The sequence below is a fragment of the Amblyomma mixtum genome, chromosome 1, assembly GCF_055824585.1.
Source record: "Amblyomma mixtum isolate Tamu chromosome 1, ASM5582458v1, whole genome shotgun sequence".
Classification (NCBI taxonomy): Eukaryota; Metazoa; Arthropoda; class Arachnida; order Ixodida; family Ixodidae; genus Amblyomma; species Amblyomma mixtum.
This window is the reverse complement of record NC_143012.1, coordinates 21,573,022-21,861,379: the sequence shown is the minus strand read 5'-3', so window position 1 is coordinate 21,861,379 and position 288,358 is coordinate 21,573,022. Positions and strand designations below refer to the sequence as shown.

Sequence of the window (288,358 nt, the reverse complement as noted above, 5' to 3'; positions counted from 1 at the left end):
ACCGTCATCTTGGAAGAGCGCTCAGAGCACCCTTTTATCAGGGAAGTTCCTGAAAGGGTAACTAGATGGAGGCACAGTAACTACCCTGCGTAATCAAACCGCATTTTTAATCCTGAGGGGGCGCGCATATCTTTTACACACTTTCCGCAAACCAACACATGAGCTTACAGTGCAAACGCGAAGTCTTTCTGTGGTATTAACGACAATTTATTAGCATTGCGCTAAGTTTGTATGAGAGCCCGTTTTGTCCTGAAGCTATCAAGGAGGACATTTGCGACAGTATAGTTGAGGGCGAGTGACGGGACTGATTCGCAAACTGTGCACATTCTAGACCGAGAACGATTAATACAGAGATACCTACCACAGTTATTCCCAGCAACGAAAGCTTTGTCCTCAGAGGGGCTAAGGGATAACGCCGTAGTTAGTATACGTCCGCGGCGGCCGAATTTCGACGGAGGCGAAATTCTAGAGGCCCGTGTACTGTGCGATGTGAGTGCACGTTAAATAACCCCAAGTGGTCGAAATTTCAGGAGCCCTTCACTACGGCGTCCCTCATAGCCTGAGTTGCTTTGGGACGTTAAACCCTCCCCCCCCCCCCCCCCCAAACCAAACCAAACCGAAGTTAGTATAGTTGATTTTCAGGGATTAACGGTTGTGGCAATGCAGTCTGTCACTACAGGATATCATCTGTACCCATTTTTGTTCTTTCAGGCTTAGAATGCGAATAACATCTCTTGAGAGGTGCCATGCAATCCGCCACCTCATTAATGATTGCGCGCGACAGATTGCAACCATACCCGTACAAAACAATGGCCTTCAGTTTTAATTGCGGCCTCTGATGTGTGCCCCTCCACGTTCCATTATCGCTGCCAAGAGCAGCAAAATAACGTTATGAAAATCGGGACATGCGATCGATACCGGAAGACATGTTTTGCATAGGTAAGCAAACAAGCTCCCCTCCACCCCCCCCCCCCCACCCCACCCTCTCCCTTTATCGCATGCATGGTTCAGAGTACTCCCCACCAGTCACCGATAAAAGCAATCTTTCTCTACCCTCTTGTCTCTTTGGGGAAAAAAGAAGGCAAAAATGATGCCTTTTTGAAGAAGGCTTCAGGGATCTTGATAGCCTTATGACGTGACCGCGAGCGTTGTAGTACATTTATCTGGCGTGGCACCCCAAACGTTTCCTGCTGACACCGTTTCTGCGGGCTAATGAGCGCGAAATTCACGTGACAGAACCGCGGCGGAAACAGCGGCAATTCCTGTCGATATACAGTACCGAAGGTTCATTCTCAATGTGCTTAAACTTGCGTATTAAGTTTTTTTTTTGTGCTGGCAGTTGCAAATTAAGGTGCAACCGTGTTCGACAGCAGATGGAGAAACACATAAGTTTGTTGCTAGTAATGTGGTAAATGGACATTTGAAACTGCTCTGAGCTCGATTCGGGAATCAGAAGGCTACAGTTTGCAGGAACCGGCTGCTCGGAGTTCGTAGAAGATTTTCTATGGCGTACGAACGGCATTGTAAACGGAGAAATCAGCGCACTTAAGGGACTTGTAAATGTTAGGAACAGCGCATGAATTCCAAATTACGAATAGCTAGTCTGCTTTTGGATGTAGCATTCATGATTCTACATCACAGCGCGAGAGAACGACAGCCAGGAAGGAGAAGACATGGCAAAGCAGTTGGCGGCTGCTTAATTTCACGTCGAGCGAAACGGAAAAAAATTGCGTGGCACTTAATTATCAGTATGAGGCACAATGCGTTGCCAAAAGGTCTTCTCCTCACTTTTAATTCCTTCTCTTATATACGGACAGGTCGCAGGTGGCTCTTCCGTGTACAAGCCCTGGCAGGTGATTCTTGCCACCTGCCAGGTGGCAAGCGGAAGCCATACATAACACTACGCTGCCGAAGGCCGGACACATTCTTCACCTTCCCGCGTCTCTTCCTCTGCCTGCAAGAAGTGGGGGGATTTCATTCTCTCCACCTAACCACCTGCCAACTACGGCAGGTGGTGGCAAGTGTACACAACGCCGCCTGTCGGCGCCGCGCGTTCTTAGTCCGCTAGGACTAAAATTCCCAATCTCACATTTCGCCGCTATTTGTTTGTCCGAAGCCTCTGACAGATGTCCCTCATGCCACGATGGATGAGTGGCAACCTGCCAGCAGGGTTTATGGATAACTATTTCAAGGTACTTTATGGCAAAACACTCCGTGACCGCGAGTGGGTTTCGAACTCACGACTGTGCGAACAAACCAGCTTCACTCGCCATTGCATTAGACCACTACGCATCGCCGCAGCTTCGCACATACTAACGCTTTAAAATTTTCTTTTTTCCCGAAAACGATTGACGAATGGAACGCCCTGCCTCTACAAGTGATATCGGCTGTTGATTTTGATAGGGCACCTTGTGAGCTATTTTAGATTGTATATGTGCTACACTACACAATTTTATTGTTCTCTGTGTTTTATGATGCAGCTGTATTGATTGATTGTATTTTTCTGCCCTCCCGGCCGGGACCCAAATGAGGGTCTGCAGTATTGCGGAAATAAATAAATAAATAAACATTACGCGTGTTTAACTGCCAGTCCCTCGCGCTGTGCTGTGGAAGTCGTCGACTTAGTCAACTTTCGACCACGCGTAGATGGATCAGAACGAACCGCTATTGAATTGCCCTCTTAAACCGAGCCTCGAACCGGAACTAAAGTTACAATCGAAGTGTGAGCACACCTGATTCGCATTCAGCCTAACCGCGCTAAATATTCCGTCATTTTTTTTCTTAACAGTGGGGCCCGCAACACTAACATATTAAAAACAATAACTACAACAGTTTTAACTTAATTAGATTATTAATTTTCAAATGACTAGTGCGTTGGGTTTATTTGGCGCCCTGCTGGAGAAACAAGTACCAGTCCTCACAAAACAACTCTTGGTACTCATAGTACTATAGTTGTCCTCTACTGTTGCGAAGTTCACAGCCCGCAGCGATGCTGCGACACGTAAGAAAGCCATTAGCCAATCAATCCCCACTCCGAAGTCCGGGAATTTCCAACGTCCTTCAACACACGCGACCCACTCCGTCGAGTGCAATAAGACTCGCACGAACACGCTTCTAATGATTGCTTTGCGGTTCGATATCTCGAGCACTGCGGCATTGAAAAAGAAATACTGCGGTTTCCTTCGCTTTTCGGCATCTCGAAACCACATATAAAGATTTTGAAGAGAGTGTGTGAGAATCAGGCGAACAATGTTTTACATCTTTCTAAGCACTTTATTATATAAAAATCGAGTATCAAACCTTTCCGATCGGATTAGAAATTAAATTTGGAATGATACGCATGCCTGTCTTTGGTTTATACCGTTAGCAATTGCTCTGGTTTAAACATAATTATTAGCCTCAGGCCATTTTACCATGCTTGCACCTATCAATCTTATCAAAGCTTCTCCAGCACTATATCTTCTTTCAACAACTGGCACCTCGAATAACGGATGCAACTAGTCGAAAGAAGGCTGGATGTCGAGCTAGATTTTTAGCGCAGACTTAAGCGTTCAGCGGCATTTAATACGACCGACGTCCTGTTCGGAGCAGGCAGGGGCTTATTATTCTTATTTCCTTTTGGTTGCCCCAACCTATTCATTGTTCGGAGCGGTAGTTCTCAAGCGCGCTACAAGTGGCCGCGAGGGTAAAAGTAACACAACTCACCTCTTCGTCTATGCGGGAATCGAACAAGATTCCATGTCCGCTCGTGAAAGATAATCCCTTTTCGAGCTGTGAAACACCACTTCCAACTCACATTCTTCCACACAAAGGGAGGTTGTCCCTGTCACAACCACGCCATTCTTCCGCACGACGGATATAAATACCCGTTTGGCCAGCACAGTGATGCAGGTCCTATGGCACCTTCGAAAAAAACGATGAAATTGCGCTGTGGGGCTTCTTTGTCGGCCTGTCCACAGATTTCAAGTCGTATTAATCGAGCTTAAGGTCAATCCAAAACCACAGACGCACGCTTCCCATCCATTAACTAGAGTTTGCTGTGGAAAACGCAATCGTCTGCAACCCAAAAGCAGACGGTAGTGCAGTCGTCTGCGACCCGCTTTGTTTCCCGTTGCACAGACAGCGACACAGCTTGGCTTGGCTTGGCTTGTCTTGGAGGGATGATAACGCACGTTCCTTGTTTTTAGTCACCGTTGAGCCGGAAAGGAAGTGTTCTTGCACACGGACGTCAGGACAGACCGACGGGAAAAGGGAGGCAGGGGAAGCTTCAAGCTTTCTTCGTCTTTTATCTCTCTATCTACTCTTTCAAGGAAGCAAGCGAGGGTAGAGCGCGCACTGCAACAACAAAGGAGGTCCTCACGAGTCGCGTTTTTCCGAGGCGAAGATAGGAGGCCCTGAGACGTCGGAGCCCGAATGCGGCTGCCGCGCTTTTGCCGCACGTGCTGGCGGCCGCTTCTCCCGGAGAAAGCGGGGAAGGGCGAGCGTGGGGATGGAGAGGGAAATAAGGAGAGACCCGCGGGAGCTTGGCGTTATGCGGGCGCACCTGCACGGAGCGAACGAGCGACGTAAAATCACATATTGCTGCTGGGACAGTTTCATTTCATTTCATTTATTTCATCCTTAAAGGCCCAAGGGCATTACATAAGGAGGGGGCTACAATTCATATAAAAGAAGCATAAAAAACACACGCACAATGAACACACACAACAAACTTCAAAAGCTAAAGATGGTTTTGGTTTGGTTTATGGGGCGTAACGTCCCAAAGCAACTGAGGCTATGAGAGACGCCGTAGTGGAGGGCTCCGGAAATTTCGACCACCTGGGGTTCTTTAACGTGCACTGACATCGCACAGTACACGGGCCTCGAATTTCTCCTCCAAAGAAATTCAACCGCCGCGGCCGGGATCGAACCCGCGTCTTTCGGGCCAGCAGCCGAGCACCATAGCCACTGAGCCACCGCGGCGGCTCAAAAGCTAAAGAGAAAAAAATAAAGAAAAAAGATAAAGGGTTTACATGTGCAGTGAAAGCATACAAAAGAAAAAAATTCGCTTGCGGCAGCGAGCACAGATGAAAGTCAGTGATCAACACGTGGTAAAAAATGACAAGGAATTCACTTATTCTGAAGATGACGGGCCAGTTCTGTACGAAAAGATTTTGAATCGTTGCATAAAACTATGTCGTTAGGTAGGGCATTCCAGAGTGTTATTGCTTGGGGAAAAATGAACTATTCATTGCTAATGTACGGGTCTTGATACCGGCTATGGGGTGGCTATGGCTGAGGCGACTTGAAGTTCTTATCGGGGATTTTAGAAGTGGGTGTCTTGAAGCTGGATGATGGAAGAAGTTAGCAGGCAAAGACGTGAAATTATGCGGCGTGATTCAAGTGATGGGAGGGAAAGAGAGCGTTTGAGTGCAGTGATACTAACTTCTTTGGAATATTCAGAGGTGATGCGGAAAGGGCGCGCTAATATTGAGGGCAAACGAGATAATTTTGCGGTGCGCTTAGTAGTGCGCAGCGATGTTATGGGTGAATACAAACTAGCTAATAAACCAGCCTAATTGATAAACTTCAGTGATGTCATGCCTTTAAGCTTAGTGCCAAATGAGAATAGACCTATTGCACCTAATGCAAACCGCAAGTCGAGCACTCCTGTAGAGCCCTTGTCAAAAAGCCTTCAAGGACGACGATTTGCTTTCGAGTCATAATTGAATCTCTTGCAGAACCTCTAAGGCTAAAAATCTCTGCAGGATTGCAACTGTCGTCATCACCTCGCCGGTACATGGTAGCATCATAGGTGTCCTAAATGCCTATAAAGCCTATAAACTTTATACGACAGCGAATTGAGACTGGAAGGCGTCTGTTACTGGTACAGTCTTTGTCAAAAGTTTAGAGTCCAGGGGGTCTGCTTCTAAGCCTTGTAATGGGACTCCTGAAGCATTCGTGGTAGCCCTACCGATTGGAGGAGGTACGACCAGAAATCATCTTACCTTCAGGAAATTTGTAGCGCTGGAGATGCATTACGAACCACACAGTGTGGCTCAGAAACAAACCCCCTGAGCTCCAAACTTTTGACAAAGGCTGTACATTGGACTATAACTGTGCGTCTCTTATGCTGGTGTCCTTACGCGCTGGTCTGATGTACAAATGAATGTCCCCGTTTTGTTGTCCCCATTTTCTGTGCAAACGGGTTGGTCGGAGGGAGCGCATCAATGCGTTATACCTGGGCCGTTTAGTCCCACAGCGATATGTCACGGGTAGGTGAACACGTACAGTCGGGGACAAAAGTCTCCGGACCACGTTTTCCTCAAACGAAGCTTATAGCTCTACTATCAGACAGCGGCTGGAGACCGCACTTGTGGAGATGAAAAAACAAAAATTTAACTTTTACCTCCACAAGTGTGGTCTCCAGCCGCCGACTAATAGCAGAGCTATCGGCTTCGTTAGAGGAACACGTGGTCCGGAGACTTTTGTCCCTGACTGTACTCCTCGTTATTTCTTAAGTAGGAACATTGATGTCACTAGTCTCTTTTGCTAGAGAACATGAAAGCGAGAAGGCGTTCAAAGCTAAGGAATTGGCCCTTTCACCCGTCTATCATTGGCTGAACTGACACTGCACTCCCGCGTTCCCTTTTCCTTATTCAGCCTGGCCCAGTGACAGCAGAGGCGAGGAATCGCAGGAAGCTTGAAGAATAATAATATAACAGTGGAGAAGATTTCAATAATATGCCAACGCTTTTCTTAGGTACTGTTCGCCGGCTTGGTTCCTGCTGAAGCGGTCTGCTTACGTACCGCAAAACAAGCGCATTTGCGTTGCCTTCCAGATATTGTGCTCAAATAACATTCATTAAAAGCGAAAAGTAACGTATGCAAAAAGAAAACTTTTATCACACATATTGCACTAAGCTGACAATTTTATCGCCGTTACTTGTGTGTTCTTCCTTTTTAAAACCCTCGGCCTGCTAGACGCGATGGGGCAGCTTACTGTGAACCCATGGTCCCGCATATACCCATCTATACGGAGCGCATCCTACCAGGGGCTGCATCTCGTAACGATTTTTTTCCTTGTTCGTTCTTTCTTCTGCTCTTCTACTGTTGCGGGTTGCGGCATGTGACGTCATGGCAGACCGCTAAACAGCCAACTCCAGTATCGAAGACGAGGCTCCTTGGACCGTATTCTGTAGAGTGAACATGTCGAAATTGGCGTCGCCTGAACTGAGCGAGTTCTACTGCTAAAAAAAAAAAAAAAAAACGGAAATCCGCGGCGGCATTACCTCGTGTTGTGTCAGTTTGTTAGAAGCTCCCACTGCTTTTACGTCAAACACATAAGCCTGTTTTGCTTCCGAACGCTTTATTATAGGTTTTGAGCGTTAGTTTTGCAACATTCACTTTTGTACTAAAAGTATTAACTCCATGGCAAGTGCAGTCCGTGCCTACATTACGTAATACGGGTCCTACACTCCAACCATCCGTCGCCAACATTCAGTAGACATGCTGCTGTGTTTATTGTTTTTTTTTTAGCTGTAACGGTGCTTTCCTGCTCCCGAGTAATAGTTGCGACATGCGACATGGCATGCCGACCCCCACAAATCTGTCAGTAAAACTTGTAAATCCCTGTTTAACAAGCTCTAGCGACGTCATAATGCCCGGAGCCGAATCGCTCCACACGATACGCTTTTGCGCCCTGATCACAGCCTGAGTCAACCGTACGGATGTTACTTTCGCGACTCGAGTGAGCTCGCGCAGAAATTTGAACTTGTCATGGATCCAGTCTGAGAAAAACAAGAATAATAGTGCCTAGAAGTGGTTTTTTTTTTTTACTTACATCCCTGTGAAGCAGTTTCGCTTTTTTGTTTGTTTGTTTGTTTGTTTGTTTTGTTTTCCTCACAACAGCAATACTTCCTCCACTAAGTATTACTGAGAGAAACGCGATACTGGGCGTCCCTGCTTGCGTTTTTGATAAAGTTCGATTTCGACTAATTTTGGAAACCACCAATACCAGTAGTTCTTCTGTAAAGCGGTAGGTTCCTAGAAGAAAATCTCCAAATACTGAAACATTTCGCTTCTTGTAAAGCAGTTTAAGATACCACAAAATAACCAAGCAAAAGCCGTCTCTTGGCAACTTAATTAGAGACGATCACTCAGTGCAAGTGTTTTATGACACAAGGACTGCCAAGCTTAACGGCAATTCGACGAAGTTCAAATTTGTCCCAGTGTCTGAAAAACGGGGCCGCTGTCGACCATGTGTCTTGCAAGTAGAATTGTTATTGGTTGGTAATCCGTGCCAAACACTCTTACAGCTCAGCTAAAATACGACTTTCCAACTTATCTCGTCAGTGTCCTGTTTTGTGCCATGCATTACGGACTATATTGCGTAACTTACAGGCTGTAGAGATTCTGTGTTATAAAGCTTTTGCCATTCTAGACATTCGTAATAACAATGCAGAATGTTTGGCGAATTGACGAGTCATCTTGAAACTTGGCGCCAGCGTAAAGAACGAACACATACGAGCCGTAACAATGCATTTACTGAGAAAGGCGATAATCACACGGGACAGATGAAGCCAGAATGTCATTTTCTTACTTTGAGCCTGCAGCGCTGAGCGTGTCATCACTCGCAAAGAATTTCTAATTGCATACAGGGAAACTAAAATGACGTCAACCTAAACAGTACACGTGATGGCGTGCACGGAAAACATAACACAAATGTGTCTTATTATATAAGTTTGCGATTAAGGGCCTAACAATCCTGCACCTACTTATTTGAAAAACTGTCTGTAGTACATTATTGAAACTCAGTTAAGCATAGAAACCTGGTTACGATCATTACTTTAAAAACGGACATGACTAAGAAGCGCACTTCGAGAGTTGGTTCATGTCGTGTACCAAAGCACTTTCCCACTTGTCTCAAATAATTAAGGGAAGCATATAAAATAATAATTTATAGGAGATATTTAGCTTTTCTGCTCCCCGATGCTATTTTCTTACGATCCATTCACATTTTATTCTCCATGTTCACCCCGTTACGTACAGGAGCTCTTGCAGGCTGATCTGTAACTAATTTCCTAAGTGGTCAAAAATATTTCTACACCCAGATCAGTTTATCAGTATTCCTACGGCTTCCAAAGCTCCTCCAGATTAAAGTCACATCGAAACGATGAACCCAATGACCGTGTTTCCGAAGAGTAAATAAACTATCTATCCAAGACTGCTTGCTCTGGCGATGGGAATGCAATGTAATGCACAGATACAGACGTGCCGATACCTGATTTAAAATTTTTGTGCCTTACAACATGACGGAACCGTAGCCTATATTCATTTCTCGTTCATCAACCACACACTACTCGTGCGGGCCTCCGCTCCGTTTGACTGAAGGCTCCTCCCGCAGCGAGAGCTTTCCGGTCTTATGCCAGTACCGCTGGCGCTGCGCTCCATCGATTTTGCTCAGGAGTTTCGTAGTTGCGTACCACACCGGTAGAGGGCTGTGGAGGCGCCGCCGTTGGATTCGCTTCTATGTGGCATCCCTCTCCATTAGGCGGTTAAGTAAGCCGCGTATAGCGACCACACTCCCGTGATAGCCACCACCTTTTCGCAGTAACCTGCGTTCCTGGAAAAGCACTCTCCGTTCCAGTGAAGGGCGCCTTCCGAGAGCTGATGGTGCGTTGACAGGAATAGAACACCCTTACCCAGCAAGGCAGGGCGTTTTAGCTTTTCGTGCGTGGAATTTCTTCTTCACTTTCATTTTTTGTTGTGTTCTTTAAACAGATTTACTGTACGTATACCAACTCGTCGATGTGGTACTAATGCGGCCCATGACGAGTCCAAAAATGGGCGATACTTTTCTGCATTAGTTTACAATATTTCACTGTCAAGAGCTTTATAAACGGTAATGTATTTTCCACGTCTTCTCTGCAACAAGCTACTGGAAAGCGTTCTTGAGGGACGCCTGACGGACTCGGCATCCGCCCACTGTCAAAGCTCACGGCTCCTCAAACATGCTTGCAGAGGTATTCAGCAGTGACAGCTTTTCCGCCCCTCGGTTTTTCGATACCGACGTGCCTTCAAAGCGAGGTTGTGAGAACGTCACCCGATTTTTCTTACGTTTTCGGGAGTATAATGTTCTTCCTATCGACCTTTCTCATGCCTCTTTTCTTCCCCACTGGATATAAATATCAGTTCTTTTGTGCTGCGAATTATACGACATACAGCAACCCAAACACTAAAAATTTAGAGGCGATCAATGAAATTCTTGCAGAGGAAATCGGAAAGCATTTTAATTCATGATCGCCAATCTATTCCAATCTGATTCTATATTCAAATCTCGATTCTATTTCGTCTAGAGTTTTATTCCGATTTTGACTGTATTCTGATTCTATTCTTACGGTATTTCAATTTTTAATTGTTTCTAATTAATTTTGCTTTGCTATTCTTAGTCGTTTTCTATTTCTTTCAGTCATCCTTGGTCCGGCATCTCTATCCTTTTCTCTTCAAGTAGAGTATAGGCGTTGAAGGGGGAGGGGGGTGGTTTGCAGGTGACACGTGGAGTTTATTGGTTTGGTTGGTTTATTGGGGTTTAACGTCCCAAAGCAACTCAGGCTGAGTGACGCCGCAGTGGAGGGCTCCGGAAATTTCGACCACCAGGGGTTCTTTAACGTGCACTGACATCGCACAGTACACGGGCCTCTGGAATTTCGCCTTCATCGAAATTCAGCCGCCGCGACTGGGGCCGAACGCGCGTCTTGCGGGTCAGCAGCCGAGCACCGTAACCACTGAGAGAAATTCTAAAAATAACCTGCCTGCTGCCATGGTTAGCAGGTGAGGCTTCACATAGAAGCCGACGGTAGAATTTCTGGTCTTCATAGCACTATTAATCATTTCGCGTTAAAAGCGACTGCATAATGTACAGTCAGGCCGGAATGAAACGCGAACACGCATATGTCATACATTCGTGCTTTGCAGCGAGATATTCCTTTACAACCTATTTTCGATTATGCATTTCAGTAGGCGCTTTACCCAGACACATGAATCAGGCTAGTTGTACACTTCAGCTAAAAGTAGGCAGGTAAAATATTTTGTTTTCTTGACATGCTCTGTTCGCGTTTCATTCCGGCCTGACTGTACGTGACATGACTTGACATAAGATACGCACGCGTATAGTTTGTACAATATGCTTCGCCTAGTGTAGGGTAGCTTACCCGCATGTCACTTGGGCCACCTCAACGCCCGCTTCTCTGACCTCTTCCCTCCTACTTTCAGCTTGCTAATGCTTCCAGTGGGCGAATATAGAGTGGTGCGACGAATTGACAGTTGTGCTACGCCTCCAGCTTCCCCAACCCACGACTGCACCTATTCCTGGATCATATGCCTTGTGGTAGCACGTAGGTTGAGGTGCCCAGCAGACATATGCAAGTTCACTTGTTTTCTGGTCCTTTTACAGGTCATGTGTCCTGATCGTGTTCCTCACAGCACATAATGACAACAGGTGGCACGCTTTTGAGAAGGCCCACATTAGCCTTAACCCCTTACGACCCAGCATACACATATGTGTAGGTGCATAAAAAACAATGTTTTGGACCCAAAGTAAGAAATATACATGTTCTGACCAAGTCTCCTCGTTTGCGAGGATTTAGGAAGTAGACCTGCCTAGGTAATTCGCGAAAAGACCCAGAAATGGACTTCTCATAGCTTCATGAAAAGGATGCATGCTTGAAGAACTCCACGCCGCAAGAAGTGCGAAATTTACTTTCAGATCGTTAGCTGCAATACTCGTATTACTGAAGGTAGCGTTAGTATGAAACACAGTCATTCAAGTGGGGCCAGTGGGTGGTAGCATTGGTACACAGATTGTACCTATTTGGTGTAGAATGTTCGGAGTGATAGCAAACGATTCAGCGCGTTACGGAGCTTATGATTACTAGTCGAATGAAAGCGTATCACAGGGATTCGCACCGGTGACCTTAGGTTCCCCAAACCATGACATCTTCAAACTTCAAACGTCCATTACAGCCAAACTAATTTACTTAGGATATTCGAAGTGGTTTCAAATGGTTTGTCTTCTTGCGCTATACGATTCCGAAAGTACTATCGGGGACAAAAGTGGTATATTCCACGCGGCGGGAGCCGGAGCAACGGAAAACTGCGTTGCGACGCCATCTACAGGCGGCATCTGGGACCCAGATAGCCAATCTGTGACCTTTATTATCAGCAAGCATGTCGCTTGACTCGTTTCAATGTTTGAAAAATGCGCTGTTTCTACGACAAGTTAGCCACGCGCGCGCGGGAATTTTATCGCATAATGACGGCGCGTGCGCCGGCTATCAAGCCATATCTCGAATACGCGTTGAAAAAAAAGAAGACACAAAATGAAAATAGGGCCACAAGACTGCTACTGCTGTGGTGCCGCTCGGAATTTTGGCGAGCAAAAGCACGAAACATTGAAACGAGTCACGCGACATGCTTCCTGATAATAAAGGTCACAGACTGGCTGTCTCGGTCCGAGATGCCGCCTGCAGATGGCGTTGAAACGCAGTTTTTTGTTGCTCCGGCCGCGTGGAGTATACCACTTTTGTACCCGATAGTCCATATCCGGATGTAACGAAAATTTTGTACCTGATTTAGCAAAGATGGCTAATGATGCAATATTCGTTCGATATCTTTAACGCTCGATACTCGTACGCTGCATGCCTCAGTGTTTTGGTCTTTTTTTTTATTCCAATTTGAGAAGCGTATACTTTTATTTTTGTATACCAAAGCATAGGCTTCTTCTAACTTCATGCTTCCTTTGTCAATTTGTTTGGGGGCCGGAAAGGGCCATGGCTCAGATTCAGTTGAGTGATAGATCCGTTCGCTAGAGTGTATGCAGTAAGCAAGCGACTACTTCATTCAGAAGATATGTTTCCTTTCTTTCAAGCATGTCCCAAGCGAATGTTCTGTGCCCGGAGAATTGTTTGCGCTACGAACGTGCGAGCAGCTAAAACCAGCTCCTCCGGGAACATTGTATTTGAACCTTAGCGCTGCTGAACCAACAACTGGAGCAACAACACGAGCAGCGAGCTGAAGTAACAACACGAAACTGGGAGGACAGAACAGTGGAGCGTGGTTCTGCAAGGGAGAGTAATTTAATTTATATACGTCGTAGGCGATCATTATTTCTTATTTCGAAACATTTGAAGAGGATAACGCTTGCTAAAAGACCACTTGCAGGATAATGCTTTCTTCGGTAGAGAGAAAGCTTGTGTCACATTTCTGTCTCACTGTCCAAGCGAAGACCTGCCTAGAAAAATACAACCGGCTCAAGACAACTGCCAAAGGCAGTTTTGTTTGCCCACTCCAATACATTCTTCTTGATTCTTTTCTGGAACATCGCCGGAGATTTTCTTCGTCTCAACGAGAACACAGCTTGAGCTAACCAGTACCGACTTCACCCTCCAGTTCCACCGACTTCTTACTTAAGATTGGCAGTTACTGGTGCAGCGAACGGGAACCATTACGGAGAATGGAGGGCCGTTCGAATCTCCCGCACCGCCGGTGCTGTAGTGGAGTGGGCTGGCCTAAATCTGATCACCTTTAGGGAACGGCAGACCGAGAGAACCTACAAAGTGAAACACAAGGCAGTTCTGAATCCGGAGGACCTCGATCGACCCGGACGACGAAGAGGATTAACAAAGGCCCAGCGAGAAAATTGGGGACGGAAAAGAATAAAACAGAGCGAACCGAACAATCGGACGAGGAGTGGTTGCTTTGGGAGAAACGCGGCAAATGGAAATAGACGTCCTTGGAGTCGTCAGAGTGCTTGTACTACGCACGCTGATGCCCTGGAGACAGTTTCGCCGTACCGCCTCTATCACGCGCGGGGTCTTCAGAAAAACGGATGGACTTTCCTATCTCTCGCCAATCTTCCTGCCCGGCACTTTCTGCCCTTTTCGGGGTCCAAGCATTTACGACACGGTCTAACTTCATTTTGAAACATTCCTACATTTCACCTTTAGTGAAACCTGTAGATGCTCTCATCAAAAAGCGTCTCTTTCTTTTGGTTAGCAAGTTGTTTATTTTAATGCATGTAAGTGTTCCTTTACGAATTGCTTCCACTCATTTGGAGCGTAAGCTTACGCTCCAAACGGTCTATAGACAAACTCTAGACTTCTTATAAACTCTACTGCCTTCCTATAGATACTTTTTTGTCCATTCATAGTCGGTAGGATGTCTATATACAAAAGTCTACTAAAAGTGTATGGCCATAGATCTATAGATTGTCTATAGACTGTGTACAGCTTTTGTGTTGTATATAGACTCTCTCTATAGATCTCTCTATAGAAAGTCTGTAGAATTTATAGGCAGAAGTCTATATGCAGTCTATAGACAGTCTAAAAAAATTTTTGGAACAGAGTGCCCCTAAAGCTGGGCTCTAACGAGGTCGTTTTTTTTTTCATCTATGCAACATCAAAATAAGCGTGAAGAACTTGCCTGAGGTATAAGCGCTTAAGGGGACACCATTTTTCAACGTGGTGTCCTTCAAACAATCTTTGTTACCGTTTGTCTACTGCTAACATAAAAGCGGGAATCAGCTGGGGCATGTTTCGTTTTTACACTTTTTGTCCATATGTTAGCGCGCCACCCACGAAGTGCAAAGCGCAACCAAGGATTTGCGCAACAAGCGCAAATCCTTGGCTCCAAGCAGTTTAGCTATACCGCTCGCCAACTTTCGCAAAAGCAACTCTGAGAGTTTCGTGCTGAATGGGAAAGTATATTTGTTTTTCCCCTTCAATGCATGTTTCGTTTGAACCTTAACAGGAAATAACTAGCCAGAACGATTACCGCAGTTATTCAACTATCACCAAAAATGCCACGGAGCCACTGATAGGAACATCATACACAATATAGTAAAGGTCACAACACAAAAACATGTTATAAAATTCTGCTAGGTTCCCAGTCACGTTGGCATTAGGGACAATGAGAGAGCCGACATGTGTGCTGCACAAACCAGAACCATGGAAATAAAACGTGAATTTGCCTCCTAGGGATTACATGAAGTTAGTACATAGCAAACTAAGAGCCAAGGGGCAAGCTTCTTGGGAAATTGAAGGAAACAACAAGCTGCACACCATAAAGCCCATTTTAAAAGAATGGAAGTCATGCCGCCATAAAGAGCGTTTTATCGAAGTAATTTTATGTCGTTTACGCATAGGTCACACACACATCACCCATAACTTCTTAACAAAAAAAGCCAAACCTGTGTGTGAAATGTGTGGTGAGGACCTCACAGTAAATCACATTTTAATTTCTTGTTCGCATCTCGAAGAACCTAGAAAAAAAATTTTTACGGTATTTTACAATGAACACATTCCATTTCATCCCGCATTGCTTTTAGGCGAGCAAACACTTGTCGAGCTTTCACTTGTTCGTAAGTTTCTAAAGAAGGCCAATGTTTTAAATATATTATAATTTAACCTCTATACACTTAACATATCATCTAACCTTGTGTTTGGCGCATGATAGCCATAGTTGCTTATGCGCCATAAAACCCCATATAACTAACTATCACCCCTTTTTCTGTTTTTCTAGAATACAAAATAATTTAATTCTGCGAGAGGTACAAGTGTTATCCGAGCCGGTGGAAGCGTCGATGGCTTGTGGCGGCCGCACAGTTATTGGGTGCTATAGCTGGCACCATCGGTCTGGGCAGAAAACTGCGACTGTCATTCAAGCATTTTCCGACAACGCAAGGGTAGTTTCGAACGAAACGTTCAAAAAGACTGCATTAAGAGCAGTAAGCCAGGAGGCATACACAATACAAAACTACAAATATAGCTAAGAGCGGTATTAACAGCGGCATAAGAAGATTGGTTCAGGGGCGTTTAATGTTTCAAAGTGACTCACACAAACGAAGGACGCTGTAGTGAAGGGGTGCGGGAATTTGCAACACCTGGGGCTCTTTAACGTGCACTGACATCGCACAGCACACGGGCTTCTAGAATTTCGCCTCCACCAAAATTTCACCGCCGCGGCCGGGATCGAACCCGCGTCTTTCGCGTCATCAGCCGAGCGCCATAACCACTGAGCCACAACAGCGGCGGCAAAAGAAGCGAATACAAGGAATGGGTGCAACCCAAGCGTAAACACATTAGAACATGGACACGAAAAGAGCGGACACAACAGCTGGGGAAAGCGTAGTAAGTACAAGGATGAAACACAAAATTCCCTACAACCAATAAATATCAGCGGAGCAGTAGCTGATGTCATTGGCAAGGGTAGAAAAAAAGGTAAGGGCATGGTGAGGGCCAAATTGGGAAGAGTAGGACACACCATAATTGGTAAACAGCGCGTGTACTTAAGGCCGTAACGAGCAGCACAGTAAAGCACGCAAAGGTCACGACAAGTATGGAAAACGTAGCAACCGAATAGTACTTTCTCCAAAATCGAAACGAATACGAGCAGTGTAGCTCTCCTACCGAATCAAATACGAATAGCTTAGCTGAAACCCGAATCGAACACGAATAGAATAGTGAGAGAGCTGAATCGAACACGAATCAAATATTTTCAAGAATATCGCTACGTTGCGAATATTCTGTGAGAAATCATAAGAAACAGCGAAGCGCTGCTTTCGCTGTATTTCCTAAAATACAGCTTCATAAAAGACGCAACACTGATCTCCATTTGGGGGGGTCGCAACACGAAGCCAGCGTATTAACTTTGCCATGTTGTGTGCATAGAAAAGTAGCTGTTCCTGTTGATAACGGAAAATAACAATGTGAAAGCAAAACTTCCACTTATTATATCGACGTCTATGGCTATTTTGACGCTTAAAGTACTTTTCGCACTTTTTTGTGTTTGATTATTAACTAATTACACCACATCAACCAAATTTTTCCCACGGCAACACTTTATCACACACTATATGTAACAATCACACTTTCACATATTTATCTTAAGAAAACGACGTAATCGTGCGGATAAAATTTGCGGACACTTTTTTGCAGACACTTTTCGATGACTCTACAGAGCCACATAATGCTATAATTCCATATTATTACATAATAATAATTCCATATGACGGCATTGACACTGCATGGGTATTTAATGAGATTATGTGAAATGATTATGAACTCCGTACGAAGGAAATATCGATTTCTATATATATTACTATATTTTATGGCCTCCATATTCCCATATTTGCATATGAGCGGCTCACATGGAACGTCTCATTAGGAGGGCCATACGATGTGATTTGCTCTCCACAGTAAAGGCAGTATATCGTCCACGTGCAGGTACACACGAGCGTTAAGGCTAAGGTTACCTGGATTATTAGCATAAATAGTAAATAATGGTGACCCGACGACTAAGCCCTGTATATTTTCCGTAGAGTAACGACTATCTGTGAATAGGATTTACCATAATGGCTACCACCACGATAAGAAAGTGAAGAAATAAATTGTCCATGAGAGTTCGGGCGCTGCTTTATGTCCAGATTCACTGCAACAACTCTGTGCTAGATAGAACTTATTGACAACCATCTGAATAAAAGAGGCGGCAACTGCCCCCTTACCTGATAAAGTAACTATTGCATTTATTATTAAAAAACACATAGACGCGAAAACCAGGCGTCGCTCAAAATATGAAGGCGTTACGATACTCGCGATTGGTCAAACGATGGGACGTCATCAAAGGCGGGAAAATACAAAATGATAATCACTAATAGCCAATAATAGTACACACAACTTAGCCAACTGCAAAGGAATAGAATATATTCGAAATAGAATTGGAATTAGAAAGGAATGCGCATAGAATTGAAGTTATTTTGCGTTACTTGCTTTTGAGTTCCATGAGTACCCCAGTAATTTCTTGAAACTTTCCAATCAATTTTATTGTTATTACAGCGATTCGGGTTCTTCACCATTCAAATCTTTTTTTTTTTGTGTTGTTCTAAGGTATCTTATGAAAGTTTTTTTAAGGTAATTATGTATCGGATGTAAAAGAGCTGCGATGGCGTAGAGGTAGAGCATCCGCCTCGCGTGTAAGAGGACCGGGGTTCGAATCCCGGTGCCACGCAATTCTCCACCGGAAAAAACAAACTCCGCGTGTCGATGGAATTGCATAACCAGGCTTGGAGTGCGGCCTGATTTCGGTGGCCAGAACCGACAGCGCACTTCCTCATCAGAACAGGATTTGACCACCCTGGTGTAGTACTTGGCCACAACCTTCTATGAACAAACCAATTAACCCTCGGCCCTCAGTCCCCAGCGGCTGCGGAGCAACTGACCAAGGTGGCAGTCAGATCTGTGACGCAGTGGAGGGTGCTAAGAATCTCTGGCTCCGGACAGGCCGCCATCGGAAACTGAACCTGGCAACGTTTAACGCAAGAACCTTATCAAGTGAGGCTAGCTTAGCAGTGCTGCTGGAGGAATTAGCCGGTATTAAATGGGATGTCATAGGGCTTAGTGAGGTTAGGAGGACAGATGAGGAGTATACAGTACTAAAGGGCGGGCATGTACTGTGCTATCGTGGATTAGCAGATAGGCGAGATCTAGGTGTGGGATTTCTCATAAATCAGGATATAGCTGGCAACATCGAGGAGCTTTACAGTATTAACGAGAGAGTGGCAGCTATCGTAATTAGGCTTAATAAGAGGTACAAGCTGAAGGTGGTGCAGGCCTACGCGCCTACATCAAGCCATGATGACCAGATAATTGAAAGCTTCTATGAGGATGTGGAATCGGCAATGACCAAAGTAAAATCACAGTACACTGTACTGATGGGCGACTTTAATGCAAAGGTAGGTAAAAAGCAGGCGGGAGGCAAGGCGGTAGGTGACTATGGCATAGGTTCTAGGAACAGTAGGGGAGAGTTATTAGTAGAGTTCGCAGATAGAAATTATTTACAGATCATGAATACCTTCTTCCGCAAATGAGTCAACAGCAAGTGGGCGTGGAAGAGCCCCATTGGTGAGACTGAAAATGAAATAGACTTCATACTGTGTGCACACCCTGGCATCGTAGAGGATGTGGATGTACTCGGTAAGGTCCGTTGCAGCGACCACAGAATTGTAAGGTCTCGTATTAGCTTAGATTTGAAGAGGGAACGGAGGAAACTGGTGAAGCGAAAGGCTATTAACGAGTTAGCATTAAGAGGGAAGGTAGAGGAATGCAGAATGTCGCTGCAAAACAGATTTTCCGCTTTAACTGAAGAAGACGACCGTAGTGTTGAAACAATGAATGATAATCTTACAGCTATCGTTACAGAGTGCGCCGCAGAAGTAGGTGGTAGGATGGTTCGACAGGATACCAACAAGCTATCTCAGGAGACTAAAGATCTGATTAAGAAACGTCAAAGCATGAGGACGTCTAACTCCAGAGACAGGATAGAACTAGCAGAGCTATCTAAGTTAATAAATAAGCGCAAGGTAGCCGACATAAGAAAGTTTAACATGGAGAAAATCGAGCATGCTCTAAGGAATGGAGGTAGCCTAAAATCAGTGAGGAGAAAACTGGGCATAGGTAAAAACCAGATGTATGCGCTAAAAGACAAACAGGGAAATGTCATCAGCAATATGGATAAGATAGTTGAATTAGCCGAAGAGTTGTACACAAATCTATACAGTAGCGAATGTAATCATCAAGTTACTGAGGGAGGCAGTCGAGCACAGCAATGGGACATCCCGCCAGTAACGAAGGAGGAAGTAAAGAAAGCCTTAGGAGCAATGCAAAGAGGGAAAGCAGCTGGTGGGGATCATGTAACAGCAGATTTGCTGAAGGACGGAGGAGAGATTGTGCTACAAAAACTAGCCACCCTGTATACGCAATGCCTTCTGACCTCGAGAGTACCAGAAGCTTGGAAGAACGCTAACATTATCTTAATTCATAAGAAAGCAGACGTCAAGGACTTGAATTACAGACCGATCAGGTTATTGTCCGTTGCCTACAAGGTATTTACTAAGGTAATCGCTAATAGAGACAGGACAACCTTGGACTTTAGTCAACCAAATGATCAGGCAGGCTTTCGTCAAGGATACTCAACAATAGACCACATTCACACTATCAATCAGGTGATAGAGAAATGCGCAGAATATAACCAACCCCTATATATAGCCTTCATTGATTACGAGAAAGCATTCGACTCAGTGGAAACCTCAGCTGTCATGCAGGCATTGCGGAATCAGGGTGTGGAAGAGTGCTATGTGAAAATATTGGAAGATATTTATAACGATTGCACAGCTACTATAGTTCTCCATAAAGTCAGCAATAAAATTCCAATACGGAAAGGTGTCAGGCAGGGAGACACGATCTCGCCAATGCTCTTCACTGCCTGCTTACAGGAGGTATTCCGGGGACTGGAATGGGAAGAGTTGGGGATAAGAGTTAATGGAGAATACCTGAGTAATTTGCGATTCGCTGATGGCATTGCCTTGCTAAGCCACTCAGGACAAAAATTGCAAAGCATGATCAATCAGCTAGGCAGGCAGAGTAGAACGGTGGGGCTAAGAATAAACATGCAGAAAGCCAAAGTAATGTTCAATAGCCTTGCAAGGGAACAGCAGTTCGCAATTGGTAGCGAGGTGCTGGAAGTAGTAAGAGAATATGTCTACTTAGGGCAGGTAGTGACCGCAGATCCGGATCATGAGAGGGAAATAACTAGAAGAATAAGAATGGGGTGGAGCGCGTATGGCAGGTTCTCTCAGGTCAAGAATGGTAGCTTACCAATATCCCTGAAGAGAAAAGTATACAACAGCTGTATCCTACCGGTACTCACCTATGGGGCAGAAACGTGGAGGCTAACAAAGAGGGTTCAGCTTAAGTTAAGAACAACGCAGCGAGCTATGGAAAGGAAAATGATAGGTGTAACGTTAAGAGATCGGAAGAGGGCGGAGTGGGTGAGGGAACAAACGCGAGTTAATGACATCCTAGTTGAAATCAAGAGGAAGAAGTGAGCTTGGGCAGGGCATGTAATGCGAAGGCAAGATAACCGCTGGTCCTTAAGGGTAACGGAGTGGATTCCAAGAGAAAGCAAACATAGCAGGGGACGGCAGAAAGTTAGGTGGGCGGATGAGATTAAGAAGTTTGCGGGGATACAGTGGCGGCAACTAGCAAAGGACAGGGTTAATTGGAGAGACATGGGAGAGGCCTTTGCCCTGCAGTGGGTGTAGTCAGGCTGATGATGATGATGATGATGTATCGGATGAGTCATCAAAGCGCCACCTAGCGTTTTCTCTGGGTGGTCGCACAAAACTCCATGGCTTGTAGGGCATGGCAGTCTAGAAGCTTTGCTTCCTTCTTATTTAACCCATCTTTTGTTCTTTTTCCGGCTGAACACATAAACGCCACATCATGACAGGCGCGATGACGGGATCACCGACAGCGGCGGACTCTTGTTAGATCACTTTTGTTTTGCGCATTGCGGAAAGACACTGGCGACCGTCTTATGACAGACTCGCGATTGTTCCGCGCGCAAGAAGATATAAAGAATAGAAACACTTATATAAATGTTTCGAAAATAGATATCAGACAATGAACGTAGAAGAAGGACACCCATAGCACAGTCAACCAGGCGTCATCGACGAAGCGTGGCGACGGGACGTCTCGGTCTTTGAGCTCCGGTGAGTCGGAACTGAAACCGTTTCTCAGCCGCCCGTATCCACAGCAGTTCGGCCTTCTCCATGTTATTCCCTGGGACGCCGCTCGAAGTTATTGGCGTCTGTGTGGCACCGTCACTTTCCGATCATTATTAATGGGTTCCCTGCCCCAGATTCGCTCCGGAATCGATTTCTACAGGCAAGCGTGCACTTATAGGCTATATCTTGTTCCTACCAAAACTTGGCTCTTGAGGCCTACATAGAGCAAGTGATTAACTTGCGTACTCGCTGGCATGTAAAAAAAAAAAACAAAGAAAAGGCTCAGCTTTTCCGCAAACGATGGTGAGGTCGTGACCGTACCCTTTGCAAGAGGCGAGTGCAAACAAAACGGTGTCTGGACCTGAACACCTCGCGCCATCTGTCGGCCGCCAATAACGTAACCCTCATAAATCAGTCGTAATACTATAAACTGAAAAAACTAACTTTGTAGAGACCTTCTGCACAGATATCCTAATAGTGACGGCGCATACATTTTACACGCTCCAAAATTTTACTTCTAGAATTATTCCTGAGCGTACACCCAACGGGTTCTGAATTGATTGTAAAACATTTCATTCGCCGGAAAGAGCTTGGTAAGAGGTCGCGTTAGGTGGTCGAGAGTACATAGACCTCGACGACTAGGATATCGAACGTGCCATACATTCGAAATTCCCGGGGTGCTTTTGCTTTTCAGCGCCATGGGGAAAAATGACTGGTGTAACGTTAGGAGACCGGAAGCGGGCAGAGTGGGTAAAGAAGAGCGCGGGGTAAGACATTCTAGTCGAAATGAAGAGAAAGAAATGGGCTTGGGTAGGGCATGTAATGCGTAGACGAGATAACCGCTGGTCCTTAAGGGTAACGGAGGGGATTCTAAGAGAAGGCAAGCACAGCAAGGGGCGGCAGAAAGCTAGGTGGGCGGATGAGATTAAGAAGTTTGCGGTGACATGGTGTGGACAGCTGGCAAAGGACAGGGTTAATTGGAGAGACATGGCAGAGGCCTTTGCCGTGCAGTGGGCTTAGTCAGTCTGATGAAGATGATGCCATTGGTAGCCGCATTCGCATTGGTAGCCATTCGTATTGGTAGCCACACAAACAAAAAGCATTTGTCCAGCTGTTGGGGCCTTGTCATTACCGGGCGCCGGAATCTATCAGACGCGACCAATCAGGCTCTCCAAACAATTTGGCAGAGTTTGAACTGAGTTTGGGTCTCCTGTTCTTTTAGAGCAATTAGCCACAATGGAGAGCAGTTATGAACATTCCACAACGCGTGAAATTTGAACGTTTAGCCGCGTATAGCACGCGGAGTGTACTCCAGAAAATGTGTTGTTTGGCAACTGAAACATGCCGGATTGTATATACGGGCCAGGGGGACCAGCGAGTGGAGAACAGCCACTGAGTTCAGTGACGTCACAAGTAACTGGGACAAGTACACCTTGACGTCACTCGATGTGGTCGGAAATACTGAGTGGCTCCTCGGGCAACAATAAAACTTATTAAATTATCTTCTACTCAAAGCCTGCGACTGAAACTTGTCATAAGGTGTCTAATTACGCCCATGAAACAATCCTATCATTTGTTTGCGTCGGAAATTTTGCACCTGTAGGTCTGAACTCCTTTAGCACTCCCAACACCGCACTTTTATCCCGTGTTTTTAGGCGCAAAAGGGTTGTAGTGTACGAAGACCAGAATATCGCGGGAAGACGGTCCAAACTGGAGACGTGAACAACTTAAATAATAATTTTGGTCATAACAAAATTATATGGTAACAATAATGAGAAGCATGAAGGAAACGAATAGTCACCGAAACCAACGAGCATAGTGGATCGTTTTTTTTTTCTTTTTAATGCTAGAGCTTGGTTGGTTGGTTTGGTTTATTAGGGTTTAACGTCCCAAAGCGACTCAGGCTATTTGGAGGCCGTAGTGAAGGGCTCCGGAAATTTCGACCACCTGGGGTTCCTTAACGTGCTCTGACATCGCACAGTACACGGGCCTCTAGAATTTCGGCTCTATCGAAATTCGGCCGCCGCGGCCGGGATCGAACTCACGTCTTTCGAGTCAGCAGCCGAGCGCCGTAACCACTGAGCCACCGTGGCGGGTCATTAATGTAAGACCATTATATGGCTATGCAGGCGTCATCAAAAAATGTCCACAAATTATGTCCGCACGTTCAAGCCGTTCTATAAAGATATATAAAAAAAGCTTGATTGCATGAGAGATAGTGGGTGAAAAAATGTCGCTAAACTTCAAATTTGGTTGATGTGGCGTAATCGGTTCATTAATTATACACCAAAAACACACTTAGACGTTGCAATAGCCGTGAACGTCGATATAGCACTTCGACGTCAGAAAAGCCATAGTATAGTGCCTCCCTAGCGTCGATATAGTAAGTGGACGTTTTGCTTTCACACTGCTCCGATGCGGGTCGCCGCAGTGATCTGAAACAAAAATTTAACAAATTAAAAAGGAAGAGAAAAAAAACGAAAAATGGAAATTCAAAAATAAAAATAAAATAAAGAAACAAGAAATTGAGGGAGAAAAATTACCGAAGACACTTTGGAACTTCTAAAGTGTGCTTGGCGAAAGCCTTGTTTGTGGTCAACACACTGCCGCTTCCCCGAACCGCTTCGCGCGTGGCGGGCTTCCCGCATGTGCAGTTTCTATTGTCTTTGTCGACTCCGGTCGCTGTTTATTGTAGCGTTTTAGAGCGCAGCTCTTCGGCGCCCGTTTCGCGGTGTCGCCGTCGCCCGTTCGGCCTTCTTTGCGTTCATTGGCGTTGGGGTTGACGTTTTACACTGCGATCATTTTAAAGAAAGATAGTGCTCAAACTGGCTCGCTGGGTCAGTGGATGCCTGAATCGCGCTGTTGTATTATTGTTGCGGCCGTATGAGGTACGAGGTATGAGGCCGTATGACGGTTGCCTAGCAACCGTAGCGGTGGACACCCGAACCGCACCGTACAGGAAGGGAGGGAGTGGGAGCGAAAGAAGAAAGAGAAAGAGGGGCAGTCTTGAAGAAAATGAAAATTGTATTTGAGGAAAGGAAATTACGCAGTAACTGTCTAGCATATCTCGGTGGACACCTGTCATCCGTTTGTAGAGGAAGGGAGGAAGTGGGAGTGAAAGAAGAAACAGAAAGAGGGGCCGTAATTAATAAAATGAATTCGAGGAAAGGAAATTACGGAGGAGGTTGCGCCGCTGCGCGGAGGAGGCCGCAGTTGGAATTATTCCAGAGCACGGGTGGACACCGCAAGCATGGGCGGACACCGCGAGCACGGACGGACACCGCAAGCATGAGCCATTAAAGGGACAGTGAAGAGAGCTCTATTAATTAAAAAAAAAATCAAAATCCGATAGTTCGGCATATCATGGCTTTGTTGCCACTTGGCCGGCAGCGAAAGATGCATTCATTTCTAAGAAATTTGGATTCGAAGTTAAAAAAGTTTTTCCCGCCGCTCTGATTCAAACTTGGGATTCTTTTATGACGACACAGGACTAAGTGACGTGACACATGACGTGCACATGACGTAACGCAGACTCCGTGATTTCTGGCGGCCAGCAGTGCGGCCTAGCAGCAGCCGAAAAGAAAGCTACCGCCGGCCGCACGTTGCAGGCATCTATCGGCTATTGCGGCCGTCGCTACCGTCGCTTCGTTTACGTTTGCACCGGCGTTTTGCCGGCGTTACGATGGATCCCGCTCTCGAACACGTCAACGAAGTTCTCGTAAATAGACACCTTTAGCATACCGTGCACCTTGTTACCGTTAGCGGAATACCGGGAGCCCGCCTACCACCGGTGAGCAGGCGCTGATTGGTCCCGATGCTGCAGGCGCGCGTAGCTGCTGGGTACGTGGCGCCACCTAGCGACGTCAAGGAGATTTGCGCATGCATTGGCTGCCCCTCAGGGATTCGTGGCTTCTCGTGTCCTAGTGTTGCTAGAACCATTGGTTCTAGCAACACTGTTTTGTCCTATGACGTCATCACGCTTGTACTTGCGAGTTTGGCCTGTGGCGGCGGTACCTACATTTTGGTTCTTGCTCTTTTCTACGTTACAAGAGCTTTGTTGTCAGTATGAGTGGCGTTTTTGTAATCAGGAGCTGGTATTCTGTCGATACAAGCCAACTTCATTTTCTCCTCAGTGTCCTTTTAACGGCTTTCGCCTTAAAGGAGGACAGGGAAACCCGACCGCGGCGGCCGCGTTTCGATGGAGGCGGAACGCAAGAGGCGCCCGTGTGCTGTGCGGTGTCAGTGCACGGTAAAGATCCCAGGTGGTCGAAACTATTCCGGAGACCTCCACTACGGCACCCCTTTCTCTCTTTCTTCTTTTACTGCCACTTTATACATGCATTCGTCATTAGCAGATTCACCTACTCTCTACCATACCTCAAACTCTTTAAGGTGGACATCGACAGATTAAACAGCTTACTCAGAAAGGCATATAAAGCTGGTCGAGGGCTTCCTAGAAACACACCCACGGACAGATTTTTATCCTTGGGTATACACAACACTGTAGAAGAACTCATCACTGCACACAAGGCGATGCACATCCAAAGACTGGCCAACACTACAGCGGGAAGGGAGATTCTAGATCGAATAGGCGTAAACGCTGAACCCATGTCTAACCGACCGGGCCCTCTACTACGAGGAGTGCGCGACAAACTACTCATCAAACCGCTCCCCAAAAATATGCTACCGGGCTTCCACGATGGCAGACGACGAGCCAGAGCGCGGGCTCTGCATAGAAAGTACCTCAATCATCCTGGAGCAGTATACACCGATGCAGCCGATTATAATTTCAGCCAAGGGGCCTTCGCTATCTGCGCATCCAAATTCATAGCAGGAAGAAGCGAGTGCATCTCTGCGGCCTCAGTCACGGTCCAGTACGCGGGTCAAGCAGAAGAAGCGGCCATAGCCTTGGCCATAGCAAATATTGACGCTGACATCATTCTCAGTGATTCCAAGACTGCCATACGCAACTTCTCGCGCGGTAGAATATCCCTAACTGCTAGAAACATACTCACAAATATTACACTGCAACGAGAAATAGAACTGGTATGGACTCCTGCCCACTCAGGCAACCCAGGGAACGAAGCAGCCCACCACATGCTCGAGGTTTTGTCGGCCGAGCGGTGGGTTCTCGTCCACGGGGATCCGAGATGGAGGCAGTGATTTCGTACCACGAAATTACCCAATTCTACAAACTCTCTAGAAGAATATATCCTCCCCCGCACAAGTCACTCTCCAAACACCAAGAGGTGGCTTGGAGAAGGCTTCAAACCCATTCTTACCCGAACCCGTACATTTACGCCCACATCTACCCCGATCTCATAGACCCCACCTGCAAACACTGCGGTAGCACTGCCACCCTCGATCATATGCTATGGGACTGCCCGGAGGATCCTCCTCCGGAAGCTCTTATAGAAGCTCCCTCGCCAGACGCCTGAGAAGAAGTGCTGCGCAGCTCGGACCCCGCCGTCCAGGCAGGAGCCATCGAGCGCGCCGAAGAGGTCGCCGCCAGCTATCAGCTAACGGCCACCTGGCCCTTCTGCTAAGCGTCCAGGAACCCTTCTTTTCCGACAATAAAGTTTTCTCTCTCTCTCTTCCTCTCTTCCCTTACGGCGCGGTTCAGGTGTCCGCCGAGACATGCGAGGTAGCTACTGCCAATTTCCTTTCCTCAAAAACCTATTTACCAATTTTCTAGGCTCACGCATCCCCGCTCTTAAGCAGACAAATGTAATGCTGCAATTTTTGCGGAGCCCTCAACTACGGCACCCGTTTCTACTTTTGTTCTCTCACTCCTTCCATAACGCTTCGCTTACGGCGCGGCTCAGGTGTCCACCGAGATGCAAGACAGTATGTATTTCGTTTCCTCAAAAACCAATGTCTCCTTTCAATTTCACCTGCTCTCTGGGGCACCTTTAATTGGGCTCTGCGTCTAGCACAAAATCTTTTAAAGCAGCCTGTAAAGATATAGCCTGTAAAGATACCCCGCCGTCCAGGCAGGAGCCATCGAGCGCGCCGAAGAGGTCGCCGCCAGCTATCAGCTAACGGCCACCTGGCCCTTCTGCTAAGCGTCCAGGAACCCTTCTTTTCCGACAATAAAGTTTTCTCTCTCTCTCTCTTCCTCTCTTCCCTTACGGCGCGGTTCAGGTGTCCGCCGAGACATGCGAGGTAGCTACTGCCAATTTCCTTTCCTCAAAAACCTATTTACCAATTTTCTAGGCTCACGCATCCCCGCTCTTAAGCAGACAAATGTAATGCTGCAATTTTTGCGGAGCCCTCAACTACGGCACCCGTTTCTACTTTTGTTCTCTCACTCCTTCCATAACGCTTCGCTTACGGCGCGGCTCAGGTGTCCACCGAGATGCAAGACAGTATGTATTTCGTTTCCTCAAAAACCAATGTCTCCTTTCAATTTCACCTGCTCTCTGGGACACCTTTAATTGGGCTCTGCGTCTAGCACAAAATCTTTTAAAGCAGCCTGTAAAGATATAGTAATTAGGATTGCCCAGAAAGTGTTCAGAGTTAAAAGAGTTATCCATGCTTTTGAGTTCTTTTCTGTGGACAGATAATTAAATTTGCCGCTGCGAATAAGCCTCGGATTGCGCGCTAGTTTCGCAATTCCTCAGGACATTTGTACGTGTGTCATAATATAAGGAGGAGATCGGGAGCACGACACCGCGGTCATCATTATTCGCAACGTTTCTGGATGTGCTTTCCCTTCAGCGACGCTAGTCGCTGTTTTTGTACTTCAATGAGCTAACTTTTAAGATGGAGGGTCATAAACTTCTGTCCCAGTTCTTGCGGAACGAGGACAGCTACGCAGCGTTTTTGCGGCTTTTGACGTACGAGGTCTGTCAGAAAAGTATCCGACCTTTGGCCGAAGAAAAAAAACAGGCATAACTGGAGCGTTAGAAACCTAATAACCTTCAGAGTAGTCCCCTTGAGGCTCCTATACATCTCCCAGCGGTGCTGCCATTGTTGGAAGTATTCCGAAAAGGCCCTTTTCGGAATGGAATTTAGCTCTCCTGTCGTTGCAGCCATAATGTCCTTTCTTTTCTGAAATCGCGCTCCTTTCAATGGCCTCTTGATTTTAGGAAACAGCCAGAAGCCGTAGGGGGATATATCAGGAGAGTAAAGAGCCTGTTGAACTACAGGAGTCTGGTTTTTCGCCAGAAAAGTCTGAATCAAATGCGAGGAATGTGCAGGAGCAATGCCGCGAGGGATGCGCCAATTTCTTGTTGACCTCAATTCCGGTCTCTTGCGCCGCACAGCACCGCGTAGGCGATGGAGGACATCCCTGTAGTACTCTTTAGTCATTCTTTGATCCTGTGGGGAGCGTACTGGTGGTGTGCCACACAGAGGGAGTAAAAAAAGCAGTCAGAAAAACTTTGACATTGCTGCGCATTTGGAGGGCCTTCCTTGGTCTTGGTGACGTGGAATGCGTCCTCTGTGACGACTGGGATTTGGTTGCCGGGTCGTACCCGTACACCCAAGACTCGTCACTAGTGATTACGGCGTCGGTGAAGTCAGGGTAACTGTTTGTGAAATCCAGCATCTCCTGTGAGACTTCAACACGAGCTGCTTTTTCTCCACCGTCAGCAGCTTCGGCACGAATTTCGCCGCAACTTTCTCCATTGCCAAATCTTCGGTGATAATGGAATGTGCAGAAAAATTGCTGATATCAACCTTTTCCGCAATTTCTCGGATAGTCACACTACAGTCCCGCATCACCACAGTGTTCACTTCGGCAATTACCTAGTAATTTAGGCATGTTGATGGCCGACCGGAGCATGGCTCTCTCTCCACAGATGTGCGGCCGTCTTTAAACCAGTTGCACCACCGCTTAATCTGTGTGCTGCTCATAGCATCATCACCGAAAGCCGTCTGAACATTTCGAATGGTTTCCACTTGGCTATCGCCAAGTTTCTGGCAAAATTTGAGGTAGTAGCGCTGCTCCTCTCGCTCCGCCATTTTCCTTGCAACAAAAAACCGACGAGAGCACTGCGCACTGCCTCACTCAAACGCTGCTTCCCAGCGACTGACGGTATCGGCAGGCGGGAAAAAAGTCGTTCATGCGCACGAGGGTTCAAGGTGGGCTGCTGCAAGCGCGCTTGTTTCGTATCCATCAGGTATTCGCAAAAAAAAATAAAGTCGGATACTTTTCTAACAGACCTCGTATTATAGCGAGTTGTCCGGCGCCCTGCTTAACAGTGGCAAGAGCAAAGCTCTGCGCTTCGGCGCTTTGGCGTCAGACCTGCTGGGCGATGCGGAGTGGATCTCTGAAGGTGTAATGCGTGGTGTTCCTTTCCTCATGGGTGGTAGCCCGCGAGTCGTGGTTTCAGATCAGGGCGACCGCAGATCAGTGGCAGCACGTTTCCGTCTTTCGCTGTCAGAGCGCGCGTTTATTAAGGCGAAAGCCTTTAATGCCTCATACTGTCGTTAGCAGACGCGTCGGCAGCCGTGTCGACAGACGCGTCGGCAGAAGTGTCGACAGACGCGTCGGCAGCCGTGTCGACAGACGCGTCGGCAGCCGTGTCGACAGACGCGTCGGCAGCCGTGTCGACAGACGCGTCGGAAGGAGTGTCGACAGACACGTCGGCAGCCGTGTCGACATACGCGTCGGCAGAAGTGTCGACAGACGCGTCGGCAGCCGTGTCGACAGACGCGTCGGCAGATTCGTCCGCCTTTCGGCGTCACTGCTTAAAAGGCTCAAGGTTTCAGCATGAATAAACGCGCATCTAGTGAATGCATGGGCTTCGTAAATCAAATAAAAGGAGTAAAGTCAAGAAAAGGAAAATAATAAATAAAAATAAGAAAATAAACAAAAGTAAGAACAAAATAAAAATAAGATGTGAAAATAAAAATAAAAACAATAACATTAAGAAAAGGAGCAAAAAATAAAAAAAAACAAAATTACAAAAATAAAAAAGTAAATAAAAACAAACAGTGGCCAGGAAACGCTTTCCCCTAGCAGCACTTTAGAGAGCCAAAGTGCCCCCTGAATTTTTGGTTTCGTTTATTTGGGTTTAACGTCCCAAAGCAACTCAAGCCGGACGCCGTAGTGAAGGGCCCCGGAAATTTCGACCACATGGGGTCCTTTAACGTGCACTGATATCGCACAGCACACGGGCCTCTAGATTTCGCCCTCATCGAAATTCGCCCGCCGCGGCCGGGATCCGACCCGGCCTCACATTCCAATTCAAAATACATAATCACCGACTCGCGAGGGGCCTGTCGGAACGTCGAACAAGGCAGCACTCCCTTCCTAGCCTATCGAATATACGAAAATTGCATACGGGATACGGACCCCGCACACCGTTACCTCATATGGGCCCCTGCTCATCAGTTGTTGGCAGGAAACGAGGCAGCAGACGCAGCCGCCCGCGCGCTCTCTCACCGGGCTGTTTTCTCCTCCCCACCTGATCAGGAACCCGATTTTAATCCGGTTTATACGTTCAAAAATATCGCAACCTACTTTCAAGATAGCCATCGCCTTCACCCTAGCCCATGTAAAGGCCTCAAGAAGGCGGATGAGCGGCTTCTTCTCCGCCTCTTCACCAATACATTGCTGTGCCCGGCAGCCCTAAAACATTTTGACCCCTCCTTTAGCGGCAACTGCCCGCACTGTAGTGCGGTGTCTTCGGACACCTATCACATGGTGTGGGCCTGCCCCTCCAACCCGGCCATTCCCCTTATCCCCAACCCAACCCGGGAGGACTGGGAGGCGACCCTGCTCGGCTGCCACGACTTACAGGCCCAACAAGCCTTAGTCGGGCGCGCCCGGGCGGCGGCTACCGCCACTGGGGTCCCAAACTAGGGACCTCCACCTAGTGTTTGTAAGGATCGGTCCCTTACGGGCCGATCTAAACACCTCCTGTCCGTTCTGAATAAATGTTTTCACCACCACCACCACCCGCGTCTTTCGGTTCAGCAGCCGAACGCCGTAAACACTGAACCACCTCGGCGGGGCGCTCGTTTATTATACGGTCATCAGTGTGCACGTCTCTCTTTTACATCGGCCGCGTTGCTCGTCCGCCGCGCATTTTCACGCGTCGCCTGGCCACGCTTTGTGCCAGTTTTTTCGGGGCAGGAAAGACGGAGACCGTGGCTCGCGCGCTCCTCCGTCTTCCCACGCCATGGGCGGGTTTAGCCTGCCCAACCTAGGCTTTAGCCCAACCTGCGCAAAATGTGCCGCGTTCTCGCTGTCCGAGGCGTCCGCGACTTGGTAAATGCCACCGACTACCCGGGGAGGTCTCCTCGCCTACCTTCTCGGAATGTCGCGGCGCCTCTTTTATTGCGTTAACGAGGTAGGTAGGTAAAAACTTTATTGATGAACCAAGTAAGGGAAGGAAGTAGGGGAGGTTTGGTAGGCTTGGTTCTTAATCCCGGTTGGCGGCCATCAGTCCATGACTTTTGGCGACCTTCTCCGCCCATTCCACCAGCCACTTCTGTGAGGCCGGCTCGGAGCTAGAGACCGCGATCTCCCAACCTTCTCGGTCTGTGAGGTTCCAGCGAGATGGTGGTTGGAGTTCTCGGGATATGAAGAGTATGTGTTCGAAGCTTGCTTCCGGAGCCCCACAAAGAGAGCATTCGGGCTTGTATTGATCCGGGTGCATTAGTGCCAGATAGGCCGGTGAATTAAACGTTCTGGACTGCAGTTGCCTCCATATAGTTTGTTGTTCCTTCGAGAGGATGTGGTGTGGTGGTGGATATGCAAGCCTTTCCTCTCTATAGCGTAGCGTGATTTCATTGTAGGTGATTAGTCTGTCCCGCGCGCAATCCCTCTCCCCTGTTCGGCTTGCTCGGTTGACGTACGCTCGAGCAATAGAGTGCGCCTCCTCGTTTCCGGGGTTACCTGCGTGGGCTGGCACCCAAACTAATTGAATTGGTCTGGGGTCGTGGTTTGATGCTACTGTATACGTTTTGCCTCGTCGCGTATCCTTTGTCGGTAGGGGCGGATGACCTTGAACAGGCGCTGCGCCGAGCAGGTGGCGCGCTCCGCTAAGCCATGGACCAGCCTGTGAATTCCTCTACCGGGAGCCAGGGGAAACCCAGCTGCGCCACCGCCGCCTCAAGCCGGTGCAGCGAAGCCCCTCCGACCTCCCCAGAACGGCGGCTCCAAGACATGGGCAAACGTTGTCAAGCAACACTCCCAGGTGAGCGGCGCGGGCAGGCCAGCTTCTCCCTTCCCTCCACCTTCCCAATCCCAACCACGGCCAATCTCTGCCGAACAAAAAGAAATATCTGCTCTCCGCGAGCAGGTTGCAAATTTTCAAAAGCGCCTCGCAATAGCGGAGGCCCGCCAAAATTCCCCCAACCACACCTCTGCCTCACCCGCAGCAGAGGCAATGGAAAGCGACGCAACCCCTTCAGGACAGGCTGCGCATGCCCTCACGGCACTCGAGGCGAGAGTGAGCGCGCTCGAAACTCAAGTTAACAAGAGAATATCCGCATTGGAAACGCAAATCAATGCCACACTTACGGCGGCACTCAACAAAATTAGCCACCTTGCGGCATCTATCCCAAACCTCATAACCGCTCAGTTAGCTCAACTCACCCGCGCTCCCAAGCGCGCTGGCCCGCTCAAAACCTTCGCAGGCCGGCAGCTCAAAGCGTCTAGGCGTCGAATCGCCGGAGAAGAAGAAGAGGTCCCCTGTGCCATCCCCAGTATAGAGAACGCTCCTCTCTTTGGAGCCACTGGCTCTCAAGCCTCCTCTCTCCAAACTCACAACTCTACCCTTGATCATGGCGGGCGCCCCTAGAAATAGGAAGCATCCGCGAAGCAATTCGATCCCTATTCAAATTCTACAGTGGAACTGTCGCGGATTCAAGGCACGCACAAAGCGAGCCGATCTACGCCTTTTCCTTACAACTTTCCCAGAATTACCTGCTGTGGTGGCCCTTCAGGAGCCAGGAAATGGCGCCACCCTTGCCAGTTACACGGTGTACCAGCAGGATGCGCAGAGCTGCCTCTGCGTACATAAAAATTACACGGCCTCCCAGGTTGAACTGGATCTTAGCGCTAATTTCTCCTATGTAATGGTGACGATCCTTCCGCTACGCAAACAGGACCGCCCATTGCACATACTCAACATTTACTGTCCCCCAAAGCTACCAAATGTTACATTCGCAGATATCTTCAGCCGGGCTTTGAAGGTCGCGAATCGGGATCCCCTCATAATTGTTGGGGACTTTAATGCTCCCAGCACCTTATGGGGGTACACACGTGAAGAGAAACGCGGACGCAAGTTGGCGGAGCTTGTTTCCACAGTGGGCCTTACTCTTCACACGGATCCCGCGCAACCCACTCGTATCTCGTATAGGTAACTCCGTTACACGCGATACGTGTCCGGACCTCACCTTTACGAAAAATATTCGCTATGCAGATTGGAGGAACACCGAGGAATCCCTCGGTAGCGACCACTGCATAATTACCACTACAATCCATACCAAGCCACTTACAAGACCACAGGCCAATGCAAAACTACCCGACTGGACCAAATTTAGGAGCAGCTACACCAATCCTCAATCGATAATGGACCAAGGATACTCAACGTGGTCTCAACACCTAGTATCCCACTTGAAATCAGTCGAGCAAAATGTTCAATTCTCAGAGGCGAGCCCGGCGGTGGATAACCACCTCCTCCACCTCTGGGAGGCACGACGCAGCCTAGTCCGCCGCTTGCGTCGTCAAAAACACAATCGGAAACTCAAAATTCGCATCGCGGATGTCACCCAACAGGCGGCACAATACGCGGCCCAACTCGCCGACTCCAATTGGGTGCACCGATGCAACACTGCAGCTCGGCAAATGTCGAGTCGGAGTACGTGGCGCCTCTTCCGCGCCCTTATTGATCCGGCAAAAAACGCGTACTGAGACACAAAAACAGCTTCAAAGGGCTATACATAACTTCACTGGAGACACGGCCAAACTGGCCGATGCGCTCCGCGACAAATATTTGAATACACACCAGGATCCCCGTGGTCAGGCGTACTCGTATGCAGGTTCCGAGAACGCGGATTTGGATCAACCGTTCCAGCTCCATGACCTAAAAGCGGCCCTGGCTAAAATGAAGCGAGGTACAGCACCAGGCCGGGACAAGGTGACGGTAAAGCTTATTGCCAACCTCCGAGATCCCGCCTACGAAACTCTCCTCGATTACTTCAACACTATCTGGATTGGAGGCACACCACTCCCCATAGATTGGAAAACGGCACTAGTAATTTTCATTCCCAAGCCAGGTAAAGCCATTAACACCGACAACCTCCGGCCCATCTCCCTCACTTCGTGTATGGGGAAGCTGATGGAGACTATGGTCCGCGACAGATTGTCGGCTTTCCTGGAACAGCAAAACATTTTCGCAGACACCATGTACGGTTTCCGCCCACACCGGTCCGCACAAGATGTCCTGTTGCAACTTCACAAGGAGATTCTCGACCCCGTCGAGCACCCCAGCAATGATAAAGTAGTCGTCGCACTTGACCTGCGGGGGGCTTTCGACAATGTGACCCACGAGATCATCCTATCCCACTTGTCGCAAACAGACTGTGGGCGCAATACTTTCAATTATATCAAACAATTCCTTACAGATCGCCAATCCTATATCCGGCTGCAAGACACAGAATATGGCCCATATCAACTTGGCACACGAGGGATCCCACAGGGAGCTGTCCTCTCGCCATTACTATTTAATCTGGTCATGATGAAGCTCCCTACCCAGCTGGCAGAGGTCGCCGGTGTGCAGCACGCTCTGTATGCGAGCGACATCACCCTCTGGGCAACACAACAATCGGTTGGAGACATCGAGACCAACCTGCAACAAGCGGCAGCTATTGTGGACGAATACGCTCGTCGCTGTGGTCTTGAATGTTCCCCGAGCAAATCGGAATTTGTGCACATACGCCCCAACTCAAAGTGCACAACTAAAATTGCCCTTTCCCTACTTAGCGGACCGATACCTGAACACGAGGAGATCCGGGTACTGGGGCTTTTTATTGATCATAGGCGCAAGATAGACACTACCCTAAACAAGCTACGTAAGGTGGGGGACCAGGTGGGTCGGATGCTCCGCCGGGTGTCCAATAAAAGGGGGGGGACTACGATGCAAAGATGCCCTGCGGCTGGCCAATGCATTCGTGACCAGCCGGATTTTATATTCGGCTCCCTACCTCCACCTACGCAAATGCGATGAGAATGCCTTAGAAGTAGTTCTCCGCAAGATTTATAAGAGAGCGCTCGACCTCCCCATAACGACGTCCAACAAGCGTCTCCTCGGTCTGGGTATGACCAACACCTTTGGGGAGTTACGAGAAGCTCATCTTAACAATCAATACTTGTGCCTAAGCAAAACACCTGCGGGGAGCCGCCTTCTGACCCGCTTACACATATCCTACGCAACACATACAGAAGAACGGGTCCGCATCCCTGAAGCCTGGCGCTTTGCACTCCAGGTGCGACCCCTTCCGAAGAACATGACTGCAGACACCCATGATGGTCGCCGTCTCGCGCGGGCGGAGGCTATTTCTCAACAATACGGCCATAAGCCAGGTGTCTTCTATGTGGATGCGGCCGGCCCACACCATGGGGGTTGGTACACGGCGGCCGTCATCCACCAAAACACTACAGTTCAGGGCCTTACTTTCCGTGTCCCAAACATTACTTTTGCGGAAGAGATCGCCATTGCACTGGCCGCCGCAGATCCATTGTCCCGAGTCATTATTACGGACTCCAGGGGCGCCTGCCGCAATATTGAGCAAGGGTATATTCCAGACCGTGCTTTCAAAATTCTCCACGCATGCGAATACACAGGGTTTCCGACCCATCGTACCATCGTGTGGGCTCCGGCTCATGCGGGTCTTGAGGGGAACGAGGCAGCCGACGCTGCCGCCCGCGCGCTTACTCACCGGGCGTCGCCTCATCCGCAGCCTGATCCGGAATTCAATTTCAATCCGGCCATCACCTTTAAAGAGATCACCTCTCTTTATCAAAATTTTCATGGTCTCTATCCCCCTCCCTGTAAAGGCCTCACCAGGGTGGAGGAGCGCTGGCTTGAGGGACTTTACGCTCCGCCAGATGGCAGCAGTTTGCTCTTTCTAGGATAGATGGCGCCACTAGGAGGTCCGCCACTTCCGGCCTTCGAAGCCGGCGTCAGCAGCATTGGCCCGCAGTGCATCGATGGCATTAGAATATCAGAACACGATTTAAGGCATTTTATGATAATTGCATGATAATTGATGACTAATTGAATAATTGTAGTTAAGCAATTAGCCTAATTTCTAGTCATACCACATAAATAAATAACACCGAGTAGGAAATTGGTCGAGTTGGGGAATCGAACCAGGGTCTCCGGAGTGCGAGACGAGCACGCTAACCACTCCGCCATGCCAGCTCGATGGTTTGGAATCAACAAAGGCGCGTCTAGTGAATACGGTGTCTTCGTTCACTCCCATCTTAATGAGTTTGGGTATCTGTGGTCGCGGGTGCAGGTTCCACGCCTATGCCTATGCGCTCTAGCATGGTTCTGCCTGCTTTGGTGCCATGTATTCCTAACACCAAGAGTCGTTCTGTCGACGTGAAACTCATTAAGAAGGGACTGAGGATCAAGCCACTAGCAAAAAATATGCACCCTTCCCACCACGAAGGAAGGCGGAAAGCTAGGGCACTCGCTCTGCACAAAAAATACGATACGGACGCAGGAGCTGTCTATGTAGACCCGGCACAATACACATCAAGCGGAGCGTTCGCACTGGCTGTGGTGGACGCGCGCGGGCGGCTGCGGGCCTCGGGGTCGGTAGTCACCAAATCTTCGGAAACAGCGGAAGAGGCGGCTGTGGCGCTAGCCATAGCTAGCACTGACGCGGAAACGATCTTCTCGGATTCCAAATTGGCCGTCCGTAGTTTTGAGGGCGGCAGAACCTCGAATGCGGCACAGCGAATACTGAAACTGTCCAGGGAACCTTACAAAGAAATTGAGGTGATATGGGTGCCGGCTCACTTGGGGAATCCGGGAAACGAGGCGGCCCACAACATGGCTCGAGGTTTCGCCAACAGAGTCGGTGGGCCGTCCGTATCCATGGATTACTCTAAGGAGGCGCTGGTATCTTTTCATGATATTACAACTTATTACAAATTGGAAAGACACAAATTTCCACCACCCGACAAAACGTTGGATAAGGCACAATAGACCACCTGGAGGAGACTCCAAACGAGGTCCTTTCTTACACCCTATCTATTATCAAAAATGTACCCAGACAACGGAAAGCGGTGAAAGCGCTCCTGACTTTCTTAAGGGACTCGGGGTTGCATTCCCGCCTATAATCTTTAAGTTTTCTGTGCGCGCCCTCTGTCTCTGTGACATAGTGGTCGCTGGACACTTAGACAACTCATTTCCTTGCCGCTCTTTTTCCTTTTTTCCCCTTTGTTCCCCTCCCCAAGTGTAGGGTAGCCAACTGGGCATCGCCTGATTAACCTCCCTGCCTTTCCGTCCTTTTCTCTCTCTCTCTCTCTCTCTACCCGGATGACTATATCCCCGAGTGCAGGTTCTGTGGCGAAACAACCACGTATGACTACATACTATGGCAATGTAAAGAAATACCGCCACCGGAGGATCTAGTACGAATTACTTCTGTTGAGCGATGGGAGGCCGGGCTGGTCAGCTCCGACCCGGGCATTCATGCTTTGGCCACCGAGTGGGACGTTCAGGTCGCCGCCAGCCATGGTTTGGTGGCCATCTAGCGCAGACCGTCTGCATCTGCATTTTTGACGGAATGTTTTCCAATCCAATCCACTCCCATCTTCCTCCCTTCGCGTTACGGCGAGGTTCAGGTGTCCACCGAGATATGCGAGACATACATTTCGTCTCCTCAAAAACAATTTAGCGACGAGCAAGGCGTACAGCCGAACGGGCGATGGGGTTCTGTGGACTGCTGGGCGGAATGGCCACACGACCAAATACGGCGGCGCCCATGCTCCCGCGCTGTAAAGCGTCTATAAATGCGCGCTTGCCTCCGAATGCTTTGCTATGCAGTCCTCTAAGGAAAAGTGGCAGCGACAGGAAGAAGCGAGAAAGCGACAACGTGCACAAGAGACTCCAGAACAGCGTGAAAACGTCTTGCAAAGCGTCGTGCTACGGATGCAGCTCGGCGACAACGTTCTACCTCGCAAAGTGGTTCCACGTCATTCGCCACCGATGAATCTCAACACCTGACTGCTCAGGAACGCCGCAATCCTACCACGCGAAGGCAACGCGCCGAATAATCGCCAGAAGAACGCGCGCACCATTGCTAACGCAATTTACCTGGTTTAACCGGAGCTAAACCACTGCCAATATTTTTTTTGGGGTCATGTAGAGCCGAGGTTCTTTCGATATGTTTGTCGGACGGCCGAGTCTCTCACCGCTACCGTGCCCGAGGTCGACGTCTCTCAGACGCAGGCCTCCCACGTTTACGAGCTCCTTGCCACCCAGGAGGCTACACCGCAACAGCTAGAGCGCCGGTGTTGTGCGCGATGTTTGTGCGCGGAATGGTAGCTATAGAGTTTATCCGCGTGCTTCCCCCGCGTTTTTTTTGGGGGGGACTCTTATGAGCTTCTGTGGGACACTTGCGTTCGTTTTTTTTTTTTTTACTTTTGGCGGGCGATAATAGTCGCAGTTCTGTAACATTTTTTTGTGTCGGGCGACAATAGTCGCGGTTCTGTGTCTTTTTGTGTCGGGCGACAATAACTCCGTTCTGTAACATTTCTGCGTGTCGGGCGACAATAGTCGCCCTACTGTATCATTGTGTATCGGGCGACGTCAGTAGCCGTGTAACTTTGTACAACCGAGGGACGGTTGTCCCTTTTCAGACAACGAACGGTCCAATAAAATTCTCTTAAAAGTAGCATTTCTGTTTGTCGGGCGACAATGGTCGCGGTTCTGTTTCTGTGTGTGTCGCGCGACGATAGTCGCCATTTTGTATCTTTGTGTCCAATAAAATTCTCTTAACAGATTAGTGCGAAAGCTCTTCTACGTTAGTTCGAATGAAAGTTTCCCGGCGTGTTGGGCCCTCGAGCGGAGTCGCCGGTGGTTAGCAGCGGCGCTTATAGCGAACGGTTCTGCATCCAGAAGCAGATGGTCGCGGCGCCGGGCTGGTAAGCAATGAAGAGGGTGGCAAACGCCGACCCTCCTTACGTGGCACGAGGCAGCCCTTAGGGGTGCTGCCTTTAAAGGGCAAAATACAGCCCTTGGATAGAAGGCTATCCCCTTCAGGGCGACGCTAATTATCCGGCGCTGGTCAGCAGCAGCGGAGCTGGCCAGGAGAGTCGCCCAGAATGACTGCGCCGTGGTTGGGGATGGAGGGCGTGGGAAGGTAGGGCATGTGAGAAGGATATGAATAAAGTCTCCCGGTTTCCCGCAGAGCTTACAGGAGGGGATGAACTGATCGGGATAGCGGGCAGGAGAATAGATAAGGGAGCAGTACCGGTCTGCAGTTGATGCCAGTGGAAGGCCTGGATTAGGGTTAGGGAGGGAGCCGGCCGTGCGTAAACGCGCCGTTTATCTCGGTAGTGGGTAAGGATATCGCTGAAGGTAAGCAGACGCTCCTGGGATGGCGGAGGTGGTCAAACTCCGCCCCAGAAAGTGAGACCTCGAGTGAGGCCGGACCTCTTCGTTACCGTGGAGGCCTGCGTGTGCGGGAGTCCAGATGAGGGTTACGAGGCGGGTGGGGTGCCAGTTGCGCAGAAGCCGAGCCGCCGTAGGGAATATCAGGCCTGAGGCGAAATGGGAGAGCTCAAATTTTGAGTTGGAGAGAATTAGGCGGCAGAGGTGGAGATGAGAGCGAGCGCAATGGCTGCTTCCTCTGCAATTTATGATGAGTGTGACGTGATGGAGCCTGATGTGAGTAATCGGACGTTATTGTTAGCGACGGCGAGGACCATACGGGAGCCTGACGAGTACGCGGCCACATCCACGTAGGCTACTTCGGAATTTTCGCCGTACAGCTTGTGCATGGCTTTGGCGCGGGCTGCCCTGCGTTCTCCGTCGTGCTCAGGGCGAATGTTCTTAGGGATGGGGAGGTTGACAAGAAGGGAGAGCAGGTCTGAAGGTAGGGAGGCCTCCTCGGTAGGATGGGTGATCGGGGCGATGCCTAGCTGACAGAGTAGAATGCGGCAGCAACTGACAGGCGAGTCAGCTGTGCTATTATAGTACCTTCTGCCAGCTCCTCAAACGTGAGGTCCGCGCTCGGCCACGGCGTAGCTTCGCTCGATCGCTAAGTGTAGTTAACCATGATGACGTCATATTATAGTAAATAGCATGATTAAGAGTAAACATAAGAATGTCGACATTTTATACATCACTGGAAAGAAGAAGTTTAAGCCTATTGAAGTAAACCTGATTAGACAGATTAATTACACTATTTATTCAGTTAATATGTATATTGCTATTGAAAAAACAAAAACTACAAGTGCTAAACACGTGAAATGACCTTCAGGACCTTGAAAAAGTATTTACCGAAATGTAAAAATACCAATGGGTGAACGTATGACGTCATATGCGGTATATGTCAGAATGGTAGCGTAAATATTTTATCCCTTAAAGGTAATTGATAAGAAACCAGAAAAAAACTAGCCACATGCCGTCGGTGTGATCCGAATCCACTACCTTCGAATTTCGCGTCCGGTGCTCAGTCAACTGATTTACGGCGACAGCTGTCGAATCCTCTGCTTTCGGGAGTATTTAGGTATAGTGTAATCGAACCTTGAGAATGTTCACCCGCGCCACCCTCGTCCATAGCGGCGAACGTGGTACGTCCTGTATTACTGCGAGTGCCTTGTGAAAAAGCTAATACAGTTCATGACGTGTTTTTCTGCAGCAGTAGGTCCCAGCGCTCCGCGCTTGTATATGCAATTTTTTTTATCGAGTCGAAGAACTGGAACAAAAAGGCCTGACAAGACCTCTGTAAAGCCACCGGAAACCTATGCCACTGTTCGCCACTTCCCAAGTCTCGCGAAACGGGAGGCATGAAGTAATCATACAAAGTAGCGAGCACACCGCTAGGCGCCAACTTCGCACGCACCTTACCAAAGGTGGTTGGAGCGCCGCCTACAGGCGGTCGCCCGCTCGCATCTTCTCACGCTTGCTTCATCGCCCTTTCTCGGGCAAAAGGTCTCCGGCAACGGCACTACGCACCGCACAATCGATCAAGCGGGGAAACAGGCGCGGTTCTTCAAGCACGCCCGCAACTTTCCAACGCGATTTATCTACGTTTGAGAGGGAAAAAAAAGGAAACAAAGAAAAAATAAACGTAGCGGGGAGAAAAGCATCGAAGAAGGGAAACAGCAAGAAGGTCGTTCCACATCCAATTCCGCAGAGACGGTCGCGATGTATAGCGCCCGAGCAAGGAGAATCAATTTAGCTATGCCTCGCTTCGCATCGCCGAACTTCATTCGGTCGGAAGGCTTCAAAGATGCGCGCTCTAGTCGGACATGATCAGCGCCTTTCATATATGTTGTTTCTTTTGGCTTGCAAAGAGTGTCAATTTCTTTTTTTTTTTAAATTGGCTGGTGTTGCCTTCTTTTTTCTTTTCAAAAAATATTCCGTTACCGTGGCCGCGCAATCCATCAATCCATTCTTTTTTTTTATTTTAGATGCCCTTAACCGCACTGGCAGCATTCTAAAGCGGCGCAGATGATATGCCTTACCAAAACACTTACGCAGAATGCATTCCCCGTTAAAGGAAATAAACGTATTAAATATAGAAGACAATTTGTAGTAAAAGCCCGTCCGTGTTCCCGATATGAGATTGCTTGCTACCTCCTTCTCACTGACGCCGCTGCCATTCCAAAAGTCGTCCTTAACGCAGTGATAGGCTCGCTTAAAGATAAGCATTTATTTCAAGTTTGCGGCTTTTATTTACGTACTGCAGTTCTGGCCTTTCAGCCATAATTAGTTTCTCAATTGGAGAGGCTTTGCAGCGGAGCTTCTACAATGCGTGTACCTGCAAAGGAACATTTGCTGTTAAATGATTGTTGTTATTAAGGTCTTTGGCTAAGAAGAGTGTCAGAAATGGTGGACACTTTTCACAGACACCGCGGATACGCTTACAAAGCACTAACAATCACTTCATTCCTGCTTTATGAATTTCATGTTTATTACGTAATAATGTAAATGCAGGGCGCAGAAAGAACATGCTCAAGAAAAGGGTGCGGACGGGAAAAGCACTGCGCTTATGCACGTAAAACCAAGCTCTCGTTCCTTTTTACATTTCAGTTAAGTATTTTGCACACTAGATTTTCAGAAGAAGCAGAAAAAGAAAGGGTCATGCTTTCTCTTATGTGTCGAACGAAGTGTGCCACTCCGGTAACGAAAGAAGCTAAGAAAAAATTCGCGTTAACATAATCACGATGCAAGAATACAGGGACCCAGTCTGCAGCTACGCATTTCGAATGATCATTATTCTTCATCTAACCTCAGAAATGCTGCAGTCAGCAATCTCGTAGTTCATTCAGTGTTCTCGCATTAATTTTTTGAACGTCGCGCCACCGATCTGACAAGACGCTAAATTTAACCATGTCAAGAGAAATACGGATTTTTCCTCTGGCCTTACGACGCTAATGTAACGCGCTTTCTAGCACGCCAAGGCAAGTCTTAGACTAGAATAAAATAGTCAGTTGTTTCGTGAATTAAAATACGACTCTTGTCTACAGAAAGGATTTCGTGGATTAACTGTAGCTATTTATTCCGGACAGAAGGCATCGAGGTGGCGTGCCTTCTCAACATTCGGAGTCCTTTAGAGGCCTTGTAGACAATGGACTGTTCGCTCTCTGTAGAAAATGAATATACGCTCGGTACCTCTATAACAGGCATTATAAGTACAGTGTACCTGTCACAGTTGTGGCCACATTCAGACATTTTTTTCCCACACTGTCTGTAATCGGCTGCTGCACCCTTCGGTGTCTTGAACACATTATATCCATAAAGCTGCTTATGCGTTTGTGCTTTGGTGAGCGGAAGAGTGCGAGTACATGCAGGTTGCTTTAATTCTAGTGTTTCCTTTAGTTACAGCGCCCCTATAGTCGGATATAAGTGAAAAAAGCAATCTTTCCGCGTCAAAGGACGCCCTTCCAGGCAATAGATTGGGCCGACTCTCATGAACCCCTTAGCGTGAGCACGTCACAATAAAAGGAGTGGCGTGACAATACAACGAACGACGTGACAATACAAGAAACGGAGTGACAATGCAGGGAGGGGACTGTCCCCTTTCATCTGCCACTCCCTGCATTTTGACGATAGCAGGATCGTGAAAATCAGCCGTCGCAAATGCCTATAGCGGCCTACAGGCTAGGGCTCACGTACCGCAATAATCTAATCTAACCTCTTGAAATAACCTCAACTGACCATTTGTGGTTCCTTTGTGTATTCGTTATGTTTCCTCGTCTGCAAAATGACCTCCAGCAGTACAGAAGGTGGACATACGCGGCTGTTATGTTGACTTTGTTTTCCTTTTCCCAGGTTGCCCCAGCCAGTGCCGAAGCCTCGATATTAGAGCGTTAGCAATAGAACACAGTTTTCATCATCATCATCGTTATTGCAGAAAGTGTCCGGCCTTGGAGTCTCAAGCCTCGTAGGAAGGAAGACAAAGTGTAGAGGGAGAGAGTACCCTCTCCTCTATGCACACAGAGAGATAGAGGGAGAGGATGAAAGGCGATGGATGGCGACAGACAAACCGCGTTTGCCAATCAGAGTCGAGAGGACGTTTGAGTGGAGCGGACGCTCCATTTTGAGGGAACACCAATGTCAGCGCATACTATGCCGCATGATTCTCATTGATCGGCTATATCAACTGCTTTGCTTATCGCTTTGTTCAACACTGTAGCCGTGGTGGGCACTGGTTTAGGGTTACACGTGCCCGCTGTTTTCTAAGCTTCACTACTTTTTGGGTTTGTGTGCGTGCGTTTTGGACTGCTACTACAGCGCTGAAGAGTGCCCACGAATGTCCTCTTCCGGCCACAGTGTCTTTAAAATCAGCTATGGTTAGCCGTCCACTTCACTCCGCTCCTAGAGGTTACGTAAGGCCGCTGCCAAGCGTTCACGGGGACCCAAACCGCCGACACATTCCTGAGACCGACCGCTGCTTCGAGAAGACCGCCGCCTCCGAGCGGCGCTCTTTAGGCGTAGACGCGTATGAACGGTCGCTGCATCTCCGAGCACTTTATGCTCCTCTTCATTAACCCCTCCGATATGATCTTTTTTCCTAATAACTGATTTAACTGGTCCCCGTTTTGGTAAGGGCGCGCTTGTAATCTACTTCATACCGAGTGCTTCCGCGAACTTTTGAAAACGCTTAAAATTAGGCTTCTGGAGAAAAAAAAGAAAACCCTTAATGGCGGAAACTCTCAGCTGCGGCGGACGTCAAGAATTGTAAAAAACGCGCTAATTAGCTAGCTAATTAATTATAATTTCGTAGAAGTTTGTCTGGTTATTGCCAAAGACGAGTTTGTAGCCATGCTGAAGACGATGCCATATCAGTTTTTAAGGTAAAGAAAGTCATTTTCTAAAGGTCTTCAGCGCGAGAAAATCTTTTCCGCTCCAAACCGAAACTCTACGCGCGAGGCGTGCCGAATGTCCAGTGCAAACGCAACGTGCGCTGGGAACGAGTCGTCGGCGGCCGATTCGACGTGCTTTTTTCCCTGGCTAGCAGGCCTCGACGCTGAGCTTAGACCATGGCCGGCATTATAGAGGCATAGCGCCAAGAAAAAAAACTAGTCACCGCCAACTACGCGGCCGTCGATCTTGAGCACGCTGATAAGCGCTGGCCTCGCGTTCTATACCGGTGCAGTTACCCCTCCGCCGTAAGCAGCTTTTTTTTTAGATGAGGGGCCGTCGAAGTAATAACACCACGCTTCCGTGCGGGCAGATTTTTGTTTAGTTGGCCGGGTTCTTGGTATGCACTGTATAAGTTTAACTTTCCACCGCCCGTGGTGGCTCAGTAGGTAAGGCGCTCGTCTACTGAGCCGGAGTACCCGGGTCCGAAACCGACCGCGGCGGCCGCGTTTCGATGGAGGTGAATCGCAAAGCGCGCCCGTGTGCTGTGTGATGTCAGCACACGTTAAGATCCCCAGGTGGTCTAGATTTTTCCAGAGGCCTCCACTACGGTACCTCTTTCTTCTTCCTTTGTTCTTCCATTCCCTCTTTTATCCCTTCCCATAGGGCACGGTTCGAGTGGGCACCGAGATACGCGAGACAGCTACTGCGTCATTTCTTTTCCTGAAAAACGAATTTTCAACAGCAGAAAGAGATGCCGTCGGGGAGGGCTCCCGAATAATTTCGTCCATCCGAGGATCTTTAACGTGCACTCAAGTCGCGTAGCCCATGCGCCTTTCCTGTTTCGCCTCCGTCGAAACGCGGCCGCCGTGGCCAGGTTTGAACCCATGAACTCCGGCTCAGTAGTCTAGCGCCCTAACCACTGAGCCACCACGCCCAGTAGGAAATGTTAACCATAGGTGTTTAGCAGTTGCGAGTCATAGAACAAACATGAATGAACAAATTTTGTGTATTTCAATGTTTCACTGGGCTGCATCCCGATTCGGACACAACCCCACAACAGGAATATCATTTGAGACAGCCTGGGCCACCTAGGTCATGTCACCTTGTGGCGTCATCACAACCTGTCCAAAGATTGAGCAAAGTGACCACCGCGGCAGGTCGCAACTAAATTAATGATCCGTCACGAGAGGTTGCTCGCGCAGAGCAACCTGGGTCCACAAGTCTAGCCTGTCGCAGCACCTACCATCGCAAGGCAGTGGCGCATCGCTTAACCACTGCACCACTGCGCCAGGAGGGGTATGGGAACTCCCAGGGGTCTATGAATGTAAAGACGAGAATGACTAATTCCGCAGTATATGGGCATTAACCCATTAATGCTATTAAGTAATCCCCTTAATCCGGAGCTTAAATGTCACCCTCGAAATGTTACATGATGTGCCCAAATTGCTTTCACTTCATTGCGATACACAAATTAAGGGGGTCTTTCATGGCATTCACAGCCTATAAAAGCATGCCTGGAAATGTGTTTTCAAGTGATATGCTTACACGTTGCTTCAGATCATTGAGGATGGTTGATTTCGTCGTGAAAACTTCATTTTTAGCACATCACCAGATTTAAGTAATCCAAGGGTGATGATAGATCGAGCCACCTAGGTGGCCATGTTCTGTTTCCACCACGGCAAATCTGGTTTCACCACGCTCAATAAGGACAGAACTCGTCCCTGAATTACTGCGCCGAAGAAGAATTAGAGAGGGGGGCTTCGCCATGCCGCAGCCACATTTTTTTTTTTTTTGCAACACAACCAGTAGCAACTCTTAGACAAATTAAGATACGACACCATCTTGAACGCCGTCTGTGTGCTGCTTTCCGGAGAGGTTTCGGTTAATGAAGTACCTACAATACGGCTGTTACAACTGCCAGATCAAACATTGCTGAACAACTTACCTGGATAAATCTGATACTACCACCGTCTCGGCAACGGAGCATTGGAGTAGCGTCGACGCGGCCATTCTCACCATAGCCACGCTGCGACGTTGAAGTTTTGGTCTTTACCTGGGCGAGGTAACATTTACGCACATTTAAGAAATTTGAGACCCCGAGACTGCAATGTCCATGTCGCCCGCGCACCACCAAGTTAAGAACTTCAAAGACAAACGTCCATGCGTTTGGCGAAACTGCATTACAGACCACAAGAACAACTACCGAATAGCCTTCAGACACTGTCGCGCAAGCTATCCTCGCTTGGCGAACGAAACCCTTCTGTCTGATGCACCCCCTGACATGAAGCGATTGCACACAAACAGTAGATAAGCCTGGGAACGAAATGAACGAACGATGACGCTTCACACAGCCGAATCAAAAGTGGCGGAAACAAAGAAAAAAAAAAGAAACTGCAGGCTGCGCTTATCGGGGCTCTGAGAATCGACGAGCAGCATAGTTGGAATGACGAGACGTTTTCTTGCGCCGAGCGACGAAGCAATAGATAACGCCGCCCGCAGTCAAAGCCGATCGTCGGGGATCCCTACTGGGGGAAATTATTACGGACGTTCCGGAATGGACGCCGCAGTCATTGCAACGCGTTACCAGCGGACTTCGCGTTTGCGCTAGACTTCAGGCGCTCCTCGTGCGCCATGTTCGTCTGGCGCAGAAAAAGAAAGAAAAGAAAGAAATGAGATTCTCTCGCGCTGCATTTCTTCGCTTTTAAAACTGATACAGCATTGTCTTCTCCGTGGCTACAAACTCATTGTCAATAACCGATATTCGTTATATAAGAGGTTAAATACTAAGTTTTAGTTAATTAGCCCGTTTTTACATTACCTGACGTCTGCCGTAGCTCAGGGCTAGCTCATGTGCAGGTCGTTTTTCTGTTGGCAGCGGTAGCGCGTTTCCGTCTCTCGCTGTCAGAGCGAGCGTTTATTGGTTTGGTTTATTGGGGTTTAACGTCCCAAAGCGACTCAGGCTATGAGGGACGCCGTAGTAAAGGGCTCCGGAAATTTCGACCACCTGGGGTTCTTTAACGCGCACTGACATCGCACAGTACACGGGCCTCTAGAATTTCGCCCTCATCGAAATTCAACTCAGTGGTTATGGTGCTCGGCTGCTGGCCCGAAAGACGCGGGTTCGATCCTGGCCGTGGCGGTTGAATTTCGATAGAGACGAAATTCTAGAGGCCCGTGTACTGTGCGAAGTCAGTGAACGTTAAAAAACCCCACGCAGTCGAAATGTCCGGAGCATTTCACTACGGTGTCTCTCATAGCCTGAGTCGCTTTGGGACGTTTTACCCCATAAACCAAACCAAACCAAACCATCTTTTTATAAGAATTTCTGAACTTCGCTGAAACAGGCATGTGCGCTTGCTCAAATATAATGTTCACTTTAACTGAGCTTGTTATTTTGGAAAGTTTTAACTTACTGAGAGCTTAACAATGCGCAGAAACAGGAAAAACAGCGAACAGCGCAAACACTTACTGTAAACTGCCATTTTCGTAGAAATGTCGAAACAATCACCGCTTCCACAGCGGCCTACCTGTTTCAAAGGTTACGGCCCCTACTTTATTATCATCACTCATCAGAAAAACTAGGTTGGCGCATTGTTTTTACATGCTAGCGGGTACGGAAGTTCAACGCTAGCTCTATCGAGTACATCTCTGGAAAAGAGAAGACATAAAAATGCTCGTTTGCCGGTCGACATCGATCTCGAGGTGAATTTAGGGCAGAGAACCCATTAATTTTGATCGAAGTGTGCCGGTGCGATACGGACGCCGAAACTTTCGAGCGGAAAGCGGTGGTGCCCGAAGATAGCAAGGACAAGAACGAACTCCAATGGATACGGGTGGCTGAGGAAAGATTGTAGTTAGACTCGCCAGAGGGTCAAAGACAGAGACAGCCCGTCGACACGCTTCGTCGATGGCGCCTTGCTGACTGCATCGTATACGTATTTGTCTTCCACGGTCGTTTTATCCAGTCTCTATAGGCGAAATGTTCATGAGCTGGGTTCTGTGGCGGTAACTGTCATACGACGACCGAAAGCACCGCTTCTCTCCCACGCAAACCAAATTATACAGGAATGTTTCACCTAAGACTTTACACAAATTTTAAAAATAAGCTTTTTGAGTTAGAACAGCGCTTTTTTAGTCATAGCAATGTCAGCGGAGTAGTACATCAGAAAACGTCGGAGACATGCTGACTAGCAGGCTGGTTAACTAATATTGAACAGTTAACTTTTTAACTATTACGATTAGGCTTCTTCTTTATTGAGAGGCGGGGCAAAGCAACCTCTCCAGTGTACCTACCACATCGAAACAGCCTAATTTTTTTGCGCCTCAGCGCTGATGGTAACCGTGTTTTCGAAATTCTAGAATCTGTTATGGATATTACTTACAGTGGGCTACACGCCTGTCAATAATTAAGTAACCTGAAATTAATAGTTAAAAAGTTGACTATTCAGTATTAGTTAAGCAGACTGCTAGTTGGCACGTCTAAGCTGTTTCCTGATGTACTACACCGCTGACACTGCTATGCCGAAAAAAACGCTCTTCTAACTCAAAGTGCCTATTTTTGAAAATTATGTAAACCTTTAGATGAAACACCCTGTATAAGGCCCACGCCTGTATAAGGTCCACGCCGATGGATAAGATGGGTTATCACTTTTTAACACTATCACGTTAAAAAGTGATAAGAAGTCACAGTCGGAAAATGGCTGCTCTTATTGCTTGCTATATATTTAGGGGTGAAAAAAAATGCCTGGCGTTTTGCACACTACTTTTTTTTTTAGGGGAAGGGGTGAGGTACGCTTCAGGAAGTCTCATAAATAAGTACTGAGCTTTTAAAGCGCCGTCGGAAGATACATTCATACTCGCGAACATGTTTCATGTCTTCTGTAAGTACACTTCTCCTCGCTGCATTCCCCTACACGCTGATAGTCACTTCATTCTTGATGTTTGGAGTTCCCTGCTTAGCTGTCCTCACCTGTTCCCCATGGTGCAATTCAGGTGTACACCACACAATAAGTGAGAAAGATACTGCGTCTTTCTTTTCCCAGGGACAAAGTATTAAAATTAAAATAGAGGCGTTTTTTAGTGGTTGAGTGTGACGTGCAGACAAATTTTCAGTGCTACCAAATAGCCGTGTTTTCTATCCAGTCAGTAGAAGTAAAATAACTGGGTAAAAGTCTTACGCAGGTACAAGAAACATACCGTGCTCGCAAAAAAAAAAAATCTATTTTTCCAAGAATTAGGCAAAGAGTTTTGCCAGCACCTCGTGAAAACCAGTATGCTCTTGTGGTCTTCTGCATATCATGGTAGGTGTGAAGAGAAATTGGTGTTCGAGTTTCGACCCGTAGTTGCATGTTTGAAGTGTACCTATTTTGATGCCACCAACTGTGCCATTAATTGCTCCTTATTTACTGTGGGATATGCTCCCGCCCATCAGTGGCAATTGTATTGACCCGTAAGCCACGGGCTTTTTGTACTAAATAGGTGCATTTTGTGAATTTTGTACGGAGCCGGCTCCCTTGTGCATATATGTACTGATTATGTATTCTTAGGTTCCGTTCGTACACAATAAATTTCTCTTTGTACCTATTTTGATGCATGGGTTTGTTCCCTTTTGTGTAAGGCTCCTTTGTCTTCGAGGTGCCTTTGTGCTCTTCCCCTTTTTTGAGTATGTGTGCTACTACACATGGTGGCCGTTGTTATCCCACCTACCGTGCCATTTATGGCTCCTTTTTTGTAGTGGATATGCTACCGCCCACTAGTGGGAATTGTACTGACCCGTAAGCCACGGGCATATGGTGTACTCAATAGGTACATATTGTGAATATTTGTACGGAGCCGGTTCCCCTGTGTGTATATATGTGTTCATTATGTGTTCTTACGTTCCGTTTGTACACAATAAATTTCTCTTTGTGTATTGTATTGACCCGTAAGCCACGGGCATTTTGTATTAAATAGGTGCATTTTGTGAATTTTTGTACGGAGCCGGCTCCCTTGTGCATATATGTACTGATTATGTATTCTTACGTTCCGTTCGTACACAATAAATTTCTCTTTGTGTACCTGTACTTTTTGTAGAGGGACGGAGGTCCCTTTTTGATCGAGAGAGCAAAAAATTCAGGGGGCACTTTGACTGTCTAAAGTGGGTAGAGGCGGAAGCGTTTTCCGCACCACATTCGCTGTTTCTGTGACACCGGTGGCGTCACATATATTTGACTATTAATTACTAAGTGATGACAAATCACTAATTGATGGTTAATTACTGATTAATGCCTGAATACTAATTAACAGCTAATTAGTGACGCTTAAGCTTCGCCTTTAGGAGTGGAACGCGACAGCGCGTTGTAGCGCTGCCAGGGAGTCCACGGAACACCACCCGTTCAGCGCGATGCCTTGCCCTTTGAACGCAACGCTTTTTGAGGAAAGGAAATGGAGCAGTAATTCTCTGTCGTCTCGGTGGACACCTGAACCGCACCGTAGAGGAAGGGAGGAAGTGGGAGTGAAAGAAGATAGATAAAGAGGAGCCGTAATGAAGAAAATGAAAATTGTATTTGAGGAAAGGAAATTACGCAGTAACTGTCTCACAAAATTGAAAGTGTGGTCACTGATGCCCCTAAGAGTGGAACGCGACAGCGTCTTGCAACGCTGCCAAGGAGTCCATAGAACGCCATCGCCCATTCGGTTGTACGCCTCGCTCGTCAGTAAATTAGTTTTTGAGGAAAGGAAATGTATCTGTCTCTCATTTGTCGGTGGACATCTAAACCTCGCCGGAAGGGAATGGAGGAGGATGAGAGTGAGTGAAGACACCGTATTCACTAGACGCGCCTTTGTTCATTCCAAACCATCGAGCTGGCATGGCGGAGTGGATAGCATGCTCGTCTCTCACGCCGAAGACCGGGGTTCGATTCCTGAGCTCGACTAATTTCTTAATCGGTTTTATTTATTTATATGGCCTGACTAGTAAAGCTAATTAGGCTAATTGGGTAATTTAGCAATTAACTAAGCTCAGTCCCACTTAATTGGAGCATCACTATACGATCCCTTCAATTGGTTGCATGGTTACTAGCCAAAGTACAATTGGCCCCGTTTGAAATTCGCGCACTGTGACGTCACGACCGTTTCCACCAATTGAAAAGCGTGACATTTTCTGTCGACAACTGCTGCTTACAACGATGAGACATTAAAGGCTTCCGCCTTAATAAACTTCTCTTAAGTGTGGGTCCAATAAATTTCTCTTCAATCAGCCGCATTTTATAACCGAGGTACGGTTGTCCCATTTCAGACAACGTTGCAGTCAAATTCTCTTCAAAGCTTGACTAAGACATTCGCTAAGTGTGTACTGTTTCGCGTTCTGCTTTGATTGGTTTGGTTTTATGGGGTTTAACGTCCCAAAACGACTGAGGCTATGAGAGACGCCGTAGTGAAGGGCTCCGGAAATTTCGACCACCTGGGGTTCTTTAACGTGCACTGACATCGCACAGTACACGGGCCTCTAGAATTTCTCCTCCAAAGAAATTCCAGCCGCCGCGGCCGGGATCGAACCCGCGTCTTTCGGGTCAGCAGCCGAGCACCATAGCCACTGAGCCACCGCGGCGGCCGTTCTGCTTTGAAGCACAGCAGTTCTGTGAATTCTTGTTAATGGCACTATAGTAGGATGAAACTTCACTTCGAAAAAAAAAAACAGTTGCCAATACTTGGCCATGGTTCGCAGAGTACTGTATTACTCCGCTGGCCAATCGCTATAATAAACGTAATCAACTTTCTGAACGTTTGGCTGTATTAAACGAGTCTGGTATCAAAATTCTAGAGCTTGTAATTTTTTCGTGCTATTAGTAGAGATGTGAAGGCCTGAAAAAAGAACACTACAATTTTGGAAAAAAAAAACGTTTTTTTCGTTTTTTTCAGACGAGGAAAAATGGAAAGAAACATCGAAAATTTCACAATGGAAGTTCAAGGTTTTATGATTGCTTGCTTTTAGTTTAGGTTTTTGTTTTTGCTTTGAAAACCATTACAGCGTGCATCATTGAATAATTGAAGAGCAGTCGTCATCGCTGTTGTCAGGTAATGCTTTTAAATTGTTCGTGCCGCGAGTACGCGGGTTGAAGGCCAGGTCACGTATAAGATCCAGGCTTGACTTAAAAACATACTAATACTTGAACTCATGGCTAAAGTAGAACAAAATGGCTGCAAATTCTACAGCGCTACACACATGGCATAAATAACATAAGCACGTAAGCGGTTTTAGCCAAATACAAGCCTAGCTTCTTGATTTACAACGCAGCAGAGTACAGGACATATGCAGGAATTTGGTCCAGGACAGGGGTCTTCAGCGAAGCACGTGGCCTCATCTACCTGGTGGCAAGACCTTTGCACCAACCAGCCGCTAACTTGTCTGGCTTGCCGACTGCTGCAGATACCACCATCATCCGCCAGCTGCGAACGAAACTAGTCCCGTTTCGGAAACGCCCATACAAGGATTCGCTACAGGCTTTCAGGGGAACGCGTTCAAAAGCTTGTGTATGTGCAGTCGAACCTAGCTGTGGACGCAGCTTCAATCCATGCTGCTGCGCGTAGTGCCGCATCCAGCTACAGTGACTCTGAGTCCGTTATGAAGTGACTTATAGATCAGTTTTTATGTTCCCTTTCTTGGTGTAATAGAACAAGAAGTTCGTTCCACAAATATGATATTTATGTCTCCATATTCGCATGAAGTGCAAATCATTATTTATCTTCTCGGTGCAATAGAACAAGAATTTCGTTTCACAATATGACATCTATAACTGGCCGCCGCGGTGGCTCAGTGGCTACGGTGCTCGGCTGCTGACCCAAAAGACGCGGGTTCGATCCCGGCCGCGGCGGCTAGAATTTGTTTGGAGGAGAAATTATAGAGGCCCGTGTACTGTGCGATGTCAGTGCACGTTAAAGAACCCCAGGTGGTCGAAATTTCCGGAGCCCTCCACTACGGCGTCTCTCATAGCCTTAGTCGCTTTGGGACGTTAAACCCCACCAAAACCAAACATCTATAACTGCATATTCGACTGAACTTTGGAGCATTAATATTGATCGTTGTGCTGTTGTAAATAAATCTGTTATTGTCACGTTTTGCAAAATTTCCAATTTTTCATGAAAAAAAACCTGAAAAAAAAAACGTTTTTTTTCATGCCATTCAAAATTTCTTGAAATTTTACATCTCTAGCTATTCGTCTTTTTTTTGCATAACAAAAGATTTAACAACGGACTACTTTTCTGTCGCGGAGGAAACCTGTGCGGCGGTCGTGAATGTGAGCGGAGCTTCATTACAGACTTAAGTTGTATCCGGCTATACGTGCGCACCGCCGACACTTGCATGATAGTCTGCGGCATCGAATCGTTAGCGCTGTCAAAGCTAAAAATGGTACCCTCGTAACACCGTCAGCCTCGTTTGAGCGCCAGGGCTTTTGCCGTTATCACAGTAACCCTTAGATATTGCTTGAGGGTCCCCTGGCGGACCCTTTCGCAGACATCGACACGCTTGTTGCCCTCACATACTGCTTCATTACACGCCAGCCTCCGTATTAATTGATGACGACCCTAATTAACTGAGTGTTCCTTTAATCTAATTCGCCTGCTGTGCGGTGTGAGGTGCTGGTACAAGGACTCCATTTATCCCATTAAACCAACGTTCCTCAGTGGTGTAGACGTAGTGGGGCTGGCTCCCGACCCAAAAGAAGCAGCTACCATCCCACTCACCTACACCACCCAAAAATGTCCTCCCAGCACCAACATCCCTCTGTGAAATTTCCGCAGCCTCCGCTACGGCGTCCCTCACAGCCCGAGTCGCTTTCGGACGTTGAACAGTAAAAACGGGTTACGCCTTACTCTACACTCTAAACACGAACACGCTTATATGGGAGTAAAAGGTAGTAAGCTCTCCTCTCGGGCACTCCCTTTTATAAAAGGGTGTAAAAGAAGAGCTTACTCTCTTTTTTACTCCTTTCTGTGTAGAGTGTAGCGCACTTCCTTTTTAGGGGTACGGTATCCTCTCCGAGCCATGGAGTAGATTTCCAACACTAAAGTACAGAATACTTATTGTCGACTACGGAAACTAATTCCCTCTTCAAAACATGCGAAGTTCTAGCAGCTACAAAGATTATGACCTAAGTTTAAATCTCCTCGACTTGCCAACCTTAACACCTCAGGTGCCATATTTAAAGGCCTCCTGTCATTACTAACTGCATCAAGTTAGCATGATTTGCAGAGGGAATATGAACCCCCGCCAAGAGTAAGCAATCCGTATATTTAGTGATCAAGAACTACCGTGGTATATGGGCCGAATACCTTGCCTTTAAAAGTAAATCCGCTGGAGGACGGCGTGCTCTCTTCTTACCTCCATAGAGGCTCATTCGTGCTACGCAAAGAATGCGACCGAATGCGAATAGGAGCGGTGGAGTAAACACCGAGGCTACGCTCGGAGCGTTTCAACAGGCAGGTGAAATCGAATACCATGGCAACAGCTGCCTACAATCGAGTCTCGGATTACATAACGCTTCTCTCAGCTCCCATGGTAACCGCCTGACTGCGCTACGGTTTCGCCTCAAAAATTGGTATGAGCTCAGAAACCGCATATGGCTATATCTGCGGACATTCCGCATTGTACCTCGCCGGACAATTTTGCGAAGCAGTTTAGTGTTACCCACTATACATAAGTTATTCGGGAAAAACACGGCAATATATCGAAGCTTGAAAGTACCGTTCATGAAGAAAGGAAGGCGGCCGTTCGAGAGATGCCCATCCCCCTACATATAACCGGCCTCTTTTGGTAGGTGGAAACTTGACACAGACGCCGATGCCTCTGGACAATTTCGGCCTTCACGGTCTTCTTAATATTATTGTATTAAAAATTGACAAAATGTATTATATCAGGCTAATAATTTGGAGTTTAGAATGCGCGAATAACTCACAAGCTGGGCGACTAATTGTAAAATATTTGGGAAAGGGGATTTCGGTAAAAAAACAGTGCCAAAATTTACGACCAACACGACAGAAATGAACACCACAGTTCACAAGCAAGCATTTGTTTTGGATTGTTGCGTCCTTTTCCTCTGACGTATTCATGAATCCTCTCCGCTCTTTAACCTGCCCCCCCCCCACCCCCCCCCCCTTCATCCTCTAATTTTTTCTTCAATAAAGAACCAACTAGTCCAAGCACAGATTTTGTTGGACGGAAGGACCCCATGAAAAGCGTGACACCTCTGCTGACAAGCTTCTGCTGACAACCTTCTGTCGACAACGATGAAGCATTAAAGGCTTTCGCCTTAAGAGCTCACCTCTAAGATTCCTAAATGATCTAACCCCTGAACCCTCTCCACATCTGTTCTACAAGATAAAATACCAAAGGGGAAAAGTTGAAGTAAAAAAAAAGGAACGAAAAAATTCGCCTACGATTGAGCTTCTGGGTAATTCGATTTTCGAGCAGTGCTGATGCGTATTTGAACCATAGGCGACCGCATATAGAACACGCAATGGCAACTGTAAGCGCCTCTGGGTCTTGGCTTGGACCGCGCGCACAGTGAACCGACCCCCCTGAGCGCCTACGTAAAGCGAAAGCTGGCGCCACCGTCTATGTGAGTTTCTTAAGGGGCACCGAGGGAATATCGCGAACACAGAGGTATCGTACTTGCCTTGGTTAGTGTTCCTCCTAAAACATAACTACGACTGCAGAAGTACAAATTTTCGTAAAACATAAATTGCGAGGAAGCATTGGTTTACAATAAGTATGTCCTGTAATAAAATACGCTCTGTTCATTGCAATAAATGAGCAGGAAAGCAGAGAGGCGTAAACGGGCAGAGAATTTTCCCATGGTGAGCGACGGCTTTCTCTTCACGTCGCCGAATATAGCTAACAGCGGAAAATTGTTTCCGAGTTTAACAGACACAATTTTCATAGCAAATATTCTTTAAAAAAATATTAACGCCTAAATTAGCACACTGCAGAAGCTTCCGTTTTCACAATGCGAAAAACAAAAGCATTTCATTGATGTCGTCTGCTATTGCGGGCTCGCGCGCCATGTTCGTCACAATTTATAGTTCGGGCCATTATAAACTTGCCCGAACCCTCGGTTTTCTATGAGAAGCTAGTGTGCTTGTGCCAAGTGAAGGCGAATTAACAAATAAAGTAATAACTGTGACGTCATGATGACGTTTCTGGCTCGTAGTCTGAACGTTGTTGTTTTTTTTTAATTGCTGAAGACAAGGTCAACGACAACGAAGACAGAACGGTGTACGGATATTTTAAGGCGAAAGTCTTTAATGCCTCACACTCTCGTGACCAAAGAATGTTAGCAAGTGTGTCCGCGTTTCGTCATCACTACTTAAAAAAAACTGTGTCGAGGCTGGGAATCGAACCAGGGCCTTTGAAGTGGAGACGCTACTACTCCGCCACGAAGGCTCAGGGTTTGAGCCCCAATAGAGGCTCATCTAGTGAATGCATGGGTTTCATAAATAAAATAAAATAGATTAAAAAATAAACATCAGAAAAGAAACAAGAATCAAAAAATAAAATAAAAAGAAATATGAAAAAAAGTGCCCCAGGAACCGCTTTCGCCTTACAGCACTTTAGAGAGCCAAAGTGCCCTCTGAATTTTTCGCAAATAACTGATACCGTAACGTTTAAGCCAATTTAACTTAACGATAATTTCGACTGCCAAGCTAAGTAAAGTCATAAGTAACGGCGTTGAATTGGGTGAATTCTTATCCGGCTTGTCCAAGCATCATTCTACCTACGTCGTTGTTGGCCCAGTCTCTATCTAAGGCGCGTCATATAAAGGCATTGTGCAGCTTTCTTTTCTGGAGCCACCTTCTAAAGTGAACACAACCTTAAAATGAATGCCACAGCCTGATAACAGTGAATCACATTGCTTGGACGATTTCACTACAGACACAAATGAGTGCTTGACTGGAAGGTTCGTTTCATCAAAAGCCACACCTTATTTGCTCAAGATTACACCCTCAGATGCGTCGCGAAATTCAATGAAATTTGGAACGATACAAAGGTGACCGCCATCCATACAGCTGCCATGTCGTTTCGAAGCGTAGACATTAGAGATAGTAAAATTGTCTGAGCGCAGCGTCCGCGCACGGCACGTAGTCAGACTATAAAAGTGTCACACTGACGAACAAGCATTAGACGTTGAACATCGAAAGAAATGCAAACAAGATAATGCGAACGCGAAAACGCAGAAGTATTGGCTCCTCAATAGGAAACTCAAACCTAGTTTTTAAACACCAAAACAAAGGCTGTTATCGTGCATTAGAAGTGAAAATCAACTGCGCTACTTTTCAGTTTCCTCCGAGTAAGAACACGTCATGCTTTGTGCGATTAAATTTCTTACTCTCATTTCATTTCACGCTGACAGAAGCCAATGTAAGTGAAAACGGGAAAAGTTTAAAGGGTGCTGCTTGAAGGGAAACAGCGAAAGCCTAAACGTCAATAAGTTATCAGGTCTATCGCGTGGTTACGCATATGCGTGTTTTATTGCACCGCTGACTGCAGCGTAGGTAAAGGCGAGCACCGACGCACGAGGGACAGACCGCTAACTATTACTCCGTTTGTAGTAGGTCCTTTTGAAACGACCCCTTTAAAACACTACCTATTTAGAGCGGCGTTAGTATTTAATACATGCATGTAAAACTACCGTTCGCATGCCAGTCCTCCGGGAATAAATTCTTGACTGGATTCAGCTAACTCTGCTCCGTTAATGCAACGCAAAACCTAAATGCGCAGAAATGGGAACAGACGGAAGGCTTTGCGAAATGCGACACGCGTCCCGAGAACAATAAAAGCTTACCTTCAGAGTAGATGCCAGAGCAACGCAGCGAGACACCCGCCTTGCATGTGCGCGTCCGTAGAATGCGCCGCCGCTGGCCGCAACGGGCTCACGTGCTAAGCGCTGACTCAGCATCTTCGGTCCGTCTGATAAGGCGCAGTTCCCAGCGTGCGCTCACCACCTTCGCCGTGCTGTCAGTAAGAGCTGAATCACAGCCGGCGCGACGAAATGCGAAGATGTCTGGCACAGATAAACCACGTTGATCGCAGACACTTGCGGAAAGACAACGCAGCTACGGAGCGGCATCGTTAAACCGCCGCTGGCTCCCCGCGTGTAAAAAATTCCGGGGGCACTTCGGCCCCGTAAAAGTGCTGCAAGACGGAAGCCTTTCCTGGCGCACTGTTTGGCATTGACTGCGAGACTGTTTGTGCTGTACTAGTGCTTTATTTGACTACATACTTTGACTACACATTCCAACTACACGCTTTGACTGCCGACTTTGCTTCTTTAGCACGACTCTCTCTCTGCTTCGATGAGTTCGGTTGTATCCATGGCTTTGTTCGCAGTAATGAGGTATGTAATGTGTGTCACCTACGGACGCCTTTCGCCCCCTGTCGGAGTGGACGACAACTATTTTATTAGTTGTCGTCTACTCCAAAAGGGAGCGTCAGGCATCCGTGGGTGACCTAATTACTGCGAATCCGCGCACTCTGACGTCATAGCCATTTCGACCAACCGAAAAGCGAGACACCTCTGCTGACAACCTTCTGTCGACAAACTCCTGTCGACAACGATAAGGCATTAAAGGCTTTCGCCTTAAAAAGGTTTCCCCGGGGACCTTTCTTCATACAGGCGCTGTCCATACGCTTATTGGCTGCCGGGTCTACCGGGCCAAGATTTAGATGGTGCACGGTGATATTACTCTATTTTCGTTTTGAGGTCTACCGGGCCGAGATTTAGATGGTGCACGATGATATTACTCTATTTTCGTTTTGAAACTACACAGCAGTTCTGAGTTGAATCTAGTTCATTTTATTTGTACCTCCTTTATGCTTCACGCGGGTTTAAGGTCCCAAAGCGACTCAGGCTATGAGGGACGCCGTAGTGAAGGAGTCGGGAGATTTCGACCGATTCTCAGGGGTTTCTAATCGTATTTATTACGGTTGATGTCGCCGTCAATAGGTTCTGGCACGTGTTTTGTCCCATCTAGCTCGACCAGTTGATGGAGCTTGCGGCCGCAACTGGCACTCCTCGCGTCGCTCTCACCACATACCTTACCGATGACGTCATCGGTCAGCAGAATACAGCGTGTGCTTCGCTGGCGCTGCGGGTAAGCCGCCGCGCAACCTGCCTTCATGCTTTCGTCGTACCCTCCTCCTGTACTTTCCTTCTCCCGCTCCGCAGTGCTGTGCGGTCGGTTACGCCGATGGCAAGGCACGCCGTGCAGTCCCTTACCAGGTGCCTAAGAACTGTGCTCTAAACTTTTAAGGCAAAAAAAAGACTAAGTGCCAGCCCTTAAGCCCAATGCGCTATACTTATCCACTAGCTTTCGGCTGTGACGTACAACGATACCGATAGTGACGTCATTCAGCGCTGAAGAAGAGCCCAACATGGATAAAGCTGCAAACAGAAATGCTTTCGCAAATAAACATTTCAGATTCGAGAAATAAAAAAAAACACCACAAAAATGGAATAACAAGTACTGGGACCGTTCAGCTATAGGGAATATAGCAATGTCGATTTGCACAGAGTAATCGTAGCATGCGATCACAAAGTAATGAAAGTAGAAAGAGGACCTGTTTTAAGCGGTTAGTGCTTGCGGTCTCAAACGGTCGTACAAATGACTGAGATAGCAAGCGCTTCGCGGTCATTACTTGTGCCGCGGGCGGCGGCCCTCAGCAAACAAACTTTCTCGTTACGATCACACGATGTCTCGGCCCACTGTATATATTTCTGAATTGATGACTTAAAAAAATACGAGTGTTTCCAGCATAGGTGCAAGCAAAAGCAAAAACATCGCCAAGTAGAAAGTGAGCAGAGTAGAAAAAAAGAACTGGAAGGATCGCTCTCGCGTGAAAGTGCTTAGACGTGTTCGACAGATAAGTGGTGGTGGTTTCACGTTCGGAGGGTTTCGCTTCGATGTTCTCGGCTTTGAAGCGATAACAAGCCAGGAACCAGTCGGAAATGTCTTCTCGAAGGGTGAAATACAAAATGTAATATTCATGTAAAAGAAATAACCAAAACAAAACGTAATAAACAGGTACAAGAGAGTAAAAATGGTATCTGCGTTTTGCAGGCGTACAAAGTGAAGACTTGCATCGCCTTTCGCGCCGTTCACACGAACTTTATCCTGTTACGTGGGGAGTTACAGCTTTTTGAAAACGTATGTGAGCTAAAATCAACGAGTTTTGCTAGATTTTGAGTTCTTTGTGAAGTTGTTTCGGTCGCTGCCTTCATTACCTCAAGACTTCACAGAAGGAAGTGGTTGAATGAATAAACCGACAAAGAGGTATAACTTACGGTTCTCATCAATCGAGTACAATGATCTTCGATGGTGGTGCTGAAGAAGTTTCAGAGATGTTGGCGGTTAAGGCAGACAGGTGGTTTCATTCCTTCGCCGATTTCAGGATGAAGGAGATGAAAAAGGCTGGTACGATATAGGAGAACATACAGCTGTAGGGCAATGATCATAGCCCGGTGACATTTCTAAAGGCCCTGAAGCTAATTCAACCTTAAGTTCACCCTTTTAACAATGCGTTGTATGAAAAAAAATTGCTGATGGTTTATCTCTAGTTAAACCTGGGGTGAGCGGAAGCTTCATTCCCCTAAGCCAAACTATGAGTGTCGTCATTGCTTCAACCACAGGTTGAAGCAATGACGACACTCTTAGCGTAGCCAGGGGAATTAAGTTTTAATGAAAGCGTCTTAAGGGGCTTTACAGTAGCATACCCAGATACTTTCATTCCATTTGATCGTCTGAAAAAAAAAAGAAGCCATGCATTATACTCCCAAGCCTGCTACCAGGGTTCGATTACCGCTGGAACACACCTTCTTTTATAGGTAAACTTCGTTTTACTTACATACCTTTTTTTTTCTTTTGGGGGGGGGGGGGGCAAAGTGTTCTGCGCAAATGTGCTTGATTAATTGCCGCATGTTCGATTTATTTGTTAGTTTTCCATGCGGTTGTGCCCTTTGGCTAATGGTCAGCGTTTGGAAAACAACTATAAGTAACTACTGGGGACCCCAACGCTATGATGGTTTGGGGAGAGCAGCACTTGTCGGCAATACCAGATTGTTATGGCATAACAAACAGGAGCTAGCAAGAGTCTGGGCTTCTTGTTTTAAATGTCACGGCAGTTCAAAAACCAGCACCACTGCTAGGAGACATATCGAGACCGTTCAATAAATCTTGCCTGAAGCGTTGCTATTTGATACTAGCATTAGCTTGCAGTTTCCTTTGCAGAAACAGCATGCAGTTCCCTCACTTAAAGTTAGACATCATCAAGCGACCTATTAATTATCGCTCTTATTCGTGCTAATGGAGTAAAAGGAGGAAATTGTGGTATATTGCTTTGCGCGTGCTCTACTAAGAATAGGAGAAAACTTGTGAAGGAACCACCACTAACTGAAATACTGGACAAAGTATCTTTTGCTGTGATTCTGTTCCAGAAATGAACTTCAGCTGGACTGATCCACTCCTGTTGCATAAGTTAGCATTGGTACCGTCAAATAATAGTTTGCAAAAGGAAAAAAACGAGGAAACTCCTGTAAGGCAATGCCATGGGGTTTAAATTTATATATTACGAAAGCAAAAACACATGTATAGAAAGAACCCTGGGCCACAGCTAGTCAAGCCCGATCGCCACGGGATGTGCCACTGTTATAACTAATAATAGCCCCAGCCCTCGCAAACCTCCAATCGAGGCTTTTATCTTGTCTGAGTCTTTTACTTGGCAAATATAATCCACAGCGAAATTTCGGCACATTTACGTTTCGAACGATACTTCACCAATTCAATGAAAAACATGCATATACTCTAACAAAGCAATCCAGCACGAATACGACCATCAAAATATCAACGAATAAAGCAAAATAATTAATACACAAGAGCCTTTTACATTACGCACCCAGAACAATGGTATCTCACCTTTAGGCCACCTCTTCTTCAGTTTTTCAAACAAAACATGAACACGAGAGGGAATATAAAGGCACAAACATTTTATTTGATTACTATTCTTTTTGTCTTCGTTTAGTGAACGAAAACTGTTGTTCTCTGACCCCATGCACATGTTCTACACTACAAGATTACATCAACAAGTGTGGCCTTACACGGAGGCGGCAGAATTTTGCGTATTAGCATTTCCCACTATTCACATTCGCCACAGCAGGTAAAGGAAATGCTGGGTTTCTTTTTTTCTTCTAAGAAAGAACGCAAACACTGACACGCATCGTACTGAGAATCCAGAGAGAAAACACGCGAATTACAGCAAGAAAAAAGTCAGCGCCTTCTCATATCACGCGACGCAAATACGCACAGAGGGAACAAGAGATACAATGACGAGATATCTAAAAGCACGAAAGGCTGCTGCAGCCATCAGGACTGCATAAAAAGGAGTCTTGGTACACTGTGTTATAAGTACAAGCTACCAGGAAACAACGAGACCTTGCTTCATACGCTTAAGTAAAGCTGATAAAAAGAAAAGCGATGCATTAACGCTTGGAGCGTACATGTGTAGTCGGTGGCCCTAATGGCGGCAGTGAGAAGTGCAAAACCGGTTCATTTAACTACGTGAACAGATAGATGCATGAGTTATACGAAAGTTGTCACCCGATCAAATCGCTAATTGCAAAGGTGTCTTGCTAGAGCCGAAGTCAGGATTGCAGTTTTTTATTGAGAGACCTTCATCCCCTATAACTTTCCCAAAAACTGCTAGTTTTTTACCTCTAATTTTCGTGGAATTTCGAACTATTTTCAAATATGAAAGGTGGCGAAACCTATCCACAGGAACCTTGCAACATACTCTCGCAAACTCTTCAAGATACAGTACATACAGAGCTCTAATCCGTATAGGAGAGGGACAGAAAAAGGATTCATGAGGAAACTGAAAAGAGGCTAGCTACCAGTGAACAAGTTTTCCTTGTGCCTGTTACTTCGACGGATTTGTGAAGCGTAACTTCCAATGTTATCTATTGTTTGCGCTTTTGTGATTTTTTTTCCTTTCATTGTTACTTCGTTCACGAGATTGATAGTTCCTGCATCCTATCCTTGAGAACTGGACTGTCTGTTTCTCGAAAATGCGTCTAAACGAACATCCAGACAGGCAGATGTCACGATGCTTCTAATGAAATATTCGTCTGTTATATATTTTTTTAAATTTTCACAGACTATCATTCCACTTAATTAACATGTGATGCTGCAGCTTTCGTGCAAACTTTCCCACCCGCGCAGGAAAATAAGCCCGACGGTAGTTTTCTCTCTCGCATGCCCATTTTCCACGCGACAACTCTGTCTAGCAAACAAGCCACCCTAGCTGGGGTACGTAGGTTTTAGTCTGAAGTCTGATGCATATTATATGCGCATAGCAACGCGATCGTGCGAGGAAGCTACCTTACCTGGCTATCGGAATCTATGACAGCATTTGCGGACAAATCTAGATCCTGCCAACATTACGAATTTTTATTTCATTTTAGTAGCATGTGTGTTGCTTGGTTCATTCCTTGCTGCGAGTGAAATCTCTTTTCATATTGATCGTTTTGTATTTCGCGCTATCTAATGTTCTTTGAACTTTCGCCCACTTCTTTTGTCCTTTGAGACCGCGGTATGACTGGAAATGCATTAAATAAATACTTCTCTTTGTAAGCGCAGTGTGCGCGCCCAAACGCCCCACCCTTAGCTACTGTCCGTTCGCACCACTGTCACGCCACAACTGAAGAGCAGACATGATCAGCTTTTCCCTCTCTCTCTTTGCTTCATTCTCATTTTCTTTCTTTTCGCGGTGGACTATTTCTTGGAAGCCAATGCGCTAGACGACCTTGTGGCACGCCACTGCTCTCATCGAGGAAAGAGCTCGCAGCTTTGAGAGGGGGTTTTGGGGAGGAGGGGGGGGGGGGGGGGCATGCATTTCTACGTACACAGCGCGCTGTCAAGGTCGCGCCTGTTCTTCCCAGGCTCACTGGGTACACACACGAGGCAGCAATGAAGAGGCCGAATAAATTGCCCGCATGTGCGCGATGTTCCGTGATGAACACCTTCTTTTGCCTCCCCCGTGTGTCGAGTTACAGGCCTCCACTCGGCAATACTCTCTAATCTACTCAGTCGATTCCTTCCCGCCAGAGGTCGATAGCGACTGTTGCGAGCGTATTCGCTAGAAAAAAGGAAACCTAAACGAAGGCTATCACGAATTCAGCACGTTCGATCGTTGATGAGCGAGCATGTTTTTACTAAAGGGCGTACAGACTGGCGGTATCTTCTTGCGTAAAGGGACTGGAAGTAATCTTTTTCTCGATGTGCGACGCGCCATTTGCGGAAGTGGAATTAAATTTCATGCTCGCCAGACGGGTGGAGACCGAACTGAAGCAAATCACATTTTTCAGCCTAAGTTTGATAAAAAGAAACTGTAATGGCAGAAGTAGGTCATTAGCAGCACCAAATATAACCCCTCCCGAGAAGGTTGTAATCGACGGACGAAGAAGGCCTGCAGGTTGATTTTGGCAGACAATTTCTTTGAGTCTTTTTTCTTTGAGAGTCTTTGCCGTACGCTGAAGGGTACATCATTAGCTAGAGAATACAGCCGGATAAAATACGTTACTTTTGATCTGACTTTTAGCGCCTCTTATAACAACAGACCTCTACAAAGGCGTCGATCTCCTACTGCACATAGGATGCAGTAAAAATGTTGAGGGGTCGCCTCACAGAACTTTGAAGCCGTGCTCTCTGTACCGCTTGAAAAACCTGCAGATATAATAACACTGATTTCACAAGCAACACTGAAATCTCCATTCGAAGTTCGCCCTCTCGCTACTTTTTTCAGTTATCTTTTGTAAACTCCTGTTTGAATAATGCAAAGAAAAAGTTTTTGTACTTATATCTGAAACCTGGTCTGCGCAGCCATTTCCTCTCGTATATCCTATGTTTTCAATGAGACAGCAATAAAGAAAGTTTGAGAAGGGACCTCAACTACTTCTCAGATTGCAGCCACTGCTGTAAAACTCTTCATGGCGAAATAGAAAAACTTTCAAAGAAAGTCCAATCTCTTCTCAGGTTGCCGGAAGAACAGAACAATTCAATAAATGCGAACTGTGGAACTGTGGAACTGATAAACATTCCGCCAGAATGACCGTCAGCTATCGTTGCACACAACTATTGTTCACTAACGCATTCTGATTGTAAGTAAAACCTCGCTGATGTAGTAAGAGGTCTCTTCTTCGTTTCTTGTTCTGAATTAAAACAACAGAATAAATACAAATAAGAAAAAAACCAGACAGCGAATCAGATAGTAACCCAAGACATTAGTAAGCAAAAATATACGCCAGCTGAAGTCCTGATTCGTAGCGCGCTTACGCAGTGGGCCTTTTCTGACGGACGGCAAAAGCTTGGTGGTATATGATCTCAGTGCGCGTGACTATGAAGGACACGTACACTGCCATATCTCTTCCAGTGGAGCGCAAAATTATAAGATTTATTGCGCTACTGTGTAGCTCGTCAAGCACCACTAGCCAACATCTCCAGATTATCCCAGATCTTTCTCGCGTGGGAGACGATACAAGCTCTGCCGGCCGGAAGCCGACCTGCATTAAACAGCATATTCAGGACTGAGGCAGATTGGACGCAGAGACGGCGTTATAGGTGCTGCCCTAAAAAACTTGTCTGTCTCGCAAGCGAGCTCTATCTAAACAGCTATTTCTGACAAAGTGCATTTTTATACCAATGGGGGTCCGGATCAATTATATTTGCGTGGTATAACTCGTACAGCCTTTGTCAAAAGTAACCAGGCTGCATGGTTTGCTTCTAGCTTTTATAGTGGAGCCCTTGTGGCTTCCTAAAAATCAAAAGGTGTTGGAAGGTAAGAAGACTCCCAGTCCTTACCTTTAACGACCATTTCAGCTTCAGGGAAGCCGTAGTGACTCCACTATGCAAGCAAGAAGCAAACCATGCAGCCTGGTTACTTTTTACAAAGGCTGTACATGGCTAAACGTGTACAGACAAGGAAAACTGGAAACAAGAAAGCGTGCAGTTTCACAAGGCGTTTCTTTTCAAGGCTGACTGCATCGCAATAGAATAGATATTCTTCGTCCAGTGGCTGTTTAACCGATGTTCTGATTTCACAATGTGAGGACTTCGTAACAAGCCAGTGTGTGGCGACCAGAATTTTCGCTGAACATAAGTGACCTCTAGATTTCATCGCTAGAGACTTCTTTTTATATTCCGAGAGAGGCTTTGATAAAACAATAATGTCCACGCGTATGATTTTGTGTCACGCATCAAACAATCCAACAAATACAATGCCGAGAAGGATTCGGGAAAATAAAGCTTCGATTGAGCCGCAAGATTCAAAATCTAGAACTCTTGCTCTTCGCTTGGAGGCTGCGCATTCAAAACGCAATTGCCAACAGCCAAAGATATCTTACAGAACACTGCAAAACGTTAAACTTGAACCGGCGTTTACAGCTTAAAATATATTCGGTATACGTGCAAAACATCGAACTAAAGGCATTTCGTCGACAACTAGCACACCGTGAGCCACTAGTCAGATAACGATTCACTAACTGCTCAATTCTAGCACTCACTTTTGTTGTTATCATCTCAAGTCAACGCTTTACTGCGCAGTCTCTACGACTGCGCATGCTCAAAACAGCCGCGCTAGCACTGTCGAAAAAGTTGGCGGGCAAAAAATATCCTCACATGCGTTTCTGTATTTTTGCATTATTCTGAACAGTAAACATGTCATCTCTTTATCTTAAAGACGCTATTGCACTAACCCTTCGTTACATGTTGCGTAAAGGCCTATCCGCGAAGGCAAGTAACCAGAATCAATGTAGCTAGAGTAGATCTTACCAGCTACGAAAACAGAAAAACGACCGCGACGGGAAATTAAAATAGAATAAACGCACAACATGGCACTGAATTCTCTTGGGACTCAAAGAAGAACGAAAACTATCGAGGCACATAAATTGGTGCATCATTGCAGCATAGAAGCAGAGCCTTGCATCGTTGCAGCAACATTAACGTAAATCAATGTCGAATTATGACGCCAAACGCATCAGTTTTGCAGATGACTCTACAGAGCCACTCGAGTCCGGCCTCAGCGCTGGCTCACTGTGAAATATGATACACTCGTAAAACCTCATCATCCTACTGCAGAAAAGCTAGACGGCGCGCCCAGACTGAAACTGTATTGCAAAAAAAAAAAGCTTTCATAAATTGTAAGAACCATTTTCCTTCAGGTTGTTACGGAACAAGCACATGCCCTATCCTCTAGATTTCACAAAAGCGTAGCCTTGGCTTTCAACTTTGGGTACTGTCCCTCTATACAAGTAACGTCACATATATATATTTGTTTTCTGTTGCAGTTATTTCTTCCTCAGGAAAGACGAAGAACAGAAAAGAAGCATTGGCGCAACAGCGAGCCTGCTCTTACGAAACGGTGCGTTATCTCGGTAAACTCCAACTCGGTCGAGTTGGAACTGAATTTTTTTTTCTGTTCGCAGCGACGGGGTAACTACCTTGTAAAGAACACAGTGTATCGTAACAATGCGCATCCTTTTGTGGGTTTTCTTTACACTGCCTACTATTTCTTTCTTTATTATGGAGTATGATATACATCTGAGACGCTGCCGGTCGGCCTCGTTCCTAGATAGGGCCGACGAAATAGAACGAGTCCCTGAGGAACGGCGCCATCACGGATTGGGTTTCTTTCTTTGTGAGAGTGACCTGAATCTTCTTCTTCAGCAGATCCTCCCGGAGGTTCTTCACTTCTCTTTCGGCGTGTGTTCGTAGCTGCAAAGAAAAATAAGCAACAACAAAACAAAACTAAGATAAGAAGTGTAAGTATCTATTGTGTGCCCATGCCTTATAACGTTGCAGAGTGGTTCGTACGTGTCAGATTTTAGTTTAAAATCATCATGGAAGAAGAACCTTCTTGCCCCGTCTACACCCATTTTTAGATACGGCCTTAGCTTTAGTTTTGCGTTTGTTCAAAGCAGCGGTTGTTTTTTTTTTAATTTGCGAGAAGGGGCTGTAGGGTATTGAGTTCCTCAAAACTTATTTAATCTATTGCGCTAAGCTTCGTCAGCCTGCCTCTATTTTGACATTATTCATCAGTCAGAGTTCTCTTGCATGATGACGCCATCATCATTTCCCACGAGGTTTAATCTACCCATATCATTTAGAGACTCTAAACAATTTCTCTCTCAGTGTGGTTCACTTGACTTATTGGGGTAAATGTCAGCCGATGGCAGTCCCAGAGAACGTCTCTGCTATCACACTAAAGCCGTACGTCCTACATAGTTCATGCAAAGAGTTATACTTTTTTAGTCTTGAATCAGACGCAATTATTGTTGTGTTTGAGAGAAGCAACAAAATACTGTTGTTGTGCAGATCTTCGGCTTACTTTCAAATAGCGTTGAAATAGGAATCACAACTTTGGACCAAAGTTATTACGGAAATGTTGCACCCCATCGACTCATGCTTTTCAGTTTAGGCTCAGTTCTTGAGCAATGCTACAAAATTCTAAAACTAAACTAAAATGCCTCTAGAAAAAGCAAACTTCTTGCATGACACCTGCACCACCTCTTCTCGCTAAGCACAACCTCATAGCCTCGAGGGAATTTCTTCTCACGCACACTTTTTCATACCACAAACCTTGTACTTAATAGTACTCCAACAACTTAAAAATGTAACCACTGTTTTTCTTATCTAATAAACAGTGGCGCTCATGGTAGCGAACCATACAATCAGTCTTTGAGAATCTTATCACGGAACATGTATGCATATTGTCATTATATGAAAAGTAAATCATATTGCTGCTGATTAATTCTAAGGCCGTGCTAGAGAAGACGCCACTTTAATACGTGTTTAGAAAACCAGCGCGAAAGATGAACGGGACGGAACAAAGGGAACACGGACACACGGAACACGAAAGGAAGGGAAGGGAGACGGACATGCTTTCTGGTCTTGGTTTTCTAAACATGCATCCTCTCCTTCTTGCCCAGTTCAGCATCCTTGTGCCATTTTAATACTCTGATAAACTCCTGCAGCGCGAGTCTAATCACGAATAGATGCTGCCTAAAATGTTGCAAGAATACCTATATGAATATTAAGCGAGCTTGCCTCATAGGCGGTAGCCAATAGTAGTTTCTTGCTTCAAGTAAGTTTATCTAAAATCATTTTTTTTTTATCACTGGCTATGCAAAGGACAAAAACAGTGGACACCAGAAAGAAAAATTCCCTACCTACACAATTTTCTTAATTCACAAAGCCGTTGTCTTTTTTTCTCTCTCTCTTCCATCACCTCAACATACATGAAAGTCACAAATCCACTGCTAAATTATAGATCCCTGGATCCTAACCATAGCTTGAAGTGCTGGAAGGTCATGAGTTCTCGTTTCAAAACACTGCAATGCCGTGCACGAAATAATATAGGTATTGGATGAAAAATTAATAAGAACAGTGACAATGCTGTACAGGTCTTCTGAATTTGCTTTGTCGTTCCCAGGACAAATTCTTCTCCGGAAGCTCTAAAAAATTTAGAACCTCTTTCTGGGAGAGCTGGTGCAAGGCTATTGTTAAGAACGAGTTGTGTACATATAAAACATAAACACATGAAAACGATGAAGACAGAAATGGCGCTTTTTCCATCTTTATCACATTCCTGTGTCCATCTTTTCTGTGTGTGCAACTCGTTCTTAACAAGGCTCTAAGAAAATTACAAGTAAATTTGGGAAAAACTGCACGCACACAATATAGGACATAGTAAAACGGGACAGAATATAGATGAGTCTAATTAGAGTAGACTCCCCAAACCACTTAAGTATCGCGGGTGGTAAAACGGGACAGTCGAAGTTTCCGCCTGTGCGTATGTCCCCTTTCATATCCTGTGTTGTGTGAGAGCGAATTTTTCCTAGAGTACGAAGTACCAACTCGGCCAGTGTACAACGCATTTGAATCACAAGTAGACTAGTAACGCACTCAGCTATTGCCAAGTATCTGCTGTCATGGGGAAAAAAATTGTCACACGCATCGCACACGCAATAACAGCAAGAGTGCTGCACGCTTGTCACTTGCTTATGCTTTGAAGGTGTTGGAGCCTACGCTCACGAAGCAACTACGTAAGACCCCTTCTGTAGGCGTCCCCTTGAAGAAGCTGGCGTTTCCATTTCATGCTTATTAGTACTTGGGCTTTACACCCCACCTTTATCAGCAGAAATCCACAACACACTGTGCCTTCACAGACTCAGTTTAAGTACAGAAAGTAAACTGCAGCCTAGGTGCTCAGGTTAAGAACTCTTGACGTACCCTAACTTCGGCTCCGAGAGAGATGCGGGTGTATTCCAGGCGCCGCTTCAGGTCTTCTATCTCTTGGAGCACTTTGGCGATCATAATCTTGTAGCTCAGCTGAAAAATAAATGCATAGGCAAGGCATAAGCTTTATTCCGAATATCATAAATTGCGTCACTAGCATAATAAAAGAGCAATACATTGGCTATTCTTTGCCACGACAGTATTAAAGAAGACAAAACAGGTTTACTATGAAGTGGAACTGAAGGTATGGTAACTAAACTTTACAGCAAAAAAGAAAACTCAGTTTAAAGCCCTCCTCGGAGGTCACGAAACATTAGGGTAGCCAATAACAACACATCTAAATTGTTGTTCTAACATATTGTGTCACTACCTTCTAGAGCATTCGTTAAAGTTACGCACGGTAACCTGTAGATATGCTTTTGATCTGCTGGCCTTGAACCTAGCATTATTTGACTGGATTCTAATTGCACTGCGTGCTGTGCGGCAACCATACAAGTATCATTAAGCAAACAGCGTAATATGAGTTACTGGCAGGATGTCCCATTGCTGTGCTCGACTGCCTCCCTCAGTAACTTGATGATTAGATTCGCTACTGTATAGATTTTTGTAGAACTCTTCGGCTAATTCAACTATCTTATCCATAATGCTGATGACATTGCCCTGTTTGTCTTTTAGCGTATACATCTGGTTTTTACCTATGCCCAGTTTTCTCCTCACTGATTTTAGGCTACCTCCGTTCCTTAGAGCATGCTCGATTTTCTCCATGTTAAACTTTCTTACGTCGGCTACCTTGCGCTTATTTATTAACTTCGATAGCTCTGCTAGTTCTATCCTGTCTGTGGAGTTAGACGTCCTCATGCTTTGACGTTTCTTAATCAGATCTTTAGTCTCCTGAGATAGCTTGCTGGTATCCTGTCGAACCATCCTACCACCTACTTCTGCGGCGCACTCTGTAACGATAGCTCTAAGATTATCATTCATTGTTTCAACACTACGGTCGTCTTCTTCACTTAAAGCGGAAAATCTGTTTTTCAGCGACATTCTGAATTCCTCTACCTTCCCTCTTAATGCTAACTCGTTAATAGCCTTTCTCTTCATTTAGTTTCCTCCGTTCCCTCTTCAAATCTAAGCTAACACGAGACCTTACCATTCTGTGGTCGCTACAACGGACCTTACCGAGGACCTCCACATCCTCTACGATGCCAGGGTGTGCACACAGTATGAAGTCTATTTCATTTTTAGTCTCACCATTGGGGCTCTTCCACGTCCACTTCCTGTTTGCTCGTTTGTGGAAGAAGGTATTCATAATCCGTAAATTATTTCTATCTCCGAACTCTACTAATAACTCTCCCCTACTGTTCCTAGAGCCTATGCCATAGTCACCTACCGCCTTGTCTCCAGCCTGCTTTTTACCTACCTTTGCATTAAAGTCGCCCATCAGTTCAGTGTACTGTGTTTTTACTTTGGTCATTGCCGATTCCACATCCTCATAGAAGCTTTCAACTATCTGGTCATCATGGCTTGATGTAGGCGCGTAGGCCTGCACCACCTTCAGCTTGTACCTCTTATTAAGCCTAATTACGATAGCTGCCACTCTCTCGTTAATACTGTAAAACTCCTCGATGTTGCCAGCTATATCCTCATTAATGAGGAATCCCACACCTAGTTCTCGCCTATCTGCTAATCCACGATAGCACAGTACATGCCCGTCCTTTAGTACTGTATACGCCTCATCTGTCCTCCTAACCTCACTAAGCCCTATGACATCCCATTTAATACCGGCTAATTCCTCCAATAGCACTGCTAAGCTAGCCTCACTTGATAAGGTTCGTGCGTTAAACGTTGCCACGTTCAGTTTCCAATGGCGGCCTGTCCGGAGCCAGAGATTCTTAGCACCCTCCGCTGCGTCACAGATCTGACCGCCGCCTTGGTCAGTTGCTCCGCAGCTGCTGGGGACTGAGGGCCGAGGGTTAATTAGTTTGTTCATAAAAGGTTATGGCCATGTACTACATCAGGGTGGCCAAATCCTGTTCTGGTGAGGAAGTGCGTTGTCGGTTCTGTTCACCGAAATCAGGCCGCACTCCAAGCCTGGGTATGCAATTACATCGACACGCGGAGTTTTTTTTTTTTTTTTTAAGGAGGAAGTAAAGAAAGCCTTAGGAGCAATGCAAAGAGGGAAAGCAGCTGGTGAGGATCAGGTAACAGCAGATTTGTTGAAGGACGGAGGAGAGATTGTGCTACAAAAACTAGCCACCCTGTATACGCAATGCCTTGTGACCTCGAGAGTACCAGAAGCTTGGAAGAACGCTAACATTCTCTTAATTCATAAAAAAGGAGACGTCAAGGACTTGAAGAATTACAGACCAATCAGCTTATTGTCCGTTGCCTACAAGGTATTTACTAAGGTAATCGCTAATAGAGTCAGGACAACCTTGGACTTTAGTCAACCAAATGATCAGGCAGGCTTTCGTAAAGGATACTCGACAATAGATCACATTCACACTACCAATCAGGTGATAGAGAAATGCGCAGAATGTAACCAACCCCTATATATAGCCTTCATTGATTACGAGAAAGCATTTGACTCAGTGGAATCCTCAGCTGTCATGCAGGCATTGCGGAATCAGGGCACAGAAGAGTGCTATGTGAAAATACTGGAAGATATTTATAACGATTGCACAGCTTGTATAGTTATCCATATAGTCAGCAATAAAATTCCAATACGGAAAGGTGTCAGGAAGGGAGACACGATCTCGCCAATGCTCTTCACTGCCTGCTTGCTGGAGGTATTCCGGGGACTGGAATGGGAACAGTTGGGAATAAGAGTTAACGGAGAATACCTGAGTAATTTGCGATTCGCTGACAACATTGCCTTGCTAAGCCACTCAGGACAAGAACTGCAAAGCATGATCAATCACTTAGACAGGCAGAGCAGAACGGTGCGGCTAAGAATTAACATGCAGAAAACCAAAGTAATGCTCAACAGCCTAGCAAGGGAACAGCAGTTCGCCATTGGTAGCGAGGTGCTGGAAGTAGTAAGAGAATATGTCTACTTAGGGCAGGTAGCGACCGCAGATCCGGATCATGAGAGGGAAATAACTAGAAGAATAAGAATGGGGTGGAGCGCATATGGCAGGTTCTCTCAGATCATGAATGGTAGCTTACCAATATCCCTGAAGAGAAAAGTATACAACAGCTGTATCCTACCGGTACTCACCTATGGGGCAGAAAAGTGGAGGCTAACAAAGAGGGTTCAGCTTAAGTTAAGAACAACGCAGCGAGCTATGGAAAGGAAAATGATAGGTGTAACGTTAAGAGATCGAAAGCGGGCGGAGTGGGTGAGGGAACAAACGCGGGTTAATGACATCCTAGTCAAAATCAAGAGGAAGAAATGGGCTTGGGCAGGGCATGTAATGCGAAGGCAAGATGACCGCTGGTCCTTAAGGGTAACGGAGTGGATTCCAAGAGAAAGCAAACGTAGCAGGGGACGGCAGAAAGTTAGATGGGCGGATGAGATTAAGAAGTTTGCGGGGATACAGTGGCGGAAACTGACAAAGGACAGGGTTAATTGGAGAGACATGGGAGAGGCCTTTGCCCTGCAGTGGGTGTAGTCAGGCTGATGATGATGATGATGATGTAATATGAACACACACAAAGTGAGACGAATAATGAAAACGAACACAGCACTGACTATCAGCTGTGTTCGCTCTCATTCTTCATCTCATTGTATGTGTGTGTGTGTGTGTCTCATATTGCGCTTTTACCATGCTTCATAAACATTTTACCATGCAAACCAACTTCACCACAAATTTTACTGCTCTTCTCTCAAACCCCTTTTAGAAATGGTGCTCGTTATAGCGGCTGCTGGAATGCGTTCCGTGCAATATGTTGCATTTCTCGACCTTACACGCAAATGCCCCATAACCTTACGGAGACCAGAACGTAGTTTAAAAAACAATCTTCAGCGCATGAGAACACTGAGTTATGGTAATAAGTAAACATTAAGAGCGAAGAGTTCACAAATAGACCTTGAGAGCAACCGACAGTCATTGGAAGCACAAATTGAAGTCTATTTTTACCTTGAAAAAAAGATTGAATGTGATTTGCGATTCCATGTTTGAATAGCGATGCTTTTCGGACTCCTTAATTTGTGTTACGGTCTTATCTGTCTTATCTGTTCCGCCCAAATTTCTGGGTCGGCCCGCTGGCGGGAAAGAACAGGTCGCACACATGGGCTCACCCTCGTGTTCTGTTTTTCATATTGCTGTGCTCGCCAGTTAGGTCAACTCCGAACTCCGTTTTTTTTTTTTCGTCTGCCTGTAAAGAGTGCTTCACGCAATATACTTAGCTATTGAGAAGAAGTATCATTTTGTAGTAAAGGGTGTGAACAAGACTCGGAAACGTGGAAATACTATCGCCAATCTCAGCTGAATAGAGTGACCAGGCTACAAATAACTGAGATTACTGTAAAAACTATTTAAATAAAGAAAATACTGCCTGGCTGGAAAATATATAGATTGTGAAAGAAGCGGCGAAGATCGTTAGCCGTACTGCAGATACGCGACCCTTATTCCTTCTTCACACGCAACCAGAACACCGCGCTGACAACCAAGCTCGTAGCACGTGTTGCAGCTCATCGAATAACGAAGATATAAATTCAATACGGGTGTCTTCCTTCGCCGCTCGACACCTCAATGGCGTATTAGAAAACTTCACAATAAGGAACTAAAGTCACAAAATGATATAACGGAATAACTATCAGTCCCCTTTCCTGCAAAAAGAACTAAATAAACACAGCATGAAACTGTACAATACTAGCAACATCGCTCTTACAAACGCGCGACGCTTGGACAGAAGGAACATGTTATGGCATAGCACATGGTCAAGTAAGGAGCTTGTATCGCTTGAGCTTGCGTGGTAACGAGCTAATATATTTCGCCATAGAAATTACTTGCACAGTCAACCAACCCGATGCCAAAGTTTTAAGGCTAGTAGAAATAATACTTTCGGCTTAATAATGTTGCACCAATTAAGACCACAATGCGCTGAATTTAAAGTGACGGCATAATATTACGTAACTAGTTAACGACAACAAGTCTGGGGAACTTAAATCAAAATTATAAAATGTTTCACGTAAAACACGTTAAAGGAATGACGTAATACAGTACATGATCTTATCGACTATTCTTTGGAATATAAAGTCCACAGAGGTCACTGATGCGGCCAAAAATTGAGAGCTCTTTTTATGTTGAAGAATTCATATGAGGCTAGCCCTAGTTAAACTACACAATCATAACAGCCCAGCACACAGCAACCAAGACGCTCGTCAATTACACATCATGACAATGACCAGTCAATCGCACAACCTATTCTGAAGTGCAGGTAAGAGAATCCTGCCCCTAAAAATATCAGAAATTTATGGTAAGAAAGTGTATATTGTTCCATGTCGCCTTTTAAAGAAAAGGTCACTGTGGTCAGCCATTGTTAGTGTTTTCTAGTACTTGATGCAAGCCTCCTAAAATTATATCTAGCGCAGAGGCCGTGAGATGTGTTGTGCAAAAGTGCAATGTTTCATCTGTTTTCAGACTGTCAAAGTACCAAAGCCAGAAGTGTCAAAGCGTGAACACGAGCTCCTCGTGTACGAAGCGGCGAGGAAATTTTTTGCTAACCCCGCACATTATAAAGCAGCTTATAGTCACTAATATATGATATTAGAGAATGCAGCGCGAAATGGTGAGGGCTAACAAAAAGCAGACAGGTTCAGCGCCAGTCCTGTCTTCATTTTGCTCATCCTCGTCCCCTCGCGCTGAATCCTGTAATTATGCAACTAGAGCAACAAGGCTAAACCACAACTCTAGGTCCCTAATAATCTGCCGTCTACACTATGAATGCTTTCAAGAAAGAGGAAAGAAAATTAGATGGCGCGGTGAACTAGATTTTATTTGAGAAATATTTCATATAATATTCTTTCTTAACCAGGCTACAACCAAGCTCCACTGCCGCTGCCTGATTGATCATGTCATGCACGCACCTAGAGCACGCAAGCTTTCCGTCACAAACCTCTGGGTCTTTCCAAAGCTGCAGCAGGAATCAGCACGCAGAGCCATGAAGGCCAGAAGATTTAGATAAAACATTATAGTTCGCGGGATTGCCACCATGTGCCGCATGGCGCTGAGCCCAAAAAATTGACGTGGAAATTATTTATGCTCTTTTACCACATATATATTTTCTACGATTGGTTTGGTTTTGTTTGGTTTATGGGGGTTTAACGTCACAAAGCGACTCAGGCTATGAGGGATGCCGTAGTGGTGGACTATGGAAATTTCTACCAACTTTTCCTACGATTGTATGTTTTTACGAGCCATCTAAAGCGAAGCTTTTCCGTACTTAGGAAAATCAAGACATCACTACCAACATGTGTACGTAGCATCTCGCCGCTCTCTCTAGTTTTCTCCCAATTTCAAGTGAAAATCCACTGCGTTACGGAGTGTTTGCAGCCGACAGATGGTGCTAATCAAAGCTTTCAATGGTCATCAGTAACAGCACAGCTGAGACTGTCTTTTCCTTTCATTTTTTTTTCGCCAGCTTCGGCCCCCAGCCTCGCCGAGTACCTTGTTGGAGGGCTGCTCGAAGCGAGGGTAGCCAGTGAGGCGCAGCTCCCCTTCGACCCTGGCCAGGAGCTCCCGGTGCAGCCGCTCCAGCTCGAGCCTCCACCGGGCGCTCTCTTCCTCCAGCTTGGGCGTGATCTTCTTCTCCTCGGCGTAGCGGCGCTGCCACATGTCGCGGGCTGTGCATTGTCAACACATAACAAATCCAGTTGAAGAAACAGGCAACAAAAAATTTGCCCCGCTACCGGAGAATTTTGAAGCGAAAAGCTTCGCTAGGCTCGTCAACACCGCGCTTCGCGTGAGCCACCCCTGGGCGCCGCCGCGGCGCGCGGTACGTCGCCACTTCTCCTCCTCGCCACCGGTTTACCCCTCGCCGCTGCCGCGCGGTCGCTGCCGCCGTCCAAAGAGGAGAAGGTTCTTTCGCAAGGAGTTGCGAGAATGCGTGAGCGGCGGCGGCGGCCGTAGAAGAGGCACAGACATTCGCCATGGAAGGAGGAAAAGAAGACCCAGAAGTGGTAGCGAGGGAGTTGGCTCAAAAGCAGCGAGCATATGAAAAGTGCAAGGCTAGACAAGCGGCTGAAACACCAGAAGCACGAGAGGCACGCCTTGCTAAACGGCGGCTAAAAAACGTTGAATTGCGGCGTTTGGCTGCGTCAGCTGAGAGTAGCCGGGTGAGCGAAGACTGTACTTCGGGAGACGTCGAGCGGTTACGAAGAAAGAATGAAAACGCAGAGCTAAACGAGCAGCTGTTTGACCTTTCGCCGCAGCCGTGCGCTGTGCACATTTGAAAGCAGGGGTACATCAGGCGCGCGTGCCCATAGAACAGGCGCAGACACTCGTCATGGAAGAAGAAGAAGAAGCAACAGTCGGACGGCGCAGAAACACCGATCCAGAAGTGGTAGCTTGGGAGTTGGCTGAAAAGCAGCGACAGCTTTTCGCTTATCCAGGCTTAACCTTAGCTAAGCCACAGCCATTTTTTTTTTTTGTAGCGAAAGTTACATTGGCCACGAACTTGCTATTTCTCTGTGGCGGTGCTCCGAGGAGGCACAGAGACCGACCTTGAGCCGTTGCCTAGCAACCGCCGCGCCATCTGGCCTGACGTCACACCGCGCGCCTCGCTGCGGAGCAGCCCCCGCCGTTTGGTATGACGTCACACCGCGCGCCTCGTCGTTGCGCTCGCCTCCACTCGCTTGGCCAGCCGAAATGTGACGTCGCTACTGAAATGTCATTAAACGAAACTGCTTTCGCTAAGTATATCCTGGCCTAGCTGAGCTAAGCCACTGCCATTTTTTTCAAACGCTGAAACAAAAATCTTCCCTGGTGGCACAAACTTGACTTTAGTGTATTAAAGTTCTTGTCGGGAAAAAAAATGCGTCGTCAGTCAAAAAGGTCGCCCCCTGGCTGACGAAAAGTAACGCCAGCATACCGAAAGCGACGTAACTACGTAACTTTTGATAAGGGCATCAACAGCTTCTATTGTTATCGCACTGCCAACACATAATAAAATTTTATGTCCATGGGAATAATCTTGTGTACTATTCAACAACCTTCTCACGTCTAGGAGAGAACTGGCTCCACCAGTATGACAGAATTTCGGTAGCCCCGTCAGCGCGAGCTCTCTCATGACTTCAGCAGCAGTGCATTACTACAGTAAATGATATCCGCGGAGCAATCACTTCTTGTCATTATGACAAGTTGAAAATACTTTGGAATAGACTCTGTCGATAATATCAACTGGGAACAAGCGAGAACGACTCTCTTTTTGCCACTCCTACTACGAACCGTTGTAACTGCATGGCAACCACCCAAGAGCAGGAAATAACTTTCTGCAGGCATACGTATTCTGTCGAAAACACAAAAGAAAATTTTGTCGCCTCAACAGGTTTTTGTAATATTTTTCGCCATGAACTTGTAGTAACAACACAAATTTTCATAGTATTGGGCTATAGCGTGCCATCGTGGTCCGGCCGCAGAAGACGACGACAGACCCGGTACGCCTGCCAAGCACGCGCAGACTGGATTTTGTGGCTGCTTAACTGCAAGGCCGGCGGTGCGCTGTTCCGTTCCCGCCTGGCTGAGCGCGTCCAGCCGAATATGTTTGTGGAGACCCGACGACGACCGCTGTGGTAGCGACAAACCAATAAAAACATCCTACAGGAAAATATTACAGTACTACAGAAAATTACTGGAATACTCAAGCAAATCTGTCATTACTACAGAAGAACAAAACATATGACGTATTTTGGGCAAGCTTCCGTTTTTTTTTTCGACTGAATATCCTTGAGAATACATGCCTGATCTGCAACTTGCGCACAAAACATCGACCGTTCTTTATCACACGCCGCAAGTAGCCTCCAAATATTTATTTATTTTATTTTAAGTTATCTCAACCCCGAAATCGATCACCCAGCTCTAGCGGTTAAGCGTTGCTGTGCATAGCAGGCCCACATGCCTTACCTTGGTCTCGCGTGGAAGTGGCCTTGCTCTGGAGGAACTTTGCGCGTCGCAGCAGGTCTTCTCTCTTGGCTTCGCAGGCGAGCCTTTCCTCCCGCAGGGCATCTAGCTTTTTCTGCAGCCTCGCGACTGCGAAGAACGGGGCACAAACAAGACACCAGCAGGAGCCATGGGGATACGCTCTCTCGCGGCAGAGGAAAGAAAGGTTCCAAAAATAAAACACAGCACTGACAACCGCTAATGTTAATGCCTTTAAACTTCCACAGTGATTTTCAAATAATAGAAGGCTTGTTGGTAGACATGCGCAGACATTGCCAAAATTTAGGAAATAATGCAGTTTGAGGACTGGCTAGTCTGTGTCACTAAACGGCGCGACCCAATCATGGCTATTGGTTGTGGCTGCTCTAGGCACCTTGGCTGAGGTACCAACTTTGCAACTGTCAAGACATTGTGAAAAGACTGAAAAAGATTGAACGAAGACGAATTGAATTTCAACATTTCAACTAAGATCAGCTTTGAAGTTGAAGTTTTTGTTGCAAAGAAGAATTACAATTTGAAGCCACAAAGTTTTGTTATGCAAATCCGATAAATCTTCACGAAGAATTACCGCTCATGACAGAAAAAAACTGCTGAACCTGCACATGGATATTATTAACGGCAGTTATTTTTGCACTTGCACGTATACAAACGCACTGACACACACAGACACACACTAGGGAAGAAAGAGAGAGAGAGAAACACATGAAGTAGACAAAGAGAGGGAGTGTGACCTGAACGAGATGTGCGAGGTGTGCGCTTCCAAGGGGCTCTCTTACTCTCAACGACTCCTTGCTCTTCCATGTTTACACTCCGGCTATGCCGGCCCAGAAGCCTGCCGGCACCTTTGTCCAAGCGCTGCTCGGGCGTCGTCAGCGCGGTTCTGGAGGCACCCACTGGGGTCTGGTCGATCTTCTCGCCGTCAGAGCGGGCCCTCCGTACGCCTCCGGTCCCGGCCACGGAATGGTCTTTCGCGTTTCGCTTAGGCGCCGGTTTGAACCTCGTTGGAAGTACGTCGACACCTCTCGGGGCCTTGATTCTGGGTGGCTTTACACCTCCCCCGTCCTTCGTAGCCTTGGTCCCCCGGATTTGTGGTTTGTGCGCGGCTGGTATTGGTACTTCGGTCACGGTTCCACGGCTTCCACGGCCGCTGCTTGAAGAGGTCGCGTCGACCGCGCCATCTGCGTCCTCTTCTTGACTTGGGAGAGAGTCCTTGTTTAGCGGTGGTTCGTCAGCTAGAATTCCTTCGTCGAGGTTTTCGCCCTCGTGGAGGTCTTTGGGTGAAGTCAACTCGGCTCTGCTTGTGGCTGGTGAAGGCGTGCTCGTGCAGGTTCCGTCAGCAAATGCGCTGTCGTCCTCGGCGCGTGACGTGTCCAAGTCGGTGGTGGGCGAAGCGCGGTCCGTCGTAGCTGCAGGTAACGGCGCTTCGGCTTCATCTGTTACTTCCTTGGCATCGACATCATCCGCTGTGTCCTCCTGCACTGCTTTCGTTTCAGTGTCGTTATCGCCTTCCGTATTGGCACTCAAGTCTTCAGGGTTAGTTGCATTCTCTTCTTCCGCACTGACTGCAAGGTCCCGAGCTGTTTCTTTACCATCGTCCCCTTCAGCTTTTTCATCGCCCAAGTTTGCAGTCTCACCTTCCGACTCTGTTATATCCTTCGTCTCTTCTGAAGCACCACCTTTGTCAGCTTCAAGCTGTTCCTTGTGCGTGTCGTCTTTCGTTGAATCAGTCGTGCATTCCGCATTGCCACTTGTGTCTTCAAGGTGTTCCTCACCTTGACCCTTATCATCACCTTCTCCTCCATCGGCAGCAAGGATCGGTTCCGCATTATCGTCTTCGGTCTCAACGGCAAGGGCTGAATCCGAAGAGATAGGGTCCTCACCACCGTGGTTTAGCGTCGGTTCATCTCCTGCGTCCTGTTGTGTGTCTAAAGGTTCAGCCTCCTCAACCACTGACTGAGATGGTTCTCCATCTGTCATTTCGACTTCATGATCACTTTCCGCATTACCGCCCTTTTCATCTGGCATGTCACCAGACTCCTCCAGATTCTCGCCATTCCTCTGATCTCTTGTGACTACACCTTCTGCATCATCGTTATTGATATCTGAATCTTTATTTACAACTTCGTCAGGTTTATGAACTTCTGGGTCCTGCGCGCTCTCCATTTCACCCTTTTGTTCCCCTTCTCCACCCATATCTTTCTCTGGCGCGACATCTTCAGCGCTGGCGGTTGTGATGTTCGCTTCTTCTTTTGATATTTGGTCGGCATCAACCACCTCCGATTCGGTGCCCTGACCATGGTCCGTCTTTTCTTCAGTGTCGACAGAAAAGGCATTCTCCGCTGACTCTTCGTCATGAGCAACTTCCGAGACTTCTACGTCATCAGAGGCTGTGGAAGGCTCCGCGCCTTTTTCTCTTTGCATGTCTTCTCCGGACTTTTTCCCGGCTCCGTCGTCAGCTTGGGAGCTGTGCGTCTCAGGCTCGATCATGACGGGCTGGGCTGAGTTTGCATGTTCATCACTTTCGACAGTGTCTGGGGTGTCTTCATTGGTGTCCGTGTGGGTCTCTGATTTGCTTACACTATCTTCGTTATCTGCCAAGGACTCGATATGGGCCTTATCTGACTCCTCCTCTGTTTTTTCGCTACTTTTGATAATATCGGTTCTACTTGTCGGACTACGTTCGTTCTTTCCAGCTTCCTGTTCCTGCGAAACTGATGGAGAGTCCATATTTGGTTCATCAGCCTCGGCACCCAACGTTCTCACGTCGGCCTCCTTCGCTTCAGCTTCCACATCCGGAACATCATCGTTGTGCTCTTCAGCAGTAGCTGCAGATTCTCCAGCTTTCTCAATAGCATCGTGACCCAAGTCATCACTGTAGCTTTCGGCGTCCTTAGATTCAAATGCTTCGGCCACCACAGCTGTTCCTGGCCGAGTGCCCACCGCCGATACCCTCCTCTCTGAGTCCTTCTCAGCCGGTCCGCCAACTGCTCTGCCATTTTCATGACTGACAACAACGTCATCAACAGCGTTATCTGTACCTTCAGTACTCCCGTCAACAGCGCTTTCCCCGTGTGTCAAATTTTCGCTGTCAGTGTTTGCTTTCCCACTTAACGGTCTTTCTTCAACCTTGTCTGATGAATCCGCTGTTTTTTCAGGAGTAGCTCCAGCTTCTTCGCTGCTATTCATATCTCCATTAGTCTCAACATGCTCTTGAGTATCTGAAGCATCGTTTAAGTCGTCTTTGGATTCGGCAGCTGCTATTTCTTGCGCTGTTTCCGGCATTTCGTTTGATTTCATGCTTTCACTTAGGGACCTTTCTGGATCCTTATTTGGTGAATCATTTTGTCCGTCAGAAACTTCCTGGACAGCTTCTTCGCTGTTGTTATCTACAATAGTTTTAATGTCCTCTTCAGCATACGGGATGTTGTTTTCGTCGTCGTTGGTTTCACCGGATTGCGATTCTTGTGCTGACTCAGGCGCTTCAAGCGACTGCTCCTCTTTATTCTCATCATTCACCTCAACGTCCTTAGGCTTGGATTCTACCGAATCTCTAAGCTCAATAAACTGACCCTCTTCCTGTGCATCATCAGTGTTCCCTGGGCCGTCATTGCTTTGCGCTTCCTTTGTGGTGAACGGCGCCTCGTCAGGCACAACTGATTCTCTTGCTTGGCTTAACACATCTTCACTACTGGACACCTCCGTTTCTGCTGACATATCTACGGCGTCATTGTTAGCCGAAACGTCGTGGCTTTGTTCATCATTGCCCTGGCCATCATCTTTAGACTGAGCCGCAAGCGTTTCGTCTGATGCTACATTCTCTTGTGTGCCGTTCTTGTCTTCTTCAGCCCCTTCTTTCGACTCTACTGGCTCTGGCACTTCTAAGGACATTTGCGGCTTATCTTCAGTGTTGATGTCACTCATTATATCCTCTTCTTTAGTGTCACTGATGTCATCGTTAGTCTTTGCGTCGTTACCTTGGTCCGATATTCCACGCGGTGCTGTCTGGTCCTCGACCTTGTCATGATCGGTATTTTGTTTGGTGTCCAAAGGCTCTGGCGATTTTTGTGAGCTTTGTAACTCCGCTAATTCTGGTTGTATTTTGTCAGCCTCGATACTATTCTCTAAACCAACGCTACCATTTTCTGGGGGAAGAGAACTGCGCCGAGCTGTGTTTTCGTCCCCGGAACCTTCATCGTCTGCGGAAACACCTTCGTCCAAGCCATTCTCAGCGACGCGCTCCTGTCCGTCTGCTAGATTCTCTGACTCTACTCCCGATTGTTCCCGCTCAAGGTTACTGGGAGCATCGGCAAGCTGTTCACGGTCATACTGAGGCACGTTATCGACGAAGGTTGCAATGCTGTCGGCTAGGCTGCTTCCGTCGGCGTCCGTCGTGTTCCCGCCTCCAGTAGTCCTCGCATTGCCCCTGTCTCCGTGCAAGCTCCCGCGTGTTTCGCTCTTGCTCAAGGACTTGTGACTCCTGGACCGGCGTCGTACGCCACTTCCACCACCTCCGCCCTTGGATGAGGATCCGCGTTCCTTTACAGCCTTGCCTGAACCGTCGGTCACGCTCCCCGTCTGCGTTCCCGTGTCTCCCATTTCCGTCACGTACACTTCAACGTCGAAGGTCCGCTCCCTCTTGGGCTTCTTGGCTGCTTCGGTCGCTACGGCGTCGCTCTTCCTGTAGCTCTCAACCACCGTGCGCGCCGTGTCGATGTTGGTGACGGCGTGCCTGGTTGACGCCTTCCTGGACGCCGCATCACGGTCGCGGTCTCGCATCGTGTCGCCCCGGCGGACGTACTCCCGAATCTCGGACTCTTCGGCGTCTGCTTCGGTCGTGCCAGCCTCCGCCGCGGGTCTCCCCGGAATCAGTCGAACCTTTGCGACCTGGACTGTGACCCCTGATTGACCCCGAGACCTTCGACCCTGCCGCTGCTTTTGGGTAGCGCCGACTGTGTTTTCGGAGCTCATCGTAGTCACCGCAGGCGTCTTCGCGCCGGCCGCAGCTTGCTTGCTGCCGGCGCCTCTAGTCCCTGCTGCCACACGTGTCCTCTGCTGCTTGTGTTGCTGCGGCTGCTTCTGCTGTAGCTGCGGCTCTACGGTGGGGTACTTACTTCTTCGGTAGGCTTTGTCGCCACCACCCGTCGTCCTCCACGACGTGCGCTGACTCGGCGCTGTGGCCGCCGCGACGTCACCTTCCTTACCTACGGCGGGCGCGACTGAGGTCTGCGACTGCGCGACTGGCTCGTTCTCTTCTTCCTCGGTCACTTCGAGACGGTACGGTCCTTCCTCCCGGAAGTAACGCGACTCGCCTTCCGGTTCCGCTTCCCGAACCTCCCACCTGCCGCCGTCCCTGTCCGCGACCTCGACTTCCTTCTCTCTTTGTTCTTCCTCCTCGCTACGTACGCCCTTCTCGGTCTCGGGCGCGGACCCAGCGACCTCCCGACCCTCTCCCCCCGAAGGCGACGCCTGATCAGCGTCAGCGGCGCGCGCTTCCCGTTCTGGGGACGCCTCTTCCGCACTGCTGCTGCCGCGATCCTTCCGCGATCCTTCCGCGCCTGCTTCCGGTTTCTCTTCCGCGTCCGCTTCCTGTTCGGCTTCCCTGTCGCCCCCGCCGCGCTCTACCGGAGCGGCGGTGCTCGACCGGCGCGAGTCGGAATCGCGACTGGGTCTCCGCCGCGGTCGTTCGCTCTCCCCTTCGATATCTTGCGAGACTGCTTCTTCGCTCTGTGCTTGGGATTTCAATCTGAAAAAAAAAAAAGAGAAGCATCATGTGTGAACCCACAATTAGTGCAAGCAACGGACAACAAGCCTATGAGTTACTCATTCCTGAATATCTACCGTGCGCGCAATTATACGGATTTTGAAAGCCAACAAAAGAAAAGCAATGCAAGTCACTCGTTCACCATCATGTATATTGCCACGTATCATTGTAGCGTCCGTTCGTGCGCGCAAGGCCGCAGAAAAGGGGTGTTATCATTTTTGTTCGTGACGCGAGAAGCGACAGGACTAATCTAGATTGTTCACAGCCATGAACAGCTGCATCTATTCTAGATTACTCTAGATGATCTCGACCTGTTATCTCGAAGTTTCCTTGCCGGCTTTAAATTGAACGATGCCGCGAGCAGCGGGCATTCGTGGTTCGACGACTGACGAGCACGTTTGCTGCTTACGCCGCCGCCGAGTGATTCAGTTCTTTTGCGGGCGCAAGTCAGCCCAAATAAAGAGCTTCGTTTGCAAGACTTGCTGGTGTCTTCCTAACCGCTGGACTGCCGTCACTACAACGTGACAATATGAAATATACAGCCTGTGACTCGCTCTACAGTACAAGTTTTCGTTCTTCTCTGGGCTAAAGTGCCACTTTGTTCGCGATTAAATTGCGTAAAGAGGCGGTATTTCCCAACGCGTGTTTTCTTCTTTAGCACTATACGCCCGGCGCATCACTCCTTCGATTAACCAAGAACAAATCAGAGGTGCGCGCCAGTGAGGTACTGCAAAGTCAAAATAGATTTCTTTCTTATTGATAACGTTGACATCTCTCTTTCCCAAAGAGAAACCCTCGCCCTTTTCATGGCCGCTGCTCCATCGTTTGCCCTTTTAGGTTTGTGCTCTCTAAACGCTGGATGACGCAATATCTCGAGTCTTTGGGGAAAACTAGTTCCTTGGTTGCGTTACGCTATGCAAGAAATGCCCGAACGCAATACTAAACAAAATATCCTGCAACATGCCGCCCTGGTGGTAAAAGTGATCGAGAAGAAGCTAGCGGTTTTGAAGCAAGACACACCTAAGCATGTCTCACTGAGCTACATAAAAGTCGGTAAAGGCGTACAAGTAATGTACAGTCTTTGTCAAAAGTTTAGAGCCCAGGGGGTTTGCTTCTAAGCCTTGTAGTGGGACTCCCGAAGAATTCGTGGCAGCGCTACCCATTCGAGAAGACAGGACCAAAAATCTTTTTACCTTCAAGAAATTTGGAGCGCTGGAGATGCATTACGAACCACACAGCGTGGCCCAGAAGCAAACCCCCTGGGCTCCAAACTTTTGACAAAGGCTGTACTATCGCTATAACCAGAAACGCGAAAAAAAGCGGCGCCTATGCGCTCCACTGTTCAAATTTCTTTTGCTCGTGCGTTTACCTCGGTGGTAAAAAAAAGACGTTAGATTCGTCCTAGAATACATCACGGACGACTCTAGCGCCTTTTTAAGGCGAAAGCCTTCAATGGCTCATACTGTCGTCCGGTAACAAAGGGTGTGACACGCGTTTAACTCGGGAACAAAATAAGAAAACCAATGAATGCTTCAGAAAGAGGAGGAAAAAATGAACCTAGAAGCCTCGTTTGGTGACTGTAGGTTAATTAGTAAATTAATTAAAGGCAAAAATGTCGAAATTGCGTCGAAATAGCGTGGACGTCGATATAGCCATGGGAACGATGTGGCGTCACATCCACCAGAAGTCGTCACGGCGTAGTGAAAATTGTCACAAAATGGTCGGAAAAACGTAGGATTTCTTTGGTTTATTAGGGTTTAACGTCCCAAAGCGACTGAGGCTATGAGAGACGCCGTAGTGAAGAGCTCCGGAAATTTCGACCACCTGGAGTTCTTTAACGTGCACTGACATCGCACAGCCCACGGGCCTCTAGAATTTCGCCTTCAAGAAATTCAGCCGCCGCGGCCGGGATCGAACCCGCGTCTTTCGGGTCAGCAGCCGAGCGCCGTAACCACTGAGCCACCGCGGCGGGTAGGATTTGTGTTAGATTACATGAAGACTTGCGTAATTAAGCGTAATTAACACTTCAGATCCACGAAAGATGTACAATTTGGGTATCGATATAGCCACGTGAACGGTGTGACGTCACATCCACCGGAAGTCGTCACGGCCTAGTGTCCTCGGCTGTCGCCTCTCGACACTTTAGTTGCCAAAGTGTGCACGGAATTTTTGCTACCACCACAGTCCTTCAATGCTTTTGAAGGACTATGGTGAAAACATTGAAGGACTATGCTACCACCAAAGTAAAAGCGGGATGAAAGGAATGCGAATAGCGGAGCGCCTAGGCACCACTCTGTTCGCGTTTCTTCCCATCGCTCTTGTACATACGTGCACAGAACGCGCTTTTGAGATTAGCATTCCCTGCTTCGGCGCCTTTTGAGATCGATTTGGCGCAGTTCGTATTTGTGTCACAGCAAGGTACCGCCTCCGGCACATGCCCCTGCTTACTCTACACTGGGCTGCACGTCAGCCGATTCGTATTCGAACACCGTATTCTGGTATGTTCGCATACGTACAAGGCATAGTTTGTATTCGTTCCCTCACTTACTACTCCTTTCGCTCGCTGCCTAACATTCCACTTGTTAACTTCATTTTCTCGCTCTTTCGTATTCGAACAATGTGCTACAAGTTTATGCATTCTCTGCTCTGAATACAGCATTCTTTTTATCATGAATATTTCTTTTCCTAAATACGCAACTTATTTCATTGGCATCGTGCATTCATTACCCTGCTTGGACGTTGTGTAAATACGACTGGGCTGTTTTTCTTCTACACGGTCAGCGCCTACAACAAGCATCTGCTTGTCTGCTTATCCTTCAAGAAGAGAGAGAATGAGATGCTCAAAAGAGGACGGAGTGGAAATTCAAATGGGGCCCCTGTTCCCAGAAAACGCTTTCTTTTTTTTTACGATTCAACGCTGTGCCTCTGCGAGACGACGTATTTTGCAATTCTGCTTTGGCTGTCAGCTATACCGAAAAGCGTTGCGAGTGCCACAATAGAAAGGCAGAAAGAAAAATGAAAGATTAAAGAGAAAGGTCCACTGCATGTTGTTGCGTTCACGTATAACATAGCTGCAGTGACGGTAAAGGGTTGTCTGTATTCGTAGAAATCTTCAGGCAGTCAGACTAGAAAATCGAGGCTGTCATCAAAGCTTCTTTGTAGTCTGAGCTTCAGCAGTCTGGACGGAAATAACTGCAGCCGAGTGTGTTTGGCAGGCAGGGAGCTGTTGTCTGAGAAGCGTCTGTTTGTGTTTACAGAGACTCTTTCAGTATGCGTCGTCTTGAGGGCGTTTCAGGCCTGTCTGCGCACAATGGGCCTTCGCTGCATCTTTTGTCTTTCCGAGGAAGCTGCGTAGCTCACGCAACGGCCCGGCAAAAACTGACACCGTTTCCCTAAATGCATTAAAAACTGTCTGAGCGTTGTTATCACAATAAAGGGTACAGAAATCGCATAGATTTATGCTAGGGGGGGGGGGGGGGGGGGGGCATTCTCGCTTGCATTCTGAGCAAGCGTAATGCAGCTAAATAGGCATTGTGGGTTTTTTGCGCAAAAGACACGACACAAAGGAACGAGGTAGACAGCAGCGCTTCGTGGCCTGTAAAAAGAGCGTTGTGTACTCGATACCACTTGCCTGTGGTAAGCAGTACATTGGCCAAACTGGCAGGTGCCTTAATGAAAGGCTGAGGGAGCACGCAAGAGATGTAAAGAACAAGTCAGGTAGCAAAATGATTGACCATATTCGGAATTGCCGCAACTGCACTCCCGCGCTCGAAAAAACTTCAGTACTGCGCCGGTGCAAGACACAACTTGGAAGAGAGATAATTGAGGCCAATGAGATAGGAAAATCGGGTAACTCGTGTGTCAGCAATCCTTCAATTTTGCTCTCAAAAAAAGAAATCAGTTATCTTGCGCAGAATTAGAGCTCGAAACATGCATTCACTCGTGCGATGGTGGGATCTGTGCTGATATGATATATGTATGCTAAGTCTCTTCTTTCCCTTTTCGTGTTTGATAAGAGCAGCTGCTGTATTTAAGCAATGTTATGTCAATAAACACCTGAGTTGTTAGTAAGCGCTTGTCCTGTCTACCTCGTTCCTTTGTGTCGTGTCTTTTGCGCAAAAAACCCACAATGCTTAGGCACCAACTAGCCTGCAAAAACATACTCGCAAGCTAAATAGGATTTATAGTAATCATACACACTGTATTTTCAAAATGCAACGAAATTGTGAGACTGCCACGCTAATTCCATCAAGTCTTAAAAAATGTTTGTTTGTTTGTTTGTTTGTTTGTTTGTTTGTTTGTTTGTTTGTTTGTTTGTTTGTTTCAGATATGAGATGCGTTCGAGAGATATTGACAGCCCTTACTGCATCTGATCACTACTCTCGTAAATTATTCAATGCTTGGCAAGATGAAACTACTATAACAACAGGAAGGTTCTGAATGAATGAAACCTCCGCGCACGATATACGTAGTACATATATGATGCATACAATCACGATATACACAGATGTTCGGTTTATACTTATTTCGTACAAAAAATAGAACGTGCTCATCAAAACCAGCTCGGTGTTGCGCTTGGCCTCTAATACACATACGCACTCCCAGAGCTGATTATTGCGCACTAAATGAATTCATGTCACAGAGTTCATATGCATCCGCCGTGGTGGCTCAGTGTCTTTGGCGTTCGGCTGCTGAGCCTAAGGTCGTGCGTTCAAATCCCTGCGCGCGTCGGCCTCGATGGAAGCTGAACACTAAATATTGCAAGTGTTTACGATCTGCTGCAAAACGCGCTAGGCTCAATGAAATCTTCCGCTGTGCTGCTGCCTTCTATTTATTGTCGATGGCCAAGAACAGTAAAGTCTTTAGACCTACACACTCCGTGCCAACCTACCCCACCACAACGATAGCAACGGACACGCGGTCGCACGATGACAGGTGACCGGATGTTTCCGGCCTACGCCGTGAACTGTCCGGTGATGACTTCGTATAACAGTCCCCGCTGTAAAACCTCTGCGTCCTGCACGATGTGACAGCATCGTAAAGAGCTCCGGATAGTTGAAATCAATCAAAAGCTCTCCGCTATGGGCTACCTCCCAGCGCACCTGCACGTTCGGAACGTTAAGCCCCACGTAATATACTGTGTCATATTGACACATGCCTTCCTTAGAAGATGAGGAAGAACGCAACGGGCCATTGGAGAAAGACGAAGTGACTCTGCTCCGTCTCGTGCTGACCTGACTGGCTGCCGGTGTTCCTCGGCGCAGGAGACTTCTTTGTAACGTTTCGTTACAAATCTGGTGGAGGTGCGGGGTACGCTTCCAGCGCATAATCTACCTCTCACTACGGAGCTTACTCCGGTACATCAGCGCCTCGGCCGCCGCCTACGTGGAGAGCCCCCGGAATTTGGACCACTTCCGGCCGCTACCAGGTCGACGCAGCCTCGGGCCCCTGTAACACCTGCGGCAATGACATCTGAGAGTAGGCTTCCCGCAAACATCCTCTGCCATCAGCCGCGAACACCACCGTCTTTTCATGGAGACGTGTTCGAGGACGCTGAGGACTGGCTTGAGGCCTTCGAGCGTGTGGCACGTTATAACGGGTGGACCGATGAGCGTAAGCTCCACAACGTCTACTTTGTTCTTGAAGAGTCGGCGCGGACATGGTTTGAAAACCATGAGGCTTCCTTTCCATCCTGGGAAGCCTTCTGTCGTGACTTGAAGACCACTTTTCCAAGCGCCGACCGCCGGGAGCGAGCAGAAGCTGCGCTGCACTCGCGGAACCAGCGCCAAAACGAGAGCGTGCGCATGTTTTATGAAGACATGACGCGTCTTTTTAAGCGCGCAGACCCACAGATGCCAGAAGACAAGAAGCTGCGCCACCTGATGCGAGGCGTGAAGCAAGAACTTTTCGCAGGACTAGTGCGCAGCCCACCGCGCACTGTTGCGGAGTTCCTCGGTGAGGCTACCACCATGGAGACGACGCTGCAACACCGGGCTCGTCAATACAATCGCGACGTGAACATCATTGGGTCCGACGCACTACCTATGCAGGGCGGAAGCGATATGGATGCACTACGCAACCTCGTCCGTGCTGTCGTGCGAGAAGAACTGCAAGCACTCCGGATGCCTTGCAACACGCCGTCCTTTCCATCACTAGCTGAAGTCGTCCGGGACGAGGTGCGTATGGCAGCTGAGCGAGTTCCTGACGTTTCCTACCAGCTCGACGCGAGACCCACCTACGCGTCCGTCCTACGTAGGGCTCCCACGCAAGACAACAGTATCAATACCGCAGCTCCAGCAATGGAGCCGCAGGGTCCTCCTCGCTACACCCCTGCGCCAACCTATCAGCGACCCCGTAAGAGTCAAGTATGGCGGGCCCGCGACCGTCGGCCCCTCTGCTTCCATTGCGGTGAAGCAGGTCACCTCTACCGGGCGTGCCCGTACCGCCGCGTCGGCCTGCGCGGTTTCGCACCGGACGACCCCTGCCCTCAAAATGGCGAGCGGCCTACTGAAATCGAAAGCCACCTTGCTGCGCAACAGCATCCTGTTACGTCCGGCTACCAAGAACGTCGGTCTACGTCCCCAACAAGTTACCGTTCCTCAAGTCCGAGCTATTCCCGACGCCGACGCTCTCCCAGCCCTCGCCGGGAAAACTAATGTCAGCGGCCTTCGGAGGCAGGGTCGCTGATGTCGCGAAATGTGAAGATCCTCCGTCCTCGTCACGCCGACTCGACGAGATTTCGCTGGGGTCAGGTAGCAACAGCATCCGACGGGCTGCCTTCGACCGATACGACGACATTCCGCTTGGGACAGGTGGCGACAGCATCCGACACACTACCTCCGATTTGCGCGTAAAGATTGATGGAGCCGATGTAACGGCGTTACTAGACACCGGTGCAGATTACTCGGTAATGAGCCACGGTCTCGCCCGCGAATTGAAGAAAGTTTTGACGCACTGGTCCGGCCCGAAAATTCGCACGGCGGGAAGTCACTTGATTACCCCTGTAGGCAAGTGCACAGCGCGTGTCGGCATCCGGGGTTTTGTGTATGTCGGAGAATTCGTCGTACTTCGTGAGTGTTCCAAAGACTTGATCCTTGGCCTAGACTTCCTGCAGACTAACGGCGCTGTCATTGACCTGAAAGAAGCGCGTGTGACGTTCTCGACGAAACGGGCCGTGGAGCGCATTGAAATCGAGGATCCGGAACTCAACGTTCTGCGTATTGTCGACGATGATGTGAGGGTGCCAGCACGGTCTAGTGTGCTTGTTCTTGTGCGTCATGACTTGTTTCACGACTACGAGGGCATCGCGGATGGGCACCTCCCGCTACTTCTCGAGAAGGAGATAGCCGTTGCTCGAGGACTCGTTCAACTCCGTAACGGTTGTGCTACTGTCCTCCTGACGAATTTTGCTAAGGAGATGCGGCACCTCGCCAAGGAAACGGCTGTTGCCTTCCTTCACGACGTTACTGCCTCGCCTCGTTTATGCACCGCCGGGGCCAACCCTCAAGAGGAGGCTACATCTTGCCGTCTCCTTCAAACCGTTAAAATTAGCCCGGACTTGACGCCCGATCAAAGGAATCTTCTTTCGGCTCTTCTGACTGATTTCGCAGACTGCTTCGCCACTGGCTCCAAGGTCGGTCGTACTCCTGTCGCCAAGCACCGCATCATAACCGATGAGGCCACGTTACCGGTATGCCAACGCCCGTACCGGGTTTCTCCTAAGGAAAGTGAAGCCATTCAAACGCAAGTGAATGAGATGCTTGCGGACGACGTAATCCAGCCTTCGACGAGCCCATGGGCGTCGCCAGTAGTCCTCGTCAAGAAGAAAGATGGCACCCTGAGATTCTGTGTCGATTACCGGAAACTAAACAACGTGACCAAAAAGGACGTCTATCCGCTCCCCAGGATTGATGATGCCCTCGACCGTCTACGCGATGCCAGGTACTTCTCCTCATTAGACCTCAAAAGCGGATACTGGCAAATCGAGGTGGATCAGAGAGACCGAGAGAAGACTGCATTTGTGACGCCCGACGGCCTATACGAGTTTAAGGTGCTTCCGTTTGGTCTTTGCTCTGCGCCGGCCACGTTCCAACGTATGATGGACACGGTTTTATCAGGTCTGAAGTGGCAGTCGTGCTTAGTGTACTTAGATGATGTCGTCGTTTTCTCGCCTACTTTCGAGCAACACCTGGACCGGTTGCGCATTGTGCTTCAAGCACCCAAAGGCGCACAATTAACGATCAAGCCGGAGAAATGCCATTTCGCTTTCAAAGAACTTCGCTTTCTCGGCCATGTTGTCAGTGCACAGGGCGTTCTCCCTGATCCGGACAAGACTACCGCAGTGTCAAGTTTTCCACGTCCCAGCGATAAAAGGACACTTCGGCGATTTCTGGGCCTTTGCTCTTACTACCGACGCTTCGTCCAAGATTTCTCCAAGATAGCTGAACCACTGACAGCACTAACCAGAGAAGACCTACCGTTCCTGTGGGGAGGCGATCAAGAACAAGCTTTCCAGGAGCTCCGAAGCCGCCTCCACAGGCCCCCCATACTTGCCCATTTCGATGAAAACGCAGCAACTGACGTCCACACTGATGCCAGCAACGTTGGCCTTGGGGCTGTACTTATCCAGTGGCAAGATGGCGTAGAACGAGTTATAGCTTACGCGAGTCGAACACTATCCCGATCGGAGGCGAACTATTCAACGACCGAGAAGGAGTGTCTTGCGGTAATCTGGGCCATAAGCAAGTTTCGACCATACCTGTATGGACGACACTTCCGTATTGTCAGCGACCATCATTCGCTGTGCTGGCTGGCCAGCCTCAAAGACCCGTCTGGACGCTTGGCTCGATGGAGCCTTCGTCTTCAAGAGTATGATGTTACCGTTGTTTATAAGTCGGGACTTAAACACCAAGACGCAGATTGCTTATCACGCGCGCCCTTAGACTCCGCTGCAGTGGAAAACGCCGACGATTTTTCCTTCATTGGGGCCGTTACTCAATCTCATATGGCTGACCTTCAACGCAAGGACCAGGAGCTGGCGCCGCTCATCGAGTATCTAGAAGGCCGCGGTGGTCGGGTACCGCCTGTTTTTCGTCGTGGCTTGCAGTCATACACTTTACGAAGTGGGGTTCTCTACAAGCGCAATTTTGAAAGATCACAAGAGACATTCCTGCTCGTAGTACCTATGGACCTACGGCCTGACATCTTGAGCGCTTGTCACGACGAACCATCCGCCGGCCACTTGGGAGTTAGTCGCACGTTTGCCAGAATTCGGGCGAAGTATTATTGGCCGAAATTATTACCTTCAGTACGATCCTATGTTAAAACCTGCCGTGACTGTCAACGTCGAAAATCTCCCCCCATGAAACCAGCCGGATTTCTTCAACCTATTGCTCCACCGAAAACTCCTTTCCAACAGGTGGGAATGGATCTTCTTGGCCCTTTTCCAAAGTCAACTAATGGAAAGCGTTGGATTGTTGTCGCGACGGATTACCTGACCCGGTATACTGAGACCGCGTCGCTCACAAATGGAACTGCCACCGAAGTCGCCGCATTCTTTGTTCACGACGTCGTATTGCGCCATGGCGCCCCGGCTATTATTATTACCGACCGTGGGGCAGCTTTTACGGCCCGCCTGACTAAGGAAGTGCTGAATCTTACACACACTAGCCATAGACAGGCCACGGCGTACCACCCGCAGACTAACGGCCTGGTGGAACGGCTAAACAGAACTCTGGCCGACATGCTGTCCATGTACGTGGATATAGAGCATAAGACCTGGGATCAAATTCTCCCATACGCCACGTTCGCATACAATACGGCACTTCAAGAGACGACGCGGATTACTCCCTTCGAGCTTGTCTTCGGCCGCCGAGTGACCACTCCCCTGGATACGATGTTGCCCGTATACCCCGACTGCGAAAGTGAACTTGATATGGACGTCGCTAGTTTTGCTCAGCGTGCAGAAGAAGCGCGGCAGCTGGCACGGCAGCGCATATACCTACAACAGCAACTAGACGCTGATCGCTACAACCAGGGACGGCGCTTCGTTTCCTACGAGCCTGGAGACTATGTATGGATTTGGACACCCGTTCGCCATCGCGGACTGTCTGAAAAATTACTGCGCCGGTACTTCGGACCATACCGTGTCCTCCGCCGCATCAGTGACGTTACTTACGAAGTAGAATCTGCCACCCGAGACCCCTCAAGCCGCAGACGACGCAAGCTCACTGACGTTGTACACGTCGTCCGAATGAAACCGTACCACGGCCGCCCTGCTGACCGATCTGGAGACGGATAGTCCCCCTTTTGTGTTGTGCTCCTCCTGTACCAACCAAGCCCACTATCTGTCAGCCCGTAGCTCACCAGTATGCTCCTAGTCGGCCGCATCGAGGCGATGCTGCAAACGAGGGGGGCAATGACACATGCCTTCCTTAGAAGATGAGGAAGAACGCAACGGGCCATTGGAGAAAGACGAAGTGACTCTGCTCCGTCTCGTGCTGACCTGACTGGCTGCCGGTGTTCCTCGGCGCAGGAGACTTCTTTGTAACGTTACGTTACAATATCATACCTTGCCATACCACACCACACTATAGCTTACGTTCATCGATCATACCGTACCTTGCCTTCGTCGGCCGTAACCGCTACGTGACAATACCATTTTGCCACAACGAAAAATTGGCAGGTGGCAGTGTCACCACACCAGTTTTCTTTGGCTTGCGCATACATCAAAAAGGTTCAGCTTGCGGGGTTATCTTTTCAGTTACGTAATGCTCATGGCGAGCGAAAGTTCGAACCTCTACAAAACTTCCTGTGCCAATAGTTCGTGGCACAGGTTGACCTTCAGTAGGCGTGGGACACTCTAATGGTGTTTGACAGGAGCTAGGAGAGCTCTCGTTCTTGTTTCTGACAGCATACGAACCACATGTCCCGGCGACAACTCTGGCCTTGCGCCAAATTTGAGCCACCTGTCGACGTACTTCACAGTGCGCCTGCAAATACGTCACTTTGAATCTAAGGAAACCCTGCAGTGAGCCACACTGAATGCATCTAGAGCCAGGTACATACAAAAGAAAGCTTCCTGAATGCAAAGAGTTCTCTTGCGCATACCTGGCCTTTGTAGAGTCTAATGCGCTAAATTACAAGCGGCTTACTGAAGACAGCTACAGCAAACAGCTGCCTTCATTCTCTGCGCGTTCAATAATCATTCATGGCTGAGCAAAAATTCTTTTTCAAACCGCCGAAAAGAATGAAAACTAATAAATATTCCTCACCATTACTGAGCCTACGCGTGATCCAATACCATCTCAGCTGACGATGTGGCCGAAGAGACTACGAATCAGGCCGACACTCATCGGCGACACGCAAATGTCACCAAGAGCGCCAACCTTACGTTTCCATGAACAACGAGCAAATCAATATCGCCAGCTCTACGCCATTCTAGTGAGCGCCGCCCTTTTCGCGAACAGTAACAGTGCATTATTGAAGAAATTGCAGCGCCCAAGACAGGGCGATGTAATAAGAAGAGACACACTCAGCGCGGTGTGCGCCGCTTCTTCTTACTTTGCTCTGTTTTGTGCGCTGCAGTTTCTTCAATAATAGATTCGTACTGATTAACCCAACTCCCCATTCTTGTCCAGTGTCATTGGCAGCAAACGAATTTCTTTAGCCAGCAGTGAATTTGCGTAACATACTTCCGCCCATAAGATCTACTGAAAGTTGGCTTGCCTCAGCGATCTGACGTTTGGTTTCATTCTTTCTTTCTTCCTCTCTTTCCTTGTTTCTTTCTTTCTTTTTTCTTTCTTCCTTCCTTCCTTTCTCTCTGTCTTTCTTTCTTCCTTCCTTTCTTTCTTCTTCTCTTTCTTTCATTCCTTTCGTCCTTCCTTCCTTCCTTCCTTCCTTCCTTCCTTCCTTCCTTCCTTCCTTCCTTCCTTCCATCCTTCCTTCCTTCCTTCCTTCCTTCCCTTCCTTTCTTTCCTTCTTTCTTTCTTCCGAATTCCTTCCTTTCTTTGTTTGTTTCTTTCGTTCTTTGTTTATTCATTCCTTCCTTTCTTTCTTTCTATCTCTCTGTCTCTTGCGAGGAGCTGAAGCAACTGGTACGGAATTATCAGGCCATTTTGTCTTGCAAGGTCACGACAGGTCATATATAAGTTATAACTTAAGCCAGCGCAGCCGGCACAAAACTCGCAAGTGTTTTGTTATGTGCTCGCAAAACTCGCAAGCTTTTTGTTAAGTTTTGTGTTATGTGCCCCCCCCCCCCCTCCCTCTCCCATTAAGATTACTAAAATTTAATAGTGACTCCGGCAGCGCGAGGAGTCTCATTCTGTGGTTGAAACTTAAGGCTTGCATGTTCTTAAAAAAAATTAATAGGGGCTCACGAACGTAAATCGGTTCATGATTGCCCCAATGCATACGCTCCAGAGAGCGTGCTGTAAGTCTACGTTGAAGAAAACCACACTGCCACGGGGACAGAGAGTCTAGACCCGCGCTCTGGACGCGACATAGCACGACCATTACGTCGACTACCTACGGGCAAGCATTCCCTTGGACGCTCTCAGAGGACTCGCCTGTTCGTGACTGCATCCCAAGCGCCCGTTGGGAGCAATACGAGCGGGCACGAAGTCTGCCCACTTTGCTTCACGCTCGTAACATGCGTGTGGCAGGCAGCTTAGCGTTCTCCGATTGCAACCCGTTGCTTGGGGCGCCACTTAGGGGATAGATACACGAGCCTGTCGGTAAGAGGCAGTTTCACTGCGACCAATAGCCCTCCGTCTCGTTTTAGCAGCGCCGCGCTGTTTCCTAATCGTCCAACATTAGGCCCGTCAGGGCTGTACTGATGCCCAGTATTAAGTATCATACTGATGCTACACACGTGCACTGACTAAACTGCGTTTATCATTTTCTGTTCACGTTGTTTCGTATCAGCCCACACCGCGCATACTTTCTTTGTACAGTTCTTCGTTGTTTTACTTCATAGTGTCCTATAAACTTTTTTCTTCAATTTTTCCAGCAGTTAGTAAAAACGCATCTCTGAGGATAGAGCGGAGTAATTGACAGTTCATTACCTTTTCAGGCTAAGCCTACACATCATTTGGTCTCGAATAGCCAGGTTTAGTATATATTGGTCGATTAAAGAACGCACAGGCAATCATACGAGGCGATGCGAGAAACCTGCGTTAGCAATATTGGTTGGACATTTCACTGCTACAATGATCACCTTCCCGTTATGTCTTAGAATTGTATTTGGTCATCGCAGTTTAGTGCCAGTAAAGCATAGGCTTCACGTGGGTGGAGCCCCTGTAAAAATGGTCTGTAGACTGCATATAAACTTCTTTAGACTGACTTGCTTTGCTATAGATATTACCTTTTGTCTATTTATAGGCTACAGCCTCTCAGTAGAAAAAAGTGCACTAAAAGTGCGTGACCATAACTCTATAGATTGTTCATAGACTACCACTAGGATCTGTGGTGCCTATAGACTAGTCTATGAGATTCGTCTATAGAAATTCTATAGACTTTATAGACAGAAGTCTATGGGCACACTATTGACTGCCCACAGAAATTTTTCCAGGGGAGGCGTCTGCAGGGTGGAAGTGAGTGGATGTGTGGTGGGCAGGGGGTTCTGTAGTGTGGAGGTGGGCTAGCTGAAATTTCGGTAGGGTGTGGTTTGGTTGCTTGGTGATGGGTGGACGGAGGCCTTATGAAGGGTTGAGGTGGGGCGTAGGTGTCGGGTTACGTTATGGCGGGTGTAGACGGGATTTTGGTCGTAGATGAAGGGTTCTGAACAGTGAAAAGGGGTGGAAAGAAAATGTGAGTGCAGACGTTCTGTAGGATGGTGGCATTACACAACACGACGCGGACAGATCTTGAGCAAGTGATGATAGTAACGCTACCGAACTAAATAAAACATTTAGACACACCGCTTTCCCCTGGATGGCATCTACTCTCTCGTTCATGTTTTCCCAATGGTTAAATCTTGCTTTGGCAGCCATTATTTTACCTTGCAGGCGAACGCAGAAGTTTTTGGTTACGACACACAACGACACGAATTCCTAATACAGATATCGTTGTGAACGAGCAGCTGGGGATCTTAGGAGAGTCGCCACCAAGTAGAAAAATTGCGAGGACACTTTGGCAACTAAAGTGTTGAGAGGAGAAGGCCGAGGACACTATGCTGTGGCGACTTCCGGTGGATGTGACGTCACACCACTCACGTGGCTATATCGATACCCAAATTATACAGCTTTCGGGAATCTGAAGTGTTAATTACGCTTAATAACACATTTTTTCATCTAATTTCACACAAATCCGACGTTTTTCTGACCAGTCTGTAGCAATTTTCACTATGCCCTGACGACTTCCGGTGGATGTGACGTCACACCATTCCCGTGGCTATATCGACGTCCGCGCTATTTCGACGCGAATTCGACATTTTTGCCTATAATTAATCGACTAATTAATCTACAGTCATTAAACTTGGCTTCTAGGTTCACTTTTCTCCTCTATGTGAAGCAAGCATTGGTTTTCTTCTATCTTTTTCAGTTTCCGAGTTAAAAGCGTGCGACACGCTTTGTAAACGGTCGACAAAAAGGCATTGGCGAGTGTCTCGATGACTGCCTGGAAACGGGAACGAAGGGAGGCTGCTGTCACGGCAAACGCCATAGCGTGTTAGAGAAAGGAGGTTTATTTATTACCAGGGAGGGGGGAGGTCTGAAAGAAGAAAAGTGTCTTCACAAACATAAAGACGAAGAGAAAGTCTCCGAGCACAGCTGGAGGAGAGGTTTAGGGAGGTGAGGCAAAAAAAAAAGGACGGGAGAGAACGGTGGGGAACGGACATTCGGGAGGAAAGAAACGGGAAAAGAGAACAGGCGGTTGCCACGGGTTACAAAACAGCTCCGGCGCTCACAGACTTTTTTTTTTTGTTAGGCGCGTTTATTTTCTTCATCACGCAACATCGATGTCTTTTTACTGTTTATCAGCGCGACCCAGACGCCACCCTGCGTGACCCGGGGCGACACTCTATGTTATTTTGTTTTTTTGTTTTTTGTTTCCTGTTCCGGTGGTCTCAACATCGCGTCGCGGTTGGTGCTGAACACGCTAAGCTTGGTCCGCACAGCAACGCGATTGAGAAGAGAGAAAGAAAGTGGTAAAACGCCGGAACTAGTCGGGGACTTCACAAGCGTCCTCGGTCGGTTTAACAAACTTAAATACAGGCGGAAAGATGAGAAAAAAAACAAAAGAACAGTTCATCCGCTTTGAAATCGGCTTACGCATCCACCACTCACTCGCTACCATGAGGTTCTCTGGGACTTTGTGTCGAAATTGCTCGCCGACGGCCCATTACTGTACTCCCCGTTTCACATTTTCTCATGAGTTACAGTTTCTTCGCTTTATTTCGTGCGTCTCTCGTGAGGAAATTTCACGGTTCGTTTCACATCGTTGTGTTCGTAAGGCACGTTTGGTGTTTGAGATCCAGGACGCAGCAGAATAACACTCCTCCCCCCTCCCCCCTCCAAACGTTCCCGAAATTAACCTTACGCTTCGAGGTATGTAGGTCCCTGTCACCCCACTGTTTTAAATGCAAGAGTCGTACGTAGGAATATCCATGGGGTGTGTTATATTTCACTGTATTGTTTTAAGTGTTCCTTTTTTATTCTTTTTCATCTGCCTCTTTTTTTCTCTTATTTTACTTCACCGTTCTACTTTTGCGATCGCTCTGCATTCAATGGTTGCCAACTTTGGTAACCCTATTCAAAAAGATTTTTTGTAATGTCGTGACAACGCACTGCGATATTTAATGCAATGCACAACACATCGGTAGCTGCATCCGACAAAACATGGCATATACCTCGTCGTGTACAATCTAATCCGTAACTCTCGAAGAGTGCGGCCAGTGAAAGCGAGATGGGTATTGTTGCTACCTAGAGGTTCTCTGCCCACGCAGTAATGGAATTCGCGTGTCCCGTGTACTCACCTTGGAATGCAATATGCACGCGCCGTCCTGAATGGAAACGAGGCGAAAAGTTGGGGGAAAAGCTTTCTCCATCTTTGCCGAAACGGAGCCCCCAAAACAGCACAAAGCTATGTAACGAACCTCGCCGATACATTGTGCTCGCTAGCTGCCTCGTATTCGTGCTTGTCTTTCCATAACAATAGCACTAAGCTATCTTCGGTCCCGAATCACGGAGGCGGCTGCCAGTAGCACGAAAGAAGATTTAAGCTGCAGGGAACGCCACTACACGAAACCCGAGGGAAAAAAAAATACGCCCGGTTTTCCCGACTACAGTCCAACACTACAGCACGTCAGGCACGAATACGAGTGACGGGCGTCCGGTGCTGTCTTCAAATCCCTATTCCCGTATTTGGTTGTTCCCTTTCTCCCTCTTTTCATCCCCTTGCCTCGGCAACCCGCGTGTCCTGCGCCGGATGGGAAATGCCTGCTCCATTATTCCGCCATCGGTTGTTTCTCAGACGGCGTGGAAACCATCGCAGTCACTACCACTCTGAGACCGAATAGGGAATTGAAGGCGTTGCGGAACCCGTTTTCCCTTTTTTCGGTCCCTATTGCGCGCAGTCCGCTCGCTGCACGGCAGCAACAGGTGCGGTCTTTCTATGCGGCGTCCTTAGAAAACAAAGTGCACTATTGCGAAATCTAGATAGGCTGATCAGAGGAATCCGAATTTGCGAAGCCACTGGCTGACGAGAATGGGTCCTGACTGAAGGGCGACCGCATGCTGGACAAACGAAACAGAATAAAAAAAGACGATACATGGCAATACAAGAGCCAATGTATGGCCGAAACCATTCGCGCGAGCTATGACTGAATAAAGTGCATTGTCATTGGACGTTTCCTATTCGTTTCGGCAAGTACTTTATGCGTAGACTGAAGAGTAGCTGCATTGTGTCGGCTGTTCAATGGGTACATCGGTGTATTTCTATTGTCTGCCGCCAATTCGTTGTAAGGAGTTTTGCACTAAGGTGCAGTCTTTATTTTTTGTTTGTCATACCCAGCAATTCTGGACAAAAGCATTTTTGAGAAGGAAGCCGTTTATGCACACAGTATCTTTATATAATGGAATATCTCAATATAACAATCAATATATCAGAAAATCATCCAACGGCAGTCTTACGTCTTCTTTTTTTATTAACGTCTTTGCTATCGTCCAAAGCGTTCCCCATTGGTTTTCTGTAGCAGTCTTAACTGTTCAATGCGACCGATAAAAACACTTTGAGAGAAAGATTTTGCTTCATATGAGAAGAATGAACCATTACCGAAAATATTTCCATAACAGTTCCTCACAATTTTCCAGTTTTCAATACTTTTGTCTGAGAAAGTTTCACATGATAATGTCGAAGTGAATTTGATACTGCTATGGTGCGGTCCTTTCATATGCAGCGCAGCACTGAAGAACTAGTGCTGTGCATTCGCGCCATTGTTTTTTCATCACTTTAGCCCTGCAAGTTTTAGGCAATGAGGATGTGGTATAAAAGTTCTGAATTCGCAACATTTCGCACTTTATGGCCCTGAAGGTCCAGAGATATAAAAACAAAACGGTGTTGGCATACGGAAATAATTTTAACTATAAAAATACGAGCAAATTAAGCTACTTTCATAATTCCTCGAACCCATCGAATAGCCCTCAGATTCTACATCCAAAGCATTAAGTTATAATTAAAATTCCAAATCATACTATCGCGTGATGACCCATAGAAGCCAGCCCGGTCGAATTTCCCACTGTTTCACGGGGAGGGCTGGATTTTTCAATGAGTAGTGATCTCGTAGCACGCATTGTACAGAGCCTCTGACAACTAAGACTAGTGCTTTGCTGTAAAAAGCTATGCTGGCGAGTTAGACATTTCTTGCTCGATAGACTGAACGCTATTCGCCTTGCTACAGCTAGCATCGAAGACAACACTCAGGCCTCATCACGAGGATGACATTTCTTTTGCTAATGTGACCTTCATGATTGTTCTTTGGAAGGCAGCGTTGGTAAATTAATAAAAATATATTAAGTTGGCTGAAGCGAAGCTGTATTGTCGTTGCTGGTCAAAGACAGAACTGTCTTTCCCTATAGTGCACTAGGAGCCGGAGTACAATGCAATTTGTTGTGTCGTCGACGCCCATTTCTTCCCTACATCCCGGTCTAGTTGCCGCCATGTTGTACCCGTCGATATCCTCCTCCTTCTTCTTTCTCAGCACTGCAACAACCAAGTTATTTTCCTTTTTTTCCCTAATTCCTTCCCAGTTGTACCTGTCGAGACACCCATTGTGTGCGTCGTATTCGAACAGAATTCTTTTCGTCTTTTTTTTCCCTACTTCCATCGACGTTGTAGCTGTCGACATCCCCTTCCATGAACGCCACATCTGGAGCGCGATTTTTTTATACTTTCTTCCCTATTTGCCTCCACGCTGTACGTGCCAACTCCCCAGTTTCTCAGCGCTGCATTCGACCAGCCTTCGTTTCTTCCTTCCTTTCTTGTCTCCCTACTTTCCGCCACGGTGCACCTGTCGTCGCCTCCCTTTCACAACCCTGAAATGGCACCTCGTTCTTTTCTTCCCGTTTTATTTCCCTACGGACCCCCTGGGGATCGCGCCATTATCAGCGCGTTTCCACGCGTTACCCGTGCCTCCTCTACGCGTCTGAGTGACGCCAATGCCGCCCACCCTTCGGATTTTCGCGAGACATGTGGAGCGAGCGCCTTTTTATACGGGATTTCTTATTTTTGACTGAGTTCGTCTTCTTTTCTTCAGACGCTTCACGGACCATACCCTGAATACGCGAAGCGAGTGTTGAATCCGTGATACAAGCTTTCGCCTCTCGTGCGGAAAACAACCCGAAAGCAAAGGGAGAGGCAGTCCCTCTCTCATTGAGAAGTTGCTCGTGTTTTTCTTTATTAAATTGCATGCAATGGACGGATGAATAGCAGGTGCCAAAGCTTTCAGTAAGGAAAGCTCTTCCGCAGCGCGTCGACGGTTGGCGGCATTTCATAATCCTCTTTTCCAAAGCGTCTATGGAAGTGCGCGCTAAGCAGGCGTAAAAGCAGCACTGAAAGGCAAATGAAAGCCTTCCTTAGTGCAAAGAGGACCGGCTACGAATGCGACGGTTCCAGATTAAAAGGAATGATTAAGTGCTTTCCCAGGGGGGGGTGGGGGGGAGCATAGCTCGTCGGCATATAAGTCTTAAAGCTTGCGCACTTCACGGATGGGCATGATTAAGTGAGGAAAAGAGAGTAAGCAAGCGTACTTGCGCGCGCGCGCCTGTGTGTGTGTGTGTGTGTGTGTGTGTGTGTGTGTGTGTGTGTGTGTGTGTGTGTGTGTGTGTGTGTGCGTGCGTGCGTGCGTGTGTGTGTGTGTGTGTGTGTGTGTGTGTGTGTGTGTGTGTGTGTGTGTGTGTGTGTGTGTGTGTGTGTGTGTGTGCGTGCGTGCGTGTGTGTGTGTGTTTGTTCCTTAGGCATATACACCGCAGCCGGGACGTACAGAAGGCGATGCAGTATAGGATCCTAATGCCCATAGTACACAGGTACAGCTTCTCATAGCAATCTGAGAACAACAGTGCACATAAGCCGAAAGAAAGAAGGAAAAAAGGAAGAAAGAAGCAAGAAAGGAAGAAAGAAAGGAAGAAGGAAAGGAAGAAAGATGGAGGGAAAGAAGGAAAGAAAGGAAGGAAGAAAGAATGAAAGAAAGAGAGAAAGAAAGAAAGAAAGAAAGACAGGAAGAGAGAAAGAAAGAAAGGAAGAAAGAAAGAAAGGAAGAAAGGAAGAAAGAAAGAAAGAAAGAAAGAAAGAAAGAAAGAAAGAAAGAAAGAAAGAAAGAAAGAAAGAAAGAAAGAAAGAAAGAAAGAAAGAAAGAAAGAAAGAAAGAAAGAAAGAAAGAAAGAAAGAAAGAAAGAAAGAAAGACCAACTCACCTTTGGCCCCCACTATCTTCGTCTCCACGCCTCTGGCCGCCTACTGGTGCTCCGGCGAAGCTCAGCTTCCTCTGCTGCAGAGGCACCGAGAGTCTGCTGCCCTCTTGAACGGGCACTGCGGCTACGCTCCTGCGTCGAGCCTCTGTCAGGCTCGGCCTCCTCTGAGCGCCCCCTGCACGAGCAGGCCCAGAAGATGGAGACGGCAGGGCTAGTGTGATCGTCGTGCCGGCTCCGTCGCTGCGGCTGCGATCTCGGACCGAACCGGCCGGCGAAGGTGCTGCCGCTTCTGCTGCAGCACTGGCTTCACGCTGTTGCTCCTGTTGCGAGGGCGACGCGTCGAACCCGGAGCCTGCTCGCTGATCTTTGGCGTCGTCGCCCGGCGCGAGGTCCTTGGCATCGGCGCCGGCGGTGACCCCGGACCCCGTCGAGGCCACCGAGGGCCTTCTGCGAACCGACGCCGGCGGCGGTGCGTCGCTGAGCTCGGGGCCGTCGGCCTCGCCTACGGTGCGCTCTTCGTGGACCCTGCAGGGGTGAGGGAAGAGTACGGTTAAATGGGTATAGATAAATGCGTGTGGATTCAGGCGAGAGGCGAAAGTAAACATTATCCTAGCGGTCAGCTTTCTGTGGCACTGCAGCAGAGGCTAGACAGGAAAGTGATGGAGACGCGCCCTAGTCACTGAACACTCGCCTCCGGTAACGTCGAAGCAAGGCGGTTGAAACGTGCTTCACAACGGACGCCAGGAGAACCCCAGTCGCCTGACTCGCGCGAGTCCCGAATGAAGCAAAGAATGGCTAAAAGTCAGAAGTGAAGAAAAGAGACTTGACAAGTGTGGAACAGGTGCAAATCCCAGTGTGGACCGCCGTAGTGATCTCAAATTTTTTGCTTTGTTTTTTCAGTGAACGTGATACCGCTGACTTAAACCCTATTTCGGCTTGAAATCAAGTCGAAGTTCTTGGACCCATTTGTATTTGTTTCCCTTGGTCCAATCTCCACACGACTTGAACACTTCTAGCCACCGACAGCATTACTGTATCTACATAGCTTCTATCAAACCAGAACTGAGCCTAATTATAAAAGGTGAAGATTAACAATGTCTATGACAATATTAGCTATTCTCACAGTATAAGATAATGCTTGAGTTTAAGTTGGATTCGGCGTGCCTCATAATATTTTCTTCTGCTTTTCTTATTGTTCAGTGCGGAGTATCGGACCAGATATTGTTACCACAGGCCGTCAGCTGTCTCCGTTCCCAAATAAACTTCAATTTTGAGTTAAAGTTAAAGAAACCTCTAGGACGGATTGATGTTGGTCTCTATCAACTGAATGCCGCATTCTCATTGCCGAGACTGAATTCACTGAAAGCAGAGCTGTCATCGGGAAGGAAAGGCCCAAAAATAATTCCTTTTTTTTTTTCTCTGCGTGCCTCTAAGGCTATCCTCCACTGTCATGCGCTTCCGATTGGAGATCGCGGAGTCCTTTCCAGCACCAATGCTTCTAGTTCAAAGCGAATGGCGGGAAACGAAAGTTTCTTTTTGACTGCTATTTTCTCAAAAACATGTGCGTTTCTGGCTACCAAACAAACAGAATGCAACCAAAATAAGGAAACAATTTATATTAGTTAGAAAAACATACTTGGACGAAGATGCCCTTGGGTACTTTAAATCAAGAAAAAATAAGAGAATTTTCGTTCTCACATGCTGGCGGTGCAGTTATTTGCAGCTTCGACTTCAGTGCCTCATGAACTGTGCGAGCAGTATACGTCTCATAAGCGTTTTGAGGGTTAAACGCTACGCTATTCACTAAGAAGACCAAGCGGTGACAAAGGCGATGAAAGACGGCACGACAGGACTGGAGCTACGTGAGCAAATACCTTCTCTACAAAAATCTATGAACAAAGGAAATATAAGATATGAGGTTGATGCGGGGTTAAACTGAGCACCTGTCCCATTGTCCCCTATTTTCCTGATCAACAGTGTGTACACCTTCCGCCTTCCTTACCGGTCCTCCGTCCGGCCGTCCAGAGCCCGCTGTTCTTGTCGTTCACCTTCGGCGACGGGTTTGCCTTCCCTTTCCACGCGGTCCCTCTCCTCCCTGGGAAGCCTGTGGAGCTGCACCGAGTCTCTGACGCTGGTCTCTTCGACCGTGGTCGTGGACCGGTGCGTGGTCGTGGTGGTGGTGGTGGTCACCCGGTGCTGCTGCTGGTACGGACCACCGCCGGAACCCTGGGTACCACCGCCGCTTCCTCCGTTGCTGGTGCTCCAGTGGTAGGTGGTGGTGGCCGCGGCACCGTTGGCGACCGTGCCGTTGCTGGCGCCGCCGGACCGGCGCGCCTTGCTGGGCCTGGACAGCAGGAGCCGCGTCGAGTCTACGTGGGGCAGGAATCCTTCCGGGCTGGACAACGGCGGGGAGAGGGCTCCTATCCCTGCGAGGCAGGACCAATGCTTGAAATCGTGGACTCTACGACGAACAGACATATACTTAAACACAGTACCTAGCCAGACAGGTCAAGTGGCATAAGCACGGCAAGACGACTGACCGCGCCTTTTCTACATAACAGCTTTTCATGGCAATTAAGTCAAGGCTACGGAGCCAAAGCACACTTCTCTTTCTACGAAGCGAGTATAGTATCTGGCTGCAGTTATTAGTTCATTCTTAAAACATAGAACATAGTAACACTTCTGGTTCAAGATATATTTTTGACATAAATGGCCACTTTGAAATTGTAGGTCAGCGAGAAAGCTGTTTCCTTGATTAGAACAAGTTGTCTATGCTAGTTCGGTTCCAAAACGCTTCCATAGATGGCGTCATTTGTTCTAGCGACGGAGGAAAAGCCCCAATGCGAGCAGCGCGCGAGGCGGCCGTCCAGCCACCGAACCATTCGCAGAGTGACACAGTTACTCCAAGTTGCTCTTTCATTATCAAGAAAAAACTGCCGCATAGTATAGCCAAGTACAGCATTTCTGGGCCACACCATGCTGCTTGCTATGCACTGCCAGTGTTTCAAATATCTGGGAGCTAGAGGAGCTCTCGTGATCATTGTGCCGAAAGCTGGGATTTTCACGAATGCCACAAGGGTCCCTCCGAACGGCTTATAAGCAGACTCCTTGGGCTCTTTGCTGATGGTAAAGACTTTAAAACTCGCAGGCCATCTTCTATTTAACCCATGGGTCCCGCTCCTCCGTCCCTTAGATATCATCAATAGTCCTTGGCCGGGGTAAAGTTGAGGATAATAGAGAGACCACTCCTATCTCATTTTGATCGCTTCGCTCTTTGTCGATTTTAGCGACACCAGCGTCCCCTAGCACCGACATACGCCATTCAGTGTGGCAGATGATAAGCACTAAATAATATAATCGAAAGAAATGAACCGTTCTAACAAACAACCCCAACGATGCGTCCTGCTGCATTTTTTTCGACGATTCGTTTTTCTTTCGCCCCACTACCCCTGGTCGCTGTGATTGTGGTATGTCCGGGTTTATAGAGCTAAGCAAGCAATATATGTCTCCTGCTCTTGCGTCAAATGACCGGCTTGCCAGTGGTGGAGAGGCAGAAGGATGAAGTCGAAAAATAATCACCACAGGCTATAGACCCCCTAAGTATTTTACTAGGGAAGAACTTCTCTTAACCGAAAAGCTCTTAAACGTGGTGATACCAGAAGACCATGCGAGATATCCTGATGAGAATAACAGCGGTCCTTCGAGCGAAGGCAGCCATTTCTGAGCTGGCAATTATAGGGCGCTTTCAGTTAGCTGCAAGGCAAAATAGGCAGCAGTACAAAGGAAAGACGAATAATTGATCATCTACCATGATTATCTACCAAGGAGCGAATAGGAGAAGACTAGATTTGAGCCTTGAGTAAGGAAGATAACTTTTTAATACCATCAAGAAATCATTCACAAGACGATGCTCACGAGCAAGTGGAGTATGGTGCAAGGTTTCTGTCTCCTACTCGTAAAGGTTTGGTTTATGGTTTATGGGGGTTTAACGTCCCTGACGACTCAAGCTATGAGAGACGCCGTAGTGAAGAGCTCCGGCAATATCGGCCACCTGGGGTTCTTTATGGTGCACTGAAAAAGAACCTCAGGTTGTCGAAATTTACGGAGCCCTTCACTACGGCATCCCTCATAGCCTGAGTCGCTTTGGAACGTAACCCCATAAACCATAAACTAAACATTTAGGTGTGAGAGATACAAAACTTTCAGCACATATTCACTTGCGCTAGTAACGTTATCACAAAAGGGCCGCTTACAACTGACCGCGATAAGGCCTGGTGTTGTGAACCTAAATATTGGCCACATACGTATCCGTCGGGCAAGTAGCTCTACGTTAACTGCTATCGCTAACCGCCGCCAGCGCAAGACTAAAGGTAGCTCCTTCCAAGTAACTGATTATCATTTTCACGCAACTTACGCTCTCTCGGCTTGCTTTTTCAATGCTTCGCCTTTGCACGGCCAACAGCGTGAGCGCGCGATCCGTGAGCCAAACCAGTTTTGGAGCGCCAACACTCCGTCTTCCTCGCTGGTCGATCTCAATCGCTCCACGCCGTCCAACTTCTCTCTAGTGAGACCAGTCGCGTGCTCACAACGTCGTTCGCGTCGTCGACGCGCTGTCGTATTCCGTCCACTCCCATGACCCAGACACTTCGATCGGCAAACGCGCCTACATTCCTCCCATGCTCAGGCCATAGCAGTCAGTGAGGCGGCATTGTAGGTTCCTTTCTACCGAGACAACAGGCAAATGAGCCCCAGGGGCGCGCCAATAATGTCCTTACCCTTTCCTACTCTTAACCCTCTATTCCGGGTCCTTCCCAACACTCTCTATCGTCTATTGCATTTTGTTCCCGCTTGTTCCCTAATGCAAGCAATGCGTTCTGCAGCACCCTCTCCTCCACGCATACAGTTCCTCCTTCCCTAAAGCAACCGTATAATCCGACACTTTTTTCCTTACCATTTTCTCCTGTATGCATTCCTTTCTTCCCTAATGCAAGCCTATACCCCAACGCATTTCCGTACACCATTTCCTCCTCAAGCCTTTCCTCCTCCCCGAGGACAAGTGTATATTCTAATTCCTTTCCCCGCACCTTTCCCCCGTATTCATTTCCAGCTTCCCTACTTCCAACACACATTCTAACGCTTTTGACCACCCCCTGTTCTCCCAACGCCATTTCCTCCTCAAGCCTTTCCTCCTCTCCGAGGACGTGCACATTCAAACGGCTTTTACCTGCACCCTTCCCCTGTATTCATTTCCATCTTCCTTATTGTCAGTACATATACTAACGCTTTTGCCCAACCCCTTTCTCCCCACATTATTCCCTCTTTCCCTAAGAGGAACGTGTACTGCAGCCGCCACCCTGTCGTCCCCAATGGACAGCTTCTCGGCGCTAAAGCGAAAGCGTCAAGCTGCCGCCATCGCTCAATCGCGCATTCGGCTTCTACTGCGTAGCACACGCAGTAGCGGTGTTTGCAGTGGGTCTCCGCCGGCGTGTGACTGTGAGCGAATGCATTGATCTGAGTCGCGAACTCTTGACCATAACGCGACCCTCCGGTACACACGGGGCTAGCATGGGTGGCGCGTTCCTGGCTTTGCTAGGCAACCGCGTTTATAAACCCGATCATTTTCAACGTTCCCGTGCCTGTGAAGGTTCTTTTTTTGCCGTTTCTCGTACTTGCGCACAAACAGATCGACGCGGGATCGATCTTTTGCGCGGGAGAGAGGTAAAGGTAGTCTCTTCGGTCTCTAGAGCCGCATTGTTGGTGCGCATATGTAAAATACTCTGCAGGGAATGCTCATATCTTTGATCAGGCACGATATATTTAGCAGCGCAGAAGAAAAGAAGTGTGGGGCTACCGGTACCCCTGTGTTTGATATTTTAAATCTTTTTCAATCCGGCTTCCCTGTCTTGTGGTAGTTTACGGACGAGTGGTGAAAAAGGTTAACCAGTCGACCCGTCCAAAAATGAAAGAATCAATGCATTAGTGAATAGAGCATGAGCGGCTAATCGAGCCTGTGAATGTTTATGGAACTGATACGCGTGCGCGTAAGTTAGTGAGTGAAGTGAGTGGATGAGAGAGTGAGTGGGTGAGTGATTGGACGGCTGAGTGAAGGATTGGGCGAGTGAGTGAGTGTTTCAGCGAGCGAGTGAATGAGTGATTGAGCAAGTGACTAGACAAGCAAGTGAGTGAGTGATCGGGCGAGCGAGTGAGTGAGTTACTCAGTGAGTCTGTGAGACTGATGAGTGAGCGATTGGGCGAGCGAGTGTGTGAGATATATGAGTGAGTGAGTGAGTGAGTGAGTTAGTGAGTGTGAGTGAGTGAGTGAGTGAGTGAGTGAGTGTGAATGAGTGAATGTGAATGAGTGAATGTGAATGAGCGAATGTGAATGAGTTAGTATGAGTGAGTGAGTGAGTGAGTGAGTGAGTGAGTGAGTGAGTGAGTGAGTGAGTGAGTGAGTGAGTGAGTGAGTGAGTGTGAATGAGTGAATGTGAATGAGTGAATGTGAATGAGTTAGTGAGTGAGTGAGTGAGTGTGAATGAGTGAATGTGAATGAGTGAATGTGAATGAGTTAGTGAGTGAGTGAGTGAGTGAGTGAGTGAGTGAGTGTGAATGAGTGAATGTGAATGAGTGAATGTGAATGAGTGAATGTAAATGAGTTAGTGAGTGTGAGTGAGTGAGTGAGTGAGTGAGTGAGTGTGAATGAGTGAATGTGAATGAGTGAATGTGAATGAGTGAATGTGAATGAGTGAATGTGAGTGAGTGAGTGAGTGAGTGAGTGAGTGAGTGAGTGAGTGAGTGAGTGAGTGAGTGAGTGAGTGAGTGAGTGAGTGAGTGAGTGAGTGAGTGAGTGAGTGAGTGAGTGAGTGAGTGAGTGAGTGAGTGAGTGAGTGAGTGAGTGAGTGAGTGAGTGAGTGCCTTTTGCCCCGCAGTCATTTGTATTCAACAATGGCGAAGGTGACCACGCGGACGAAGCTGCCCGATCTGCCCAGTCTGTATTCCTATAACAAGAGCTGACGCAGCGAAACACTAGCCAGTTTTTCAACTGTCGCCTCAGGGCATTGGGCCCTGGTCTGCGCCTTCGTCTTCTCCATAATATACCTCAGCGCGAAGCAACATTGCTTGGCAGTCTATGCCCCGGTGTTGTATTTACAAAGCAATACACGCTCCGGATTGCGATGGGCGAAAGCACTGCTTGTGAAAGATATGTGGCTACGAGGAGACTATTGCACATCTCCTGTGTCATTGCTCTGCTTTGGCGACCGTTAAGAAGTACGTTGCATTGAGCCCTGGACCACCTCGATCCTCGCCCTTCAACAGAGGACATAAGATCCTGGGACCGCGGCTACAGCAATCGACTCCCTTCAAGGCCTACAAGGAACTGTTTTTTTTTCCTGAGAGGGACAGAATTCCGGGAACCATTGTCACTGTGCCCCTTCTCTTGCCCTTCTATTCCCCTTCTTAATCTCTTCATCCCTCTTCCACAGTGCCACGTAGCATACCAGAACACCCTTCTGATTAACCTCCCTGCCTTCCCTCTTCCTCTTTATCTCTTTCTTATCTCTGTAAAATTTAGAAATAGCGGAAGTCATAATTATACATCTTGACTGCAGCTAAGATGTTTTCTCTTTTTTTTTCTCGGGCTTCTGAAGTGGAGCCACAGGCACGATTCTTCCCTAAACTGCAGCAAAAAATCGAACCATGAACCTACACCTGTCCAACGCAATACCGAAACAAAACAACCTGCTTAAGAGTATCGATCACAAAATGAACAAGAGAGGGGAAAACCCCAGGTTGCTTGAGCCAACGTTTCGACAGAGTCGAAACGTTGGCTCAAGCAACCTGGGGTTTTCCCCTCCCTCGTTCATTTTGTGATCGCCAAGGACCATCTACCACACCCTCTCTCTACCATGCTTAAGTGTATTGTACCCTAATATACTCCAAACTGCACGCCTGCGAACTTTGCATAGTTGCAGTATTTTATCAGACTTCTAATGCTGACTTCTGCTTCGCAACTCATCAGAGACACCCGGTTCTGGTTCTAAGCCACGGTAGGAAAGCTGTCTCTACGCTACTCTTTTATCTCTAAAATATCAGACAATACACATCATGCATGAGGCCTGGTAGCTCCGACAACATGGCACTGAGTTGTACAAAATCGATCATAGACGCGGCGTGCTTGAAACAAGAAAATACACGGTGGTTAACAAGCCATGACGCCTGGTTGGCTTCTTTACGCATGCGCTAGAGTACAGGGGTGCGCCTGGGTATCTGTGAACACTATTCATTCATTACCTATCTCAGACGTCACAGCGGCGGAACAATGCCGGTAGAAAAACGCAAGCTATACTCAGCCAGTATTAAACGTAAACCTGAGACTGCACAAAGCACCGACATGCAATCATGGAGTTGCATAAGTGAAGTGCAACCAGGGAGTGGAGTGAGTTAGGGAAGAGAAATTAGAAAGCGCGTGCTGTTTTGACGTCCACTGTTGCTGCCCTTGCACTCTAAACACGAATGCGCCTATGTAGTAGTAGAAAGAGAGTAAAGTGTCCTTTAGCTCTCGCCATTTTAACGAAGGGAGTGCGTTAGAGGACAGCTTACTTCCATTTTACTCTGTTCTGTCTAGAGTGTACCTGGAGCGGCGCACCAATGAAGTTAATCTCTAGGAGCAGGCGGGCAGATCATCACGGCAACAACGAGCGTGAAATAAATGTGGTGGTCAGAAAATTCGTAAGCCAATTTTGTCTGATGATGCTCAGAACCTTCATAGGTTCTCTTTGGTGCTTCTCCCAGTAGAAAGACCCCCCCCCCCCTCCCCCGCGGCATGTCTGTGAGACGCCTCTGCAAACCAGAAAAAACTGGTAACGGCTCGATGTCAATGAAACTTATAGAATGACTTTAGATCAGCCGCGTTGTAAGCCACGTTTCCTGTTCCCGTCTGCCGCTTCTAAATTGTCGAAGCTGAAGACCCCACGCTCCCTAGCTCTTTAAATAGGTCAGGTAGCGATAATCTTCGGGGTCCTGGCAGTGGATGATTAGACGTCCGCACTAAAAAGCCTCTGGATTGGCTTTTTCAGTGTAAGCTATGTACAGTCCTTACCTTTAACGACCATTTCAGCTTCAATGAAGCTACAAGGGCTCCACTGTACGAGCTAGAATCAAACCATGCAGCCTGGTTACTTTTGACAAAGACTGTACGGATATAACGTAAGGTGCCAACAATGGCAGACAACCACCATGTTCTTCCTAAAGTAATTCGGGTGCAATTTTATTAGCGTTGGAAAAGCCAGAACTGCGCACGTATTCAGGACAATAAAAGACAAACGTAGGTGGTAGATAGTGATGCAGAACTGAAGGACGTTAAGCTTCCGCCATGTTCACCCTAACCAAGCGAGTTAGGGAGAACGTGGCGGAAGTACCAGGAACTTGTCGTTACTTAGCGACATGCCCATATGGGGACTTCAGTCTAAACGCCTGCAGCGCTTCGCTCCAGTGCCTCTCAGTCGTTGTTCCGTCTTACGCACGCCCCGAGCATTAGTCCGGAACAGGCTTTTCCAGAACTAGTCTTCTCGCTCGGCGAGTTTGTGCTTATTGCGCGGAACAGTTCCGCGCCATGAAGCGGGGAAGAGCGCTGCTGCGTTGGTATTTTCGTATTGACCGTCCGTACGCGGACGAACGGCCACGTGGAGACAGCGGCGAGGCCGGCGGCTTCGATTTCCTCGTCCCCGGCGCCGTAATGCCCGCTAACGCCGGTCGATCCATTATCTGAGCGCTGCTTCAACTTCTGTCGGACGCGGGAGTTATGTCGCTCGCATATGCCTACTTGTCGTTTACCTCGAGATATTGGGTCTGGACGGACGAAGCTCTGTCGTCCCGCCGATCGGTAATGACCTAAGACGCCAATGCCGATACAATCCTCCGCTTCGTTATATACAAGTGTCCTGGTTTTATTGGACAGCTCGAAATATGGTTGTTATCTAAGGGTGTTAACAATAGAGATTCCGAGTGGGCGCCATAAAAGACGACAGTAAAAACCGCGTATGAAGTCCTTTTTTCGCAGGGCCGCGAAGTTTTCTTTTTCTAATTAGCGTGTAAGCAAAAAAAAAAATGAGAGTAACCTAAAACATCCCGTGTTCCCTTCCCGTTAATTTCCTGCCACTTCTAGAATATGGATTTTTTCATACGTTTGAATCGAGAATTTTATTATCGAAGTGATCACCTTCTACCTCTTACTGGCGTTGTGCCGCTTACAACAGTGTGAACGAAGAGTAAGTGAAAGGTACTTATCGATATTTCAAAATAACGGGTGTTGCATTCAGCTACGCAGCATCTGATTATATGGAGCTGAGGAGGGGGAAGACGCCCTCAGACTTCATCAAAAAGTGCGTTCGTACGCACGTGAGCGAACAAAACACTATCCTATTTACCTTGAGGCATCAGTAACTTTATGGCTGACTTCACAACTGATCAAGGTTCGTAGGTCATGGGTGCGGATCCCACTGGATTATGTGGTTGCTTTTATTCAGCCTTCTAATGAATTATCTTAAAGCGCTAAAATAGTTACACTATCAAATTACAATTCATCAGCACCAAAAATTTTAAATAAGAGAAACATTTCCTTGTGCTCCTTGGTTTCGATGACTGTTGGATTCTTCATATGTGGGGTTCAATTATGTTAGGCCTCACTATAGGGGCCTCTTCTCTAATGACGATTCCCTAACACTCGTAGAACAGCTGTGTAGCTTTCTGTGGTGGTTTCGGATGATTTATTCTGCAAGGAGTCCGGCTTTTCATTCAAAGATGATCCTAGCTGGGCCTTTTTAGCTCGACTTGATAACGCCAAAGACCCGTGCAGTAGATATTTTTTCCTTACTGATATTAATTTCTTGTAACCTTCGTGGCGTTCGATGAATCATCAATTTAATGTTAGATCTTGTATCCCTGCGTCAATCTGTGTTCACACGAAAACTATGCGGCCCATGAAAGTATTTTGTGCAGCGCTGTAAAATGTTCCTCAATGGTCTGTCTAATGCCACGGACGGCTCCTTCGCTGCACACTTACTAGCTTTAAGGAAATCACGTTAATATTGGCAAAATCTGTTTTTTTTTTCGTATACTCTTCTAGCCTCTATAACTATCTTCTATATAATATGACAACGGCCTTGCTGACGACCGGATATTTGTCTATATATTTTCACAACTGCGCTGCCCGTAGGCGTAGAAATCAGCGTAGAACAGGACGCAATACAACTTTGCTGATGTCGCCAGAAATCTGTCATAAGAATTAAATAAACGACAATGGTGAACACATTTAGATGGAGACGAAACACACAAACATCCTTGTGCTCTGTAATATCAATGCACGTATAAAAAAAATCGGGAGGTCAACATTATTTAAAAAACTGTCTGCTACGGCAACCCTTTCTTGCTCCCTCCTCTCATTGATCCTTCCTCCTCGGCGCGGTTCTGGGGGCGCATCGTGACCGAGACAATTACAGTATCTCCCCTTCGCTCCACATCACCCTTCCTACCTTACTAATTAACAAACCAATGACGTATGCGCCGAGCGACGGCCGTGCTACGATGGAGGCGGAATGCGAAATTCGCCCGCGTACTGTGTGACGTAGGCGCACGTTAGTGGTTCTTGAGGAAACAAAATGGCGCAGTAACTGACTCCCTTTTCGGTGGACAACTCAATCGCGCCGTCAAAGAAACGAAGAAAGGTGGGATTGAAAGAAGAAGGAGAGAAAGAGGTGCCGTAATGGAGGGCTCCGTAATAATTTCGACTACCTGGGGATCGTGCACTGACATCATACAGCACACGGGCGCCTTTGAGTTACGCCTCTATTGACACACGGCCGCCGCTGTCGGTTTCGAACGCAGTACTCCGACTCAATAGCCGAGCGCTCTAATTACCGAGCGACCACGGCGGGTTATGTTAGAGACCCCAGGTGGTCGAAATTATTCCGGAGCCCTTCACTATGGCATCGCTTTCTTATTTCCCTCCCTCCTTCATCCCTTCCCCCTGGGCGCGGTTAAGGTGTTCAGACAGCGAGACGGTTACTGCTTCATTTTCTTTTCTCGTAAACAATTTTCATTTTCGAACTGGTCGCCGCAAGCGTAAGTGATAGTGTCTGCTCACTCCTCTCGATGATCTCGTGCGTCCGCCGGGCATCCAGGTAGGCCTCGTCGAGACCGCTTTCGTCCCCGTGGGACCAACTGTGGTCGGCGAACTGACCCGACTTGAGGTAGATCTCCGGCTCGCTGGCCTGCGAAGGAAAATGACACGACGTGGCCAGGCTCAGTATTGGTGGGAAAGCACAAAGTGTAGACCATCCGTCCACAGTCTGTGTCTGTAGAGCGTCTATTACAATTGCTTTGAGCAGGCGCGACGTACAAGAATGATGAGTACAAAACAAAGGCTTGGCAATGAAAGGACGAATTAGTTTCGTCAGCTTTCGAAGACTGAATTAAGGCACCTTTTTTCCCAGTTATGGGTCTGTCCACACTCAGGATTTATGCGACGCACCTGTCTCATCCATTTCTGCATTGTTAATAGACAGTTTTAGATCAGCGTGATTCACGGGGATGGACTGCGCATGCGCAGATCGGTCCTAGGGCACCAGATGGCGCCACGTGCCAGCCAGCTGCGCACACGCCTACCACTTCGGGACCAATCAACGCGTGAGCACTGGCGGCGCGCCGAAGCGGATAGCGGTAACAGCCGTGCATCGCGCAGCCAGCTGCGTGCGTTCTTGCCACTTCGGGACCAATCGACGCGTGAGCACTGGCGGTGCGCCGAAGCGTATCGCGATAACGGCCGAGCGTCGCGCTACCCTACATCTCTTTATAAACGTTTACTAGGCAGTACTTTCATATCCACTTGCCGAACTATCGCCTCTCCTCGATGCGTCCATACGTCTCCTTAATTTTGGTGCATGTGCTGACATTAGAGCGAAAATTTTATGGCGCAATACCAATACTACTTGGTTATGTGAGGCATAGGCACACCCAGAGGCATAGCAGTGGTCGTTTGCCACGCACAACAGAAAAGGCATAGCCTGAAAGTCGAGGCGTGCGTTGTTACTTCTTCTGTTAGGGCAGTAGCAAGAAAACCGGTACACTATTTTCACGTCGCGTTGCAACAACCGTGCCCCTAACGACACCGCTTAACGAAAGGGACCAAAATAATGAGGAAAGCACCCTCCTCTCTTTTGTGCTCGGTGACCTCAACTGGGAACAGTTTTGTTTTTCTTTTTCTTGTTTTAGAGCCTGTTTTATATGGGTCGCACTAAGCAACACAGCGTTGTTAACCGCTTTCCCATCATCCTACGTGCCAGCGTAAAAAGAAGCAAACATGCGATCTGTGTTGTTCTCCTAGGGCCACACCCGAATTCGCCGACCCGCACCGGCAAAACAAACCCAACAAGACTTGTTCTTTTTTCTTCTCCGTTCGTTTAGGAAACGCTAACCACTAAGGCTGACGCTTGACCCTTAACGACCGTTAACGAGCTTCGCTGAGCATTTTTTCGCGTTTAGGAAGATTTTTTTTTTCCAATCTACTTTCACAAGATCTATTTCAACATGTAAGAAGATAATTGTGCTCCTCAGCACAGATCGTAATTGTCTTCTGTTCGGTACAGTTCCAATAAGATCTGAGATGTGCCGGTGTTTCGTTACCTACTATGTACCGACCTAATCTAAAACTGTAGACTGCTTTATTCTTGAAGGTATTTTTGTGATGGCAGTGGTTTATTTGTGGAGGAAGGCAAAGGTAGGTGCCGGCCATATAAACTAGATCATTAAGATCTGGCGCCTGAACGGCGACTGCAAGAAGTTAGAAGGATGTGGAAGAGAGAGATAGGTGGAATGGAAAAAGGGATGCAATAATGAGAGTTTGCATACTATATAATACACGTTGTATATAGCATACTATACACGATGATTTTTTCGTCCTGTACAAATTTTCATTTAGAAACCGCAGGAGATACGTAGATGCAGACTCTTGAGCCGGACCGCGCAGCAAGGCGCACATTATATGCCTTATATTGACCAATAATTAGACAAATAATCAAGATTAATTACACAAAACGTTTTTAATTTTGACTTCAGGGGCCAAGGTTATATTGCGAAATTTATGGCAGTCAACTTCGAAGGTAATACCTGTCTTAGTTTTTTTTTTAATCGCCGATGTGTTTGAAATATCGTACGTCAAAAATTCGCATTTGAAAGCTTGTTCAGCTAGCTTTCCCACAATCTCTAAATATAAAATGGAGCCGCTGCGCGTGCTATCGTCGCTGAGATCAAGTTTCTTCTGCTACATCATCAAATACACTAACTTTAGCTGCATTCGATGCATAAGAAGTGCGACAGACGCCATTTTGTAAGTATGCAATGCTGAAAAGAAAACTCAGCGAGCTTTCAATTGCGTATTTCTGACGTTCGGTATTTCAAAGCAGATTTCGAACTAAGAATATTTAAAGAGAGGGCTCAGATTCGATATTGAAGACCAACAATTTCGCAATATAACCTTGCCCCCTGAAATCAAAATAAAAAAGTATATTTTTTAATTTAGGTTAATAAATCGGCTTATTATTGATCCATATGAGGTACACAACGTCTGCCTAGCTGTAGAGTCTAGTTCAATAGACCGCACCGACGTATCTCTTACAGTTTTTTAAATTAAATTCTTAAAGGTTGAAAAGATCCCCTGTATAAACCAAGGTGCGTGCGCCCGACCAAGCATATAATCGAATACGAATCGAGTAGCGACTGGAGCGGAATCGAATACGAATAGAATATTTGTACTAATCATTCAGTCGACTCCATGAATCACAGCGCAGTGCCTCAGCGCTGTTTTAGATAGCACTCCGCAAGTCAAATAGATTATTACTAAGAATATTCAACGCATATTCGATTCCGTTGCAGTCACTATTCGATTCGTATCCGATTTTGTTTTTCTTACACTATTCGAATTCGACTCGGTAGTGAAGCTACATTAATTGTATTCAATACGGCCTTGGAAAAAAACAATGAAACTCGCAAACCATTCGCTTCCGCTATCTAGTTTTTGCATCGAAAGTTGCTCGCTCTTGTATATAATTAATAATCATCATTTCGTTTGCAACGAAAACACGAGAAGGAAACTATTAAGTCCGTGGTAAATAGTAGCACTAGGTTCGATCTAGTAGCTAAAAATGGTCATTGTAATAACTTTGTTTTGATGATGACGCAGAGATGACAAATAGCTTAACGTAATATCGCAAATCATATACAGTAACTAAGGTTATTGTAAACGATTGCATACTGAAGTGAACGAAGGATATTTTCCAGAATACAACACCGAGTTCTTTTCGATACCGTTATGCCAAATGTAATATTTCTGATAATCCATTTAGTGTGCAGGTTAAATTCCACATATTAATCAAGTGTCACGCCAAAGAATGTCACAGGATCAGACAGAAGAACGATGTGGTTTTCTAGATACGCATGACGAACGGTAACAAGTCGCATGCATCGGAAATAAAATACCATTAAGTTAAGACGCTGCCGCACAGGATTAGTGATTTAGGTGCATGGCTGTGCGATGACAGTGAACCGTAAAGAACATTTGCGATCGAAAATATCCGCAGCTCTCCAGTACAGCGTTTCTCATAGACGGAGTCGCTTCGGGACGATAAAACCCCCTAGACCATAAAGCATTAGATTGAATTCAACCGAGTTTATTTGCAAAAGATTAGTTTGGCAGTATTCCACTAAATTTGTAATGCCAGAATTAATTTTCACAAACAGGTCGCTTAAGAAATTACTGGAAGAAAATATAGTAGAGTAACCAGAGTACAGAGTGCAGATCGTATTTGTTCATCCATGCTGGAAGATTATTCAACCTTATTATTCGAGCACATATTCCTGAACCCTTCAAGCAAGAACTCAGCGGAGCACAGTTCCTACTGTTTCCGAACGTTTCACTTCTAATACGTAAATAAGAGCACATTACCAGTATAGGCTAGTGTACAGTATTTTACCTAAGACTTTACACAATTTCTCAAAACAGGCTTTCTGATTTAGAAGAGCTTCTTTTTACGGCACAGCATTGTGTAGCAAATAAGAATACAGCTAAGACATGCTGACTAGCAGGCTGTATAACTAATATTGAATAGTTAACTTTTGAACTACGTATTACCGTTAGGCTCCTTAATTATTGAGAGGCGTGTAGCCCATGGTAAGCATATATTCATATCAGTTTTTAGAAATTCGAAAATGCGGTTAAACTCGACGCTGTAGACCAACAAATTTTGGCTGCATGGCGCTGAAATACAAGCGCTTTCGAGAAGCTTGCAGGTAAAGCTACCGCTCCAGTGCACGTAACTCGCTGAAACAGACAAAATTTGTTCGACCACAGCACCAAAGGTAACATCGTTTTCGAAATTTTAAAAGCTAATAAGAATATTATTGACTGTGGACTACACGCCTCTCCGTTATTAAGGGGCCCAACGGTAATAATTAAAAAGTTGACAATTGAATATTACATCCCGCTAGTTATCACGTCTTAGCTCTATTCTGGTGTCCTACAACGCTGATAATGCTATGTCGAAAAAAAAAAAGAAACTTAAAAACCAATATATAAAATTCTGCAAAGTCTTACGTGAAACACCCTGTATATTATAAAGCCCGCGAGTGCTCGACAACGGCAGTACAATGATTCTCACACAATACATACCCTACAGAAGGCAAAAGCCGCACTCCTAGGCCATCACTGCTGTCGGCGAGTGCAGTTTGTGGGAAGGTGTTGCCTACTAGGTGCAGTGCTGCGAAACACGTCCGGCGTGGTGAACGCTTCGATCGTAGTTGTGCAACTGTTTCGGCCTGTTCTACGTCCAATAGGTTTGCAATCGCCGGAAACGACCAGCCCAACACGGCTGCCTGCGAAACGTTTGACATGTGCGGTGGCAGGCCTGAAGCAATCTTCACTAAAACCAAGCGCAGGAAATTGTTGCTCAATAGCTGTGTTTCTCTCTGATGATCAGGAAAAAAGGCAGCAACGCGAGAAAATCATAACGGTTCACGCCATGCCGGTCTCTTCGGCGTCACAGCGCTGGCAACTACGAACCTGGTTTAAATTGCCAGCGGTTCCCAATAACAACCGAACGCTCACAAGTTTTCTTTAAATGTGTAGAAGCAGGAGATAGACAAAAGAAGTTTTATTTGAAACGTCGTTCAGATCAATAACCACAATCATGCTGGTGGCAGTCAGTCGAATGATCAAAACAAGTAAAGCGGGTGCCGGCAGCCCCAACCTCCGCGTTCCGCACACTTAATCGAGATTTGTCAAGGTAGAGGCGTATTAGGGTAGGCGCGTACCGGTTCAGCTGAGGTGCCAACCACGAATGCCAAGTGACAGGTGCACAGCCTCACCTGACCACTAGGGGCACCAGATCGGTAACTCTCTAAAACACTCTACTGACTTTCACGCGCCAGCACTTCTGCATTGCCGTGGTCCATTGGTAACTCTCTAAAATCCATAGCAAAAATGTCACGTTAAGCAGAAGCCCTGAAGTTCATCTCGCCAGATGCGAGTACTTGCGTAGAACACCTTAATTTAAGCACTCAAATATAAACGTTACAAATTTCCCTGCCAATGTGCATTCAGACTTCGATTCTTGTAACGAAACAGTCCATGAACTGATGGGCGAGTTGGGTATGCACGGTATGATTGAAGTCAGCGCTGTGTTGTCCGTTTCCCCCTTTTCTCTCCTCTCTTCTTTGGGCTTGGGCCTTTCGCTATTTCAATCAAGAAATAGTCAAGTCCTCATATCGCAACATACTCTTATCTTGTTCACATCTTATCTCGTAAGATAACCCAAGTAAATACAGTAACCTCAACACATAAGCGAAGACTTCGAGTGTGACAGACCCATACACTGTCTCACCTCAACCTCTTCGAAAAGTTTGAAACCTGTCAAGAGACTCTCAAGGCACTTGCTTGGGTGATTCAATAGAGAAAAAGCGGACAAAAAAGATTCCCTAGGGACTGCAAGTGCCGGCAGGCGTGTCGACCTCGAGGAATTGAATTTTTCTCATAGCTCGAAGAAATAAGAACGAAGACGCGGCGCATAGCACTTTGTGCCTAGGCGGCCCAGTGCAATACGCGAGTCCGAAATCAACATAATCTCGACCACACCGCGGGAACTGCAGTAAGGCGAGATGCACCGTATAAACATTCATGAAGACCGCACACCGCGAAGTCGCCTTCTTTTTAGCTATACTGTGGCGCTATAGTTCGTTTTCTTTTTGTTTTCGTGAAAGCAGGAAATCCACTACAAGGAAAAGTACTTTCCCAAATCTCCCGCAGCCGCTTTCGAGCCTCGAGAGCTGTTCACGCGTATGGTGGAGCTTTTGTTGGAGAGCCGAGTGGATGCGAATAAAAAAGGTGGCGCTGCTTTCGCATGCGAGGGAAACTTTTCAATTCTCCTGCGCAGGACAGGTTCCAAGCCGGTGCATAGTCTGTCAAAATGCGAAGGCTTTTTCACGGCTAGTGCCGTCGCTGCTACCGTCAGCGCTACAGTTTGAACGAATGGAGGCTTTGGCAAAATGCGCCTCCCAGAAACGCCTAGAATAAGCTTTTACCTGTAAAAGCGAAGGCATTCTTACGCCATTATTTGTATAAGGCAAAAGTAGATCTGTTGTATGCGCCTCAACGTGGTAGTTTGCACTTTGTTTAAAAACGTAAAAAGTGCTGACGGACTTCGCTGATGACTGTATATGCCGTTGCAGTTTCAAGCCTCTTTAAAGTCTATCGTTCAATAGCTCCTGAAGTATGAGGCAGATTAGGAATGCATGAACTATTCCGCGAGAGACGAACGGAGGAAATGCCAAAACTTCATTCCTTTTTCATCATATTCATCATTCATTCATATTATGATCCAAAGGTCGAGAACTTCACGATTCCTTAGGATCAAAGACGCAATTTTCCATGCTGAAGAAGGATTTTGCAATTTTTTTGTGAGGAGCAAATCTCTTTTTTATTCAAGTTACTGCGCCCTAATACATGTGTCGTAATTTACCCAGCGAAAGCACATAGTATTCTGAGAGGTATGACACATTGATAGATATGTATCTGCGGTGATTGACTAATTAAAAAAATTCAGAAATAAAGATCGAAGGTCCCTCATTTTCGATGCTGGAATCATAGCTGCGCGTGCAACCACCGGCTTGTCGATCTGGAAAAAGTTCTCATGGGAAGCTGCCGCGGGCTATCACCGCGGTCTTAAAAACCGCCTGTCTCGATGGTCACAAAATACTCACACCAGCAAACCAAATATCGTCATGTCAAGTGAATACGATGGGCGCTCTATCGAGTACCACCTAAACGGGCAATGCACCAAGCTCTTATGGCATGCACGCGGTAAGGCGCATCACAACTGTTGATGTCTCGATTTGTGTCAACTTGCCCAGTTCGGTCAACATGGCCAGTGATTTCGGCATCTCGTATACATGTACAGTCTTTGTCGAAAGCATAAAGCCCAACGGGTCTGCTTCTGAGCCTAGCAGCGCGGCTCCCTTTGCATACTCAAGGACACTAATCTCACGAAGCCGGGGGGAACTTAAGTCCTCAACCCTCCCAAGTTTAGGACTGCCAAATGTGCTTAAAGGCCCCGCTACATGGCTTGGAATCCCTTGGACTGTATACTTTTGACAAAGACTGTTCTATCGGCAACAAATGAAACGCGAGGCAATGAAGCTACGACGAGTGAAATAAGACGCGCTGAGCCAAGAATCAGCCTCGCACTCGCTTGTGTGTCTTCTCCAGGAGTTAATGTAGGCTATCTTTTGTTGTTGTTGGTACTCCAGCTCTCTTGCTCGTGTTTCATTCGTTGCTGTTAGCATAACGAAACAGCAGCAAGACTTGACACCATTTCATCACAATACAGCAGTATGTCATATGAAAATATAGTTCGTTTCGAAGTCAGCGTTAGCATTTGCAGTCAGTCATTTTACAACATAACTTCAGACTCCCTAACTCGCCTTTGACACTGCGATTTTGCTCTGAAGAAAATGTCGGCGTGATATTTTACACTACCACGAATTCTCGTTAATTCTTACGCGTAGTAATTCTTGCCTCTGGACTAATCCATTCCAGACAATGATCGCCACCATCACCTGCCCAATTCAATGCATTACAGGACAAAAGCCTGCTAAATTAACCCTGTCCTGTGCCAGCTATCTGCAAACTTCCCTGCAAACTTCATAATCTCATCCACCCGCCTGACATTCTGTCACCCCTTTCTGCACATGCCATCCCTTGAAATTCACTCCATTACTTTAAGGTTACCACCGGCTATCTCTTCTTCGCATTACATTCCCGGCCCATGTCCATTTCATCTCCTTGACTTCAGCCAGGACATCTTTAACTCGCATTACTTCATTAACCAATTGTCTCCCTTCTATTATATTCGTGTCCCTGCCACTTCCGTTACCATAGCTGGCTGCATTGTCCCCGATTAATTTTAAACCCTTTTCGTTAGGATCCATGTTCCCGCCCCTTAGAGAAGTACTGGTCATTCGCCGCATGGGAAAATGAGCGCAAACCATTGAAAAACTGCTACGCTCGCTGTTTCGCCAAACCGCCGCGTCGCGATCCTTCGTCCCGCTTAATTAACCCGTCGTGTGCAGTGCAGTAACAACAAGAACGTTAGCTTACAAGCGCCGTCACACCGAAGCGAAGCAGCGCTGACGTAGCTTACTGGGAGCTGCTGTGCGTCGCCGTGGCCGGCGTCACCGCAGCGACGTCGGCGACTGGCGCTCCCGCTACCGTCACAACGCGCGTCGTGTTCCACCAATGGAAGGGCACAGGCAGCCAAACACAGAACGCGCCACAAGCGCTCTTTCACATGCGCCGACCTGTCGTCAATATCGGCGTTTTCAGACCCCTCTCCACCCCCCTTCCCCCCAGCCTTTCTTCAGCGCAGCCCCTGACGCCGCATATAGAACGGAGAGACGCAAATTGACCCGCACCGGGTGCAGGGCGGGAACCGTTCTCTAATGCATCGAATTTTGCGGGGGAAAAGAGCTGGTCGCCTTTGACGGGCTCCGGGCCGCCGGGTTTCGCCCGTTGCACTTGGTCGGAGTTGTACAGGTTCTATATAGGCCAAAGAAAGTGTGCATGAGCTGGTTCTTTCTTGAATTCATTCAGGCGATGTGTCGAACGCACGTGGCACTCTTTCCGCAAAAGGTTTAAAATTATAAAACACAAATGAGCAAAGAAAGGGTCCATTAGCAGACTCGTCAAGGGTAGACTCCTGAATAAAGGGAAGTGATGAAAGTAGGAGTGAAAATAAAGTTGGGAGAGAAAAACAGAGGTGCTGGTGGAGGGCTCCCGATCCATTTCGGCCATCTCAAGTTTTTTGCAACCGGCACTGGCGTTGCACAACAGATGGAAAGTTTTGTGTTTCGCCTCCGCAGAAATGCAGTCGCCACGGCCTAGATTCCAATAAGCGGCTGCGTTCTTAGCAGCCGAAGGCCGTGGCGGTCAGAAAAGTGAGTTGAAGACTGTTAGTTGAACTTCCAGAATGTTCCGTCCTATTTCACTGAAGAAGAAAGTTGAATAATATGTCAAAACTTTAGTTTGAACTATCCGACACGGCACTTGATTGATTAACTTATTGATTAATTAATTAATTAATTAATTAATTAATTAATTAATTGATTAATTGATTGATTGATTGATTGATTGATTGATTGATTGATTGATTGATTGATTGATTGATTGATTGATTGATTGATTGATTGATTGATTGATTGATTGATTGATTGATTGATTGATTGATTGATTGATTGATTGATTGATTGATTGATTGATTGATTGATTGATTGATTGATTGATCGCAATACCTTCAAGGAGCAGCCGACATTACAAAACAGACCGTTTTATTTTTCACTGCCATTGTTGCACCGTAAGTCTAAAACAAACATAAAAAGGAAGATTATATCACGGCAAAACAACAACGAGAAAATTACATTATAAACAACAGTCTTGCATGGCAAGTATAAATGCACTTCAAAGTAAGTACGGAAGCCTATAAGTGTTGGAATTTTCGCTAGCCTTTGGAACAAAATAACTAGAATATATATATCAGTGGAATATTTCGGCACATCGTCATTGTGCTGAGGATTAATTAGTGATGACGAGCAAGTCGAACGGAAGAAAGCTCATCGTTTACGTAATTGTTGCGATGATAAACATCACGCAATATGGTTCACTCCGCTATTTTCCTACGTACTGAGACCTGAGACCGGTGAAATGTGGTTCACATAGATGACACACTTGAAAAACAATCCTAAAGTTTCACCTAATAAACTGCGCAACGTCGTTTTGAACTTACGCTAGAGCGATGTCTAACGAAACATTTGCTACTTGTGTCTGAAATTTAGCAAGCACATATAACTTGGAACAAAGCGATGTTTGAAAAAGTATTAACTTGAGCGGTGAATGCGTCTTACAAAGGTTTCGATGCAAAAATCTAAGCAAGCGGTTAACATTGCTAACAATATATGAACTTGCATTTGTCAAAACAGGTTATTGATACGAGCTCACAGGACGGATAACAAGCCTTCAGTGTGGTACTGCCACCACAGGTACAATTCCGTTAAACTGTTGTATATTTTCTATGTACATTTTCTATGTACATTTAACGGCACATATCATGTGTATTGCTAATTAGATCCAGTCTAGAAATAGCTTTAGCGTCCAGTTTTGTCAGCATAACCAAAAAACCTACTCGTTAAATGACCGTGTTATCAGCGATGTACGAATGAATAATTTTATGAGGTCCGGCAGGCCAATAATGCAAATTTTAAAGAGAGTGGCCCACGAACTGTCCTGTGTGGCAATTCAAAGCCTATTAAATAAGGACAGGATTTGTATTCGTTAGCTCTAATGACCTTAGCATTATTAAAAAGAAAAGGTTCACATGAAACGAAAAAGTGTTAGTACAAATGCTTAGTTTAAAGTCTTAGTTCCTTTACGTTAGCAGCAAGAGATAAGACGTCAAAAGTACATCATCTACCGCAGATAAAGAAAGGCCTCATTAAGAACAACACGCTGCGTAACACACGCAAATTTTTTGCCTGTACTGCGCTAATGAGGTGGACGACGTGACTTTCTTTAAACAGTGCGAATACGTAATGCGCATAAAAATTATGCTAATGGCACTATTTAATGGTGCAATCATTTAAACAGGCAAGCCGCGTTAACTATAATTAATAATATCGGTGTTAAATGTTGTTGCTTTACGAATGTGACTTTTTCATCAAGCCTGAAAGTCTTCATTTCAACCATGATGTGCATACGTCCTCAAAAATCGCTTAAGATCCCTTTTTGGGACATCCAAGTCGTAAATCCACCCGAGATTGCTGCGAAGTTGACGCCGACATTTCCGTGAGAAATATTTCATATGCGTAAAAAAAGGCTACAAAGCTACAGCGAAAAACCTTGGAGTCCTCGATTTTTTTTTTACTCCAGTTTCTGCTGCTAATGTACTTTTACAGCTTTTAAGTTACTACACCCTGAAAGATATCTGCGCATGAACAAGGAAATGTCAAAGCAAGTGCAAGTACGAACTCTCAACCGGAAAAAGGAGACATTTCATGTCTGAAATAATAGTTCTCTTTGACGGGCATAGCACAGAAGAGATCTTGCACGATCTTCATAATTCTGACGCAACAGAAATGTTTTTAGATGCCCAAAGTTTAAAGAATACTATAACCCTATCATCAAACTCGCTAATTCGTACAGTTATTTACCTGTTACTGCAGTGCTTTTCTGAGAGCCCGCATTTCTTTTATTCTCTTTCAGATCCCCGTCCTTGTACTTAACGTGATTTTTTTACCATTGTGACCAGAAAATCGACTTAGATCTGCCTCTCTGGAACTACAGCTAAGAAGAATCGCTCACCAAGTTACGTGCGCTGTAGCGCAGCTAACGTAAAGGCAGCGCAACCCAGCGTTAGCAGTAATGGCCTCACTTCCGTCTGCGTTTAACATTGACAGGCGAGACACGGACCATACATATCTGCTCGCAGATGGGAAACACTGCACGCGGTGAGCAAAATAACGACTCGACTGTAATGTACGTGCCTACATCCGGGAACTTGGAAGGAAGGAGTTAAAAATAAATTAAAATAGGCGTAAAACAAAACGAAAACCGTGGCCCAACAAAAAGCCGCAGTCGTTCTAGTTGGAAAGAACGACGCAGTTCATCGGAGATCGATGCGAAACACGGTGCGGAAATTCTCGGCGCTAAGAACACGAACGACGATGAAATATATTAACAAGGAAATAAATGCTCGGACGAGAGAGTTGGAGATGAGTTTGCTCTGCCGTGTACACATGCTTTATTTTGCTCGTCTTTTCGAAAGGCGGATTTCGAGTTAACTGTCGCCAGTTGGGTACGTGAAAGGTTTACTCTCTGGGAAGCAGGTGTCCAGGGGAAAAGCATTCCGGCCGATCAATTTCATCTCAACTTTTTGCGCGCCGCTAAGTATTCCGGTAAAAGCGTTTTCTCGTGAAAAATGGGCGCCCAGAAACTGAACTCGTGTCTGAACTGCAAACGAACTACTTATCTTCGCTTTCCAAGAGTCATGAAGAAAAGCTCATTCAAAGGTATTCATAGGGGTGGCTACTTCACGAGTTGTTAATGCCACCACGAATTTAGTTCGTAGAAAGAAAAACTCCAATTCTCAAGAGCTTCCTGTTTAATATTAATAACACAACACGAAACTTTACATCACAAGCAACAAAACCAAAAATAATACGCTCTGCAGTGCACAGCGCGGTATTAATTTTCCAACCTCTCTGATAGTTTCTGACTTGTGACTGTGGCGATATCTGACATCAATTCGTGCGCAGTAAAATCGCTCCGTGGCGCTACAGCCGAGCCTCGCTGAAATCAGCGAACATAATAACACTAAAGCCCCGACGAAGTATCGCAAACATCTATCGGACTCGGTTCGCGACTTCCTTGTTAGTGCAGCTGCCATGCATATGACGCTGTTGCTACAGGTTTTTTTTTTCTCTGCGTTTTCTTCATGCTTCTAAAAGAGCATACGAAACCCGTCAGGAAAAGTGAAATCTTTGCAGTTCGTCCAAGCTAACCGCGAGTGTGGATACTCACCTTGGCTCAAACAAAAGCTTAGAAAAATCTAGCAAAGGTTGCATAGCCCGATGCGCAAAATGTTCAAAGCACACGTTCGCGGCAAGCTAACCTCATAATTTTCTATATGTGTTCATAGCATGAATATTGTCACGTTGTAGTGACGGCAGTCCAGCGGTCAGGAAGACAGCAACAAGATTTGCCAACGAAGCTCTTTATTCGGTCTGACTTGCGCCCGCAAAAGAACAAAATCACTCGGCGGCGGCGTAAGCAACAAACGTGCTCGTCAGTCGTCGAACTACGAATGCCCGACGCTCGCTGCATCGCTCAATTTAAAGCCGGCAAAGAAACTTCGAGATAACAGGTCAAAATAAACTACAGTAATCTGGCAAAACCTAGATGCAGTTCTTCATAGCTGTGATCAATCGAGATTAGTCCGGTCGCTTCTCTCGTCCCGAACAAAAGTGATAACACCCCGTTCCTGCGGCCTTGAGTGCGTACGAACAGACACTACAATGATACGTTGCAATATCGACTTCGCAACGGAGTCACTGCTAGAAATATCGAAGCATTTTTGGGTCGTTGCGGCTGCTTGAAATCGGCAGGAGATTCGACCACTCAAAGAAGTGAAGGTCCTGCAGCCTTGGGCTCATCGATCGAAGCCATTGGCATATACGTGTCTCCTGCGGCAGTTCGCAAGACCTACGAACCCAAGAGACTACTATATAGTCTCTGTACTGGGCGCTCATGCACCCTTTCGTGCGCACGCACGCTTTCCTTTTTCTTCATTTATCCTTTCTTTAGACTCGCCCCTTTTACCCTTTCTTCATGCAAAACGCCGCAGCAGGTCTGCAGACCACTCCGCTTCCCGCTGTTTCTTTGTCCGTTTTGTTTCTCCAACTCTCCATCGGTCTTCAGCATCTCTCCAAAGCTCTTCACGCATATCTAAAACTCCAAGAGTTGAAAACTTTGGAAAAGCGTTTCACGCAATATCGCACATCTTTTAGCGTCATCTGCGGAGGGAGTGATGAAGGTCATGCATGTGCAGGGAACTCTCAGTTATCTGTAAGGTGCTTGATAGAGATATTTTGCAAAGCGCGATTCCTTTCCGCCTGCCACCAGCGACCGCGCGCAGCAGGTTCCGACGCAGCAGGTGTGTGCGCAGCTAGACAGCACCTGGCGCCATCTAGGGGCATCAGAGGTGACCTGCGCATGCGCAGTGGCTCCCCGCGAAGGCGGATCGTCGCGCTAGGCTGAATCTCTCTATAGACTCATGTGACAATGACCCGTTGATGAATGGGTCCCCGATGTGACCAATAAGAATAGATCCTACCTGACTTTGATATCATATGACGTCATTTTCTTGCGGACAACGACCAGGCGCAAGAGGGGGGGGGGTTCTGATGATAGCAGCTGGCGTTGTAAAACAAATGATTTATTTCTCTACATGGCCTAGGAAATATTGCTTGTTGCCCCAAAGTATTGCCAACAATGCTACTTGACTGTCATGCCCTTCTAGCATGCACCACATTTTTTTAAACCGGCCTTTCATGTCACACTCGGCGCCCCATATATAAACTCGGCGTCCCATATAAACCTGCATGCAGAGTAGCAAAACAAGGCTCTCGCCGTACATCTCAAACAGAGGCGTATAAAGTCCTGAGCACGGCACGTCCGACACGAAATTTTCCTCGCGCACGCTACAATGCGCTATAGGGTTACGATGGCTAGCGAATACTGTCAGTTATCACGATCCTCCTTTACGACCGCCGTGACGACGCTTTCGCCGTCGTCAAAGCTTTTTTACAGCTTGAAAGAAACGCGCCGGGAAGGTCACGAGGACACTTCAGCGCCTCGGCTAAACAGTTGTGTGCAGCTACTGTGAAGTCTGAGCCCGTCTTACGGTCCCGATAGGCACAGCTCAGCTCACGTTACAATCAGGCTGCGGTCAGCTAAGTTACGTTACGCTCAGCACAGATCGACAAGGCTTGCACTCTAAACACAGATTGCTGCCTTTTTACTCCCATACAGACGTATTAGGTTCGGCTCAGTTTGCAACCAGGCTACGCTCGGGTCCACCTCAGCCGAGTTCCCAGGACAGCCTTGCATTTTTCATCCTTTCCTGCCAGGAAATCGATTTCTTAGCCTAAGTTCTTGGGCGTGGCGAGTTTGGATACTGATCCTAAGAATAGAGTGGCCACCCTGTATACGCAATGCCTTGTGACCTCGAGCGTCCCTAGAGCTTGGAAAAACGCTAACATTATCTTAATTCATAAGAAAGGAGACGCCAAGGACTTGAAGAATTACAGACCGATCAGCTTACTGTATGTTGCCTGCAAGGCATTTACTAAGGTAATCCCTAATAGGGTCAAGACAACCTTAGACTTGAATCAACCAAATGACCAGGCAGGCTTTCCTAAAGGATACTCAACAATGGGCCATATTCACGCAATCAATCAGGTGATAGAGAAATGCGCAGAATACAACCAGCCCCTATATATAGCGTTCATAGATTACGAGAAAGCATTCGACTCAGTAGAAACCTCAGCAGTCCTGCAGGCATTGCGGAATCAGGGTGTAGAGGAGTGTTATGTGAAAATATTGGAAGATATTTATAACGATTGCACAGGTACTACAGTTCTACATAAAGTCAGCAAAAAAATTCCAATAAGGAAAGGTGTCAGGCAGGGAGACACAATCTCGCCTATGATATTCACTGCCTGTTTACAGGAGGTATTCCGATGCCTAAAATGGGAACAGTTGGGGATAAGAGTTAATGGAGAATACCTAAGTAATTTGTGATTCACTGATGACATTGCCTTGCTAAGTCACTCGGCACATGAACTGCAAAGCATTATCAATGAATTAGACAGGCAGAGCAGAACGATGGGGCTAAAAATTAACATGAAGAAAACCAAAGTAATGTTCAACAGCCTAGCAAGGGAACAGCAGTTCGCAGTTGGTAGCCAGGTGCTGGAAGTAGTAAGAGAATATGTCTATTTAGGGCAGGTAGTGACAGCTGATCCAGATCATGAGAGGGAAATAACTAGAAGAATAAGAATGGGGTGGAGCGCATATGGCAGGTTATCTCAGATCATGAATGACAGTTTACCAATATCCCTCAAGAGAAAAGTATACAACAGGTGTATCTTACCGGTACTCACCTATGGGGCAGAAACGTGGAGGATAACAAAGAGGGTTCAGGTTAAGTTAAGGACAACGCAGCGAGCTATGGAAAGAAAAACGATAGTTGTAACGTTAAGAGATCGGAAGCGGGCGGAGTGGGTGAGAGAACAAACGCGCGTTAATGATATCCTAGTTGAAATCAAGAGGATGAAGTGGGCTTGGGCAGGGCATGTAATGCGAAGGCAAGATAACCGCTGGTCCTTAAGGGTAACGGAGTGGATTCCAAGAGAAGGCAAACGCAGCAGGGGGCGGCAGAAAATTAGGTGGGCGGATGAGATTAAGAAATTTTCGGGAATATGGTGGCCGCGGCTGGCGAAGGACAGGGTTAATTGGAGAGACATGGGAGAGGCCTTTGCCCTGCAGTGGGCGTAGTCAGGCTGATGATGGTGATGATGATGATGATGATGAACGATGCGATTAGCCTTGTCAGAGACGGCTGGAATTTGCGGTCGTTTCTTCGTCTCTTACACAGTGGCCTACAATACAGTACAATACAGCTTATTCAGCAGTTTTTCATACACATAAGTCTGCTGGTCTCCGGCCTGCTACCCTATATACAGGGTGTCCCAGCTAAATGTAACCAAACTTTTAAAAAAGACGAAGTGCCCTAGCCCAGTGAGAACAACTGAGAGTTGTTGCCAGTGGCGTGTCCTAGTCTGCCGTATTTTTTTATTATGCAAACGTAATTAATTAGCAGAGATTAATTAGCTAACTTTTTAATTATTGCTTTCAGGGAGAAAATGTCAATGCAGGAGTTGTAGATCCCATAGAAAAATAAGCGTTTGCCGTGTTTGTAACCAAGTACCACTGATAGAGCGTCTTTTATTTGCCTGGTAAGAAAGCCCGCGAAATACAAAAAGAACCACGTGATAGGGAAGCAGTTTCAGCGCTCCCAAACGACCGGTCAAGCAACGACATCCGCTTATGTTTGCAACGCTGTCCCGAACAGGGTTCGACGCTTTGAGGTGGTGGCGAGATAAACGCCAGGAACTGCTTATGCGTCATGGAAAGTAAGCGGGCGCTGCTTTTCAAGGAAGTGAAGCGCGGCTCGCACGGAGCGCTTTTTCACGCGAAGCCTCGCCTCGAGCGATAGGCATTTGGCCGTGCCGTCGAACTTGCACCGTCACGCGTTGAAGAAGCGGTCGCCTTAGCGCCCATGCGAGAGTTGCTGGCATGTCTCTCGCAACCATCGCAAAACGCCGGACCCTCTCCGGGACACCGTTGCAAAGATAAGCGAATGTCATTGCTTGACCGGTCGTCTGGAGGCGCTTAAACTGCTTCCCTATCACGTGGTTCTTTTTGTATTTCGCGGGCTTTCTTCCCAGGCAAATAAAAGAAGCTGTATCAGTGGTACTTGGTTGCAAACACGGCAAACGGTTATTTTTCTATAGGAGCTACAATTCCTGCATTGACACTTTCTTTCTGAAAGCAATAATTAAAAAGTTAGCTAATTAATCTCTGCTAATTAATAACGTTTGCATAATTAAAAAATACTACAGACTAGGGCACGTGACTGGCAACACCTCGCAGTTGGTCTCACTGGGCTAGGGCACTTCGTCTTTTTTAAAAGCTTGGTTACATTTAGCTGGGACACCCTGTATATAGTTAATATTGTGCCTACCTGATCTTCATCGTACATTAGGGTCTACATGGACATTACTGAATAACTATCTTAATAAACTTTTCTAAAGCACTACTCCGCGGCGTTAGTTTCTTGCACGGTAATTTGTCACTTGTTCCCACTAGCTAAATATTATTTACCTTACCTATAACCTTTCTTCGTTCTAAATTAGAGTGTGCATCCCCAATATGGAACCGCCATTGTTCTAATTTCTCTTAATGCCATAACTGATTCAGAATCTTACTATTTGGTTTATATATATATTGATTACGCGTATTGCAACAAGTGTCTCAGCTGAAATCTAAAGCTAAACTTCCAAGCTTAGAAATTCAACGGAAAATATCTTGACTGAGACTTGTTCATGAACGCCACCATTCTTTTTTACGTCAAAAAGGAACCGAAATAGAATGCTCTATCTCCCGATGCCGTGAGCTAAATCAAAATCTTTCATTTCAGAACTGTCAAGTAGGCCTTCGGTTTCAATAAACTTGCCCATTTTTCATGCAATGTCCCGTACCTGGTTCCTTTGAGGAAGCACATGAATAAAATACTTATGTGCTTCAAACATCTCTATAAAATAATCTTTCCGCTTATCAATAAATCACGCACGTCAGAACTGGGGTGAAATCATCCCTAGTATTGCTGCTTTTTATTTTCATTTTTATGAACAGAAATAAACTCCAGAGTGGCACAACGTTCGAACTAGCTATACATCTTGAAAGCATTAGCCCTTGCTAGCTTTGAAAACAGTGAGCTCGTGATTCAAGGACAAATCACCCTACACTGGCTAACGAGAGTTTAACCAAAGCTTCTGAGCCCCTTAGCCCTGAGATTCACAAATAGAACAACGCTGGTTCTCGTGAAGTTTTTAAAAATGCTGCAGTTTAAACTGTGGCGCAACCTGTAATACTGAAGTTGCACACAAGTTCGACTGAAAAAAATGTAGATCCACTTAGCTCCTAGCATCTCTTGTTTACTGAGCGCACCGTGACGATATAGAACGAAGCTTCAAAATCTGAAGTGAAGTCTTTGTTCGAGGCATTTGAAACTGAAGCAACCGAACCACTGGCGACGTAGGGCATGAATTTCGGAGTTTCGTAATTCAGCAGGGACCGGCGAGAACCTTTGCCATTTGCCCGTCAACGTCGAACTTGCGTTCTTCCCTGGTTACACAACCGCAGATACGAAGAAAACATGGGTGGCCGACCTTGCTTCATTGTTTTCTTTGATATATTTTCCTTCAGGCCAGGTCAGCAAATTCTTCACCCTATACGAGAGGGCCCTCGACGACGTTGTGGAATAGGCAAGAGGGCACATGTGAGAAACGATAGCGCGGCGCCGGCTTGCAATAGCTTCCTCGTCGGCCAATACTTAATTTTCGAACTGTTCCTGCGTTCGTCCTCGTAAGAGGTGCGGCTCCTACAAATTTTATTCGGTACGCATCATCATGATTTTCGTTCATACGCATTGCACCCTTGTCAAGGGTCGAGCAGGCGCGTGAAGCCATGAACTAGGTTTTTCAGTGCAGCTTCAGGGTCTAGTTTTCTGCTTAACATTGTTTCCTTCAGCAAACATCTCCTCAAGCGTGGAACATGCGTAAAGTTGGACTGAAAATAATATTTAATGCATGTGCTGTTTGAATGACTGTATGATCGACTGACCGGCCGAACGACTCTTGATTGATTGATTGATTAATTGATTGATTGATTGATTGATTGATTGATTGATTGATTGATTGATTGATTGATTGATTGATTGATTGATTGATTGATTGATTGATTGATTGATTGATTGATTGATTGATTGATTGATTGATTGATTGATTGATTGATTGATTGATTGATTGATTGATTGATTGATTGACCGACCGACCGACCGACCGAACTACCGACCAAGTGGCCGACTGACTGATCGGTTGATTGACTGATGGGTTGATTGACTGATTTATTAATTGACTGATTTATTTATTTATTCAGTGAGTGAGTGAGTGTGAGTGAGTGAGTGAGTGAGTGAGTGAGTGAGTGAGTGAGTGAGTGAGTGAGTGAGTGAGTGAGTGAGTGAGTGAGTGAGTGAGTGAGTGAGTGAGTGAGTGAGTGAGTGAGTGAGTGAGTGAGTGAGTGAGTGAGTGAGTGAGTGAGTGAGTGAGTGAGTGAGTGAGTGAGTGAGTGAGTGAGTGAGTGAGTGAGTGAGTGAGTGAGTGAGTGAGTTATTTCCCACTTCAGCCGTTCAGAGTTAAATCAAATCAGACCGAACACTCAGGAGAAAGACTACAAGCAGCCCCATTGTAAAGGCCCGCATCTCCACTTTCGAGGCCCGAGATTTAATCTCAGGCACCACAGCTAAGCTTGTTTATTCGCAAGACAATAATGCGGGCCGCCAAACCCCCTGACAGGTCGTCAGAACTGCTTTTCAGCGACAGGCGACCAGGACCGCCTCCGAATTTCCCGACGCGGCTGCTTGCTGAATTTTAATGGGCACTGCGTTCTTTTCAGCCCGCGGCCTAAAGCACTGGGTGAACGCGATTCCTGAAGCCGCCTTTTAAAGGTTGTTGTGGAGAAGAGGAAAAGAAGGAAGGGAAACCAAGGACAAGATGCTAAAGTTTGTTCCGCGGTCCTGAAAGCTTAAAGAGTGCGGGAACTCAGAATGACAGCCTCTATGTACTGGCGCTTTCGGGCGCTGTTTTTAAATTTTCAACAGTTTGAGTTGAGAGCTCACTGTTCAAAGTTTTGCCTTAGCCCCTCTCTTTTGGCCTGTCAGCACTTAAAAAGCTTCTCACAGCCAAACAAGCGGAGATGCTTTTTTTTTTTCAGTTTTATGGGCGGCTGCTGACAAGGAACTCCTACACGCCAACCTTTGTTGTGATGCAAGAAAAGCAGATCTTTCAAAACAACCTTTTCCTGCCACTTCTACGGCAATACTTTGCATTTTAACTTGCATATTGGGCGCGTGTCATCCGGTTATTGCTTTCGTCGGTTTGTAAACTACTCCCAACAAAGGCTGATTCCACGTCACAACGAACGATCTTCGAAATTCACACTGTTTTACTGTACAAGCCCGTTCATCTATTCCGCACAAATTAGAAAATCAACCATGGTCTCAAGCAGCCTAGGTTGTATTGCGAGCTTTACCGTTTGATGGGGTCTCTGTGGTAAGGAGCTAGCGACCGTCCTAAGATTAGTAGTAGTAGTAGTAGGTTTATTTGGCCATATTATATACAATATGCCCTCGAGGTGAGGCTAAAGGAGGTAGACCAAGCATGCCTCCTGACAAGGCCTACACCCCGATCACACATCATGGAAACGGGGGCCGAATGGACATGAGATAAAAAAACAATGAGCAAACATGATCACAATAGAAAATAGTTAATGATAGACAATAATAAATATGAAAAGCTTACATAAAATTCAGTGACAGACTTTTCTTTTCGGGGCTGAAAGAAAAGCCGTCGATGAAGAATTCTCGCTTTCGAAGGTTGCAAGTGGAGAAACAACGGCGCTGACAAGTATTGTGCGCAGAAACACAAAAAAAAGCCTTCAGTCTTGCCTAATCATAGGGCGTTCAAAATTATGCATAGTATTTAACCTAAGATTTCAAATCAGTTTTATAAAGAATTTTTTGAATCAGAAGAGCGGTTTTTTTTTGGCATAGCATTGCAAGCGTTGCTGTACATGCTAAGACGTGCTAACGACTAGTTTAGTTAACTAATAAGGAATAGTTAACTGATATGGAATATTTAACTGTTAGGTTCCTTAATTACTAAAAGGCGTCTAGCCCACCGTAAATAATATCCATATCAGTTTTTAGAATTTCGAAAACGCGGTTACCATCGGCGCTGTCACCCAAAACATTTTGGCTATATCGGCGAGTTGCGTGCACTGGAGGAGTTGCTTTGCGCGGTGGCTCAGTGGCTATGGTGCTCGGCTGCTGGCCCGAAAGACGCGGGTTCGATCCCGGCCGCGGCGGTTGAATTTCTTTGGAAGAGAAATTCGAGGCCCGTGTACTGTGCGATGTCAGTGCACGTTAAAGAACCCCAGGCGGTCGAAATTTCCGGAGCCCTCCACTACGGCGTCTCTCATAGCCTTAGTCGCTTTTGGACGTTAAACCCCATAAACCAAACTAAACCAAACCAAAAGCGCATCTATTTTAACGCGATGTAGCCAAAATTTGATGCGCCACAGCGCTGAGGGCAACCGTCTGTTCGAAATTCTAAAAATTCGTATAGATATTAATTACAGTGTGCTACACACCTTTCAATAATTAATGAGGGAAACAGTAATAGTTAAAACGCTAGCTATTCGACATTAGTTAACCAGCCTACTAGTTAACACGTCTTAGCTGTATTCTGATGTACAGCTGCAACGGAAAAAGAATGGCACAAGTGAATCATGACCGGAGCGAAAAAATCGCGACACGCGGCGCTTTTGCTGCCGAGTGCGCCGATAGCGAGAGTGCCAGGAACATTCCATTTCCTAAAGCGGGGGTGGCCGGCAGAAAGCAGCCCGCCTAGACATTCACCCATAAGAAATGCAACTTCTTAAACGAACGCCTGTAGACGTCTTATCAGCCAAACCGTGTACTAAGGCGGCTAAGCACATAATCTAGTTTTATTTATTTTTTTGCGCTAGCGTAGTGAGCAACGTTATCTTTATCACCGTTTTCCTTTAAAAATGTGCTGGGGATGCACTGTCAAAAGTAACGTGTGGCAGTGCCTGCTTTCGGATGGGCTGCTTTCTGTCGGCCACCCCCCCTTTGGAAAGTGGAATGTGCCAGGCACTCTCGCTATCTGCGCATACGGCTACAATAGCGCCGCGTCTCGCAATTTTTCCGCTCCGGTCATGAGTAACTTGTGCTAATCTTTTTCCGCTGCAGCTGTACTACACCGCTGGCAATGCTATGCCTCAAAAAAGCGCTCTTCAAACTCAAAAAGGCTATTTTGAAAAATTGTGTAAAGTCCTAGGTGAAACACCCTGTATATGTTTAAGCAGAGATATCCGACGCGCTTAGAACCGGTCATGGGAAGTCGCATCCTCGTTACACATATTTTGAAAGGTGGAACTTATTCGTTTTGCATCTGCACTGAACGAATACCGGCGCAAAAGTTCCCTGGTTATACGGCGCTGTCGCAAGCTTCTGTTCAAATAAAAGTGGCAGCATGCTAGTATCCGGATCGTGTTCGGGGTGCTCCAAGGATGAGTAAAAATGAAATTTTTGAGGTGGAGGGTGAGCGCGACAGAGTTATCAGCGCCAACGAGAAAAAAATAAAGATAAGCAACTCTCGTCTCGACAAGACAGGCCGGTTTTGACATCCCCTTACTTTCGCAAGACGAATCGGTCCTGGCCTCGGAAGAAGCTCGCCGAGAATACCCAGGGGCTACGATGACGCGACAGGACGCTGGTTGCTAAGGCAGGCTTTGCGTTCTGTCGGCCTTCAGTATATCGAATAAACGCCACGCCGAGCCCAGCGACCACTAAGTGCTGGCAGCTGCCGCAAACAGCCGCTTTCGTATCGTGAAAACGTGGAACGAGGCGAAAATGTCGCGCACCCACTTCGAAGGGCCGCTCCTAGGGGCAATCGACAAGAAATGGTGGCAGACATGCAACAGGGAGGGAAAGAAAAGGGAAGAGAGGGAAAGAGCGGGAAAGAAGAAAGAAATAGAGAAACAGCTGGTAACGAAAGAAGCAGGAAACGAAATAGCAGAACAAAAAACGAAGGTAAGAGGAATGAAAGAAGGAATAAAGAAACATGGAAGAACGAAAAAAAGTAAACGGCAGGGAGAAGAAAGTACGGAATAAGGAAATAAAGGAAGATAGAGCAAATAAATAAAGAAGTAAGGAATAAATAAACAAAAAAGTACGAGGTATTAAAAGGAGGAGGCCAGGAAAATGGAAGGAATAAGAAAACAGAGAAGAAATGAAAGAAGGAGGGCAGCAAGAAGAAGGATGGGAAGGAAGAATAAAGAAACAAGGAAGAAGAAATAAAAAAGGTGGACAGGAAAAAGAAAGGAGGAAAATAAAGAAGGAAGGATTACGGAAACAAAGAAAGAAAAAGTAAAACCAAAAGAAACAAGGAGGCCATGAAAAAGAAAGAAAGAAAGAAAGAAAGGAATAAGGAAAAAAAGGAAATGAAATATGGAAGGCAGCAAGAGGAGGGAGAAAATAAAGGAGGAAAAGGAATGAAAGAAAAGGGGAACAAAGAAAGGAAATCGAAATGAAAGAAGGAGGGAATGAAGCAGAAAAAAGAGGAAGAAAAGAAGGAAGAATAAAAGAATGAGGAAAGAAAGAAGAATAAAATGAAATAAGGAAGGCAGGAAGAAGATAGGAAGGAAGAAAGCAATAAGCAGGGAGAAAAAGAAGGAAGAAGAAATGAAAGAGGGCAAGAAGAAAGAAAAAGCAAGATGGACAGAAACAAAGCAAGAGAAAAAAAGAGAAAAAGGGAAAGAATGATAAAGAACAGAAGAAAAAAGCAAGAAAGGAAACAGAGAAGATAGAGAATAAATGAACGGAGGGCAGCAAGAATAAAGAAGTAAAGGATGAGGAGTAAAGAAAGAAAGAAGAGAAAATGAAAGAGAGAAGAAAAATAAATATGCAGGAAATAAAGAAAGGAAGGTATGAGGAAATTAAGGAAGATAGTGAGGAAGAAGGAAAAGCAATGAAAGAAAGAATTAAAAGAAGAAAGGCAGCGACCTGAAAGGTGTTGCTATTAGAAAACCTCGGATTCCGAAAAAAGTATTCATTTCTTACTTTTTATCCCGCATGCAGCCGTCGTCATGCCTGTAATGGTGCCTACACGGAAATTTTCCTGGGGAATGCTGTCACAAACTGAAGTAAGATTTTCTGCGCATGATTTGCTTCTTTTATCGTTTTCCGTGTCATTGATTGCCTTCGTTATAAAGAGCACTTTAAGCAAGTGAATTTTTCTGTGAAAGGCGATTCTAGTACAAGCATGTGGCATATACCGAGAATTTCGCGCACCCTTTTTCTTTCTTTTCGTTTTCAAGCTATGTTACTAGCCACAGGGCTTCCACATTTACGCTAGGCAGTGCCACGTTGAAGTTCATCTAAGTGAGAATGTCAGTGATTCATATGGAACCTGCAAATTCTGGTTGCTATGCACTTCGTCGCTACAGCGTTAACTCGACGCATGAACTGGTCTTGCACTCGTGCTTCGCAACAAGCACAGACATGCCTGCAAGCGAATCTGCCCTCGTGACCATGCAAGAGGACCGAAATATTGGCTAAATAAATATCTATCTCTGCTTGCGTTATCCAATCCTGCCTTACCAAAATATTTTTTGATGTCAAGCGAATAATGAAGCGAGAATGACGTGCTAGTCGTCCTTTTCGATTGTAAAACAATCGTCCTATACATGTCCTTCCACATGGACTATAGCCTCAATAAAACGGAGAGTTGAGCTAGCTGGTACATGTTGCTGAGAAAAAGCAGCGCTAAGACGAAGGACAAAGAAAAGAGGACATCGAGGAGCGCCGGCCCTGGTGTCCTCTTTTCTTTGTCCTTCGTCTTAGCGCTGTTTTTTCCCAGCAACATGGACTATAGCAACACTACCTTATTCTAGGGTTTGTCTTTTTTTTTCATCGGTATTCATGAATTTGACCTCTTTGGACACTCTTCCGCATATTATTTCGTATGTATTCTAATGACCATCATGTACACCTGGTCCAAGCTAGAGAGCTCTAAGTTGAAATTTATTGCTTACAATTTTATTGCTTCTTGCTGCTGCGATGCAGCTCTACTGACGCCAGCTGCTTTATAATCTTGTCTAATCTGGCTTTGCACTTTCGAAGTTCTATTCCTACTTAGTTCCTGTTTATTCATTTCTCATTTACTTTCGTAGTCCATACTCTTTGTTCTTGGTTGTCGCTTTTTGTTTTCGCTTTCTATTTGCAATCATTTTTATGGTTTGTTGATAGTTCACACCTGCTCATCTCTCTAAATCGATGCCCTTACTCTGGGACCTGTAACGCTTGTAGATGGAAAGATGAATACACTCTGATGTTCAACATAGTACTCCCTCCAATCTCCTTGTCTGCGAGGCCCAACCTGACATTTACCATGAAAGCATAACTACATACTTATTCACCAAACTCAAACATCCCGGTAAAAGCCTTCTCTCCATAAAAGATGGTATGCACATCGACTATGCGCCGCAAGCTTCTGCGGCAACACTAACCGCCCACCTCCGTTCCTTCGACCGACTTCCCCACAATCTGCGTTTTCTTCAATGCTCTGCGGTGCTCCTCGACGATTCGCAGCCTCCTTCGGGACCCACAACGCTCCTCCTTTATTGCGGCCTGCATTCGTTCACACCGCTCAGGAAACGCGCCTCGCAATGAACGACGGTCCGTTTTTTTCCCCGAATCAGCGATGCCTTAGAGCGCTCTTATTGCCCGGACAAATAAAAAGAAAACAAAAAAACGACGGTCGAACAACGCGCTCCCATAGTAGATAAACACTTCGTGGAAGATTCCCTGCGGCCTGCGCTTGCCTTATCTGCTTATGCGTGGGAGGAGGTAAGAGGAGGCTGAATGATCTTGGAGCGAAGTTCCTGTTCTGAGAGCCTGTCGATAGTGGAACGAGAGACCCGGACGAAAGGAAGAAAGGAAATAAATGGCGAGGATGGGGAGGAAAGGAAATGAAGGAAGGTCAAGTCAGCCATTCGCGACAGGAGTGCCTGCAAGGCGTGTATTGCGCTGCGTTGTGTTCGGATGCAAATGACGGTGATATGAGATTGCGTTCCTGCGCATCGAGTGTCTTTCAATATTCGAATTGCGAGTGGTCGTCACGTTTAATATCTAATCGTACTGCCTGCTAATGCTGCTGCCTTAGCGGAAGAAACATTAACTTAATGTTAAATATAAGAGCGTGATAATGACGGAGACTTGAGGGCAGAGGTTTACACATCCCGCCTGCCGGGATAACGCACAAAGAAGAGCTCAGATTTTGCTGCTGAGCACTTAAGTCCTTTGTCCGATAAGTAGTCTTCAACTGTGTTGATCGCAGCCTGGAGAGTCTCTTCAATGTGTCCGTCACTGCCGCCAGTCATCCAGAGGGTGACGTCATCCGCGTAAATGCCATGATGAAGGCCCTCGTGGCGGGCGAGTCGAGCCGGAAGGCCCATCATAATGATGTTGAAAAGCAGCGGAGAGAGGACGGAGCCCTGCGGCGTGCTCTTGTTGCCCAGGGAGATATCCTCGAGGGAGTGTGGACCGGCAACGAGCGTGGCAGTGCGATCCGTAAGGAAAGCACGAATATAGTTGTACAGAGTTTCGCCCACCTGCAGATTCTGGAGGTTGGACAAAATAGCAGTGTGTTGAACGTTGTCGAAGGCTTTAGCGACGTCGAGGCCCAGGATGACCTGAGTGTCTCGAGTCTTGTGGTCCCGAAGTTCATGCTTGAGCTGGAGCATAACATCACACGTGGACAGATGGGGCCGAAAGCCGACCATGCTTGGCGGGAAGAGATCACGATCCTCTATGTATGTCGAGAGCCGCGCCAATATAACGTGCTCCATGGTCTTACCCACGCAGGACGTGAGTGAGATCGGACGGAGGTTGTCGAGGCTTAGGGGCTTACCTGGCTTGGGGATAAGAATGATTTTTGCATGTTTCCATTCCTTTGGGAGAACGCCGGACTCCCAGCTTTGCTGCATGTAGGTTGTGAGTGCGTGAATAGAGCGGTCGTAGAGGTTACGGAGAATCTTGTTATTGATGCGGTCTGGGCCGGCTGCCGAGCCCGGACGTAACTTAGCTAGTGCAGCCCGGACCTCTGCTACGCAGCTCTACCCTAGACGACCAACGAACGCTCATCGGTCTCGCTCTAGAGGCTGCCAGATTCCAAGGAGTCTTGGCCGACCCCTATATCTGGGCCTTCGGCCCCTTGACTCTTTTAATAAATGTTTACCAACCAACCAACACATCCCGCCGGTGACGAAAGAGGAAAGAAAGAAAGCCTTGGAGGCAAGGAAGAAAGGGAAAGCAGCTGGTGAAGTCCTGGCAACTGCAGATCGGTCGAAGGATGGTGGAGAGATTGAGTTGGAAAACCTCTCCACCCTCTATACGCAATGCCTCATGACCTCTACCGTACCGGAATCATGGAAGAACGCTACTAACTTTATATTTATCCATAAGAATGGAGACGTCAAGGAGCTGGCAAATTACAGACCGATCAGCTTATTCTGTTTCCTATATGGTATTTACAAAGGTAATCGCTAACAGAATGAGAGGACCAGGCTGGCTTGCATAATGGCTGCTCAAAGAGAGGCAATATTCACGCCATAAATTAGGGGATAGAGAAATGCGCAGAGTGTAACCGACCGCTGCATACAGCCTTTATAGATTTCAAGAAAGCATTTCACTCAGTAGAAACCTCAGTACTGCTGCAGGCGTTGCGAAACCAAGGGGCAATAAAGACGTAAGTAATACAATCCCAATCAAGAAGGGCGTCAATCAGGGAGATGTGATCTCTCATCTACTATTCACTGAGTGCTAGCAGGAGGCATTCAAGAGATCTGGATTAGGAAAAGTTGGATAGAAATTGGAAGACGCTTAAGCTTCGCCTTTAGGGGTGGAACGCCACAGCGTGTTGCAGCTCTGCCAGGGAGTCCACGGAACGAACGCCATCGCCCGTTCAGCGCGACACATTGCCTGTTGGAAACAGCTTTGAACGCAACGCATTTTTGAGGAGGGGAAAAACATCCGAACCCCGCTGTAAGAAAAGGGAGTTAGGTGGGAGTGAAAGAAGAGAGAGAGAGAGAAAGAGGCGCCGTAATGAAGGAAACGAAAATTGGATTTTAGGAAAGGAAATCGCAGTAACTGTCTGCAGCCTCGATTATAGGTGACCGGATCGAATCCCTACCGCAAGTTCTCTAAACTAGGAAGTTTATGCTGCTCAAAACGCTGAAGGGTATTAAGGCAAAAGCCTTTAATGTCTATGATGATCTATGATGATCTATGATGATCTTGTACGATTAAAAACATATCGCAACCAAGTTACGTCTACTCTTCGTCAGGCAAAAAAAAAACAGTACATGGAAAAACTATTCAACCAAGACTTACTAAAAAGGAGCGATCTTGTGTGGCAAAACATTAAAAGAATTTTAAACCGAGGTTCTGCTGCCACTGATGTACTTGAACTTTTTGTTGATAATGAGTCAGTGAGTGGGAAAAAGCTAGCAGATAACTTTAATAATCATTTTATGTCTCAGGCGGATGGGAATGACGATCTCACGGATGTGAAGTGTCTTGACGTACGGATTGTTTCCAGTGCATTCCTATCGCCAACAGATGCTATTGAAATTAAAAATTGCCTCTTGGCTTTACGCAACAGCAAGGCACTTGACATTGATGGTTTCAGAATTTCCCCAGTAAAGTATGTAGCCGATGTAATTAGCCCAGTGTTAGAATATATCTTTAATTGTTGCATTGAACATGCAGTATTCCGCAAAAGAATGCAGATTGCCAGAGTCACGGTTATACATAAAGGCGGAGACAAAAACATTCTGTCAAATTATCGACCAATATCCATTCTTCCTGTTTTTTCAAAGTGTTTTGAAAAAATCCTGTTTAGACGAATATCTGGTTTCTGTGACAAACATAACATAATAACGCCCAGTCAGCATGGTTTCAGAAAACACTTCTCGACGGAAACCGCGCTTCTAACTCGGAAAGAAATAATCTTAGAGTCCTTTGAACAGAAACTTCTCACTCTTGTCATTTTCATTGATTTTTCCAAAGCATTTGACCGCATGAATCACAGAATAATGATAGCTAAGCTCGAGCACTATGGTTTTCGCGGAAAGTTTCTTCAAATAATTCAGTCTTATTTAGGTTCTCGAGTACAACAGGTAAACATACACACATAGAGTTTCTTACTATTACCTAGAGGGAAAGCTGGCACCTCGTCTATGGGAGTTTGCATGGCGACCCCTCGGGACCACTTCAGCCACCATGGGCGCTCAAAGCATCATGGGGCGGTGAGCTACTTGTTGCGGAACTGCAACTTTTGGCCAAAACATAATAAAGAAATAACGCTGTTTGATAACTACAAACGTCATAACATTGAAAATCTTGTTTAATGATTGCAACAAACGAGCAGAAAAGCATTTAAGTGCAAAGTTTGCCCAAAATAAGAGACGACTCGCTCTCCTATTGGCCTAGTAATGAACACTATAAAAACTAATATTTCGTACTTAACAGGCGCACTTTTGAAAGTAAATATGTTTTAAAAAAAGATGTTGTTGATTAAATACTATAAGAGGTTTTTTAATGGCATTTCGGAAAAGTGAAACCTTTTATTGGCGTTGTGTGTCGTCGCTTTTTCACTACTATGAGTTTTGCCCACTGCGTTCGCGCGAAAGTCGTCTGCGCACACACGAACAGCGTTTTCGGAATGAAAAATCTTAGTAGTGCCACTCCATGTTCCCGAAAAATTACGACTGTGCCGCAACAAGTAGCTCACCGCCCCATGATGCTTTGGGCGTCCATAGTGCCTGAAGTGCAGCGCCGCCAGCTTTCCCTCTAGGTAATAGTAAGAAACTCTATGCATACACAATGACTCCTCAGATTTTAGGCATATCACTTGAGGCGTTCCGCAAGGGACCACTCCTTGTCTTGGGACCACTCCTATTTCTCCTTTATGTTAATGACGTCGTCTGCATTAGTAAGCTGCCAACTTTCATTATTTACGAAGATGACACCACTTTACTTTTTAGAGCCTCACATTTACAAGATCTTCAGCAACAAGCATCACATTGTCTACACTCGCTTTTAGAATGGTCTAAATGCAATTTGTTAAGCATTAACACCCAGAAAACAAAAGCTGTGCTCTTCAGACCTCGCAGTAAGCCTATTAACGGATCGCCACTTTCTTTAAGATTGGGCTCGTCACTCATCCAGATTGTTCCAGTCATCAAAAGTTTAGGTGTGATTTTTCATAAGAACTTATTATGGAATGATCATGTCGAAATGGTAATAAACAAACAGTCCAAGGTTGACGGTATTTTATGTCGACTAAGGTACTTTATGCCGAAGCGTATTAAGCAAATGCTGTATAACGAACTTTTTTCTTCTGTTCTTAACTATTGCTTTTTGGTCTGGGGCACTACGTCTTTTACCAACATTAATCGTTTGCACCTTCTTCAAAAAAAAAGCTGTTCGTAGCATTGTGAATGCTCCGCGACTAGAGCATAGTGGCCCGATATTTCAGGCACTCGGCATCACCCCCCTTCCCCAGTTGTATGAAACGTTGCTCTTAAAACGGTATGAAACAAGTGTTGTTAAAAACAATTGCTTTATGTTACAGCTGTCTGGACTGAAATACAGAGAGTCTAAATACTCTACTCGAACAGTTTTGAATTGGTTTGTACCTAAGACCCGCACAAATTACGGGTATCAAATGATGAACTTCACTCTCCCACATTTATTAAATAAGAAATCCTTATAAATGTATAGCTAAATAATGCCAACAACTGTTATGTGTCTTGTATGTTTGTACGTTGTTTTTTTTTTCTCTGAAAGTGCCCTCGTATTGTTTCTTTCATTTGTTTTGTTAACGTGAACAATGCCAAGCTTCTGTAGGGTGCGCCGGCCTCGTCAAGCCTTGCCACTGGCTTTTTGCCGGTGCACCCAACATCGCCATGATGTTAAATAAATATATTCTGATTCTGAATACTGTCGTGACCAAGGCATGTTAGCAATCCGCGTTTCAGATTGGTCGAAATGGTCGTGTTGTCACTGCGCGCAAATTTTGACGGGTGTCCACCGAAATATGTGAGACAGTTACTGCGCAATTTCCTTTCCTCAAATACAATTTTCGACTGGTGTCCACCGAGATATGTGAGATAGTTACTGCCTAATTTTCTTTCCTCAAATACAATGTTCATTTTCTTCATTACGGCTCCTCTTTATCTATCTTGTTTCACTCCCACCTCCCTTCCTGTACGGTGCGGTTAAGGTGTCCACCGAGATGTCAGAGAATTACAGCGTCATTTCCTTTCCTCCAAAAGCGTTGCGTTCAAAGGGCAATGCATCGCGCCGAACGGGTGGTGGCAGCGCTACAACACGCTATCGCGTTTCACTCCTAAAGGCAAAGATTAAGCGTCATTAAATGGCAGTTAATTCATGCACCAATAGTGTCATAGAACTGCACAGGTAAGAGGTCGAGCCCATATTCTCAACCACAACATCCCGCATTAACAGCTGTCACTGTATATCGCGTTGACACGTGGTGACCGTCATGTTATTTGTTGTTGTTTTTTTAACCTTAGCCCCAGAGTAAGAAATATGCGCGTTGTGAGGTATCACACGCGATCGTGGAGTGCTATCCTTTGGTCGCAAGGATGCAGATAAGCAGTGGAAGTAGAAATCAAAACATGGCCGGGGCACTAACGCGCGCTTTACATCATGGTGCACGGGTGCGAGTGTGTGAAACCATCTGGTCGAAGCAGCAGTGTTAGTGGTGATTTTATGTGGTGTAGAAACTTGCAGAGGCATCCGCCGAACGCGATAGCCGTATTTCTGCACCAACGACAATAAGTTTCGTATACGACAGGGAGTCCTGGTAGTCAATGCAAACCTTGTGGACTAATTCAAGCTATGACCCGAAAGTCTTTTATTTATTAATGCTTTTGGGAGTTTTCGCTCACGGCCTAATTGCAGAGCATGATCTAGGAACTATAGACAGACAGGGTTGAATCGCTGGTCTAAAAATTAATACGCAGAAAACTAAATAATGTTCAACGATTTCGGTTTGGTTTATGGGGTTTAACGTCCCAAAGCGACTAAGGCTATGAGAGACGCCGTAGTGGAGGGCTCCGGAAATTTCGATCACCTGGGGTTCTTTAACGTGCACTGATGGGCCTCGAATTTCTCCTCCAAAGAAATTCAGCCGCCGCGACCGGGATCAAACCCGCGTCTTTCGGGCCAGCAGCCGAGCACCATAGCCACTAAGCCACCGCGGCGGCTATGTTCAACGATTTCGGAAGGAAAAAGCAGTGCATGATAGGCAACGAAGAGCTTAAAGTGCTAAGGGAATACATTCACTTATGAAAGGTAGCCACTTCAGATAAGGACCGCGACAGTGAAATAACTAAAAGAATAAGGAATGGGAGGGAGCGCATTGGGTAGGTGCTCTAATATTAATCATGAATGGCAGTTTACCAATATCCCGCTAGAGAACAGTATGTAAGAGGTGTATCTTACCTGAACTCAGTCATAGGGAAGAAACATGGAGGCTAACGAACAGGCTTGAACTTAAATAGAGGATAACAGAGCGAGCTATGGAAAGGATAAGGATAAGCGTATGATTAAGAGACAGAAAGGGAGCAGAGACAGAGTGTATTAAGAAACAAGCGCGGGTTAATGACATCCTAATCGAAATCAAGATGAAGAAATGCACTTATAACCCTTCTCATCGATTAGAATGGTTATTCATGGGTTTTCAAGCTTTCGTGTTGCTGGCCGGGTTCGAAGCGATTTTGCGATGTGTCACGAGATTGAGTTGGGTATTATGAATATGCTGCTTTTCTGTCAAACAGTTGGTAGTGTGCGGATGTGTCGCCCTTTATCTTGTGCTGTCTTAGTTCTGCCGCTGTCCTCTGGCACCATGCACCAACTCACCCAACAGTCTGTTATACTAAAGTGATGCCTTCATTAGTGTATCGCTACCACCAATGACACCTTAAATTCCTTGTCCGTGAGGAAAATGATATAACGTTTTAAATACAATTATTGCAGCCTAGGGGGCCGACAGTTTTGTTGCGAAAGCAACACTACGCGAGTCGCCGAGCCATTTTACGGAGCTGACGAAAGCTATACTGCGCATGCGCGAGGAGCAGTACGTCACACGGCGCACAGCTGGCGCGCCGCCGCCGTCCATCACTGCGCGGGTGACTCAGAGGTGCCGCCGCCGCGCTCGCCAGTTCCGCATGCGCAGTAGCGACTCATAGCTAGAGTGCCGGGGCCGCCGCCGCTGCCGCGCGCTCTCCATCGCCCCTCTCTCTCTCCTCGTTGCTTTCGCAATCCTCCAAGTTTAACCAGAGCTAAACCACTGCCAATTTTTTTTTAATCATGACAAGTCAAACCAGTCTATTAAAATGGAGTAATCAGCCATAAACATGCCAAAGCGCATGCAGACCCTCTCTGTCTGTATGCAGCATGATCAAATCAAATCAAATCAAATCAAATCTTTATTTCAGAACCGCAAAAATGCTGAGGGTCGTGGACAAAAAGCCTCTTTATGGGCTTGACTAGGCCCACGGCCCTTTTCTACATGGCAGCATGGCATACAGCAAGAGAAAATTGTTCTAAGTTAATTGTACACAGCTCTCAGAAAAAAAAAGAGAAAAAAAGAAAAAAAAGAAAGAAAAGGAACACAAATGGAAGTTCACAGAAGGTAAGCGACTTGGTACAGTTGTTAGGAATATAAATACAGGCATGTATGAAACAAATCTACTATGAAGGCAGTTCTTAATAGCATAGATATATTGCATGAAAAGTCAACAAGAGAATGACTGCAATAAAAACTAAACAATGACTAAAGAAATATAAAATTCGTAACAAAAAGAAAACCGAAAAAAAAAAGAAACTTCTACCTACATTTGTTTAAGTATGAGGGAAGGAGATGACGCAACATTTGAAGTCCATAATTTGTTCGTGAGTATGGAATTTCCCAGGTTTCAGCTTGTCGTGTAGTACGAATACTAGTTTTTAGCTTTAGGTTTGCAATCTTAACTAATGCGGTATTATTCTTTTTTATGCCAGCTTCATAGCGCCTGAACAAGTTAGCATCGTACATGTCCGGGATAGGAAGTAAGTTTACGCAGAAGCCAAGAATTACGACATCACCGTGACAGGGTGAGAGATTCGGACACTGCATTCTCTTTTTCGCTCCTTAATTTAATCGAGTTACGTACAGCCACGGTTAGAGCAATGCGGCGGCGAACCAGTGACCCGGAGCCTCGCTACGCTGACTTCAGTGTGATAGGGGGAAAAGGGCAGCAAATGAAGATGAAGCATGCCACGGCAGTAGCAAGAAGGGTGCCGCAGGGGAGAGTAGGCATAAAAAACGCCAGGGAAGGAAGATTGCCCCCAGGGGGGTGTCAATGACCCCTGGTGAAGCCCTTTTATATTCATTCCTAGCCTGTCCCCTCCGCACTGCCATACTGTGCCTCCTCTCCCTATTTTCCGCGATTACTGAGTCACTGCACGCTTTGCTTTTAGCCAGGTTGCGGAGAGCTGACGTCGGGATTTCTTTCCTGGGGGTCGGCTGACGCCAAGAAAGAAAAAGAGATGAATTGACACGTTCCTGGGGGAAAGCAACGATGCATCGGTTCGAAATACCTCCCAAATAATTTCAACAATATTGCCACGTATCGTTGTAGCGTCCGCTCGTTCGCGCTCAAGGCCGCAGGAAAGGGGTGTTATCATTTTTGTTCGTGACGCGAGAAGCGACCGGACTAATCTCGATCGGTCACAGCCATGAAGAGCTGCATCTACGTTTTTCCAGATTACTGTAGATGATCTCGACCTGTTATCTCGAAGTTTCCTCGCCGGCTTTAAACCGAGCGGTGCCGCAAGCGGCGGGCCTTCGTAGTTCGACGAGTGACGAGCTCGTTTGTTGCTTACGCCGCCGCCGAGTGATTCAGTTATTTTGCGGGCGCAAGTCAGCCCAAATAAAGAGCTTCGTTTGCAAGCCTTGTAGCTGTCTTCCTGACCGCTGGACTGCTGTCACTACAATGTGACAATATTGTTTTCTAAGTAAGCTTATGTCATTCGCCATTCTAAGTATTAAGCACGCAATATGAACAGTGAATTAGCTCGGCCTAACAGTAATCGTTCTCAGGGATTCTCAGTTACTTACCTAATGATCTCTAATGACGGCGACGGGTGGAGATTGTAGGTTTGGTTGACACTTTCACACAAGTTGGCACCATCTGGGAAGTGGCCAGTTCGTTTCAAAACCTACTGCTCTCCGTTCAGTGCGTGTGCTTTGTACAGACTATAGATTATGATGAGATTGTCTTGCGCAAAAAATAAAATACGCTTCAGTGTATTTTGTCTCCGGCATTTTTTTTATGTCTGTTAGCACGCCTAATGAGCGCAAAGACCGGCTCCCAGAGACACCTACCGCCTCTTTCTTTAAGGTGCAGGGAACGGTACCAGGTGTCCTTGTGATAAAAGTAAAGCCACCATCACTGCATTAAAGAAAAATGAAGTTTCAACAATAAGACGTGGCAATCAGAAAATAATTCTCGAATGATTCAGCCAAAGCATTACTTCCTCGTTGGAGGAGCGGCCGACTTGCGTCACAGAACAAGCACTTTTTCATTGTATATGTTAGCTTGATACACAGAGCGAGCTGCCCATCTCAAAAATTCATTTTCTTCCGCCCTGCTTCCCTAAATTGAAGCTCAAAGGGAATGATAATGGCGTAGGTCAACTTGGCTCGGAACTGTTTGCTTTTAATTCCCAACATAAACGGGCACTTTTAAGCTCACAGAAAGGAACGAGCATTTTCAAATACAATACCTTACTCACTCACATTTACTCAAATTGTTTCTTTTTCACGCTATTTCATTGTAGTCTCTACACTACACCGCTTTTATGACAATGAAAACAGCAGCACTCATTTTAGCGACAGATTGACGCTTGTACCCACAGGAAGTTAACACTCTTCAAGCACTTGTCTTTTGAAAAGTAGTCCTTATAGTTAGCACGTTCCTCTATTTTCCACCTGTTCAGTGTCAACTGAGATCAATACGAGTGCGCTGCATGGTTCAATGTATGCAGAAGGTGCGTCAAAACTTCGCCAGGCCACAGGGTCTCCTTCTAGGCTTTATGATATGGCACTTAACACATCTTCGAAGCTACCAAAGTTTTCAGGATAAAGAATGTTACTTTCCGTACCCTCTACGCAGGTTTAGAGGTTCGGGGTTGTCGTAAACTACCCACTACACGGCTCAAAACCAGACACTGTGGCCGGGTAACTTTTGAGTTACCCTGTAGCTACTAAAGAAGAATTATGTTAGGCAACGGCTTAGTAAACTCGAAACAATGAGAAAGATTCTGTCACGAGATTAAAACGGTGATGGCATTATCTGACTGCAAATTGCGAACCGTAAAAACTAAACATTAATTTGTATGCAAAATTTTCACATATTCTAGCTCTTTTAAAATCCGATTGGTCCAAATTGCTTCACATTAGCACGATAGGTTCTAGGTAGGAAACACAACTTCGACATTTAGTCTTTTCCACTGCCTCCTGAGGATCATCAGTGCAAATTCTGATTTGTAATACTTTTCTGAAGCTAAAGTTCACTTTGATATCTTTTGGCATCTATTTGTTCTTCTACCATTTTCTTTAACAAGATCACAATAAAAAATATAACAATGCCTGGCGCAATACGAGAAGGCTTGTTCTGTCAGCGACGACGTACTTGCATGAGCACGAACGTAAGAACTGAAGCGAGACAGCAAAATATTTTGAGCATTGCTATGGCCAGCATGGCGACTGCCTGGCATGCCATCCGTCCGGATTATAAAGTTAGAAAGCGATAACTTGGCAAAATGCTAGCTCTTATTATGTCGTATTGCTAGTCAGGCACTGGAAAGGAATACAGTACCCTCGCTGCGATAAAGCTGCAGTCCTCTCCATAGCCATTAATTGCCCAGTCAAAAAATACGACAAGGTACGCCTCACGAATGGACAAAAATTTCTAGTCTTTTCTTAACGACAAGATTTTTTGTTGCATTGTAAAGTATTCTGTTGTAACGACAGAAAAGGCTCTCTCATTACAAGAACGGAGTGCTCAAAACTACAAAAAATTTTATTACTATAACAATTACTTCTATTACTACAAGGCGAGGTCGTAAAATACTACTGCGACGACAGAAAAGTTTCTCTTGTGCTTTTCGAAAGGAGACCTGGTATACCTCTGAAATTAAAACATGATGGGCCGAGACGTCAACACAGCCTCATCGGAGGTCCTGCACAGTAACAATCTCGTTTATCTTAATACAGGGAGGTGAAGCGCAGGCGTTTTAACACCACGCTAGCGACCACCTTGTCGTCTATTTCAGTAAGCCGCCAGACACACGAACAAGCACCGCCAGTGTCTCGACCGCTATATATCATCGGATGCTTGGAAGGCCCAAGAGGGCATGCGCTTCATTGCCAGTGTAAGCGGTTGTACAGACCGAGGCGATTTGGAGGACATCGCTCAAGGCTTAACCTGCTCGGATTAACGTGCACAAACGTGGTTTAATTTAGCCGCAAGGCTGAAAGGATTTTATTAGTGTAGCTAGTCAAAAAATCATCTATCCTGCACCGACATATTTTTTTGCAGATTAAGCCACTGTCACGACCGATAACAATTATTAGTATTTTTTTAACTGGAACGGACATGACAAAATTGATTGATTGATTGATTGATTGATTGATTGATTGATTGATTGATTGATTGATTGATTGATTGATTGATTGATTGATTGATTGATTGATTGATTGATTGATTTCTTAAAGACCCCTTTACGGGGTATTACATGAGGGGCGGGCGTGGACTACGGCAATACTGGTGATTTTACAGGAGATTTTCGATGGCGGTCTTTAACTGACGAAACATTAAACTTGAGCGAGGCTCTACTCCGTTCCTTCGAGCCAGAAATTGTTGCTGTTATCAAAAAAAAAAAAAACAAATACTCGGGAACTACAGTTCTGTCAGTCGCAGAATAAGCAATACAAAAAACCTGAACGTCTTCGCAAAGACCTTACTCTTTCGCAGTTCTTTTTTAAGTGCGGCTTCTACTCTTTCTCTTTTCCTCTTTCTCACTTTAGTCACGTGATGCGCGGAGTAACAGGCCACAGCCAAAGCGTACGTATGACTCGGCTACTTTAGCGTTTAACAAGCTATCGCTTAAAGCAGGCTGTCGCTGTATACCCCCCCCCCCCCCCCCCTCCCACTCCTTCAACCGTGTTTAGGGTTATCCCGTAAGGCCAGGATTTTGATCGGTAGACGTTCAAAAAAGTCAGAGCTAGTTTCCGCTTACAATCAGTTGTCACGGCATGTAATACTTCAAGACGAACCAACCACGAAGCGAAACCTTCTAACTCGCCCTGTTCTCTAAACTCCCATTTGCTCATTATTTGTCCAAGATAATCCATGCACCCCAGTGGCATCAGGCATGAATGCTTCTTACTTCGATCTGGACGCGCGGACGGATATCTCTGTCCTGGTACACCTACGGGAATGTGTTATTGATCTCGGCGCAAGAATCACTCGTTTGTATGATGACTTTAATGAATACTTGCATTTTATTTCTTATGGCAAAACAATATAGGATCGGTCAGAAATCATAAAAGGGCCGTAATGTTGCAGATTGCGCCCCAAAGCTCTACTTCTCTGTTCTTAGCTATACATAAAAACTTTACTTCCATGGCATTCGAGGTTGCATACCTTGTGAAATCCCTGTCTTGCCTTTCGGTTTGCGTGCGTACGTTTATAGCGTCTACAATGTGCCTAGTATATCGTAAGTACCGCGTGCAGCGCATGCGGCCTTCCTTCTGACGCTGCAACAGCGACTCCAATGCGAAGCAAACCGCCGCAACAGCAGTAAGAGTTTTATGCTGAAGTGTGCCGTGAACAACCTCTCAAATACAGTACATTCCTTTCATGAAATCGGGCAACATTCGCTGTTATTTCCACTATTTCCATTTAAAACTGCAAAAGTATTGCCAGTACAAGAAGGAACAAGAGGGGGGGGGGGGGGGGGGGGGGGCTTTGTATTTTTTCCCGTCTTTCTGAATATTCATCCCTGCGCACGTCAACGGCAAAAAAAAAAAAAAACTCGAAAGAACGTCTCTGTGGCGACTTTGAAAGAGCCCATATTTCAGACGCAGAACACACACGAAAGAACGACTTTCTGAGAACTTTGAAAGAGCCCAATACTTCAGACGCCGCGGCCTCTTTGAATACCGATATGCGGCTTTAGTAGGACGCTCTTGCGGGCTGCTTGGTTCATTTTCGATATATTGGACCGCATTCTTTGAGGACACAGTTGGCTGGCTGCATGGGAAGCGATGTTCGGGTACATCTCATAGCATCTTCTCAGCGTCTCCCAGAGAGCCCATAGATATGGGTACGAGTATTGCGGAGACATCGACTGATCTGTGCTGTACTAAAACAGTGCACAGTAGTGAAAGAAGCCAGAAATGGCGAGAGCTAACCGCTCTCCGATTCCTCAAAATTTTGCGTACATAGGTAAAAAAATATAATAGTAATAACGACAACCACTGACAAAGTATCTGAGAAAACGACGACGTATCAAGAAGTGTGCTTAAGTGTTCATTAGTCCAAGTCTTCGATCCGTTTATCATCGTTGGCGCCAGCTACGGCTCCTGCACTACTGCTCGCTACTTCAAGAAATGCGCTATAAGCGGAATGCGTCTGAGCAAGCGATTTTGCAAGCGGGCGCAGACTGCGCTGAGCATAGAAGCCGATTCCCGACGTAGACGCAGTTGATGGATTTCACAAGTCTTAGATCAAAGAAGGCGGGTAGAACTAGGTCGTCCTTTTTTCCTCTAGGCTTCTCGCTGACGCGGCCGCTCGCTTCAGACATGTGCATCACGCTCTATGCTCCACAATATCCTCTCTTTCTCACTCTATACATTCGAATTTCCTTTGATCTTTTCGAATTTGTAGTGAACTACGAGTCTTGAACAGTTAGCGTCTGGTGTTTCACTATGCCTCACGCAGTGCTATTCGGCGATCACATCAAAGTAAGCACCTTCGACTTTCATCAGCTATATTAATTATACGAGTTAGTGACTGCTCTTTCCCTTGTCTTGAGATATTCAATTTAGTTTTGTTAGTTATTGACGTAATAAGAATATGGAATTGACAGCGATAGCATAGGTTCAGTCAGTATATTTTTCGCGCTGAGTTAATAGAGTGCATAGCTACGCCTTCTTGGTCTCTCTGATCTGACTAAACTTTGACATATAGCATAGTTCATTTGGCTTGGTTTGGTTTATGGAGGTTTAACGTCCCAGAGCGATTCATGCTATGAGGGACGACGTAGTGGAGGGCTCCGTAAATTTCGACCACTCGGTGTTCTTTAACGTGCAGTGACATCGCACTGTACACGGGTACTTCTTCTGAAAGGGGTGGCCGTAACATAAAATACGCAAAAAAAAAAAACATATAAAAGCAGCGACTGCATTGAACCGGATGCATATATGCGAAGACACAACGGAATCTCACTTAGCTCAAAAACAAGAGAGCAAGAACATCTCAACCCCGCGATAAATTCTCAAACGCAGTGCTAAATCTGCGCTCAAAGACTACAGATGCGATTACTTTCTAAATTTAAATCTACATTTAACGCAGATTTTTATAGAGAGAGAGAATTCAGGACCGTAAGATCGAGGAACTATTTTGTTAGGATAAAGCTTAAAACTAGCTATGAATGTTTTGATTTCGATTATTACTTCTCCCATGCATAATTTCAGCATTCAATATTGCAATTATGAGAACAAAATTATCAGAGGAAAAATACTTCGTAAAATAAACAACAGACAAGTTTCCAATAGCAAAGTCGACCGAACAATACGCAAAAACTCAGGCAATTTAGCATGTGAGACAAAGTTTTCTCGTCTATTCCACCTAGTGGGCCCGACCTTCCTTTCTGAATAAATTCATTCATTCATTTTTTTCATTCATTCCACAGAATGAAAGCAGTACTCAAGTAAACTGTTCCAGTTGACGAAGGTTCTAGGGAAGGAAGAACATTCAAGCAGATTAATGCAGGCAGAATATTTTGTTTTCCTTAACTAATGTAAGTCCCAGATCGCCGAACTTACTATGCTCACGAAGGCGATGGGAAGTCCTGAGAGGACAACGGTCTTGGACGTTGCCTTTGTCTCCGTTGCAAAGTTGGCTTTGGGCTTCATCTCTGACAAACCAAGGACTCACATTGGAAGCGCACCACAAATGTCACCCCAGTCGCATAGTGTAGCCGAAGCACGTTCATCTCACAGCACTCGACATCTGCAGCGTTCTTGCCTTAAGGTAATCCGGGTGTTTTAGGGTAAGGGTAAGGGTAAGTTTTGAAAAAAGTCACAAGAACAGAGGAGTAAAACGAGCGTAAAGGCAGCACAAGAGGCACATGCGACGATTCTTGTTCCAAGATCGTTCACTATTCTTCATGCGTCCAATGCTCATCTGCACAGTACTGTTTTGAAGAGGGCCTCGTAACACAGAGCATCCTAAAGTGCAGGACTTAATTCGAAAATTGCCTGTTTCGAAACCACGAGCGCAAGAGTGTGTATGCAAAGAAAAAAACCGGTCTGGCCCCCCACCACTTGATCTGACGGCATATATTATATTTACTTCGGTGGTGCCCCCACGATAGAAGTGTTTGCTTTAATGCAATGTCGTTAACTAGTGTGGTCTATGTTACTGCTTCATTGTAGCCGACTACACCCCACGTAAGGAAGGTCGCTCAACCGTGATCAAGTGCATACAAGAAATAATTTAGCATCATAAACACTCAATCCAATTTTACAGAGACCTAGGCTGTAGATCTCTCCCCCCGCCTCTGTCCTGTAACAACGTTAAGTCTTCTTCATTAATCGAGTTTTAGAATTTCAGGCGTGAGTGGTCGCCTGCTGTTTTCGTTCTTAAAATATTAAGGACACGCGTTCCTAAACTGTTAATAATCTAAGTAGTCTTCAAAACCGCAAGCAGTATCTTCAAGAATCTGCCAGCTTTTCGGTCCCTGAACATCGCACACGTCGAGGTCTGACGTCACGTCTTGTTTGAAGGTGGTCGTCGGCTGCACGTCTGCTCAGGAAACTCGACTCGTGTCTCCAGTTCCCCCTACCAGAATAAGATTTCTGAGGCGAACGTGACCGAGACGGGGCCGACGTCTCCCACTTAAATATCGATCTCCCAGACCTCTTCACTTCTTCATCTTTCTCGCTTCTCTGGCTTACCCAATCCTAACACCGCCCCATCTATCAAAAACTTCGAGAACATCTTGAAAGGGAACGCGTGAGGTATTTCTCAACCTCTCGCACTAGTCTCGTCTCTCTCGCGACCTTGTTTAGAAAAGTCGCTCGCGAACTTTCCGAGCTAGTATCGAAAACTAAGTGTGTCCTCCTCTTTCCTATCGCAAGAGCTGGCAACGATCGATGTAGATTCTGGTTTTCGTGTTCACTAGTCTAGCCTACGGCTCGGAGTGTTCAAAGCGCTCGGCTTGACAAGGTAGTACGAATACGCTTTACTGAGCTTTAGAAGAAGGAATACGTTTTCATACGAGGAGCCCTACTTGAGAACTTCGAAGGAGAAACCTCTCACCCCGGGCACGGCTAACCGAATTGCGCGGAGAAGTCTCTTCACTATCTTTCTCTGATACTTGGCCTCCTTTTCGTTCTATTCAGGCCTAGAGCTAAAACTCACGGGCATCGAAGGAGAAACTTTTGAGAGTGTTGCGCCAATATTTGCGCTACCCGCGCCGCCGGCGCGCAAGCAAATAGTGTCCCCGCTCGCTTGCCGGGTCTCCGTTCCTACCGTGTTTCTCCTCACAGAGACGAACCGGGCAGAGACGAGACGAGCCCTAGTCCATCCAGTCCCTGGAGGCTTGTTTGTACGGAAACGTTTTCACCGGCCCTCCCTCTCTTCTTAGATTCGGATAATTCTTCCGAACGGAAGAAGAGAAACAGGAAGCAGAAAGAAGGAGTATTGCAGGAAGAAGGGCCCCACAACCGGGCCGGAGGAGGGGGACACCGGAAGCGTCCAATTTAGTCCTCCAATCAGGGCAACCTGAAAACGCTACGTCCTTCCCCGTTCTAACAGGATATAAAGGCTTCTTTCCGTCACCGCCTTCCTCTGTTTCCCCACTATATCTCTCACTCTCACTATCCGTTTCTCGCGAGAAAGAAGGTTGCGATACAGACGCGCTATTACTTCCGGTATGGCAGACGCACGTGCGCGAACAAACTTGCCCTGTTTCTTCTAGATCCTCCCCTCTATACTCGGCGGTGCTTCACGCAGGCAGGCGCTGAGTTACTGGGGAAGTAAAAGCAATCGCCCTTCGCGCGCAGGCTGGCGAGAATGAGGGTCCCGGAAATGAAGGAAGCACCCTGCGCGACGGCGGAAGAGAGAAACCGGAAGCGGAGTCGCTATTCGAACCGGATATAGCGTGTCCGGCGCACCCGGAACGAACGAAAAAGAAGAATTAACGCCTGAACATCCTAAGGCGGTATTCGAAGGGAAAGAATGGAAGCAGGAAGTTAACTCAAGGATGCCCTGAGCGACTTGGATAGAAGACGGTACTGCGCGGGAATAATTTAGGACGAACCAAAATACAGATAATACAACAATGCTACACACAAAAGCTGCACTGCGTAAGCTTTGTTAATGATAATGCGACAACGTATGATAAAAAGGCAGAGTGATACACAAGGAAGGCACTGAATCTTTGTTAGATAATTCAGTACCCCTTAAACCGGGACGACGCTCGGCTGTTACTACTAGCTCTGCTCATAGGCCCTCTAGTTTATGAATAAATTTAGGAAAGTAGAAAACCCATAAACGCAAAAAGAGAAAAAATGACTAAGAACTGCGCTGACCCAAAGGAGGCCCCAGCGTAATAAATACGCAGAAGAAGAGTGCAGAAATACCGAACCGGAAGTCCGCTATCATCCGCTCTTTCGCGAAAGAAAATCTACAAGGACGGTCGGTCAGGTGGGAAGGCACAACAAAAACGCCCCACCCCAAACGCCAAAGTCACTCAACACGCTCAAAACCGCAGCGCACACACACGCACAGCCCACTGGTCGTCAGAAGAAGAGGCACATTGTCACCGCTCACGACGCAGCGTCAGCACACACGGACAGCGCGAACTGGTACCGCACCACGGACTCCTCCGATGGAACACGGAGGTTTTGGGGTGGAAAGGAACGTGGAGGGAGCGGGGGGACCAAAACCTGGAAAACTACCTCGCCATCATTGTTTCCCTTCCTCGCACACAAAACTGCTATCCCTCTCTCACTTACTTTCCCTCGCTCTCTTCCTTACCACTCCAATTTAGCCAACCCACTTTTCCGACTACACGTTCTTTTTTATTAGAAGCACTTTCGCAGGACCCCCTGGAGGTCAGGCTTCGCTGCGCACGCTGTGTCGTTGCTACAGAGCCGCCCTTCTGCCAACTCCCCCCTCCCCGCAACGTGGAGAGGGAAAACCTTCGCCCGCGTTTTTGTCGTCCTGGTGACAAACAACCCAGCGTGAAATCGTGACGTGGGCTCCGCTTTGTGCATTTGGTGTCTAGTTTCATTTATGTATTTACTTGGTTTACGTGCCTTTTACACGTTTGGCTGGCTCTTGCTGGATACAGTGCGGTCGAGGACGCAGTGTCGTTGTTCGCCTGGGCGTATCTATAAAACCCGCGGTACAGTGAAGAGCTCCCGGTGCTTCACTGAGCGTGTAACGAGGTTTTTATCACGCCGCTCTTGTCTTCCAATGGATGACGCGGAAAAAGAAAGGAATGAAAGTACAGGAAACTGCCTCGTTACAAAAAAAAAAAAAAAACGGCCAAAATTTACAATTTTTGATCCTTTTCGCACGTAAAAGCCCTGATTGGCACAGAACAGCAATAACTGGTGGTTACTTTGGCGTATTTTCTCCGGCAGTAGACTCATTACAGGTAATGGTGATAAGATTACCTCATCCTTATCATTTTATCACGATGATGATCAGATGACCTGCTAAGAAGCTGCCAATGAGATGCAGCGCTCACATAATCAACTCGCTTTTCCCCTTACCTATGGGACGCTCAATATCTTATGGTGATGATGACAGTAAGAAAATAAGATAAGCAGAGATAATACTGCCCACTGAGTACCTAGTGCTAGTGTTCCGGTGGGATAACCATGCTGCTCTTTCCTCGTATTTGGCTGAGCTACTTGGTTGGAGAATTCCACGACACACCTCGGAAGTGTTCATCGCCAGAGGCGTTCATGGCTCGCCTGCATGCGCAGCTGGTTTTAACCATTGATAACCATGAGTCTCCTATTAATAACTATGAGTCTTACATATTAATAACCAGCCGGTTGGTCAAAATTACGAGTTTTGTCGAATTGTAGCTCCATCTACTAGGAGCCACTACGGCCGGCATTCAAACCCACGTCCACAAGCTAAGGACCAGAACGTCACAGCCATTTTACGGTAAACGAAAGGCGATTACCAACTGGTAGAAATTTTAAGCCCCTTTTACTTCCTCCTTTCAATGTCTTTTTCTCATCGAATTTTCTGTCCGTTCTTTGATTACCTACTTCTTCGATAACTGAGTGAGTGTACGTGATTCGCACTTCAATAAGTTTCTTCTAAAAGCCTAGCCGTGTTCCCATCAACGCCTCTCGTAGCGTCCCGTCCTTTCCAGCTGCATGCTATGGAAAAAAAATTTGCGAGGACACTTTGGCAACTAAAGTGTTGAGAGGCGAAAGCCGAGGACACTATGCCGTGACGGCTTCCGGTGGATGTGACGTCACACCGTTCCCGTGGCTATATCGATACCCAAATTATACATCTTTCAGGGATCGTAAGTGTTAATTACGCTTAATTACACATTTTTCCATCTAATTTGACACAAATTCGACGTTTTCCCGACCATTCTGTGATAATTTTCACTATGCCGTGACGACTTCCGGTGGATGTGACGTCACACTGTTCCCGTGGTTATATCGACGTCCGCGCTATTTCGACTCAATTTCGGCATTTTTGGCCATAATCAACTAACTAATCAATTTACAGTCATCAAACTTGGCTTCTAGGTTCATTTTTTACTCTTCTATCTTTAGCAACACTTGGTTTTCTTTTTTTTTTTAGCTCCCGAGTTAAACACGTGTGACACGCTTTGTTAACGGACGACAGTACGAGCCATTAAAGGCTTTCGCCTTAATATGAAACACCGATTCGCCCAAACTTAGAGCGTGGCAATCTCACAGACATGGACGTGAGGCGAAGTCGGTTTGTTATAACGCTCTAAAGACTGGTGTTTTAAATTACCAACGCAATAAAACCGAAATAGGTCAAAACAGAGGTTTCTTCATTGACCAACAACAAATTTTTCTGCCGCATGGGTTGATATAATTTATTTCTTCCCTCTTTGGTCACGCTCTATTAAACACAAAGCCGCACAAAATCGAATTTCTTGTTTCCATGGTTCGCAACCCTATGTTCAATAACTTTCTTTTTAGACTCCAACGCAATTACTATAATGCGGCCCCCCAGGCAGACACTAAATAAAATCGCGCAAAACCAAAAAATAAGGGCAGAAAATATGCGTTTCGTCTCGAACTTGGCTGCGGATGATTAACTTCGCATGCTATGTCTGAAAAAAAAAAATAGATAGGATTGGGTCACTAAAAGAATATACACGCTGTTCTTACTTCACAATCAACTTTAAGCGACCAATAAAACGAGTTGCGATGCTTTTAACTTTTTTAATTCCCGCAGTGTTTCAGTACCGTGGTAAAAGCGCGATAATATTCGCGTGGAATAGGCTCTTTTTTTCTACGCGAAACATAATGCGTTTCGAACACACCGCGATGAACTGCTCTAAAAGTCAGATAAAAATGAATTTATGAAGGGAAACGCTTTCAATTTTCGGTTCCATCTTGTTACAGTTTTCTCCCTTTCTGCATCATCGTGCGCTGTTCATTTATTTATTGTTTTTAATATTATTTCTGACGTGTTTCGCGAATGCCAGAGCATAATGAACGGCAACGAATGATGAACCCTGTCGGGAATGATGAAACTCTGGCAAAAGGTAATAAATAATGCGGTCATAAAATAACAATGCATGCCGTTGAATAATCGTAGCGTGGGAGCGAAATCCACGCTCCCAGCTTCGTCTCTGTCAAACTTTTCCCGCCCTGAGCAAGCTGTAAATATTCATATTAACAAACTTTAAAAAAAAAACGCGCTTTTTGACCGAAAAGGAGGCAGGTCAAATAACATCTGTCTCCTTTTTTTTTTATTTTTGTCCTGACAAGTTAATTCTCTCTTTTTTTAAACTTCATCTAGTAACACTTATTCTTTTTGTTGTTGTTATCGCCTTATTCAGCCTTTCGCCTTTCAGCACTGAGCAACGTTGTATTGTGATGTGTCGTTTTTCATTCTATTGTATTGCATTATATTTTATTGTATTAACATTTTATTCTCAATTGTATTTGCTTTGTCTCCTCCCCCCACCCTTATGTAATGCCTCAACAGAGGCCTTTAAGGGTATAATAAATGATGATGATGATAACAGGCGTAACAATGTCGATCATTTTTAATGAGCTATTGCTTACTCACGATGCTTACGCATAATGCCGAAGCACGATACATATTGTGAAATTTTAAAACTGTGCTCGCCTTCGAATTCTGTCGCCCTTCAATTTTGCGATATAACCTTGTGCCCTCAATCTACAAATAAAAAAGCCATTCAGTACATTTTAGTTATTTACTCGTGTGTTTATTGCAGTCAGTTAAGTAAATAATGTCCGCTTTAACGAAAATTCAAACTAAAGAGAACACACCGAAGTACATTTCACGGCTTTTGAAAGAAAAATCAGTATTGAGTAACTTCACACATCTGGTATGTCATAACCGTGTTGTATTGTTTAACAGTATTTTTCTTCAACAAAAGGGCGCCTGCGTAGATGATAAACCATTTCACAATAGTATCGAGCAGATCTCACACAGAGCGCGTCCAACAGAGGCTTCTGTCATATCGCTGCAAACAACTTGTAAACCTGGTACCGTAACGAGAACTATAAGTCGAAGGCAAACTTTAGTTAACGTTTACCACCAAGAGGAGAAACGGCTTTGTTGGCAACTGTCCAACAGTGAGTAAGCAGAATGGAAGCTCGGCTACCGTTGTAGATATGTACAGATCATTTTGGAGTTGACATTTATGGCTATGCGGCCGCCGCGGTGGCTCAGTGGTTACGGCACTCGGCTGCTGACCCGAAAGACGCGAGTTCGATCCCGGCAGCGGCGGTCGTACTTCGATGGAGGCAAAATTCCAGAGGCCCGTGTACTGTGCGATGTCAGTGCACGTTAAAGAACCCCAGGTGGTAGAAATTTCCGGAGCCCTTCACTACGGCGTCCCTCATAGCCTGAGTAGCTTTGGAACGTTAAAACCCCGTAAACCATAAACCGTTTATGCCAATGCGTTCCTTTCTAGCTACTCCGTGCATCATTCTGTATCCGGCTACGCGACCGCCTGCGATCTACTATTTAATACGCGATAGCTTAGAAGCCTCAGTGCAGCAAAAACCCCGTGCCGTCCGGCGTCGTCCGGAACATTCTGATTGGCTGTCGGGCAGTGAGGTCATCAGAGCCGTCATCAGACCGGAGAAATCTTATTGGCGGGAGGGACTCGACGTCACCAGACAAGAGAATGCACATTAGTTGAAGAGAAGGGACGTCACCAAAACAGGTTGGTCTTTGTGAAGCTTCTACCTGACGCCAGATGGCAGGTGGTAAAAGGAAAGGGCTTGGGAAGATGGTTTGTGGTTTATGGAGATTTAACGTCTCTAAGCGACTCAGGCTATGAGGGACGTCGTAGTGAAGGGCTCCAGAAATTTTGAACACGTGGAGTTTTTAAACGGGAACTGAAAGTACACGGGCCTCTAGAATTTCGCCTCCATCGGAATTGGACCGCCGTGGCCAGGATCGAAACCGCGTCTTTCAAGTAAGCAGCCGAACGCCATAACCACTGGTCCGCCACGGCGGCAGCTCGGAAAGAGGAAGCTGGATCTCGTAAACCTCACCAATCACTTCCGGCAAAGGCATCAACAGACTCTGCTGCTATCGCATTGCGAACGCATAATGGAATTAGCTGTCTATGTGTTTTTTTTTTTTGATGCTACGCATAATTGTACTTTTATAAGTGAGATACGCCTTGCGGTCAGAGGCCTAACAATGCACGAAAACCCTAAACTTTCACCACCGAGACTTGCTTCCGGCAACAGGCGCAATAATACCGCCCGAGGACTTCCTGCTGCCGAATGCAATATCGCACTGTCTCATGCTGTGTCTTCGCACGAAACTTGATAACGGGCGTCACTGCGAGCTTTATTTAGTCCCGAAACGCTCTGGTACGACTCGCACTAACGCAATTTCGCGAGAAAAGCAATCGTCTCTATCGTAATAATACGCTGATAGAGGTTTTTTTTCTTTCTTGCCTCTCAACCGCATTCTCTCTCAATAACAATGGCGAAACTGTGGGAAAGTGAACCACACTGCGTGGCTCTACTAATGAGTTCAGCAACGCGGAAATTAAATGTCTCGTTGTCTTGCTTTACGCTTTATTTTGCAGCGACACTATGCGCGTGGTTAAAACTGGCAGGCTGTCCGGTTCCTATTCTGCAAGTCCCGAAAGGTGACACCGAAAATTAAACAACACAAAAAAGCAGAATCTCGTGCTACAAGGAAGCAGTCACCGCATTAATTCGGGCTAGGTAGTTTTCCACGGCTGTAAAATTAGCGCAGACAACAGGACATACATAAGAGTAGGGACAACACGAGTATTGTCTCTACTCTCGTTGTCTCTACTCTTCTGAGCGCCCAATATTTTCGTGTTAATTTTGTCGACAAGGAAGAAACACCGGACATCATGCAAGCGTGTGGTTAGATAGAACGATCAGGTTCCGCTTGCCCGATACCCGCATAAGTATGTAGTTAGTGCTAGTCCTGTTTGTTCTGGGACTTTTGTTCTGCTGGTACATCTCGCTTGTCGTTTTGCGGTTTATTATTAAGACAGCCGTAGGTGAACCGGTACATTAGAAACCATGAAGCCGTTTTTTTTTTTGAACCCTCCGCAATACCGGTACATCTGTGTACTCCTGCTTTTGAACCACCTCGGTCATTGAAGTATTTTCTTTCATCGCTAATGCGGAGTATTTTTAGGAAGGGCGTGGCCTTTCAGCAACATTTGTACCAATACCACCACCACGCCGGACTTGAGACAAATGGAATTCCCCCGTCATCCACATACTCTAATGACCTTTAAAGGGACAGTGAGGAGAGCTCTATTAATATTTTTTAAAGCAAAATTCCTTAGTTCGGCATTCCATGGCTTTGTTGCCACTTGGCCGGCAGCGAAAGATGCATTTATTTCTAAGAAATATGGATTCGAAGTTGAAAAAGTTTTTCCCGCCGCTCTGATTCAAACTTGGGATTCTCTTATGACGACACAGGACTAAGTGACGAGAAACATGACGTGCACATGACGTAACGCAGACTGCGTGATTTCTGGCGGCCCGCAGTGCGGCCTAGCAGCAGCCGAAAAGAAAGCTACCGCTGGCCGCACGTTGAAGGCATCTATCGGCTATTGCGGCCGTCGCTACCATCGCTTCGTTTACGTTTGCACCGGCGTTTTGCCAGCGTTACGATGGATCCCGCTCTCGAACTCGTCTACGAAGTTATCGCAAATAGACACCTTTAGCATACCGTGCACCTTGTTACCGTTAGCGGAATACCGGGAGCCCGTCTACCGCCGGTGAGCAACCGCTGATTGGTCCCGATGCTGCAGGCGCGCGCGTAGCTGCCGGGTACGTGGCGCCATCTGGCGACGTCAAGGAGATTTGCGCATGCATTGGCTGCGCCTCAGTGATTTGTGTTTATCGTGTCTTAGTGTTGCTAGAACCATTGGTTCTAGCAACACTGTTTTGTCCTATGACGTCACCACGCTTGTACTTGCGAGTTTGGCCTGTGGCGGCGATACCTGTATTTTGGTTCTTGCTCTTTTCTACGTTACAAGAGCTTTGTTATCAGTATGAGTGGCGTTTTTGTAATGAGGAGCTGGTATTCTGTCGATACAAGCCAACTTCAATTTCTCCTCAGTGTCCCTTTAACAGCACCAACACCCCAATGCCCGCGTTGCCCGTATTACTCGTCTACTTCGTGTAACTTAGAAACGACACAATACGAAATACACATCATGAGAGACTAGGACCTAGGAAGCAAGCAGTAGGACAAACAGGCAAGCCCAGCGAATGTTCTTTCGTTTGCATCCTAAGCTTTCTTCAAGCCCGACCTGCATTTCCTACTAGTGCGAAAGCACAATTCGAGATAAAGCTCGTGATAAACCTCGAGCAATATCTTGAGATGTTTGCGGGTTTGTGCCAAGGTTTGCGATGTTTGTGGGTTCGTGCGAAGTGAAAGAAATAAACAAAAATATCCGCGACTGGGATCTCAACTCGGGGCGGCGCGAACAGATCAGCTTCACTGGCCACTGCGTGAGAGCACTAGGCTGTCGCCCCAACCGAACATGCCTCGTGTTAAACGGCAACAAACATTCGCGCTGTGCATTGCACATCGTCTTCTTCACGAACTAATACTTGCGTCAAACTAATATTCGCGCTTTCAGCTATGTGGCGGTAGTGACAGAGAGATGTGCGCTGCATATCTGGCGTAGACAACGTTGTGGCAGAAGCACGGCCCCTAGAGCAATAAGCGTTGGCGTTGGCAGCATTGCTGCAGACACCCGGCACCGGACCGCTAGCGTGTACATTGGGTAAATCGGCATTGACGATGAAAACGTTGAAGACGCGCATAAATGGTCAGTCAAAAGTTCCCAGGCTACAGGTTCTTCTTTCGAGCAGTATAGTCATAAAGTAACGTAATGTCATAAAGATGTCATACAATAGCCGCCGCGGTGGCACAGTGGTTATGGTGCTCGGCTGCTGACCCGTAAGACGCGGGTTCGATGCCGGCCGCGGCGGTTGAATTTCTTTGGAGGAGAAATTCTAGAGGCCCGTGTACTGTGCGATGTCAGTGCACGTTAAAGAACCCCAGGTGGTCGAAATTTCCGGAGCCCTCCACTACGGCGTCTCTCATAGCCTTAGTCACTTTGGGACATCAAACCCCATACACCAAACCAAACAATATCATAGAAATTCTACGACATTTGTATGAAGAAGCCTCTATCAGGTTATTGCATCATACAACTTTTTACAGCAGATTAGTTTACGATCGTAGTGAGAGAGGACAGCTTATCAGAGTTCTACCTCACAAACGCAGTCAGAACCAATGTGCGCAGTAACTTCCACACGAAAACGTGAAGCCTTTGTGAATGTGAACACGTGTATGGGGCAACAGAGGAAGGGTTATTGCGGAGGGGGGAGATGCCCTGACCCTGGCGACAAAAAGGTCAGACCAACTTTGTTGCGACAGCCTCGGGGCAACAACAATTTGTACGAAAAAATCCGACGCCGCTGTCTCTGTTGCCGGTCGGATTAGCCCAAGCGAGCGCCAAACACGGCGCGGGTACCTATCCCGTCCGACACAAACAAGGGCACGTCGGGAAGTGGTGGCCTCTGGCGGCAAAATAAAAGTGCAAAAAACACCGCCAAAGCGTCGCTCCCGGCGCAGAGTTTGGTTCGAAGCTGGGCGCAGCGCGGCGAGGCTAAATATAGCCCGGCGACGTCAGAAGAGAGTTTCGCCGCTCAACTATAGCGTCAGCAACGTTGCCGGGAAATATATCGCAGCCGGGCTCTGGCACCCCCGAGTTTAACGAGGCGGATTAGGAGTGACGTGTGTCGGAGAGACGCTTCGCGAGTTTGAAAAATCAACGAAAAGCTGCGTTGCTGAGCTGTCTGGATCAAAAAGAAGTGGATACTGTAAAATTAAAACTCTTGACTACAAAACTTTACTTGCTTACTTATTTATTTGTTCGTTTGTGCGTTTGTTTTCTGGATTTTTTAATTTTTCTTCGCATTCCTCCTTTGGTTTTGTGACTGAGCAGGTCAGAAAAAAGGTAAGCGAGTGAGCGAGGGAAGAACTGAGTTGCCGAGTGAAGGAAATACATTGAGTATGAAAAACGCTGATCAAGTGAGCTACTGGATTAGCCAGTGGAATGAGAGGCAATGCTGAACAAGGGAATTATTGATGGTTTATGGTTTTACGGGGGTTTATTATCGTCCCAAAGCGACTCAGGCTATGAGGGACGCCGTAGTGAAGGGCTCCGGAAATTTCGACCACCTGGGGTTCTTTAACGTGCGCTGACATTTCACAGTACACGGGCCTCTACAATTTCGCCTCCATAGAAATTCGACCACCGCGACCGGGATCGAACCCGCGTCTTTAGGGTCAGCAGCCGAGCGCCTTAACCACTGAGCCACCGTTGCGGGTTAGGTAATTAATTGAAAGAGAGAATCAATCAGAATGAGCGGGTGAGCTAGCGAACAAGACAACCAAAAACTCTAAATGAGTGACAGACTCAGTTAGTGAACACGGGGGTGAGCTTGCGAATGGGAAATATAGTGACACAACGAGTAAGTGGTAGAAAATGAGTGAGTGAATCACTCAGCTATACAAGAGACTGCTTACATTTTCACTCTGTCAGTACAGTAAACAATCAGATATCAATCAATCAATCAATCAATCAATCAATCAATCAATCAATCAAATTAAATAAATCACTTATTATATAAGATATATAAATTACAAGCTAAAAACGCGACAAAATTAGTTACTGGTTGCAATAGTTAGAGACTAAATTCATCACAGTAACATTATGCAGTAACAGTGACACGAAAAAGGTACGATGACGTGGACAACCTTAATTCGTGGAAGTGGTCTTAGCCCGGAATGAACGGGAATAGCGCTAGATAGGGATTTCATGTGAAAAGATATGTTTCAGCAACATTTACACCTCAGAAAACCCAAACAGTCCATTTAATACATTTTGCGTGTATAGTAATAGATAAAACACTAACCACCAATATTGTTTTATGCTCTGCACCGCACAGCGTCTTCCGAATCTATGCTCACCATACTCAACAATACCGGACAAAAGCATTTTTGAGCGGTAAACCATTTATGAACGCAATTCTTTCATATAATGTAACATTTCACTATAGCAATCAACACAACCGCAGATCACCCGACGGCAGTCTTACTTTTTTTTTCTATTAACGTTCATCATGAGTGTTCCCCATTGGTTTCCTAAGGCAGTCTTAACTGTTCAATGCGATTGATGGAAACGCTTTAAAAGAAATATTTGGCTACATATCAGAAGAATGGACCATTTCCTCCAATATTTCAAGCAGTATCTTCCAATTTTCCAATTTTCAAAAATTTAGTCCGAGACTGTTGTATATGCAAGCCACATTATCTGAGACTAATGCAAGCGTTGCTCCCGATGACGGAGGCGTTCGCGTCAAGAATACCGTCAGACGACGTCGGGGTGTGAAGCAGAGGAGTGCAGGTCCCTTTCTGTCGTAATTAATTAACGCAAAGGCGGTGCGGCGCCTCATTAGAATAATTGCTGAGAGCTCTTCGTACGGAACATCCTCCATTTCTCAAAGTCAAAATCAAGACGGCAGAGGAGGAGGTACGATCGTCTTACGCGTCTCTCACAAGCGAATACTTCATTTATCTCGAGCTCCTCTACCCAAAAAATGCTTTTATTTATCTTTAACTCAGCCCGCTCTTTCCAGCCTTTTTCAGGGTCTCACACGGAGCTATACGTCACGTCGTCTTCCAAAATTCCTGCGTGACTCAACCCTCGGCAGCACTATTTCAGTCCCAATTCATAGCGGCTCATCTGGAAGCCGACGGCTGAAAAGAGTGAACAGCGAGGATTAGGCAATGCGGACAAGAGTAAGGAAAGCGAGGAGGTTCTTTTAATTAAGGAACGACTTCTTTGAACCGGGCACTGTGTGCGCTCTTCGCTTACGACAAAAGCCGAGACGAGAGCTGCCTTCCTTTAAGTCCAGAGAGAAAGAAACAAAAGGAGGTTTCAGCTCTCTGAGGCGTGAACAATAGAGAGCTTTAGCGAGGCGTACGAGTGTTTGCGTTGTCGCAACATCATCGTTCCCAGACGAGAGTGGAGGCACCGCTCGACAGCCGTGCTCTTTTCAAGCACTGAACCATCAAAAGAACAGTCAGTTTTAGCTCCCCGTCGCCGGATCTATAGAGAGTTTTAGCGGGGCGCATAAGTGTTAGCGCTGTAGCAACACAGTCGTACCCAGACAGTCGAGAAGGGAAACAAGAGCATCTCAGCAGTTGTTTGCTTTGCGGTCCTGAATCCCTGGAAACAATAGGCAGTTTTAGCATTCAGACACAGGGAAAAAAAAAGAGTTTTAGCGAGGCATGCGTGTGTTTGCGCTGTCGCAACACAGCCGTGGCCAGACAGTCGAGGAGAGAAATAAGAAAACCTCAGCAGTTGCCTCCTTGTCAGCCCTGAGCCTCCCAAAACAATAGGCAGTTTTAGCTCTCCGACGGAGGAATGAATTAAAACTCTAGCGTGGCGAACATCAATTATCGTATAACACAATCATGCCAACAGAGCTGCAAATGAAAGCTATGACGCTGTGCAGAGTTGCGTTTGATCGAAAAACCACTCTCGGCTACACTTGACCTCGTGTCTGTGTAGAACGTGCAAGAACTGCTCAGCACATGATAAAAGGCAAAACTAGACAGCAGCTGATGCCTCTCAGATAATGTGCTTGCGTCCACATGGCTTGTAGGCCTAAGTGGTTGTAATTTCGCTCAAGCGCGGCTTGTAAAACCAAGCTTCTGACTCTGAGAGAGGCTGTCGCTTTGTATGCAGGGCAAGTGCGCTGCTAGAACGTTCTGCAGAACTCTCACGCCTTGTGTACACTCGGGTAAAACACTCTTCTAGGACCAAAATGCAACACACAGTGCTATTTTTCATCAATGAAAGGTTCCATTATAATCCGTTCTATAGAAAATAAAATAAAAATAGCGTATCATGTAAAGGGTGTCCCAAGTTGTCACAAGGGTTTTGCCGTTGTTTGTCGGGGACAAAAGTTTTTGCACCAAGTGCTTCTTAAACGAAGGCCATAGCTCTATTACTAGCCGGCGGCTGGAGGCCAAACCTGTGGAGGTGAAAGTCAAAATGCTGTTCTTTCAGCTCCATAAGTATGGTCTCCAGTCTGCGGCTTATAAGAGAGCTATGGGCCTTCGTTTAAGGAGCACGAGGTCCAGAGACTTTAGTCCCCGACTGCAGTTGAGCGGGAACCACCACTTGTTTTGCTTTATCTGATTCCACCTTTCTGTCACCGACGAGACATAGCGCTGCTAGTACAGCGTGAGAGAAAGCCATGTTTTTTGGCCGTAATCGCCACAGGCGATGTGAACATTCGATTCGTTCTGACCAAACCGGGAAACGATCCCACCACACCACCAAATGCCGCGCAATGTTCACTGTTTGCCGTACTTACGCGTATGAAACGCCTGCGGCGTACTCGTTTATGCCCGCGAAACAGTGCTTCAACACGGTAACTGCGCGCAAAATTCCGAAACACTTTAACTCCGTACCACAGGTGGGACTGCTGCGCCAGAGATCAGCCTTCACTGAAGCCTTTCAGTCAGCGCCCTCCGTAAACGATTCATTATCAGTGGGTCCAACCGCGTAAATGTCATGCCTAGGTTGATGCCTAACTGAGCTGCAGGCCGCCATGTCCACGAGTCGTCTACATTAGAGCTTTTAAACGCTTTTAACACTAGTAGTGATTCCCTAACATGAGTGGGACATTGTCATGGTTAGCTTTATGACATTTCCAACATATTAATAGGCACTGCACGGCAAGCAAAAAAATTGCTGAAAGTTTAACTCTTCTAAACATGGTTATACAAAGTGAAAGCGGGCGATATCCGCGGGGTGGTCAGATGTCGCTTGCTGACGACGTTGCAAGGTCCTCTGCATAACGTTCAGAGATGCCTCTGCTTCGCTCGGATTCATACGGAAGCGCACAATGCTTAGGCGATGGTTGCGACTGAGGGAAGGATGAAAAGGAAAAGTGCACGGGCCTGCCGACTGGCTCGAGCCGAGCCACCACCGCTGCCACGTGCAGATAGCAGAGAGTTGAAAGATAAGAGGAAAGAGAAAAATTGAGGAAAGACGCGCGTCGCAACAAACGCGTCCGCCGAAGCGGACGCTGGCTGAAAAAAAAATTGGCAGAGGCTTAGCTTGGTTAAGCCCGGTAAGTTGCGAAAGCAATAGCCCTGGCTGCACCTGATTTGCCTGGTGGTGTGTCTTAGTAAAGCTTTTTTATGAAAGTTTTGCCCATTTGTTTTACATGGCATTATACTCACCACACGAGGACCCCCACGTGCTGGGAGATTTATGCGTGCCTCGGTCGCCAAAAGGAGCTGCTGACGCTAACGGATGATTGTCTAGAAGCTTCCCTCTTCTTTCACTCCCACTTCCTCCCTTCCTGTACGGTGCGGTTCGGGGGTCCACCGAGATGACAGAGAATTTCCTTTCCTCAAAAAGCGTTGCGTTCAAAGGGCAAGGCATCGCGCCGAACGGGTGCTGGCGTTCCTCCCTTCCTGTTATTCGGGTGTCCACCGAGATGACAGAGAATTACTGCGCCATGCCTTGCCCTTTGAACGCACCGCTTTTTGAGGAAAGAAAATGGCGCAGTAATTCTCTCTCATCTCGGTGGACATCCGAACCGACCGCTAAGCGCGCCGCGCGCAGCAGGAGCGGGAGTTAGGCCGCGCTTGGTAGCTGCGGCCTCGCTACACGACGACGCAAGTTGGAGCCCCGCTCTTGCAGCTGTGACGTCAGACCGCTAAGCGCGCCACCCGTGGCAGCAACAGGAGTTAGGCCGCGCTTGGTAGCTGCGGCCTCGCTACGCGACGGCGCGAGTTGGAGTCCCGCTCTTGCAGCTGTGACGTCAGACCACTAAGCGCGCCGCGCGTGGCAGGAGCAGGACTTAGGCCGCGCTTGGTAGCTACCGGCCTCGCTACGCGACGGGCTGAAAGTGCAAGCAGTATTGCTTTCGCAATAAAACAGATAAGCGGCCCTAGGACCTCTCGAGCGGTGCGCTCCCCTTTAAAACGCGGCTAAGCGCGCGACGAGTCAAGCGATCTTGCAGCGAAAGAGCGCATGCGCGGTGGCTCCAGCTGCGGCGGCGGCGAGAGCGCGCCCGCCGGCGGCGGAACCACCAGGGCGAGTGACGTGGCTAGCCACATTGTCGAGCCAGCGCAGCTCCGGAGCGGCTGAAGGTCGCTGAAGGTCAAAGCGACGGAGTCGGCGAAACTCGCGGAACATGGCGCTGTAAAGCTTTCGCTTTAAATAACTTGTTCCACATGGCTTTTAATTTTCCGCGACATACAAGTGACTTGGACCCGCGAGACCTGCGGCCCCCATATGGCTAAACCCCTAAGACTACGCTACCCGAGCACACGTCATCATCCGTCATTCGGGTGCGAGCGGGTGCATACGAGTACAACACCACTGCTAATAGGACAGACCAACGTGGGAGTACTTGAGTGGCTACGACGCCAGCAGCGACGTCATTCGTTAGCGTTCTGTCGCGTATATAGTTTGTTGGAGCGGACAGCATCTTGTCTCTTTTACCTGTGCGTGCTAACATTTTATCTTTTCTTGGCAGGGCAGCCGAGTAGTCTTTAGTCGTTGTGGCGGGCGTGTGCATGTAGCTGCATGGTCAGCAGTGTCTCGTGTAGCACAGCCTAGAGCACCTTGGGGAGGACTGCGAGATCCTTCTGCGCTACGAGGACCCGGTCGTGCAGGCCATCGCCACCGGCCGGGCTGCCAGTGTTATGGACCTCAGGAACATAAACGCTTGAGTGCAGTGGGGCCATGCGGGGGCCCGGGAGCCGGCGTGCTTCAAACTCCTATGTTTAATAATAAAGTTTATGATGATGATGATGATGATGCCAAAGCGGCTAGCCGACCGTTTTAGCCCGAGGTTCTTTAAACCGGGCTCAGGTGGCCTCGGATCGGGGATTCACGAAGGATCGCATGCACTCATTCAGTGAGCTGACCCAGGCATACAGAGCCTCTCGCCAGCTCTACCCCCCGCCCCACCCCTCCCTAGATAACAGACACGCAACACTCTGGCGCAGATTACAAACACATACTCTCCCCTCGCCCCTTACCCTAACCCACTATCATCCCTCCTTCCCCACTCCTGCTTGCGCCCTATGCCCAGAACCCTTCGCTTCTTCCCTCCACATCCTTTCCCTCTGCCCGGCGGACCCTCCCCCGCGGGACCTAGAGAACCTCAAGACCTGGGAGGACTGGGAGACCCTGCTGCATTCGGAGGACCCGGCCGTGCTCTCTCTCTCTCTCTCTCTTACTCGTCGGGTGATACCATGGCTTGCACACCCCGATGAAGAGGAACGTTCACTCAGACGTATGCATTCTGTACGCTTAAATATATACCCTTTTAGAAAAAACTTCCCAAACTGCGGACATTTCATAAAGCGCGCAACCGGAAACTGCAAAATTGCAAGTAGACCCGATTGTCGCAAGCGCTAAAGCTTCATCGCCATATTACAAAACGCACCTAAGCGCAAAGCCTAATTCCGTAATTTTCGCATCCTCAATGTGCGAGCACTTTGGAAATTCGTTAAACACATGTTTCTCTCATTTCGTTCTCGTTATTGCACACAGCTGATATTGAAAATTTTAGAGTTTATCTCGTGAAGAAGATTCTAAGGAGAATATAGTAAGCATTAAAGCTGCGTAGTAAAAGACGGTTGTCCACCTTTACTGAAACTGCGCGGTTCGGGTGTCCACCGAGATATGTGAGGCATGTACGGCGTCATTTCCGTTCCTCAAAACTGATTTTCATTTTTCAAAATTGGTTTTTGAGGAAAGGATGTAACATCACATATCGGTTCACACGAACCGCCCCTTAAGGGAAGGGGGGAGGTGGGCGTGAAAGAAGAAAGGGAGAAAGAGGTGCCGCAGTGGAGGGCTCCGGAATAATTTAGACCACCTGGGGAAGCTGAAAATTGCTTTTTAAGAAATGCGCCATAACTGTGTCACTTTTCGGTGGACATTTCACAATGATGGAAGAGCTGAAGAAGAGAAAAAACTTATTTTGAGGAAAGGAGGGCGCAGTGACTCACATCTCGGTGGACACCTCAACCACGCCATGAGGGAGAGGAAGAAGGTGGGAGTGAAAGAAGAAAGAGGGAAAAAGCTGGCGTGCTGAAATTGAAACTGAAATTGGTTTTTGGGAAAGGGAATGGCGTCGGGAACTCTAATCTGTTGGCAACGTGGCATGGGCTTTGGTTATGTAGGTCATTTGAAGGTCAAACTTGCGGCCACTGCGAAACTGGCTTTACCTAGTTTAGTGAAGCAAGCTTTCGCTTCAAAAGGCGCCCATGTGCTGTGCGATGTCAGTGCACGTGAAAGATTGGTTTGGTTTGGTTTATGGGGGTTTAACGTCCCAAAGGGACTAAGGCTATGAGAGACGCCGTAGTGGACGGCTCCGGAAATTTTGACCACCTGAGGTTCTTTAACGTGCACTGACATCGCACAGTACACGGGCCTCTAGAATTTCTCCTCCAAAGAAATTCAACCGCCGCGGCCGGGATCGAACCCGCGTCTTTCGGGTCAGCAGCCGAGCACCATAACCACTGAGCCACCGCGGCGGCCATGCCTGAAATTCAATAATAAGGCATATCTATCACTGTTTAATCTGAAACGGCCTCCTGACGTAAAATATTGTCTTCGGAACCAGGAATCATGGTTGGTCCCGTTTTCTAGGACGGGTCAGGGGTGGAACAGCATTGAAAATCGTATAAGCAGGCTTCTAAATGAGTTAATATCTCAAAAGATGTGAATGTATACAGCATGAAACCGGCCGAACTTAAAGCGTATCTGCTAAAATTTAGAATAAATGTGTCTGCAACCGATCACTCCTCAAGGTCAAAACAACTAAATCTTTGTAGCAGTTCTATTGTGTACCTAATCTCGTTTTCATTGTTATAATTATGTAATGTTGTTTCAGTCCTTAGCGATGCTTTTGTTGCACTGTACGCCAGCAATTTGTAAGGGCGCAGGGGCCCTGTCAGCTCTCTTCTGACAAGCTTTTTTGTCCCGGTTCCCTGCATTTCTTTGTATGGAGTGCAAAATAAATCTTTGATTTGATTTGATTTGAAGATCACCAGGTGGTCGAAACTATTTCGGAGGCCGCCAATACCACACCTCTTTCTCTCTTTCACTCCCACCTTCCTCCCTTCCCTCACAGAACGGTTGAGGTGTTCACCGAGATATGTGAGTTTCCGCGCCTGTCATTTCCTGATAACCACTCACATCGCTTCGGTCTGTACATACGTATGCGAAAAATATGAATGTGAACGCTTAGTTACACACCGCATTGACTCAATGGTTAGGGTGGTGGTTTGCTTTGGTTTATGGGGTTTAACGTCCCAAAGCGACTCAGGCTATGAGGGACGCCGTAGTGAAGGGCTCCAGAAATTTCGACCACCTGGGGTTCTTTAATGTGTATTGACGTCGCACAGTACATTTGCCTCTCGAATTTCTCCTCCAAAGAAATTCAACCGCCGCGGCCGGGATCGAACCGGCGACTTTCGGGTCAACAGTCGAGCACCATAACCACTGAGCCACCGCGGCGGCAGGTTAGAGTGGTGGTGAAAAATTTACGCTCGGCTACTAAGCCGGACTACCCGGGTTCGAACCCGACCGCGGCGGTCGCCTTTCGATGGAGGCGAAACACAAAAGGCGCCCGTGTGCTGTGCGATGTCAGTGCACGTTAAAGATCCCCAAGTGGTCGAAATTATTGCCCCCCACTACAGCACCTATTTCTATCTTTCTGCTCTCTTTCCTTTATCCGTTCCCTCACTGCGCGGTTCAGGTGTCCACCGAAATGTGAGACAGATACTGCTCCATTCCTTTCCTCAAAAAAAAAAACAATTTTCAATTTTGCAACGCTTAATTCACAATGAGTGGTTATTTTCTTTTCTTCTTTTTTAATTCGGCATCTAACAGGTTGGCTGCGACTGAGAGAAGAATGAAAAGGAAAGTGCACGGGCCTGCCAACTGGCTCAATCCGAGCCACCACCGCTGCCACGTGCAGATAGAAGAGTGTTGAAAGATAAGCGGAAAAAGGAAAAGAGAGAGTAAAGACGCGCGTCGCAACAACCGCGTCCGCCGGAGCGGACGCTGGCTGAAAAAAACAGATACTATCAGACACATCAAATGAAATATCATGCACCCAGAGTAAAATCACTCAGGAAAGACAATAAATATGGTTCTTACTAGCGCCAGAAGAACAGTCCTTCACAGCACGCAAATAAGGTGTTCCCTTTAATGTGGCATCGACATATACGTACGTCGCGGTAAGAGCCCAAAGAATAATAGAGACGTGTCACTCACACAAGGCGGGAGGAAGCTTTTGGCCTTCAGGTCCATCTCTTGGAAGTCTTTCACCTGAAAGGGGAACGGATTAAATGCTTGTAATCATAAATGATAGTTGTGCCTGGTAACTGTAGGTAGCGTCTGTTTTAAAAAGAACAGCATCAAGAGAGGAATTGATTTACAAGATAAAGAAGCTCTGAGGATCACCCCTAAACCTTCTATTAAATGTTTATTTTGCTGTGTGAAGTAAGCAACAGAAATGGGATAAGGAAGTTTCGGTATAGTAGATTTCTATACAGCTTCTGTGGAAGCTATAGCCTTCCTTTGTAGCCGTATAGATGACATTAGTGGATGCTAACAAGTAATTGCTCCCTTATTGCAAAATACATTACAACACATAAAATACAGCATGCCGAATTCACAATCGTATTCACAAACAGTCAGTACGTGGTGCAGCTAGTACCTAGTTCCGATACCTCTTGTTCTTATAGACCACAAAAAAATGAATAGCCTCAGCGGTGCCTCAGTGGTTATGGTGTTCGGCTGCTGACCCGAAAGACGCGGGCTCGATCCCGGCCGCGGCGGTTGAATTTCTTTGGGGGAGAAATTCTAGAGGCCCGTGTACTATGCGTTGTCAGTGCACGTTAAAGAACCCCAGGTGGTCGAAATTTCCGGAGCCCTCTACTACGGCGTCTCTCATAGCCTTAGTCGCTTTGGGACGTTAAACCCCATAAAACAACCAAACAAAAATTGAATAGTTCTTAAATAGCTCGGCTCACAAAAGAAATAATGGCACGCAGTGGAGGAGTCAGTGGCAGCTCCGCGCTGCTCTGACGTCACTCGCTTCTCGCGCATGCGCCGTTGGGGCTCTCCGGGGCTCCGCGAAATCGCCCACACCTAGCGTAGTGTTGCTTCCTCAACAAAAAAAAACTTTGCGTTCCAGGCTATTATATATGTGTCGGTTTGAGAGGTGTATTTCTGTTAGCCTGAGTATTTCTAACTGCGCTTATTCTGGGCCGTTAATGCGGCCGTAGAGCTGAAAACGTAAAAATTGGTAAATTGGTGTTTGAGGAAAGGAAATGGCGCAGTATCTGTCTCATATATATACAGGTGTCCGTCAATATATGTGAGACAGATACTGCGCCATTTCCTTTCCTCAAAAACCAATTTCCCAATTCACCAATTTTTATGTTTTCAGCTCTAGGGCCGCATTAATGGCCCTGAATAAGCGCAGTTAGAAATAATCAGGCTAACAGAAATACACCTCTCAAACCGACACATATAGCCTGGAACGCAGTTTTTTTTGTTGTTGTTGTTGTTGCGGAAGCAACACTACGCTAGGTGTGGGCGATTTCGCGGAGCCCCGGAGAGCCCCAACTGCGCATGCGCGAAGAGCGAGTGACGTCAGAGCAGCGCGGAGCCTCCACCGACTCCTCCGCTGCGCGGGTGACTCAGTGGTGCCGTCGCAGCAGCGCCAGCAGTGCATTTTCCAGGAGGAGTGACGTCACACGGAGCATAGCTGCGGCGCTGGGGCCACCGCCCACTCCGCTACGCGGGTGACTTAGAGGTACCGCCGCCGCTGCGATTGCCGTGCCATTGCTTCCGCAGTTTTACTCGGGATGTTCATTGGTCAAACCACAGCCAATTTTTTTTTTTACATCTGACAAGGATCCACCACTGTTTCCCCGCAGTTGTGCATAAGGCAATTGGGTGTTGTCCTACGTCGTCCCCCACAATGATAACGATAACATTGAGGACGAGTATTAAGGCGGAAGCCTTTAATGCCTCATCGTTGTAAGCAGCAGTTGTCGACAGAAAATGTCACGCTTTTCAATTGGTGGAAGCGGTCGTGACGTCACAGTGCGCGAATTTCAAACGGGGCCAATTGCACTTTGGCTAGTAACCATATATACAACCAATTGAAGGGATTTTATAGTGATGCTCCAAGTAAGTGGGACTGAGCTTAGTTAATTGCCTAATTACCCAATTAGCCTAATTAGCTTTACTAGTCAGGCCATATAAATAAATAAAAGCGATTAAGAAATTGGTCGAGCTCAGGAATCGAACCCGGTCTTCGGCGTGAGAGACGAGCACGCTATCCACTCCGCCATGCCAGCTCGATGGTTTGGAATAAACAAAGGCGCGTCTAGTGAATACGGTGTCTTCACTCACTCTCATCCTCCTCCATTCCCTTCCGGCGAGGTTTAGGTGTCCACCGACAAATGAGAGACAGATACATTTCCTTTCCTCAAAAACCAATTTACCGACGAGCGAGGCGTAGAACCGAATGGGCGATGGCGTTCTATGGACTCCTTGGCAGCGTTGCAAGACGCTGTCGCGTTCCACTCTTAGGGGCGAAGCTTAACATCTTAACCACACATCAGTGACCACACTTTAGGTCAAAAAAGTGCCCCCTGAATTTTGACGGGTGTCCACCGAGATATGTGAGACAGTTACTGCCTAATTTCCTTTCCTCAAATACAATTTTCATTTTCTTCATTACGGCTCCTCTTTATCTATCTTCTTTCACTCCCACCTCCCTTCCTCTACTGTGCGGTTCAGGTGTCCACCGAGGTGGCAGAGAATTACTGCGCCATTTCCTTTCCTCAAAAAGCGTTGCGTTCAAAGGGCAAGGCATCGCGCCGAACGGGTGGTGGCGTTCCGTGGACTCCCTGGCAGCGCTACAACGCGCTGTCGCGTTCCACTCCTAAAGGCGAAGCTTAAGCGTCATAATTAGCAGTTAATCAGTATTCAGACATTAATCAGTAATTAACAATTAATTAGTGATTTGTCATCACTTAGTAATTAGTACTCAAATATATGTGACGCCACCAGTGCCACAGAAACAGCGAAGGTGCTGCGGAAAACGCTTCCGCCTCTACCCACTTTAGACAGTCAAAGTGCCCCCTGAATTTATTTAGAACTTGAAGTGACAGATATGCTTTTTGAGTCGATGAAAAGTCGTTATTGCACAACACCTATTCTCGCCGATGTTACACAGATAACAACGAAGTCCCCAGAACAAGTTAGAGAGCTTCGAGTAGGCAGCGTCGACATGCCTCGGATCGGGGATTCACGAAGGATCGCATGCACTCATTCAGTGAGCTGACCCAGGCATACAGAGCCTCTCGCCAGCTCTACCCCCCGCCCCACCCCTCCCTAGATAACAGACACGCAACACTCTGGCGCAGATTACAAACACATACTCTCCCCTCGCCCCTTACCCTAACCCACTATCATCCCTCCTTCCCCACTCCTGCTTGCGCCCTATGCCCAGAACCCTTCGCTTCTTCCCTCCACATCCTTTCCCTCTGCCCGGCGGACCCTCCCCCGCGGGACCTAGAGAACCTCAAGACCTGGGAGGACTGGGAGACCCTGCTGCATTCGGAGGACCCGGCCGTGCAGACCATCGCCACCGGCCGTGCTGCCAGTGTTATGGACCTCAGGAACATAAACACTTGAGTGCAGTGGGGTCGTGCGGGGACCCTGGGGCGTGCCCCGAATTCCTTTGTAAATAAAGTTTTCTCTCTCTCTCTCTCTCAGCGCTGTGGTTCTATGTTTGGACACTCAAAGAAAAAAAAGTGTGCTTGAAAAGCCCGTGTCGACCCGATGAGATTGACTTAATTTACTGTCCTCCGTTGAATCAAACGTCACCGGTGCTCAGGGTCAGTGTATGTAAGCGTCAAATAAACACTGCAACCGAAGGAAAAAAATTCCAAGGTCTTAGTTAAGGCAGACAAATCGCTAGGGCATTTCAGTTGCACTTCGATGGCCCCAAAACCGCTACATGGAAGTGTTAATCAATCTGGTCTGTATTTCCTCGCCGGCAGTTATTATTTTTGCGTTCATCTTTTCGCATTTCTACTTCCTGTTCGCGTTACATTTGGCGGTGACTGTAGTGCATGCACATTGTGGGAAGCATACTACGTACCTGGGTGAAATTCCTGCCGACGCTACGAAGGAAGACGTACTCCTTGGGGACCACGTCGTGACCCAGCTGCCGGTCGATTTCCTGCCGCACGTCCACCAGCCGGGCAGTGGGCAGTACACTGCGAGATTGATTGATTGATTGATTGATTGATTGATTGATTGATTGATTGATTGATTGATTGATTGATTGATTGGTTGATTGACTGACTGACTGACTGACTGATTGATTGATTGAACGATTGATTGATTGATTGATTGATTGATTGATTGATTGATTGATTGATTGATTGATTGATTGATTGATTGATTGATTGATTGATTGATTGATTGATTGATTGATTGATTGATTGATTGATTGATTGATTGATTGACATTCCCTCATACATCCATTCATCCATTCACTGACCGAGCGACCGATTGATAGAATGACTGACCGACTGACTGTCTCACATTCATTCGTTCATTCATCCATCCATTCATTAATTCATCCACTTACTTCATTCATTGACCGAGCGATCCATTGATCAACTTTTGAGACAGAAATGGTAATAGCGCTGCAATAAGACGTACACAATAAAGACTGACACAGGACTGACACAGGACATGCGCTAACTGACTGACTGACTATCGACCAACCCACCGAGTGACTGACTGACTGGCCGACCGACCGACCGAAAGACCGACTAACTGACATTACATTCCTCTCCTAGATAAATCTTCACATCTCGTTTGCGATTAGCTGTTCAACTACCCAGTTTTGATTAATGCCCGGTGTGTTTTAAGGCTGACGAAGAAAAGATTGAAATTCGATTGGAACAGAAATACTGAATAGAGCCCAACATGAGAAAATCGTAAGCAGTGTCGGCAGCAGAAGTGGCGCGTACCGCACCCTATAAGCCTCTTGCGGCGCCTCTCGGCGTTTTCGCATATTACGAGCACCACAATCGAAACCAACAAACCGGCATTCCTCGAAGCAAAACCAATCACCTTCTCGCCTGTCGAAACAGGAGGCGCTGCCGGAAAGTGGCGCGCCGAGGAAGTCTTACACAGGATCGCTTGGTGTAAAGCACTTCTGCGCCACGCAATCCTAGCTCTTGCACGTTTGAGTCTTCTGTATTAGTTCAAGAAATGTGCAACTGGCCACGCAAAATTTTGTGACCACTCTAAAGAGCAAGAACAGAGATGAATAGCTTCATGTAGAAGGCTTTTTAGCGCAGACAAAGACAAGGACAAGAGAGGCAACTTCCCAAGCATCACAGGTAATCGGCTCATTACTGGAAATGGATTGTTTCACTCTGACCCTTTGTAGAAACGTCCTTTGCCAATACATTTTCCAATATTGGGTCGTTTACTTGTGCTGCTTGGGATAAACACAGAGGCTTGTCTTTGCGCTATGAACCCCTCACATCAAGATCAACTGTCAACTCGCCCAACATGCAGCTTTAATGAAGATTAATAGCTGTTCGTGACACTTGCGTAGTCTTGAACGAGAGTACGAGGTCTGTTCGTAAAATATCTTGATTTCATTTCTAACCACCGAAACCACTGTGTCGACGTTCATTTCGTTTGGCCAACTGAGCGTATACGAGTCCACACTTTGTATTTCATCCACTTGACTGGCAGTGAGGAGCCGTGTATTCAAGTGGGTTTCAGTGCCGGCATTGCGTGCAGAACGTCGCAGCGACTTGAGCAGCCAATATGCCTCGAGTTCTGCATCCGGCTTCAAAAATTTTATCCTCGAAAATCGACTAAACGATTCGCCGGGCTCCTTGGAACTACTCCATTATTGGAACACAAATGCAGTACTAACACTCTTTGTTGAGAGACGGCCACAAGTTGTTGGAAGTTGTGAGTACTGTTGGACGCCTTCCACAGTTCGAACATCCTAAAGTGCTCAGCCAGTGAGGGCTCCGGCAAACTACATTTACCAATGGTCCTGTCAGAGAACTGACAGACGACTCTGGTATTCAGCAGATTCCTGTCGCTGAAATTTCGACACAGAATTAAAGTCGGCCTGTATCTATGTTCGCTGAAAATGGAGCTGTTAAAAGCTGTAAAAGCCAAAAACTAAAACACAGCTGTCGTCATCACCGGCAAATTTCGCAAGTAAAGTGCTGTGCAGTGACAAACTGCGGATCTCAGAGGCTAGGCTAAATCACCATTTAGTTCAAAGCAGTAGTCACGGAGTCCCCTTTGGTGTAGACGTGGCAAGTCTGAATAGTGGCGGGAAAATTTCGCGAGAAAGAAAAAAAGTTTTGTTACCGGACAAACATCGACATACTCTCAACGAGACATACAAGGTCACGTGACATCTCTCGACCAATCAGCGAATTTCGTCTCGGACACTGGCAGGGTTTTGGTGTGATGACAAGTCTATGATTATTTATTGCCGGGTTGAAGTTTTCATCGGCCCATAAACGCCGTGAGAACGAAAACACCGGTACTGATGGAAATACCGTACCTGAAAGCTCCCGTACTACAGTGCACCTTTGCAATCATTACATAAGGTGCAGAAAAGATTGCCCAAGCATTCCATCGCGACAGTTTGCATGCCTCAGCGACAGTCCGGATCTTTCCGAGAGCGCATTCTGCCTATTAAAAAAGCTGTTGTCTCACGATATATTTCCGGCCCCCAAATAGAGAAAAAGACAGCACTATACGGTAGCTGAAGAAGTGGAAGTTGATGCTATAGGGTTGAGGGAGTTTTTAAGGGGAGCACGAACTAGTGTCGCCAGCCTATGTTGTCAACTTTTTTTATAAAATGAAAGGGATGTATACCTTCTCGACCGAACACCTGTGCTATTGGACTAAGCATGTTCTCCAGTAGTAACGCGACTCTAGTCACAAAAAGTTCCTACTATATGTTCAAATAAACAGGATCAGGACCGTGTGAAGCTCAGTCTGTATAAATCTGAACACATAACGCACTCATTTGTTGATGTCGCTTCTGGCCGTGGTCTTACGAATAATTCCTGTGTTTGATGGCAACCTTGCGGACAACACTGGAGGAGAAGATTCCGTAACTTCTTGCTATGACGCACTCAATGAATACAACGGCTTTTTATCAACCCTATGAAGAGATTTCTGTGCTCTGTTTTAAGTGCTGAGGTGATTTACATGAATTTTCATTGCTTTCACCCTCAACCGCTGTATTACGATTGATTGCCATCACTTGATACATATTGTTTGGCCTTGGTTAGATGATAATGTAAGCAAAGCTAAATCTAAATGAAGGTGAAACATGTCAGAAAATTTCTAAAATATCAAGTGCTCCTTTCTCATTGATTCCTTCCGCCTGTTTGATAAATATTTATCTCAACTGCATGCAAGTCAATGCCTACACTTTCTTTCCACAGAAAACCTATATATAGGTCTGAATATCCGTGACCACAGAAACAGTTATTTACTAAAGCACAATCAAATACTCAGGGCATCAATATTTTGGAGCTAGTACGCGCTGGGCACTTAATGTCGACAAAGCATGACGCACAACACCAACACTCCGTGACGTCAGAACAACCTTGTTAACGATAAATAGAGCGCTTGAAGATCTGATACTTAGGATAACGAGTGCTCAAACAACAAAACGGAAGCAGTAAAAGTTTTATGGGTTTTGTCGCTTTTAGGTGCACTTTCTCTTTTCGCAAAAACAGAAGGCATAGCCATCAAGGGTCACTGACCTTTCTTCCACCACACACTCATTTCCACTGGTAACGTTTCCTTCACGGCATCGCTTCTAAGTCCGCCAACACCTCTTTGATCGCAGAAAACAAGAAAACACTTTGGCAAATGGTCCACTGAGACACAGTCTATAGCCGGCTAGTCGATTCTAACCCGAAGCGCCTCGTTTGAAAAGCGCGATCACTGTCGTTATAGAAACGAAGCCTACGCGCGGGTCGCAAATTTTCAACGCAGCATAAATTGCCTGCATGGGTGGGTCCGCTATTTTGCTTTTGCCTGTGCTTCATTTCTGTTTTCGCGCGGTCGTTGGCTTCCAGTCATTTGCGCCAATCATGAGGAGAGTCCCGCCATCTGGCGAAAAACGATCGCACTGATAGACTGACGGAGTGGCCTCCGCGATTGCTGCACGCAGCCGGAGCAGATCGCGGCGGCCACGCTGACGCGGAGCCGTATATTCCCTTCTCTGCGCTGACGGGCTGATCGCGCGTGCGTGTCGCGAGCCTCAGAGATGCAGCGTTCCGGATCAGGGTTGCTCTTCTTTTTATGCGGATCTCGGGGGCTATGTAGAAGCCCAGCTTGCTCAAAATCACACATATTTTCGTACGGCGTATGAGCCCTTCGTTTTAAATAATTTCCTTGCGAATTCGATGGACGGTCTAAGCACTTAAAATCCGTATACGGGTTTCCCAGGTCCTGAACATTGAGTGCCTTGAAGCTAGCCTTGGCCTCAGGGCGAAAAATTACTTGAACTCCATGATTCTTAACAAATCATAAAAATACCAAGGAAAAGAAATAGAACTAAACAAGAAAAGGCTTCCTATAAATGCATGTTTTTTTACTCTCTTTAACTACCTCAGCAGCCGATTCTTAAGTACTTCTATGTGGTACGCCCCCGAGAGAGAGCCAAATGCAGGTCGTCAATTACCGGTAATTGGTCCTATATCCAATATGTGTGTGTGTGTGTCTGTGCGTGCGTGCGCGTGTGTCTGTGCGTGTGTGTGTACGCATGTGTGCGTGCGTGTGTGTGTCTGTGTGTGTGTGCGTGCGTGCGTGCGTGCGCGCGAGGTATACGCTTCGTTAAAGTAAACAGTGGACTCGACGTTTCGGTCGAAAGACCGATCTTTTTCTCGAAAAAGATCAGTCTTCAGATCGCAACGTACTGTCGTGGACAAAAGTGGTATACTCGACGCGGCGGGAGCCCGAGCAACAGAAAACTGCGTTGCAGCGCCATCTACAGGCGCCATCTCGGACCCAGATAGCCAATCTGTGACCTTTATTATCAGCAGGCATGTCACTTGGCTCGTTTCAATGTTTCAAAATGCGCTGCTTCCACGACAAGTTAGCCACGCGCGCGCGAGCATTTGATCGCATCATGATGGTGCGCGCGCCGGCTCTCCAGCCATATTATGGTGGCTACTTCTAGCCACCATAGCCATATCTCGAATACGTGTCGAAAAAAAGAATACACAAAATGAAAAGAGGACCACCAAATTACTACTGCTGCAGCGCCGCTCGGCGATTTGGCGAGCAATAGCTCGAAACATTGAAACGAGTCAAGCGGCATGCCTGCTGATAATAAAGGTCACAGATTGGCTGCCTGGGTTCGAGATGATATATATGTACATGATTTTAGTTTCGATACCTGGGCGCCGCCATGTTTGTCTTACTCGAGCGCCGCCTACCTCCGACGCCATCGTGGGCTGATAATTTGCAGGCGGTGGGCTGCAGACAAAGCAGCGTGCGATCTCTGAAAGTGTCATTCGCCCGTTTAATTCCTGCCAAGCCTAGAAATTATTGGTGGGGGTTCGCCTCGTGTCCATCCTCGTGTGTGCTATGCCATTACCTCCTGCAATAACCAACTGGGAGCAAGCGACCATTCCTCGATGCAGCGAACGATCAGCATCGGTGAGTGCCATGCTCGCAGTTCACGCGTGCTTTTTTGTCGCCGGTTGCCTGTAGAGCAAATGCGGCACGGTGTTGCTTGTTAGAAAAACGAAAGCAAAATGTGTTGAAACACAAGATCGCGGAGAGCAATGAATATCTAGTTTTTCGCGGAGCGCAGTTTTTCTTGAACATTTTCGCTGCCTGCTTGGACATGGCGAGTGTGACAGTTTAGATGCTGAGCTTGCGACAGAGTACCCCGTTCACAAACTGAACACTTTGAAAACAGCGAGTGCATGACCGAAACGAATCCACTTCTGATGATTAGAATGTTTGTTTGCGGAGATACGCGCGATGAAATTGAAATTCGGCCCTTCCTGCCGCTTGCGTAGGGCTGTTCGTACTACGAGCGATACAAGCCAGTTGACTGAAAGCAATTCGCATTCTCGCCTTCTCCGCTCCCGCCATTACTCACTGGTGCAGAAACACCAGAAAATGTGCAATTACACGATCTAATAGGTTGCTACGCTAATGGAACGCTATTACCACTTACTGACAGGCAGAATCACCGCACCTGTGTTGAGAATTCCAATCTCAATCGGGTCGGGGCACTGCTCAAGTCGCTACGTTTGTTGTATCTTTGGTACGGTTATGCATAGTGTGGTTTTTGTTTTGTTTTTTGCAGTGCATTCGATGCGATTTCATTGAATAATTTATTACAATGCGTGGCATAGTTTGCCGTCCTGTGCATGCCGTGTATTTTTTCATCTTACATTGCCATGGCTGCATTTTTCCTCATTTTGAAGTTGGGTAAAAGTTCATGTCGCCGCTTCTATTCATGCCATGCTGTGCAAATTAAATTAGTATTTTTGGACTAACGACATGTTTATTTTTTTCAGGTGGCGATCACCACACCCTCCCGATATTGACGATCACGTGGGGCGGCGAAACGAAGTTGTGGCCAAATTTGTGAAGTCCTCACATAGTGTACTGCTGAATTAAAAGAGCTCTGCCAAGGCTGTCCAAATACTTAATCTCTTAAAATTATGCACTGATTATAGTTTGGTAACCCAGGCGCTGCGCTTCGTTCCGCGCCCGATAATAGGCACAGGCAGTGGGTTTGTTTCTGTCTGCATTTCGTTCACAAAGTGCGCTAACGTTTAAGCTTTTTGTTGGCGCAAGTATTTTTTGTTCCACAACTATGCCCACTGCCAATGCAACTCGGGACCGGCGGAAAAGCGGTGAAGAAATGGACACCGCAGACGTGCTGAGACCTTCACATAACATGGTGCGCGTACATACTGGCGGCGTTTTTTTTTTCTACTTTCGTCGGCTATTTCCGCAACCGACAATAAAACAGTGATGTCTAGAAGACGTTGGTGTTCCGTACAACATTGCTGCTTTTGTTGTGCAGACGCAAACACGCGAGCAGGCGCGGACGTTGCTCCGCGCGCCGGATTATCAGCCCAGGGGAGGACGGCAACAGTGGGGTGTCGCGCACCGCACGTGTTTGAGAGTATTGCTCCCTCTCCTGCCCGCTCCTCGTAAAATGGTGTATATATATATTGTCACGTGCTTCCACGGAACCTCGACGGAAGAAGCAGAAGATGGACTGACCAGCAGGAAGCCTACCAGCGTCCTTCAGCTCTTTCTCTTCCTTTACTACCTGCTGGTCAGTCCATCTTCTGCTTCTTCCGTCGAGGTTCCGTGGAAGCACGTGACAATATTGAGAAACGCTTCATTTCGGTAAACATTTCTTGCATTTTTGTGCTATACATATAGGTTGCCCCGGATAATTTAAAAGAAGGTTTTAAAAATAAAAGACACTTCGCACACGAACGAAGCCAGGTGCATAATGTTGCCACTAGCCTATTGTTACTCAGGCTACTTTTATGTTCTGCTCAACTTTTCTGATTTTTTTTTTATTCCGCCTTAGCTACCATTGCATAATTAGAACTGAAATCACCAGTGCTCAACCACTGTATACAACCACTCCCCTGTTCAATGTCCTCGGGCTTTGAGGATAAAATAAATGCGATGAAATGAAACTGATTTGTTATGTTCAATTAACGAATTTCTTAAGTATTGTCTGCAGATCCCAAGTGTGATCGGCAAAGTCGTACAGCACGTTCAGAAACCTCTCAATAAATCGTTTCCTGCACGATATATCTCACGTGGTCCTTTTTTCCGCGTTCCGAAGAAAGCCCGCGAAATATGAAAACATAGCACGTGACGGAGCGCTTGCGCTGAGTTACTATGCTGCTCTCAAGCGCGCGATGGATGGACAACGTCGGCTGCAGGGATGCCGTGGCCAGCGACAGGGCGTTATAACTGATGCAGCTATCTGGGCATGCGGCTCTTATCGCATGACGGCGCAAATGCATGCTGCTGGACGAGCGTTTCCGAAGCGATAAAGCGCCCATGGCTACGGAAGAGAACAGGAAGGAAATGTTGATTCTGCTTGAAAGAAGAAAAGGGCGAAGCGCGTGAGAACGATGGAAGGCGATGACAGCTGCCACAATTTTGCCTCCGGGATTCCTCGAGCGAGCGGGCACACACGTTCTCAGAACTGTCTCAACAAGCACGCCTTGCCCGTCGACTCTATCCCCCTCCCCACCCACGCCTATCCCACTCTCAACAAATCCTCTGGAGGCGACTCCAGACCCGAGCTCTTCCTACCCCTCAGCTTCTATCCCACTTCCGCCACGTTTCCCCAGAGTGCACTCTCTGCGGAGAATCGCACGCCACCCTAGACCACATCCTCTTCGGCTGCCCTGCCGATCCTCCCCCGCAGGGACAGCCCGCCGTCGGTACATGGGAGGAATGGCAGGCCCTCCTTGCGTCGCAGGACCCGGACACGCAACTTCGCTGTGTGAACCGGGGGCCAGTGCCATGGCCCTACGTGGCCTGGACACATGCGCGTAATGTGAGGGCTGTTGTGTGGCCCTGAGACCTTGCACAGTCCAAACTCGCTCGCACAATAAAGTTCTCCATCCATACAAATTACCTTGTTGTACTTTTCATACTGAACGATGATACTGCAACTTTAAAAAAACCTTACGGTTCGAATAACGGCGGATAAATCACACGGCGACAAAACCGAGTAATGGTAAAAAAAAAAAAAAACCTTGGCTATATTCAAGCAAGATTACGCATGCCTTCTTAAGACGACGACTCTTTTCGCACTGGCCCCGTCCGCTCACTTTCGCGGACTTACAGTCTACCCGACGTTATTTTTTGATCTCGCATCCCTCTTCGTGGTCGCAGTACCGGGCGGCAGCGGCTCGCTCCACACTTGCGCACCGTCACCGCGGCGCTTGTGCTCGAGATAGAGTGCGCCCTTAGGCTGTTCCAGCTTTGCCGGATGTAGATCAGAGGTCGACCAAGCTGGTTTCGATGCGTAACTCGAAACCTACGAACGCTGCGCAGGCATTCGTAGTTGAGCTATTTGAACGCTATGATACGCATCCGAGCTAAATAACGATTGTGCGTGCGTATGAGACGCTGAGACAGAGTGGGACTTTAACGAAGAAATGAAATAAATCTTCAAACGAGGCGAAGAATTGAAGACAGATATTCTGTCAAAATGTTTTTCGGATCCACAAGCAAGCGTTGATAGTGTAGGTGTTGAAGCTGAAGTGTCAAAGTCTTCAGTGTGGAGAATACTGAAGAAGAGACAACTTCGTCTGTTACATGTGCAGATGCACCAGATGGTGGTTGCAGCCCTGCGACTTCCCGAATCGAAAGGACTGACTTTGCAAACTGGATTCTAATCAAGAGGGAGGACGACCCAGGCTTTGTCAACAAAATACTGTGGCCCGATGAAGCCACCTTCTCAGGCAATGCCCAAGTGTATACATCCACAACGCCCACTACTGGGGTGACGAAAATCCTGACTGGATTTTGAAGCCATATCACCAATATCAGCAGTCGGTTAACGTGTGATGTGGAATTCACAGCGGCACTCTCATTGGCTCCGTGTTTTTTTTTATAAGACGCTTATAGGCGAAAGATACGTCAACATTTAGAAGAACAGAAAGCTGGGCTAGTTCGTTGTTACCCACATTAAACAGCGCGAGAAAGACGTTAACTGTTAACGTTTTAATGGACCAAGTTGTTTGTACTAAGTTGTGCTTGATTCCGTCTTTTTCGCGCTGTTTGATATGGATATGTCAACAATATCCTTAATGGGGCACTTGAGGATTTTCGTTGGGAAGTTCCACTGACTAGTTGGTTGGTTGGTTTATGGCGTTTAACGTCCCAAAGCGACTAAGGCTATGAGAGACGCCGTAGTGGAGGGCTCCGGAAATTTCGACCACCTGGGGTTCTTTAACGTGCACTGACATCGCACAGTACACGGGCCTCGAATTTCTCCTGCAAAGAAATTCAGCCGCCGCGGCCGGGATCGAACCCGCGTCTTTCGGGACAGCAGCCGAGCACCATAGCCACTGAGCCACCGCGGCGGCCCACTGACTAGTATTAAGGATATTTGGCAACAGCATGATGGTGCTCCCGCGCATGGCAGCAGAAAAGCTGGCAAATGGCTGAGTCTTTCTGTAGCAGTGGATTGGACGGCATGGGCACGTTGCATGGCTGGCAGGGTGGCCAGATTTAACTCTCCTCGATTTCTTCCTGTGGGGCTACGTCGAGTATCAATACATCGGACACAAACCACAACATCAGAGAACCTAAAAGAAAAACTAAGACAAGTCTGCTACTCCATCCTGCACCATGATCAAGAACAGCACGTATTCCTATGAGATGTCCGATCTGCACTGCAGCAGATGGTGACCTCTTTGAAACACGCATTACATTTAACAGGCGGTTTTTGGATGGAAGGTTGCCGAAAATTCCTCCCGTCCCTATCGCCTCCCACCCCTGCAACCTCATTACTCTTGCCTATTTCAAGCATCTACAAATAAAGCTATGTTCTTGTTCTCTTTCGCAGCCTTTGAACGCTTTATCGCTTCGGCAACGCTCAGCCAGCAGCTTGCATTTGCGCCGTCATGCGATAAGAGCCGCGTGCCCGGATAGCTACATCAGGCATAACGCCTTGTCGCGGACCACAGCCTCCCTGCAGCCGACCTTGCTCATCCATCGCACGCTTGAGACGCAGCACAGTAACTCAGCGCAAGCGCCCCGTCACGTGGTATGCTTTCAAATTTTGCGGGCTTTCTTTGGAACGCGAAAAAAGGACCACATATAATGTAGGAAACGATTTATTGAGAGGTTTCTGAACGTGCTCTACAACTTTGGCAATCACACTATACGAGGTCTGTTAGAAAAGTATCCGACTTTATTTTTTTTTTGCGAACACCTGATGAATATGAGACAAGCGCTTTCATCAGGTGACCTTGAACCTTCATGCGCATGCATGAATTTTTTCCCGCCTGTCGATAGCGTCAGTCGCTGGGAAACAGCGTTTGAGGGAGGCAGTGTGCAGTGCTCTCGTCGGTTTTTTATTGCAAGGAAAATGGCGGAGTGAAAGGAGCAGCGCTACTGCAACAAATTTTGCCCTAAACTTGGCGACAGCCGAGTGGAAACCATTCGGAATATTCAGACGGCTTTCGGTGAAGATGCTATGAGCAGCACACAGTTTAAGCAGTGTTACAATTGTTTTAAAGATGGCCGCACATCGGTGGAGAACGAGCCACGCTCCAATCGGCCATCAACATGCCAAAATGACCAGGTAATTGCCGAACTGAACGCTATGGTGATGCGGGACTGTCGCGTGACTATCCGAGAAATTGAGGAAGAGGTGGACATGAGCAATTTCTCCGCACATTCCATTATCACCGAAGATTTGGACATGGAGAGAGTTGCGGCGAAATTCGTGCCGAAGCTGCTCGCGGTGGAGCAAAAGCAGCTCCGTGTTGAAGTCTCACAGGACATGCTGGATTCCGCAAACAGTGACCCCGACTTCATCAACATCATAATCACTAGTGACGAGTCTTGGGTGTACAGGTACGACCCGGAAACCAGATCCCAGTCGTCAGAGTGGAAGCATTCCACGTCACCAAGACTTAAGAAGGCCCGCCATTTGCGCAGCAATGTGAAAGTGATGCTGACTGCTTTCTTTGACACCCTCTGTGTGGCAGACCACGAGTACGCACTCTACAGGGTCAAACAATAACCAAAGAGTACTACAGGGATGTCCTCCGTTGCCTACGTGGTGCTGTGCGGCGCAAGAGACCGGAATTGAGGTCAACAGGAAATTGGCGCACCCATCACGCCAATGCTCCTGCACATTCCTCGCACTCGAATCAGATTTTTTGGTGAAAAACCAGACTCCTCTAGTTCAACAGACTCCTTACTCTCCTGATATGGCCTCCTGCGACTTCTGGCTGGTTCCCAAAATCAAAAGGCCATTGAAAGGAGCGCGATTTCAGACAAGGAAGAACATTATGGCTGCAACGACAGCTGAGCTAAACTCCATTCCGAAAAGGGCCTTTTCGGAATACTTCCCACAATGGCAGCACCGCTGGGAGAAGTGTGTGGAGTCCCAAGTAGAGTACTTTAAAGATGACTAGGTTTGCAACGCTCCAGTTATGCAAGTTTTTTTTCAACGGCCAAAGGTCGGATACTTTTCTAACAGACCTCGTATATATATATATATATATATATATATATATATATATATATATATATATATATATATATATATATATATATATATATATATATATATATATATATATATATATATATATATATATATATATATACTGGGTGTTTCAGCGAACACTTACAAAAATTCTCATAAGTAGAATTTTCTTGATAAAGTTATGGCTTTTGCAGCATAGTATTACCAATGTTGGCGGACACCAGAAAACCGGTGAATCGTATTAGGTAGTAAACTGTTTCACAAACTTTAATAATTAATTTTTTAACTATTACAGTTAGGCGCCTAGTTGCAATTAGATATTTGTAGCTCGTCGTTAGTAATAGCCATATCAGGTTTTAGAATTTCGAAAATGCGATTATCCTCGGCGCTGTAGGTCGACAAAATTTGGCTTTTTCGACTAGTTACGTGCACTGGAGGGGATGCTTTGCCTGCATGCTTTCGATATCGCATGTATTTTTCGCCCGATGCAGCCAAACTTTGTCGAGCCACAGCGGTGAGGGTAATTGCGTTTTCGAAATTCTAAAAACTGATATTGCTATTACTAACGACCGGCTACAAATATATAATTGCAACTAGGCGCCTAACCGTAATAGTTAAAAAGGTAATTATTAAAAATTAGTGAACCAGTTTACTACCTAATATGATTCACCGGTTTTCTGGTGTCCGCCAACGTTGGTAATACTATGCTGCAAAAGCCATATATTTACCAAGAAAATTCTACTTATGAGAATTTTTGAAAGTGTTCGCTGAAACACCCGGTATATATATATATATATATATATATATATATATATATATATATATATATATATATATATATATATGACAGAAGCCAACAGTCACAGAAACCAAGGGGCACAGGGGATTTTTTTTTATTAATATATTTATTTTGTGGTGTTGATCAATTTAGAATATTACTGAATATGTTATCGCTTAAAGCTAATTGATTAGAAAAGCAGAAGAAAAAAAAAAGCAGAAGAAAAAACAACCACATGCCGCCGGTGGGATCCGAACCCACGACCTCCGAATTACGCGTCCGGTGCTCTACCTCTGAGCTACGGCGACGGCTGTCAAACCTTCTGCTTTCTTTATGTTTTACAAGTAACCTAACCTTGAGAGTGTTCATCAGCGCCACCCACGTTCATAAGCGGCGGACGTAGCACGTCCTGAGTTAGCGCAGGTGTGACGTAGAACGTCATCGAACGGAGAGGGTGGAAGCTGCATGAGAACCCTCTTGTGCTTCCTATGGCGTCAAGGCTGCCAGAACCGAGGCCCTCGCTAAGCATTTAAGCAAACAAGGGGAGGGGAATGAGGCGCTCGTTATAAATATGACAGAAGCCAACAGTCACAGAAACCAAGGGGCACAGGGGATTTTTTTTTATTAATATATTTATTTTGTGGTGTTGATCAATTTAGAATATTACTGAATATGTTATCGCTTAAAGCTAATTGATTAGAAAAGCAGAAGAAAAAACAACCACATGCCGCCGGTGGGATCCGAACCCACGACCTCCGAATTACGCGTCCGGTGCTCTACCTCTGAGCTACGGCGACGGCTGTCAAACCTTCTGCTTTCTTTATGTTTTACAAGTAACCTAACCTTGAGAGTGTTCATCAGCGCCACCCACGTTCATAAGCGGCGGACGTAGCACGTCCTGAGTTAGCGCAGGTGTGACGTAGAACGTCATCGAACGGAGAGGGTGGAAGCTGCATGAGAACCCTCTTGTGCTTCCTATGGCGTCAAGGCTGCCAGAACCGAGGCCCTCGCTAAGCATTTAAGCAAACAAGGGGAGGGGAATGAGGCGCTCGTTATAAATATGACAGAAGCCAACAGTCACAGAAACCAAGGGGCACAGGGGATTTTTTTTTATTAATATATTTATTTTGTGGTGTTGATCAATTTAGAATATTACTGAATATGTTATCGCTTAAAGCTAATTGATTAGAAAAGCAGAAGAAAAAACAACCACATGCCGCCGGTGGGATCCGAACCCACGACCTCCGAATTACGCGTCCGGTGCTCTACCTCTGAGCTACGGCGACGGCTGTCAAACCTTCTGCTTTCGGGGGTATTTATGTTTTACAAGTAACCTAACCTTGAGAGTGTTCATCAGCGCCACCCACGTTCGGGCGCAGGCTCTTTTTGTTGGCTCCATGGCTCTCTCTCTGTATATATCTGTAATCGCCTTCTATATATATTCATATTTCTACCCGTTACATGGACTATGGCCGTAACAATATATATATATATATATATATATATATATATATTGTTACGGCCATAGTCCATGTAACGGGTAGAAATATGCATATATATAGAAGGCGATTACAGATATATACAGAGAGAGAGCCATGGAGCCAACAAAAAGAGCCTGCGCCCGAACACACACCGTCCCCCTCGTCCCCACCCACAAGCACCTTAATCCTTTTCTAAGTCTATGGCCGTAACAATACACGTGGGGCTTAGCATCCCGAAACGACGCAAGAGCTTACGACGGAGGTCGTTGTCGAGGGCTCCGGATGAATTTAAACCACCTAAGTGTTATTTAACATGCGCTTTCATCGGACAACACGCGGGCGCTATTGTTTCGCCTCAATCGAAATGTGGTCGATAACAACAATTACGTTAGGAATGGCTGTTTTATCTACGTTCTTAGCGTTCACTCATCGAAGCTTTGCCTCTCCCCACCCCCCCACCCCCAAAAAAAAAACTGTCAGAATCAAAATCAGTTTATTTAAACGAACAAACACTACATACACATATTTGTTAAATACAAGAGGAGGTTCAAAAGCCAAAGGCTGCACACGGGACCTCCTGTTACAAACTTACAAAAAATCCCTATGTACAAACAACAGCGGATAAAATTGAAACAGATTACAAAAATCATTAGTAAACCACGTGAAAAAGCAATGAAGTGCAACTGTAAACGAGACATGAGTAGGGTAAATGTACATAAATGCATCAATAGAGGAGAACGATTCAAGGGAGTGCTTCATATGCTCTGTGGAAAAAAAATTATTTCGATAGAAGAAAACTACGGAAAATACACCTGAAAACATGAATGTTAGATGATTGCTTTATACTAAATGTTAATGTATTAAACAAAAATGAGGCAGAGAAGTTTACTGTGAGTTTACCGTAGTTAGTTCAAGGCTTCGGCAGTAAGAAATTGTGTTGGCATGAAGAGCGAGTGAGACTTCGTCCAGGGAACTGGATACTATTAATTAATGGAATGGGAAGTGATCCTTTCGTGAACCTAAAGATGAGAATTCAAAGAGAATAATGAACCATGGATGAGACGCCTAGGAATTTATGAGCTGTAGTAAGGATGCATCAATGCATAAATAGTTATTGAAGGTAATAAAGCATGTGGCTTGATTCTGTATGTATTGCAACGGGGATGTGTGTTCTGTAGGTGTTTCCCCAAGAAGAAATACAATAGTGCAGCGAATCTTTGTAGCGTTTGTTTGTTGTGTTTATTTGTTCATGCTTCAAGGCTGCCGGCACGCCGCTTTATTGCTTCGTTTGTGACGCAAGACGCGCCTAGAATTATCTCGATTTATCGCATCTAGGCGCAGCCGATTCTACTTTGTGCCAGAATGTTCTAGTAACTTCCCAAGCGTTATCTCGAATGTTCGCTATCAGCTTTAAAAAAGCGCACGGCCGACAGCGGCGGTCATTCTGTTCGACGACCGCCGAGCACGCTTGTTGCTACGCTGCCGCCGAGTGATTCAGTTCTTTGCGTGCGCAAGTCAGCCCGAATATAAAGAGTTTCGTTTCGAAGACATTCTCGCTGTGTTCCTGTTCGCCGGACTGCAGTCACCACTACGTGACAATAGTTAATATGGCTCTGGATTAAAGCATAGTAGAGTGAAATGAGCGTTTGTAAATTAAAGTAATTTAGTAGATTTATAAGTGCCCTTATACCATATGCTGTTTTATTTGTTAGACTGTTTATGTGCATATGGAATTTTATTTGCCAGTCAAGTTCTACTCCAAGAAACATTGCATGATCAGTAGCAGTGGGTATGTGAGAGGCAAGGGAAACATGTGGAGATCCAGGAATAGTCTTATGGGGAGATGAAAAGATGCCAAAGCTAGATTCAGAGGAATTAATACTCAGCAAGTTGTTTCGACACCAGGTTGCTAAGTTTGCAGCATCAGTATTCAGTTTATGTATTGCCACGTATCTTTCTAGCGCCCGTTCGTTCGCGCAAGGCCGCAGAAAAGGGGTGTTACCATTTTTGTTCGTGACGCGAGAAGCGACCGGTCTAATCTCGATTGTTCGCAGCCATGAACAGCTGCATCTATGTGTTTCCAGAGTACTCTAGATGATCTCGACCTGTTATCTCGAAGTTTCCTTGCCGGCTTTGAATTGAACGATGCCGTGAGCAGCGGGCATTCGTAGTTCGACGACTGACGAGCACGTTTGTTGCTTACGCCGACGCCGAGTGATTCAGTTCTTTTGCGGGCGCAAGTCAGCCCAAATAAAGAGCTTCGTTTCCAAGTCCTGTTGGTGTCCTACTGACCGCTGGACTGCCGTCACTACAACGTGACATCTGGTGGAGGTGCTGGGTAGCCTCCCATGTTCCGGACACCCCCTACAAGTCGTGACGCCAGCCCTGTGAGTCATTTACCGCAGGACTTCAGTCCAGTCCACCGCGCAAGCCGACGTCTGCTAGGAGACGCACCTGAGTTCTGGATTCTGCGGACCCTACCCGGAAGCGAAAGCCATTAGCAACGTCCACCATGAGCTTGCCCCAGACGACGACTCCAATCATTCTTCACCATGCCTCGGGTGCCACCAACCTTCGACGCTTCGCCTGGCGCCGACCCCGAAGAATGGCTGGAACAGTTCGACCGTGTGGCTATCTTCAACAACTGGGATGATGCTACGAAACTTAGGTACGTCTTTTTCGCCTTGGAGGGACCAGCAAGAATCTGGTTTGAGAATGAGGAAGCCAGCCTCACGAACTGGGAAACCTTCAAGGAGCAGCTTCTGAAGATCTTCACGAACGTCGTGCGAAAGGAGAGAGCCCAGCAGCTGCTACAGTCTCGCATACAACATCCAAACGAGACCGTTGCAGTGTACACTGAGGAGATGAAGCGTCTCTTCCGGCGTGCCGACTCGAGCATGAAGGAAGATGAAAAGGTCAAGCTGCTTATGCGAGGAGTTAAAGAGCAGCTCTTTGCGGGCCTCGTACGGAACCCACCGAAAACCGTCGCGGAATTCGTCGAAGAGGCATCCACCATGGAAAAAACTCTTGATGCCAGAGCCCGCCAGTATGACCGCCAGAAGCGCTTTTTGTCAGCAAGCTGCATGGACACCGCTAACAACGATAACCTGCGGGAGGTTATACGTGAAATTGTGCGAGAAGAGCTCCGACGATTGCTGCCAACAGGAACGCAGCCGCAGCTCACTTCGCTCACCGACGTCATCCGGGACGAGGTACAACAGGCCTTGGGTGTGACACCGACCACCACGCAGCCTCTGGAACCTCCAGCCATGACTTACGCCGCAGCAGTGCGCCGTCCTGCACCTCGACGACGTGACCCAAGCCCCCATCGCCCTCAGCTGCCTCAGCCAGCTGCGTTGGACCGCCGCCCTCTCGCCCCAACCCGCCCGTCCTACGAGCGTCGCACACAGCCGAGGAAATGCGACGAGTGGAGAACTCCCGAGCAGCGCCGCCCACTATGCTTCCACTGTGGCGAAGCCGGTCACGTCCTCCGGCACTGCCCATACAGGAGAATGGGCATCCGAGGGTTCTCTTACGACGCCCCACGACCCCGTCCCGGCCAGCGACCAGCCGAAATCGAAGAGTTTTTCCGTCGGGAAGAATACTCAGTGCCTAGCCGCCTATTGTTGCGACCTTCCTGCGCGACGGTCAAGGACGGGCTCACCCTACCGCCCATTAGTGTTCCTTTTTTTGTGTGTGCCATCTCCCACTTGTCGTTTTCCGCCACATGTCCTTCTGGCCCGGCGAGCGCCTGGGGGGGCGTTTGGAGGCTCGCGCTCTGGTCTTCCGAAGTAATCAGTTAGGAGCCGTGCCGGCTCTCCCAAAGCGGAAGCTCTTTGTGTGAGCGCGGGCGCCGATGCCCCCCAAAGGTGCCGCGGTTGCAAGGGGCTTTGGACAGCGTGGGGAGAGCGAGAGCCAGTTGTACTCCGGACGCCGAACGACGAGCAGCTAGCTTCGCTGACTGCTCGAGCGTTCCGGGAGATGTGTAGTTGCTTGCTATTGATTCTTTGTATTTAACATGTAAATAAATTCACCGAGTTAAGTTTCAACGACTGGATCAAGCCTGATCATTCATGATTAGGCTAACGAATAGCGGCAGCTACGCATAGTTACAACACCTATCACGTTCCCCGTCGCCGTCGTCACCGCGCTTTGTATCTCCTAGCCGAGGCTACGCAGTGCGTGGACGCTACCCCAGCCCCCGAAGGTTAAAGTGAATAAAGCAGCCTCTGGAGGTGAGGTTGCTTCAGAGCGCAAGAACTAAGATCGTCCATCGACGAAAACACAAGACTATGCCTCAACTATGACGAGAACTACGACGACCCCTACGACGACGACGACCCTTACGACGACGACGACGACACGGCCAGACATCAATCTTTTACCGCTGCCCTTAAACCTTATTACGAGCGCTAAAGGACTCGAAGTTTGCATTCTCCGTGTTTATTTTCATTTTAAAGCATCGAGACGATGCTTCTTTGAGAGGGGGTAGTATCTTTCTAGCGTCCGTTCGTTCGCGCAAGTCCGCAGAAAAGGGGTGTTATCATTTTTGTTCGTGACGCGAGAAGCGACCGGTCTAATCTCGATTGTTCGCAGCCATGAACAGCTGCATCTACGTGTTTCCAGATTACTCTAGATGATCTCGACCTGTTATCTCGAAGTTTCCTTGCCGGCTTTAAATTGAACGATGCCGTGAGCAGCGGGCATTCGTAGTTCGACGAGTGAAGAGCACGTTTGTTGCTTACGCTGACGCCGAGTGATTCAGTTCTTTTGCGGGCGCAAGTCAGCCCAAATAAAGAGCTTCGTTTCCAAGTCTTGTTGGTGTCCTACTGACCGCTGGACTGCCGTCACTACAACGTGACAGTATTAAGGAATCTATTGACTTGTCAGATGCTAGTATGGTAGTATCATCGGCATATAATATACATTCAGAAGTGGTAAGGCAAGATGGCAGATCATTAATGTATATTAGGAAAAGAAGTGGTCAAAGGATGGAACCCTGAGGAACGCCAACGCAAACAGCTAATATTTTGGAGAGTGCTAAAAAAACGGAAATATTCTAATTTAATGCAGAACACTTCAATATAGTGTGCCTCTAGGTCTGAGTATAGCTTTACCATAGTGAAGTAATTTAATTACTCATTTAGGTTTTATTGCAAACCCGAAGGAACCGCCTTGTCGTACGCACGATCTGCTCTTAACTTGATAATTTACTGAACTGAACTAAACATGTTTTCGCATATTCATTCAGTTTGAGCAGCCGAACATCGGTACGACAAATGAAGGAGATGGCATCAGAACAAAGCTGAACACAAGCAACAGCGCTGCGTCACCCTTTCCCTTTCTCCTGCTCAACTGTTAACCTTTAAGGGGCTAAACTCTGCCACGGCCGGTCTCGACGCGCGCGCTTTCTCGCTCTCTCCTTACGGCCTGAGCAGGCGCCGAGAGGACAAAAGCATTTTTTTCTGCTCTGCCCCACCGCTTATGTCAGCGAGAGGGCGCTGCGAGCCGACCCTTCCTGCGGCTGCGCCAGAGCCAGTTTTAAGCAGTCGGCACGCACGAGTCCATTTTTTCACGTGTTGGTTTTGTCGCTGTGTTTAGCTCGTGAACGAAAGGTTTGCCATGTGCCTCATGCTTCGTGCGTCTTGCTGGCAGGGTCACGTTTCTCAGCAAGTTTTCTGCATCGGACTTTTCACGGGTATTCGTCTCAGAAACTTGTGGAGTGAAGCTGCGCATATGGTGTACTGCTGTGTCGCTGTACTTAAACGCGTGTACGAAAGGTTTGCCACTTGATGTCATTTCTGCGCCTGCCTCATGCTTCGCGCGCCTTGCTAGCGTGCAATTGTGACGACGAACAACACTAGCAGTCCTCTGTACAGCCTTCGGCGTACTCAAGAGAATTGTGAAGTTCACTATCCAAAGCCGGAGTTTCTAGCTCTCCTGGAAATTATTTCGGCGTTTTTTGTTTTTGTTTTGAAAAGGCAGCCAAATTTCTCCCACGATCAAAAATTTCTCGAAGCCTTGTAAGTAATCGTTGAACCACATCTAGAAGATTCACCCTTCCTATGCTGCCCGGAAGGGGTTGACAGAAGCCACACCAAATGCTTAGTACACCTCATTTCTGAGAAGTTTCTCCGAATTCTTCTCGTCAACTACACAAAGAACTTGACAAATCAAAATGACAAGCCATCTCGTTTCATCCACAAGTCAACTCGAAAGCATTTAAGGCTCCAACTGCCATCCCTTGAACTGTGAACCGCACGACAATGTTGTATACTTCATTACAAGCAGTGCCTGTTGTTCTTTTCAGTTCTTTTAAATATGTGAAACGATATCGGAGTTCCAAAGAGGAAGGGATCTTTCTGATCTGGTGTGTTTCGCGCAGTGAGAACAGATGGCACAGATACTTCGCATTTTTTCAAACGGAAAGTGCTATTATTTTCTTCATGCATTTCCAAGTATCGACAGAGACTGTGCCAGCTCTGAAGATGAAAATAAATGTATTCCTAACCGTGGCTTCGCTCTGTGATATCTTGCCTCACTTTTATTCCTGTTAGTCGCAAATGATACAGCCCTATTCGCTAATACAATGCGCCATCATTGCATGCCGACTTCAATGTTTTGAGATCCATCTACTAGTTCCCTGCTTTGCGTGCCCATAGCAGTGGTTGCATAAGATATGGTTGTCAAGTTCTTGTTCAATGCTCGGAGCAGCCGTTCAGCAATATGTGCAAAGTAACCGAACCAGCGCCCGCCCAGGCTACGTCAAGTGTACATTTCAGCGGCTCCCTTCGAGCTGAGAGGGTAGGCTCGCAGCGCCCCCGGAGAGTCGCGGCGATAGGTAGCAACTGCCCCTCATGCACAGGCCGTACGAAAGAGCGCGCGCGTCGAGACCGGCCGTGACTCTGCGTACTAACAGTAAGTGCATGGTGCATAGCATAGCGGCCGCGTCCTTCACAAGTGCAAGTACTGGCGCTTCATGGGCGTTGCGTAGAAAAAGGCACCACGTGACACTGCCCCGCCCAGTAGGTAACCGGTACAGTGTGGTTCGGCTCACCTTATCACTTGAGTGTGATGCTCTGTTTTGCTTTGTTACGCGTGAACATTTTCCTCTGTCACGTAGAGAGTTTTGTTATCAGCCCTTGTGACGGAAAGGGGCGTTTATAGCAAATTTTTGCTTACTGCGAAATCAACGGTAGCCAACGATGCTGGTAAGCTTAATTATCTTGTAGGTTGCAACGTTCGGTGCAGTTTGTGGGTGATCATTCAACGAAGCAAAAACAGAAAGGGCCTGTGGTTTCGTTGGAAGTGCCTAAAAATTAATCGCATTAAAAATTCATTCCGGGCATTTTTGTTATCAGCTCTTTATCTCTTGATTTTGCACATTCACCGTCATTTTTGAAAAATCAAGCCCAAGTTTGGAGTAAATTTTTAATTTCTGTTTTCGGGATTGCGTGCCGCTTTCTAGCCTCTCATCGAAAGAAGTGCACAAGTCACCTTTGTTACCATCTGTCGTAAGAACATGTGTTAATATTATTTACCTTATTAGGAAACAAAGTGAGGCTAAGGAACAAAAATAAGGAGAAAGAACTGGTTGGAAAATATTTATGACTACTTTTCGTTATGACCTGGACAGATAGCGCCCTAGGATGCATGTACTGCCGAAAACTTACATTCGGCCGACACGTGTTTTTGTATCAAAGAAAGCGCGCTTGAAGCCCGCCAGAATTTCGCTATTGTTCCTGATTCGTGCCTCCTGTTTAGCATGCGCACAATCCATCGTTAAGCCATACGAACTTTTTTTTCCCGAACGAAAAATAAAAGTGAGAACGCTCAAGGACAGTTACCCTCCATTATCATCCCTCGCGCACAAAGCCGATACATACGCCCCACTTAAGTCAGTAAACTGTTTCGCACTGGAACTACAGAATCCCTCCTTTACAGTAACTTCATTAAATAGTCCACAGACAGTGTAAGACAATCTCTGACTGTTATATATAATTTTTTTGAGCACTGGTTTTAAATCCCTCAAATTTTGAACAAGGTAGATCATGTGTGCCCCGCGCCCCTTTAGTACGGACATTATGATTATTGTCGTATATAAATAGCCAGGAAGGCAGCGGCTACGTACCGGATGAAGCCGGCGGATATGGCGTAGTCCACCACGTGGTTCCGAGCCAACTTCCGCTTTCGCAGCCATCTCTCCTCGGGGACGATGTACACGTGCAAGTCGACCAGCTGGAAAAGGGGAAAAGGGAGAAGAGAAAGGAAACATAGGAAAAAAAATTCTCGACAAACATTCTCTCAGAACTCTACCTGAGGCCCTTGAGTTAAGGGATAACAAAGATAACGTGAATGAATCTACAGAAGAAGTTTGGGAAAAGCGATTGGTAAATTCGTGGCTTAAAAACAATGCTTTGCATATAAGTTCAGGGTTTAAAATTGTTTTAAACAAAAGTGGAGATCCTAAAGACAATGCCGTTAAGTTTTAGAGATCGTTTCAAGAAATAACAGAAAAAAAAAGGCAAGCATAGTGGCAACTGCCGGCACGTTGTCTGCTCTTCCGCAAGCCTATATAAAGCAGAACATAAAGATGCCTTGAAAAGCCGCTAGGTCTCAAAAAAACTTGAGCGCGTTTTCGCTTACCTATCCAGAGGTGTTCGTTAGAAAGACAAACAATGAAATTTTCCCGAGAAATATCGAGATGAAAAACCATTTTGTGGTCTAAAACACGCATAATGACCTGGCCAATGTGGGTCAAGGACTCGTAACATATGAACCTATCTAGCCGGTTGTAGCCATTCATTTTCCACCCGTGTTTCTTTTTCATTCTCTTGTTTTCTTTCCTGTCAATGCTGGTCTTCTCCGACAGAGAGCGCTACACAGCCCTATCTGTGGTCAGTGGTATGTACGCATACGGTAGGTAATGGATAATCCCTTTAGGTAAAGGATGGGATACCAAAAGCAAGCAAACGCAGCAGAGGGCACAGAGAGTTAAGTGGGCGGACGAGGTTATGAAGTTTCTGCGAATAAGGTAGCCGTAGCTGGCATAGGATAGGTTTGTTTGGTTTGGTTTATGGTGTTTAACGTCCCAAAGCGCTCAGACTACAAGGTACGCCGTAGTGAAGGGCTTCAGATAATTTCGACCACCTGGGGTTCTTTATCGTGCACTGGCATCGCACAGAACACGGACCTCTGGAATTTCGCTTCCATCGGAATGCGACTGCCACGGCCAGGATCGGACCCGCGTCTTTCGGGTGAGCAGCCGAGACTGAGAATATGGTTATTTGGAAGGATATGGGGAGGGCTTTGTCCTGCAGTGGTCGTAGGTAGGTTAATAATGATGATAATTCAACAACATGGAGAGAGCTGGCACCTTCCAGCATGACTGACTGTTATTTAAGGAGTTTTTCGCTTGTTAGGCACACAGAAATAAGAAAGATGAACATGATGCGTTTCGTATTCTTATTTAAGACCTAAGTATACTAGAAAAGATTTATTTCTTCGTTATAAGCATGGAGTTTCAAGCCGGCAAAAACTTGCAGAGGTAACCTTTAACGTATCATTTACATGTGCTCAAACATAGCGAAGTGTGCTTTTCTAATCCCACGAGTCCCTTTGTTATATCAAGTTCAAAAACCTTCTGGTAAGCATGCAAAGTAACATTCGATCCCCATCAGAGTGCCTGAAAGACGAGGGGTGCCCAAGACTAGAAGCGCCGACTCGAAATCGATTCCGGGGAATGAATTAAATGTTACGCTCGCCCTCCGATCGTTAGGCCACCCAGAAACGCTGCGTCGTCGGGGCTCCGCCGACCATTAATATTTGCGCAGATGTGATTCAGAAGCTATTCGAAGTTCCGAGGCTTCGCGTGACTACGGTACATTTCTGCGTCCTTGTCATGAGGCTGCCGGCTTGCTTCGCATTGTCAGGTGCCGCATAATACTTGAAATTCGCTACGGGTTTTAGGCAAGCATGAACCTATACTAGTGATTTGGAAAGAAACCAGGCAGTTAAGTTCTGGTAATGTCAAGGGCTAATGGCTATTTGCATGCAGAAGCAACATTGAGAAGAATGTAGCCCGCCCTTGTGCTGGGATACGGAATGATTTCGACGACCTGAGGTTCTTCAACTTCCGGCATAATCTCAGCTAATAGGCTGTTTAACATTTCGCCTGTATCACAGAGTAGCCTCACCGGACGCAATCGACCCTAAGAGTCCATGCTCACTGGCAGAACACCATAAACACAGAGCAAGTCTCATAATATTAGAGGCAACTTTCTTTAATTGAAACTTCTCTGTATGCTTTGAACTTGCGATGGTTCACTACATTTCCTCGGTACAAGCAGCGACTTTCCTAAACACGAGTTTTTTATGTTCCAGTTGAGAGCCCGATATCACGAAGTCAGCACGGACAGCTAAAACTTCCGCAAAGTCGAGAACCGCAACTACAAATTAATTTAGTGCCAGAAAAACCGCATTGTTCTGCCGTACGTGTTCATTATACAAGCAAAAGTGTTGTGCAGTTCTCGTCACTCGGAACTGGAATCTTGTCATCTGCATAATCTAAGAAATTGTCTCACAAGGTGGCAGGCAGTCACAACTGCACTATGGCTGCCAGCATGCAGTCGCGGGTGGCGTCTGGGTCATTATCTTTTCACACCTCTTCCTAGCCGGCAACCAGCCTCACGATGTTCCAGTCTTGAGTCAGTTGTCTCGCTCCCTCCGCAGCTGCGGTGACATCAGCACAAATGCACTCGTCAGACTTTGTAAACCAGAAACAGAGATAGTTTGTTTAGCTGGAGCAATTAGTACCCGCGAAGAACGGCTAGTTCTCAGGAAGCCTACCTATGGCTGGCATCCATTTGCAGTTAGTCTCCAAAGGAGGAATGATTGCTCTTTTAGGGACTACTGGTGGTGACAACGCAGTTATCTCACACGTCTTAAAGGGACACTCAAAACACCTGCATCCCGTTTTTCTTGACAGCAAAAATCGGTTTTATCTCTCTTTCTGGCAATTTCAATGTTGATTGGGGAACAAAAAGGCATTTATTGCTGAGGAAATCTGAAATTGAAAAAATTTATACCGAAAATTAATTCTATCATGTGTTCGCATTGCGATAGCTGCAGCAGCAGCTACGGTTTTTACAGGAAATGACAACAGTTCCCACCAGCCAGTGGGAATGTTCCCGTCTGGTTACCATTCCCTACAGCCAATGGGAATGAACTGGTCTGGTTACGTTACTGCGCTCAAGCCAATGGGTAAATTTTGTGACAATGTTCATCCCGACCCCAGGGGGCTTGTAATGGTCAGGCGATCACACAATGTGATGTTGCATTTCTCTGCATTCAGTATGATTTTTATTTTATTTTTAAATTTTGTTCTAAGCATTATCACCAGCCTGACTGCGCCCACTGCAGGGCAAAGGCCTCTACCATGTCTCTCCAATTGACCCTGTCCTTCACCAGCTGCGGCCACCCTGTCACATCCGAAGACGACGAAGGTAGCGCGAGGCGCATGAAGGGGGCCCTCCGCACGGTGTTAACTGCTTACCGAAGGCCATCGTGGTCGAGCTGCCTACCTGAGCTTTCCGTCAAAAATACACTCAGGAAACACGTACTGGAGAAAAGCCCTGCCTATATCTAGTCCGATTAGTGTCCCCTCAAACGACCTTCTCCTCAGCAGGTGGCGGCAAGCGGAGTAGGCATGCACACGGTTTTTCAACATGCTGCGTTCACCAACACCGCGCACCAAGAGCGAACCTAACGAAGTGGAAGTGCGATGTCACATGACGCTTGGTCCGCGGTGGTCCGTGGGCGAATGTTAAGTTGTGTGAATCCAGCTTAAATATCAGACGCCGGCACGATAATTATGAAAAACTCTCTGGGGTTCGTGACTCCTGGTCTGGCCGCCGCCCTCTGTACAAAGCACCGTTGGCCTCCCCGATTGCTCTCTCATCAGTTTGTGCGCAAGCTGGGGGGGGGGGGTTCTGTGTGGACAGGCCGTGGTGCCTCAGATGGACATATACAGGTCTGAGTCCGCCCTTCTGTCGTTGGGCCCACATGCATCGAGCATGCGGAAGTATCAAACTTCTGTTCCCTGCCGCTTATTAAAGTTCGTAATGCCGCTCCACATTGACAATAACCGTTTCCGGCCCTGCCCCAACTAACGTGCAGATGCAAAAAGAAATCTTTTTTCGACCCTACGGCAGAAATGTGTGTCTTCCCGCCCAGCCGAGACGTTTGTGAAAGTCTAGGAAATAAACCGGCCTCGCTAGTTCGGCAAAACACTCAAAAAAAAGGCCTCTCATCGCTTTGTTGAAAAGACGCACGGTTGAAAACTTCCAGGGTGGCGTTCAAGGTACCTTTCACACTGCGAGAAGTGTAATGTTTGTTTGGGTCTGACCAAATAAAGGACGCTGCTTTACATTTTAATGCGTTAGCATTACAACTCCCGTGTCCAAAAAAATCCGTCCCTCCGTCCGTTCGTCTTAAGCTTCTGTTGACAGGTAGCAAAGTGGAGAGAGAGAGAGAGAGAGAGAGAGAGAGAGCAATCTCTCTCTCCCCTTTGAGAAGAGATGAGAGAGAGCGACCAGTGGCAGTTGGAAGAGAGTGAGGAGGACGTGTCACGCGGCAATCCACAGACTGGGTCACGCCATCCGCCCTCATGGTTTCAACTCGTTAGTGCAAGCGGCTGTTGCATACGGTGGGAACACTAATGCTGATGCATACTCTGCTGCACCATTGCAATGATCGTCTGTACTTTCCAGTAACATGATGTACGTTTGATCTCGACTGTGGTGGCAGTTTCATCAGTAAAAGCCCGACCACACATACCGGTGATTTCATTCTCGAGATTAAGAATTTGATTTTCTGCTGTTTTGATATAAAATATTACATCACACGACACTGAAGAGCAATAGCTGTACAAAGAAATTACAGCTTAGCGATTGGTGTGTTTATGGAAGAGAAAAGGTGAAGACGCCCACTCTAGCGATATCTTTCGCGAGTTCATAGTAGAGTGAATATATATAGAGCTGTAGAAGTCACTTTTAATACCACCTGAGTCTTTCCGAATATTAAGCGTAGAAGGAGAGCAAATCTGCTGAAAATTATTATCCCCATTTTTGTGGGACCGATAAAGATCACCCTCATTAACAGCGGCTACAACTGAGTCAGATGAATTGAATAGCTCATCGAGCTGTTGCGTGTGCAATTTCAGAGTTTATGAAGGTAATCATGATCAGGAAAATTGCAAGGCATTCTGTGACGTTTAATCTGTTCTAAGTGTGCAGCTCTTTACCGAGATCTATGTTTTGTCTATGTAATCATTGAGTCTACATGCGTCACATTCTGAAATTCCAAGTCATGATTCGAGTCACAGCCGCATTTCCTTATGTGCTACTCGTACATTGGATTGGATTGGAAAACATTTATTTCGTCAATAAGAGCTTGGTGATCGGAGGGCCGTGTTAGGTGGCCGCTAGTCCGTGACTGTTGGCGACCTTGTTGGCCCACTCGGCGGCCCGGACTTGCGTCTTCGGGTCTGAGCTGGCCAGCACAGCCTCCCACCGCTCGAGAGAAGGGATTCGTACTAGCTCCGCCGGAGGCGGCTCTTCCCTACAATCCCATAAGATGTGGTCGTAAGCGGCGCGTTCGCCACAGCGGAAACACTGGGGTTCGTATTGCGAGGGGTACATGAGCGACAGTTGCGCGGGGTTGGTCAGGGAGCGCGTATGAAGCCGTCTCCACGTGGTTTCTTGTGCTTTGGACAGCGTTTTAGCCGGAGGGGGATAAACTCGCCTGCTCAAGGTGTAATGGTGGGTAATGTCATGAAAAGAGATCATGCCGTCTCTCGTAAACCCCAGATGAAGAGGCGAGCTCCCTGCCCGGTTGACGAAACCTCGGGCTTTATAGTGAGCTGCCTCGTTCCCCGGATTGTCCGAGTGGGACGGCACCCAAATTAGTTCGACCTGTCTGGGAGGTTGGGCTGCATTCTCAAGAATGCTGAGAGTGGTGGGTGCTATTTGGCCCCTCGCGAAATTGCGAACGGCGATTTTTCTTGATGCGAACAGTCTTCTGCAATGTTCTAACCTCGTCTGAATATCGACAATGCATGTTTCAATTCACATAAAAATAAAAAATCGAAGGTTATGAATAGAATCTGGTTGTCAAACGGGGCCATTCACAGGGATGGAAATACAGCAAGCACTATATTACTACGCCGCCGCGGTGGCTCAGCGGTTATGGTGCTCGGCTGCTGGCCCGAAAGACGCGGGTTCGATCCCGGCCGCGGCGGTTGAATTTCTTTGGGGGAGAAATTCCAGAGGCTCGTGTACTGTGCGATGTCAGTGCACGTTAAAGAACCCCAGGTGGTCGAAATTTTCGGAGCCCTCCACTACGGCGTCCCTCATAGCCTTAGTCGCTTTGGGTCGTTAAGCCCCATAAACCAACTATATTACTGGTATTCGAACCTCCACTTCTCCACTATCGCCACCGCTTTGAGGCCGCCGTTGACTTGTTGGCGTGTGGAAATTATCGATATGTGTGATGTCCTGCACTCGAATAGCTGGCCTCTTTCAAGGTAGAGCACCGGGGTGGCCAGGTATTGGAGAATTTCTTCAGATACGACTGATCAAATCAGTTAAACCTAGTTCTGTGTACAAAGCTAGGGCGGCGAACTTTGAGAGCCTTCTAGCAGGAGTTTAGTTAGCAGATAATGGTTTAGGCTCGAAAAGAAACCGACTCTAAAGTATGTAAACATGCCCATCACGATGTAACAAAGTAACAGTGCCTGATCCAACGTTTAGTGCAGTCCGCCAAGGTGAAGTATATTTGTAATATATCAGTAAATTAGCATTATTCGTTAGGTCCGGGTTCGAACCCCGGACCAAGACCAATTTTGAAGCGAAAAGCTTCACTACGCTAGTCAACACCACGCTTCGCGTGAGCCGGCGCATGTCGGAGCACGAGTGATGCTTTTTACAAAGCACGGGTGAGAGCGCTGTAATCGCGGCGCATTCTGGCGCATGGAGCGCGCTGTCACGTGGTATTTTTTTTTTTTAATTCCGCGGGCTTTGGTTTTTCTCGAATAAAAACGGCCACGCTAAGTCAATCTCGTTGGAAGTTCCTGGTTTGGGCAATATTTGTGGAGCTCCACAACTTTCCTATTGACGCCTGAACATTTGAAGCTATATTTAAAAAGTTAATTTATTTCTCTCGACTAATTCTTCAAATAGGAGGAGCGAAATAATTGGTACTGTAGCTTTAGATAAACCCTAACAACATCCATGCGATTTAAGTTCTGAAGACCACTTAGTTTTTTTATAAATCTTGGTCCAAGTCAGCTGGGACACCCGGTATAAGGCGCGCTTGCCCATAGAACAGGCGCACGCTGCCGCGCGCTATGCGTCATCGTTTGACGTTCGCCGCAAGCGCGTGTTTATCGCGGATCACCGCAGCTTTTCGCTTCGAGATATCCTTAGCTTCGAGATATCCAGGCTTATCCTTAGCTAAACCCCAGCCAAATTTTTTTCTTAAACTAAAAACTTTCTGTGAAAGCTGTATAGCTTTCCGATGTGGTCAATTTTTATTCCATCGCTATGCCTCTGCGAGTGCCAACATTTTTTCATCATCATAGACCATTTAAAGCACACTAGGACATCCACCTCGCCGAGTGATCGTTCATCTTCTCCCAGCGTACACTGCGCTGTACCTCGGCAACACTGATTTTAATGTGCGCTTATATTTTACAAGCTGGGACACGAGTCTATAGCTCCCTGGTGGGATTTAAGCCCATTATCAGCGCAAAGGTCACTTTGGAGCTTGCCTTTCACTACCGGCCGATATTCTCGCTGAATCAGCGCTATTGGATCACGTGATGTATAAAAAAAACAGAAGAGGTCGAGTTCTACTGGTGAAGGACCCATTCCGAAAAAATATCTGTATTGATAAACAGCTCGTACCGAAGTTTAAAAGCGAAATTAAAAGAAACAAAATTGATATCAGTGTCGCGAAGGACACGGCCAATCTTCCCCTGATCAAAAAAGCAAATCAGTATTGACAGGTGTGCCGATGTGGTCCGGCGTGACCTTGCTAGTGGCCTTGTGAGCGATGGCATCGGTGTTTCCAATTAGGCGGCCCTCCCCTCCTCCTCCTCCATTATACCTCCTCTCTCCACTTGCCCAATTCGCCGAACGTCCTCCGCAGTCGAACGGGGAACGCGGGCGAACTGTGCAATCATTAATGAACGGGGTGGGGAAAGCTGAAAGGCGACTGTCGGGTGATCGCGATTCTTGACAGGAGAAAGGAAAAAAAAAATAAAAGTGGAGGTGGACAGGATGACAGGACCGCAGTGGCGGAACGATATTCGAAGAAAAAAAGCGAAGTGTAGTAATCGTGGGGGCGGGTTTAGGACCCAGTTAAGCGCTGTTACGTGCGAGAAAAATGAACAAAAAAAAACAGAAAACAGCGTCCTCACTGTGCTTGAAGAGCGGGCAGAAAGTATGATAGAAAAACTAATATGAGCACTGACTATATTTGTTGAACAAAGAAAAGTGACTACACGGTAACCATTTAGGTTCAGTCAGAGGTGAGCGACAGTTTCGGGGGTCACAGTCGTTGATGGTTTCCATTACTAGTCGCGAGCATTCAACAACCCTTTAAATGTTGCATTCACGAAGCCGAAGGTTTTTCTAGTTAGGAAAATTGGTCTTATGTAAGGGAAGCTTTATGAATGCAACTCCAAGACTAGCGAAAAAAAAAAGCACTGGAATATTCTCATTTGCTAAAGTTGAAGTGAAAACGTATTCTTAATGAAAAAAAAAAGTGAAAATATATAGGGTAACTTACCAAATCAAAGTTTATTGAAACATACTGACGTTTCGGAAGCCTTAAGGCTTCAAGACAAAAGGCATGCGTTTATATCTTCGTCAAACTGCGTCGTAATGACCTTGCGTATTCAGGTGGCAGGTGCCCTTGCGTCCGAGGAAGCCGTAGGGCTTCCGAAACGTCCGTATATTTCATTAAACTTTGACTTGGGTAGTGACTTTATTTTTTTTTTTCGTTATGCCACCACCTGGCCAGACAATGTTTCGTCGAACTCTTGATGACCACATTTTTCCAAGCCCTTTCTTTATCAGAAAAGCAGTTCACTTAAGGATGCAACTTACGTAATTTAAGAATCAACAATAAACAGTGTTTTATTCGAGAACAGCAGGAAGTTGGTATACAATTATTTGAGCCGATATCCAGCGAGGGCATTCAAGTTATCCAGTACAAATATTACATGCAGATCAGTTTAGCAAGGAGAAACTCTTACTAACTCACTGGGATTTCAGATTATGTTGCCTGCACGCAAACATTTCGTCCATAGCCTGTTTGATTCAAATCAGTAGCAAGTTTGTCACTCTATAACATTATCTTCTCTTTCTTCACACAGATCGCCAGAGGGGCAAGGTTAACATTATCATTGCCTGCTTGCCTGTGCTGCGAACAGGTGTGCACACTAAGCTTACACACGTACTGGTACGGGCTAGTTGGTATTAACAACGTTAATAGGAGGTAACTATGGTCACGTAAAATTTTCAATGGCGTTAATCGATTTTGCTACCCATATGGGCAGTGAAACGAATCGTGAACAGCCGAGATAAATAACAAGTTTCAAAAAGTACATGAATTAAAAACATGAGGTGCTGCCATCTAGATACACGAAGACGAACCATTAACTGTTGGGGTCACACAGCTGAACACGGGCGACCAAGGGGACGGTACAGCTCCCAAGGGGGAAACACCGCCACCATTCCCGACACGTGTCCACGCTACGGGGACTAGCGTCGTGGGCGCTGCAGGCTCCTGTGCGACGATAGGTGTGCCCCAGTGACCCGAATACCGGCCGGGCGCTGGCTAGACTGCACACACGCGAAGTTTTCCTCAAGGCTTTCCGGGCCGCCCTTTCTTCCACCACCCTCGCCCTTCCCGTAATTTTTTTTCTCCCCAAGTGCCTACTACGTGAGAGAAAGAGGGTATTCTCTCACATCATCCGTGTTTTCCATATTGTTACTGGGGTTTTTTTTGTTTTTTGTTTTTGCTACGAAGCTCGACGCAAACTCACCACCAGCAAAAGCGTAAAAAAAGATGAAGATGATCGCAGGTAGAGAGATGAAATAGGCGTGGGCATGGCTTGCATGAATATGGAGGAGACGAAGCGAGTCATTAGGCTGACGAGCTGGCTTCGCCACGCCATCGGTCGGCCTTGCAGAGAAGCACTGTGGTCTGCGCGGTGTGCGTCACACTAATGCCTACTATTCGCTTTGCCATTTGCTTTATGCGAATGGGCTCCAGTGGGCTGACACGCGCGGAAAATTTCTTAATTGAACGGTAACTGCATCGCGAGAGAGGGAGAGAGAGGAGAAACGACGTGGTTTAAACCACGCCATGACCAAACACGAGCCTGTAGGGAATGGTTGACGCGTAACTATTCAATGAAATTGGTTTGCTGTATTTTCAGTCTTTCCGAAACTTTTTTTTGTACCATCCAAGTCTTCATTGACAAAAATTTCTTTAACAGTCTATAACTATCTATAGGCATTTGCCTCTAAAGTGTATATACCTAGTATAGACAAATATTATAGTCTATCGGCCATTGCAATTATACAGACAGTCTTTAGACAATTTATAGATTTATTATGGCCATACACTTCAAGTGGGATTGCCTGCAGATAGTCTATTGACAATGAATAGACAAAAGAAAACATCTATATTAAGGCAATAGAGTCTATAAAAGGTCTATAGACAGTCTACAGATAATTTTTACAACCGTTAGGCTGCGCTCACCTGCCAAAATTGCTGATGCTAATTGCAAGAAGAACAGAAGCAAAAATTAAATACATTAAGTGCAATCAACATTTCAATTGAGTTCTTGAATGTATTAGAGTTTGAGCTCAATAAAGGCAATAAGCTATGAAATAAATATATAAAATTGCAGCGCGTCCCAAGGAAGGCCATCAGAATTCTCTTTGGAAAATATAAAAGAGGTATTCAACGTCTTTACTAATGATTACGAATAAAATAAGTACACTAGAGTACAGCAGTAAAGCTATTCGCCTCCAGTTTTTACGTGGCATTCTAAATGGAAAAATTTGGCTTCAGCTGCCTCATTATGTAAAGCCTTTTAACACACGTAAAACACGACACAGGCACAAACTTTCCTTTACGCCAATATTTTCTAAAACAACATCCTACATGAATAGCTTTTTTTCGCTTACTATAAACGAATGGAATTCCATTCCTGTGGAGGTGTTACAATCGGAGAACTTTGCAGATGAGCTGGAAAATTCTTTTTCCGATAAACTAGCTAAAACATAATAAGCCTTCGCGATCCACTTTCTTGTTTTTATTTCAGATTCATTCATTGTGTGATGTTCTTGCACTTTGTGTTGTTTGGCATAGCAATTTTCATACATGTTTGTAATAGCATATGTGCGATTCTTATTTTTGTTTTGTTAGTCAATGTGCTAGTGCAAGAATTCATTTGTTTGAATAACACTGCTACAGCCTGCGCCCTATTCGTTAGTTTTATTGCTGTTTTTTTTTATTTTCATGCCTTGTATTGCATTGCCCCTCCTGCTTGGGCTTATTTTTGGCTGCAGTATAGATATGTAATGAATGTACTCCCATCTGAAATAACCTTAGGGTGATTGCGGTGTTTATATACAAATTAATATTAATAAATGTATCAAAACCCTTCGAGACAACCACTTGCGTCCTCTCTAGGAAAGTTACCAATAAAAACTAGAAACCCTTTTATGCTATCATGCAAAGCCTGCACTGTCAAAAAATCTCGTATCGTCTTCCCCCCTGACCACCATAACGATTGTACAAATGCAACCGTAATAGTGTCCAGCGTTGGTAATGGCCATTTCGTCATACTGCTTTTGGATATATTATCATAAATTATCGCAAGCATTCTCGAGACCAAGATGAAATATTTATACCTGGCTGCACATTGATCAGTCCTGTTTTCTTTGCCTTGTTAAGTGACTATTTTAATCACAAAGTCGCCCGGCGTATTGATCTGGCATGCTCGTCCTTATCAGCTTCTGAGCTGTTTTTTGTTTGTCTCGAAATAAATATCGTCGCAAACATAATACCATCTTACACCGCAGCTGGGCGACGTACCATCGAATCATTGTAAGGACCTCTTGTTGTCGCATGGCAAACTTTGAGGCGCTAATCTTTAGATCAAGGGCCCAATTTTCCAGCAACTGGCTATTTGCTGCTTCACGCAAGGACTCGGCGTTTTTTTCGAGGTCGACACGCATTGCCCAACGATCGAGAGCAAGGTCATTTCCAAAAAACTCGCGCCTTAGCGTGTACGTCATGCTATTTGCCGATATGTTTGTCGATTAGAAATATAAACGGGTTGAACATGCTAAACAGTCGCAGCACCACCAACGACAGGTTCAGGACTTAGATCGCCTACCAAACCTCTTTGAGGGCAAGGACAACGCTTCATGTAGGAATAACCAACGTCTGTCCTAGTTTCACCTTTGGACTTGTTTTCACAGTAGTGTTTAAAAATAAGGTGCAACATTCGCAAGATGAACAGAACGACGGGAAGAAACAAGACAGGTGGCGTTCTTTCTCTCTCTTTCTTTATTTACCCTTAATAGATCCTGCGCCTTTGCATTGAACTTCAACCAAAATCCAGCTCACCCAACTTTCCATTCCGGGTTATGCACAAACTTGAAAGGCAAATAACTGAAGACCGCCAGTCGGAAACACCCGCACCAAGTTTCTCCGTGTACGCTCATTCCGCACGTGTTCTCAATTCTCACTGAAGTTTTCCTTTCAAACCGACGGTGAAAACGGCTCAATGCCCGCAAAGTATTCACCGCGCAAACACAATTCGTGTTCGTCGCTCACCCACATAGGGCGTACTGGCAAACAAGCAAGCAGGCCCTAACGAGACATGAAGGCGGGAAAAAAAAAAAAAAGAGGTTACCGAGGGGTGTTACAAGAACAGTTCCCTCTTACCTGCTCAGAAGGCGGTCTGCTTGGAGGAGGCGCGGCGCTCCTGCGGTTTCTCTCTCGATCCTCCGAGGATTGATCCATGGCTTGTTGACACTGCGCCCAGAGCTTCACCTTGCACGCAACGTGCCCAGCGGTGACTGCGGCGATGACATCAGCAACAAAACCACCGCTTCGTCGGCGGCGACGGCAGGCAAGTCACGGTGACGCCGCCGAAAAGCCGACCGAACATCCTAAACTAATCATGCCGCCACCGCGCGCACACGGAGTTGGGCGAGGGGGGGGCTCACAGTTTGCCCCGGGAAAACACTGCGTTCTCTTTCTTCGACGGGTGGCGCGGCGCCCGCATGTTCTTGAGCACTGGCTGCCTGCCTGCGGCTCGACCGTCGGCCGGCCGATAGTCGCCAAGCCAAGATGAGCCAAGAACCGTACCGCGCGACGCCACGCAGATGGTCACGCAAACAAGCCAAGTATATATAGCAGCAGAAGACGTATGGCGCGAGCAGACGACAGTCGAAGCGTTGGTCGTTGGAAGAAGGGAGGCGTGGGGGGCCACTTGGTCGTCGCTACCTCTGTTTAAAGAAGGGCCTCGCAGCGATGTCGATGGGGGGAGCGAGCGAAGTGAGAGTTTCGAGTTTTGCGCGCGATGTACGGTCCCCGTGTTACTTCTTCCTCCCACCTCCTCCGCTCTTTCGCCCTCTCCCTTCTCGTGGCTGGTCGATGCGGCGGCAAACGGGCCGTTGTCCGGGAGACACGCGATAGTACGTGACTCTGCACGCGCTCGGTTGCCCAGTTCGAGAACGGAGCGATGAGCTCGAACTCTTGCGTCAGAGAGAGGGAGCGCGCGCGATTAGCACCTCCCGGAAAGCCGTGGGGGGAATTCCAAACTTTGCGTCGGGGGTTGCCGTTCGAAGAAAGCGGGCCATTCCATGCATTTACGTTAGTGTACCGTACCGTACTCTACGGCACCTTTTCCGTGGTGTCCCGTACCATACGGGACTGGGGCATCTGAAATTTTTCCTTCTTCAAGTAATTTTCTCAGCCTCTTTAAAAAATTAATAAAGCCTTCCTTTTGCAGTTTCTCTCTTTGCAGTTTCTGCGAACGAAGTCATGAGCTGATCAAGGCTTTTACTTTATCTAAAACAGCAGGTAAATCGTAAATTAGTGCATTGAAGACGAAGTATTCTTTGCACATGATAGCACCAAAATCGACAATGTGCTCATAAGGAAATCTGTGGAAATAAAACAAAAATTAACCACGATGTGAGCACTTTAGACAAGATTCTAAAAAAGCGCACGATTGACTCGAAACGTAGTGAAATCTCTCTCTAGAGACCTTAAGTGCATGGAAATAAATCACTTTTATAAAGAAAGCATTCCCACACCTAAAAATGGGTATATAAGATTACACTAATCTATTATAATAGATAATAAAGAAGAGCATACTTATCTACTATAAGAGTTAATAAATTCGAACATGCTTGAACACAGAATCGACTACGATGTAAAACATGAAAAACAGGAACGAATTGAGGAGGACGCCTCAATGATCACGACCGTGACTATTAATTACTAATCACTAAGCTGAGTTTATTGATATCAGGTGTTTCATTTATTTCGAAAGAAATGTTTCTGGAACATTTTCCTTTAAAATGCAACAATCCCCGCAGTTTAGAAATGAAAAACTACATATTGCTCATTCACCAGGAGCCCTTATCCTTTATGCCCACCTGCAACGTAAGCTGTCACAATAAACTATGCTTTGCAGCTAAAATAAATTAAAATTTAGAAGCAGCGCATGCCAATAGCGTGATGGGGAAGACTGTTTGGACGTGACAGTGCTTTGATGAGCGGCTTATTCACGCTTGTGGTCGACCTTATACCAACCACCGGAAGGGCACTGCATACCGCCATCACAAGGTCCAAAATCGCGGTGCACACCGACGTTATACTTGCACAGTTTACACTCCGCTGTAAATACGAGTGTACGTCCACTCCACTTCCCTGCATACCCCCTGCAGTTCCAAGAGCCTGCACAGAGCCAGTTCACGAGCCGCGCTGAAATAAAAGAGTAAAAGACGCTTGACTGATGTAATGAGCGCTCCCGCCGTTGGAGAGGAAGCGAGGCGGCGGCAACACACTGACCTCGGGCTCGCCTCAGGCCGCAAAAAGGTGGAGTTACGCGACAACGCCACCACCCTTTTTTCGACCCCCCCCCCCCCCCCTTGCGATCTCTTTTCATTGTTGTTTTTATTTTCTATCACCGCTTCTGCGGCTGCCCTACTTACATGCTACTGCTCCGTTTTGCCTTTCCGTCTTCCCCTATAGCGCATCGGCCGTATCTCTCTGCCATGGCATGACCGCTACCTAACGATCTACACTCCCTCGGCCAAGTTTCCCTTTCTTTCTCTCTTCTGTCTATCAACTGAAGAATGCTCTTTCTTCTTTTCTTCGCTAAACCAACCGTGCGCTCGCTTTCCGGTCACGAATTTGGAGCGCACGGAAGGGTCTGACCCGGTGTTTGACAAGCCGGGCTGAACCTGTTGAGAGCCCCTTCTGACCGAAGGCTCGGCGGCCTCGCTTTTCACGTCTCAACCGAAAGTTAACGAGTATCGCACTCATTACGTTAGGCTGCGTTCCAACTGCGGTCGCAACGTACTTATTACGCGCTAGTGTCTCACTTAGCGACGACTAAAATTTATAACCTCCAGTAGTCAACCGATACAGCGCCACTTGTTTGAAACGTTACGACGGTTCTCAAGATTAAAAACAGTTGGCACAGACGCTGAAAACATGCTGCACATAAGTGTATCGGCAGAGGTCAATTCACGGTCTCCTCCTCGCCGAAACTCATCTGTCGTCATTCGTTTCTGAAGCTTACGCGCCACTATAGTGATGCTTGGCTACTTTGCGTGCGATAAGTTGCATCACTTAACAATATCCTCCCCTCGCGCCAATGCGTCGAGTTGTTACCATTAGTAACAGGGTAATTAAGACTAACCGGAGAACCCACAGATAGAGAAAGGGTTAAGAGAAAGACGCTGAGCCGGGCTGCAATATTGCAGACTGGACGCCAAAAAGAACATTCGAAGAACGTCCGGGGCAGTGGAAGTCACAAGACAGTCAGCGTTCAGAGAAGACAATGTAATCATACGTACCCTGCACATCGCCGTGGTTTACATGGTAACTATAAGGTCACTATTGCTATGCCGAGTCGAGATTACCTCGCAGAATCACTTACGGCTGCGCACAACACTCCGGTTCCATTACAGTTGAAGCCTGAATAACCAAACGCACTGAATTTCGTGGAACGAAGAAAACCAGAGCGTGTAAAACGAATGCAACTGCTTGATCCTGTGGCAGCATTTAGATTGCACGTACTGCGCTAGAGCACTAACTGGCATCTCTAGTATAGGCTTTCTTGCACTATGCATATCTATGCAGAAAAGCCAGCTTTACAAAACAAAATCGATACTGCAGAAACGTTGCAATTCCTGACATATGCGTACGAGAGTAGTTTCCTTTCTTATTTTCATAGCAATGTATAAAAAAAAAGCTCATCTCAGTCTGAAATTTGCCGATTGGAGATCTTGTGCTCTGCGCATGCGCAATGGTGCTGTGCCCCAACTTAATATTTTGCCTCTCAGCTCGTCTCGTAGCTTTTTGAAAGCCAAATTTTGCTCCAAACAATCTTTCAATGAAACCTAAAAGGGTACGAACACCCCGAGGAGGACGGCAAATGATTTGAGCGCAGGTAATTGTCGGTTTGATTGGTTTCTGGAGTTTAACGTCCCAAAGTTATTCAGGCTATGGAGACGCCAAAGTGGAGGAGTCCGGATAATTTCGACCACCTGGGTTTCGTGTACTGACTTCGCACAGCCCAAGGGCCTGTAGCATTTCGCCTCCATCGAAATGCGACCACTCGGCCGGATCGAACCTGCGTCTTTCGGGTCAGCGGCCGAGCACGTAGCATTCTTCACTACCATTGATCAAGGTTGCTAACTGACAAGCAGTGCTTTTCATTGGCAGTGTCTCTAAAAAAGGATTGGAGAGGACAAAATGTGTTTCTCGAAAAAAAAAATGAATAAAATATAGTCTGAAGCTTATTTACTATTTCTGTTGTGAAATAAAATCATTGGGCTCAATTTCCTCAGAGAGAGAGAAAGGAATTTTAATGAGGAAAAGGTGGAGAGGTCGACCGGTGGTAACATGGCCCTGGCCTGCTACTCCACACAGGGGAAAGGGAAGGGGAGGAAAAGGAAAGTGCGAATGAAGGTTGATGATGGCTCAAACCTGAGCTTAGCCTACGAGCAAAGGTGGTACGTGCATAGATATCTTAGCAAAAAATAAGTAGAAAATGTACCAGGTCAGATGGAAAGCAAATAGCAGATAACGGATAGCCTTTGACACCTGACAACCAGGCGGGAGAATTAACTCAAACCTTTATTGGGCACACTGGCCCTACGTGGCCTGGACACATGCGCGTAATGAGAGGGCTGTGCGGTGGCCCCCGAGACCTTGCACGGTCCAAACTCGCTTGCATAATCCATCCAACCTACAAACTCTGCATGACGGCAGCAAATGCTCACTGTGGACGTCGGGTTAAGAATGATCACTTTTAGACAACCTACAGGAGTCTGGGTGGCTCACGAGTGGCGAAGAGCAGAAGTGCAGGTATATTCCAGCAAAGAACGTGGACACAAATCTCTGCAACAGTACAAAAACGGGAGCCCGTATTTAGTTTATCTTTTCCTGCCCTTTATTTTGCCTCTGCCAATCTTACACCACACGCGCCAGTAATGGACTAGATCGGAGGTTCCATATACGGCTCCTTGTCACGGCGTGTGCCTTCCAGGAACAATTTGCAAATGCCCACTGTGAAGCCTGTTAGACCGAGTTTGGGAAATATTTAGCGATTTTACTTAGCACATATTTGTTCCCCTTGGGCTACCATCCTTGCCTGTAAGTCCGCCGCGGTAGCTCTGTGGTTATGGCGCTCGGCTGCTGACCCGAAAGGCTCGGGTTCGATTCCGGCTGCGGCGGTCGAATTTCGATGTAGGCAGAATTCTAGAGACCCGCGTACTGTGCGATTTCCGAAGCCCTCCGCTACGGCATCCTTAATAGCCTGAGTCGCTTTGGGACGTTAAGCCCCCATCAACCATAAACCTTACCTGTTGGGAACAGAGAAAGCTTTGGGATACGAAAGAGTGTCCTGCACGTGAGAAGAGTACTAATGAAATGTCCAAAGTTAAACTGGACTCACCGAGATTTAAAGCGTAACCAAGAATAAATAACGAGGAGAATGGCGAACGTCGACGTTCGGAGCAAAAGCCAGAAACTCACTTGAGGTAAGATATGTCCTGGTGCCTCCAGAGTTTGCGTTAGGGTAAGCAGCTTTTTTGCGAGTTCTCCTTCGCGCTGTGTTGTCGTACGTCCACGACTGATGTAAATAGGTATACCCCGAATGAAAAGTTTATGAAAGGCAGTATGAGCAAGAAAATTATTTCTTGGCTGTTACCATGCAGTCCAACATACAAATATGCAGCTCGAATATGCGAGCGCTCATAATAGATACAAGACGGTTTAGCAAGGTTAAGTGCGGAATATCGTGCAGAAGCACTAGTTACGGTGGGCACTTAAGATCCCTATACGTTCTAAAAAGCATTTGATCCAAAAGCCTTTACCATAATGGCCTTTTACATAACAGCCTTTACCCGGAGGGCATTTACCACGAAGTCCCTCAACATAAAGGCGTTTACCATAAGACCTTACCCTAAAGCTCATTGAGTAAAAACCTAGGTGAAGGCCTTTACCGAGGATTAGGCACCTAGCAGGTTCCAGAAGGCATTTACCGCAAAGACCTTCAGCCTGAAGGCCTTTGGGCACGGTGCTAGGTAAAGGCCTAAACGACGTCACCCAGGTGAAGGCCTGCCAGGTGTACACTCCTGGCAGAAGGGTAGCGGATCGGGCTAGTTGGTTACCCACAACCCGGTGGCAGGTTACCCACAACCCGGTGGGCAGGTGAACCACCTGCCACAAAGCAGGCTTCAGGGATCTATACGTACACATTTCCGGTTTCGTACATTTCTGATTTCGGGAATGCGTAGTACATACTATCGGAGACAAAAGTGGTATACTCCACGCGACGGGAGCCCGAACAACTGAAAACTGCGTTGCAACGCCGTCTACAGGCGCCATCTCGGACCTAGATAACCAATCTGTGACCATTATCATCAGGCATGTCGCTTGGCTCGTTTCAACGTTTCAAAAATGCGCTGCTTCCACGAAAAGTTAGCCACGCGCGCGATGGCATTTGATCGCATCATGACGGTGCGCGTTCCGGCTCTCAAGCCATATCTCGAACACGCGTAGAAAAAAAGAAGACACAAAATGAAAAGACGGCCACCAGATTGCTACTGCTGCGGCGCCGCTCGGCATTTTGGCGAGCAAACGGACGAAACATTGAAACGAGTCAAGCGGCATGCCCGCTGAGGCCACAGATTGGCTGTCGGGCTCCGAGATGCCGCCTGGAGATGGCGTTGCAACGCAGTTTTCCATTGCTCTGGCTCCGGTCGCGTGGAGTATACCACTTTTGTCCCCGATAGTACGTATGCCTGAAATCGGGAAATGCACCTGATAGTGCTACCGCGCTATTAAAGTGCAGCATTCTCAAAGTGAAAGCAGAGAAATATTTCGCTGCCCAAGTCGAACTTTTAAGGGCGGGTGTATATTCTGCAGGAAGATGTCATCCATGCGTCGGCACGTGGCGCCGTGTCAGTTATCCCCCTTCGGGACCCCTAACTGAGGACAGGAGGCAATGACTAACTGCTGCTTCTAACTACGTGTTGACGTGGCGCCGCAGTAAAGCACGGACATGGCCGGATAGGCGCCCCGTTCGCTCCTTTAATGGCCCTTGATGGTGAAGAGGCCCCCAGGGGTACGCAGCGTGCAGTCGCCCTGACGACGGAAGGTGTCACTCGCCGCTCCGTGGTCGCTTACGTGGAAGAGCTCTTGTTCCTCCCAAAGCCTGTTTTGGGGTGAAAAAAAGAACGTGGATTTTCAAAGGAGGGGCTTGGAGAAGTTTGTTACCATGTCGATAAGGTCGATAAGGTCGGGTGTGTAAAACTCTCGTGCTTTTCGCTCCTACCCCGACTCCCTGGCCTACCTGCGCTACGTTACCGAAAGTGAATTGGTTTGGATTGGATTTTATTGAATTAGATCGGGATGAATTAGACTATATGTGACACATACTCACAGTTGCACTTTATTTATTTCCGTGGAGTCTGGATCAGCCGATTCTTCTGTACAACACCGTACTACGTAATGGTACGTCATAAGCCACACAGATGGTTACTCCCTCTTAAAGCTACCGATGTAATATGCGCTAGACAGTAATGGTGTGTGAAAGTAGTCATCATCATCGTCAGCCTGACTACACCCACTGCAGAACTAAGGCATTTCCCTTAACTCTCCTGTGCCAGCTACGGCCACCCCATCCCCACAAACTTCTTAACCTCATCCAACCAAATTTCCGCTGTCCCCCACTACGCTTACCTTCTCTTGGTATGCAGTCCGTTACCCTTAAAAAACCAGCGGTTATCTTCCCTTCGCACATGCCGCGCCCAAGACCATTTCTTAATTTCCACTAGGATATCAGTAACCAGAGTGTTTCCTGGCCCACACTGCCGTCTTCCTGACTCTTAACGTTACACCTATCATTTTCTCTTCCACAGCTCGCTGAATTGTCTTCAATTTAAGTCGAACCCATTTCGTTACCCTCTACGTTTCTGCCTCGTAGGTAAGTACCGGTAAGATACAGCTGTTATATACTTGCATTTTGAAGGATACAGCTAAACTGCCATTTGTGATCTGAGAGAACCTGCTGCTAGTAAAAACAAAAAAAAACCTAATAGAAGTAGTCAGCTGATAATACAATAAACGTTGCCGAGCGACTGTTCAAATGCCATGCAAAAAAGAACATCGCCCTTGCTGTAAAAATGCATGCCAATTACATGAACGACTAATTTAGCTGGGAAAGTGACTTCGGTTTTTTTTTTCTTTTGTCTTGATTATGTTTTTATTTTTCTGATTTTTATTTTGTGGCCGGCGCTCAGTGCTTTCTTTGACTGTTATGGTGACAATGACATTGCAGTGACTTGGGTTTTCTCTTTTTTTATTACTATTATTTATTTCGCGGACTGCACGCTGTGCTTTGGCTATCTGCCTGGACTAACTTATTATGACGAGACTTTTGTTTTCTTTTCTTATGAGTTTTTTTTATTGCTCTGTTTTTCGCTTAATTTTTTTTTTCTTCTTTGGAACATTTAGTTATTTTTCATTTATTTTGAATTGGCGTTAAGCCTGGCAAAGCATTGCTGGTCCAGGCATCCTCTCTTTCTTTTATGTTTTTTTACCTCTTTTTTGAGAGGACCAATAAAAGGGTAAAAGGGAAAGTTGTACGATATTATGGGGAAGTTTTAGCTGCAGACTACATTTTCTGCATGCTGCTTATAGACTCGAAAAGTAGTATGTATATCACCAAATGAAACCAACTGCGAGAGATGCTCTCTCCCGGCCGCGACGGTCGGATTTCGATGAGGGCGAAATTCTAGAGGGCCGTATACTGTGCGATGTCACTGCACGTTAGAGAACCCCAGGTAGTCGAAATTTCCGGAGCCCTCCACTACTGTCCCTCATAGTCTGATTCGGTTTAGGACAATAAACCCATAAACCAGCAAGTCAACCAATAATATGGCCTATAATTAAGTTGGTTTGGTTTGGTTGGTTTATTGGGGTTTAACGTCACAAAGCGACTCAGGCTATGAGGGACGCCGTAGTGGAGGGCTCCGGAAATTTCGACCACCTGGGGTTCTTTAACGTGCACTGACATACTAACTTTCACTAGAGAACGACATGGCACGTTATGTTATTCAAAACTAATGCGCTGTAAAACGGAAGCAAAGTGCTATTGCGGTAATAGGAATAATAAACTGATATATCACCTCTTTACTGAGCTTCTGTATATGAGTCGTATTCCTTGTATCTGTCTACTGAAGGTCGTATAGCAAAGCCCGAAGTTTTAAAGACTCATAAAGCTCATCGTCCGCAACTTTAGATAACGATGGACATTGATGAGAGCCCTGGCTAATTACAAGAAAAAGCAACACTATTAGACAAATGCAGTTAAATGTTTAAAGATTTTTAGCTTACCGTAGCTGCAGTGGTGCAGTGAGGAATGAAGTAAGGGAGGGCTACGGAGGTGAACTCGGCCACCTCGGGTTTTCGTAATAAGCTTCGAAATCTCAGTACACGTTTATTTTGTATTGCGTCCTTACTGAAGCGTCACCGCACGAGCGGGATTCCAGCCCGCGACCTCATGAACTCAGCAGCCGAATGCCATGGCCACTGAGCTAACGCAACGAAATATCAGCCAAATTATGAGGGGGTGCATACATTTCGCAAAAAAAAATTGCTTAGTAACACCAGCCATTTAATTACCGGCATGAGAAAATATACTTGCCAAGTAGAAGAGTAGTACTTAAACCAGGTGGCGTGTTGGAGCCTGGACGGGTCTCTTGATCACATAAAAGGCCGTATTTATATTCGTGTTGACTGCCGTAGCGAGCATGCGTATGTTTAGACATGGACACACGTGTTCAGCAATGCGAGTGCTTGACTGATTGAATGTGAAACAACTCTAGAAGCAGAAAGCAGGATTCTAGAAGCAGGATAGCACTTTCTCGGTGGCTGTGATCGTGGCTGTATCCCAAGCGATAGTTACTACGTTTTTTTTTGTTTTTTTTTGTGTGTGTTCTGGTGGCACAAAACAAATCTAGACACCGAAAACGAACGGTTGCAGATTTTTTTTTTTCGTATGCATAAAGAAAACAGCAATAAAATAAAGCATCACCGGATTCTGAAAGAGCACGGTAATCTACCAATACGAACTTCACTTTGTTCTATGTCTCCCTCTAATATTTAAAACATATGTTCGCGTAACTAAGGACAGTAGCTCAAAATGTAACCAAAATCACTGAAAGACAATGTCGTTCAGTGCCGGCGTTGTGCTTACCAGGGATGTTCATGCCAGAGATGGCCAGTATGACGACAACAAGGACGAACAGGAACAGGAAGACTAGGAGCATGATCAGCGACCGCTCGGGGAACAGGGTCATGCCATCGTCGTCCCGGCTGCAAAGACATGCACAGAGTTTTAATACACACAGAGTTAATATACACAGAGTTTTAATGCAGAGTTTTTATAGCCAACGTTGACATTTGTGTTCACAGTGCGAATACTGGCATCTCATTTATGCCCCCTTTGAACTTTACGCCAGAGAGATAAAATGCTCGGAAGCGCTGAATGCCTAAATTCGTGCTACATAATGTAAGAAGCTAGCTATCGAGTTGCGCGAAGGTGAAAATGTACAAACGCGCAGCCAACAAGCAACTCAAGATGTACAGGTGAGATTTACCTGATTCCTGAAAAAAAAAAATTAGTTGATAGTCTGCGCTCGTGTCGTGCCTTCTACCTTGTGTCCGTGTTTTTTTGCGCAGTTGAAAGTATGAATCCCCACCAACTCGCCCAGTTTTCCGTCCTTATTAGATTTACCTCCTTGATGTGGGGCCCTACGTTTCCATGTTTCATTTCAGCGTGACGTCAGCCGAAGTGAAACCAGCAAGAGGTGATGAAGCAAACGACCGATCAATCGCAAGCTCGGACGGTCCGTACGCGACGCTGCTGCTAGCCACCTTACCGCCGCATACTGTCGGACAGTTACATAAACCATACTCCGCCAATTCGTCCCGCAACGTGTTGCATCATGTGCGTGATTGTCATGTTGTCATTAGATGTCGCTACATGTGTCACCATACTGTCATCATCATGAGTAGCGTTGCGTCATAGAGGATTATAAACTCTTTACAGCGCGGGAGCATGGGCGCCGCCATATTGGGTCACGTGACCATTCTGCCATCGCCAGCCTTCGGGCCTTCTCGTTTCGACGGCTGCCGGTGCGCTCGTGCCAGGCTTCAAGACGCTTCTCCGGCTCTCGCTGTGGATAACGACCTGCCGGACGGCGCAAAAACTTCGTCTGAGAGTGTGAGTGCGCATAGAACGTGTTGGTACTGGAAATTGTTTGGATGAACCACCTGATGCTCGCATGACTTGGCATCAAGTGCGGGACAGCGTCCATGCCCAACTAAGGCGACTGGATAAGGCTGGTTACACAAGAGAAATTGTGGCCTCTGTGGTGGAAAGCCAGATTGCGAGGTGAAATCTGGTGGGCGGTGCAAACCAGGCGGAAACGCACGTTCCAAACAGCGATCTGTCGTTGTGCTTTACTGGCATCAGGTCGCGCATCGCCTCAAGAAGGTCGGCGACAAGTGTGGCGTGCGTGCTTATGGTTTATGGTTTATGGGGTTTAACGTCCCAAAGCGACTAAGGCTATGAGAGACGCCGTAGTGGAGGGCTCCGGAAATTTCGACCACCTGGGGTTCTTTAACGTGCACTGACATCGCACAGTACACGGGCCTCTAGAATTTCTCCTCCAAAGAAATTCTAGCCGCCGCGGCCGGGATCGAACCCGTGTCTTTTTGTGGCGTGCGTGTTGTAGTTTCAGTCCCGGAAAAGCTAGGACGCATGTGCCGCCTGGTGAACGATGTCAAAAAGAGGCCCATGTGCACAACTAAGCACATCAAACCTCTCGTTAAATGTGAAGTTGATGTGGTGTACAGCATCCCCCTCGCGCGGCAGAAGGTACATCGGACAGACGGGACGCTGCATTAACGAACGCCTGCTCGAGCATCGCCGGATAGCTCATTCGGTAACTGGCGGAGGTCACCTAGCTGACAACATTCGCCTTTGCTCACACAAACCAGCATGCAAGGCGTTTTTGGAAAGGACACGTGTGATGCGCAGGTTCAAGACTCAAAAGAGCCGAGAAACTGAAGCTTTCAGTATATTCAATGACAAAGAAAACTGTAAGCAGCCCTTCTGTGGCGCTACGCAAAAAAAAAAAAAAAATAGATTAGATCAAGGCGAACGTGTTGGTTCAGCCAGGTATAGACAGAAGGTGCGCCGATGTGGTAAACATGAGTGGCATGGCACTCGTGCCTTCTGCATTTGTTTTGTATTGTTATCTGGTCACGGATTACTGTCTCTTTGTGCCCCCTTTGTACATAAATACAATGTAAGCACACGAATCTCGGGCCATCTGGGCGTTCATTGCCGCGACTGTAAATGCACTCCTCACTCGAGTGACACGAGCGTGCTGAGCAGGGCAGTGACCAAATCACGTAAGAAATCTATGAAGCCAAAAAAATCGCAAGCCTAAAATACCGCTGTGTCAGTACCCCATCCATAGCCCTTCTGGATAAGGAATTTCGTTTCCTTGCATCAGCTCGGCATTCATGATTCCCTGCTTGTTTCCTGCTGCGATTGTCTATTTCATGTCTTATCCTTCTTGTTTCTGATGCCTTGAGTATATTTACCGATGTGTCAGAGCAATAAAATTTCAGTTAGTCAGCGCCTGTGTCTCGTCTCCCCTTTCTGCGTCCTTTGTGTAGTTTGCGCTGTTTTCGTGTCTCTTTGTGGAATAAACCTAAGTTGAAGTCCTGTCTCCTCAACCTTCGTCCGTGTCTTTTTTCGCCGCTGGAATGTCTCACAATTGTCTAATGCTATTCCGCATAACTTGTTGTCGAACTACAGATTAAAAGCGGGCCTGAAAGCTTGCTTTTTAGAGCTAGATATTTTTGCCTCATGAACGAACATGTTCACAGCTATTAAGAACGTTCATTGTTCAACACTGTGCACGAGACTTAATCCGAACGTGCGCGTGCGTGTGATCGCCGGCCGATTGCCCAGATATTTACTTTATCCTCCGTTAATATTCAGGCTTCCCAAGGAAGAATATGGATGTTTTTCAAGGGCCCCTTCAGAAGCTCGGTGATGTTCGACCGTGCTCTCTTGCTAAGTAAAACTGAAAACTGCTCGGAGTTCAGCACCCGCAGTTGTAACCAGCCGGAATAAACTGAAGTATTCGAAGTCCTGTCATGATAAGTCGGGCCATCTGGGCGTTCATTGCCGCGACTGTAAATGCACGACAAATTAGTGATCACTGTGCCGGTGCCCAGGAAGCCCTTATTGAACAGTCTAAAAATGCACCGATCATTTTATGCGTTGCCTCAGTGTTTGTCGAAGGTGAGGAAGGTTACAAGCATGCACGCTCGTTCTGGCATTCCCGCAGCTACTGCTGGCTCTGAAAACTGGCGCGTGGCGTTTGTGATACGCATATTTTTCTTCATCGAACAACACATTAACCTTCTGCAGCTTCATTTTTTTCACGCACCGCCGCGGACTGGAATGGCCTTCCCGCTGACATTGCAACAATAACCTGTCCCGCGAACTTCGCACGCAGAGCTAACAGCTTTTTGCCATCATCATAACGCATGATTACTTTGTCTGACCAAACGTTGTACCCACCCCTTATGTAATGCCCCTGAAAAGGGGTCTTTAAGGAAATAAAATTGATTGATTGATTCTGTTCTCACTGAAAGCAGCATGAGGTCACAAGACAGCTCTTCGAAAAACGGAGGCAGCTATGTCACGAAGTGTCCCATATGTAACAAGCGCGTCTATTTTTCCAACACTAGACCACAGGGTTATTAGCTCTAGATAATTCAACAATACGCATGACATCCGTGTCAGAGCCGAATTAAGAGTGACTTGACGTCCGTACACAAGCTGCGCAGCACCATTTCGCATTGCGCGTCGATGCTGTTAACGACAGCTCCGAAGGCCAGAAGTGGTGGCAGTCCTAGTGGCGCCACCTGTCGTGGACAGAGAAAACTGCTCGCTGTAAACGGCAGAGAACGTAGCGGCATCTAATGATACGTATGGCAATCACTCAAGATACAACACGAGCGAGTTTCTTTACCGAGACAGAAATCGCGCTGTAAAAGTTGAAAGCATGCCAAACGCGTCGTCATGCTCCGTCATGCTCCGTCATTCGTCGGTGCCGGTCTGCAATTGCGGAGCGGACAAAGGGCGCGATAATGCAAGTGCCGTCAGGGTGGCGTTTCTGCTACGATCGGCACGCAGCCACAGCGACCACAGCGGATGAAAGGAACAGCGGCCAAACCTGCCGCGGTGGCTCAGTGGCTAAGACGCTCGTCTACTTAGCCGGAGCACCCGGTTTCGAGCCCGACCGCGGCGGCCGCGTTTCGATGGAGGTAGAACGCAAAAAATTAGCTGCGGTTCAGCTACTGCTGAACTCGGAGGGCGAAAGCTACGGCGTATCGGGCAACTATAAGGGACTTGGCGTCTGTAACGCTGAGTGCGTTCCGGACATTGGATAGGCAGCGCGCCCACCCTGCCACACTGGCAGGTTTAATGGTTGATTGTATTGCCTAAAAATGAATAAATGAAATGAAAATGACAAGAAACAGAGAGTTTGCTCACCCAATGAACGCTGCGGCTTATTGGAGCAGTGCCGCATGTCTGCCACAGCGTTGTCAGCGCTAACGCATGTAGCACATCTCTCTTTCTCATCACCCCAAGTGCTTTAAGCCTGGAAGTACTATAAGCAGGATTCATAAGAAGTACTATAAGCAGTACTATAAGCAGTACTATAAGGATTCCCCGACGCCTGGGTCAGTGGATTCAGGTGTCCACTGACCCAAGGAGCTAGTTCCGCACTTCTTTTCCTTGAAATCATCGGAGAATAAAACGTTGTCAACATCAACGCCAATGACCTCAATGAACGCCAACAGCGTAAGTATTTCTATGAGCCTATGGCTTCGGTGCTGCGTTTCTGACGCAACGTTGTCAATGCCAACGCATGCAGCGTACATCTGTCACAACCGCCGCGTAGCTTAAAACACGACAGGTGTCCACTGCTCCAAGAGGGCAGTTATGCGCCTTTCCTTTACTTTCGAAGCTCAAGGTCATTTACAGGTGAAAACTATTATAGGCACACGACGATCAACGCACGAGGTCCCGTAGTGAAGCTTTCGCTTAGGTTTGGTTTGGTTTGGTTTCTGGGGTTTAACGTCCCAAAGTGACTAAGGCTATGAGAGGCGCCCATAGTGGAGGGCTGCAGAAATTTCGACCACCTGGGGTTTTTTAACGTGCACTGACATCGCACAGTACACGGGCCTCTAGAATTTCCCCTCCAAAGAAATTCAACCGCCGTGGCCGGGATCGAACCCGCGTCTTGGGGTCAGCAGCCGAGCACCATAACCACTGAGAGAAAGGCGCCCGTGTGATGTGCGATGTCAGTGGACGTTAAAGATCGCCAGGTGGTCGAAATTATTCCGGAGACCTCCACTACGGCACCTCTGTCACTCTTCCTTCTTTCGCTCCCACCATCCTCCCTTCCGTTACGGCGCGGTTCAGGCGTCCACCGAGATATGTGAGACAGATACTGCCCCATTTCCTTTCCTTAAAAACACACTTACCAAATTAGCAGCGACCAAACGCGCTGGACCAAATAAAACAAAAACGGAAAGAAATTCTTTGGAATGCAGCAACTGGTGAAAGGAGTATCTGTTCTCGCTTCGGCGAGCGCGGCTTCGGCCGCTTCTTTTTGAGCAGCGTCCGCTCCGGCGGACGCAGTTGTTGCTGCGACGCGCGTCTTTTCTTTCCTTTTTCTCTTTCCTCTTATCTTTTAACTCTCCCCTATCTGCACGTGGCAGCGGTGGTGGCTTGGCACGAGCCAGTAGCAGGCCCGTGCAATTTCCTCTTCATCCTTCTCTCAGTCACAACAACAACAACAACGAATGCAGCCCCTAAATGTTGGTTTATGGGGTTTAACGTCCCAAAGCGACTAAGGCTATGAGAGACGCCGTAGTGGAGGGCTCCGGAAATTTCGACCACCTGGGGTTCTTTAACGTGCACTGACATCGCACAGTACACGAGCCTCTAGAATTGCTCCTCCAAAGAAATTCTAGCCGCCGCGGCCGGGATCGAACCCGCGTCTTTTGGGTCAGCAGCCGATCACCATAACCGCTGAGCCACCGCGGCGGCTAAATGTGATTTGAGATGTTCGTCACATGTTCAGAGGGACATGATGGAAAGGAACATCGCACCACAAACGCGCAACTCGCCCAATCGATTCAAATCGAGGTAAAATGGGGCTAAAACTAAATAAACGTAGACCGAAGGATAGAAGAAGGAAAGAAAGCGATGGGGCCGGCATGCGCGCGCAAGCATGAACGTGTTTTGGCAATAGGTCACGTTCAAACTAATACGCCGGCCGCAAGTCTGAACCGCCATTTCGGACGAGAGAGAACAGAAGCAGTGAGAAAGCAGACAGCATACTTGTTGGGTGGCACTATGTAAAACACTAGTGTGCTACTAGATTCAGTACAGACCCCAACATATTCTGAAAATTAAATCAAAGGTTATCAGATTTGACAGCGTCAACAAAAATACGGAAAAGCGGTAGACTCGAGGCTCCTATAGACTGCGTACCGTGAACGGACCAGTGCTGCACTGGGGATGGTGATCAACTTTCTGAGATTATTACCTTTCATTCGGTTTCGTATTCCACTAGTGACTGTTTTGATTAAAAGAAAGGACCACCAAATGGTGCTAAGTCAAAGCAAAGAGCTACGTCCCAAGCTTAGGTCGCAATTCCAACAATTGCCTGTGTGGTCGTTATTAAACCAACAACAAATAAAGGCATCCATTTAAGAACATGACCGAACACATAGTAACGTAATGACTAAACGTTGATCGTGGACAAATGCTACTATAAGGACCTGGAGTATCTAGGTCGACACTGTGGACAGTAACCAGTAACCGAAGTACCGGCATCGTTGCATTTTTGTTCGAAATTTTTTTGTAAGAATGATAAACGGAGAGGATGGGCAGATCAGACTGCACTAAGTCGGCCAGGCCCCAGGGCACCCAAAACTGTCCAAGACCAAACCGCAAAATGTCTCTGGCGAAAAACCGCGAACATCAATGACAACATAAAAGGGGACAGACGATGCTCCTAAAATGCGTCCCAGCTTGCATAGGAGCTACTGTAGGGTTACGTTGGGCGTAGCGACCAAGATTCTAGCATCAATATGTTTTCCTTTGAGCACGCTGCCGACCAAACGAACGAAGTAAAAAGCACTGACCAAGGGGGATGGGATGGCATGGTCACACATGGAAGCAGTCTGCTCAGTCAAGAGAGCAGCGCGGCTTCTCTAATTTTAAAAGGCAAAAAATTCGGGCAAAAAAATATATGCATCAATGAGGTAAGGGATAGGCACTAATATCCGCAGTCTGAAGGCCATTCGTTGACAAGTGCTACGCTTGGATTACCTAGGGACCGTAGCTTCAGTCAAGGTGCTAACCCAGCCTAAGCCCAACCCACGACAACTTGTTTGCAATAAATGAACACCAAAAACAAAGCATTATATTCAAAAAAGAAAACATGTAAATAGAAATGGGGTGGCCACTACCACGCTTGATGTGGGAGCCAATCACTCAGAGCCACGCATGGGTTCCCCTTGGGACAACAAAGTCAGAGGACTGTGCCAAGCCAAAGTCCAGATCGCGACACCTCGACCGACATAAATGCCAAACTAGAACAAGTCTTCACGCCCAAAACCAAAACAATGTGGAAAGGGACAACATTGCTAAGCTTGGCCTGCGGGCTAATCGCCGACAAGAGCTACGCTTGGGTTACTTGAGGGCAATAACTGAAGTCTAACCACTATGTCCAGGCTAAGTCCGTACCACGGTAACGCTTCCGATATGAAAGCGAAATTAGAGCAACAACTCGTATCTAAAACCAAAACATCGAAGAGGGGGCTAATCACCGACAAGAAGTGCACTTGGGTTACCAGAGGGCAGCAACTTAAGTCGAATCGCTATGTCCAGGCTAAGTCCGTACCGCGGTAACGCTTCCGATATGAACGCGAAATAGCAACAACTCGTATCTAAAAGCAAAACATCGAAGAGGGGGCTAATCGCCGACAAGAATTCCACTTGGGTTACCAGAGGGCAGCAACTGAAGTCGAAACGCTATGTCCAGGCTAAGTCCGCACCGCGGTAACGCTTCCATATGAACGCGAAATAAGAGCAACAACTCGTATTTAAAACCAAAACATCGAAGAGGGGGCTAATCGCCGACAAGAACTAACTCGGATTACCAGAGGGCAGCAACTGAAGCCGAATCGCTACGTCCAGGCTAAGTCCGTACCGCGGTAACGCTTCCGATATGAACGCAAAATAAGAGCAACAACTCGTATCTAAAACCAAAACATCGAAGAGGAAAACGACGAACAGTGCTAAGGGCCGATCGCGGCCAAGCGTTGCGCGAGGGTTAGCTTGGTACAGCCCAAGTCCCAGCTTTTACGCCTTTTTCTCTGTTGTCCCAGCTGCGAATGATCGCAGAAAAGGCGGAAGCAGAAAGTAAAATGAAGCGGTAAAGTAGAGGGTTCACTGACCGGGTCCTGGCCGGAGACAGGGGCGAGGATCGGGAGCTGGGGGTCCGCCATCGCTGCGGATACTGGACCGGCATCCTGGGACTGGCCACGCGCATCGGGCCCGAGGGCACGCGCGGCAGGTAGCCGCGGCTGCCCGCACCCATGGGCGAGCGCATCATGCCGGGAGGCCGCATGCCCGGGGACATCATGCCAGGCGGAGACATGAGCCGTGGGGACATGAGCCGCGGTGACATCATGCCCGCCGGGGACATGGCGCCGGCGATGGGCCCGCTCGGCTGCAGACCCCAGGGCGGGCCGACCCGAAGAGACACTGTTCACACGCTGTTCTTTCGCGAACTTGATAGCAGGCATCACGAAGACGACAAAAACAAGGCCGAAAATGTAACACTTCTGTGACTGGCTTGTGACAGTCGTCCAGTCTGTCAGCCTATACCCTATTAATACTCCTTTTCCTCTAAAACTGCTAATCATTTCCAACAGTTCACCTCCTGTGTCTTGGCCACTCCCCCGTAGTGGGCATGTGCCATTCTACTTGAGGCCAACCAACCAACCATATAAGCGGGACTGAGGCGGAGGAGACAGCCCCTCAATGAGCGGGAAAATCCAGTAGCTGTGCACTTGCTTAGGAGGAGTCTAGACACAGTGAGCCATTATCTTTCTAAAGTTGACGTCATCGAAAACAAACTGCTGTATTGCGGTTTTCGTTCTGGTTTCAGTTTTGGTGAATTGCCTTGTATCTTGTCTTTCTAGACGTGCACTTTGCAATCGTCCGCTGAGTGTGATGTGACCGATTAGTATAAATCGTGTGTCTTCGTAAAATAAACAAGGCTTCAACATACCACTCGAGGGGGACCGTGCCCAAGACCCCACTCGCTTTGATGATGTCTCGGTTTGATGGCGTAGCCATGCCAGAGTGAACTTTTCAGGACTAGTGAGTCGCAAGTGCACAGGTCCATTTAACGAGACATTCAGTGCGGACACACAGACCATGAAGAACTGACAGGAATTCAAGACTAGCACTGAATTTCAATAACAGACATACCATTAGTGGTGCGCCCTGCTTTGTCCAGCATGCTTTCCTTGTCAGGACGTTAAGGGAGACGCGTCTGGCCACTTGGTCTGAGCAATTCGTCGTATCCGGTCTTCAATTAAACTCCGTTAACATGCAACAGTTAAAGCTAAAAAGGGATACACCAGCTAACAGCTACTTCTACCAGCGGTCCATATTTCTATGGATCATTGTCAACTTCATGCTAGTAAACACTGCACTCTGAACTCCGGCCCTAGCCAACTGATGCCCACAAGCAGGGAGGTTCATCACTCGTTCGATGACCAGTACTCTTCAAGAACTGAGTGTCAGCCTGAAAACGCTTGCTAGCTTACAACATGCGCAGATCTGGGTATCCAAAACCTTGAAAGCTGAGTTTTACAGGACAGCTGTGAAGGGCCTCTTCATTGCGTTCAGCGTCGGTGTTGAGGGCCGTTGTAATCTGTTAGAAGGGGAGCCAGTATAGCAGTTATTTGTGCACAATGAGTGATGCAGCCGGCACAAGAGCTTTGTCCGCCTGGCTCAGCGCCGCCAGCGCCAATATTCAACGGTCTCGTCTCTCCCCATCCTAACTCCCACTGCTATGGCGAACCCCCTGAACACAAGCATACGCTCAACTTCTAGAACAAATCTACCACTTCTAAGACCATAACGACCTTCTCTCATTCCTGTCAAGTACTGGGAGAGAAGTGGTAGCTAAGAGCGATATGTCTGGAAAATATGCCTGGAAAGAAATTCTGCAGATACACTTACGACTGCTTACGTGTGAGATTGCGAAAGCACTATATGCAGAAGCGCATAGAAGTTGAAGAGATCAGTGTTACGCATGCTTCAGATACCGCCGTGCCCAGCGACTGCGAAGCCAGTGCAAGGCCCATTCATAGCTTGACTGCGCTGTGTCGCCATCTGGAGAACCGGTGCACAGTACTACGCGCATGTTGATGTAGTATGATGATGCAGGCACTGCCAAGGGTCGGACGCTGACGGGCGAAAATCGATCCACGTGTCCAAGCAATGCATGGTGGTCATGCGCAGATGCGTTGACCACGATGACGCGACACCGAAATTAAGTTCGGCGCAGCGTTAAAAGATGTTCCGATACCCTCCGAATTTCATGCAATGGATGGCGACAGCCGGCGGGCGGCAGCTTGCGTGTTAATGGATATATAATGCTTTCGCATTAAAAGAGTGGTCTATAACTGCACATGCCCCAATATATCGCAAAATGAAAACACCTGAGTAGCCGCGCTGAAAATGCGCATTGCCGAATATCGTAATCGTCCAGTAAGTTTTCCTTCTTAGTTAAATAGCATAGCTAAACGGCACTCACCCTCGCTCCCGGACGCTGAAGACGCTCGAAACGCTCAACTTGCTCCGCACCCTCGCTGCTCTCAGACTCCATCTTGCGGATGACCTCGTAAATGACACGTTCCGTGGACGACACCACATTGTCGTCCATGGGCCGCTGGTTCTGCTTGGCGATATCGCGCAGCTGCTGCGTCAGCTGCGTCGTCATGGGGGGCGCATTGCGCACGTGCATGTCAGATTGCTGGCGACGGTGCGGCGTCCTCAGTTCCTCGTGAGACCTCATGGAAGCCCGTAGGCTCTGCTGCCGCTGCGGCATGTCGTAGCCGCTCGCGCGGGCACCGGCCAGCGACGCACCGCCCGCTGTGGCTGCACCGCCCTCGCTCAGGTTGACAACGACGGTGGTAGGCGGCAGCACGATTGGCCTCCGAGACTCCTGGCGCGGCATCGGTCCCGCCGGAGGCACCTGGTCCGGGTAGTCGTAGAAGGAAGCCTCCTGGCGATGAGACACAGTACCGCCGTCGTCAAAGTACATCATTTGCTGCTGACTCATGCTCGGCCGTTCCATTCGGTCGCGCCTCGAGTGCTGCCTCTCGTCGTAGTACTCGTCAAAGGCCGGAGGACGCGGTGGTCGAGGAGGCGGGACGTCCACGTAGAAGGTCTGACCACTACGCGGTGCGCCTGCTCCTTCGCTGACGTTGGTCCCGGACCGCCTCTCGTACATCTGCACCTCGACGTAGTTCCTGCCTTCCTGGTCGTCCTCGTAGGAGTCGTTGTAGAACCGCTCGGCGTACACGGGCCCGCTTTCGGCCATGGCTTTGAGCATGGTATCCGACGGGGGTGGAGCCTTGTATGGACCCATGGGCTTCTTGATCTTCTCGTACGATTTCGGCTTGAGTTCCTCGGTCTTCTCGGAAGGTTCCTCGGACTTTTCGACCTTTTCCTTGGAGGCATCCGGTGCCTTTTTCTCACCCTTGGGCGAACCCTTGGCGGAGCCTTTGCCCGGGCTTTTGGGACTTTTGGGGCTCTTGTCCTTGCCTTTCTTGTCGTCTTTGCCACCCTTCTTGTCGTCCTTGCCACCCTTTTTGTCATCTTTGCCACCTTTCTTGTCGTCCTTGCCTGCCTTCTTGTCCTTTCCTCCTTTCTTGTCGTCATCTTCCTCCTCCTCTGGCATGGTCGCGGCTGGTCGTCGACACTCCGCGGGTCACAAGTGCCTAGAAAGGGGGAGTGTGTGTAAATGTACACGGAAAAACTTCTCGGCCGTAAACTGGCTAGTAAAAGGTCCGTTTGCCGTTAGCAAGCGAGCACGGCTACCGTTGCACAGAACTACACCTACAGATAAAAGCTGCCAGATTGATCTGTTCAAGAGCGCCTGTAATAGTAATGGACAAAAAGTCTGGACAAAAAGTAATGGACAAAACCATCCGTATCTACGGCCGGTAGGTACGGATGTTTTCTGTCGGTTCTAATGGATTCTTATCAGTAGTAAGGACTGGCTGATTGTGTGGGTCTAATTTGACGTGAAGGCGCTTGGACGAGTGACCAATGACGAGAAAAGAGAATTGAAACAATCTTTGTGTTTGACGAGCGCGAGAGTAAGAACGTACACATTGAATTTCTAATACATATGCAGAAAGTCTGCTCTGTCAATGGCTGTGGATGGTTTAGGTGCCTAATTCATTTATGCTACCTAAAATGAAAGGCTACACTGTGTGGCTATTGGGGTAAGATCGTACGCATTGAATTTCTAATACATATGCAGAAAGTCTGCCCTGTCAATGGCTGTGGATGGTTTAGGTGCCTAATTCATTTATGCTACCTAAAATGAAAGGCTACACTGTGATGGCTATTGGGGTAAGACCGTACGCATTGAATTTCTAATACATATGCAGAAAGTCTGCCCTGTCAATGGCTGTGGATGGTTTAGGTGCCTAATTCATTTATGCTACCTAAAATGAAAGGCTACACCGTGATGGCTATTGGGTAAGACCGTACGCATTGAATTTCTAATACATATGCAGAAAGTCTGCCCTGTCAATGGCTGTGGATGGTTTAGGTGCCTAATTCATTTATGCTACCTAAAATGAAAGGCTACACTGTGATGGCTATTGGGGTAAGATCGTACGCATTGAATTTCTAATACATATGCAGAAAGTCTGCCCTGTCAATGGCTGTGGATGGTTTAGGTGCCTAATTCATTTATGCTACCTAAAATGAAAGGCTACACTGTGATGGCTATTGGGGTAAGATCGTACGCATTGAATTTCTAATACATATGCAGAAAGTCTGCCCTGTCAATGGCTGTGGATGGTTTACGTGCCTAATTCATTTATGCTACCCAAAATGAAAGGCTACACTGTGATGGCTATTGGGGGCGCAAATTATGTGCCCACCCGATTCAAGGCGAAAAGGCACATAAACGTTACCAACAGTACATCAACATCAACAGTGCCAACAGTCCCAAATTCTGCCTGTATGCAGAACGGCTGGAGAACGAGACCACGTGATCCAATCCATGCGTGCATTCGATCTAACGAATAAATATACTACGACTGTACACTGTATATCGCTTGACATATCTCTACGCCGCTCCGTCATCTGGAAGCGCGTCACACCGTAGGCAGTCACTGATCTGAGGAGAAAACCGTATTAGCAGACACTAATTTGTGTTAACCTGTCCTAAAACTTGCGCTGCTCATCAGTAGACCACCAGGAGTAAAGCATAGGAAAGGAGGCAAAAGACTTGCACTGTTACTTTCAGCAACTGCAAACAAACTGTACGCCACTCAACGTGCTCGCTGCTCTGTTCAACTGGCGAAGAAACATGCACGTCGGCACGCTTCTGTTACTATAAACAGCCGCTCTGACTGGACTTAGTCGGGAACTGTCCCGCCCGGTCATTCCCTGCGATCTCCACTGGACGCTGCCACGGATATGGCGACGTCGCCTTGCTGCCTACCTCGTGCGCTGCGCGCGACGCTGGTCCCCCGAGGCTGAGAGCTGCTGGTGCGCCGGGCTGCGAGAACCGAGAGGGCCGCGCTGAGGGTCGCCGAGCGGCCCTGCGGTTGTCCTGCGTGCCGCCGGCGCTCGGTCCTTCGAAGGAGAGCGCACGGGCTCCGGGGCGCGCGCTGCGTGGCTCCGAGGAAGCGGGGCGCGAGGCGCCCTGTCTCTCTCTCGTCCTTCTTCTCTTCCTCCCTTTGTTTGATGTTGTTTTTGTGCACTTGTTATTGTTTTCCTCCTTAAAATCGGATTGGACAGGATTTGGTGCTGCTTTCGTGAAAGGACGGGAATTCCGTCTGGCAGACAGCTGAAATGATCGCCGAAGATATGGTTAAGTGGAATCTGGAAAGAAAATAAGCGAAAACTGGTTTTTGGGATATGAGACACGGTGCAACTCTCCTAATTCACGGTGAACACAGTAGTCGTCGAGCTCGGGACGGGCCTCGGTGAAGGAACACGAGGGTGACTGATCGAATAGCGGAGATAAAAAAACATTTTTAGAGACGGACACCGTTATTTAGAACTTCAAATCACGTGACTCTGAACAGCCAATTAGGAAGTACACATTCACAACAGTAGACACAAGACAATCCAGGAAACTGGAAATGAAGCCAAGACGTACAATGCAACACACATGAGGGAAGGGATGAAGGAGAGAGTGAAAGAAGGAAGAGGCAAGAAGCGCTGCAGTGGAGGGCTCCGGAATAAGACTACCCGGAGTCACTTAACATACACTGACACCGCACAGAACAGGGTAGCCGGTGGGCACGACCCATTGAACCCGACCCCTAGGGCTCAGCAAACCAGCACGCTAACCAAAAGCAGGTAAAAAAAGAAACTGCAGATCCAAAACCTCAGAACCACATTGGTCACGTCGTGCGTGAGCAAGCTCATAGAGCATGTTGTCCTAGACAGAATCAAGGACCATAAGGAAGATTACGAACTGTTCCTCTATTTTATGCTAGGATTCCGCTCCGGGCTCTCAACGCAAGACACTGTGCTCAGACTGAAGCACGACGTAATAAATTCAAGCATCAAGGGCGGCCACCGGGTTATACTAGGCCTGGACCTCGAGCAAGCTTTCGACAGTGTTCCATGCAGCTACCCTGACCAATCTGCAATATCTAGACGTCAGACACCACACATGCAACTACATCAGGCTTTTCCTCTCAAATCGGGCAAAGGAAATACGGGTGGGAGATACCTGCTCCAGAGAAATCACACTCAGTAACCTAGGTACGCCGCAAAGGTCGTTACTATCCCCATTTCTCTTTAACGTCGACATGATACGGTTGCCAGAAAAACTGGATAAAATCGCGCGCCTAAAATACACGCTCTATGATGTTGACATTCCGCTCTGGACACAAAGGATAGCTACGGCTAATTGAAAACAGGCTTAGAGTAGCCGCCAGAACCATACAACAGTAAGCGGAAGACTACAAGCTCCGCCAACCAGAAACTCCTGCGTCCTCTCGTTAGACAAGCAGACTGCTGTTCAAGTGGATTAGGGGCGTATTTCCGAACCGTCACGGGTACAGTGAAGGAAGTCAACCGCGCCGCCTAGCGGAAGGTAGAACATCGGAGAGAGCGGTTAAGAGCAAAATTAAGAGCCTCATTATGCCTTCTGTCTGATGTACAGACATGACTGATCATCACGGTCATCGAATTATGTGTTCCAAGGGGAATAGGCTTTGGTGCGGATTGTGCATGCTGCGCAGGCAGAACCTCCCAGAGGGCCTCAGTATCTTGATGCCTGTGTTTGCCTCCCTGAATTTCAATGTTTGTAATGGTGGTGAATGTGCGTACGTATGACAGCCTCATATTATACAGCCCGGTGATTTGAGGCGCGTGTATGTTCAGGTTTTTCATCATTAACGGCAGTTTTCCCGGGCATCATCATCGTCACTGTCATCAGCCTGACTACGCCCACTGCAGGACAACGGCCTCTACCATGTCGCTCCTATTAACCCTGTCCTGTGCCAGCTGCGGCCCCCCTATCACCGCAAACTTAATTTCATCTGCCCACCTAAGCTTTTGCCGCTCCCTGCTACACTCTTCTTCTCTTGGAATCCAGTCCTTTACTCTTAAGGACCACCGCAGCAGTGGATTACCGATGCACTCTTTAACGCGTATAACAGCAGTTCGGTTTTTATTTCTGCGCGTACACTGTTTATTATTCATTGTTAATGTATTTATACCATGCAAACCATTTGTCATATTCCTCCGGGAGTGGGCTTCCCTTTAGGTTTCATTCTGAGATAGTTTTCTTTGAAAATCTGCAATACAAACCAATTTTTCGCACCTTTTCCTTCCGTATCAACAAGCAGTTGCCACCACGCAAATAAATTACTTGCCTTCAAGAGTTGTGTTGCCTTCTAGGTTGCATCATTCTGAGGCGCTTTGGAGCAAAAGAAATCTGTAGTTCCTGTACGTTTTACAAGAATACAAGGCAATCGTGACGCAGGAAAGGCTATAGACTTGTACCGCAGTTATCGTAGGTTTGAAAGCTGTCAATAAAGGTCAGAAATAGCGGGGACACCAGGAGGCCTTCACTGCATAGCGACCAGCCTGCCCATACACATCATCCTTACCCAGCGTCACACTGTAGCACTAAGCCAGAAATTATCCATTCGGAGGATATATTCTTTCAAAAAATTTTGGGAGTGAAATTTCGCAAAAAGGGAATCTTCCCGGGCTTTCGGGGAACTTTGACAACAGGAACCCTCTCGTTTTCAAATTTTCTAGATTTTCCAAAGTGCTGCACGGGAAAAGGGCCAGAAGTAGGTGTTTTGAGGTGAATAAGAGAATTTTCGGTTGTGGCATGAAACATCGGAGCAGTAGACCACGACTGCTATAAATAGGCTTCACACTAAATACGAATACGCTTATATGGGAGTGAAAAGAGTAAACTGTCCTCTGCCACATTCCCTTTTATAAAAGGTTTAGCGCTAGAGAACAGCTTACTCCATTTTCACTCCTTTCTGTTTGGAGTGTGCTTCTACAAGATGACCACACAAATCCTGCAGTATTGGACTGCCACACACAAACTCTCCACAGAAACAAGCATGGTACGAAATTTTTTTTCGTTCATACAATACTGACAGCCCACGGATAGCGGGGCATCTGCTGAGAGGTGCTCGCTTCGCTTGAAGCCAGCACCACTTAGGCAGCCTCGAAGAACTTTGGGAAGACGACGACGGGTGGCCGCGGTGGTCCAAGGTCTCACTGGCGACGGTTCCAATGGTTTCTGGGCACTGCAAAAAGAAAAAAGCAAAGGGAATTAAGCATTAACCGGGCGTGGCTAGCAGAACACCACAGGGCGTCGAAACTTGGATACTCTTAAGGTGAAAATTTTAGATAGTTGCTGCATATTTTCGTTCACTGTAGCGGAAACGCAGTCACAGAGTAGGTTCACAAACACGGGAGCAATACTGCACTAACAAATGAGATTTTATTGAAAAATCCTCCGTTTTTATACGCCAGATAACTAGAATAATCGCACTCTCCTCTATCTCCCTCAAAGAGCACTAAAAATTGAGTCAAGTTAAAATTAAACTAAGCTAAAAAGTTCGAAACTGAAAAGTTAAGCTAGAAATTGAGAACTAGAAAAGTTAACCTTAGAGGCGTAGCGCATCAATCAGGTAAAGCTAATTAAAGCGCTAAGCCGGGAAGCTTCGCGTAAAAGAATGTTGCAGAGCGTGATCCTGCACGTTTGCAGAATTAAACTTCCATCCGACAGGTCCCTTTTTCAGCGTCGGTATAGCTTGCTTGTCACCCTTTCCAGCGCCTGTCGTGTCTTGAACATTACTCGGTACATAGACTTCCGAAGAACTCAACCCCGTGTGCCGCAAGCAAGCTTTCTTTACTACCCAACTGTGTTGTGTTTGGAACTTAATCACGTTTACGTTCTCCTGATGACTCAGTGCACGGAACGGCACCGTTCATTGATTGATTGATTGATTGATTGATTGATTGATTGATTGATTGATTGATTGATTGATTGATTGATTGATTGATTGATTGATTGATTGAAGCCAAGCGGCGACTCACTGCGGTTCGTCTCGACGACCTCCGCACTAAGGAACATCTCGTTATTGTACGCGCCATCCATCGGGGCGTTCGGTAGGGCGGGCACGGCGAACTCCTGCTGCATGACCTGGTATCCCTGCTGGAGATCCTCCTGTTGCTGCTGCTGACAGCGGGCCGACCGGCTCTTGAGAGCGTTCATCATGTTCAGCTGCTGGTCGATGATGCTCGACTGCTGGTTGATGATGTTCGACTGCTGGTTGATGATGTTGGCCTGCTGGTTGATGATGTCCATCTGCTGCGGCTGCACGGGGGGCAGCGGCGGAGGACTGGCCATCGGTCCAGGAGGCCCGGCCTGGTTGATGACGGTGCGGAAACTGTGAGCGCTCCCTTGCTTGGGAGGCGACATGCTGCAGATCATCCCTTGGTTGCTCGTCGTCCGAAGCTGTCCGGCCGAGCCCAAGGTCTGGAGGCGTGTGGCGCTCGACTGACGCATCTCGTGCTGCGGGGGCGATGCAAAAGGTCCACTGAATCTGCTGGCTCACAATGAGAGGCCGACACATCCTCTTTTACAAAATACTGAGGACCACTTCACTTGGTATTTGTTGACAAAACCAGGCAGGATTCTCGAGACGTTTGTTAGGCTGCAAAAGATGCTTTCGTTGCTGAGAACATGGATTAAAATTGAAACACAATTTCCAGGTATTCCTATTCAACCTCGTGACGTTGGCGATAACGCTATGAGTAGCTGGTTTGCTTGATTTGATTTTCCACGTTCAGTTTTAACGCAACAGCGTGAGAGCGGACGTTCGAAAGAAAACTCGTGCGGGTTGCCACACTCATTCAGGATTGGTCGAAAGGGTTGTGACGTAACGCATTGAGCGGCAGGATGAAAACGATTAAAACTCGAGTTAACTTGCGACTGTGAGGTCGCAGCATGACTGTCATGGTATCCTGACATATATGAATGCAAACTAATTACTCTGAAAAGAAAATTGGGGTTATTAGTCAGGAATCGAAGCCATTACTCTTGGGTTGTGAGTAAGACACATTATCCCTAGGCTACTAAGGCACGTGTATTGCGTGGTCTATTATGCCTACTGATATGTGCTAATTAGTGCGTGTGAATATGAGGTACTAATAAAGAAAGGAACGCTGTCACGTCACGCCCCTAAGGCGGAGGTTGAGTGTCTCCCTAATTTTTGTTTTCGTCTTGCTTGAGAGTTCAAAAATGCTCTGAACTGAAGGGAATATTCAAGCATGCAATACCTCGTAATTTTCTAATTTTCCAAAAAAAAATGGCGCGACGTCACCGCACTTCGTAGCTCTTTTCTACCTTATCACAGCTCTGTTTCCTGCGAAAGTCAGCTGTTTGTCATTATAAATTCGTAGTCCATCAATTTATCCTTATCAATTTATCCTTAACATCCCGACGAGATAATGGTCAAAAAATTAAGTAGGCCCGGAGGTTATTGAATCTCCAGCAAAGCTCCTGGAGTAGGCAAATGCAAGGAAAAGGCACTCGAATTGAAACACATAATACAAGAGACTTTCTTTTTACCTTTGTACGTTTCTTTTGCGCCATTGGGGATTTTCAGCATAGAGAATCAAATAACAAAACACGTTCCCTTGAAAGCTGCAAGCGTATTGGAGTTAAACGACGAAAGAAGGCTCTTTTTTTTCCTACAGCTGTTAGCAAGCGCAATGCAAAATGGTATTAATAGTAATGCAGCGTTTATACGCTTATGTCCACTGTAACATGCATTAGTGAACACTTCAACCCAACATGATAATGAACCCTTGAAGTGCATACAGCCTGCGACTTCAACTCCTCATTTCCATAACTTTGTGACCTCTCCTAGGGAGTTGTCACGTCCAACAACGTGCTTCGTAAAACTTTTTTTCTTTTAGCCGAGTAAAGAAGTAGAAATAATTTGGCATGTTAAAGACAAATATCATGTTTCTTGCAATACTGCAACACTGGGTACACCTGCGTCCTTTTCAGCTGAGGCAACACAGTAGAATAACAGTCTTTTTTTTCCATGCCCCGAGATCTATATACATGCCATTGGCCGTACAGAGCCCCTCTGTGTACTAGGGAGCTCGATACGAAGCAAAAATTTAAAAATTCTACGATACTACTTAGAGGCAGCCTGAAATGATTTTTATAGCCATACTCTATTGTAACAAAACAGTACAGGTGGTCTTTGTGAAAGCTCTGCGTGCACCTCATAATTTGCAAACAATTTTTTTTTAAATTGCAGCTCTCAACCAATTAGTGCAACACCTCACCGTGTGTTTTTGGCCGCCCTTAAACGTGGACAATCTGGGCAAGCATTCTCTTTTTGTGTGCCGAATTGGAGTGATTGGGATGAGAAGGGGTGGGGTGCAATCCCAATCTGTTTACTTTCTTTTTTTGGTTCGTAAGCGTGTATGAGTTGAGGAGGGAGAGAAAAATGACATGATTAATTGTTGATTACATCAATTTGTGTTGACGAGTGATTGAAACAGATCGTTCATGGGCTTTTCCTAACCGCAGAAAATATCATTTCATAACCCTTTGACTGCACCCAGTTTACGCAGCGAACACCATAATGCGTTTCTTCATGAAATTATTAAAAATCCCACACGTTTAAGCAAAGTGGTTCAACGCGCTTAACTTTTCACAGAACAAGATGACGACATAACAGGAACAGGAACCACAATCATTTCGCATTCCAATAGCGAAATAGAAAGAGAGATCGAAGAATCTTTTGAAATCAAATCCGCCCGTGCCGAAAGGTGTATCAGCACTGTGTCGTTATCGTTGTCCGAGAAAGAAGTTGACTTGCTCAGGCTATCGCGACGTGTGTGTTTTGTAGTGTCGATCTGCTTACCATTGTTTATATCAATATGTTCTCTCGTTTCTTCATGTGCCACTGGCGACACTCACGTCTGTGCATAAAGAATACCCGTTTCCTCTCTTAAACCCAGTTGCAAGTTCGTGCTCTGTGAAAAGTTAAGCGCGTTGAACCACCATGAACAACCTACTAGGCCCAATTCTCGCTATTTTAGTTAAAGCACAGTTTTTGCCCCGTGATCGGTTCTGTGAAGGTACTGAAGTACAGAAACATATGTACCTTACTCGAACAACAGCCTGGCCGACCGGAGATGGGGGGTTGTAGAACTGGCCCACTGCTTGGCTGCTGCGGACCAGGCCGCCACTGGACACCCGGCTGGCAGGTCCGCCCATTGACTCCATGGTCGGGTTGCTCGATCGGCCGCGTGTGACTTCATAGATGACACGCTCCGTCGAGGTCACCACGTCCTCTGGCAGAGGCTGCACCATGCCCTGGTGCATCTCCTTGAGCTTCTGCGCGATGACAGCGCTCCTTCCCGCTTCCAGATGAGTAGCTTTCAGCTCCCTGGACGAGGCGAGATGAGGCGACGTTTGCACAACAATTTGGTCGCGAGAGAAGTCCACCTGCTGTTGCTGTCGAGGCGGCGGTTGCCACACAGAAACGGTCATGTCGCCGCCGTAGGTCCCGTACTGATCTCTGCAGCTACCTGCCATGTCAGAGCCGTACCCCGTGATGACAGCAGTTGTCCTCGTAACGGGAGTCTCGAACGCCGGCGGTTGCTGCGAAGCAAAGTCGTAGTAGTCCTGGTTCCAGCCCTGGTTCTGGTTCCAGTACTGGCTTTGGTTCCAGGTGCCAGCACTGGTTCCAGGCGCCCACCCACGCGACGCCTGATTGATCTGGTCGGCTGAGTGCCGGCGACCGAACATTTGGATCTCGATGTAGTTTCGGCTCCCGTCGTCATCAGTGTCTTCGTCGTAGTAGTGTTCGGCGTAGACAGGACCGCGAGCCGTCACAGTCCGAACCACGGTCCTCGACGTCGACTCAGCGCCTCCCTTGAGGGTCTTTATCGACGACTTCTTGCTAGCTTTGTGTAAGACGTTCTCTGCCTCACTCGTGGCAGAGGCGCTGGACTTCTCGGTCGATTCGGTTTTGGACGTTTTCTCTACCGACGTGGCGCTCTTGACCGAAGATTTATCGCTGGACTTTTCAGTCTTCTCGGACGCATCGTGCTTCGTCACTTTCTCCTTAGAATGCGCACCAGTCGCGCTCGCGCTCTTCTTGGCGTCATGCCCGTGCTCTCCTGGTTTTGGTCCACCACCGCCTTCTTTCTTAGCTTCCTCTGGCTTCTTCTCGCCACCTTTATCCGCCTTTTGCTCAGCGCCTTTATCCGGCTTGGCCTCGCCTTCTGGCTTCTTTTCCTTTGGTGCTTCCTCCTTAGGAGGACTCTTAATCGCCTCGAGTTTGTCTCCTTTATCCTTACCAGCGCTGCTGCCTTCGGCGCTACCGGCCTTGCTCCCTTTGCCGCTCCCGCTTTTACCGTCATCTTTGTCCTTGCCGCCTTTGTCCTTCCCTCCTTTGTCCTTGCCTCCCTTGTCTTTCCCGCCGCCCTTGTCCTTGCCGCCGCCTTTGTCTTTTCCACCGCCCTTGTCTGCCTTCTTGTCGTCCTTCTTGCCTCCCTTCGCCTTCTTGTCGTCGTCCTCCTCTTCCTCTGGCATTTTTGGTGGTTTCGCCTTTCCCTCCTAGGAGGCGCTGTGGGTAAACATTGAAACAAGGCTTAGGGTTAAGCGTACGCGTAGGCCTTGTTCTAGGCTTAGCCGCATGAAGGGTGTGCTTTCAAAAGACGACATGTTGAACACAGACGACGAGACATGTGCGATTTTCAACTGTGTATTGTTCGGGCAGTCGTGTGCGGAATGGCGAGGGAACACACACGAACAACAGACGAGTGCAAGGGTGATGTAAGGCATGCACATGACACTGGCAGTTCAACAACAAAAGGTCGAAGAACGCGTTCATTCTCCCCCCGATAACTTATCAGCCACAGCAAGTCAGTGCGGAAGTTTTCCACAGTGACGAACGACGACAACGTCACCTGCCTAAAAATGTCCCTTGTACATCTAACGTTTTAAAAGAAGCCTCGCCATACGATGGTAAGAAGTCTGGATCTGTAGGCTGCGCCTATGAGTCGCCCTCACCCCTGCTGTAATCTGGACGTGGCTAGCAGCCTTCCACACCCCATCGGTCATTCCTGTTCCGTTTTCTCCGCTCTCAACTTCCTCAGGGAAAAAATCCTGCTCCGGTGCGTACCAAACACCTAGTTTCCTCCCAGACCTACACAGTTCGATGTGGAGGCCTCACCATCGGAAGTTACTCGGCTTGCTCCGTCAATCCAGCGTCCACTGTCATAGTTCGGCCCCTTCTTTACGCCGAAAGGAAAGCTGACAAAGTAAACACAGAACCTGCCATATGCTCTTTTATCTTCAAGCTGCCTCGCACCGAGATTTCAGTGCACGTTAAATAACCCCTGGCGATCGAACCTAATCCGAAAACTTCCGCTACGGCACGTCTCTTAGCACTCAGTGTTGCTCTGTCGCGTAAGGCCAGACTGGCAAGCACTTCAACACATCAAGTGGCGCTTGCCACGATGGTCACTCAAACGAAGTAGGATAGCTTACCTCTGAGGAGCGAGGTCAACCGACGCGAAGTACGTTGCCGGTCGCCAGGGCCTCGGTCGCAGACGCCCCTTAGACGATGACGCGTCGCAAGCTGGAGCAGCGCATAATTTTTTTTTCTCTTCGCTTTTCGAGGCACCGCGATTGACCTCTTCTTCCCGTGGCAAGGCGCGCGGTACGCGCCCCCAAACACACGTGGACTCGGTTGGGCGTCATCCTCTTTTATAGCAATACATGCGAGAAGCTTTCTCCGGGCTAAGCGCAGCTGCTTTCACACTGGGCATTGACGTTGTATGTCTTAACCGAAAACCCCTTCTCGCAAAAAACAAACCAAGTAGGTCTTAGTTGTGAGGAACAGAAACTGTCTCTGTATTTAGTATGCTCCAAAGGAGTTCGAATTGCTCAGCGTGTCTGGGTCGCTAGGCACCTGCGTCTTTGAGAAACAATGAAAGATGGGTCATTAAAGAAAGCAAGAAAAATCATCGTGGGCGTTTATCAGGATGCATTATTAGTACCATATTACGATGATTAATAGTTTATAATAACCTCTGACACGTCTCCAAGCAAATTTTCTTTTAATTTGAAACCCAACGTTTCGAAGCCGGCTCGACATTTTCTCCACGGGTGTCTGCGGACTGTGACTAGAGCACACACCGCAACGTGACTCCCAGCCTTACCCCCCCCCCCCCCCCCCAACGTCCTCTCCCCCTCTCGCACCCTTCACATCACCGCTTTCACTCTTTCGGACCTCTGCTGCCCCACCATGTATACTTAAAGACGGTAGCCACTGCACCCAGTCACCCCTAAAGAAAGATCCGAGCCGGCTTCGAAACGTTCAAGTTAGAACGTTTTGGTTGGAGACGTGTAAGAGCTTATTATCAAATCAAATCAAATCAAATCACCTTTATTTTCAACATTTTTACAATGTTGACGGTCTCCCAGGCAAAAAGCTATAGTAACAGCTTGACGAGGCAGACAGCAGTGACAGCGGTACAAAAAAAAATTATACACAAGATATCAATGACTATTACGGTCACACACATTTTATCACGGTCACATTTTATCACAGATTTACAAAAATAAGAGGTGAAGTAAAATAATAAAAAAAAAGATATTGAGATGTTATACAAAAGTCAGGGTTAACATGCACATAAAACTGCAAAAAAAGCGTTAATTGCACATATGAGAGGTTAAACTACCATGTGTATGTTTTTATTGAGCACGTTACCATTTTACGCCAGAACAAGCAAACACGAGCCACTCCAGAAACATTGAACGCAAAATCTTACGGGTTACTCGAGCGTTATTAAAACTAGATAGACTGATCTGATTTAGTAACACTGGCACTGTATAGCTTAATGACTGGAGAAGGTAATTAGTTCGGTGGTGTGGAATCAACCATTTTTCAGGGGCACGTGTTTTCGAAATACGTTAACATTAATTATAAGTTAACAAACCCAACCATACAGCCAATTTTGTCGACATGTTTGGTTTTCCGTTGATTAATAACATATTTATTAAGAGCGATTAACCCTTTCTTTACGCAGCCGCCCTTCCCTCCTCCGTATTCCTAAAGGCGCTCTCTTTGCTATCGCCGTTTTTCATCCTCCGCTGCGCTCCGCAGTCGGTTACGTCAACGACGGCAAGGCACATCGTTCAACCAGAGAACGGGCGCTTAAGAGCTGCGCTCTAAAACAGCGCAGAGCCAGTATACAGTGCCCTGCTGACTTCGTTTCGGTATCCGGCGTCCTAAAACTCCTAACCTCCCCAAACCATCCCCTTCCCCCTTATACCTCAGGCCATCCTTGCCAATAATGACTGATGAATGAATGAACCAGTACATCTCTGCTTCCCGGCTCCAAGTTGTTCGGCGGCAAGGTCATAAAGCAGTAAACATCATCTAGGAACCATTCATGGAACACTTGCGTTCGATTGTCAATGTAGTCCCAGAACGGCGACAAAGAGCAAACCGGGAACCATTATTTACGCTTATCGATGACAGATCGCCTATCAAGCATGCGCGGTGGCAAATCCAATGGAGACCGCACACTTGTACACAGCAGCGTCCCTGAAATGTGGACCGCGAAGCGTGGCGCTCATAGCTTTGTCGTTCAACTACCTAGAACCTAGAAGGGGTCTGTTTGCCACGGCACCATTTCGCCGAGCAGCCATGACGCACTGTATGCGCAAACAAGAACGCCATGCAGGTGGTGTGATCGTCACGTCGCCTCGTCTCCACGATACGATCGATCGCTATGCACGCTTTTGGTGGCGACTTTGTGGTAGCGCGTGGTAGAGCAACAAAATCTTCACTGGAATTTAATGCAGGAGTGAATTAAATGTCAACCATGCTGGTTCTCAGCATCCGTAGTCTTTTGTCCTACCATAAATTTTGCATTGAGGTACTCTCCTCCTAACCTATTTGATGGGTTTATGGGTTTATTGGAGTTTAAAGCCCTAAAGCGACTTAGGCTATGCGGGACACCGTAGCGAAGGGCTCCGGAAATTTCGACCACCTGGGGATTGCCGAATATCAAAAAAGTTAGTTCACGAACTCAACAAAAGAAAACCTCTCCCTGTCCTTGGATATGTGAAGCTGACTCTAGCCACAACTACACAAGACCAGCTAATCTGTGACAAACACATAAAAAATTCAGGGGGCACTTTGACTGTCTAAAGTGGGTAGAGGCGGAAGCGTTTTCCGCACCACCTTCGCTGTTTCTGTGGCACCGGTGGCGTCACATATAATTGAGTACTAATTACTAAGTGATGACAAATCACTAATTAATGGTTAATTACTTATTAATGCTTGAATACTAATTAACTGCTAAATAATGTCGCTTAAGCTTCGCCTTTAGGAGTGGAACGCGACAGCGCGTTGTAGCGCTGCCAGGGAGTCCACGGAACACCACCCGTTCAGCGCGATGCTTTGCCCTTTGAACACAACGCTTCTTGAGGAAAGGAAATGGCGCAGTAATTCTCTGTCATCTCGGTGGGCACCTGAACCACACCGTAGAGGAAGGGAGGAAGTGGGAGTGAAAGAAGATAGATAAAGAGGATCCGTAATGAAGAAAATGAAAATTGTATTTGAGGAAAGGAAATTACGCAGTAGCTGTCTCACAAAATTCAGGGGGGCACTTTTTTGACCTAAAGTGTGGTCACTGATGCCCCTAAGAGTGGAACGCGACAGCGTCTTGCAACGCTGCCAAGGAGTCCATAGAACGCCATCGCCCATTCGGTTCTACGCCTCGCTCGTCAGTAAATTGGTTTTTGAGGAAAGGAAATGTATCTGTCTCTCATTTGTCGGTGGACACCTAAACCTCGCGGGAAGGGAATGGAGGAGGATGAGAGTGAGTGAAGACACCGTATTCACTAGACGCGCCTTTGCTCATTCCAAACCATCGAGCTTGCATGGCGGAGCGCAATAAAGACAAAAAAAGAGCTTGCATGGCGGAGTGGATAGCATGCTCGTCTCTCACGCCGAAGACCGGGGTTCGATTCCTGAGCTCGACCAATTTCTTAATCGGTTTTATTTATTTACATGGCCTGACTAGTAAAGCTAATTAGGCTAATTGGGTAATTAGGCAATTAACTAAGCTCAGACCCATTTAATTGGAGCATCACTATACGATCCCTTCAATTGGTTGCATGGTTACTAGCCAAAGTACAATTGGCCCGGTTTGAAATTCGCGCACTGTGACGTCACGACCGTTTCCACCAATTGAAAAGCGTGACATTTTCTGTGTACAACTGCTGCTTACAACGATGAGACATTAAAGGCTTCCGCCTTAAAAGGTGCATTACAACACCACCAAGACTAAGAACCACGGAACCACGAATTTGGTTATAGGGTCTCTCGTAACGAAACTGCTGTCTACTGTGTCGCGCCGAGGACACGCTTCTGTCATTGTGGGTTTTTGTGCGCAACACCGGCGTCGACCGACTCATATGGACTTTCCTGCATTATTCCCCCGCATTATAACTAAGCCGCAGAGCCATCCTGACTGGAATGAAGGGATTGGATGAATCAGTAAGGCTTTCTTCTTTCTTTTACTTCCTCATTAAGCGAACAAAACAACCATCGTAATCCCAGAGTGGCCACGGACTTTTGTAGAGAGAGAGAGAGAGCGAATAAACGTTATTGTGGAGCACGTCGGAGTATCTCCCTGGTAGAGTGGAGACCTTCGTTCAAGACCGCAATGGCTCGCGCCACGCCACTTGCGCGCTGGATCAGCTTTCGCAGGGTGCGACCTCGTCAGCCCATGATGATGATGCTGTGCCGGATATGCCCCTTTGTAGCGCAGTAGAGCTCCGAAAACCCCACCTAGCCGCAGCTGCTAGACAGTATAAAACAGCGCTTCGCGGCTCTAGATCACACTACACGAGATGAGCACGTTCAATTTTGAAGATCTAGATTTCTTCTAACCCACTGCGCACAAAAGTGTGACGCCAGCTGCGTACAGAATGTATACAGCGTGCACTGCCTACGCGGCCAACTATTTAAGAAGATACCTGTTCACGTTTTACAGGTGACCTTGGATGGACAAGGAAATGAAGCAGTAGATGGCCACAACACACGAGCATCAACAGGAGCTCCAGTGAGAGGGGGCTGTCTGGTGTTAGTAACAGTTTTGACTATTGATACGGAACAGGTATTTGAATAGCGCACCAGCCGCAATCCATTGCGTATAACTACGATGTGCTGTTAAAGTCTGCGAATTATCTCCCCTTGTGCCCGCTCGCTTTGGAATGCAAATGACATTACTCTTGTTCGAGGTTTATGTGGTCAAAACTAACTACTGTAGGTTTGCTGTAGAACCTGTAAAACCTGCGGTGCAGCTGCCGCGCTGGCTCAGTGATTATGGTGCTTGGCTGCTGACCCGAAAGACTCTGCTTCGATCCCGGCCGCGGCGCTCGAATTTCGATGGAGGCGAAATCCTAGATGTCTGAGTACTTTGCGATGTTAATGCAAGTTAAAGAACCTCAGGGGGTCAAAATTTCTGGAGCCCTTCACTACGGCGTCAAAGCCTGAGTCGCTTTTAAAAACCTTAAAAAAAACCTTAAAATAATGCTTTATTTCCACCAAATCAAATACAATTTGATAGAGGAGGGGAGAAAAAAAAGCGGCTATCCGCTTGACGGAGTTCTCCTCTCCTGTTCAGACGGCTTTTGAACGTTAAACCCCCATAAAGTAAACTAAACTGGAAAATGCGGTGTTGAGTTTTATTCTCGGATTGGCGAGTCCAAACGAACGCCTTGGGCGCCCGGCGGTCGGCGGGTCCCTCAATCTTGGGGCACCAGGATGAGTACAAGCGTGGAGTTGTAGCCGGGCATGCCCTTGAGCAGCAGATGCTGCATCTGAGGGGCCAACCCGGCGCTGGTGATGGGCTGGGACATGACTATGGGCGCCGGCGTGCCGGTGAGCGCTGGAGGCCCGGAGATACCCTGCACTCCCGGAGAACCGCCCTGCAACGTCTCCATGGCCTGCAGCATCGGCTTGGAGGCGCGGCCCGAGGCCATCATTCCGCTGAAGGCGCTCTCTGCGGTAAAGGAGCAGTGTGCCTAGAGTTCAGACAACGCAATGACAGATGGAGGAGGATAAAGACACCGCATAGTGTGGGCAGTTGGGCTAGTTGGTTGCTTGGTACACGATGAGACATGATCAGCAATAAGAGAAACAACTTTATGTCGAGGTAAAGTTAGAAACCGTCCTGGGAAGGCTTCATAGTCCAACAGCTTTCCGGCCTTCCCCTTCAGCCTCGCACGGACGATCAGCCTGAGCTGTTCATGATAAGGGTAGTCGAAGTGCTAAAAGGACAGTACAAACAGAAGAACCACACACAGCGGTGTGTTCGCCTTGTCGTTTGCGCGCTTTGACTCCCTTATCATGAACAACCGACTCGCCCGAACTTTCTACCCTTGAGCTGTTCCCTGGCTCGTGTGGCCAAAAAGGTAGCGTCTCAGGACCGTAAAGTGGGGTAGTGTGTGTGTGTACGAAAATTGGGTTCGTACATTCATAAACGCAATGGTAGAGTAAGGTGGGTTAGGGGGCTGTACAAGTGGTAACACTAAAGACAAGCTGGGGAAAACGAACACTGGGCATTACATTTAAGGCATTAATCACTCGTTAGCATCCCCCCCCCCCCCCCCCCAGCGCAGCCATACGGCTACGCAGGAAAGCTATACAGATTTCAGAGGAACTTCGAAGTTAAAGAAAAATTTGTCGTGGTCGGAGTTTCGAACCCCTGACCACACCTGTCCAAGAGAGTCTCTTTAACAACTGAGATAACCAGGACGACTGGCAGATGGTAAGGTGAGGGCGAACTGATCTCAGTAACTTGAAGTGGAAACGGTACTGATCAAATGTTGTAGGGGAATCCACCAAAGTGTCATTTATAGCATTAACTACATTCTCGGAGAAAATAATCAGTATATAAATCCAGGCACACGAGCCGATCAGTGGAACCAAAACACACTCGAGCCGGAGTATCCAAGTTCAAACTCAACCACGGCGGCCGCGTATTGATGGACGCGGAATGCATCACCTCTACCTCCATCCCTATGTTGTTGTTGTGACTGAGAGAAGGATGAAAAGGAAATTGCGCGGGCCTGCCTACTCGCTCGAGCCAAGCCACCATAGAGAAAGATATTGGTAAAGAGCGGACACTTGGCGAAATCTGGCCCCAGGAAATGACGCGCAATCCTCCTCCTCCAATAGATAATCTGCCGCCTCCAGGATGGCGCCACCAGTCTCTAAACGCGCGCCCGCGCGCGCGGCCGGCGCGGCGGCAGGCTCCAGTGATGCCAACCCTAGGGATTTATCCCTAGATCTAGGGGTTTTTTTCTTTGCTTCAGGGATCTAGCGTCTTTTTCGTGAAATCTAGGGATTTTGAGAGGCCGTAGAATTGCTACTCTAAGCGGCTTAATGGCAAGTGTATCTGATTATTTTGCGCTTGGAACAGAAAAAAAACTATGAAAAATGCTAATTACTACTCCTTTATTTTAAGTATTCTGCCGAGCCGAGAGAGGGCGAACGCAGTTCTGCAACGCGAAATTATCGACTGCTGCACAGGGAGGAAATACGAAACCATGTGAATTTCAAACTGTTTAACGAGCGTGCCATCTCTGGCGCATCGAGTGACTGCTCCTCTACGAAAGACGAAGTTGAATTTTGACTTGTAGTGCCTGGATCAACGCGCTACGTTTACGCTCAACGCTTATCTTTACCAAAAAGTGCCACAATTGTTAGCATTCTCCACGTATGCTAGACCACTTGATTTAAACGTGCTGTTCAACCAAAAAACACATTCAAAGTTGTAAGGAATCACTTGCTGATTTTGTAATTACCAATCTTACGTCTGTATCATTGCTGTGTAACTATAACAAGATTAAATTTTTGGTTATGTCAGTTTCTCGGGACGTCAATCCTTAGTAGCTCCAAAACTATTTGAAGGTCTTTGATTGCGACTATGATTAATAAATAACTGTGCGGTGAGATACGCCATTTCACCGCTTCTGAATGTTCTCTATGAGGCGAGAAGGGGCCTTTCATTAATTCAAACATTTTCGTCTTTCTGTGTGCCTCTTAAAACAATCCTTAAAACAACCCTTAATGGGTTGACGGGGCTTAGCAGATAATGCCAGCTCTTTCAGCTTGGTATCAACTGCATTTATTTTTGTAAGGGCTGCATAGGTTCTTTGCGCGTAAAGATAAGCCGGCTGAAGGAGCAGCTCAAAAGCCGGTGCGGTGAAACGGGAGTCGGCTGCGCGTGAGCCCCGTTGCTCACTATCTTTCTCTCCAGTGAGCACACGTCTCTGTAAAAGCTGGCGCCATCTGTGGGCCCTCTATGTAAGGTAAATCTACAAAAAAAAAACCAAAAAAGGTGCACTTGTGGCTAACACGATTTTATTTATGTCTGACAAAATGTATAACCAATGGACGAAACAGTGAACTGCGCTGAGGCATTGTTAATGCTCAAATGGTCGCGTTAACAATTAAACAATTATAGGCTAAAGATTTTTCTTCAATCTAGGGATTTTTGGAGGGTCAATCTAGGGAGAAAACGTTGACCTGAGTTGGCATCACTGCGGCAGACCCATCCGAGACCGAGCAGCAGACGTCCGAGTATCGTGGGGCAGTTTTGTGTGCGTGAAAGCGTGCGGCGTATTTGTTCGTGCGGGCAGACCGCAATTTTTTTCGTCTCTCTTGCCCTTCGACGCAGAACTCCTCCTGTTTATGACGCCGGCAAGGTGAGAAATGTTTATTTGTGGAAGTACGCTGCATTGCAAGCAATTTAGGCAGCAGCGCCAGCCGCCGTTGCCTGTCTGCAGTTCGTAAAGCGGCGCGCTCGCTCTGTGGCCAGCCGGCTGTTGTTCATGGCATTCTTGCATTTAGTGGCAAAGTTAAGGAAGGAATGTTTTCTTTTTGCAAAAGTACGCTACATTTCAAGCACTTTATGCAAAATTACGCTCCATTTCGAGCACTCTAGCTTAGTACGCCGGCGCAGTGGTAAAGGGTGCGCGCACGCTGTGTCATGCTACGCCGTGGGCGGGAGCGGCGGGAGGAATGATGCTGCATGATGCATCCTCGCCGGTCGGTGCGTAGAAACAAAAAAAAAACTGCGCACGGCCTGTGGCCCGACGCGCTGTGCCTAGCGGTTAGTTTTGCTTGGTTTCGCGCTTTCTCGGGACGTGACGTTTTTGTATGGCCCCCGACAATATGTAACTTCTTTTGGGTGACAATTGTCGGTGTAAGGTTAAAATGTGCTTTTTTGAAAGTGGGCGAACGGCGAAGACGACCGTTCCCGCGCAGCAAGTACGGGACCGTAGTTTTCAAGACTGGTGGAAAAAAAAGATGACGCACGAAAAGCTCAAAACCCTTACTCTTGTAGTACGTATGTATGTACGTACGTGTGAAAGACTCCGTTATGTGCGCTCGTGGAAACATTTCACCCGTGCATCGACAACACAGGAATGCGCTTTTGAAAACCGGCAAAAAAAGGCAACGCATCGGGCTTTCTAAACTCTAAAGAGCTTGAAAACCAAGAACTGTTGCGCCGATAGTTTAATTTTCTATGCTTCTTAAAACATACGTTGCACCCGTGCATTTCTCAGTGCTCCTAACACATTGTGTACTTCTGGTTCGTTGTCCGTGTTGTGGCCGTCTTTGTGCGAAATATTCTCGAACAAACCGCGTACTCTGCTGTCCACCTAGGTTTTAGAAGGTAGACAATAACGTCGGGGAATGTAGAAATGCTTGCAAAAAGTTGATTGGTATCCGCCGTGTAGTAGGGTATGTGTATTGTACTTTGCGCAACGACGTTCAGCACGCGAGGTTCGCAAAAACATGTTGACTTCGCTCGTAATTTCATTCCCTCGCCGCTTTCGCACATTTTCACTGTTTACAGAGTTGCAATATAAGGAGACTGAGAATGACCATACTTGCGAATTTTTCAGGTGATGCCACCCGTCGGCAACACCTGCTGTGTGCCGTGGTGCCGCAACAGGAGCACCTTGAGCAGGAGGCCAGGAACGATCCTCCGCATCCCACGGCTTTGTTTATGTTGCACAAAATAAATGTTCTCATTTCACACAACACCTGGTGTCTTTTGTGGAGTGCTAATATTTGGCAAAGGCTGTGATGCAGCTGCGTTCATGGCTGGTCAAAAGCACTAGAAATCTATTTAATTATACGTTGCCAACGGCTATCCGGGGCGCAGCGTATGCTAAGATTCAAACCGCGCGCCCCTGAAACCGGAACCGGAAGTCGCCCCAGGCAGAGAGGCGCAGCGCATGCAGGCATTCAAACTACGCGCGCCTGAAACCGAAACCGGACGTTATGAGACTCCGCCCGCTTGGTGCGCTGCAGTCAAATGGCCCGCTGGGCCCTATGGGAGTGTCCGCTCTTTACCAATATCTTTAGAAAGGCTACAGCAAGCGGCCTCTTGTGTAGAGCAATGCCTCGCAGAAAGAGGACTCATGCTCGACCGAGAAATCGGAACTGCTGAGAGTCTGGAGAGGCAAGCAAAACCGGACCGTCCCAACCAGCGAGGACCTAAAACTCAACGTCTACATAGAAGGGACGCCCATACCCGAAAAGACAACAATAAGAATTTTGGGCATGTGGGTTCAATCCAACCAGCGCAGTAATCACACTTTTACCCTACTGAAAGCAACAACGCTACAAGTCGCACGCATGATCACCCGCATCACCAACAGGCGACATGGCATGCGTGAAGAAGACACACTAAAACTAGTCAGAAGCCTAGTAGTTAGTCGAATCACGTACAGCCTACCCTACCAGTGCCTCAACAAAAATGAAATACAACAAGCGGATGCCCTGCTACGCAAAGCGTATAAGACAGCGCTCCGACTACCACGCAACACGTCTACAGAAAAACTCATGGCCCTGGGATTACACAACACCTTTGAGGAGCTACGAGAGGCGCAGCTTGAGTCGCAAAAACTCAGGCTGTTGCAAACAACGACAGGAAGAGCGCTCCTGCAGAGGCTCGGATACCGCGAGCAGATGCGAGAAATGTCGAGGACGGCAACGATCCCCGACGAGCTTCGCAAGACCCTCAAGATAGCGCCAATACCAAAAAACATGGATCCCAACCTCCATCGAGGCAGAAGAGAAGCGAGGGCCGAATTCATCGAGAAAACATACGCTCCTCAAGCCACGACCGTGTATACAGACGCGTCTTGGAGAGGAGGAGATACCAAAATCGCTGTAGCGGCGGTGGTCGATTCGTCTTTACGCGAAATGACCAGCGCGTCTCTCCGAGGCTGCACAGCTGCAGAGTCCGAGGAAGTAGCCGTTGCTCTAGCGGTGGCGGAGGGCTATAGAACCGGGCGGTCGCTAACAATACTCACGGACTCTCAAACAGCCTGCCGAAATTACATGAATGGCAGGATAGGTCGTCACGCACTCCGTATACTCCTCGCAGCGAGTGACATAATTAAAAACCGGGAAGAACAAAACGACAAGATCCGACACAAAATTGTGTGGGTACCGGGGCACACGGGGGTGGCAGGGAACCGAGAGGCCGACAGGATAGCTCGAGGATACGTTACTTTCCGAGCTTCCGACGAGACCGCGGAACTCGCGCCAGCACCCAGGGAATACTCGGCCATACTACAAAACTATAGAGGCAGAAGAATGCGATATCCCCCACCGCACAAATCTCTCAGCAGAGAGGAAGCTGTCACTTGGAGACAATTACAAACAGGCTCTTTCCCAAACCTACATATGCTAAACAAAATGCACCCTACGATATACACGAACAAATGTCCCTGGTGCGACGAAAAACCTACACTATACCACATCACATGGGCTTGCCAAAACATAGACGTGGTCCCCAAAATACAAAACCCGAGTGCGGAGCAGTGGGAGACTCTGCTGTCCAGCGACCGCTGCGAAGACCAACAAGGTCTGGTACAGCGAGCTCAACGGGCGGCAGTGGCCAGCGGAGCCCTGGACTGAGGGCAACCGACCACTGATTAGAGGCGGACGACTTCGACAGAGAAGGCTCCTGGGGGTAGAACCAAGACGTCTCTGAAGATGCCCCCAAACCGCAGGAAAAACCATTAGTGTAAATAAAGTTTTCCCTCCTCCCTCCTCTATGAAGCCACCACCGCTGCCACGTGCAGATAGAGGAGAGGTAAAAGATCAAAGGAAAGAGAAAAAGGAAAGAAAAGTCTTGCGTCGCAGCAACAATTGCGTCCACCGGAGCGGACGCTGCTCAAAAAACATAAGCGGCCGAAGCCGCGCTCGCCGAAGCGAGAACAGATACTCAGACCCTTCACCTTTTCTATTACAGTGTGGCTGAGGTGCGAGACAGTTGTTACTGCGTCTATCGTTTGCTATAATAAGTTTTCGGTTCTTCGAAGCGCATAAAACGCCTATTTCTCTGCGCACGCTAAAGGACCCCATCATGGACGTTAATATCCGGAGACCTCCACGACTGCACCTCTTTCTCTCTTATTCCCACCTTCGCTTCCCTCACAGCGCGGTTGAGGTGCCCACGGAGAAAGTAACTGCGCCTTTCCTTTCCGAAAATAAACACAAAACCTTACCATCAAAACGCCGCTACAGAAGGCGGGAAGCATTCTGCTGGTTTACTGGCTTGGTTTATAAGGGTATAACGTCCCTAAGCGACTCAGGCCATTAGGGATGCCGTAGTGAAGGGCTCCAGGCCTCTGGAATTTCGCCTTCATCCAAAATGAACCGCCACGGCCGGAATCGAACCCGCGTCTTTCGTATCAGCAGCCAAGCGCCGCAGGAATCATTCGCACGCGCTGCGATGGCTTAGTGGTTAATACGCTTGGCTACTAAGCCGGAGTACCCGGCCTCGAACCCGACCGCGACGTCGCTTTTCGATCGAGGAGAAACGCAAATGCCACCCGTTTCTTGTATGATGTCAGTACACGTTAAAGGTCCCCAGCTGGTCTACATTATTCCAGAGCCCTCACCACAGCATCTCTTTCTTCTTCCTCCCTTCCCCCACGGCCTAGTTAAAGGAGGCACTGAACACTGATCGAAGAAAACTCGTTTTCAAGAAAGGAGCCGCAGCTCACTTCTCGGTGGACACCTGTACCGGGCCGTGAGGGAAGCGAGTGGAATGAGAACTGTTTGGTTTGTAAGGTTTAATGTCTCAAAGAAACCCAGGTTATGAGGGACGTCGTGGTGGAGGGCTCCGGGTAATTTTGTCCACCTGGCGTTCTTTAAACGTGCACTGACATCCCACAATGCACGGGCCTCGGGCATTTCTCCTCCATAGAGATGCGACCGCTGCAGCCGGGATCGAACCCGCGTCTTTCGGATCTGCAGCCGAGCACCATAACCACTGAGTCGCCGCGGCGGCAGTGAAGGGTTCCGGATTAATTTAGACCTCATGAGAATATTTAACTTGTACTGGCATCGTGAACTCTTTTTTCGTTTCGCTTCCATTGAAACGCGGTCACCGCGGTCGGGATTGAACCCGCGTCCTCGGGCCCAGCAGACAAGCATCCTAAATTGTTTTTGAGGAATGAGAATAGCGCGGTAATTGTCAATTCTTCTCGGCGGACTCGTCAACTGCGCGGTTAGGTAAGGAAGGAAGGTGGGAGTGAAAGAAGAAAGATAGTAAAAAATGCCGTAGTGGAGGGCTCAGGAGTAACAGACCACGTGTATTCCGGAGCCCTCCACTACGGCATCTAATCGCAGAGCCAGCTCGGCCGAAACTAGTAGGAGAAAAATATTTCGAGTCAAGCGATGAGAGAAAGGACAGGCGCGCACAGCAGCCATCTACACTGATCCTACGGCGATGGTTGCGGCAAAAGTTACTGCTGCGCGTCCGGCTCGAAGTTTCTTTCTCTCCTCGCTATGATGTCACTTAGCCGGTTCGCAACGAAGTGAATCCTAGGAGCGTGAGGGGAAGGCTTCCACAGGTCTGCTGACCTCACGCACTCAAATGTCAATGACGTATTACTTGAAGCCTTTCGCCTCATGCTCAAAAATTTCACTCCACATTATAGGACGCGTGTTATGGTGCTGTCTTCAATTGAAAACGCTCAGTCCAGTCTGCCTCGGGGTGCTGGCCTTCGTTCAACAACCAAACGCAAATTATTCAAATCCTCTGTGCGTTCTCATCAACAGCTGATAAGTAAGCACAAAGAGCGCCCAGGTTTTAACACAATTCGGGCCGCCCGTCTACGCAAGCTACTGGTTGGTTAAGATTACCAATGGTATCTCCGCAAAAATTAACACGAAAAGAGGCCCCAATTCCGAGTCGATCACGTCAGCATATGCTCGTCAAGAACGCGTGAAGAATTGGCACTTCACTGCTGACAGCAGCTGTTGACACTCACGTGACTTCTGCTGCTGAAGCTGCGGTGAGGAGCTCATGAGGCTGGCACTGAGCATCCCCAGTTGAGGATTGGACGACACAGTTCCGGTAAGCTGGTTCATCATGCCTGAACCCATGGGCATCATCTGTCCAGAGCTCTGCTGGCCGAGCATCCGTCCCTGCTGATTCTGCAGTGCGCTCAGCATGTTCGGCTGCTGGCCCAGCATCCCCATTTGTTGTTGCTGCGCCAGTAGGTTGCTCATCTGCTGCTGCTGCGGCTGCATGCCCATGCTGCCCATGCTTCCCATACTGCCCATGCTGCCCATGCCGCCCATGCCACTCATGCCGCCCATGCTACCCATGCCGCCCATGCTGCCCATGCTGCCCATTCCGCCCGCGCCGCCCAAGCCCATGTTGAGGCCGATGGAGACGTTCCCGGGGGGCATTCCGCCAATTGACGCCTGTCCCATGATGCTCGGCGAACTCTGCTGCATTCCGGCCATCCCCTGCATTCCAGGCATTCCCTGGAGGCCGCCGCCCATGGAGCCCTGCATGCCTTGCATTCCCGGGAACATGCCAGCCATGGACCGCTGCTGTCCGAGACCCGACTGTTGCTGCATCATCGCCTGCATCTGGCCCAGGCTGGGCTGCTGCATGCCGCCGCCCATCCCCTGGGCCATCTGCATCCGCTGGAAGTTCGCCTGTAGCGTCGGGAGAGCACACGCCGACGGAAAGATGGGCCGAGCTCCACCACGGTTCAGCTTCTCGCGACTCAGGTTGAGGATGACTGTGGTTGAAGGGGTGCGGCCAAAAGACGCCGCCCCTCCGTGGGCAGCCGAGGAAGTGCTCGGCGCGCTCTGCTGGCCCATGGGGTTCTGCATGGTGACGGCTGAGGGGTGTGTTTAAAGATGTGACGGCTCACCGAGGTGGACTCCTCGGGGGTGTTGTTTTCCCACTGGCGTTGCGGGAACCTTGGCCGGCCGGAAAGCGCTCCAACGGTCTCGGACTCCTCGGGGGCTCTTCGACTACCGCGTCGCGCTGTCGGGTCGGTCACCCGCTCGCCGGGTGCCTCTGGGCCGAATACTGGTCGAAGGACCGTGAGAGGAGGACCCGCCGTCCGACCTGCAGCGAATTTTGTTCCAATCTGAATGCGCCGGGAGCACGCGCGGCACGCCTTGGGTGGCGGCGACACTTTGTTGTCTTCCATAGCGTACGCGTGCGGAGCAGTGTTGAAGTTGGTCAAGGCATCTGGCGCTGCACGTCTAGCAGAGCCTTCGTATAGTTGATTTCGTGTTCAGTGCCCGAGGTGGAGAAGAGATTTGGTTAGTTGAGCTACGAAAAAGCACGACGAAAAAGATGAATAAATCCTCGGGATACACTGATCTCACTCACCCTCATCCTTTTCTTCCCCTTTCTGCAATCCTTTTTTTATTTTTTGATAAGATCACACAGATTATTACCTGTATTTGATCCTCCCGTGTGGCCCATCCCTCTCGTGGGTAAGTGCTATTCTCCAGGGACACAACACAACACGAGAGAGAGTCCATGCCCTATACTCGAATTTGCATCCACTGGTGTTGCACTCCAGCATGCGTTTCATCTGTATCTATTTATTTATTTATTTATTGGCGGCGTAAATATACAGGTGAACAGCAATCGATGCTTGAAGACCTTTGGCCGATCCCCTAGTGAGGGCATGTGCCGTCTGTTCTTACACTAATGTTGTACATGTAGTTTTGGTTCTGGTTTAACTCTCGAGGATTGTCTTATGTCTTGCCTCTGTAGATATGTACTTGAGAATTGGCTATTAAGTGTCACGTGACTTGTCTGAAGAAATACTGTGTGCTCGTAAAATAAAAGCCACATCGTACCACTCGACCAGTGAGCGTCGCCTCTCTTCTTCGGGGCTTCGCCCGCACCTCAGTCAACAAAAACAAGACTTCGCTACTGCAACCGGCAGATTTCCTTCAGTCGTTTCAATAATTATCTTTGGGATTCCCAGCCAAACACTGACCAATCACCCCTCGTAGGTATCTGTCATGTCCGAAGAGGCAAACCACAACAATCATTTTCTTTGGCACTCACGCACTCATTAACAAACCCTGGTCAGTTCCCATCGTCGGAATGTTCTATGTCAAAAGAGGCAAAGGTAAACTTTCTTTCTGAAGCTGACAACAGCATGGTACGTGTCACAGCCCGAGATTTCTCAGGGAGCAGGATGGCTGAGACGCAGGACATGTAAACGTGTCATTTACTAATAAGTGAGCATTAGAGGGGACATGTCACGCAAAAAGTGAAGTCCTAGGTGAAGCCCCGCCCACCGGACTGCGAGCAAACTGCCCACCATGGCAAGTGACAGTTAAGTTAATGATTCGTCATGAGTGGTTGCCCAGCAAGGGCAACTTTGGTCGCACAAGCCCTACCGATAGACAGCCCCTGACAACCCAGAGCAGTGGCGCTTCGCTTACTCGCGGCACCGCTGCGCCTGGAGTGGAGTGATGAGGGTTCCCAGTCATATATGAATGTAAAGCAGTGAAAAACTGATGTCACGGCGTTAAAAGAAGAAGACGAGAGAGGAGACGCCAACCCCCCCCCTCATTTATTTACTTGTTTATCATTCTGAGTACCTATCAGTTGCCGCCTTTGTCTTGGCCAATCTCCCGCAGTGGGTACGCGCCATTATTTAGAGGACAACAACAGCAACAAAACATATTAAAATAAATCGCTTGGTGTCCAGTCAGCGTAGTTCGTAACGGCGACCACGGAGAACCAGAGTGGGCTTTGCACTAGAGCCTCCTGGACATGCCGGTCGCAGTTCCCATCCTTTGACCTGTCCCTCCTCGGTGCTCCTGTGAGGGCGATGACCCTGTACACCCCCTGGAAACTTTCCGGGAGCTTAATTCAGCAGGCATACGCCGCTTGCAGAATCTGGGCTACCAACCAGGTCGTCCGCCAGACCTGGGCATTCATTTAGACAGATGGCCCTCACCATCAAGCCGAGCTTGAATTCCTGACGGAGATGGACCTCGATCTTTTCCTTCAATTTATATCGTATTGTACGCCAGCACAAGAGCCTGGCTGCCACATTGCCATGTGTCATTCATGGTGCTTAGCATATGCAGGGACTTCAGGAGGAGGAGCGCCTGCATGTGAAACCGCAAGATGACATTAACGTACACAGTAGAAATATTCCGAGCAGACAGACGTCACATATTTATTCCAGTGTTGTCTTCGAACAGCAATGCCCGCTCTGTCGCCGTCTCGTCATATAACTCCGGTGCACAGGGCGATCGTCCAGAGCGAACCTTCTTTTCCTTCTTCTTTCACTTGCTTCGCTCACTCTTCTCAACAACAACAACTCTTTTCTGCAAAAGGCCTCCTTTCCTGTTAGCATGGCGGCAGCCAGGCATGTTCATGCATGCAAAGATGTTTTATATCGCATATTTCGTCACAATAGTAATGGCGATGATGCTCTGTTTTTATGGTATTTTACGAGTCACAACGCGCGGCACTGGCTGCTTGTCACCCTGTTTTCATCGGCGCCTTCTGTCATTCAGTATTACTCCGATGCGATCTGGGGAATGCCAGGACAAACCGGACAGACAGTTAATAGTGCCACACCAGACGCCAGAGAGGAGACCCTGACCAGCGACAACCTGTACCAGCAAGCCTGGATCATTCAGCTAGTCCACAAGTCAGCTGCCGCCAACGGATCCCTGGTCTAGGGGCCCCGACCACCCGTCCCCTGCGAATTACACTATTCTAAATAAAAGTTGATGATGATGATGTCCTCAGTTCTCTCTCCGGGTTGATTCTTTTGCTTCGTCTTCATTTCTCGTTTTAGGCCCACCTTGATTGGATCGAACTGAAAAGGATTTATTTTTGGAAAATGAAGGGCTGAAGCCGTAGTATTCATCTTTTTCTTCTATCGCCTCTTCTCCTATTAGGCATCAGGCCATTTTAACCAAATTAGGTCATCCACTTTTGCGCCCACCTGTACTATCCGTACCTACCCATGCGGACTACTAAGTTTTTGCGCTTCGCCTCCGCAGCGGTGGAGTAAATGCACATTTTTTAAGCTTATTTTAAAGTAACTACGCAAGCCGCGGCCTGAGGAACGTGTTTACTACATTAACTTGATTCGGTACTATAGCGCTCAAATTTCCATGACCACCCTCTAGGGTTACAATCACTATTCGGCACTGCATCGCTCTTATTTCCACATTACGCTAACCACTACAGTTACAACCAAACCACGGCTTTCAGAACTCTGGTAAATCTACTCTGAAAGCATCGCGGCAAGCTAGGCACGCCAGCCGCGAATGAGATTAAAGACAGTCTCCCATAGTTGAGCGGAGAATTTGGAGGTGGTTTATTTGCCGGGAATTGCTTGGGCTTCCTTGGGGGAGGGCTCTGGTTCTTCACGGGTTCGGCACCAGGATGAGGACGACTGTGGCCGTGTAGCCTGGCATGCCCCGGAGCAAGAGCTGCTGCATCTGGGGCGTCAGTCCAGTGCCCGTCAGCGGCTGGGACATGACGATGGGAGACTTGTTGCCAGGGACGGCGGGGGGGCCAGGCATGCCACCCATGCCCATGCCGCCCATGCCACCCATTCCCATTCCTCCCATGCCCATTCCGCCCATGCCTCCCATGCCACCCATTCCACCCATTCCTCCCATTCCGCCCATGCCACCCATTCCTCCCATGCCCATCATGCCGCCGCCGCCTCCGGGCACGGGCGACATGGGCCGGGAGCCGCCACGGTTGATCCGCTCGCCGCTCATGTTGACCACGACAGTCGTCGAGGGGGTCTTGAAGGCCATCGGTGGAGAGCCAGGAGGCAGCGTGGTGCTCTGCGGGCCCATCTGCTGGGACACGTCCCGGGTTTGCATGGGCGGCATCCCGCCGCCTCCGCCGCCGCCCCACATGCCCATGCCCATACCCATGGGCATCTGCATGGGCCTAGGCGGGGGCCGGTCGTAGTACATGTCCATGGGCGAGCGGCCGCGCCCGTAGCCGTAGGGGTCGTCGTAGCCGAAGCCCCCGGGCGGCGGGCCACCGGCAGCGCTGCCTCGGCTCCGCGGCGGGTAGCAGGTGATGTCCACGTAGAAGTCGTCGTCGTACCCGTCGTCGTACATGGACTGGGCCTCGCTGTAGTAGCCGCCCATCCTCGTGGGTTGCACCGCGCCAGCTCCGGGGGCACCAGGAGCGCCGGGAGCCGCGCCAGCGGCCGGAGCAGCTCCGGCAGCGGGTGCAGCGCCCGCGGCCGGTGCGGCGCCTGCAGCGGGTGCCGCAGCCGGTGCGGCAGCGGCAGGCGCTGCAGCAGGTGCAGCAGCAGCGGGTGCGGCTGCAGCCGGCGAAGCCTTCGGCGACGACGCCGCCTCAGAGCCGCCTCCGGATCCTCCCTCCTCGGTGGCGGAAGCATCTCCCTCGGACTCCTTCTTGGGGGACTTGCCCTTGCCTTTGCCTTTGGGAGACTTGCCGCCTTTGCCCTTTTTGTCCTTGGAACCGCCTTTCTTTCCGCCTTTCTTGTCCTTGGAACCGCCCTTCTTGCCTCCTTTGCCACCCTTGCCCTTGGAGCCTCCTTTTTTTCCTCCCTTTCCTTTCTTGGCGTCATCATCTTCCTCCTCGGGCATGGTGACGGCTTGTGAAGGGTGGCCGCGGCGATGAAAGGAACCGCCTCCTCAGCGGCGGCTGCATCAGAACGGTAATGCACGGGTTAACTAATGGGTCATGCCCAAAAAAGGCGGGTCGACTCCTCAGCGGCGGCTGCAATAAGAACGGTAATGCACGGTTTAAGAACTAATGGGTCACGCCCAAAAAAGGCGGATCGGGTCCTCAGCGGCGGCTGCAATAAGAACGGTAATGCACGGTTTAAGAACTAATGGGTCACGCCCAAAAAAGGCGGGTCGACTCCTCAGCGGCGGCTGCAATAAGAACGGTGATGCACGGTCACGCCCAAAAAAGGCGGGTCGACTCCTCAGCGGCGGCTGCAATAAGAACGGTGATGCACGGTTTAAGAACTAATGGGTCACGCCCAAAAAAGGCGGGTAGACTCCTCAGCGGCGGCTGCAATCAGAACGGTGATGCACGTTTAAGAACTAATGGGTCACGCCCAAAAAAGGCGGGTAGACTCCTCAGCGGCGGCTGCAATCAGAACGGTGATGCACGGTTTAAGAACAAATGGGTCACGCCCAAAAAAACGGGTGAGCCAGGCAGTAGGGTCGAAAAAAATAAGCCTTAAAAATAAATAATTACCGCAAAAATACTGGATGCTTTCGAGAAAAAATGTCTATAGCCGAAGAACAAGTGCGGCGCATCGTCAGCGGCGGCTGCTGGGGTGATCGGTTCGGGGCACACGTAGAGGGTGGCGCGCGGCTGAGCGAAAAAAAAAAGTGAAAAACCACTAGAGTTCTTTAAAACCAAAAAAAAAAAATTGTAGAAAGTCGGCAAGCGAACCCAAAACCCTGGAAGCAGAAGAGCCACGAAGGGGCTAGAGCGGAGGCAGAGGCGTTCGAACGCGCTAGGCCTAAGCTAGACCGAGGGAGAGAGCGAAGTCGGAGGGCCAGCAATGAGGGCTAAAATTCGAGCCAGGCTCGAAAAGCCCAACGATAAGAAGGGAGAGGAGAGAAGGCGGGCGGCGCAGGCACCCAAGCAGGCTTACCCGGATGGACGAAACCCCAGGAAGCCTAAGCAGCCAGCTTCCCGAAGGCAGCTGGGCCCAAGCTACAGAGCCGGGGGCATCCCGAACGCGACCGACCGCTCCAACGGCTGTGTTCGGACTGGGCGAGGCGGCGACCGAACGCGCGAGCTCACGCTGCCACGAGGGGCTCGTGCGGTGACGCGTCGGCCATGGCACGAGGCGCGCCGCTCGTGCTTTGCGCCGGGAAAAGAAAACAAAGAGGATGGGCGGTGGCTCTGCACGTGCTCCCGCAGGTCGGGACCACGTGCGGAACCACCCCTCGTCCTTTTCGTCTTCCAGTGGCGCACAACCGCAGTCCGAAAGCTTAACTACAATAGCGAGAAAAGCGACGATAAAACAAAATCTGCGACTTCTTTCGTACAAGAGACAGGTTGCCCTACCACCGGTGGCAAAAGCTACAAACGTGAACACGTATTTGTCTTTACCACACAACGCTAAGATCTGAGCTCGAGCTGAGGATAGGGAGTGTTGCGGGCTCTCTGAACCTAAAGGTAAACAGTACTAGTCGAACTCTTCAGACGTAGACAGCACAGAATCGCTTAGTTGGGGTTTACAGTCCACACTAGAAGCCACGCGGGAGCCTGGAGTCGGCTCTGCCGATGCTCTCAGTAATCCTCTGTTCCACTTTGCACGTACTATTGCAGAGACGCGCGTAACGAATACTTCCACGCTGAACAGCTGAGGGGAAGAGGGAAAGATTATTTACAAAACGTTATGGCCTCATGGTCCTATTCCTGAATGCTGATCCAAGACGAAGGCAGAACTTGTTCTGAGGCTTAATGGAAGCGAGCTTGAATTAACTGAACACTATCGCGGAGCACACGTAATTAACAGGTTGGATAAGTATGTGACTAAAGGCGACAGCCCAAAGCGAGGCTACTGGCGGTGTAGCGACAGCACGCTCAGACATCCTGCCCTTAGCTCTGACGTTGGCGCGGCGATATGCCCTTGCGCTGTACGGATCTCACGTGTAGCACGCCTTTGGCCTTACTTACGGATGGCATCTAAACTACATTCCCTTGCGTAGAGCGTTTTGGGGCCACTGATGCCAGAAAAACGCGGCTGCCTTAAGGGCTTAGGCAGTCAGTTGCGGCCAAATGGCGATGAGAAAGCGGCCGGGACTGGTTTCCAGGATGGGCTAATTGAACTGCGACGTTGCGCAATGATCCACCGAGCCCACGGAGCATGGCCGAGCCCGAGGCGGAGTCTTACTCCTAAGAGAAGCGCTGGTCGAAGCCGGACCGAAAAAGCGGAGCGCGCCCGGTGGTCGCGGTCGTGCCTCTGGCACTGCGTAGCGGACCCCGAGGTATGGAGAGGAACAGAAAGGTGGACGAGGGCTTACCAGGCAAGGCTCCTGGGCGTAGGCCCTGGCGGACGGTTTCGAACGGCCGAGCGACTGCTCCCCGTCCGCTGTCCCGTGACGCGAGGCGTGCTCCACTGCCCACGAGCGAACGAGCGCCCGCGCAGGCAGCGCTGACTCGCAGAGAAAGAGGAAAACCATTCTAGATCCTGAGTGAGCTGTAGTGAAAAAGGAGATACTTTTGATTCAGTGAAGTTTATCCCAATGTACGTCTTTCAGCTGCGTAGATATGACTCGATATCTTCTACGAGTGTGTCTCGTAGACAAGTTCTTGCCCTCCGCCCTCCGATCACTCCAACGCCCTGGACGAATATCCTCTGTCCCGATTGAGGAAGAGAAAGTTGAAGAATGCGTCAATGCCCACTCGGTAGCGTATTTTGGCCGTTTTTGCTTGTTTTAATCTAAATTATTTCAGTATTTTCACTCTGCCAATGCTGGTCCTTTACCCCAATCATGGTTCTTGATCTTTCCGTTCATTAGCTTGCTGGACACTGTGTAATACGGGAAACCTTGGCCATCATCCTAGTGGGCACACGAATTTGCTACGGAGGCAATAACGACTGAAATTACTGCCTCTATACCGTTATTTTGTTGCCCAGTCACCCACAATTCCTGATAGATGTAGCGCGAAGTAGGCAAAAACAAGGACTCGGTTTTCCGTCCTGTCCTTACCCGCTCATAACAATCGACAGGGTAAAGGGTAAAAAGATGCATGATGTCCCTCATTCAACCTTTCACTCAGTTTCTTGTTGCTTTCACAGAGTGCGAGAACTTGAAGGGACACTTAAGCTCCGCCTTAACGGCATGACGCGATAGCACGTCCTGAGTTACCGCTGATGTGACGTAGAACGTCATCGAACGGCGAGGGTGGAAGCTGTGTGAGAACCCTCTTATGCTTCCTAAGGCATCAAGGCTGCCAGAACCGAGGCCCTCGCTAAGCAATTAAGCAGACGAGGAAAGGGGAATGAGGGGTTCGTTATAAATATGAGCGAAGCCAACAGCCACAGAAACCAAGGGGCACAGGGGACAGCGTCAATGGATCCCTTCAGCAGCCTGGGGTCCTCTTTGCGTATCATTTCGCAGACACGGACACTGTTCTTTCACCATCACGTAACCTTTGACATACCCTATATTGTATAGGGTATGGGAAAATGGGAAAAGAAGGTCAATTTTGAACGAAATTTGTAGGTTAACAAAGTAATCTCCGGGTTGCGATTATATAACTACGGAGAAATTAGAACACTGGTTTCTGTGCATGCCCCCCGATGTTTACACCTGTTTCTTTCGAACTTATCCAGTAATTGCAGACACACTGAATCGAAGTCCTATGAAGCTATTTCCACGACTATCCATAGACCTTTCTTCAAACACTATGCACAAAGTGTCACGCGTTAACTGACAGAGCCTTCAATGCCCTTTCCGCGTGCTGTAAATGACCGTCAAGGAACGATCACTTACCAGCCGCAGTGGCTCAGTGGTTAGGCAGTTCGGCTACTGAGCTGGAGTACCCGGGTTCGAACCTGACCGCAGCGGCCACGTTTTGATGGAGGCGAAACGCAAAAAGGTGCCCGTGTGCTGTGCGACGTCACTGCATTGTAAGATAGTTTAGTTTAGTTAGTTTTTAGGGTTTAACGTCCCAAAGCGACTCAGGCTTTGAGAGACGCCGTAGTGAAGGGCTCCGGAAATTTCGGCCACCTGGGGTTCTTTAACGTGCACTGACATCGCACAGTACACGGGCCTCTAGAATTTCTCCTCCAAAGAAATTCCAGCCGCCGCGGCCGGGATTGAACCCGCGTCTTTCGGGTCAGCAGCCGAGCACCATAACCACTGAGCCACCGCGGCGGCTGTAAGATACCCAGGTGATCGAAATTATTCCGGAGCCCTCCACTATAGCAAGTCTTTCATCATGTCTTCTTTCACTCCCTCCTTTATCCCTTCCTGGCCCCGCCGTTCGGGTGTCCACCGATATGTGAGAGACAGTTACTGCACCATTTCCTTTCCTCAAAAAACCAATTTGAAATTTTTGCAACGATCACGTTTTCTTAGTGCTTTCGACTCTACTTCAAGGACTCGATTGGCTTGATTTGGTTTATGCGCCTTTAAACGTCCCAAGGGGACACAGGCTATGCGCTACACCGTAGTGGAGGGCTCCAGATCGTTTCGACCGCCCGGGGTACTTCAACGTGCACTGACATCACGCAATGCATGGGCCTTTAGCATTTCGCCGCTGTCGAAATGCAACCGCGGCGGAGGGGATCGAACCCGCATCTTTCGGGCCAGCAGTGGCGCACCAAAACCACTGAGCCACTGCAGCGGCTCAAGAGTTCGCTTGATTTGCTTAACGAGAAACGACTTAAAGAACCCCAGGTGGTCGAAATTTCCGGAGCCCTTCACTACGGCGTCCCTCATAGCCTGAGTTGCTTTGGGATCAATAAACCAAACCAAACCAAACGCTTTTAGCTCCCATTTTTCGCAAAACTCGGTTGAACATCGTTCCGAAACCACGGCGAAGCCGATGTTGAAGCCGAACCGGAAGTTTAAAAAAAAAAAATCCTGAAATGATAAATGTTGTCAATCAGAAAAAAAAAACATTCCTTTCATAGCACAGCAAGAGTAAATCAGAACCCCTTGTTGTTGTTGTTCGCCTCTTCAGACATGGCACATAACTGCGAGGTGGAAATAGCCAGGGTTTGGCGAGGAATGCCAAAGAAAATTATTGAAGTGGTTACAAGTTAAATGGTTTAATTAAGCATATATATGAATGAGAGTTAAACGTTAGCCGGCAGTAGTTCTGTGCCATGGCCATAAAATGGGGCCGAATGTGGCAAGACATAGAAAGGCGCCGCTATGTCGCCAAAGACTCCTTTATGTAGCCGCACACAAAGATGAGAAAGCAGCCAAAGCGGCCGAACACATCGCTAAGGCCCAAGAAGAGCAGGCGAGCGCTACGGTGCGTCAAACAGCAAAGGCAGCGATGGAGGCTGACCGCGCCACCCATAACGAAAGCGCAAAAAGCAGCAAAGCAGTTGTGGTCAAAATCTCCAGGCTTGCTGAAACATGCATCCCTGCAGTTTGAACACTTGGCCAGTTCTGTTCCTGTAAGTTCCGCAACACCAGCACACAGGAGAAACCCTTGGTAAACATCCAGTGTAATAGCCACAGCCATCACATGAAAGAGCTCGCGTTAACTCCTCCCGAGTTTTCCAACACACTCGGAGTTTTACAGCCTGAGCCTTTAACATCTTACATTAGAATGTCATAACACTTTGTCAGGGCTTGAAGCTACAATTCCCCAATTTAGACATTATACGGCAGAAAGATCTGTATTCTCAGTTCATACAAATATCCTTGCAATGCTTGCAACACTACCCTGTATGCACACATAACATGTGTGAATGTTGGAGTCTTGCCCTGCTCTTATATTTCAAGTGGAAGCAAATGCTACTTCCCTCCATCCTGCATTTCTATTCCGCTTGTGCGCATAATGCACAAAAAAAAATGTAACAATTCCGGTTCCATTCCATTTTCATGCTATCACTGTTTTAACTATGCTAAGCTATAGGAGTGACAACACAAAATTTGTAGACACTGTACAGCAGCTGTTACTTCTACAAGTGAAATGAGAAAACAAGCTTGAAGTACTCCCAGCCTCTACTCCTTAAGTCAAATGTTAGTGGTCACTTCTCACATGCCATGCAAGGTCAAACATCTACTTCCAGTTGTGAAAAATTAAGCTAGGTTAAAGATGCTCTGCCCATTTGTCAATACAGCTCTTGATAATTCACAGAAGTGACATATACATTCAGCAACGACCCAGTTCCCAAGTGCAACACATTTAACATTTCCCATACGCTATTTCAATCTCCCCAGCATATATTCCACAACAGAACATCATAATCATATCACTCAATCAGGTTATCAAAAGCACCTCATGTCAAAGTTAAACTCTTTCGCTACCGCGCCTTAAGCCATCGTTCGCCGCCGCGGTGGCTCGGTGGTTATGGTGCTCGGCTGCTGTCCCGAAAGACGCGGGTTCGATCCAGGCCGCGGCGGTTGAATTTCGTTGGAGGAGAAATTCTAGAGGCCCGTGTATTGTGCGATGTCAGTGCACGTTAAAGAACCACAGGTGGTCGAAATTTCCGGAGCCCTCCACTACGGCGTCTCTCATAGCCTCAGTCGCTTTAGGACGTTGAACCCCATAAACCATAAACCATAAACCGCATATGGTCGATTCAAATCGCCCGCGCAAAAAAGCTCAATTTGGAGCGTCGTGGACGTGCTGCGCCATCTAGTTAGCGAGCTCAACTATGGCTCAACTGCTCTTTCGATTGCAGCCTTGATTTCAGTTTTTTGACATGAGGGGGCGCCGTGAAAAATAAAACTTTGAACGGCCGCAGCAGCGTTAGGAAATGGCGTCCGCATCGCCGCGCGCCATAGAGTTATAATTGCGTTAATATAACCAACTGACAAGCGAAAGCTGACACCGACCGGTTTCGGTTTCGTTTTTTGTGACGAAAGCAGCGGTTATTAGTCGGGCAACAATGTATAAACATCGGATTTTCGCCTCGGGCGCCTGGAACGTCAGCGCGTACTTGCATGCAAGTTCTGTTTTCGTTCGCTGTGTGTTTTCTGCGGTGCATACGGTTTGTAATTGATGACAGTGGTTTATTTTTGTGCTTCAGGGTCTTCACAGCGTATGGCGAAGATAGTTTGCCAAATGTTCGAGGTCACGCCGCGTTTTTCAACCAAGACGACAGCTAGGTGTCCATATATCGGCACATCGCTGCGGAGCGGCGCTCGGAGATTCGCTCGACCTCTCGACTTTTTTATGCGAAGCATACTAGCCGCACAACCGAGCTCTTCCTTGCTGCGCGGCGCGCGGCCGCGTAGCTACCACTTGACCTACATCGGCGCACCACGTGATATGACGTCACAACAGCTGTGAAAGCTGGGGCTCAACTCGTGCGCTCGCTTGGGGACGCGCAGCCTCCGCCGGCGGTATGCTTCGCATCCTAGGTTTAACCATAAGCTAAGCCAGGCCATTTTTTATGCGAAGCATACTAGCCGCACAACCGAGCTCTTCCTTGCTGCGCCGCGCGCGGCCGCGTAGCTACCACTTGACCTACATCGGCGCACCACGTGATGTGACGTCATAACAGCTGTGAAAGCTGGGGTATAGTGCCTAGAATATACTGGCTAGTGTGCTGAGCGCGAGCGGCGCGGTGGCACCCGAAGTGATGCCTGCCGCGGCGGCCGCATAGCGGCGCTGTGATGCGAGAGGGTGTAGGGTGAGCGCGCGCGTCTGGGCGAGCCGGTTTCTCGCACGCGTAGCGCCGCTGAGGGTTGGAAAGGGCTAACCAAGTGTAAGCACACGCGAGCGTAAGTGGTTGATGGAATTCAAGCTAGAAAAAAAGCACGTTTCACAAAACACACAATTCGGTTTAATAGAATGAATGCAGCATGTTTAATCAAAGCGTAAGTGCGAGTGGGGGTAACGCTTTTTGGCCAACAGAAAGTACGAAAAAGAAATTGCAGTCGCAACAGATAGGCACTGTCAGAGATAGCCAGCAACAGATAGACACTGTGTAAGCTTCACCTACACAAATTAACTTTGAGTGTGATAAAGTAGCACATTTTATATTCGCCACTGCGGCAGGATATCAAACTTCAAGCTTTTGACTATATTAGTACGGAAACAGATAAAACACTACGCTATTATGAATCCATTGTAGCATATATAATTTATATAAATTTTAAAAGTTCCAAGTAAAGCGAACTTGTTACGATTACGGCTGAACGTGTCCATGCTTTTGGTCCTTTCGCTTAAAGCCTCAAAAACCTTCGTGTTCAGACCAAAGCCACCCTTAAATCGTTGCAGATATTTTTGCAAGCATTTTCGCCCAGGCAAAATCATAATGCTCTACTTCCGAAGGTGCTCGTAGAGCTTTGGGCTCCTCATTAGCAAACATTCCACAATCCAGGCATCATCATAAGGCATGCGTCTCATAGACTTTCGTCTTGCGGCCAGGAAACAAGCTCTCACAGTTAACTGCTGCCTCTTCGGGAGTGACTGTGTTCTTGCCTCGAGTGCTTCTTCGCTCAGTGCATTGTTTTGCTCCTTCATTTGAGTCACATGCTGCTGAGCATTGGCCAGGCTTTTCTTTGTCTTTCTCAAAGCACGACAAAAATTCTTGTTTTTTTTTGTCACTGCAAGGATCTTTCGTCTTTTTTCTTCAGTGCATGTTGTTCTGCGAGAGCTCCCGCAAATATTTGCAGTGCAAGCATGACTCTCCTTTTCCATCGGTGGCCAGCAAGCATTTCTCTGCAAAGTATACATACTTCTGTAGTGTGCTTGCCTGCAACAGGAATCGTGCCACATCCATTACAAAGGCCACACAGAGCCATTTCTTTGATTAATGTCTCTGCCTCATGGTAGGCTGTAAGCACTCGCTTTTCCTTTTCTCTTCCTCGGAAGTAAATTGGGGCAATTACAGAACCGTGCTCACGCAATTGGTTTTCTAAAAGTCACCATTCTTTCGATGAATAGTTTCGAGAAGTCACCAGCTTCGGTCTCGCAACAGGCATAAGTTAAAGCGCCATTTGACTCAGCAGGCAGCTTCATTCATGTCACCGGAATCAGAATTCCATCGAACGGGCGTGCCGAACATCACTTGGGCACAGAAACTGCAGTATCGCTTCGCTATCACACACCGGTCCTGCAGCAATGTCTGTGTGCTCGGAATCGGAACGCTTCTGGAGTTCTCTGATGCGCCTCCACGAGCGACGCAATGAGTGTCAAACCGCGTATCATCACCGTCGACTGCAGAGTACAACTCGGGATCCACCAGCTCGACATTTCGCTTCCGTTGTTTAGGTGCCGGTCCTTGGTCGCAAATTTTTCACACCTTCCTTTTCACCGCCTTTTTAGGTACAAGATGAGGTGGATAATTTTCGAATACTGTAGGGTCAGCATCGGGCTTCAGGCGTGGCTTCATTCGGGCGAGTTCATTCACGACGCCGTTCACCGTAATCTTAAAAGATCTTTCAATACATTTGTTCTCGAAATGTTTTTCGCATACGACAGCCTTCAGTGTCAGCCTTCTGTCTGCCCTCTTGATCTTATTTGCCCATTCAGCAAGCCGTGCTGGGTCCGCCGGTGCAGTGAACACAAACACCTTTCCTTCGTTACACCGATAACCGCTTCGACACAACGGAACAAAACACGTCCTCGCTTTGCATTGCCTTTAACATTTCAGGGTGTTTTTGCTCACGTTTAGCGTCTTCCAGCTTCACAATCCAAGAGATGATGTCTGTCAAACATTGATTTCACACGAGCAATCGCGCGAGGCTGCCGTATCGGCGCGACAGCAGACGACGGGAGTCCGGCGGCTTTCGCGCACCCTCCCGACCGGCAGCGCCCCTTGCGGCCTCTCCGCGCAGGCATCGCGGCGGGGGCCTCGCCCTCCCGTACGAAACGCGCGCGCTGCGCACACTAGCCAGTATATTCTAGACACTATAGCTGGGGCTCAACTCGTGCGCTCGCTTGCGGACATGCAGCCTCCACCGGCGGCCCAACTCCCGCTCCTTCCGCTAGGGACGCTGACGTCACAACAGCTGTGAAAGCTGGGGCTCAACTCGTGCGCTCGATTGCGGCCGCGCAGCCTCCGCCGGCGGTATGCTTCGCATCCTAGGTTTAACCATAAGCTAAGCCAGGCCATTTTTTGATGCTCTTCACGGCGGAAATGATGAAGACCGTGTGCGGAAACAAGCAAGCAAACATACGCTCGGCGTGACGGCTCATAGGAAGACTTGAATCTGTTGGAGATGCTAATGTTCATTGGAATCATCATATACATTGGAATTGTTGACCTGCCACGACTATATCTCTACTGAAATACCAGAATAATTTATTCTGGCCCTCTGCCATCAAAAATCATTTCTCAAAATTGGTTTTGCGCTTTTTTGTTTTTTTCACGTAACGGACCCAGATGATTCAGTGGCGGCAGCATCTATTGGCAAGACTTGGAAAGTGTCCTGGCTTTCGAACCACATCGATAAAACTTATTTCATCGATCCTGATGCTTTAGAGCTTGCCTAAAATGCCAAATTTTATCTGCTGGCTTTCAGGGAGCAGCTCATTCAAGAAATATTCGGGTATGATGAGGGAAAAGAAGTCCACGCCCCCAATCCTCCCATACACCAACACCAACCGAAAAAAAGAAAAAAAAAGAAGAAGAAACTGCAAGCTCCGCTATCAGAGAACAAGGGAGGAACAAAGATAAAACCTTATGTGAAGCACCTGTCAGTCTACCTCTGCTTCACATCTTCACCCCTGATTGCTCTTCACAGTGGCACCACAGTCATGACCCCCGACTTGACAGGCCATGGAAAGTGCAGTAATTTTTTCTCATAGCTGAAACTGTGAATAATGACAGCTATAAACATGTGCAACAGTTTGTATATTCCAGTTTTCCTGTAATCAAGTTCTGGCTTAGTGTAGCCGGTAATTTTTGTTTTTTCTATATGCTTTTTTTGTTTTTAGCAAATTTCACAAATGAATGTTCATTTACTTTTGCACACACAACTCTTCTGTTTGTTTCAATCAGAAGTGTAACTAATAAGCTACAATTTCATGCATTGCAATATGTGCTGGGTTTGTTAGTTCTTGTGAAAAAATTTTTCTTTCAGTACACTCCAAATCGTCCATTTTTCTGCGGTGGCGAAAGTAAAATTAAGAAAGCTTATCTCAAGGAGGGACATAGAATTCGGAAGTGAATTTTTTTAAAATATTTTTAGTAGAAAAATGAAATTTGGCATGCTTATTGGACAGCCCACTGAATGTTTAAACACAAAATTGGAATAAAATATTCTAAGTAGTTTTAACAATATAAATTTTTATATGCTTCGCTGCTGTAAAAACTCGCAGAAAGCCTGGCGTGACAACAATACATGGTAGGCGTCTGCGTCACTCTTAAGTTTTATGCAAAGGATTATTGATGCAGTGAGATTCTCATTTCTAGCAGCCTCACAGATTTTTACACAGAATGTTACACTTGCGTAATGCACTCGTTATCGTCACGTAAAATTCGTGAATTAGAAAATGAGAAAGCGATTCAAGAAAATAGGAAAGTCACTGCAAAAAGTATTTATCAAGGAACACAACGCAAGAAACCACATGAAAATCTGTGAAACCACTGTCATGCTAGACTCTGTAAGCAGGATAGTCAGGGAGAAAAAAAAACACTTTTGAGAAAACTGGCATTTCGAGAGAGATTCCTGCCACTTTTCTACTACCTATGGTCACAAAAACATTCTTCACAGAAACTTCTCATTCTTTGTTTTTAGGAAAAATTTTTTGGCATATAAGAAATACCTCATAGATATGAAATTTGGTGTTTTCTAAAATTCTATTTTTTTCTAGATTTCCGCAATTTGAAAGCGACGTCCCCTCTAAAGCAGCCTTCAGCAGACAGTATATATTTACAACCACAGCACACTGTACACAAGTAAGGAAGGATTTCAACAGCAAGGTATATCCAAAAAACTTGAAGCAGAGAACATTTAAACAGAAGAGAAAAAGGTGCACTCACTTTTGACAATTACAAGCCATAAACTCTGTACCCCAAAACTATTACAATTTGCAAAAAATTCACCAGGATCATATCTTTAAACTTAACATCAATGGTGACTGTAGCGCCAGTAATAACCTCCAATTCCTTGCTTAGAGCAATATCAACACTACACTGGCAATGTTCTTATCATGCTTCCAAAAAGTACCGCAATAGCAATAACACTGCTCACTGAAAAAAATGTTGGAGGCAGGCCTGCAGGTAAGCCTCAATTGCTTTAAGGAATGCTTTGGACACTTCAGCAAAAGCCTCAGAAGTCAAGACCATGATCATATTAGGACACAGGATTTCTCACCAGCATGAGTACCACCTTGAATTTGGGAAGAACAGCCCATGGCGATAAAAACGGTAAAAAAAAAAAAAGCCGGCAGGGACCCTTAAGACCGCTTACGTATGAGAAGCATAAGCCCACCCGCTCACTCAGTGAATGCAGTGGCCAGGTGCTGTGGCGTGATGTAACCCGATGCCACACAGCTGGCAATTCTACCTCTACATGGCTCTACATAGCAGTTGCCGCACCGCTTCTGATCTGTGCAGTAACTTTGTGAAGGCAGTTGCCGCTAAAGCGGCCTAGGCACCCCTCCCAATCAGCTGCCGCAACAGGTTGCATTTGAAAGCGTCGACCATGCGCATGAGGTCACTCTCAGCTTTACATTCCTAGATCCCCGGCAGTCATCATACCACTCCTGGTGCAGTGGTGCAGCGGTTAAGCGCTGCAATGGCAGGTGCTGCCACAGGTGGGGTTTGTGCGATCCAGGTTGCTCTTCCCAAGCAACCTCGCGCGACCGACCATTAATTTAACTGCGGTCTGCCAGGTTGCATGAGAATGCCATCTTTTATACAGTCAAGCCCACTTATAACAATATTCAAGTGCCATGGAAATACCATTGTTATAACCAATAATTGTTATAACAGGGTTGTGCCGAAAAAAAGAAAAGATGACAGACTTCAGAGCATTTATTGACACTAAATACCCGGAGGGGTTTGATTGTTCTAATGCCTGTAAAAGCTCGTTAAATCGAACTTCAGGGAACCGGAACAATGTTCACCGATGACCAAAGCACCGCCATCACTGCGCCACCGGGAGCTTTGCGCACCTCCACGTCACAGGAATCAAGCCAGCTTTTTGGAAGCTATTCTTATGGGAAATTCAAGAAGCATGCAGAACCAAGGGTGCGGTGACAGCTGACAAGAGAAAAACCGCGCTGGCTGCATGCACGCGCGCTGCACTGACTGATTAGGGGTACGCATGGCGTGCGTAGCCAATGCAGCAATGCAGCAGCTCTCCTGACGCGATGACGCCTGCCTCTTTTGCTTTCGTGGCGTTGCTGCGCCAGCTTAGTCCATTGGTCGGCCCCACACATGCACGCTTTTGTGTTGTAAGCATGGTTTTGCTGGTATGGTTGTAGCATTTCTTTTCTTTTTCTGTAATGGTTGACACTCAATTACCAGATTTAATTGTTATAACCAATAATGTGCCTTGACAGCATTGCTATAAGCAGTTTATTTTACCATAGAACACATGGCAAAGCTGATGGTGCCATGACCGACCATTGTTATATCCGATATATTGTTATAAGCAGTATTGTTATAAGTGGACTTGACTTAGGTACCATAGAGAGTTAACAAAAACACACGCACGCACGCACGAGCGCGCACGCGCACGCACACACACACACACACACACACACACACAGACTGGTTTTCGCTCAACCGGGTAAGGCTAACGCCTTGAAATGGTTGGCTGTTGTTCTGGTTATCAGCGACCAGTAAACATTAATATTAGGCTACTACATAACATTTCGCAAGTACAAGGACTTAAGCCAAAAAAGCTTGTAAAGAACCATGGAAGATGCATGTATTTACATAATATTAGAATAATACCCAAGTCCATGGACAAAGAAAGATGTGCTATAAGACCACAATTCACAGCATTATACTCATAAGGAAGCAAAAACTGAACTGTAACACCATAAGCAGCTTTCAAAACACTGATCTCCTGAAAACATGAGAACTGCTATGAAGTCTTGCTGACAGCACAGCGCACAGATGAAAAGTTGATTCCTGATGTAAGATTAAAAAATATGTTCACTGCGGAGATGATATGACATCAACTTTTAGAAGTGCACTATATGGTTTAAATTAAGGCATACTGCAATCTTTTCAATTAACGAATAATTGTGCGTAAAGTCCACCAGACAAGATAAGATGAAGTTCGTCCAAGCCTTCATAACATTCAGGTTTCTTCATTCAAAGAAATAAAATGTAAAACAACCACGACCTGCTTCAAAAGCGAAGCCATTTTTGTGTACCCACAACTCAAAGCCACCCCAAACATGCTCCATGCAGATGCTTATGAACTTTCTATGTACATGCATAATATATACACACAAAAAAAAACAAGAGACGTCCCCGGCTATTTCTTGCGAAACTTCCGCTGAGGAGCCAGCTTCTGTGCCGTGCAATCAATGGGCACATGAATCGCCTCCCACAGAGTCTTGGCATGGGCTGCGTTCCCCATCGCGGATGCCAGTTCTTCTTCCGATGCCTTGAACATGTCCGCGAGGCTCGTGAACTTGCGCATCAACAGGGTGTAGTTCTTCAAATTCACACCGGGCAGGTGAAGCAGGAAATCCTAGAGACAAAGCACAATGTAAAAGCCTTCAGAATTCAAGGAAGCAGCAGACATGGTGGCAGCCCACACTTGGCAGAAACAGTGAGCAGTCTCTGAAACTCCCAAAAAACAAGTGACTTCAGATTCTGGCTTGGTTTGGTTTAT

The 288,358-nt window shown here is 47.3% G+C and overlaps 6 protein-coding genes across 7 annotated transcripts in view; all 6 read right to left on the bottom strand.

Annotated features, from left to right (window-relative positions):
* Positions 1-67,128: 67,128 nt before the first annotated feature.
* Positions 67,129-221,317, bottom strand: LOC149365698 (uncharacterized). Its single transcript, XM_089545302.1, has 12 exons — positions 220,727-221,317; positions 207,822-207,928; positions 185,267-185,384; positions 181,354-181,407; positions 118,341-118,467; positions 108,204-108,627; positions 106,205-106,726; positions 81,314-86,280; positions 80,502-80,627; positions 78,048-78,223; positions 71,431-71,529; positions 67,129-68,913 (listed from the first exon to the last, which is right to left on the bottom strand). Exons 1-12 carry the CDS (start codon positions 220,802-220,804, stop codon positions 68,767-68,769), a joined length of 6,945 nt encoding a protein of 2,314 aa, XP_089401428.1. The 5' UTR covers positions 220,805-221,317; the 3' UTR covers positions 67,129-68,766.
* Positions 221,318-227,646: 6,329 nt separating this feature from the next.
* LOC149365697 (uncharacterized) lies at positions 227,647-242,694 on the bottom strand. The gene is made up of 4 exons (XM_089542374.1): positions 241,546-242,694; positions 239,168-239,442; positions 230,793-230,911; positions 227,647-227,747 (listed from the first exon to the last, which is right to left on the bottom strand). The coding sequence occupies exons 1-4, from the start codon at positions 242,692-242,694 to the stop codon at positions 227,716-227,718; spliced, it is 1,575 nt and encodes a 524-aa protein (XP_089398500.1). The 3' UTR covers positions 227,647-227,715.
* Positions 242,695-247,742: 5,048 nt separating this feature from the next.
* Positions 247,743-253,101, bottom strand: LOC149365696 (uncharacterized). Its single transcript, XM_089542281.1, has 3 exons — positions 251,671-253,101; positions 248,571-249,048; positions 247,743-247,774 (listed from the first exon to the last, which is right to left on the bottom strand). Exons 1-3 carry the CDS (start codon positions 253,099-253,101, stop codon positions 247,743-247,745), a joined length of 1,941 nt encoding a protein of 646 aa, XP_089398407.1.
* A 6,240-nt stretch (positions 253,102-259,341) lies between these two features.
* Positions 259,342-268,768, bottom strand: LOC149365695 (uncharacterized). Its single transcript, XM_089542186.1, has 2 exons — positions 267,910-268,768; positions 259,342-259,598 (listed from the first exon to the last, which is right to left on the bottom strand). The coding sequence occupies exons 1-2, from the start codon at positions 268,766-268,768 to the stop codon at positions 259,342-259,344; spliced, it is 1,116 nt and encodes a 371-aa protein (XP_089398312.1).
* A 3,467-nt stretch (positions 268,769-272,235) lies between these two features.
* On the bottom strand, positions 272,236-276,175 carry LOC149365694 (uncharacterized). 2 transcript variants are annotated; one of them, XM_089542083.1, is made up of 2 exons: positions 275,933-276,175; positions 272,236-273,581 (listed from the first exon to the last, which is right to left on the bottom strand). In XM_089542083.1, the coding sequence occupies exon 2, from the start codon at positions 273,521-273,523 to the stop codon at positions 272,309-272,311; it is 1,215 nt and encodes a 404-aa protein (XP_089398209.1). In that variant the 5' UTR covers positions 273,524-273,581; positions 275,933-276,175; the 3' UTR covers positions 272,236-272,308. The 2 variants fall into 2 exon arrangements, with proteins under 2 accessions (XP_089398209.1, XP_089398146.1); XM_089542020.1 differs by lacking the exon at positions 275,933-276,175 and adding an exon at positions 274,552-274,820.
* Positions 276,176-285,080: 8,905 nt separating this feature from the next.
* Positions 285,081-288,358, bottom strand: part of mei-9 (DNA repair endonuclease XPF mei-9) — a 25,754-nt gene continuing 22,476 nt past the window's right edge. The window contains exon 21 of the mRNA XM_089545291.1: positions 285,081-288,214. Coding sequence (XP_089401417.1) covers positions 287,996-288,214 — 219 coding nt within the window. The 3' untranslated portion in view covers positions 285,081-287,995. The remainder of the gene's footprint in view (positions 288,215-288,358) is intronic.

What these genes read in the sequence shown, in the direction of transcription:
- LOC149365694 (XM_089542083.1), bottom strand. Translation starts at nt 273,523, where the DNA reads ATGCCCGAGGAGGAAGATGATGACGCCAAGAAAGGAAAGGGAGGAAAA.
- LOC149365696 (XM_089542281.1), bottom strand. Translation starts at nt 253,101, where the DNA reads ATGCCAGAGGAAGAGGAGGACGACGACAAGAAGGCGAAGGGAGGCAAG. An exon ending in TCGGCCAGGCTGTTGTTCGA is followed by an intron (nt 249,049 to 251,670) that starts GTAAGGTACATA and finishes TCGCCCCCGCAG; the next exon opens with CACGAGATGCGTCAGTCGAG. An exon ending in GGTCGTCGAGACGAACCGCA is followed by an intron (nt 247,775 to 248,570) that starts GTGAGTCGCCGC and finishes TTCTTTTTGCAG; the next exon opens with TGCCCAGAAACCATTGGAAC.
- LOC149365697 (XM_089542374.1), bottom strand. Translation starts at nt 242,694, where the DNA reads ATGCCAGAGGAGGAGGAAGATGACGACAAGAAAGGAGGAAAGGACAAG. An exon ending in CTGTCTCCGGCCAGGACCCG is followed by an intron (nt 230,912 to 239,167) that starts GTCAGTGAACCC and finishes ATGTCTTTGCAG; the next exon opens with CCGGGACGACGATGGCATGA. An exon ending in CTCTGGCATGAACATCCCTG is followed by an intron (nt 227,748 to 230,792) that starts GTAAGCACAACG and finishes ACCCCAAAACAG; the next exon opens with GCTTTGGGAGGAACAAGAGC.
- LOC149365698 (XM_089545302.1), bottom strand. Translation starts at nt 220,804, where the DNA reads ATGGATCAATCCTCGGAGGATCGAGAGAGAAACCGCAGGAGCGCCGCG. An exon ending in AAAGCTTCCTCCCGCCTTGT is followed by an intron (nt 118,468 to 181,353) that starts GTGAGTGACACG and finishes TTTCCTTCGCAG; the next exon opens with GCCAGCGAGCCGGAGATCTA. An exon ending in TCGAGCAGCCCTCCAACAAG is followed by an intron (nt 71,530 to 78,047) that starts GTACTCGGCGAG and finishes TTTATTTTTCAG; the next exon opens with CTGAGCTACAAGATTATGAT.
- LOC149365695 (XM_089542186.1), bottom strand. Translation starts at nt 268,768, where the DNA reads ATGCAGAACCCCATGGGCCAGCAGAGCGCGCCGAGCACTTCCTCGGCT. An exon ending in GCTTCAGCAGCAGAAGTCAC is followed by an intron (nt 259,599 to 267,909) that starts GTGAGTGTCAAC and finishes CCTTTACCGCAG; the next exon opens with AGAGCGCCTTCAGCGGAATG.